Source organism: Felis catus, chromosome D4 (assembly GCF_018350175.1).
Source record: "Felis catus isolate Fca126 chromosome D4, F.catus_Fca126_mat1.0, whole genome shotgun sequence".
NCBI classification, from domain to species: domain Eukaryota; kingdom Metazoa; phylum Chordata; class Mammalia; order Carnivora; family Felidae; genus Felis; species Felis catus.
The window spans coordinates 3,005,937-3,285,186 of record NC_058380.1 but is presented as its reverse complement, the minus strand read 5'-3'; the positions used below and the strand labels follow the sequence as shown (position 1 = coordinate 3,285,186).

The following is a 279,250-nucleotide window of genomic DNA, read 5'->3' as shown; positions in this document are numbered from 1 at the left end:
AGTTGTACGAGTATCTTTGCACTTTTTTTTTTGGCCTTTGGCATTTCCTACACTTTAGAATCCGTTCATCCTCTGCCACACACACACAAAAGAAAAAAAAAATAAGAAAACTGCTTTTAAAAATTTCACATTGTTCCAATTTGTCTGTGTCTTATTTTGAGGGGGAGCCTCCCTTCCTGTGCTCAGAAATTATTTGTATTCTTCGTCTGAGACGTATTCATTAATGCTTTTACTCTTTCCTTTTGAGCTATTGGTCTTTTGTTTCTGATTTGTTGGAGTTCTTACTGAACAAGGGGAATCTGTCCCTCGTCTGCAGTGGGAGTTGCAAACACTTTGCCGGGGCCTCGCTCGCCTCTCGATTATGCTGCGTGTCACCCTGGTTATTCTATTTCTATGTGTGTCAGTCTTCTCGGTTATGGTTTCTAGGTTTTGTGTCTTTCTTAGAAAGGCCTTCCCCCCTGCAGCTATTGGAACCACTAGTTAAAAGCACGCGTTCACAGTGAGAAGAGAAAATTCTAGCTCTTAGGCTAGAATGACAGAACAGCCTGCATATTTTTCCCGGCGTGAGTTTCCTTAAGTCCTGTCGTGTGCCATCACGTAGAGCGATACTGTTCTTAAATGTCATGGTCAGGGCATGGGGTCGGGGCCTCTCAAACGTTCCGGAACCGCACCACTGGCTGGGTGTGGACCTTTCATGACTTGAATGAAGATAGGCCCCCAGCCCCTCCACCTGCACAGACCACTCCTGTAATGGTGGAATCTTGGCAAATCATCTTTGTGTCGCTTCCGCTTAGGTTTGACCAGTACGGGGTCTGAGCTGCACAGGTCGGGCCTGCTGACTCCTCACATTCCATCCCCCGCCCCCAGCAGGTGCCATGGGCAGGTTCTGTTACAGTTCTGTATACTTTTTTTGCCGTGGGCCCCTCAAACCATATAGCCATCAGACTGCAAAACCTGGGCTCGCCCGCATTGTCTGTCCCGCAATAACCGAAGAACATCCTGTACCGTTGGCGGACTCACAGTCATCCACACCCGTCACGCGTTGTAGATGTGCACGAAGCCAGCTCCGAACCAAACTCCCCCCTGCAGCAGGCGACGGAATCGGGGAATGGAAGCTTGCAGGAGAGCAGGGCACATTGCAGCTTGTATTTAGTCATCCAAGATCCATGCAACAAGTCCAGTAGCCATGGGGGGACACCCGTGGAATCCCCCTCGAGGCCCTCGCTGGCCTCCGTGGCCCACCAGCCCCCCGGGGCGGCTGGGCCTCCAGGCTGGCTATTCCAGGTGGGTGGCCTCGCCCGCGGGCCTGGGCGCCTGGACAAGCCCCGTGCTTGCCCACAGCGGGCACCTGGGTGGCCACCACGGCCGTGGGGACATCAGGGCCAAGCTTCCCTCCGGCCCAGCCAGCGCTGCAGGACCCCACAGGGATGGTCCCGACATCAGAGGATGGCCTGAGAGCGGTGACATTGTCAGGGTTGTTCCAAGAAAAGCTGCTGGGCTCTGCCTGGGGAAATTACAGAGCAGAGTCCCTGGGGCCCCCGACTTCAAACAGCTTTGCATTTTCCGGCCCTGGCCTTGACCGCTCACCACACACCTCCCACACTTCCTGCTCCTTCCAGCATCTCAGAAAGTGCCTCTTTCATTTCAGCAAGAATGCAGAAAGCGAGAAAGACACAGGGCGGGGGTGGGGGGGGGGGGTGCCCAGCACAATCAGAGGGTGCCCTCTGTCTCCAACCTTCGTATGTAAAAAGCATTAGAGAATCTTTCGGATGCGGTTCGGAACACGTAAAAATCAACCATCAGCATTTTCAAGGGCCATTAGCCCAGGGCCAGAAGCCACAGGGTGATAGAAATATACTCAGCACCTCGAGGGTTTACCAAAGAAACTCCAGAATTCTGAGCCTTCTCATCCCCTTTCAGATGACATGAAATCCTCACACCGTGCGTGGCAGAGTCCCTAAAGTCAGTGGAATGTGAACAGTCTGTATAAAAGACAAATATTACTTTATCCCTGCTCGTTGGCAGGACTGCTTTCTGGAGAAGGTCCCTTGACAAAGGAGCAGCCCTCTGTTTTCTGACCAGAGACATATTTGACGAATTTAATTCTTTTTAATGTTTATTTATTTTGAGAGAGAGAGAGAGAGAGAGAGAGAGAGAGAGCATGAGCCGGGGAGAGGCAGAGAGACAGGGAGAGAGAGAATCCCAAGCAGAACCCCAAGACCTGGGGCTTGAACTCACCAACCGTGAGATCATGACCTGAGCTGAAACCAAGAGTCAGAAGCTAAACCGACTGAGCCACCCAGGCGCCCCAATGAATTTAATTTTTTTTAAGAGTTTCCTTGTCCATTTAATGTGTCATTGTAATGTCTAGTTACCGTGTTCCAATCACTGTGCCCTGATGTAAATGGCAAGACAAGAGCCGAAGCAGGGATTATCCCTGGAATTGAGGACATTGGGAAATGGAGAGCGGCCAGGCTGGAAAAGAGAGAAGGAGCCAGAGAGGGAGCCTCGGAATCTCTGTGGCGATTCCTCCTCGCACCGCGGTGTCAGGCACCAGACTGCAGTCTCCGGAGAGGGACGCGGGCATCCGGGGACCCTTCCAGCTGAGAGGGAAACAGGAGAGGCCCGTGGGATGTCAGCGCACCTGCAGGGAAGAGTGGAGGTCGCCCCCCACGGAGCCCACGGTTCACCCGGAAAGTCCGCACGGAGACAGTGAGTCTTGGGTGGGATTTGAACCAGTCTTGGGTTCAAGACAGTGAGTCTGGGGTTTGGAACCGATGGTGCTGGAGGCAGTTAGGCGACCAGACAACTCTTTCTCCAAATCCCTGCAAATGGGGACACGGGGGATCCTGTGGAGAGAGACAACACGGGGAATCGGGTCCCACGAGGCGGGCAGAGTGGAGCCTGTCACGTCTCCAAGTGCTGGGTGGCCGCTGTCTTACTCGGGGATGCCGCTGCAGATGAGAAGAAAGTGTGGATCTGAGAACACGACCGTTGTGTTCCACGGGGAGTGAGTGGCTTCACTACAGGATGCCTTTAAGGACGTGCTGTGTAGGGCGTCTGTGACATGTTTAGCACAGATGTTGGGAAAGCCTGGGAACGGGCCTGAGAAACTCAAGCTCATGAGCTGAGTTTCGCGCACGGTGCAAGAAGACAGCGCCCATCCCGGGGAGAGCTCGGGAAGTCCCTCCGTCGCCTCGCACGCAAGCACTGACCGCCGGGTTTGCCAGACGGTGCGACGAGCACCAGGGCGGCAGGTGCTCTTGCGGGGCCTCCCTGGCCTCCGTCGTTCACCGGCCACACTCGGACATTTTTGCCAGATGCTGTGGAGCCTGCACTGGGAGATAACAATCATGCAAACAGAAGTTAGAACACAGAGAGGAAATTTCCCTATTCCAATTTGCAATTCAAAGGGTGGCTTTCGTCCCTGTCAAGTACGGGGAGACCAGAGCCCTGTGGCTCGGCTCGCTGTGGGCCGCAGACGAGCCTGACCTGGGGTGAGAAAGGCAGACAGACCCCCGGTAAAGATGCTCGTCCCCCGCGCCCCAGCCTGGGAAGAGACCAGAGCAAGCTGGGTGCTTCAATCTCACGGGCCCCTTTCCGGAGTCCCTGATGGGACAGCCAGAGCAGGAGCTGCTGCTGGGGGCGGACCAGCCCGGCCCGTCTCGGGGCCCTCCTGGAGCTCCCGAGCGGGGCTGGACCTCCCACACAGGCCGGCCCTGCGTCGTCCAGGCCCGTCTTGCGAGGACAGGGAAGGATCTCCCTTCGGAACCCCCTCGGGACTTCTTGCACGTGATCGGCTCAAGGGGAGCCCCCCTCGAGTCAAAGTGAGCCCCGAGCTGGGGCTGGGATGGCTAATGGGCTCTGCCCCCGGGAGCTCCAGCCCCCTCCCCTTAACCCCAGGCCTCCGCCCAGCAGTGACAGGCAGTCACCTGCAGGCATGCTGCACCCCTGGACATGATCTGGACAAAGAGGAGAGAGAGGAGCCCGCCAGCCAGAGTCCACGGCGGCCGACATGCCGAAGACAGACGCCCAGGGTGTGCAGCACACGTGATCCACCGCATCCTGGGGCCAGGGTACGGCCCACGCTTCCAGGGAGTGACTGCAGTCGACAAAGGCCACTTAGAGTAAAACATGTCATCTCAAAATAATTGTCTCCCGTGGCTCCCAATTCCCAAAGAGCCTGAGGGTTCAGATTTGCCTCTGATTCCCCCTCACTGTCCTCAGTAATACAGCCCAGTATCGCTTAAAGCACTGATGATTTTTGACCAGGGTTTTAAAACGCACTCGAGGGGGCACCTGGGTGGCTCATTCAGTTAAGCATCGGACTTCGGCTCAGGTCATGATCTCACAGTTTGTGGGTTCGAGTCCCGTGTCGGGCTCTGTGCTGACAGCTCAGAGCCTGGACCCTGCTTCGGATCCTGTGTCTCCCTCTCTCTCTGCCCCTCCCCCGTTCATGCTCTGTCTCTCTCTGTCCCAAAAATAAAAATAAAAACGTTGAAAAAAAAATTTAAAACGCACTCGAGGGGGCATCTGGGTGGCTCATTCGGTTAAACGTCGGACTTTGGCTCAGGTCATGATCTCACAGTTTGTGGGTTCGAGTCCCATGTCGGGCTCCGCTCTGTGCTGACAGCTCAGAGCCTGGACCCTGCTTCGGATCCTGTGTCTCCCTCTCTCTCTGCCCTTCTTCCACTCATGCTCTGTTTCTCTCTCTCTCTCTCTGTGTCAAAAATGAATAAACATTCAAAAAATATGTTCAAATATAATATAAAATGCACTCGATTATCCTAAAGTGCCAAATGTAAAACTTGCCACTCTCTGGAATCTGTTGAACTGTATTCACCTTAATGTGAAGACCCGGAGCCCCGGGTGTGCACGTTGAGGGAGGCTAACTCTGACACTGTGCCCTTGAAACCAACCAGAGGCTGCAGCCGCCCCCTCCTGTGCACGGATGCAGGGATGCCCCGATTCCTGCTCTGGGAGGGGGGCCTTGCGAGCCTGACTTAGGCGGCACCAGGCTCTTCGCTCGTGGCCCGGTCCCGGCACGGACGCGTTCAGGGGTGCCAGCAAACTGCACCCCGTCCGCATCCCATGAGCCCCACGGCAAGACTCCAGCCAAGGCGGTGGTTCTCAAAGTGTGCTCCCTGGGCACAGGCACCCCCTGGGGACATGCAGAATTGCAGACGCCTGGGCTCCACCCAAACCTGCTGAGTCAAACCCCAGCCCTCCTTGACCCAGTGCCCCCGCTTGCTGTCTGAGCATCTGCCCTCTCCCCTGTACTGGGGACGGGCCCCTAGCAGCAGTGACAGCAGGGGAGCATCCGGCATCCCTCATCTGCACCCAGGAGAGGGGAGAGGGGCGCTTTTCCGTCCCAGTTTCCCCGCCCTGCACACTCTGCTCCCAGTGCACCTGGTAGACCAGAGAGAGGGCAAGCCCCTCACCAGCTGTCCAGCTTGAAAGCTGGAGCCAGCTCCAGGGAACAGGCATCGCTAGGGAGTGACCCAGTGCTCAGTCACCTAAGCAAGGGGCCAACTTCGCTTCTAGCCTGCAAGGTCGGACCTCAGGGTCCCTAGAATTTCTAAAGTAGCCTGCACTTGATGGTGTTGCTTCTGAGCTGAGAGGACACCGAGATTTCACATGGAACCCCAGCGGGACTCAGGTCCAAATGGAACCAAACTCCGGTCAATTCTGTCTTTTATCAAGTGCCCTGTCGCTGTTGGTTAAATTCAAATTAGCTTCAGCCCAGTCAAGCGACTTGCCCAGATTCTGACAAACAGCAAAGGTTTGAGAAAGGAAATAAAAGGGTCCAAAGACAGTCCTGAAGTCTGCAGCCCAAGAATGCAGCCCTGGGGAGAGCAGAGGGGCCCTGACGGCAGGCCAGGCTGATTTCCCTCTCGTTTGCATAAATTTGCATATCACCGCCCTGCAGCTTCCACCCTAAGTGTCCGGCAAGACCTTGGAGGGCAAGACCTTGGAGGGCTGAGGGCTGGGGGGGGTGGGGGGGGGTTCTGCAGACTCCTGGGCTGACCCGGCAGATGGCACCCTCCTTGGGGCCACAATGCAGACCTCGAGGCCTCCTCTCCTCTAGTCTGCTCTGAGGTGAGTCACACACGGGGCAGCGGAGGAGGCTGACAGCTGTTCTGAACCCAGGGAAGCCACTTGACGGGCCCCACCACGAACGGTGCGTGCAGCCAGCCTGCCTAAGGCCACACCCGCCTAAGGGTGACAGTGACCGAGCACACGGCCATGGCCAGCCACGCACTTCAGCCCACAGATGGTCCCACGGAAGCGTGCCCTGAGCCCGCCCCACACTGTCCCCCACCGGCTCCCCACCCGGAGCCGTACTTCAGCCCTGTCCCAGGAGACAGAAAGAATGGAAGGGCATTTCAACGCCTCCCACCTCCAAGAACCAAAGAGAGAAAGGAACTCATGCCTCTCCAGCTACTGTTAGTGGTTAGTTTTCCACCCAGCACTCACCCCGGATGTGCACCCAGAGAGCCCTCTCCCTCTGGCTAGTGCCCTGCATCTCCCACCGCCCGGACGGTAGCTGAGACCCTGCCTGCCTGCACGTTCCTGTCTCCTGTGATTTCCTCCACGCTGGCCTCCTGGAAGCCGGGGTCCCAGCATGGTGACAGGACTGCTTCCCAGAGTCCTGTGCCTGCTCCCGGCTCTGTTCCCTTTCCTCTCCCCTCCGCCCCCAACCTTCTGCACACCGTCCATCTGTCCATCCGTGGTGTCCACGTTCTCCGTCCATCCTCCATTCATTCCTGGTCTTTCCCATAATCCTCTGAGTCATGGAGACATTGGCCCAGCTACATCTTCCCCACCCAAATTTGGCCCATTTTATCACCATCATCTTGCTCACCCTCACGACTACTCCTTTTCTCAATTTTTTTTACTTTTCCCTTCATTTAAAAAGAAAAAACAACGACCACCCTCCTTGTTACTTATTCCCTTTGTATCTTTTCTGTATAATTCTCTCTTTGTTAAATCAGTCCACTGCTGACACCACCATCCATAGTCAACTCTTTCATGAGGACATCTTGATTAGCTTGAACATCCTACCGTCCAGAACCATAACCTCCTGTCCAGCGGGCCCTCCAGAGCCCAGAGAACACGCCGAAACACCCAAGGGGCCCTGTGGAAACAGGTAGGGGGCAGATAAACATTTGACGAGCCTGAGCCAACTCCAAAGAAGGATCCAAGAGGATTCATAAAGTGACGGTAAAGCAGGCCTTGACAGCATCCTCCCATGTTTTATTTGGTTGATCAAACCACAAAACCGAAGAAAAATTAATGAGTTAGGACTGTCAAGAGTGCAGACACTCTCTTTTCTAGATAGGAAGGAAGCCGCCACCCAGGGCAAGACAGAGACGTAACCAGAACAGTATTAAAGCAACCACAGTTTAAGACCGATTCCCCTTCGGTTATCTGCGCTGTGTCAAATTCTGATCTATACAGGGACAGGAAGCTTCTGGACACCTTCGAATTCTCTGCAAAAGACCAAAAGATGGGTCTGGTCTACGTGGTCCTCTTAAACTCCGGGGATCTGAATTTTATTCTTCTTCATTTTCTGCTTTCTTCACCGTAGATAAAAATATCTGATTTTTCTCAGAAGTAGGAGAGTGCCTCTCAGCCTCCCCCAAATCATCACCTATGTCCTAGATTATTTGAGACGTGTTTTCTGCAACAGCTTTTGGTGGCTAAGTGTTGAGGTTCAGTGCCATAACGTTCAGTAGTGACAAATCTCTGACATTTTGAGGCACTGAAAGAGATTTGCTGCTGTAGTAATTTGGAGACGCTTTTAAAAATCTTGGTGGGGCGTGGGGCACCTGGGAGGCTAGTCAGTTAAGCGTCTGACTTTGGCTCAGGTCCTGATCTCACAGTCTGTGGGTTTGAGCCCCTCGTCGGGCTCTGTGCTGACAGCTCAGAGCCTGGAGCCTGCTTCAGATTCTGTGTCTCCCTCTCTCTCTGTTCCTCCCCTGCTCACACTCTGTCTCTGTCTCTCAAAAATAAATAAAAATTAAATTTTTTTTTGATCTTGGTTGTATAGATGGAGGGAGAGATGGATGTGTGCATGCATGGAAGGAAGGATGGGTGGACAGATAAATAGAAACATGGATGGATACATAGATGGATAGGTGCATGCTTGGAAGGAAGGAAGGAAGGAAGGAAGGAAGGAAGGAAGGAGGAAAAGGAAGGAAAAAGGGTAGATGGGTGGGTGGGCGGGTGGACAGATGGATGGATAGATGGATAGGAAGTCGGGCAGTTGGGTGGGTGGATGCATGCATGAAAGGAAGGATGGATGGGTGAATGGATGGATGGGTAGGTGGATGGATGGATGGATGGATGGATGGATGGATGAATGGATGGATGGATGGTTGAGGAAGGGAGAGAAAAGTCAAGGAGGGATGGGGCATAGGGGAGGAGAGACCAAAGGAGAGGAAGCCAGATAAGCTGGCCGCATTCATGGTTACTCTTGTTCTGTCTTGGCTCATCACCCCCTCCCCCCACCAGTGCAGTCCCCATGCAGTCAGCAGGATTTCTCTCCTGCTATCAGCACAACAGAGTCAACTCTGAACTCAGTTCTTAGAGTTGCTTTATTCAGAATTCACTAGTGGTTTGAATTCGCAAATCCTGTGGTTTTACACCTAGCTACAGAGGTCAATATTTACGGCATGCTAACGAAGCCACACACTCACGGAATTGCTCCCAGCCAAATCCCAAATCCCAGATACATATATGACTAACTCTGAACATGTCCTGCAGGTCCAAACGATGCAAATGACGACAAAGGATAGGCCAGGAGTTCCCCCAAGGAAACGAAATTAAGTAGAATCTTACTCGAAAGTAATTTTACGACAAAGAGCTTTAAAAATGTTTATGTATGTTGACTTGTAATCCTCTCTCTAGAAATATATCCTAAGAGGGGCACCTGCGTGGCTCAGACGGTTAAGTGTCTGACTCTTGATTTCAGCCTAGGTCCTGATCTCACGCTTCATGAGTTCGAGCCCCGCATCCGGCTCTGTGCGGACGGCTCGAAGCCTGCTCTGGATTCTCTCTCCTTCTCTCTGCAGCCCCCTGGCTTTATTCTCTCTCTCTCTCTCTCTCTCTCTCACACTAAATAAATAAACTTAAAATATATTCTAAGGAAATCATCAAGAATACTAGGATTTATATTTTTAAAAGTTCACCCAAGAATTTGTCATAGTAACATATGGTATCAGCCTGCATTTCTAATAATAGGGGAATTATGACATAAGCTATGGTACATAAAATGATGATTTAATATAGCCATTAAAAATCTTGTTTACAAAGGAATCTGATGTCGTCAGTAAGTGCTTACAATATAATCTAGCATTGAATAGAGAAAACATCAAAAATACAACCAAAGTAACTCTTTAGGGAAAATTACCATAATGAAATCTGAAACACACCAAGAATAAGATTCACAACTGTTTATCTCAGTAGAATTGTGACTAAGTTTTACTTCTCCCTTTATATTTTTCTGTATTTTCCAGTTTTCTACAAAGATAGGCTTTTTAAATTTTCATTTATATATATTATAATATATATTATATATATGTATATATGTTTATATATGTATATATATGTGTGTATATATATATATATATATATATATATATATAATTTATTGTCAAATTGGTTTCCATACAACCCCAGTGCTTGTCCCAACAGGTGACCTCCTCAATGCCCATCACCCACTTTCCCCTCTCTCCCCCACGCCCATCAACCCTCAATTTGTTCTCAGTATTTAAGAGTCTCTTATGTTTTTTTTTAATTTTTTAATGTTTATTCATTTTTGAGAGAGAGAGAAGGAGACAGAGTGCAAGCAGAGGAGGGAGAGAGAGAGAGGGAGACACAGAATCCAAAGCAGGCTCCAGGCTCTGAGCGGTCAGCACAGAGCCCGACGCGGGGCTCGAACTCACAAACTGTGAGACGTGACCTGAGCTGAAGTCGGACGCTCAACCGACTGAGCCACCCAGGCGCCCCTAGAGTCTCTTATGGTTTGCCTCCTTCCCTCTCTGTGACTTTTTTTTTTATTTTAATTTTCATTTTTATCAGGGTGACATCCTCTGAGAACCAGGAAGGAACCAGAAGGCAAAAGGGCCGGGACCACAGCGTGGCATCTCTTCACGCCTCCGGCAGGAAAGATGGTAACTGCCCGGGGGATCCCCGCCCCTCCCCGCCCCTGGTGCACCTGCTCCGGTAACTCTCAGGTTGGATAACGCAGGCGGGTTTCCAGTGTCACTTCTCCTACCCCCTCGTCCCGGTGTATTTACGTTCAGTATTCCAGTCATGTTATTTGTGACTATTGGGACTCTTAGGATATTCTTCAGCATCCATTCCTCCCGTCATCAGCCTTCGAAAGTAGCTCCTGACATGTTACTCGGGAAGAGGGGGTTAATTAACCTCTCCCGCCCTCTCGCCCTCTTCTTCCAACCTCTCGTTTTACCACGTTTTGGGTCAACGTTATCAACAGTCACCATTTCGCCAGTGACAAGCGAGTTACCTCGTCTTTGTTGTTTCCGACAGTTGGAAACAAGCGTCTTTGTGTTACTGTCACCAGAAAACATCTATCCACGAGGGAGGTGAGCCGAGAGGCGCTGCCCTCCGGCCCAGGGCCGGCGCTCCCCTCCTCGCTGGGGCCAGTTTCTGATTTCCGACAGCTCTGTGAGGTCTGCCTCCTGTCGGTCGGCACCCCGGCTTTCTCAGGGGGTCTATTGTTTGACTCTGGTTTTAGTTGCCTGCTTTTTCCCTGGGACATTTGCCTGGATTGTTGTCTCAGAAGCGTTCCAGGCCCTGAATCACGGTTGCTGCTCTACGAGGCTCATTTCTTCCTGGACGTCTCTTTCCTTGGTTTTGACATTCGAGGGTCCTCCAGAACACAGCTGGCCGGAGCTCCCTCACCCGCCCCCGGAGACGGGGGCGGCCGGGGCTGTGTGATACCCTGACTGACAGGGGGGTCTGCACGCAGGGCTCTCGTCCCATAAATGGGAGGAACGCCCATTCCCCGGGACACCTCGTGCTCCAGCACACTCACCAGCCCTTTGGGTCGAGGCCTTTCCCGGGGGAACCTGGGAGGCGAGGCACAGAGAGCTGAGACCAAGGTCATATGGGCACGCACTTCACCTCTCTCCGCCCGGCACACACCTGAGTCGGGGGCCCCAGGGTCGGGTCCCAGAGCATCCTGCAGCCCTGCTCCTGCCCCCCCCTGCCCCCGCCGGAGGGGCCGGTCTTGGGCACAGCGAGGGCTGTCTGCCGACCACGTTCTCTGCAGCGGGGGCAGCAAGTCCTTCCTCAACGGGACGCCGGGACACATCCCAGGGTCGCTGAAGCTTCTAGTACCAGACACATCATCACAGTAGTAGCAAAGGCTTTCAGGATCTCACGTCCCAAGGGAGCACGCGTCCCAAGGAAGCCAAGTGGGACATTACCACCCAGACCACTGCCGGACAGGTATGAGGAAGGGTCACAGCGGGGGGAGCCGCCCTTGGGATGCGTCTGGGCCCCGGTCAGAACCACAGTCGCAGCAGCCCCGGCTCTAACCAGAAGCAGCAGCATGTGGAGCCCCCGGAGGTGGCCGGACAGGTGGCCAAGGGCCCCCCGGAAGGACGCTTTGTTGAGAAGGTGCTCAGCCCTCCGCGGTGACACATGTTGGAAGGCCAAACGTGAACATTCTCAGAGTAGGGACGAGACCACAGAGCAGACCCTGTCCGCTCCAGCCCGGACAAGTGCCCCAGCCACCCTCTCCCCACATGACAGAGGGGAGAGCCTGCCGGCTCCCTGGGGCCAGCTTGTAGAAGGAACCCCCCGCGCGCTGGGGCCGCAGGACGGAGGTCGGAGCCTGTCTGCGTGTTCCCTAAACGCTGAGCACGGCTGCCTGTGTGAACTAATGGGATTTCGTGAGTTAGAAATGACAGGGAGGAGGAGGAGGCTGGCGTGCACCGTGGTGAGCAGAAAAGCACACGTTCTCTTTGCCCTTAAGTCAAGGGCTAGATCCGGCACACCACGTGGGTGGGAAAGGCCCCCCCAGAGTCCTGAGAGCTCCCGCACCTGCGCCCGAGTCGGGTCCAGTCCCTGGGTCTCTGGCAGGGCTGAGCCACCAGAGACCCCCTCAGAGCCCCACAGGACGGTGGTCTCGGCACTCACAGGCCCCCGGGTCCCTATGCCAGGTCCCCCGCTCTGCCCATCTGGGCGCGGCCCCTCTGAGGGGCTGGAGGCTGTGGGCGGAACACCTATCCGCCAGGCCCACCTGAGACAGGGCTCCAGCCTCCTCACGGGGGCACACGGACAGCCCTCCAGGACACCCGCGTCCAGAAGAAACCTCCGTGTGCCCACCCAGGTCCTGTCTGTGGGTGTAGGCAGGTGCGGAGGAGGAGGAAAACCACCGAGGCAGAAATGTGTTGAAATCCCCAGGTGTTTTCTTACGGAATGACCCAGCCCACAAAGCCAGTCCTCAGTGCGTGAGAATCAGGGCCTGGCCCGGTTCCTGCAGAAGGACAGCGATGGCCTGAGCTATCTCGGGGTCTGTAGTTCCGGGGGCCACAGAGGACCACAGCCTAGGGCTTGGTTCACAGGTACGGATTAACGGGGTCACCTGTTCAGGATGGTCTCAGATGCTAAGAAAGTCAGCCCAAGCAGACCTTCTAAGGGAGAAGCAGGCGCTGACCGCCGGCTCTCAGTGTCCCCTCCCTCCCCTGCCCTTGGCCCGAGCCCAAGTTCAGAGGGAACTTTCAGAACAGAATGTCAGCACGGCTCTGTCCGGAGTGCCCTACCGCGTGAGGATCGGGCCTCCGTCTCCCGCACAGAAGATCCGCCCCGGCATTCTCGGGACACCACCCTGTTCCTGCCCAAAGCCCGGCGAGGGCCTCGGGGCCCCACGGGGACCTGCCCACCCACGTGGGGTCTGTCCCCCCCCCGCCGGCTTCCTGGGCCCCGTCCGGCTGCCAGCAGATACGGGCCCCAGAGGAAGACAGCCCATCCTGCCCAAGGCTCGCTCACGCAAGGGCACTGAAAGCTACCACGTGAAAAGGACTTGCTTCTTTAAAATAGCAGCGCTGTGGGAACCATTAGATGCTACGTTCTTTCCTGTGCCTGATGTTCAAATACTTAATTTTCCTGGATGCAAGTGCCAGGAAAATACCTTGTCTCTCCTGGAGAACAGCCCTGCCTTTTCTTTCCTTTTTTCTTTTAATTACCAGCCGGCACTTTAAAGACTCCTTAGCTGCTGAGACATCAGTTAAATGTTAACTCGGCCCCAACGTCCGTCCACTGCCCTTCAGGCTCCTCGCGTGTTTGTTTTGCTTCCCCACATTTGTACTCGAGTTGCCCGATTTTCTCGATTTTGTTTTAACCTCGCGAGCCGCCGGGGCACCAGCCACGCCTTTGGAAGCAGGGAGAATTGAAGGGCTCGCGGCAAAGAGGTGCCGGCCGTCGGCTGCGCGGGGGAGCGGGACAGCAGGGGGGCACGAAGTGGCCACGGCCACCAGCGTCCAGGGGAGCGCCCGGTCTCCGGGTCCAGGCAGGAGGGGGCACGGGGTGTCCACGGAGGCCGTGGCTGTGGGACAAACGGGCCCGAGACTCGCGTCTTCGGAGAGCCAGAGCACGTCCTGATTTCAGGGGTTTGGGGATGTGGGCCGTGGCCAGGCTGCGATGGCGGTGACGGTGGCGACGGCTGACCGGGCCCCCGGGGCAGCCGCCGTGGGCTAGTGTGTCGGCGCAGAGGCACAAGGTGGTAGCACTGGGTGCGCGTTGGGTCAGGAAGAACGGACTCCAGCCCTCGAGGTGGGCTGGGTTCTGGGGAAGGGGACAGCGACCTCACTCCCACCTCAGTGGGAGGGGTGCCACCGGACACACAGGCATTAAAGCCGCCATGCTGACACTGTGGCGTGCAAAGACCTTCCAGTCCCGACCAGAACTGGAGAGACAGATGTGCTGGCTGGTGTACCCCCTGCTGCCCACCAGAGTGCCCCCCCATGGACGCAAGGGGCTGGAGAACCATGTGTTGCTCCTCCAGCACGCTGCCAACCCCCCCAGCACCCTGTTAGCCCCCCAGCACCCTGCCAGCTCCCCTAGCACCCTGCCAACCCCCCAGCACCCTTTCAGCCCCCAGCACCTTACCAGTCCCCCCAGCACCCTATTAGACCCCCAGCACCCTGCCAGCACCCCAGCACCTGTTAGCCCCCCAGCACCCTGCCAGCCCCCCTAGCACCCTACCAGCCCCCCCAGCACCGTACCAGCCCCCCAGCACCTCTTAGCCCCCCAGCACCCTACCAGCCCCCCCAGCACCCTGTTAGCCCTCCAGCACCCTGCCAGCCCCCCTAGCACCCTGCCAATGCCCCCAGCACCCTGCCAGCCCCCAGCACCCTGCCAGCCCCCCTAGCACCCTGCCAACCCCCCAGCACCCTTTCAGCCCCCAGCACTCTACCAGCCCCCCAGCACCCTGTTAGCCCCCCAGCACCCTGCCAGCCCCCCTAGCACCCTGCCAGCACCCCCAGCATCCTGCCAGCTCCCCAGCACCCTGCCAACCCCCCCAGCACCCTTTCAGCCCCCCAGCACCCTACCAGCCCCCCAGCACCCTGTTAGCCCTCCAGCACCCTGCCAGCCCCCCTAGCACCCTGCCAGCCCCCCTAGCACCCTGCCAGCCCCCCTAGCACCCTGCCAGCACCCCCAGCATCCTGCCAGCTCCCCAGCACCCTGCCAACCCCCCCAGCACCCTTTCAGCCCCCCAGCACCCTACCAGCCTCCCTAGCACCTGTTAGCCCCCCAGCACCCTGCCAGCCCCTGCTAGCACCCTGCCGGCCCCCCAGCACCCTGCCAAGCCCCCTTAGCCCCCTGCCAGCCCCTGGCCCAGGCCAAGCATATGCCAGCTGCTGGCTGGAAACTCTGAGCCAGAGAGAAAGGGCTGCCCAGGCCCGGCTGCCTCCCATCTCCGCCAGGAGTGTGTTTGGCTTTTGCTTGCCTGGGAACAATGGAAAAGTAGACTCTAATTAGCCTCTGGCTCTGAGGCGAAGAGGACAGCACAATATGTGCTTTCTCATTTAAAAAAAAAAAAAAAAAAAAAAAGGCACGGAACCAGAGCTCCTCCTCTCAAAACCCTGCCTTCTGCTGACTCAGCTGGAAACATTACCCTCAGCAGCTGTGCTGTTTGCGACGTTAATGTCGTGTGATGGATGGAGGTGAACGAAGGCATCTGCGCGCCATGAGGGCCCCGGGGAAGGCAGGGTGCAGAAAATGATCACGCTCGTCCTCGAGAGCCTGGCTGATGGGCTCCAGGGCCCTGTGCCTCCTTCTGGGGTCGCCGTGGCCTCTGCTCGGGACTCCATCCATGCCGGACGTTCCCGGGGCCTCTCTCTGGGCCTCCAAGGCCCTGTGCCCGGGACTCTGGGGGCCAGGCCGCTCCCAGCGCCACCCAACACTGCGGGACCAGAGCAAAGACCAGCTCTGAACCCCAAAAGCCAAGAGTGAAACCGGGAGCAGCATAAAGACGGAGGGTGGCCCTTCCCCAGCATTTCATCTGCAGGCGTCACCCCTGCAGGTACACCTGCTGAATCGAACCTGCGATTGCTCAGGCCCCGAGCACGGCGCGTTCGCACACCGTGTCACAGCTCCGCGGAGCATCACAGCTGGTGGCGAAGGCCATCCGAGCAGCATTTATTCCTCCCGGGTCTTCCTCTTCCACTCAGCGGGGACAGGCACTGCGCGGTTCCAGGAGCCCAGCACGCAGCTCAGGGGATTGTGGCCTCAGCAGAGCAATGGGCTGTCCCCTGTCCCCAGCTCACAGATGAGGACTGAGGCGGAGCGACTCCAGGACCCCAGCCACCTGCTGTCCCGCCTGGCTTCCTCCTCGGCCACCTCTGCAGGCTGAATTCTGTCTTCTGTGGGTTATTGAGCACCAGACCCACTCAGGGTTACCAGCAACCAAAGTCAGGCTATCGCGGGGCACCAACATCGTGGGCCAGAGGAAGCCTGGATTCAGACAGACAGTGATGCGCATGGTGTCACCGGAGGAACCTTTACGGAGCAGGTGCTCTATCCTGGGCCCCCACGTGCAGGCTGCGGCGGGCAGGCAAGAGCAGGGCCAGCGGGTCTCCAGGGATGCCAGAAGCCAGCACCTTGCAAAAGGAGCCCTCTCTCCAGCTGAGGTCACCAGCAGCCAGGCCTCTGTGCCAGAGGGCCCTGGTGTCCTGTGACCCACAGAGGTCCCTGACACCCTGCAGCCTTCTCCCAGCCTCTGAGAGGGGACGCCGGCCCTGAGATACCGAGAACGGCCCTGTCTACAACCTGCTTATCACGAAAGCCACCCATTCCTGGCGGGAAAATGAAGGACGGGGAAGGTGTTTTCTGTACCGGTTCTTCCCTGTTCTTCAAGTGGCCACGGATACGTGGCCCATCCCGGTGATGCAGGCAGCGTCTGGGTGAGAAGGAGATTGCAGAGAGGTGGAGACGCCAGCGGATACACACACACACACACACACACACACACACACACGTTCTGCGATATTGAGAACGGAGGGCTTGAAGTCTCTCAGAAGAATGGAAAATTTTTAAATCAAACATACTCCTTACCAAACAGGAAGTAAAACAACTTCCCTGGTTGAGAACTTTTCTTAAACGCGTTTCCCAGTTTGGTAACCAACAGTGCCACTCGCTGCGCCTTCGTGTCCTGTAGGGGATACGCGACACGCCCTCATCAAGGACACGTCATACGGTGTGAGGCTACCCTCATTCCCTTTCACTGTCTGGACCGTAGGGACGAGCGTGGTGCCCTGAGTGCGAATTGCACCCCTAACCCCAGGAGGACGGCATTTGGAAGCCGGTGGCCTTTGGGGGTTCATGAGGGTGGGGTTCACGGTGGGACTAGTGCCCTTACGGAAAGAGAAGACGGAGCCCTCTCTCCCGCACAGGAGGACCGGGCAGGAAGGCTCTGCCCTGAACTGGACCCCATCTGCCCCTGACCTCGGACACTTTGCCTCCGTCAGGAACACGTCTGCTGTCTAAGCCCCCATGGGTGCTGAGGCTGGTGGGTCCCGAGGCCCCGTGGACGGTCCCCTTCTGCATCTTCTTGCTTCGAACAGCAATGCCTCTGTGGGCTCCCTGCGGACAAAGCACATTTCTGTGATTTTCAGAGCCAGACTACAGCTCCCTGTGTGGCCGGGGGTGGGGGGGGATCCTATGTAGATACCCCGCAGGCACTCATGCCTCAATAATTCGCTCCCAGGCCGTGCCCTCGAGGCTCCTCCAGACACACCTGGACGCGCCCACCCTCTCCGCGGAGCTGGGCGCCCGCACTTCTCACGGCCACCAGCACGGGCAGAGTCGTGGGCAGGCTGGCTACATTCTCCCGGGTTCTGTGCCATGGGAACAATCCCTCTGCGTCCGACCTGTGCCAAAACAGAAACCACAACTGATAGTTTTATACAGCCCTCCGCGTTCTGAACAGACAGTACGTGTTTGCCCCAGAAATCCTGGAGAAAGAGGTGATTAAAACCCAATTTCCAGAATAACCTAGCAATACCTTCGGCTGAGAGGAAAGGTTCAAGAAGCACCCAGCAGGGTCTTGCTCTGCACCAGCACTAACCACGGGCCCTACCCGGTGAGGTCTGTGGGGACACCTCTGGGTTTTGCCCCATCAAGGTCCGTGCACCACAGTTGCTCAGTCTACCCGCCATGGTGTCCGAGAGCACGTGTCTCCACCACGTCCCCGCAGGGCAAACCCTACCGTCCCACCCACAGCTGTCCCCTGAGCAAGGCTTGGGTAAGGGATCAAGGACGCCAGGCGGTCAACATCAGTCTTTGCGTTCTGAAGTCCCGCGCCTGACCCTGCCCTTAGGATCACTCCTGCAACGCCCACATCCCTGCTCATTTTAAGGATATATCCAGGTCTGGGACACCTGGGGGCTCAGTCAGTTAAGTGTCTTGGCTCTTGATCTTGGCTCAGGTCACGATCTCTTGGTTCGTGAGTTCGAGCCCTGCATCGGGCTGTATATTGACAGTATGGAGCCTGGATTGGGATTTTCTCTTGGGATTCTCTCTCTCTCTCTCTCTCTCTCTCTCTGCCCTCCCCCCAAAATAAGTAAATAAAATTTAAAAATATACATATATAGCCAGGTCATTGAGGCCAACCTTCTAGGCAGCCCTTTGCAATGCCGCATGCCCCCTCAAAACCCCTAGAGTAACTTTCTAAAGCACAAAATGCCCAGCTTCCCCCGACCCGGGGGTCCTGATGGAGGTGTTGTGGGATGGGGCCTGGGCATTTCTTGATACCCTCTCCGGCTGGTCCAGACGTGTGGGCAGAAGAACCAAAGCAGGGAAAATAGTGAAATTTAGCTTAAATTCGAATTTAGCAAGAAGGGTGGTCAACTGAACTGGTTAATGTAGTCATGACTCAGTGGATGGGGAGAGAAACCTATCGTCAGAGACAGCACCTCGGGGTCACCTGCCACCTGGGGCGCACGGGGACTTCCATCTCCTTCCTGCCGAGCCCCGCTGTGCTCCACGTCTGTGGATAGGCAGTCGTAGGAGACGGTCCTCCGCTCAGAAAGACTGTTGTACCCCGTGATCTGCCAGCACCCCACCCTGCCCCCCCCCCAGAGTCACCTGTCCTCCGGGGGGGGAGGGCAGGTGCGCCCCAAACACCACACTGCCCCTCCCCCACGTGGTCCACGTGGGTCACCAGGACGTCAGGCGGCAGGCATCGTGCCCACACAGGGGTGCCAGGAGCTGGCCGGGATGTCGGGCCTTCTTCCCTCTCTCCCGATCTGGGCCCCGCGGCTCCCGGGCGAGGTGCAGACGTCCCAGAACTGTGGGCTCCCAGGTGCGCTGTCCTGTCTTCTCCTTTTCACTCCTGTGTTCTGACAGAATCGCAGACTTACAGGAAAGCTCCAATAGGTCAGTTCCCACGGCATCCGCAGCCAGACTCCACTAACATACACGCGTGCGCACACACACACACACACACACGAGGTCTATTCTGAGCCACGTGAGCGTCCTTGTAGGGATCCTGCCCCTTTGCCCTAAATGCTCAGGGGCGTTCTCTTACGCAACCGCAGCACAACCATACACGAGTGGAGCTGAGCCCCGCAAGGCCGGCGTGATCGGCAGGCCTCCTTCAGACTCCGCCGGCCGCGACGACGCCAGTTACAGCAAAGGACACATCAGCGTGGACTGCACGCGGCCGGCCGCCTCTCTTAGCACGACCGCAGACTTTCTCTCCTTTGGGGCGTCTGGAGGAGTGCAGAACCCCCGGCCCTCAGCGTGGTTTGTCTCACTCAGCTGTGCCTTCTTGGCAGAAATATTCCAGAAGGCAAGTGGAAGTGCACAGCCAAGCCCTCCGACCCCTTGGGCGCGGGCTGTGGGCACGGTCAGGGCCAAACCTTATCATGACGCGGCGCGGGCCTCAGGCGCCCCTCTAAGGGGCTGTCCTGGCAGCATCAGTCACTGGGTGGAAACAGCCAGCCGGAAGTGGGACGTCCCATCTGGGGGGGGGGGTGCACAGCACAGGGGCCCCCTTGCAGGCCTCAATCATCTGTGGCTTCTCGGCTGTGAGCGCACTTAATTTAGCCCGGCGCATCAATTGACCTCCGCACAGGCTGCAGCAAAGGCCTCCCGTGGGCCCGCCTGGAAATGCTCGGGTCCAAGTGGGGGCCAGCCGGGTGTCCAAGGCGGCCTTGGTGGGGGGGGGGGGTGGGGGGGCGGGCAGGCTTCTGCGCCCACCGGGCAGGGCCCGCGATTGTTATGTAAACACAGAAGCCGGGCGGGGGGTGGCTGGCCCATCTGCTGGGCACACTTCTGGCCCAACGCGTGCTCTCGGGGCCCTCACCATTTTCCATCCTCTTAGGTGAAAACTTGGAAAATGTAAGGGCTCTCAATCTCCCTTTCATTTGCAAACGAGCCATTTCAGCTAAGCGTGGCCCCCTATTCTTCTCTCGCATTTGTGTTTGTGAAAAGACCCGTCTCAAATTTCTGGAGCCGCAGCAGCTGCCGCCTAGGCCCCTTTTCATTGGGCGGCGCCCCGAGCCCCCTGCGCCCCCCTCCTCGGCCCCTTTGTCTCCGGCAGAGCCGGCCCCCTCTGACCCCCGGCCAACCTGGAGCCTCCTCCTTTGTCAGCCTCCCCAGACAAGTTTCCCCCTAAATCAAGCATTGTTTGGGCTCCTGAGGCCAGCACGTGCCCACGTCCCCTAATCTTTTAATTTCTCCCCAGGAAAAAGCAGCTGCTAGTGACACCCAGCTGTCGCGGGCCTGCCGCCCCAGAACAAGGGCAGCGGGAGGGGCCGCGGCCCGCGCTCAGATGCACATCTCCCCCTTTCTTCCGAGGGGTGGTGCTTTCTCTTCTCGCAACAGCTGGCCGCACGTGCTGTGAAATGCTGCCCCGCTAGCGAAGCCCTCCCACCCCCACCCCACCCCCCCACCCCCCGACTCCGCTGGCGTCCGAACCCCTTCCCTGCTGCGCACGCGGCCCAGCTTGCACTTGAGCGCCTTTGAGAACCAGAGCTTCGGTTTCAGAGACCCCAGCGTGTGTCGTTACCCCCTGGCTGCAAACATGATCATCTGATAAATTACAGAGGGAGACCCAGACCGGCTGAGAGACGCTGCAGGCTCCTGGCTCGGGCCCCACGCTGGCACCCGCGGAGGGGCCGTCCGGCTGCATGAACGCTCTTCGGGAGCCACGGCAAGAAGTCTGACGCGGGGCAAGCGTTCCTCCGGGCGTGCGGGACCGGGGCTCGAGAGACTCCCCCGGAAGCATGCGCCACTGAGGCCGGCCAAGCCCGGCCGGGTGTGCTGGGAGGGCTCCACGTGGTCCCTGCACGCTTGACTCTCTGGAGGCCTTTCTCGGGGCACACCTGCACCCCGGCCAGCTCTGAGGATGGAGCCCCGGGCCGCCTCCCTGAGCCTCCCAGTCACCGCCACCTGCTTGAACGTCCACAGTGATGGGAGTGCTCTCTCTCCACACTATCCAGGACCCCACCTCTCAGCACCGAGAGACCAATGTTTTTAAATTCGACTTCAAATAATTTACACTTAAGCGGCCACGTGCGGCCAGTGGCAACCGTGCCGGACGGGGAAACTCCCAACTGTGGGTCCTCGAACGTGGCACCACGTGAGAAACAGAGTGGTATTCCCCGATTTCATTCTTAAGGGTGTAACAGAGCTCTCCAAAACGCAGAAGACTTGAGAAAGATTCGCCCAGGTTGGAGGCTCCCGGCAGGCGGTCGCAGCCCCTCCCCGCCAGCTTCTGTCCCTTTCTGCCTGTTGTGGCCAGGGTTTCAGGGCTGTCCCGGCTCCAAAGTTGCACACAAAACAGCTGTCAGTGCAGAGCAACCGAATGCCCGAAGGTGACTCATGCAGCCGCAGGCAGCGTGGGCCCCTCTCCACACCCTCTGCACCTCACCTGGTGGGTAATTGAAACCCGACCCGGCCAGAGCATATGGTGAGCCGCACACCTGCCCTGCACGGCACCTGCTGGGCCTGGGGGTTGGTTTTGGGGGGGGGGGGGCGAGGCTGGCTCCGCTGCCCCGAGGCCACGGGCAAGCGTCCGACTCATTTGCATGCTCGACGTGGCCACGTGCCTGGACTTTGGGCAGATCTGACACGGCATGTCACCGCTTTTAAGATCAGCAAATCTGGAGAAAGCTGTGCCTCAGACAACAAAGCCGGCAGCCGTCTGGGACGTGCGCTCAGGCCTCCGCGGGGGCAGGCACGCACATGTGCTCACACACGCGCCAACGGGAACCGCCCCCCATAAGTGTGCGTCAGGGGCTAGGGACCTGTGGGGGTCCGAGAGCAGCCGCCCAGGGGCCAGTGGCCGGTGTCCTGCAGCCCCCCAAGAAGCCGAGTCCCCCGGGAAAGCTGGGCGCAGCGAGCAACACTCCGCTAAGTCAGGGCAGGTCCCTGGGGGCTTCTGTGCTTTGACATCTCGTTTTTTAGGTAAACAGATCCATCCCTCAGCTAAGCCGGAAGGACAATAGCCACTTATTGGTGTCATTACCATAGGACACTCCTTCCTGATGGTGGAGTTTTCAGACCACCCTCCCCCCCAGGAGATGTGAGCCATCTTGCTGCCACATGAGCTCTCGTGTCACCCTTTCTGCCCGTCTACACCCTCGGCTGCACAAGGAGGTCGTGGCGGGAGACTAAGGGGACAGGAACTATTCTGACAGCTTCTGTCTGCAGGACCCGGCCTGGAACCCAGAACGAGCCGTGAGTCCAGCCACACGGTCCTGTCGCCTCTTCTCTGAAGGTGATGAGGAAATCGTCGGTGAATGGAGGGCCCCTTACACAGCCTCCAACCCACCTCAGGCACCCGGGCCATCTGTCATAGCCATGGGGACAGCCATGTGCTTAATTGGGGTAGGACTTAAAAAGACACAGAAGATGGGCCATGTGGTGACCCAAGCAGGTCGCGAGGAGGGGAGGGCGTCCCCTACGATGTTGTGACACTTGAGGCCCGGCCGATGGCTGCGGTGAGGGCCGGAGGGTGGGGGGGTGACCCGGGTCCCCAGGCACTGGCCGCATTCCTGCCACCGCACGCCCAGCCCTTCAGGTCAGAGAGATCAGGCCTTCCCCCAGAGCCGCGGGCAGAGGGGGGGAAAGGTAACAGGCTGCGCCCTGTGAGGCCATTAGCAAACACAATGGGGAACTGTGAGGATAATCCAGTGAATAGAAGGAAAGCTGGCTTGTGCCAGCAGCCGAGGGCTGAGCTCATTATTCTAGACGGCAGATGGACGGTGGCCTGGTTGCTGAGCAGAACTCCCGGCTGCTGGCGGGGGAGCGGGAGCCGAGCACGGCACCGGGGACCCCTCCCATCCCAGCGGCCGCCCTTCCTCCCAAAGATCAGGGAGCCAAGGAAAAGCCGTGCTCTCGGTACGTTGGTCTCAGGTCAGCCCCTCGCCCCTCTCACCTGCCCCCAGAAGGCTCCACGGAGCACACGCATCTTCACTCAACTCAGACCCCCTGACCACAGGGATGGGGGTGCCTGGGGGGGGGGCTACGTCCCATTCTTCTGCCCTCAGCTTTGTTCTCACTGCCACACAGATAGCTTTCAACTCAACTGAGACACGTTTATACGGACGGGAGAGCAGAGCCCGCCGAGAACATTGGAAAGTGTTGGCGAGGGGGCAATGCAGCGGGGCTGGGCACACAGGGGGCACACAAATGGGGACGAAGTCTGAGCGCACTGGGAATGAGCACACAGGGCACGTGCACACTGGAGATGATCACCGTCACCATCACCATCATTATCATCATATCTAATCTTTAAACGGACCCCATGCCAGAAGGCAATTAAGTGCCCTGTCTACATTAGCTCACTTAATTCTCCTGACAGCCTTTTAATGCATGCACTTTACAGGTGCAGAACCCAGAACACAGGGGGTACGTTGACTTGCGCCCCGACACAAGGCCACACGAGCAGGGACTGAGTAGCCAGGATTGGAAGCACAGCGTGACTGCCCACTCTCGGGTCTGCGCCCTTCAGGGATGTTCAGACGGACATGGTTTGCCCCGGCGAAGCCTGGAAACAACTCACACAATCCCGAGAGTGAAACACTGTGGGGCAGGGAAATCAGGCAGTGGACAAGCCCAGGCCTCCCAGTGCATGAAGCTCACGAGAAGAAAACTTCAAGTCACACAATTTACACAACGTAATTCCGTTGTGAAAGTCCAAAAACTGGCAAAATCCGGCCATCTTTCGCTTAGCAATGGGTCTGCGTGCGGTAATATCTTAAACAAGGTAAGTCGACTGTTAACGCAGGTTTCAGGCCAGTGGTCACTGAAGCCACAGTAAGCAAAGGGAGGAGAATGTGCTGGAATGTCGGGAGGTGTGGTCACGCGCTCCCTTTAAGCAGGGTGGGGGCTTCCCGGATGTGTCTTTATTTCGCGCTGTTCCTTCTAACGGGCGCCTAAGTTGTATACACGGTTTTGTGTGCCTAGTGTATTGCAGAATTATTTTATTTTTTTTCTTATTTTTTTTTATTGCACAATTATTTTAAAAGCTTCTCTGTGACCCTCAACTAGAGAAGAAAACAAACGGTGATTAGGAGCTTCTAGACTCTGGCTCCTTCCCGTAGCGCCCTCCTCAGAATGTCTCCCCTGCTCTCAACTCCAGCCCCAGATGACCCTCCACCCCAGCCAGGTGCCCTGGCTCCACCAAATGGGAAAAACAATCCACAAATTTCCATTTACGGCGCATGTCGGTTTGTGCAAAAATATCACAGGTCATTATCTTTGTTTAAATTAACTTGAGGGGCGCCTGCGTGGCTCAGTCGGTTAAGCATCCAACTTCGGCTCAGGTCATAATCTCACGGTTCATGGGTTCAAGCCCCGCGTCGGGTTCTGTGCTGACAGCTCAGAGCCTGGAACCTGCTTTGGATTCTGTGTGTCCCTCTCTCTCTGCCCCTTCCCTATCATGATCTGTCTCTCTCTCTCTCTCTCTCCTCTCTCTCTCTCTCTCTTTCCCTCTGAAAAATAAATAAATATTAAAAATTTTTTTAGTTAACTTGAAGCCAACTCTAGGTCCCGTGGGTCTGAGGGGATAGGAAACCCAGGCTCAGGCTCACTGGGCCTTGAGCAGCCCCAGATCTGGGCAGCGTCCCCTTCGGGGCCATGGGCTGTGACCGGTGATGTCTCATATGCCCTGCAGCCCTGTCCTCCAGGTCCCCCCAGCCCCCAGGCTCCGCATGGAGAGCAGCCCCCCAGAATGCTCCCCAACACTGAAAGTGGTTTCTCCGAGAGCAGGAGAGGGTTGGCCCAGCCCCCAGGCTCTGCAGTCCAGGGGTCGGGGGGGGGGGGGGTCGGGGGACAAGTGCAGCATGACACTATGACAACCAAGCGCCCCTCGCTCTTTCCCCAGACACTGTTGTCCCCAGCACAGGAGCACTTGTACAAGCTCGGTGGCTGCGGCTGGCCCAAGGGCGGCACTTAGGAGGGACTCTCTGGCCAAACCCGCCAGACACAGGGTCACCTCTGACCACTGCCCTTTGTCCTCACAGGGGCACCCACCCTCCCCCAACCCTGCCTCCAGATTACCAGCGGGGCGATCCCCCTTCCCGCTGGGCAACAGGGCTCCCCTCCTGGCTCTTCCGCTCCCGGTCCCACCTTACCTCCCACCTGCGGCCCCTCTCATAGCCAGAGCATTTCAGGCTCTCCTGGCCTGGGGGTGGGGTGGGGTGGGGAGGGGGGGTAGGAGAGGAGGGGGCTGCCAGCCTGAGAGCTGAGAGCTCAGCCCCGACCTCCCAGCCTCCCGGCCTCTCTGCCCCCATCCGCCTCCCCCACCCCCGGGACAAGGGGCCACCTGCCCCCGGCAGCGTGGACAGCGGCTGGGCCACCGTAAGCAGGGCCCTGACGAGGGGCTCATCCAAGGCTGACTTTTGCCTTCATGGCTGCCCTAAGGCCTCGAGCGAGCGAGCGAGCGAGCGCGTGCACACGCGGACTCCGTGCCTGTGAGGCCCAGTAGGGTCCAGGTCATTGTTTGTTTGTTTGTGGCGGGTCTGTTATGCTTTATAGATCATTTGAAACCCGACAAAGTCTTTCTCATTTGCGGACAAGGTCCAACCTCAACAGACGGACACGAGGCTTCATTTCCACCACTTAGGTTGAGGACAAAATAGTCACACGTCAGCTCGCGGGGTGGTGGCAGTTCCCTGCACCCACATCCGGAAATCTCCGGTTCCGAACCCCAGCCTGTGTGCACAGAGGAGGGCCCGGCCCCCGGGAAGGCCGGGGTCTCAGTGGGGCCCCCACGGCCCAGGCACCCCTGCCGGGCAGGCTTGTCCCTGGACAGGTGCGGGAGCTGCAGATTCACCCGGGAACCGGGCCTCAGGGACGCGTCGCGTCACATTTGCTCGTCTGTCTCCCAAACACGAGCAGGAGATGTGCCCACGGGCTTGACAAAAGACCCCGGGAGACATGGATGGGGCCGGAGCCGGGTCGGTGAGTCCCACTGACTCACCACACCTGTCCAGGGCCTCCGGGGACTCTGCGATGTGCGAACATTCACTGCAAACACCGCACACACACACACACACACACGTGCGAGCGCGAGTGCACATGCTTCCCCACACACACGCGCACCTCCTGCCGGCGCCCGAGTGAGCAGGGGTGACTGGCACTCGCATTGTTCAACCAGGAATCATCTGGAATGTGAACACGGTGGGAATGTGTCAACGAGTCTGGCTTCGGCCCTCTTGTCCCCGGAACCTGCCGGAACTCCCACAGGCAGAGGCAGGATGTCTGGCCACGGGGTCTCCCGGGAGCGCCCTGCTCTGACTTCCAGGATCTTACTCCAGAGTTGAGACCCTCTCCTGGCCCTGTTCTGAAGGCCGCTGGGGGGTCAGCAAAGAAGCCCGGCCCGCTCGGGGGGAGACAGAAGCTGTCGCGGATGTGAAGTGTCTGTTCCAGACCAGGAAGCTCTGTATCACGCGTGGCAGCCTCCCCCCCGCAGGGGGGCCACGGACGGACAGGAAGTGGCTCTGGGGGTCTCTTTGTTTTCCTTCCCAAACACAGAGAGAGCCCAGGGAGGCCAGCGGCCCTCCTTTCTTCCTCCCACCGCACTGCCTCACACCCCTTGCACACACAGCACCAGCACCCCTGAAACGTCCCGGAAGCGATCACTCTCCCACCTCTGGAACTTTCCGGACACAGGGCTCTGAGGGAGCGGATGCATCAGCCCTGGCGTGTGGGGCTGGGGAGGGACAGGCAGAGCTGGCCCGGGCGGGGCCGGGGCCCCCGCAGGGCAGGGCAGGGCAGATGCGTGTGCAGCCTCATGACCCACAGGGAGGCTCGCCAGGGCCCGGTGGGGGGTGGGGGGGGAGGCTACGGGGCCGTGTCCATCAGCAGTGTGTGTGTGTGTGCGCACGCGCGTGTGCACAGTCTGACCAGTCCACCTTTCTCCTGAGGAATACTCTTAAACTCCCTCCACCATCCTGAAGTGAGATTCTCGGATACCACAGTGTGTCCACAACCACATGACAGATGGGAGAGAGAGAGAGAGAAAGGATGAAACGCCTGAGTAGCAACATGCCCGAGAACTAAGCAAAAGTCACGTCCAAGAAGATCTACTGGCGCAGCAAGTGTTCAGGCAGAACTTCCCGGGATGATGCAATCTGGTCCTCGGACCGCCTCGTCACACGTAGCATTTCTGAGGACGCGGCAGGTGCAGGGCCATTTCAGGATTCGGGCGCCCTGCGCGGCATTTTCTGTGATTGTGCGCAAAGCTCGGAGCCGAACGGAGCCAGGATCTCCTCCTGGGTCCCAGCTGCACTTCTGGAAGCTCTAGGTGGATCTCAACCACGCAAGAAAGGCGTGGTCTGGGGCGGACGTGGGGTGGACGCCATATCCTCCCACATCCCCAGCATCACACGTGGGTCTTTCGCCCAATCCAGCAGCTGACAGTGCAAAATGGACCTGACCCTGCCCACAAAATACCACTCGTCCCAACGACCTTGGTTTCAAACAAGAAACGCCCCCCAGATTCCCATCACTTCCCCTTGGAGAACTACTGTGCGTCCTTGCGCATGACCAGTGTCATCGCCAGAGGCAACACAGCCCACAGGGGGCGAGGCCCAGCCCTGCGTTCTGCGTGTTCCATCACGAGTTCCGAGGCTCTGTCTTCCGAGGCGTTGAGACTTCAGTTGCTGGGATGGGACCTCTGGGGACCCACCGAGTCCCTTTTTCAGTGCCTGGACCAGTGTGGCAGAAGTCCTGTCTGCAAAAGGTCAGTTGGGTGCAGGGGGCCTGACAGGGCAGCCTGTGAGTCCCTGACTCCAGCACGCTGGTCCCCCCCCCCCCCCCCCCCGTGCCGGCTCTGTAGGCCCAGGCCAGCCCAGATGCACCAGGAGCACTGGCATGTTGCCAAGAATCCAAATTACCCGTCAGTCCTAGGTCCACATGTGTTGATTCTAAAATTTTTTTAATGTTTATTTATTTTTTGAGAAAGAGAGGGAGGGAGGGGCAGAGAGAGATGGAGACACAGAATCCGAAGCGGGCTCCAGGCTCCAAGCTGTCAGCCCAGAGCCCGACGTGGGGCTCGAACTCACAAACTGAGAGATCACCACCTGAGCTGAAGTCGGACGCTCAACCGACTGAGCCATCCAGGTGCCCCCACATGTGTGGCTTCTAAAGGTTCACATATTGGACGACAGGGCTCTGAGCCAGGCAGCCTGAGCCCTGACCCTGACTTCACATCTGTTCCTGGGTCATCACTTTGCACCTCACGCCAGAAGCAGGTGCGGGGCGGGGCCCTACAGAGCAGTGATCGGAGCCGGCGGCAGGTGACAGGCCATCTCTGTGCTGGCCTGGTTGTGGGGCGCCGACAGCTTTCCCAAGCTCTGGGAGACACACGTCCCCTGCGTGGGAGCCAAAGGAGACACCAGGCCCGGCTCACGGGTCTGCTGTGACGATGGAGCCCAGGAAGCACACATGACCTCTGACAGACGGGAGCTGACGTCACCTCCTGTCACAGGTGATGGAGTTGTAAGCGGAGACAGGTGACAGAGCCCAGACCCTGCAAGCGACAGTCAGCCAGGCTGGGATCAGACAGAAGCTTGTCTCCTGTTCTCCCTGCCCCTTCGGGCTGTGACTTCCCAGTCCCCCCATGTGCCCAGGCTGCACTGCACCCAGGCAAAGGGGAAGGTCTGCAGAGGTGCCCCTCCCCCCACCAGGGCCTTGTTCATCAGCCGTCCTTGGGTGCAAAGAGAGATCCTGGGGCACAGCCAGGAACAGGGGCCAGACCTTCTCCTTGACTTTGCTCTGGCTGTGCTCCATGGGCCTCATCCATGGGTCCCATGTACAAGGGTCAGACCCCAGAGACACAACGGTCCCTTCCCCAGGGGATGGCTAACTGGATCCTGCTGACCGTCTTCCTTGCTGCTCACATCCCTCGGCACTGAGCGCTTCCTTTTAGAGGAGCCCTTGAGCTCCCGAATCGAACAGCACACACAGAATGAGGTCTCCCCACCCCATGGAGAACGACCAATCCACATTTGCTGATGGCCTCTGCCATCACAAGTCACAGAGAGACTGGAGGCTGGGGCCTGCTCCACAGGCGTCCAGCCGGTGAACACGGGCATTTTGCAGGGTGAAGGTGGAGCACGGGGCCTCTATCCTTGCAGCTATGGAAAAAAAAAAAAAAAAAAAAAAGTTGGTGCCTTCGTAAGCCAGGATTCAAAACCAGATTTGCTGGCATCTCTAATCTTCTTCAAATCACCTCCCTGCTAAGATCAGTACACAGACAAAAACACCGCGCCCTGGGAGTAACACGAGGCCCCCACCAAACGTAAGAAGGTGCCCGCCTTTGATCTGCTCATGACTTTAATATTTGCAGCGGGCGCATCAGGCTGAGTGGAGACCACAGATGCACACTCAAAGCAAACGAGGTAAAGCGGAACTGGTTTTGAAATCCCTCCGTGTTTTCTGATCTATCCGCCTAGGCGCTGGGCCGGGCTTGCACCGGGGACCCTGATCCACCCTGCGGATGAGAGTCCTGAGCAAGCAAAGTCCTCCCTCCGCCTCTCTGGGCCCTGATTTCTCAGCCTTCCAAGGAGTCTAGGAATGGCTGCACCCTCCAGGGGAGGGCCGGCTGCGAAGGGGGGGCGGCTCCCGGAGCCACCTCGGGCTGCCAGGCGGCCTCGGGCCTCGGGGACCACATCACAGAGGCGCCGCCGGCTCACCTGGGGAGGGGCGGGGCCTTCCCGGGTCTCGGCAGGAGGGGGCGCATGCGCAGTGGAGGGGGCGGTCCTGCCCCGGCTCCCTCCGGCTCTCCGTCCTCCCGAGAGCGGCCGGACGGGTTCTCCGGGTGGCGGCTGGGCCAGGCGGGCCGGAACACCTCGTTCCAAGCAGTGTCCTGGAGGGCCGCCTTCCCTGTCCCCACTCCGTACGGGATCAGAACGTGACAAAAGCGTGTGTGACAAAGCCGTACCTTCATGCGTCCCCGTGACCCCGAGGATGCCAGGGGAGGGAAGGGTCGGCCTCTGAGCAGGTTACACCTGGCAGGGTTTTCAGGGAAACAGAAGAGACCCAGAGAGAAAAGCCCCAGGCTTTCTTCTTGGTGCCCTCTCGGGAGGGCATCGCCTGGCCACCCCGGGAGGGGTCGGACCAGATTGGACCTAGCACGTGCCCAGCAGGCCCCCAATAATTAGATTTTGGAGGAGAGTTTGTCTTGGCCGGTGATTTCCCTTAGTTGTCTTCATCAGTGGGGTTTTTTAATTCTGTTTTTTAGTGTTCATTTTTGAGACCTAGAGAGAATAGAGGGCATGGGTGCAGAGAGAGAGGGAGACAGAATCCAAAACAGGCTCCGGGCTCTGAGCTGTCAGCATAGAGCCTGATGTGGGGCTCAAACCCACGAACCACGAGATCATGACCTGAGCTGAAATTGGGTGCTTCACTGACTCAGCCACCCAGGCGCCCCTTCATCAGTGGGTTTTAATGCAGATGCCCGGACCCTGGTCCAACCAGATGCCGGCAGGGCATCCCAGGTATCTGCCTTTATCAGAGACACCCATGATTCTGACACTGCAGGGCCACAGAGCCCCAAGAATCCCAGCACCTCACCCCAGTGTTGGCGGAATAAAGCCTGAGGAGTCTTGAAAAATCCCCATCATGGTGAATTTCACCCTTGGCCATGTACCATTAAAATTCAGTCAAGTCCTACAGCAAAACTCAAGGACCCGGACGTGTGGCGGGCCCTACGTGGCCCCTCTCACACCCTCGTGGCCTCTGGATTTCCAGACCCTGTGAATGGCACCCTGCGAGACACCCACACTTGGAAAGCTGGCTCAGCCGGGAGCCTTCCTGGAATGAGCCACGTTTCTGCCCCCACGTGGGAAAGCAGGCTCCCGGGGAAGGGGCTGGGTCTTGGTGTGTGCGTGAGTATGTACGTGTGTGTGTGTGCGCGCGCGCACTCACCATCACCCAAGGGCTCTTCCACGTCTTGTGCTTCCTGCTTCCGGGGCCTCTGGGCCCTCTGACAGCGGCCTGGGGTGGGGGTGGGGAGCCTGTGTGGCCTATTTCTCCAGCAGCCTGTTCCCAACAGCCGTTTCCCCCCATCCTGTTTCTTCAATGACGAAGAAAGGCACTAACTGTGCTTAAAACTCACCGAGCTCGGGGCTTTCACCCACGTTCTCCCATTAAATGTCTCGGAACATTCTTCCAAGGAGGCAATATTCTCAGCCCATGAAAGTCTAGTCTGCCCAAGGTCATGCTGTCAGCAGCAGAGTATGGCTTGGGCTCCAGGCCTCGTGTGAGGTTGGTCCTTAAGCGGAGGGCCGTAGACTTTGGGAGATGTTCCTGTTTTGGAAACTGACATCTCCATGGGGCTGTGTGGCCCACCCACACCTCCCACGGAGCCAACACCCACCCAGGAGGGGCGCAGCACGCACACAGAGGCCGCCCCTGTCGGCCCGGGGGACCCTGAGGAAGCCTGCTCACCTGCCTCCCTCCAGCCTGGTGACCAGAGTGGGGCGGTGATGGGGCCCCCCCGGGACTTCCCAGATGGCCCACAGAAGCCCAGGAGGGTGAGTGGTGGGGACTGTTGGGTGACCAGGCAAACAGAGTGTGGAGTGAAAGCTGGCTGCATTGTTCCAGGGATTCTGGGACCCGTTTTCTTAAGACCCTTGGTGTGGGCGGGGGGAGGGGAGTGTGGCGTCCTGGTACTTTGCCTTGACATCCTAGTTGACCTCAGACCCTCTCAAATGTCTCCCTCTGCCTGCAGAACTCTGTGTCCCGTTTCTCTTCCCGACACCCTGGGGTACAGACACGTCACAGCTGCATGGGTGACACCCCACAGGGACGTACTCACTTGAGCAGGTGTGGAGTCCCAAAGCCGAGCCGTGGCCCCCACCAGGTGCCGTGAGCACCGCGCACAGAGCTTGAACGTATTGTTCGTTTGCTGTGAGTTGACAGGGCCCCCGGGGGCCTGGTGTCACGAGTTTGGGCGGCATAATGCAAGCCAGTGGAAAGAGAAACCTGTGGTACCTCCCGGCCCCTTCCCTCCAATAAGGCAGCAGAAACCGGCAACTGCGAGGGGCCTCAGCCTACCCCCTGCACAGCTCTGGATCTGACAGATGGTGAGGGCCCCGAGCGCCATGCACACGGCCCACAGGACCGGCTCTAAACTGCTCCGAGGGCAATGATACCTGCTGCCCTTCGGGTCAGGGCAGCCCCGGGGGAGAGGGCAAGAGCTGGGCCCCGGTCAGCTCCTCTCCCACCAGTGAGTGGGCCACACCCCTCCCCTGGAGACTTGCGTCCCCCCCAGGACGCAAGGGGGGCCACCCATCCCCGCGCCCCGGCAGATGGGGAAGACGGAGGCCGGCCGCAGAGTGTTGTCGTCGGCGTCCAGACGGCACCCGAGGCGGGTTCACAAGCTTGCGCACTCAGCCCTGGGGCCAGCTTCCAGGCAGCCTGCACCCCAGCGTCAGCTGACCGCCTTCCCGGGGCCACCGGCACGGGGGGATCCAGGCCCGGGGCCGGCTTGTGCAACGTGTGCGTGCCCCCGGCCTCCCTCTCGGGCCGGCTGTCTGCTGCCCGGACTCCCCCCGAGGCCGACACAGCACGTAATCGTTTGTGCATAAACACGGCCGGGAGCACGCGGGAGGTGCTGACCACGCAGGAGCAGAATTTCACAACCGAGGCCCGTTCCGTTTCCAGTGAACCGAGGAGGCAGCCGCGGGGCAGTGAGCGCGGAGGAGATGCTGTTTCCCTCTGTTCTCAGCGTTGTTTACTCCAGAGCACTTGGTTCTGGGAAGAAGCCTCTTGGCAGGAGGAACGGCCCCTCCCCCACGGCCGGCCCTCCGGTGGCCCAGCGGGGCCCTGGCACTCACGGTGTGCACCCGAGCCCAGTGGAGGCGGTCCCTCTGCTGAGCGCAGGCTCCCGGGGGGATGTGCACCGAGAGCCTCTGCAGGGGTCCCGACAGGGAGGGTCCCCTCAGGTCCGCGTGTTGCTTTGCAGTGTTCTGCCACGAGAGCGGGGGACAGACAGAGCCTGCCCGCTGGCCCAGCTGAGGCAGGGTGGGGCAGGGAGAGGGGCCGGGGCAGTGGCATCCTCTGTCTGCCGGGCCTGTTCGCACAGGGCCAGGGAGCCACCGAACGGGAGGGCCTGCCCGCTCCACCTGCACGCGTGTCCCAGAGGTGGCCGCGCCTCCGCTCCCGCACACCTCCACTCACTGCGCTCCCGGCCTGGCCGCCTGCAGCATTCCAACTTCCCATCGGTGGAAGCTGTGTGCACATCTCCCCAGGCACCAGCGTGAGAGCGTTTGGTGGCCTCAGCACGGTGGCAGCTGGTGGCAGTCGGCAAAATGCATACAAGGTCTTGCACCGGCAGCCGGGTCTGCTGGCCCAGGCCACCCGGAGACAGTGGCCCCCGAGAAGCCGGCCTTCCTCCCGCAGCCTCCTCCGTGACTGCAGGCACACCGTTCTTGCCAAAGGAGAAAAGTATAAACTCTTAGAAGTTTCTCCCAGAACACATTTTACCTACCTGCGCACTTGGAGCCCACACGGCATCACTGAGCGCTGCAGAAAGCTGTAAACAGCACAGAGACGCCGTCCCCTGCTCGGTCACGCTCCTCCTGGGCTGCGTCTCCCGTGATGCTTCAGTGTCCCCATCTCCACTTTCCCGAGCAAGGTCAGAGCAGAAGGTACTGGGGCCTGGAGACCCTCAAGACGGAAATTGTCTTTATAAAGAGGACAGGGCCTTGCAGAGACTCAATGCAACTTAACCGGGGTCCCCTTTGTGGGATAAGTGCACTAAGGAAAAGCCAGAGTGATTTGCCTGAGTCCATTAGAGACGTGAGAAGGCCGGGGTTCCCCACTCGCCCTTGTGGAAGTGGACGTGGGGGCACGAACACCTTGCTGAGGCCACCCTCAGGCACCTGTCCTTGGGACGCCCTCCCTCCTGGGCGTCACTCAGCCCCGGGGACACACAGGGACCGGCTGCAGCATGGAGGGTCAGGGTGGGCGGGAAAGGGGGGCTCTCCTCTGGGCTCCACGTGCCCCATGAGGAGCCCAGAGGGCTTGAAAGAGGGCTATCGGGTGAAGTGAGTGACAGGACTCTGGGCTCGCCTGCGGACCTGCTGAGGACCCTTTAGAAGACACAGGATGGCAGCTTAGAGACCGCTGGCATTGGGAAGGCCTGTTCCGGGCACGGCCCCCATGGTGACCACACCACACATGAGGCCAAGCCTTCTCTGCCACATTTTCACCAGGCTGGATCAAGTTCCTCGGAGCCCCTGCGGGCGCGTGCACGGCCGGGGCCTCCAGCATGAGGGGCTTCCTCGGCTCTTCAGATATGGGAGAAGTAGGGACAGCCAGGCCCAGATGGGAACCGAACACAGATGCAGAAGACAGGTGACTCTCCTGGGCGCAGCGGGACCAGCCAGCGTCGCCCTGGCCCCTCGGCCAGGTGGCCTGGGTGCAGCACACTCACAAGACCAGGTGACCCTCCAGATGGAGCTGAGCCGGGGTGAGGCCCGTGCACCCGCCAATACATCCAATGCGTTCACTTCCAAGAAGGAAGCTTCGGGCTGTTCTAGAAGGAGACAGATCTGCATCTGCGTCCGCCCACAGAAACTTCCTTGCTTCTTAGCGTCTGACTTAGACCCCCCCGGCCGTGGGGCCTCACTCCCTCCCTGGGCCTCCAGACACCGGCTGACCGGGTCTCTGGTGGCCCCACTGGTGGCGGGGGAGAGGCCGGCCACGTGGGTGAGGGCCGCACGGGTGGTCATCGTGGCCTGGTGCCCCAGGGGTGGCCATGCTCAGCTCTGGCCGAGCACCGGCAGGGGGCATAGAGCCCACCCCCTCTCTGCTGAGGAGGACTTTGACTTTGGCAGATGTTTGACCCGGACCTCTGGTTTCCCCATACCTGAAGATAACCCAGCCCGTGGCCACCAGCATCCCCGGGGGAACCGGACGGCAGGAGGGGGGGGCGGTCGCAGGGCCTGCAGACCGGCCTCAAAGCTCTGGGCGGGAAGACTCAAGCCCACGTCTCTACCGCCACATCTGGGACAGGAGGTAGCAATAGCCACGTGGCCCTGCCTCCACGAGGCCCAGGGACCAGGACTCAGATCCTGCTCTGTCTTCGGGAGGAACAGGGCCGTGGCTCAGAGAAGTGTTGGAAAGCATGTGGCCCAGGAGTGATTGGTGTGTGGTGGGCTGGCCACAGGGTCTGTCCCTAGAAGGTTCCTGCTAACTCTGAGCCCCCTCTCACCCCCCCCAGAGGCAGACCTCTCAGGGTATGTATCAGCATTTGTTGTTTCACTACTAACAGATCATAGAATTGCTGTCATGTTCTGTTATTATGAAAATATGACCGAGCTAATTATTTTTCAATGTGCCCTGTGGGTCAGGCACCTGCGGGAACAGGGACAATGCACAGGGAGCCAGTGGGGGCCCACAGGCAGGGTGCACCCCCACGGGGGGTGGGGGATGGGGCAAGGGCAGGGACAGGGGAGGAGAGGACTGGGAGGGGAGGGGAGGTAGGGGAAGGGAGGAGCAAAGTCCCCATAAACCTCAATGGGGCAGTGAGGGTCCAGGGGAAGGCTCGTGGGGCCCCGGGAAGGGCAGTGAGTGATTGGGGGACCACACTGGAGAAGTACAGGAAACTGACTCTCCAGAGCCCAGACTCAGGGCGCCAAGTGCTGAGGAAGGGCTCACAGGACCCTGTCCTGTCGCTGCCCCACCCCCAGGTGGCTGCACTTGTCCTTCAGGGGATGCTAGAAGGCTGCGAAGACTTTCCTGCTCCCTCCGCCCATTGCCGAGGGCGGCCGCCTTCCTTCCCTGGGGGGCAGACTGGCTCCCATGACTGTGGGGGGGGGGGGCGGGCACAGCAGAGGAGGACTTCCGGTGTACCTGGGGCCAGATTACTAGCTTTATAGCTCCCCCCTCGTCTCTTGGAAGAGAAAATCCAAGGGCCCTGCTGGAAAGGCCAAGTGTGGGTGCTCTGGCCAGGCCGCCCCCCCGTGAGCAAAGTGGTCCTGGACCCCTCCGGCCAGCCCACCCCCGGCTGGGTGTCACCACAGGACCTGCATCGGCTCCAGGAGGAGCAGGGCGAGCCCTGCCCAAATTCCTCACCCACAAGTCAGGGCACACAGTAAATGACTGCTGCTCGAAACCTCTAAATGTGGGGTGGGGGCGGCCACGGATCATCAGGACACACAGCTCCCCCCCTCACAGCGTCCCTCCCCCTCCCCTCCGCGGGCTCGTCCCAGCCGCTGGCACCAAGCACCGTCAAGGAGGGGACAGGCCGGGGTAGGGTGCTCACATAGCCACCTGCTGCAGTGTGGGTCTGGCGGGCACCACATCTCACGCACCCCAGCCGTGCAAGACTCAAGGCGCCGTAATTCGCCTGCACCGCGGGGAATTACTAGCAAACACAGCATTTAACTAACGTCCGTTGAGTTTCAGGCAACACCTTCTGAAGCTCTAACAGGTCGTTCGGAGCGGAAAGCCATTTTCCACCGCAGCGAGATGATTGTGCTCATTGTCATACCCGGGAGGGGGGGACCACAGACCTCGCCAGCCTCAGCCTTGGTCCTGAGAGTGCGAGGTTTTTTCCAACAAGGGGAAGTGTCCCCAAAGTGGTAAAGTGGATCCCAAGGAAGCAACAACCGACGCTCCTTAGAGAATCTCGCATGGACAAGAACCGAGGAGCCGGCTCTAACCCTGCTCTGTGTTTACCAACCAGGGATCCCACACAAGTCGCCTGACTTCTCTGATCCTCAGTGTCCCCATCTGGAAAACAGGCTGCGGGGCCGGCATGGCAGCCACACCTCTAGCACCTGTTCTGGCCTCCTGGAAACGCTGGCTTCACCTCCCGCCGGATGCTGGCCAATCTCGTGTGCAGTTCCCAGGAGGAAGCCCCGGCATACGGCGTGTCCACACAGGGCGTCTACTCCCCACCGTCCTGCTGGGTGTGTCTGCTGCCCTCCACTCGCCTGGCCTGGGCTCTGTCTCCCCGCTCCTGGAATCAGGACAAGTGCGCTGGGAGCCCCTACCGGGTGCCCGCCCAGTGCTGTCAGCGACTCCCACTGTGGACACGGGCCAGCATTTGCACTCCAGCCAGTAGCCGGCTTGCGAGACGCCTCCCAACTGACCGAGCCACACAGATGGTCTAGAATGTTCATGAAGGGTCTGGAACAGGGTTCTCGGCAAGTGGGGAGAAAGATTCTGAGGCTGCATCCAGACGCTGCCTGCAATGACTTTGTGATGTATGCCAAGGGGGAGGGGGCGCCTGTGTGTTGGTACTTGGCCATCCCAGCTTTGCAGAACATTCCGCTGGGGGCGAGGCTTGCTGATGGACTGACAGAGACATGGCAGGAAAAGTCCCACCGACCAGAGCGGTGCCTCCACCATGGAGCCGGCCGGCATCTGAGGCTCAAAAGCGGCTGGTCTCCCTCAGTGACTCCGAGCTGAGCAGACCAAGGTCCAGGGTGACCCTCCACCTCTCAGCAGACGAGCGGCCGGTCTGCACCCTCAGGGAGCAGGAAACCAACACCTCCCTCGGCAGGAGAGGGCCAGCCACGTTGCTCCCATTCCAGGGCTCAGGGAGACCGTTTGAACGGGAGGTGTCCGTCCGGGCAGGCACGGCAGGTCAGGGCCGACCAGGAGGTGGTCATCCTAACACGACCTGGCCATCGTCCCTCCCTCTGAGTGGAGCTGGGCGGCCCCATCCTGGTGAGGCCGTCCAGGGGCCCGCATGTTTTCAGGGTTGCAGAAGGCTCTGGGATTTGAAGAACAAAATGTGTTACCCATTCACTCATTCATTCATCCATTTTGCAAAGAAGCTGCTCACAGGCCGGGCAGGACATCCAGCCATGGTTTCTGGCTACATCCCTCCAGCTGAACCCATAAGGGCCGCACAGGGCGACCCGACCTTCAGGCCGCAGCGAGACTCCACCGCCTCCGGCCCATCTCCTCTCTGTTGCCAGATTCGTACCCGTCCGATTGCACAGAACGTACCTCCTCTCCCAGAGACAGCCGGCTCCTCGGCTGTGTCCCCTTCGAGGCTCCAGGCCCTGCAAAAACAAGAGACAGGCCTGAGCGTCACAAGGTACAGGGACCAGGCCTGGATGTCTGGGCTCTGACCTGCATGACTCAGCCAGGGGAAGGCTCACTGCTCAGGGCTCAGACGGCTCAGGGAGAACCTGTGAGAGGCCGGAGGTGGCCCCTGGTGTGAGGGAAACATGGGCTTTACCCAGACAGGAGAACAGAGGCAGAACAGGCCATTCTAGGCGGAAGGAATCATCTGCAAAGACAAGCACGTGTGAAAGTGGGTGCGTCCGTGCGTCCGGGAAGGGACAGGAGCTGGAAGGTCACGTCACTCCCGCCCAGCAAGGTCAGTCAGGATCCAGGATACTTGCCATGAGGGTCTGTGGAGAAGCAGAAGTCAGCCCGGGGTCTCTCAGGGATACACAGGAGCCAAGGAGGAAGGAGGGAACCCAGTCCCTTTGCCGGAATGCAGGAAATTCCAAGGAGGGAGTGGGAAACCCAGTAGGGCTGCACGGCCGGGCAACTATGGGAAGGAATGTGAGGGTACAACGAGTATATGCCGTCGCCACCACCACCTAGCCGAGCAGAGCAGAGACCCAAGTCCCTCACAGCACACACAGGACAAACACTGGTTGGGTTCAGCGTATCGGTGCGTGACAGAAAGTGTGCAGGTAATAGAAAATGCGGGAGGGGATCTTTATGAGCCTGGCTCAGGGACGACTTGCCCGAGCAATACACGAAACCCGGAAGCCGTCCAGGGACAGCAGATCCTGGAGCACAGGAACCCGAAATACACTTGCAGGGAAAGAGAAAGAATATTTTCAACTTTCATCACCAGGCTAAGGGTCCCTGTACATAACGTACCAGTGCCCCGGAGCGGCCACCGTCACAGCCCCAGCGGCCCTGGGGTCCTGACACCCTCAGCCAGGAACGTGGAGTGGGAGGGAAGATCGCTTGCTGTGATCACCCCCCAAATCAACTGCTTACCATCAGGTCCTGCTTCCCGGAGGCCCCGCCCTAGATACTTGCACACGGCGGGCAACCAGGCGCAAGTCTCGGCATCTTCCGAGTCCAAAACGTGGGCTCCCTGTTGGGTCCCTGTCCTCCCGCCTCCACGCTCTCCTGGCCACTTCTTCAACTCAGAGCGGCAGCCCTGGTCCTGAGAAGACATGGCGGGCAGGGTGGGCAGTGTGCCGGTCTCCCCGTGCCCCGCCCCCGGCCAGGCCCCCACCGTGGGGTGCAGGCACTGAGAGCTGGGAGCCCCGTGGCTCTGGGTCCCTCCCACGGACTGGGTACAGGACCCAGACACAGGAACAGGGGCGGCCCCTGCACGCCCCGGGCGCAAGTGGCCTGGCCACGACTGTTCCTGGAAGTTCAGCGACTCGCTGTTGCTGAGCCCCAGCCCGAGAGCAAAATGCCTTCAAGACCCCAGGAAAAGTGACGCTAAATTCAGAGCGACTTCGGGGACCTGGCTTCTGGCCTCAGGTCCCCGATTTTCTGGCGGCGTCCAAGCGGGAGCGGCTGCTTCTTTCCCGCCTTATTTATTGCCCATTTGTTTTTCCTCTTCTTAGTTGCTTCCTCGTCTTTGCATATCTGGACACGCTCCGTCCCTGGGAGTGAGTAGGGGGATGTCCCCCACTGCCTGGTGGAGCCCCCGGGGCGCACTGACGTCCTAGCCAGACATCTGCTGCCCGTGCACTCGGCATCCAAGACGGTGGTGCCCAAACTAACTTAGCTGCCGCGGCCCCTCCCCGCTGTGGCTGGGATGGCGTTCCGTGTCCCTCTCTCCACTCCCAGATGGAGAAGCGTGACACGGGCCCGGAGTCACTCAGGGAGGACAGATGAGCTCACTGCTCAAAGAGCTGCTTTGTGGGTGTTGAGAGTCGGCTTCAAGGGCACATTCCAGGCTCTGTGTCCCACAGAAGAAAGGACGTGGCTGCCCCAAGTCCCGCCCCTCGAGAAGCCTCTCTTCCTCCCCCCTCCCTCCTCTCACCGGCCCCTCTCCCTGAAGAGCCTCCAAACGGGCTTCCGCACCAGCCAAGGGAGGTGTGGTGCGAGGGACCCACCGCGTGGGCCAGGAGGGGCCGGAGACGACAGGAAGTCTCAGCCACCAGGCCCGCAGGCCAGCCCCCCTGCCACACGGCCAGGTCTGGGCCGCACCCCCCGAGCCCCCTCCCTGCCCGGTCACGCTCCAGGGTGGGGATGTCCCGCTCAGGTCTGTCCGATGAAACCGGCCTTCGTCGCCACACCAGGGAAGCAGCTACATGCAAACAATGAGATGCCACATTATACCTAACAGAACGACCGGAATCCGAGACGCTGGCAGCCGGCGCTGGTGGGGACGCGGCGCGGCGGGAGCCGTCCTTGCTGCTGGAAGGGATGAAAACTGACGCAGCCACTCTGGAAGACGGTGTGACGGTTTCTCGCAAAGTTAAACATGCTTCTGCCAGCCGACCCAGCAGCCAGGCTCCTTGGCGCTTCGCCGAGTGACTTGAGCGCTTCGGCCCACATGGAGACCCGCCCACGGGTGTTTCAGCAGCCTTACTCACAGTTGCTCGAACGTGGGGCTTCCGAGAGGTCCTCCAGGAGGTGACGGATCAAAACACCGTGGTCCGTCCACACAGCAGAATATCATACGGAGGAAACTGAAGGGCGTTTTGCCAAGTGGAAGACGCCGGCCTGGAAAGGCTACCCAGTGTAGGACTCCAACCCTATGACATCCTGCAAAACACAAATCTACGGACACAGTAAAGCGATCAGCGGCTGCCAGGGGCTGGGGAGAGACGGGTGAAGGCTGGAGCACAGGGGACTTTTGGGGCAGCGAGACAACCCTGCAGGACACCGGCCATTACACATGTGCCCCAACCCCTGGCTTGCGCAACAGCGGGAGTAAACCTTAAGTAAGCTGTGGCCTTTGGGTGATGACGATGCGTCCGTGTAGATACGTCGGCTGTCGGAAATGCCCCCTCCTGTGGGGGTGTTGATGGTGGGGGAGGCTGTACATGTTGGGGGGCAAGGACAGTCTTTTGCTGTGAACCTTAAAACTGTTTAGAAAGAAAGAAAGAAAGATACAGAAAGAAAGAAAAAAAGAAGAAAGAAAGAAAGAAAGAAAGAAAGAAAGAAAGAAAGAAAGAAGAGAAGAAAGAAAGAAGGAAGAAAGAAAGAGAAGAAAGAAAGGAAGGGAGGAAGGGAGGAAGTCTTAACTGTTTTAAAAAAGTAGACAGAGTGGGAAGCTCCCGCCGACTGCTCACCCGGGCTCCGTCCTTTTCCTCAGGAGGCGGCCCAGACCCCAGCCCTGCTCCCTCTCCTGGGTCCACGGGACAAAACGGCTCCCACGGTTCCGCGCTCGCATCACAGGCGAGGAGCCACGGTGGGTCCCGAGCAAAGGGTGTGTGTGGGTCACGTCCCCACACAGTGGGGCTGAGCACGTGCCACAGACGCACGCGGCAGGCCAGCACGGCCGTGTCCAGAGATCGCGGGGACGAGGACACTCAGCCAGCTGGGCCTGGAGGCAGCCTCGTTCCTCCCGGCTCACCTCCCTCTCGGGTGGACCCCGTCTTCCCTCGTCCAAGAGCTGCCCGAGCCTCGTGCCCATGACTACAGAGCCCGGCCCCCCAGCGGGACAGGGTCTCATCCAAGGAGAGGGCGGCCAGCTGGAGCCACCGGGAGCCGCCGACCACGGGCAGCCCGGCTCCGCTCTCTGGCCCCGTCGTGTGAAGGGGTGGCGGCTAGCAGCCGGAGGGGGCCGTGCGCTTGGAAGGACCCACGCCTGCAGGCTGCGCCTCTGCCACCTCGGCCCTGGACCTCAGGTCCGTCAGGAAGGGAGACCCACCTGGGACCCGGGTGTCCCTTACTGTGGGACACACCCCCAGCTGAACACATCAGCCGTGCTCCCGGGTGCCGTGGGTCAGGATTCGGGCTGGGCACGGCGGGGACACCGCTCTGCTCCCTGAGCCCGCATGCCCGGCAGGGGTCCCCCCAGAATGGCCGGAGTCATGGGGCCGGTGACCCTGGGAAGGCTCGCACGTGGCCTCTCCACGGGCTTTGGGCTTCCTTCTCAGCATGCCGCCACGTTGGGAGGGAGCATCCTGAGAGCAGGTGTCCCAAAAGGACCAGGCAAATCTTCCAGGATTCCGAAGTCAGCGACCTCCCCCCTCCCACAATGCTAGGTAATGGGGTGAGGTGGCCACAGACCCACCCGGAATGGAGGGAGGGGGGCGGGGACCCCACCCCCCACTTGGAGGAGGGTCAAGGAATTTGGGGTCCCTGCAGTCACATCCATGTGGTAGCCCACCCTGGGGACGCCCCAGCCCTCATGTCTGGGCCTCATGGCTCAGGCTGGGAGATTCGCCTTTTTAGCCGCTTTTTAAGTGAGGCTGAGGGGGGAGCCCGAGTAGGTACCACCCCAACATCATGGCCACGGCCCCCGCCTCCCCAAGCGTGAAGAAGACAAGTCTGCCCGCTGAAAAGAACAGAACACGATTCCACAGCCCACTCATCCTCTCGAGCAGCCACAGCTCGGGGAGGAACCTGTCTCCCGCGGGAGGAGGGAGCAGACACAATCATAAACTTGGAATTCGCCGTCCCACGCGTCAGCAGGTTGTGCGGGGAACCACAACTCCTGCGAGCCACGTTAAAATCGCCATCGCCTAGACGCTCAGCGGTCAGATGTAACTTGCTGTGGCCGGGATCCCGCCGGCTCTTTGCAGACCCAAGCATTCATGGCATGCTGTTTGTGCAAAAAAAAAAAAAAAAAAACAAAAAAAACCCTTTAAATCAAACCCCCTGGACACTGAAAAGATAGAAGGATGTGGCCAAGATCATTCTTGTAGCTCAGAAAAAGGAGGAGAAGGTGGAAAAGAAGAGAAAGACACAGGCAAGCTTTTGGATTCTATCCATAGTGGATTTTAGCTCCAGTTTCCAAAGAGCCTCCTAATCTACTTGGGAAACCTGGGTGTTTCTAGGCCCTAATTGCAATAAAGCCCTCTGCGTGGACACGGGCTCAGCCACTGGCCACAGCACGCGGCCAGGCCCGCGGCTCAGCCATACGTAATGGTGAACAGAAATGGTGTCCCCACGTCCCCACGTCCCCACGCAAGGTCTCCCCTTGGACAGGAAAATCCACAACAAAACCGGTTAAGGTGCCATCTCGGGCACAGAGACTGCAGTCCCTGTTTGCAGCCTTTTGCGCGTTTCTCTTCGTCGTTTTCCAGGGAAAACGTGGCGCTTGACGACTGTCCACGAAGGTGAGCTCGTGCGCCCCGGAGCTGAAGGTGGTGGGCGCCCACGGGGGATCCGATTCTGAGCAGGCTTGCACGGCCCGCGGGGGTAGGTGCCTCGCGCACGGGCAGGAGAGAGACAGCACCTGTATGGGCGAGCGTGTACGTGCACGCACAGCACAGCCTGGGGACCGCAAGTGTAACGCTCCCCCACTTCACCTCCGTCCTTTCCTGGGTGCCTGGGTGTCCCTCCAGAGTCCCAGACGCCGGGTTTCCCAGGACACGGCCAGCTACAGGGCTCGATTACAAGTCATGTCCTCACTCACTCGCTCTTTTCCCGCCAGCTGTGGCTAGCGATGAGAACGATCCAGCCGAACTGTTTAGATGAGGCTGCTCAGCCAGGCCACCGCGAGGAACAGGTGTAAAGAAAGGGGGGGGGGGGGCAGCTCAGTCTGTTGAGCATCCGGCTCTTGATTTCGGCTCAGGTCACGATCTCACGGTTCGTGGGCTCGAGCCCCACATCAGGCTCTGTGCTGACGGCGCAGAGCTCGGCACGGAGCCCGCGTGGGAGTCTCTCTCTCCCTCTTTGCCCTCCCCCCACTCAAGTGAGCGTGCTCTCTGTCTCTCTCAAAATGAATAAATAAGCTTTAAAGAAAGGCAAACACGCGGGACGTACGTCCGCGTTCGCTGGCCCACCCGTGCGGAAACTCCCAAGAGGGCTTTCCTTCTGCAAGCGATGCCGAGAGCTTGACGTTGTCCTCTTGCCCATCCCGTGTCTGAGCCCAGTCCCTTCCTCCTCCTCCATCTGTGGAAGCAAAGGAAGGGAAACGCAGAGCCACATGTCCCTAGAAAGGCACACGCCTCTCCCTCTCACTTGTTCCGAGAACACCACCAGCGAAGTCCGCAAACACGGGAAAACTCAGACGCGCACCTGTCCTCCACGTGTCCGCAGGTACACTGGCCCAGGCGAGATGAGCTTGCGGATTAACGCAATGAGCGTGCGTCTCCCCCCTCCCCCCGCCCCAGTCGGATGCAGGTGGGGAGGGGGTCCGCTCCACCAGTCACTCAGGACCCAGAGGGCCTGTCGCCATCCGGGCCCTCCACATCCGGCCAGCAGAACGTGAAAGATGATGCAGGAACTAAGGGACCAGAGTGCAAACAGAGCTCTCAAGGCCACATACACCTGCAGCGGGACTGGGTGCCCCAGAGGGAGAGGGAGAGGGTGAGCACACACCCGGTCCCTGTCACAGTGGCCTGGCTTCCGACCGAGGAACAGTAGTCCCCCCACCCCGGAAGCTGCCCCGAGAAGGACCTGACAAGTCCTGCATGGGCAGTGGGGGTGGGGGTTCCCAGCCAACGCTCCTGCTCTGCCCTTAGACTCCAAGTCCGAGGGCACCCCTTCATTCCAACCACTCAGCTTCTCTCCGACAACTTTCCTTTGTGAGCACGGTTCACTTTTTCACACACATTTAAGCAGAAAAGAGCCATCTTTCAAGCAGGAATATAAAACGCTTTCTCTACAGGGAACGTTTCTTTTCCTCCTCCACTGGCTCGCTTCGTAACTGAAGCTCCCCACAGCAAACGTGTTATCTGCTGCGGATCACACATAAATATTTAACATTATTTTCCAGATGTCCAGGCAAACTTGTAGGTCACCGGCCCCTTGCTTGTTATTTCCAGCAACTTTCTGCTTAGAAAAGGAAAGAGTGAGAGCCCAGGTACCTGTACAGACTGGGGGTGAGGTGGCCTGGGGACCCCCAAGAGGGGTGTGGCATAGGACGCGCTTTCCACTTTATGACGGACCAAAGAGCCGCTTCCCGAAACCTTAGAAATCGGTCCTGGGATGGTCAGTGGAGGCAACAGGTATTTTACTCATAACGTGAGGCATACGGTCCACATTTTTGGAAGACGCCCCACGTTGCTGGGAAGCCTGCCCTCAGATTCAGGAGCGTGGAAATGAATTCCCTTATTGTCGCGCACCTGTTCCGGCACAACGACTAAGCGAGAAAACTCCTCAAAACGCAGTGGCTGAGAGCAGCCGCGATCCTCGAGACGTCTCCTGGTTCTGTGGGGCGGGAGCTGGGGCAGGGCTCACCTGGGCGCCTCTGGCCCAGGGTCCTGCGGGAGTCAGCTAGGGGAAGGGGTACTGGCTGCAGGCGCTCCCGGCTGGCGGGTTGGGGCTGGCCGTGGGAGCGTCTTCCAAAGCCGGAGAGAGGGTCCCGGGGGCCTCTGTGCTCCTGTGGCAGGCTCCAGGGGACAGGGACCCTGGGCAGAAAGGTCAGTCACACTGGAAGAAGCGCTTGGGGGTGGGGGGTGGGGGGTGCTGGTGTGACCTCGTCGGGAAATGCAGCCTGCCCCAGGACCCAGCGTGCGAATCTCACTCCCGGAGCTTACACAAGCCTAAAGCAAGAGAAGTGGCTTGGAGAGGTGACATTACCAGGACGGGGAGGGACGGACACTGGCATAGAGACGACGTGGCTCCAGAGCCCCATCCCCAGCATCCTTCTAGAAAGTTCTCTGAGGGGGAGGAGGGAGCGCTCACTCTCTCGGCCGGCACTGGGGCTGGCCCTCGCTAGGCAGAGTCGCCATCAGAGCAGAGTGACCTCAGCAAGCCTGTTTTATCGACAGTGACGAGTCACAGCCTGGCCTGCGGCTCCTGATCCCTCCTCTCCCAGAGCCCAGCACCCGCCTCCAGCTCAGCCTCCAGCCACGTCCAGGGCTGAGGCAACGCGTGGGGTGCCTTTACAGGAAGACAGGAGACTGACTTTGGACACTCTTAGGCCAAGGCTGCAAAATGGTGGCAGGTTGAAGACGTGGCAGGATTTCAGCGGCCGTGCAGGCAGCACAGGGTCCCAGGTCCTTCCGCTCGGTGACTTGAGCACCTGACCTCTGCCTTCTCAGACCCCGGGCCCTGCCCCTGCTGAGACCACCCGGAGCGGAGATGGGGAAATCGCGCTGGAGGTGGGTCTCTGGCCACAGGCCTCCGGGGACAGTGAACAGTAGGACTCGGGACTCAGGGAACGTGGTGGCCAGAAGCCGCCCAGGCCTGCCCTGGAGGGCACCTGCTCCACTCCAGGCTGTAAGAATTGCATGGAGCCCGGGGCGCCCGGGTGGCTCAGTCGGTTGAGCGTCCGACTTCGGCTCAGGTCACGATCTCACGGTTCGTGGGTTCAAGCCCCCCATCGGGCTCTGTGCTGACAGCTCGGAGCCTGGAGCCTGCCTCGGATTCTGTGTCTCCCTCTCTCTCTGCCCCTCCCCTGCTCACGCTCTGTCTCTCCCACTCTCTCAAAAATAAATTAAAAAAAAAAAAGAATTGTGCAGAGGCTCTCTGAGGTCTCGGAAGACGGCCGGACGACTGCCCGAGGCCCACTCTGTCTGTCCCCAGTTCCACTGCCCACACTTGGGAAGTGTCGGGGGTGGGGCCGTTGGGAACAGGGCCCGGGAAGGCGTGGAGCGGTGGTAGCCCAGCAGGGCGCCTGTCGTGGACGAGGTGAAGGTGGGCAGACGCCGCTCTCTGCTCCCCACCCCCCGGGGGGTCGGCCGGGCACCGGGCTGGGAGGGAGGACGCTGGTCCTGGCCCGTGGAGGTGGTGATGAGAGACCCTGCGTAGACTCCCTCACCGACCTCTTCTGGATGTGACCCCGCCAGGCCTGGGCCTCTGCCCGGCTCCTTGCCTCCACCGTGTGTCCCCACAGCGGCCTGTGACCGAGGGGGAGGCGGGCCCCTGTGCTGTCCCCGGGGCCGGCGGGCAGACCTCTCGGGGCTCCCGTGCTCGGCCAGGAGCGGTGTGAGTGGGGAGGACCCAGTCCCGTGGGCTGCGGTCATGCCCTGTCCCCCAGCAGGCCCAGACACGCCACCAGTCGCTGTGTGTCCTCGCTGCACAGAGGGGTCTGCCGGCAGCTCCAGACCCCCTTTCTCCTGGTCCGGGGCAGCCCCCGCAGGGCCAGGGAGGTGGCCGAAGAGAGGAAACAGGACAGGTCACACCCTGACCAGGACAGCAGATTCCATGCCTTCTAGGAAGGCAGCTGACCGCACAGGCGCTGTCATTCCGGGGCCCTTCCCCGGAGCCCGCGGGCCCCCCGGGAACACGTCTGTGCGGCCTGGGGGCTGAAATCGCAGCGAGGCCTCCCCAGCACCGCCCACGGGCCCGCCCCCCTCCTGTGCCCTTTCCTCCAGGCCGGCGCTGGCGGGGAGGGGGTCTCCGTTTTGCAGAGGGACACGGGGCACGGGGCGGAGCGAGGGGAGCTTTGCGGCGGGGCCGTGGCCGAGAGCACTGGCCCACAGGAGGAGACTCCGCTCCCCCGGGAGCGGGGACGGCCACTTGGCTGTGAGTTTCCCGCTGCCCCGCTTGGCCGTGAGCCTGGGGAAGTGAAAGTCTAATGTCCCTCGTTACCCGCAGTCTGCAGCGTTTCCAAGGCAGGGGCCTTGGATGCAGGGAGTGTTTACTGAACAACATGTTGCTTCTGTGTCCCGGGATCCAAGCCCCTCCCCGGAGAGCAAGGGCCCTGAGCTCCTCCTGGGCCTGCCGGGCTTGCCAGAGGCCTCGGACTGAGGCTCCTGCGGCCGCTGACGGGGCGGGGAGGGGAGGGGTGCAGCCTGGCTCTCCTCCCTCCTGCAGAGCCAGGCTGGGGCTCAGGAAAGCCAGGGACACCGGGAAGTCGAGGGAAGGGGAAGGACACACGGACGGGTCCAGCAGCTGCTCTTTGAATGGAGCTGGAGAGAAGGCACGCCAGGCAGCCGAATGGAATGTCGGGGAGCGTCAGGGCTGAGCAGCCCTTCCACTTCCCGTTGTGTGGTTCCCTCTGGTGCACCCTGCAGGGGCCAGGCCAACTCGGAACATTCAGTACCAATGCTGAGCTGTCAGCTCATCCCTAAAAAAAGCTTCCAGCTGCCGGCGCCACGGCTGCTTGGAAAGCAGACTTCCTGGGAAAGGAGAGCCCTGCACTTGAGAGAACACAGCCGGGGGGGAGCAAGGCTTCCCGGGGGGTGGGAGGCGATGGCCGGCGTGATGGCAGCCAGGACGCTCCTGGAGTCAGGCCCCGAGCGTGCTGGGAGAGACGCCACAGGAAGGCATTCCCGGGGCACCCATAGCTCACCGCAGCCACATCCACGTCGGTTGCCCCACACAGGGCTGAACCGAGACGGCCTTCACCCAGGTTTTCTGATGATGGTTAATTTTGTGTCAACTTGACTGGCCAGAGAGCTGGTAAAACATTATTTCTGGGTGTGTCTGTGAGTGTTCCCGAAGAGATAAGCATCTGATTCAGATGTGCGTGGGCATAATTTAATCAACAACAAGGCGGCAAGACAACCGCAAATTCACTCTCTCATCTTGAGCTGGGATGTCCGTCCTCTCTGGTCCTTGGACATCGGAGGTAGTGGCTCTCGGTCCTCCCGTCTCGGCCTGAATCGCTCCACTGCCGTTCCTGCGTCTCCCGCTCACATACGGTGATGGTGGCATTTCTCGAGCCAACTGCTGGGTTCAGTCTCCTTCTGTGCCTACGGCAGCATGTGTCCTGGGGCCTCTGTTTCTCTGGGGAACCCCGTTACAGGTTGTGTGTGTTCAGCGTGCTGCCTTCCCCCGTGAACACTGACCACAGCGCCTTCCACACGCCTCCTTTCCGCGATAACCGGTGACAAAGGAAAAGGTCCCATCTGGGCTGCGGACAGAACAGGGCAGTCCTACCTCCAAGCTTGTGTAAACTGACCGACTTCCCCTCAGAACACCCCGGGGGACCGACGGGGACAACAGGGGGCTCAGCCAGTGAGAGACGGGCAGGCAGACGGTGTCTCCACGGACAACTGTGGGATTTGGCTACTTCACACCTTCTAGAGAAAACAAAGTTGCTGGAAATCTTGTTGTGTCCTTGCTAAGTGGCCTCATGTCCTGGCTTTCTCTGTGGAGCCTGAATGGCACCGGCTGTGACTAGAATTCCCAGGGTTTGCCCAAGAACATTCTGGGCTTCGTGTTGTGGTTCTTCAGCGCGCGTCCAAAGGAAGCTTTGGCCCTGAGTTTGAAACCTGTTGTTGATGTTCTTGTTCCTCTTTGAAAAAAAATATTTTTTAATCTTTATTTATTTTTGAGAGAGAGAGAGACAGAGACAGAGACAGAGCGTGATCATGGGAGGAGCAGAGAGAGAGGGAGACACGGGATCCGAGGCAGGCTCCAGGCTCCGAGCTGTCAGCACAGAGCCCGACACGGGGCTCGAACTCACGAACTGCGAGATCGTGACCTGAGCCGAAGTCGGACGCCCAACCGACTGAGCCACCCAGGCGCGCCTCATTCCACTTTTATGTTCTGCCTTTGCTCTGGGTGGGCTGGCCAAGCAGGTGTACGTTTTCCCCACATAGACAGAGACAAGGGACAGATAGATGACAGATAGATGATAGATGATAAATAGATAGAGATAAGGGATAGATATATAGATATCTGTCTATATCTGATAGGCAGATAGGTGATAGATAAAAATAGCGTGTCATTATCTTGCTGCTGGTACATGTGACCTTCTGATTCGGCCCACTTTTTCCTCCCAGGCTATGCCCAAAAATGATTGCAACGTGTGTGTATCTTGACGAGCGTAGGATCTAAAAAACCAGAGGTGATAGTATTTCATTCTGTCTCAGAGAACTAAAAAAATTGTGTCCACGGTGGAAACAAGGAGGGCAAAGAAACGAGAGGAATCGGCGGAGGATTCGGGCGTGAGCGAGCTCGGTGGGAAGGATGGGAGGCAGGAGGGGCCGCGGCCACCTGCAGAAGCACCTTGCCCCTTCACAAAACAGCCCTCGCTAAGCTCCCCCGAGGCCAGGGTCCCACGGGCACCACTCCTCGCCAACACACGTGTTACTAACTGTGAGCTCGCCAAGGGAACGGGACGTAGCGGGTGGCACCGTCCAGCCCGGGGCGGGGCGTGAGGGGTTGATGGCACGAGGCCCCGTGGGCCCCAGCTCCCCCGAAGCTTCGAGGTCCTGGACCGCCGCCGGCTGTCGTCTCAGTGGGTTCGGCGTGAGGGGAGATCTTGCAAAAGCAGAGCGGGCAAGACAAACCACCGCTCCTGCCCGTCACAGTGCAACAGAAACTGCACCATTATACCCATTTCACAGGTAGGCAAATGGAGGCCCAGGGCCCAAGCAGCCTGGTCGAGATCACAGAAACTGAGCCGAACAGATAAATGTGGCTCAGAGCGCGGTCATTCCTCTGCCGTAAGATGTTGCCTCTTTGTGCCGACACCTTGCCCCTCTGGGTCTCCAGTCTGGAGGTCTGGGGGGCACGGAGTCCGGAGGCCACCATATGCTAGTAGAAAGCCCAGAGTCTCGTGGCTGTTCACCCAGCGCTACGAGCCCGGAACAGGGTGCTCTCTGAGCCTCAGTTTCTCCTTCTGCAAGACGGCTTTGATGATGCCCAGCTAGCAGGGTTATGAGGGGTTCAGATGGCCGTGCTGTGTCCGTGGAGGCCCTCGGCAGGTGTGGTCACCTGTTTCCCGGTGACTCCGCGGCCAGGAATGGAATCACTAACCGGGGGACCTTGATACCCACAGACCCCCGACCCGAGAGCACGAAAGGGCAGCCCAGTGCAGAGTCTCGGTTCCGGGGCGGCCACAACAAAGCACCACAAACCAGAGTAAACAGCAGACGGTTCCATCTCCTGGTCCCGGAGGCCAGAGGCCAGAGGTCAGGCTGTCAGCAACGCCACGCTCCCTGCCGGATTCCGGGTGGAATCCTTCCTTGCATCTTCCGGCTTCCGACAGCAGCCGTCAGCCCCTGGCTTCTGGACACATCGCTCACACCTCTGCCCCTCTTCCCAGAAGCTGTCCTCCCTGTGTCTTTTCTTATATCCATCAGGGCCCATCTGATGCCCTCCTCTTAACTCGATCACGTCTGCTAAGAACCTGTTTCCAGGTTAGCGCCAGAGGCTAACACAACACTGTATCTTTCTTTTTTTAACGTTTTTAATGTGTATTCATTTCCTGAGAGAGACAGAGTGTGAGCAGGGGAGGGGCAGAGAGAGAGGGAGACACGGAATCCGAAGCAGGCTCCAGGCTCTGAGCCATCAGCACAGAGCCCGATGCGGGGCTCGAACTCACGAACAGGGAGATCATGACCCAAGCTGAAGTCGGACGCTCAACCGACTGAGCCACCCAGGCATCCCCATCACTGTATCTTTCTGGGGAAGGGGACACAGTTCAGCCCAGAACAACCGGGGGCACACTGGAGTGACTGCCCATTGAGGCCCCTGGCCCCCAAGACCCTCCAGCTGGCATGGGGTCCACAGAAGCCCTAAGACAGACTGCCTGCAGGTGACACGGGGGCAGACGGGGACACATCGCCTGAAGGGTCCCTCCAGCTGTGCCCGTGATGCAGCTGCCGTAGAGAAGGTTGACCCTCCCGGACACCCTCACCTGGTCAGATGGCGGCTTCTGTGAGATCCGCCCGGACACCCTCAGGCCGTCCCGGCTGCCTCCGCGCAGTCAGGTGGGGTCTCCAGCGACCGTCCCTCAGCTGGCACCAGAGGCCTGGGTCCTGTGAGTGGACAGAAGGCGGACGGCGCTGAGGTCCAGGAGGTCGTGAGCTGTAGCGTTGTCCTCACACGGGGGCTTCGTTCCGGACTGGAGGCGCCGCTCACGGTCCCAGGGTCCCACAGCATCTGCCCCAGCAGAGGGGTTGGAGGCAGGAACCCAGTGCACGTCCTCTGTGGGCCTGTCCAGCGCCCGGCGAGGTCGGCTGCGGCCCGAGTGGGCTCGTGCTGAGTCTCGACCTTGGACCTACAGCCCGAGAGCACGCGGGAATGTCCTCCCCAGGGCAGGTCCCCCACATGGCACCTGCAGACACGCGGCGTGCTGCTCTCCGCGCCAAGGTGTCCCCGGGCATCCCTCCAGTAACTCTGATAAGAGCTCGAGCTTGGGCCACCACGACCCCCGGCCCTTCCCGAGACAGAAGTTTACAAAAGCCTTCTTTACTCAAACGTCGCGTGGGCTCCGTCCGCATGGACCACACCCCCTCGACGTTCGCCAGTCCCGAGAGGCTCTGGAGGAAAACATGCCATTTTCTTGTACGGCAGAAAGGTTTCCCTTTCTACGAGCTGCTGGTGAGTGGATACATGCAGCCCGGATGCCGGCCAGTTAAGCTCAGAGGAACAAACGGACGCCAGCGTGCTCTGAAGGCCCCCGCGTCCAGCAAGCTGGGGCCTCGGAAACCCTGCGTGCCTTCCGAGCTTGTCCGTCGGTCCGTCAGTCCGTGGTCAGCCAGGGCTCACATCCCCAAGGCCTCGCCCGAGACCAGAGTGTCTGAGGGCCGCAAGTCCCGTCGGGACCATGCCAGACTCGTCCCCAGGCTCCTCGGTGCCTTCAGAGTCCGGGGGGAGGGGGTGCCGGGGTGGGGGTGGGGCAGCCTGAGGCTCTGGACGCCCCGGGACACCTGCCGCTCAGCCTGACTGCCTGTCACGTGACTGCGGGATTCTAGCACAGGAACCACACCCAGCCCCCTTGGGAGGGCGGTGGCCCCAGTGGGCCGGCCAGGGGGGGACACAGAGCCGCCAACTGTACCTGTCGAGGTGCGTGATGACAGATGGAGAGTGGCCCGTGGCGGCTCAGAGAAAGCAACTCTCGGTCCCCTGCTTCAGTCGCACCCATGGGGCCCTGACAGGGCTCCCCTGTGGGCCCGTGTGGATGTCCCGCTTACTCAGAAAGGAAGGATCAGGAGGACCCGGAAGGGGTCCAGCCCTGCCAGGGACACCCTCCCCCCAGGGGCTGCAACTTTGCCATTCTTGTTCAGCCAATGGGGGTGAATGCTCCCCAAACTTACAAAGACGTTAGCATCTACGGACATTGAGGGGGAAAGACGGCTATGGGGGGACCATCCCCGTGGCCCGTCACGCCCGCAGCGAGGACGCTGACATTCCCCACACCTAGCCTGGTGTCACCCGATGACGCAGCAGCCCCGACGGCTTCCAGAAGGAACTACTTGCTATTTCCCACCACCCAGCGCCCGTGGCTCATTTCCCAGATCCAGGAGGCGCATCCAGGAGACGCTCGGGGCTGCTGGGCAGGAAGCTCCCTGGGAGGCCTAAGAATGTGGCGGAGGGTAAGTCCCTCGTCCCTACCCGTGCAGGGGCTGGATGGACGGTCCTCCCAGGTTCGGTCAGAAGAGCAGCAGGCAGCAGGGTCCTCGTGGACCACAGCAACACTGTCTCCCAGATCCCATGCGTCGGGCAGGGCTCCCCTCCACGAGACCCTCCGGGAGCAGCATTTTCAGTACAGCTGGGGTTTGCCAACACTTCAGAGACCTTTTCCCTTCCGACAGGACACCGTGCCTGTGATTCTGGCCAGCTCCACCGAGCAGATAGCTACTTCCGTAGATGGGACTCAGGAACCAGCAGGTTAGAGGTTCTCCAAAGGGCCACATGCAGCCTGGCTGCCCAAGGATGCCCTGTGCACGTTTACAGAAACGAAAGAGCCTTGCATGCCTCATAACCGCCCCGCGCTAGAAAGAAAGTCACCACGTCACACTGTCGCCCCACCGCGGTGCCCGTCTGGCCTCAGGAAAGTGTTCGCCTTGAATCGTCAACACGGCCTTAAACCCCACCTGCTTGTGGCTTATGATGGTGTGTGTCCGTCCTACCCCAGATGGGTCTCCAATTCTCAGCAGACCCTGACCCGCGTCCTGCCCTTTAACTCCATGTGGACACGGTCTAGCTGGGGACGGTCTCAGATCCTACACATTAGAGGCTCCGTCCGTCCCGCGAGGCTGCCCCGCCCCCTCCTCTCACACTCCGGCTGGTCTAGATCGCCACCCGTGCTCGTGGCTGACGGGCTACAGATCGGAGGTCCCCACCGCCCCCTCCTGGGAGCGGAGATCACCGGATCACCAGTTCATTGCAGAGGACGTTAACGGATGTGGATCGACAGCCAGGTGAAGAGATACACAGGGTGAGGTCCCCTTGCCATGGTGACACATGGCAGCCTCTGGGCCACCAACCCAGAACCCCGTCCTTTTGGGTTTTGTGGAGGCTTTGTTACCCGGGCATGTTGATAAGTCCGTGGCCGTTGGCGATTCGTCCAACTCCAGCCCCCGGTCTCTCCCCAGAGGCTGTGGGTGGGACTGAAACTTCCTTCCATCCAGCTCTGGGTGGACGCTGTCACGGGAGGGGGGGGGGACACACGGAGGACAGCGCGCGTGGGGGAGGGGTGTTCTCCTTTGCCGAAGGGGAGAGAAGCCCCGTCTTCCACACGCTGCCTTTGAAGCGTTTTGTTACCGAAACAAGGAAAGGAGGGGCTCAGAGATGAAAGGGGGCGTTAGCCGCCCCTCGCGGGCACGGTGCCTGAGCCAAACGGGTGGCCCGCTTGTCTTTCGGCGTTCAGACTCGAAAGGATGCCTTTCTGGAAGGACGCTTCCGTGTTTCCGAGACGGTTGGTGGTTCTGGCAGAACCGGGAGCAGAAGGGGACCGAACCGAATCAGAGCCACACGCACAGCCACGCAGCAGAGGCTGGACGGGGGCGTAGTCTGGGAGCTCGGAAAGTCAACAGCAAGGAAGCTGCTGGCCCCCACACCCGGCCCGAGACTCCCGGGTTCTGGAAGCGGCTTCTCGTCGGGCACCCACCGAGGCCGCTGGGGTTCCCTCTTCCCTAGTCCTAATTACCAGCGGTGGGAGTCGTGCTCTGGGAACACTCCCACTGGGTCCGGAGATTCTCAAGGATGCCTCTCTTATTCCTGGCACGTTTCCGAGGCTTCCAGAGAAAGGGACAGGCCCTGCCTGGGAACATTCCACTCCGCGGGACAGCTGCAGAGACCTTTCCAGGAGCCCTGTGCCAGCTGGGGGGGCTTGGCACGTCGGTGCAGGGTCCAGCGCCTGGCCCCAGCCGGCCCCACCCGGGGTTCCCGGGGACCCCAGCACAGCCTAGCAGGGGAGGTGGGGGGCAGCGGAAGAGGGGCACACACATACACACACATACACACAAACACACACACACATACACACACGAGAACGCGGGTTGTTCAGTGGACCCTTTAAAGTGAATTCCTCTGGGGGCACCTGGGTGGCTCCGTTGGTTAAGCGACTGACTTCGGCTCAGGTCATGATCTCACAGTTCGTGAGTTCGAGCCTCACATCGGGGTCTGTGCTGACACCTCAGAGCCTGCTTCGGATTCGGTGTCTCCCTTTCTCTCTCTCCCTCTCCCCTGCTCACACTCTACCTCTCTCTCAAAACACAAAATAAACATTTAAAGAAAAATTCAGTGAAGTGAATTCCTCTAGATATGCCACCTTAGCCCCAGGCCATTTCCATGCCCCCACCACAGGCCAGACAGGCCCTGAAACATGCCAGGAACCTCCTGCCCCAGGGCCTTTGCACATGCTGTTCCATCCCGGATAACTCCGCACACACACATCACCTACAGCCCTGTCACAGGCCCTTCTGCTCTCAGGCCACAGCCCCCACTCAGCACACTTGTCCCTACACTATGTGCACTCCTCATCTTTGTAATCAGTGCTTCTTTGTGTGACCACCTGACTAGTACGTGATTCCCTGTCCCACGTATGAGTTACTCTGAGGGCGGGATCCAGCCCCGTGCGTTTGTGATGTCCAGCCGAGCACCTGGCAGGTGGTGGACATGCAAAACCCGACAGGGGCATCACATCACAGGGATACCCTGACTGAAGCCCCCATTTCCCTGTTTACAGGACCCCGTATCACCGAAGGCCAGGCCCAACAGTGTCCGGGCACCCATGGGACTTCCTGTCCCCTCCAGGCCGCAATGGGAGGAGGAGAGATTCCTTTCCAGGTTTCTGAAGTCCGAACTTGTCAGAGTTCCGTCCGATCCCCCTGGAAGGTTCTGACCCCGTGCAGGCTCCTCAGACCCCAAGCCGGAGCTGTGTCACAAGGACCGAGGTCCCCACTTGTCAGGGATGACCTGCGGGTCCTCAGGTCAGCCTGTGCATACCTGAGCAGAGTGCCCCCTGACTTCTGGAAGAGCGAGAAGTGACGCGCCGCCTCTGGCATGGCGGCCCTCGCCCCCAGAGTCCTGTGCGAACTTGGGCCCTCTGCGGCCCCATGAGCCCCCAGCCCCGTCCGGCAGTTGGGCTGCAGGAGCTCCCCGTGTGGACAGGAGCCTTGATGAAAGGCAAGAGACAGGAGAAGCAGGGGTGGGGGGATGATGCGACCTCTGGGGTCCCCGTCTCCCGTCTCGGGTCCCCGTGAGCCACGGGACTCCGACTCAGCTCCGAGCCAGGAGCCACGTCCTTGCTCCGAGGCAGCGGCAGGGTGGGGTTTTCGGCCAACGTCTGCTGAATGCTGGCTGGGGCACATGGCACCTGCCCGGGACGGAGGGGTCTGGGATGGCCCTGCCCTTGGAGGAGCTGCGGAGACACTGCAGGGGGCGAGTGCCCACGGGAAAGCAGACGTGGCAGGGGAGGGTCTGGTCTGGAGACCACGTGGGCGGGGGCCCTTCCGGGTCTGGCCCAGTGGCTCCGTCATCTCCAGAGAGAGCAGCACGAGGCCAGGCCCGGATATGACTGTGAAAACCGGCCGGGAGCAGGGTCCCGCCCTCGGTGAGGGATGCGCTCCCACCAACCGCGTGGGCCCCGGAGCGGGGCGCGGGGCCTGGCGTGGCTCTGTGTGGCTGTGCGCAAACCAGAGCCCCTCACCGCGAGACCGCGTCTCTGGCCCAGCGATACGAAGCGGCTCAGGACAGTGAGGGCCCGGCATCAAACCAAGTGTGGCCCCCGTGTGACCAGGCGCCGGGACGCTGGCCCAAGAGGCGTCCCCCCCTGGGGCGCCCTGCTGCCGCGTTCATATCGACGGGCTATGACTCTTGTGCGTAAGGAAGGCCCCGCAGGAAGGCCAAGTGTGCTTTGGAGGAAAAGGACGTGCACTGCGAGGGCCGGATAAACCCTGGAGGAGCACACCAGCCTTCTGTCTGCGCAGAGTGTGGACCACGGACAGAGCCGCGGCGCAGGCTGGAGGGGCAGGCTCCCCAGGGCCCCCCGGCCCCATCGCAGCCTGTGCGCCGGCGAGATCCTGGGATCCAGCAGGACTGAGCTCTGCCGGACCTTCGGTGGCTCTCAGCCCCGCCGCGTGACGGCTGCCCTCAGGAGCTTTCCAGAACACCCTCGCCGTGGCTGACCCGTCCTCACCGCTGCCTGGGAGGGGGGCCTGTCCGCACCGACCCCTGGGCCCCCGACCCCTCGGCGGCCCCCTCCCAGGATCCGCTTCCATCTCAGGCACGTGTCAGCCGGGCCTCCCTCGCCCTGGACGGAGCGCGGCTGGGTGACCACAACCAGGGGCCGCGGTGTGCACTTAACAGGTGCGTGCCAGCAGAAAGGCTTGCACGGCCTGTCGCTCGACAGAACCCCGGCGATAAGAGAGGGGATCGGATGGAAAAGCTAACACTTTGCTTTAAGCTGAAACAACAGCCGTTATCAACAGCCCTAAAAAAGGTCAATTCACTATCCCGCCATGATGTGCCCTGTTTGAACACCAATGGAAAATGCACAGCGAAGGCAGAAAGCCACATAGAATCCGTGCTACCCGGGGATCCCCATGCCAATCCCGGGCACCGAGGCGGGGGGGGGGGTCCCCCTCTCTCTGACGCCCGCCTCTCCCAGCTTCCATGCCTAGGAAACCCCTCGGCCACCTCATGCACAGGTGGCTTCTTTGCCCCCAGCGCTGGCTGCTGTCACGGCCACTTGGCCCTCTCTGCGGCAATGGCCGAGGGGGTGACGAAGTAAGTGTGTCCCCGCCCAACCCAACAGGTCGCTTCACACACGCGGAAGCCCGACGGAGGCAGAGGGGGCCACCGGACTACGGTTCCTGCAGCGTCCATGTCCCTCCACTATCCCCGGCCGACCCCGAGGCCATGCCCTCCACCCCAGACCACAGCTACCGGTGGACAAGACAGAGCCTCAGCGTCCCAGCTGACTGACCTCAGAGGCCCCACACCCAGCCCCTCACCTGGAAGGGGAGCTCCCGAATCGTGCACGCGGCGACCACACCCAGCTCCGCACCTGCCCAGGGGATCCCCGGGAAAGAAGTGTGAGTCGTCATTGAGACAGATGCCAAAGGCAGCTGCAGTGAGGCCAGCAGAGCCTCTTCCGCTCCCTCCAGAACGTTCCGCGAAGGCTAAGGGAAGAGCCAGCTCACCCCGCGGGGGCTTCACCCTGGCCACCCTAAGTGCACACAGCTGGCTGGCGGATGCACCCAGACCAGGCAGAACGCCCAGGAAATGGGCTGTGTTCCACTGGGGCCCCTGTCCACGCCACCCCCTCATCCGCAGCCCTCCCTGGGCTCCCCCTAACCTCCGCACCGGCTACACCGCGTGAGGCGGCCCCTGAGAGGGCCAGCCAAGCAGCAGCCGGCGCCCGGTGTTGGAGGGTGGCAGGCAGGGCGCTGGGGCAAGAGCGAGCTGCCCCCCGGGCTGCTGCGGCACACTTTGTTCAGACACAGTAACAGCTATTAGGTCACACAATTGACCCAAAGAGGGAAGTCATTGCAGCGAGAAACAAAGGGCGCTCAGTGCCGCCTGGCCGCAGACAGCTGGCCCCTGGGGCGCCCAGAGCCTCTTACGTGGGCAGCAGTTTCCCTGGCCCGTGGGGGAGGGGCGCCTGCCGGTCCTTTCCCTGCCCAGACGGCCTGGGCGTGGGGCGTGTGCATGCGCCCCCCGGACTGAGCAAACTGGCCAGGGCCCCGGCCGAGTCCCCGTGCAGGGGCACGGCCCGACGGCGGCCAGGAGCCCAAGGGCCCCACCCGCTCGTCCTGCGCTATCTCTGCTCTGCCCCCTGCTGCAGAGAGGTCCTCCCGGCCCTCCCCGTGCCCCCCAGCCTGCCAGAAATACTGGAAAGGCAGACAGGTGTGTATCTTCAGTGCCAAGGACGGAGCCAGGGGAGCCCCACGAGCTGTGTCTCAGGGGGGCCAGAGCGATGCAGGTAAACTACCAATTAGCACTCGACGCGGAGATAAAAATAACGGCGGTACAGGAGGTCCTGCCAGCGGGCCTGTGCCCAAAGCGCCTCGTCGCCACCCAGCCTGGAGCCACGACCCGGCGCCGTGAGGCCGCGGGCAGGTCACGCCGAGGCACCGAGGGATGGGGCTCGGCTTCTGCGTCTCCCGCAAATACCTGCGCGTTCCCGTGGCGGCACACGGCTTACAAGGTTCACCAGGCCTTGTCAACAATCCCTGGAGAGCTTTGAAGGGAGGGAGTGGTGCCCCAGGAATCTCCCCAGGGATGCTGCAGGGGGAGGGGGTGCTGGGCGCTGCGCTCGGGGCGCCTCTGACTCTGGGGGCCAGGTGAAGAAATGCACAGCGCCCCGAATGATACAGGGCACGATGCCCACAACAGCTGCCCCGAGCCCTGACCCTCCGGGAAAGCGGGCATCGTGGGGGGGGAAGGGGGGAGGGTCACAATGCACAAATGGGAGAGGCGGACCAAGCTGAGGCTGCCAGGGGGTGTCAGGCTGACGGCCACACAGATGTGACTCCCAGGGAGTGGGGGTCCTTTGGGAGAAGTGCAGGCGCAGGAGGAAAATCAGCATCACCCACATTCGAGAAGGGGGAGACAGAGCCAGACGTCCCTGGGCCGCCACCGTGGTGACCTTCACAGCTGTACAGCGTCCCCACAAGAAGTGCCTGAGTGAGCTCCGCGGATGGAAGAGGGGTCAGGGAGAGGCTGGAACTGGGATCCAGTAGTGGGTGTGCCCCGGGTAGGGGCAGGCGTCAGCTCTCCCGCAGGCGCTCCCTGGAGCCCCAGGCCCCTCTCCACGGGGGACAGACCACTGTCCAGAGAGGGCAGAGCACCGCCCCCCCCCTTTGCCCACAGGCCCCGGAGAGGCCGTCCCTGCACTCTCTGCAGATACGCTAAGGGCAGTGCGGTCTCGCCGAGGCCAGAGCTGGTCAGCCAGGCACGCGGGCTCTGGAATCTGCTCTCTGTGCCAGACGCTGGTCCAGGGCAAACAAGACAGGCTCCCCGAGAGCCCTGAGAGCTCAAGTTCTCCCTCACTAATTTGCTAACCTGTGCAAGACTGAGCACGAGAATGAAAGCCACCAACTTGCAGCTCAGAACAGAATGTACTGTTCACGGGCCGTCCGTCCATCATCTTACCCCGTATTCCAGAAGGCTCAGTGTTCCATAATATAATCGTTCAGTGGAAACCAAGCGTTCTGGCCATTACTTTTTCTGTACCAGCTTGTTTATTTGGAGTAATTTGCAGTCCTGAAAGAAGGAAAAAAAAAAAAAAAAGCAAGTGCTAGGGACAGAGATTGCCTGCAGGAAGAAATTGGTTTAATGGTTACCCTATGGGAAAAGGCAGACCTTCGGGCTCCTTCAGCTTTGACACAGAATGGTCTCCTTGCATTTTTGCGGGACAGAGGTCAGCCTCCACGGGAAGGAGCAGAAGCAAGGGAAAGAATTGCAAAGCATTAGGCACTCTGTGCAGCACGTGGCCCGTGGCTCCGCGGTGGCAGCGTCAGAGCAAGACCAGAGCACGGGAGCTGTCACCCTGGCTGGGCGACAGCCAGGCTCTCTCAGAAGGGAAGGGAATACAATTGAGAGAAGCACTGCCAGTGTATTTCCCAGCGCTGGCTCTTTTAATAGCAAACTGGTGGGCACGTTTGCAAAGCTCAGGCAGGATGCAGCAGGCCAGAGAGTATGGGAGTCCGGTCTGTCCCTCGGGAGCCTTGCCGCTCTCTGAAAGCGTGACGCAGCCCCTTTCTTTCCACTCGCCCTGGACCGTCTGAGGTTGACACGGCAAACCCTGCTGACCTGGCTAACAGCTGGGGCGTCCGGCAGGTCTGAGTGATTGAGCCTCACAACAGAGAGCTATGGAGATATGTGTGCGCACCTGTGTGTGTGCATTGTGTGTGCATGTATGTGCACCTGTGTGTGCATATGTGTGTGTACCTGTGTGTGTACATTGTGTGTGCATGTATTGCACCTGTGTGTGCATGTGTGTGTGCACCTGTGTGCATATGTGTGTTCACCTGTGTGTGCATTGTGTGTGCATGTATGTGCATCTGTGTGTGCATGTGTGTGTGCACCTGTGTGTGCATGTGTGTGCACCTGTGTGCATATGTGTGTTCACCTGTGTGTGTGCATTGTGTGTGCATGTGTGTGCACCTGTGTGTGCATATGTGTGTGTGCCTGTGTGTGTACATTGTGTGTGCATGTATGTGCACCTGTGTGTGCATGTGTGTGCACCTGTGTGCATATGTGTGTTCACCTGTGTGTGTGCATTGTGTGTGCATGTATGTGCATCTATGTGTGCATATGTGTGCGCTCCTGTGTGTGTGCATTGTGTATGCATGCACCTGTGTGTGCATTGTGCGTGTGTGTGCATATGGGTGTATACCTATGTGTGTGCATTGTGTGTGCGCCTGTGTGTGCATATGTGTGTGCATGTATGTGCACCCATATGTGCATATGTGTGTGCACCTACGTGTGTGCATTGTGTGTGCATGTGTGTGCATGCACCTGTGTGTATGCATTGTGCGTGTGCATGTGTGTGCATGTGGGTGTATACCTATGTGTGTGCATTGTGTGTGCACCTGTGTGTGCATATGTGCGCCTGCACATGTGCATGTAAGCCGTATGCCACGTATGCATTATGTGTGCACGTGTGTATTTGTGCGCATGCATGTTGTGTGCGTGCGTGCACATGCGCACGTGGTACGTATGTGTGTGCACAGGTCTGCATGCATATGTTGTGCACGTGTGTGTTGTGTGCATGTGTGTGCCCATGTGTGCATTTGGGGGCGTGCATGTGTGTGCACATGTGGGAGGAGGAAGCTGCCAGTAGAACAAATTCTGGGACCCCAAAAAACCGGAATCCTATAATTAGGAGACATTGAGACCCGGCTGGCTTCAGTTCTTTGTTTAAGGGCAAAGAGTCCCCCAGTTCCGAGAGGCGCTGAGTGACTGAGGCAGGGACCACCAACAACAACCCACCCAACCTCAAATCCAGGGTCACCTAGCACATTGGGCCCCTCTGCACCCACGGGCCCTGTGTAAGGTCAAGTTCTTTCAAGTGTGGAAATCAACGCTCAGAGAGGTAGAGGTTTCCTGAGGCCACAGCTGGGAAGCGGCCAATGCTCAGGAACTCGAAAGCAGCCTCACCCCTCATCCCACCCAGGGCTCTGGCTCCATGCCCAGTAGGGGCCAGGAGCCGGGACCAGCCCCTGTCTGATCATGGGGCCGGCACCCCTCCCCTTTCTCCATGGCCACCTCCATAAGGTCCCATCTGCAGGGGGACAGGCCCCTCTGCTGCCAGCTGTCAGCCAGACCTGGAGCAAATGGGAAGTCCCGTTCAGGGTAACTTCGGGACTAGCCCCCGGGCCCGGGGGGTGCCTTGGGGGCTCAGATGTCCTCCACAGACAGTGCTCAGTGCTACCGGAGGCTTGCTGGAAATGAGCTGTCTGCAGTGAACCGGAGCTCAGGATCTACACAAGACCCCCAGACATAGGCAGGCACTTCCAAGTTCAGATGGCCACTCTCCCTGTTCCAAGAAGACCCACCACCCGAGCTGTGGTGGCCGGGGCCTGCTACCACTCTCTGAGGTGGCTGAGCCACGGGGCTGCATGGCCAAGGGAGGAGTTGGTACCCCAGTGCACATGGGGGAGGGGCTCCTGGCAAGGGTGCAGGGCAGGGGCGGGGGTGCTACCGCAGCGAGAGGGACAGGGAGAAGGGACCTCTCTCCCCACACCCCTCCGTTGGCCAAGTCCTAGGAGAAGCCCATGTGGTGCCCTCTTCCCATTGGACGAGCCGTCCTGGATGCACAGAGCCCGGGGTTGGGGGCCGGGAAGCCAAGCACAGCGGGACCTCGGGCCAGAGTCCAGATTGTAACATTGAGCATGTTAATTGATACTTTTTTAATAGGTTTTTAATGTTTATTTATTTTTGAGAGAGAGCGAGACAGAGCACAAGCGGGGGAGGGGCAGAGAGAGAGGGAGACACAGAACCTGAAACAGGCTCCGGGCTCTGAGCTGTCAGCACAGAGTCGGATGCTGGGCTCGAACCACAAACTGAGCGATCATGACCTGAGCTGTAGTCGGAGGCTTAACTGACTGAGCCATCCCTATTAATAGGTGTCCCTATTAATTGATACTTTTATTTGCAAACCTAAGTCTTTGTATGAAACTGTATCACTTTTCCCACTGGAAAGGGCAGATGGTGAGTTAACAGAGAAATCCTACCCTGGATGGGATCTGAGGCCTCTTCTTCCTTGGGACCAACGGGCCCTCCCTGCCTCACTCCACAGCAGGGGGTTCCATGGAGGTGTGGGTCCCTTGAACCTGTGGGCACCCCCTCTGCACCATCTCACAGCCCCAGCCCGGAGCCCATGCACCATTTGTCTAACAGATGCTCGGACCGTGCAGATGTTTCAGAAAAGGGTTTGTCTTTCAGAAATTTAAAACCATCTGCTCCCTGAAGGAGTACCTGGCGGGAGCTGGGGCCAGGGTGGGGGCACAGGGAAGTCAAGCCCCAGACGCTGTGCTTTTGGGAAACAGGGTGTAGCTGAGGAAGGCCAGAGACAGCAGGCACTAGGGCACACGGGTATGGGCCTGGCGCCTGGCCTGGAACCCTCAGAGGGTCCTGGGGCCTGACCTGGAACCCTCAGGGGGGCCTGGGGCCTGGCCTGGAACCCTCAGGGGGGCCTGGGGCCTGGCCTGGAACCCTCAGGGGGGCCTGGGGCCTGGCCTGGAACCCTCAGGGGGGCCTGGGGCCTGGCCTGGAACCCTCAGGGGGTCTGGTGCACAGCCTGGAACCCTCAGGTGCCAGGAAGGGCCATGTGGACCATGACTACCACACTCACACCAAGATGCTGAGTTAACCCCTGCGCGGAGCTGGGTGGCAGGTCTGTGGCCAGATTTGTCTCCGTGATTTCTAACGTCGTGGCTGTCCCAGAGAGGAGACCGTCCCAGCAGACGGCACGGCCGCTCCCCACCCGCTGCAGCATCACGGCCCATCACATTTTGCACTCCACGTGCTCTTTCTGTCAAAGTGGGTTCTAGAACCCACGAGGGGCTCGCTGGCTCAGACCAGACTGGGACACCTCTGCAAACACTGCACCCAGAACCACCCTCCCGGGATCCGAGCTCCCGTGTTGGGAGTGGGCCTGGGCTCTAGTTAGCCGGCAGAAAGCACGGAGCCTGCTCTGGGGGTCGCAGGGGGAGCCGGAGCCCCGGCTTCCAAGTCCCAGCCCTCCCCAGCCTCCCGCCAGGCCCCGCAGACCTCCTCAAGACCCCCTGGATGAAGGACAGCCTCGGGCAGCACAGAGACAGCGAGAGAGCCATGAGCCCCCGTCAGCCCTGCACGACACACGGAAAACACCCAGCCACGTTCAGGGCCATTGGCTCCGCAGGGAAACTAGGACAGGTGCCAGGGGAAGTCCCTCCAGAAGCCCCCGACCCCGCCTTCCCTCCAATACCTGCGGCTGGGTCTCCCCGGGCCGGGCCACCCTGGGCAGGGCGGGTGACGCCTTCAGAAGCCCCCTTGCCCGTCCACGAACACCCCACATCCAGGCTGACCCTTACAGCCAGTCCTCAGGGGCTGGCAGCCAGTCCCTCCTCCTGCACAGGACGCAGTGCTCCCCGCTCCCTACAGGAGAGACGGTCAAACCCTCCCGCCGCTCGGCCCCACTCAGGGTCCCGCCACCCGCTCCCTCCTCTTCCTCCATCCTTCGGGAAACTGGCGCCTCTCACTGCGTGTGTCTTCCTACTGACAAAAACAAACGGTGTTGCTTCCTGTAAAATATAAGGTCTCCAAAGCGTCCAGCATCTCGACTCCGTTCCCAGAACGGGCGCCTGGCAAACGCACTCGATGCTCACGAAGATCGTGCCGATGAAGATGGAAGGACAAACCCATGCCCCGTCCTGCAACAGACCCCACACCAGTGTCCCCGCGTGGATGGCTCACTTCTCCCTCTGCCATTAGACATTCAAAGCGCAGCCCTTGCCACTGTGTCCCAGGCACCGCGTTGGAGGCAGAGTATTTCGGAGGAAACTCTGTCCCTCTCCATGAAGGACGCTCAGGCTCGTAAACGGACCTCCATAGTATGTAGGAGAGGCTTGCAGGGAGAGGAGGCGGCCTGCAAAGTAGGGGGAGGCCCCGCCCGATGTGGGGAGCAGGGCAGGGCCCCGAGGGCAGCAGGAATGCTGCGGTCTCCATTATCCACGGGGTGACAGGGGTGCCACCACGATACCCGTGTCGTAGGCAGGTAACTGGAGCCAGTGATTAGGAAGGGGGGTGACAGCAGAGGTCAAGGCCGGCACAAGGGGTCTCAGAGCCTAGATCTGAGGGGGTGGGGTCTGTGCTGAGAGACAGGGATGGAAAGAGACGGTGTGGAGACACAGGAGCGTTGCCACAGGAAATGCAAGAGAAATGCCTCTGGACGCTCTGGGAGCCTCTCCCCCTTCCTTGTCATTGTCTGGGCCCCCACGGAACACAGCACAGGAGCGATTTGCAGAAACCCCGGGCAGAAATGCACGCACAATGGTTTTCGGGGCGTCTTCCCACAGCGGTCCTCACCCTGCCTGACCTACTGTCCGCACCCTCCTTCCTGGGATCCACGCTTCCCTTCCTGTGGGGTGGGGGTGGGGGTGGTACAGGGTTCCAGGAACCGCTGGGGTCTTGCTGAGAAACAGGATACTTTCTCCAGCCTGTATCTTTTCTTTCAACTTTGCTTTTCACTGTTGGGTCCATGTTCCCACTTAGAATTCCATTGGCCTGTGCTCTGCCAGAATAGAAACACAAGTTTGGGGTGCCGAGGTGGCTCAGTCGGTTAAGAAGCGTCCCACTTCAGCTCAGGTCACGATCTCACGGTTTGGGAGTTCGAGCCCCATGTCGGGCTCTGTGCGGACAGCTCGGAGCCTGGAGCCTGCTTCAGATTCTGTGTCTCCCTCTCTCTGCCTCTCCTAGCTTGTGTTCTGTGTGTCTCTCTCTCGAAAATAAATAAACATTAAAAAAAAATGCAACAAGTGTAAATCTTCCTCCTGGGTTATTCCCACTTGGGGAAGAAAAGTTGTACACGAATGTGGCCCCGGGCCACTGTGACAAAGACGGGGTAGCTGAGGAGTCCGAGCCAAAGAGCTGAATCTCTTCCACCCCCTCGCCGCACGACGGGGCTGATGCCTCCAACCCGAGACCGGCCTGGAGCCCTGAACGGCTGAGTCCTGTGAATCCCACCTCCCCTCGAGGTGAAGGAATAAAACCACAACCAGCGTGCGGCATGATGAAGAAATGGTCGTAGTTGTAGGATCCGCGCCTGCTCTGGGGGAAGAAAAAGAAAAACTTTTACATCCTTTTGACGCTGTTTCCTTAACCGGCCTTGCTTTCCAGGACTTGGCTTTCAGAGCCCACCGGACGTTCCTGTATTTCACTGACCTGCTGTCCCACGTCCAGAGGCTGGAGAGGCAGAGAAGCGTGTCTTCTCGGAGTAACGCGAAGCCACGGCGGCAACAGGAAGTTTGGCCTTAACCAGAAGACGACACTTCCAGACCGCCAGGCCAGGTTCCCACCGTCACGGGCAGGTAGATCCGTGCTGCTCCCATCACATGCTCCCAGCCACCGCCTTCCCTCTGGAGAAGCCTCACGTGCGGCCTTTGGCACGTCGGTCAGCTGGGCCTGGGACGGACCGGCCACCGTGGGGGCCAGACAGCCCTCCGCCAGCCTTGGAAACGCAGGTCTACGGGGCATCGGACGCAACTGGGACCCCCTAAGAGCTCACCAGCAGCAGGCACTTCACCTACCCGAGGTCACTTTCTCATCGGCAAAACGAGGGATAAACACCAACTACCCCGAATGGCGCCCGGAAATTTTCCTGTGGGGGATAGCGGGCCAGAACCGGGTCAGAACTGGACACCTGGACGGAGCCGGCTCGCAGCCCAGGGTCTCCCTGGACCAGAACTCGGGCCCTAAATGTACCAGCCCACCTGGCGTTCTGTGATCTGCAGCAAATGCCTTCATTAACTTTCAAGGACTATTGTCATTAACATTCATGCAGCGCTTTCCGGGCGCAGTCTGTGTGGATCACCTCCGTGTGCCCGTGATCACCCGCTTAGCTGCGCATTACCACTCGCGGTTGCTGGAAGTGTGGAGGCAGCACTGTGTCACAAGCACCGTGCGTTTTATCACCTGGGTATCTCATTGTAATTGCATAAAATCCCATTCATCAAAAACAAAACAACAAAGCAAAACAAAACCAGCAGCTTTGGGGTTTGCACCGTCCAAGCGTGCATTTTTTTGCCTGCAAATTCTCCTGGCCCCTGAGGCTCCAGCAGGCACCCTGGCTGTGAGTTCCAATCCAAGAAAGCCGAGTTTCTTAAGAGTTGCCAACTGACTGGTCTATGAGGGGTCAGGCGGCCAGCAGGAGTGTCCGCCTGCCCGCTCTGTGCAATGTTCTGCGAATTCACTCACCAAAGGGCACATTTTAAAGTAATTATGCCCCATTTGTGTTTACTATAGCCTGCTGTGGCAAATGGTCGTTTGCCAGGATGCACGCTGGCGTAGACATACGCTCGAGGTTCTGAGAAGCGAGTAGGTAAAATATTAACGAAACTCAGGGACACGCGCACACACACACACACACACACACACACACAGACCTGAATTATTTCACTGGGCCTCTGTCTCATCAAGGGGGAAACGTCTCGAAGAGATGATAAATGTGAAACAGAACACTTTCATTCTGAGAAGAATAATTAAGCTCGAGCAGTCCTCTTTTCCTGTGAAGGCTTCCAGGATTTGGAGAGAATTTAAAAAGTGGAGCCCAACTGGGTGAATCGGCCACCTGGGACGGCTGGTAACTCGGGAGAATTTTCTGCTTAGGAAAACGATACACCATCCCTCCTCTGCCCAGAAGGCCCCCTTGGGCTGCCAGGCAGCTTGCTAACAGCAGGCCAGCCCCATGGGCATTTATTTCCCCTGCCGGACGCGGCTCCGGCCAAGCAGAGAGGCGCAATCAAGGCATACTGGCCTAATAAAAAAGATTGATTCACTCCGGACATCTCCCCCCACCCCCCGGCTCCTGGATGTTTCTCAAAGAAGGTCTTTGTGGAAAAGCTTTAAATTCTTTTGCTTCCACAAGTGTTTAAATGGGATTGTGAACACAGCCTCCTAACTCCGTGTGGGCAGAGAGCGCTCGGAATAGCAGGTAACAGAAGCCGGCTGCACTCACAATGGCTCACCCCGTTTGTGTCGACGATGCCTTCCCGTTTTTGCTCAGATCTTTGAAGTTCTACCACAGCCGTGACAAAATGATGACTCATGCTTAAACACAGGCATCATGTCATCCACGATATTAATACCGTGGTGACATTGCCGTAAGCGCCGAGCCTTTAAGAGGAGAAGGTTCCCGAGAGCGTTCTGCCACCATCCTTGGGGACCACAAAGGGCAGCGGCTGCACGAGGCAGCGTTCATTGTGCAGGAGGGCGCCGCCTGCATCCTGCAAGCCGCTCTGATAAGCAGCTGTCAGCAGGGAGGGGGCTGCGGGCAGGAGAGGGGGAGGGGAGGGAGAGGCCGCTGTTATCAGGCTGGATGGCCAGCCTTTAGCTGCTGCCCCTGATGTCTTATCTCAAGTATGCTCCTGTCTTGCAAGTTTAAAAATCTCCCTAAAAAGAGACAAATGGGGGCAGGGCTCGAGTTCGGCCCTAACACGCTCCAGCGCCCCTCCCCCATTCCCAGCGCCCCAGGAGCCCCTAACTCAGCCCCACCGGAGGATGGTAGGTGCCAGGCAGTCCCCGGGGGGTCAGCGATCACCTGGAACCCTGCACACCGCTTCCCCCTCGGGCAAGGACCCCCTGCCCTCAATAAAGAGAAGAAGTTTGTTTCAGTAAATTTATTGTCAAAAACTCAAAGGTGCAGCAGCATAATCCTTCCGAAACCCGAGCATCGCCCGGCCGCTGGTGCACAGCGGTGCTGCTCAGTCCCACGGAGCTCCTGCAACTGTCGTCCAGGCCTCGCCCGCCTGGCCTTTCCCCTCCTTCCTGTCGAGAGCGCGCAGGCTGCTGAGTCACGCCTGCCAGGCCGGTGCGTCCTTCCCGGCCCCGTGGCCCACGGCCCGCCTCCGGCCTTCCCGGGCAAGCGGCCGCTCCCCACACTCGCAGAGTCCCGGGCTGGGGGCCAGACTTGCCCCTGCCGCCGCCGCCGCCGCCGCCGCCGCCGCCGCCGCCGCCGCCGCCGCCGGGCCCCTCCTGCAGGGGACCGCCCCTCCTCGCAGCTCTCCACGCAGCGCTCCGGACCGGCGCCCCACCTCCGAGGGCGCGTCCACAGAGCCAGCCGCGCGCTAGGCGCCCCGGGACGTCACCACGTCGATCAGACCAAGGCCCCCTCCGGGCTGTCACTCGGGGAGGGTGATACTGGGCACCCAGTCGTTGACACTGCGGCTCTCCTCGCAGAACAGGCTGAGCTTCTCCAAGGCGGGGTCCTTCCACGCGTCCTCATTGGGGTTCTGCGGGCAGAGCGCAGAGGTCAGCCTGGCTGGCCGCCGGCCGCCGGCCGCCGGCCGCGGCGGGGCGACACCCGGGCGGAGGCCACACTCACCGAAATGAGGATGCAGTGTAGGTCTCCCGACGCGGCCTCCTCGTCGCCCGCGCCCACGATCGCCGCCAGCCGCTGTACGTCGCCCACGCGCACGATGTCGATGTCGTTCTCGCAGCAGAACGCCTGGATCAGCGTAAAGTGGATCTGCAGCGCGATGTCGCCCTCGTCCTCCTCGTCGGCGGCCAGCACGCAGAAGGTCACGTTGTCGGGGTCCCTGCGCGGGCGGGGAGGGGGCGGTGAGGGCAAAGCGGCGAGCCCGGGGTGCCCCGCCGCCGCCCCCCCAGCCCCCGGTCGCTCCCACCCGGGGCCGCGTCCACACTCACACGTTCAGGACTTTGGCGGACTCATAGACGCCGGCGGTAAGACAGCCCTGGCGCTGTGCCGACAGCAGCAGCTCGTGCAGCGCTTTCCCGGCGCCCTGCATCCTGCGGACGAGCCAGCGCCGTGAGCGGGGACTGGCCAGAAGGCGCGGCGGGATCCCCCAGCCCCCGGGACACACCCCGGGCACCCCAGCCGAGGACAGGCACCTCGGGCGCCCCGGCTCCCGCCCAGCGGCTTCCCACCCGCGCGGCTCCCCGAAGGTGGCCGCCGGACCGGCTGCGTCCAGCACACTGCCAGGCTCCCCGCGCCCCAAGATATCGGCGCCCGGCGCCGACCCACCTGGCGGTGCTTTCGGGAACCGTGTCTTGGCCGCGGATTTCCTCCAGAGTCATGGTTCGGTCGGCGAGCAGCTAGCTAGTTATCCACGAAAGGAGCGAGGGGTGCGGACGCGGCGGGCACCGGGAGGCTGGGGCCACCCGGCGAGCGCACGGCTGGCAAGTGCGCCCCGGCCCGCCGCGCGCCCTTATATAGGCAGGGCCGCCCCGCCGCCAGCTGGCGCTAGGCTGCGCGCCCATTGGCCGGCGCTCGCTTTCTGATGCAAATGAGGCGGCGGCCGCGGCTCGTGCCAGAAGGCCACGTGGGGAGGGGTGCGGGGGATGACAATGCCTCAAATCTGCCGCTTTTGTCCGGGTGTTACCAGGCAGACTGGAGCCTGCAGATTTCACTCGCCTTTTTGTTGTTTTAAGTCCTTAAAAGGAAAAAGTTTAAAAAAAATATCTTGCTTGCTAATAGGACGCTGTAATTTGTGAAATGCACCTTTGGAGAAACTAAAGATTTGTTTTGCACTTATTTTTGTTGCTACCTTTCTATTTTCTTCTTTACTTTTAATTTCAAGTTTAGCAGACTGTTGCTTTTAAACCGGAACTTAAAGCACCCAGCTCGGGCTTTAAGCTTGCAAAGGGCCTCAGCACAGCTGCCTCGGGCGACAGCGCGAGTCCGCCCGCCAGGCCTCCCCGCACACTCAGCGCCCCGACCCCGCCGCCCTGGAGGGTCCCAGCCGACCTCCCCGCCCGCGGCCGAGCGCTGCGCTGCGGGGCGCTGGGACGCGCGAGCAGATTGCGGCCGGCGCACGCGGCTCGTTTGCATTTCTATGGAGAGTGCACAATAGCGGAGGTCTGGCGTGTGGCGGTTTGCAGGAGGGACAATCCAGGCTTTCTCTTCATAGCGACACTGTCCACCTGCCGCAGGGTGGGGCTGCTAGGGCCCCGCCGCGCGTGGGGGTCGCGGGGCTGCCCGGCGCGTGGAGGTCGGGCCACGTGCCGCTCCTGCGCGCCTGGGTGCGCATCCCCAGCAGGGGCGCCGCTTTGCATGTGATTCCCCCCCCCCCCGCACCGAGTCCTCCCACGGGGCTCTGCACTGTCTACGCAGCCAGGTGCGCTCCGCAGGGACCCGGAGCTCTTGTCCCCAGGGACTCGAAGAAGGCAGCTCGGAATCCCTTTCCCGGAGCGCCACCTACAGGCTGTCCAGAGAGACTCGGGCTACCCCCGCCCCCACTTCCGTTGGCTTCTAGGGGGTTGGCCCTGGCGGGTCCGCTGAGCCCCAACCCAGCTGCGCACTAATGGAAACCAGAGGAAGGGCTGCGCAACGCACCCCGGGGGTGGGGCGGGGGGAATGAGGACAAAAGGACACTCCGACCCAGTCCTGATGGAGGCAGAGCCCAGATTTCTTGGGCTATTTTGAAATGTTTTAATGGCTTAAATATACGTATATAACAAGCTTGTTTGCCACTTATAACAACTAAAGCTAGAAGAGGTACGCAGCCCCTGCTGTGAGGTCACCGTTTGGGGCCCGTAAGCCGGCACTTGCAGACTGCCCATGGACAGCATCACTTACGCTGTCGCGCCGGGGTGCGCTTCATGGCCCCCTTTTCTAACGTCCTGGAGCCTGCACGGGGATTCGCAGCAAGCCCAGGCGCTGCTGCTAAACTTCTAGAAAGAGGACGACAGAATGAACTGGCGGCCTGCACACCCCCCAGTGGACTTAGACTCTCCGAAGGCAGGGCCGCTTCCGGGATTCGGAGAAGCCTGTGCGTGCTCACCTCCTGTCCCAGAAATCCTAGGTGTCTTCTTCTAGTGGCGAGAGCCAAGCACCTGACGCCTTCACCTGCTGCTGCTGCTTCCTTTCCTTCTTTGCTGGCGGTTTGCGGAATGACGGTATGTCTTGATACAAAATGTTTATTTTTAAGGGACGGAGGTTTAGGTATTGATCTTTTTCTTTGTATTAAAAATCTTAAAATGTATTAATTCCAGGTCCCCAGGAAATGTTGCAGATAGAACTTACCGCACATCTTACCCCAGCCTCCCCAATTTATAACAATACAAATCTGGGGGGTATCCGGTCTTAGCCCCTCCTCCTACGGGAAGGCCACTGGACAGGCCTGGCTGGAGAGGGGACGCCGCAGGCAGGGCAGCATTTCCAGGTGGCACTGAGCCAACCTGGAGGAAGAGGGCTGACAAGCCCGTGGGCCCTTCTCCTCTGCTCACATTTTTAGGGTATTTGGTTTCAGGAAAACCACCTTTCTGGTATGCCATAGGATGTGGCTTCACACGGATGTATTCGGTCAGTCCAAATGGCCGCAATGCCCTCATCTCAACTGGGAAAGAGACGTCTTACCTGGAAGCCAATTTGGCCTCCACCAGACCCAGCCACCACCACCTTGGGGTCTAGACAAATGCAGGAGCTGTTGGGTCTGCCGTTTCCCCACCTACTGGTGGGACTCCCGGGAGAGGGGTAGTGCCCGCACCCATCCCGGTTACCTGCCCCGGGCAGACCACATGCCCCACCTGCTCCCAAGCAACGTTCGGCCGGTGACTCAGCCTGCTGGAGCCCCAGGTCCTAGGATGCTGTGATGTCATCCAAACTCCCCGTGATGGCACCCCTAAGCCTTCCCCGAGCCTTAATAATGAGGGTGGTAGTGACTTTATGAAACACACGTCCTCAGGGATGCTCTGTTTTAAAGACCCTTTGGGAGGTGCCTGGGTGGCTCAGTCAGTTAAGCATCTGGCTCTTGATTTCAGCTCAGGTCATGATCTCTGGTTTGTGAGATTGAGCCCCACATCGGGTTCTGCACGGACGGTGTGGGGCCTGCTTGGGATTCTCTCTCTGCCCCTCCTCTACTCGTGTTTTCTCTCTCTCAAAATAAATAAATAGAGTGAGCAGTAAACCTTATGAGGCAGCCCTTGCTGCAAAACTTGTTTACTTCTAGAGTGAGCACGTGGCCATCAAATGGCAAGCCGGTGGCCAGTGGCCGTAGGACACAGGGTTCCTTGCACGCAGGGCTCCTCTGGCCTGTGGCTCGTCTCGGGGACAAAGTCAAAGCCAGGTTTCCAAACCGGCTGCTCTCACAGAAAATTCTGCTTTTCCAGCTTCTCTTGGAAAATGGGAAGATTTGGTCCCCATGTGCCTGCGGTCCCCACCCCCACCCCCACAGTAACCATCAGCTGGAGGGACACACACAGGGGCCTCCAGACCAGGCGGCTCCTCTCCGGTTCACCGCCGTCCCCACCGTACCTCCCTGAGGACACCCAGCTGCTTGGCTCCTTTACATCCCCTGCTTCCGCCCTTGCAAACTTCAAACGGAAACAAGTTCAGGGGCACCTGTGTGGTTCAGTTGGTTAGGCGTCCGACCTCAGTTCAGGTCATGATCTCACGGTTCGTGGGTTCGAGCCCCGCGTCGGGCTCTGTGCTGACAGCTTGGTGCCTGGGGCCAGCTTCGGATTCTGTGTCTCCGTCTCTCTCTGCCCCTCCCCCACGCATGCTCTGTCTCGCTCTCTCTCTGTCTCTCAAAGACAAATAAATGTTAAGAAAAAAAAAAGAAGTTTGAAAAGCAAAATAAAAGGGCCAGGTTCTTAGAAAACGACCTCAAATTGGTTAGGCACCATTTGTGTCCCACACTGGGTGGGACTGTGTCTCGTGTGGGCCCAGGGCTCTTGGAGCAGCCTGTGTTGAGCCCCTTGCAGAGGGTCCAGGGGTTCCTCTTACCCCCACCCCACCCTATTTATCCAGCCCCTTCACAAGGCACAACAGGCCTCCTGGGTTTCAAAGAAGTGTTGGGTTTTTTCCCCCAAACTCACAGATGGCAGTGTGAGCATGAGTTGGTGACAAAACTTCATTAACTCAAAAAAGAAACCAAATCATTGTGCAAAACACACACCTATTAGCTAAAACCCAGCAGCAGCGTCTCAAATGCGCCCAGTCTATGGGGCACAGGGCAGCGACGCCCCCACCCGCGTCACCCCGGGGAGCTATGCGGGACCCTCGCCCCACCCCAGGGAGCGTCACTGGATGGCAGGTGCGACCGAACGGGAAAACAAGAAAGGGGAATCCCCACGGAGCACCGGCCAGACCTCTGTGGTCAGCCCGTGTGTCAAGAGGGGTTTCTGGAAGGAGCGGTTACTCACGGCTCATTGAAACCCCTGAAGCCCCTAGAGGGGTGGGGGCGGGCCATTCCTGCGCGTGGCACTTTCCCTACCGTGAGTAAGCAATGGTCGGTGACACATGTCACAGCCGCAGGCAGTGACAGCAGTTCTCACCGTGGCTGCGCTCCCCCGACCCCGAGAAGCCCGCAGATGTGCTGTCCTTCCCGGCCTGGCCGTGCGCCCGGACTTCGAGCCTGGGCCCCCACCCCCGCCCCGCGGAAAGAAGCCCTGAACGTTTGCCTTTCAGGGGCCTCCCTGGGAGTTTCTAAAGGTCACGCCAGGTCACCATTTGGCCCACACTCCGCTCTTGTTTGGGGGGCAGGGTTCTAAAATGACTTACAAATTCGCTCTGACTTGTTTGTGTAGGTGGGAGCCCCAGACGCGGCCCAAACGTCACATGGCGCGCCCCCACCCTGCCCCCCGCCCCACGCCTAGTCTCCGTAGGCGACAAGCTGGCGTTTAACTCTCTTCTCTAACAGCACGCGGGAAGCCCTTAGCGTGCAGCGCAGTCCGGGCACGTACGGCCACCAACTTCCGAACGGAAAGTCCCCCTTTATGTTTGAAGGACGATTCAGAGCAGGTGCGCGAGCACCCAGAAAAGGGCCTTGGATACTCAGGCGGCGAAGTTAGCACCGCAGGCTCAAAGGCGGGTCCCGCTGCCGACTTAGCTTTACCTTGAGCAAAAGGTTAGTGCGTGATTTCAAGGTAGAGAGAGTTCCTGCTTGTCCTCCTGTCGAACCCACAGTTCTTCAGTCGCCTGAACAAGGGCGACGGAACGTGTGCATGGCAAGGAAGTGTGCGCTGGGGCGTTCCTTCCTAACGGTGGGAATCGGAAGCCACCGGTGGAGGCAGGCGGTATACAGCAGGTGGTCCTGAAAGAAACATTACGGGGTCGTAAGAGATGCTCCGGAGACGATCTCGTGACATGACGAAACCTCAGACAAGGGGCTGTGTGACTGACTGCAGGGGCCTGTGCTCATCAGTGCACCTGACTCTAGCTACTCAAAATGTCCAAACAGAAACCCCGACTGCACCGTGCAGCGCTGGCATTGTAAAGATGGGTCGTCCTCTTCTTCGTACTTTTGTGCAGTTAAACGTTCTGCGACTCCATCGCAGGTAAGACAAATTCAAACTTCTCACGGAGAAGAGAATCCGCCCCAGCCACCATCCCCCTGACTCGTGCTCTGGGCATCGCGCAGAGGAGCGATGCTGGCCATATGTCTGTCACGAGATCAACAAGGCAGACATCCGCGAGGCTGTGTTTCCAGGCGGGGCGGGGGCCGGGTGGGGGGGGCACAACCTTTGACCGAGCTGCCCCTCTTGACACCAGACTCCAGTCCATTCTGTTCGCAGCGGAGGGGAAGTGGTTGTTAACTCCGGAATGACCCGGAGAAAGTCTCAGATGCGCACTGAGGGCACGAAGGAGGGACAGCCGTCAAACTCACCCGAGGTCGCGCCTTCCCGGAGGCATGCAGGTGGCCGCCACGCCCGTGTTAGCAAGTAGCCACGGATAAAATTCTTCCACTTCCCTTTTGCGAAAACACCTGCTTCCCAGAAGTAAGTTACAGCAATAAATTGTGAAGATTGTTTCCGCTGTTTACATCACCCGGAATTCTAAACATGCAAAATATTTACGTACACTCTCAAGTTATTTTAGAGACGCTTCTACGTGCAATTCCGTTTTTCAGTGTTGAATTTCACCCACATGAGAAGAACAGAGCGGGAGCCTTGCCCGGCTCAGTCGGTAGAACACGTGACTCTCGATCTCCAGGTTGTACGTTTGGACCCCATGCTGGGAGTAGAGGTTACATTAAAATACAATCTCGAAACATTTTTATACATAAAAATAAAAAGCAAATCTCGAGTGTGCTATCATTAGCGGTGTTGGTGTTATGGTTTTATTCAGCGGATTTTTTATAGGGCTGGCCATAGGTCAGGCACTTTAAAAACATCCCTGAATCGTTAGGTAGGTACTATTGTCACATGAGGAACCCAGGGCACAGAGAGGGCAAGCAACCTACCTGAGGTCACACAGCCAAGAGGTGGCAAAGTGCGGTTTTGAACTCAGACCAGCTGGCTCTGGAGCTTGTCGTGAAGAAGGGAGAGACGAACTTCTCTGTAAAACCTTTTCTAGAGCTTTTGGGGCAAACTGTGTGGTCCACGAAGGATAAGGAGACTAATTTTCGAAAACCTGTCTGGCTCTCCTTAGGAGCCCTGACCTAGTGCCTGTCAGGGTTCCGTGATTGGAGTGTGGTGCCATCTAGTGGTCAGAAAGAATACAGCTCCGAGCTCAGTCAAGCAGTCTCTTCGTTTTCATCTAAACCCTTGCGTGTATCCCGGAAGCCCACGGGCTCTGGCCACACACAGTTGACCGTGCGCAGAAGCAGCGGCCCTGGCAGCAGGGAGCCCTGGCCCCGTCCTGCCATCCACGTGTTTGCCGCAGACAGTGTGGACCACCCGCATCAAGAGAGCAGAGCCGGCCCCCGGGAACCTGTCGGTGGTGATGCCCCTGCCCGCTGTACAGGTGGAAAAAGTGAGGACCGGCGTCACACAGCTAGTGACGGAGCTGGGATCCTAGCCGCCCCGCTCCAGACCTCGTGCACATCTCAGGTTCATGCTGCCACACGCGCGGGCAGGACCTGGACTGTCTCCGAGCAGCAGCCCTGAGACACGGCCCCAAGCCTTCACAGGGAAGCCCGGCGACTGGGACACCTGCTTCCTTTGAAATCAGGGATGCCGTGACGCCCCACGTCCTTCGGCGTTCTGAATTCCCTAAGCGGCCACATGACACGAGCTGACGCACTATTTTTTCTTACAAACTCCTAGACAATATCAAACCTGAAGGGACCTACAAGGTAGCTTTCTCCAAAATGCTGCCAATCTGGGACACACATGGTCCCCTACATGCCAGATGATGGCGGCTCCATGGGCTGGCACGCCCCTGACTTGTCCACCTCCGTCTGATTCCACCCTCGATAGTAATGGCAGCCCCGGGCCCCTCCTCCCACAGAGCCGTCCCGCCAGAGTCCCTGCCGGAAGGGACAACCTCATGGCCCAAGCTGCCTGTCCCCCCCTCCCCATGTCTCCTCCAGGGCACAACAGCAGCCTGACCAACCATGTTCCTCTGCCGGGGATGATTTGTGTTTGTGGCTGCGTGTGTTGGTGCAACACAACAGGTCAGCCCAGCAGAGACCAGCTACACCCAGTCACTCCACTCTGCCAGGCAGTTGAGAAAACGCTGTCACCTTCCAGAGTGCAAACCCATTTGGGACCCCGTGACCCAGAAACCATGGGGGGGTGTGGGGAAATGCGTGTGTGGAGCCTTCGGAGACTGGCTCTGAGAAAGTGAGACTGTCCACTACATGGCCCTGCCCTCTTCAGCCCTCGGAAGCCAGTGTCACCTGGGGTGGTCAGCTCAGAGGTCCTCCCTGCTCAGAGAACAGGGGTGCTCCCTCCTCCCAGGACAGGTGTGCTCCCTGCTCCCAGGACAGGGATGCTCCCTCCTCCCAGGACAGGTGTGCTCCCTCCCCCCAGGACAGGGGTCATCCCTCCTCCCAGCACAGGGGTCCTCCCTGCTCCCAGGACAGGTGTGCTCCCTGCTCCCAGGACAGGTGTGCTCCCTGCTCCCAGGACAGGAGTGCTCCCTCCTCCCAGGACAGGGATCCTCCCTCCTCCAGGACAGGGGTCCTCCCTCCTCCAGGACAGGGGTCCTCCCTCCTCCCAGGACATGGGTACTCCCTCCTCCCAGGACAGGGATGCTCCCCGCTCCAGGACAGGGGTCCTCCCTCCTCCCAGGACAGGGGTGCTCCCTCCTCCCAGGACCGGGGTCCTCCCTCCTCCCAGGACATGGGTACTCCCTCCTCCCAGGACAGGGATGCTCCCCGCTCCAGGACAGGGGTCCTCCCTCCTCCCAGGACAGGAGTGCTCCCTCCTCCCAGGACAGGGATCCTCCCTCCTCCAGGACAGGGGTCCTCCCTCCTCCAGGACAGGGGTCCTCCCTCCTCCCAGGACATGGGTACTCCCTCCTCCCAGGACAGGGATGCTCCCCGCTCCAGGACAGGGGTCCTCCCTCCTCCCAGGACAGGGGTGCTCCCTGCTCCCAGGATAGGACACTCCCTCCTCCCAGGACGGGGTGCTCCCTCCTCCAGGACAGGGGCGCTCCCCCCTTCCAGGACAGGAGTGTTCCCTGCTCCCAGGACAGGGATGCTCCCTCCTCCAAGACAGGAATGCTCCCTCCTCCCAGGACATAGGTGCTCCCTCCTCCAAGACAGGGGTCCTTCCTCCTCCAGGACACGGATGCTCCCTGCTCGCAGGACAGGGGTCGTCCCCAATCCCAGAGGGTGCTCCCTGCCATGGCTGAGCTCTGTAAGGTGTCCTAAGGGATGACCGTGTGCCCCAGAGCTCCCCTGTGCTCAGGAGGGGAAGGGCAGGCAGGCAGCCGGCTCCACCCTGGCCACGGTCAGTAGTTGAGTGCCTACTGTGTGCAAGGCGGTGTGCACGGGCTCGGACCTCAGGAAGTCCCGCGTGCAGGGGGGCAGGGGAGGCAGACAACCCACCGAGCACCTCCCGACCCCACTGGCCCTCACCGCCTCCCTCTGCAGCCCAGGCAGGAGCTCTGCGAAGCTGAGGCAGGGCTGGGAGGGGCAGAGAAGCGCCTAGGAGAGGCTCAGGAGTTAGATGGGTGACGGCACGGGGGGCTCGCGGGAGCACGGGCACAGGGCTCTCCACGCGCGGGAAGACTGTGCTGCCCCCCCCCCCCCCGGGACGGGTGGAGCTCCCAGAGCTTCCCAAACTAGTACCAGGGGAACCCTACCTAGGGCAGATGGGACGGTGGCTTCAGACCAGCTCCATTTTTAAGCGGGTTTGGGAGGCGCCGTTGGAGGAAGCCTAGGTTGGGCGTGCCTCGGATCCCAGACTTACTTGGCCACAGGCCCCCTGTGTGGACCATAAACTCTGGGTTCCATGGGACACAGGCTGGGGGCACAGGTGTCCCCAGTGTCTCCCAGCGCTAACACTGAAAGGGGTTCATTCGCAGAAGACGGCACTTCTCCAGGAGGCATCCGCACCCCCATCTCCTGGACGGGGGACTCGGGGTGAGCCAGGAGGCCAGGATTGTAACACCCCTCAGGGGCTTCTGCCCTGCTCCCATCTGAGAAGCCCTGGGCTCGGGGAGCCTCACAGCAATCCCCACATCAAAGCTGGGCTCGGAGAGGAAGGGTCCTCCAAAGGCGACGAGAGGAGTAAAGGACTTTCAGGGTCGTCCCTGGAGCTGGCGGAGGACGGGTGAGCGGTCACGCGGCCAAGCCCAGGGGCGCTCTGCAGGGTGACAGAGGGCCCCCGCCCCGGGCAGGGCCCCCAGGGCCACGGCCCTCCTCCTACAGCCCGGGAAAAGCCGAGAGGGACATGTTGGCACCCTGTCACCACGCGGGGACAGAGACGTTTCCTCCCGTGGGGTGAGCATTGCAAACATCAACGTCAGACGGGCTCAGCCGGCCAGGAGCACAGCCCAGACCCCAGGGTCGTCTGCAGCGCGAGGCCCGCAGGGAAGCCATGCAGGGGTGAGAGGGGAGGCAGAGCCGCCTCCCTCCCCACGGCCCCACCACGTACTCGGGACGCAGAAGTCACCACCAGACACAGCCCTCACCCTGCGTGCAGCACGCACCCTGATGGAACTTTTATTGCTGGAAATGGGGCCAAAGTAAGCAGAAGTAACAGGGCGACCCCTGTACCCTGGGGTCAGTGGCAGCTCCTCAGGTCACACCCGAGGGACAGTCTGAGGCTGAGGCCAGCTGCCCACTCCCCACCGTCCACGCCTCTCCCCCCCAGGGCAGGGGCCGGCTGCATCACCACCACCGCTGGGGGGCGTTTTGCAGGCCTCGTGGACATTAAAGACAAAGTCTAGTCTAGCACTTTCTGGACTGTGTCTTAAATGCTGGAAGGCTTCGGCTGAGGGCAAGGGGTGTCTCCACCCTGAACTCTCTCGCTGAGACAGTCTCCCTCTAACTCCAGGGCTGTGATATTTGGGGAGAGTTTCCGTGATCCCAGTCTGAATGTATACAGACGCGATTTCACACGGTAGTGTTAACTCAAACTTTCCGAAGCTCTTTGGGAAGCACAGGCATGTTTGCAGGGCGAAGGCACGGAAGGGGGACCGAGGGGCACAGAGGGCCCAGGCACTCCGGCCCAGAGCCTCTCCCTCGGTCAACGGCCAATCACGGTCCAGACCTGTGCGATGGGTCGTTCCTGGGACGTGGCTCCGTGGGCCGCCGCCACATCCCCTCCCATCTTCGGACACGGAAAGGTTTGTGGCTGTTCACCTGAGGACCCGCCAGGAACACGTACACTATGCACTCACTATACACACAGCACCCGTGGAGCACTGACAGGTGCACAGTCCTCTTCTGAGGAAGCCGCGTGCAGCCAGCAAGAGTCACTGCTCCCGGCCTTCCCGTGAACCGTCCTAGGGGGACTCCACGCCCCGGTCCTCCAGCCAGCTAGGACAGGCCACACCGCCACCTGGGCCACACCAGCCGCACTGGCCACGCCAGGCCGCGCCAGCCACACTGCCTCTGGGAGCATCACGGGAATGCCAGCTGCTCACAGAGTCACCGGATGAGACCAGATTCCCTCTGGCCGGATGGACCCCTTCCCCCCGTGGTGGGGGCGTCAGCGGGGAGGGGTCCGGAACAGCATCAGGTCAGCGTGTGCTCGCTCGCACTTGCCCACCGGCCACTTCCATTTCAGTCGCAAGACGGTGCCGGGCACGGGCCTTTACCCTGTGGGGTCAGGTGCCGCCTTCGGGCAGGTGGTGTCAGAACTGAGCTGAACTGTAGGACACCAGCTGCTTGTCGGTTGCGGGGGGAGGGCACACACACATTGGACTCGGGGGTCCGAATCACCAGCCGTGAATCAGCAGGTCGTCTAGACGCTGTGGTGCCCGGGCGTCGGAGAACCAGACCCGCTCGGGTAGCCAGTGAATTTCTGAGATGATGACCTCGCCAGCGAACGGTGCTGACGCGGTTAGCTAGGACCATGCAAAATCAAAACAAAACAACTGGAGTCAACCCTTACCTCACAGAACCGGAAAGGCTCCCTTGAACTGGGTCGCACATCCACATGTGAATGCTGAAAGTATGAACCTTCGGAGATAAATAATAGAAGACAGCCTTGGTCGCCTGGAGTTAGGCAAAGATTTCTTCATTGGGCCCCAAAGGCATAAACCATGTATTTTAAAACTTAGCAAATTAGATTTCGTCAAAAATTAACAACGTTTCCTCTTCAAAAGACACCATTAAGCCAAACGAGAAGACAAGCCATAGACTGTGGGAAAATGTCCGTAAAACATACAAAGGCTTTCTGTCTAGAATATGTAAAGAGCTGTTACAACTCAATAATAAAAAGATAATCCAATTTTTTTAAAAGGAGCAAAAGATTCGAACAAGCGGTTTACCAAAGTAGCTGGGGCGGCGGTGGGGACAATGAAAGATGCTCGGCGTCATTCACGCGACAGAAACGCAAAGGAAAGCCACAGTGAACTACGATTGACAAGAACAGAAGCGACGAGACTGGTCATACAAAGCGTCGGCGGAGGTGTGGGAAGAGACCCGAGCCCGCAGACACCGGCAGGAGGACCGGAAAACAGCCGCTTTGGAAAAGCACAGTGCAGAGCAGCACGTCCTGATCGGCTGACTGAGCAAAGCACACGCCGTGCCCTTCTCGGGAGAGATAAGACGCGCGTGTCAGCACCAGCATTAGGCGTGAACATTTAGTGCATACTTATAATATCCCAAAGCGAGATACAGTGCGAATGCCCGATGCCCGCCCCCCGGGGGTGAATGGATACACAAATTGTCGTAAATAGATACACAAATTGTCGTAGATCCCGCAGAGGAACGCCCTTCCAGAAGGAAAAGAAACAATGTCTGAATCGCTTGCCCGCAGGAAGGATCCTAAAAGCATTTTGTTATGGGAAAGAAGCCCGAGGCGGACTGGACTGCACACGGCTCGGCTCGCCGTGGAATCACCGAGGAGGAAAAGCTAAGGGCAAAGCAGATCCGTGGCTGGTGGTCGCAGGGAGAACTGGCTGCAGAAAGGCAGGAGGGGGCTCACTGGGGTGATGGAAATGTTCCCCTACAACCGCGGGCTGGTTACAAGACTATACCCATTTTCTTACTCTCCTGCACTGTGTGCTTAACATGATGCATCTCATTGTGTGTAAACTATACCCCCATAAAACTGACCAAATAAAGAGGAGAAAAGAATTATCTTTCTAAAGTATATTCTTTTTTTTTTTTTTAAGGGATTTCTATGCCCAAGGTGGGGTTTGAACCCAAGACTCCAAGATCAAAATTTGCATGCTTTACTGACTGACCCAGCAAGGAACCCCCAAAGCATATTCTTAATTCAGGGCCACTTTGGAGAAAGTTAAAAGGAGGATAATAGTTCGAAGATCAGATTACATTTGGAAGGTCTAACCTAACAATGAATCAGCAGTAATTCGATGCTGGAGGGGGGAGGGGGGGAGGGGGGAGGTGTCCAAAATTGGGGCTGCAGCACCACCTAGTGGTCCGATTGTGCATTTAAACTTTGATAATCTTGTGAAAGATACATATAAATGTTACAGACTTGTATTGGCTTGTCTAGTCAAGGTCTACTAAAAAGTGTTTCTGGTAAACATTTTACCAAAAGTAATTTAATAACATTTAATATATAATAAGTAAAAAGTCGAGAAACCTAAAAAGAAGAAAGTATGACCTACCTTTGAGCCACAACCAAAACCACACTTCAGAGATATTCTCACTTTCGTTAGAAACAAAACAAAATTGCCTGTTGCCACGACTACTTAACATTTTTCTGGAAGTTTTAGCCAATGCAGAAGATTAAAAAATAGATAAAGCAGGAGCAAGACACAAAATTATTTTAAATGTATTTAATTGAATTTATTTAATTATTTTAAAATTACCACAACGGGAAGGTGATGGAGTAATGTACTTAAAACGTAAGATGAATTCTCTTAAAATCCTTACAGTGCGTTAGGTGATTAGGTTCTAGAATAAAGGATAGAAAGCAATAGCTTTTCTCCGGCGGCCGTCACAGAGTATAAGCTATACTGAGGGGAAGATTCTATCAATGACAACAGTAGCAGCAGCAAAGCGATACAAAATGCCCTCAGAGGATCCCAAAGCCAACGTCTGGTGCCTAAGGAAAACTGTCAGCATCTACTGAATTGAACATAAAAAAGCTTATACGGTGAGATGTACACCATTTCTTGATGGAGAAACTTCCAGCATATGCATGTCCTGTCTCTTCAGTTTATCTTATTTATTTTATGGAACTTCACTCATATATACATACGTAGGATTTCGATTAACTTCAATGATACGAACAAATTCCCAAAGCAATGCCATTACCTGAAGTTCCATGTAACTGAAGTTAATCCAGATGCCGCACGTGTGTATGTCCGTAAACAACGCTTGAACCCATGAACCGTGAGATCATGATCCGAGCCAAAGTCGGACGCCCAACCGACTGAGCCCCCCAGGCGCCCCCTGACTTGCCTTCTTGTGCACGAAATCACCTTTTCGAGATGCAGTTGTGTAATCGTCTGTGGTGCTGTGCTGGGGGCGTGCACCCCCGTTTATCCACACTCCTATGGAAGGACATTCATGTTACTACAGACAGTGCAACTGTGACCACTCCTCACGCCTCCAAGCACAGGTGCACACATGTGACAGCAGACACACTGGGACGCGGGCACACACTGGGACCCCTTCACACACCAGATGTGGGGAGACAGTGCACGCCAGCCACACAATGATCCCTTTCGGGGCTAAAAATGTGCGATGGGACTGAACTGTGTCCCCCAAATTCACATGGAAGCCTTAGCCCCAAGTGGGATGGTATTTGGAGGTGGGCCTTTGGGAAGTGAGAAGGATTACCTAAAATCGTGAGGGTGGGGCCCCGTGGCGGCATTAGCGCCTTTATAGGAACTGACACCCGACAGCTTCCTTCCTCTCTCTTCCCCTGTGTCAACAGGGGACACAGCAGAAGGCGGCTGCCTGCAGCTGGGAGAGTTCTCGCCAAAGTCTCAATCCACCGGCACCTCCCAGCCTCCAGAATGGAGAGAAATAAATGTCTGTTGTCTGAGCCACTCAGGCTGCGACGTTCTGCCGTGGGGGCCCCAGCAGATTACTGCAATATACCTCAGCTATGAAACCATGCATTTTGTTAGTAATAACTAAAATGTTACTGCCTCGATTAATAACGCTTCCCAAAACTGTTTGCTCGTTTCGGCCAGATAATTTCTTTTGCAAGAAGTTGATTCCAGAAATTAACAATGTGGTGACATGTCCGTATCAATATTTTTCAAAGCTCTGTTATTAAATAGATCATGTATGAAAATATTCAGTTGTTTTCAACGATGCAGGAAAAAGGTTGCAGATTCTGGTAGGTTTTTCTTCTTTTTTCTAAATTTTTCATTTGCTTTATCAATATCCTTCCATAATTTTTGTTCCCAGGAGCATATGTCAAATGTTTTATCATATGTAACTGATCCATAATGTTATTTTATGTTTCTTCATTGATGATTGCAAATTTTATTTGCACGGCAAATTTACCAGGAGTTTGTTCACCATTCTAATAAAATGTCAATGCTTTCTACTGTTGACGACTTTCAGGTAACATTTGCATGCGACATTTACATCATTAACCATAAAAGTAAGCCCCTCGTTTTTCTTGAAATTAGCAAGTCATTTCCAGGGCCAGGGAGGACGGTCTGGGAGCAGCTGGGGCGGGGGGAGGGGCTTGAGGCTTTGACACCTCGCTTCCCTGCGGCACCTGCTTCCTCCACGACCGGGGATGTCTCTGCAGGTCCCAGGCCCTCCGCATTCTGCCCTGTGAACCCACCAGGCTGGCTGTCCTAGCCCAGCAAGAACTCAGCCCCCTGGGACTGCCTGCCCCTCGTCCCCTCCAGTCTTGCGTCCACCACTCAAGATGCACAACTGCCCTTTTCCCGCTGGTTTCTCCCTTCTGGGTTTTCACCCCCATCCGTCCTTTTCTTTCCTGCCTTTGGGGAGAAAAAGAGAGGTCGAGGTAAGCCTATCTTTTTCTGTACTCTGGGTGAAATAATTTGTTTTTCCTGAAATGAAAAGGTACAACTTGTTAGTTTCAAGAAACATAAGCTTGCTTTTTGTTGTTGATGATGCTGTTGCCGGATGCAAATGTTACTCAAAGTGGTAAACATTTATTTTATCAGAATGGGCAGGGAGAAAGTCCCTGGTGCAAATAAAGACCATTTGTAACCATCAGCGAGACAACATGTAACAACATTATGAATAGATTATACACAATAAAGCATGTGGGGGAAAGCTCGTCAAATTACATTAATAAATCAAATTACTTTAAAATTTTATTTGAGAGAGAGAGAGAGAGCACGAGCAGAGGAGGGGCAGAGAGAAAGGGAGAGAGAGAATCCTAAGCAGGCTTCGTGCTGTCAGTGCAGAACACCATGTGGGGCTCAATCTCACAAACCAGCGATCGTGACCTGAGCAGAAAAAAACAGGAGATGGACACTCAATCCCTGAGCCACCCAGGTGCTCCCCACCTTTTTTAAAATTTTTGTAAAGTTTTATAATAAATCAAAATACTTTAAAAACACCGTTGCAAGTTAAAAGTTCCACTGTGGAGAAACGTCGTACATGCTAATTTATGAGGGTGAACATTGCATATGTATAGAACTGTCAAGGCAGGGGCGCCTGGGTGGCTCAGTCGGTTAAGCGTCTGACTTTGGCTCAGGTCACGATCTCACGGTTTGGGGGTTCGAGCCCCGCGTCGGACTCTGTGCTGACAGCTCGGAGCCTGGAGCCTGCTTCCGGTTCTGTGTCTTCCTCTTCTCTGCCCCTCCCCTGCTTGCACTCTGTCTCTCAAAAATAAATAAACATTAAAAAATAATAATAATAATTTGGCACTTTCAGATACTAGACATTAAATGGAATTTACCAGATAATAGGCACGTGGGTCTATCACCACAATCCAAATTCATGGAATCAGTTTGTTGCAAAATTTATACCTGACGGAAATAAGAAAATAATTCTGGGGAAAATACATAAATCAAAGCAGAAAACCTTCGGTCCCATCCAACGAAGCCACCACCTTTTGAAATATAAATTCCCTTAACAATTTCCTCAAATGTAAACTCCGAGATTTTCACGGTGACGAATGGTTTTGCGGCATTATAAGATATCTGAAACCGTGTATCGAGCTCTGTCATCAGTGCTCATAAAATTTGGGCTCAGGGACCAGTGTTTATACCTGTGCCATGTCTGCCGTGTGGATGCTGGAGCACAGGACTACAGGGAAAATACGAGTCCCAGCAGCGGTCGGAAACACGGTGATGAGTTCATACGGCGTCAGCCACAATGCTGTTCGTTTACCTCTGAAAAATGCCATAAAAACTATAAATCGGGTAACTCACTTTATCTTTTCTCGATAAACTTTATGTTTTCTACCCCATATATAGTGAACCCCAGAGGGTGGGGGTTAAATAATATGTGTGGCAGGAGGGTGTTAAGGTCTTGAAAGCAGGAAAGCCATCCTGGGCGTGTAGGTTCAAGCCCACAGAAATGTGAACCCACAGTGGTTGAGCACCAGGACACAAAGCCTCTCTTTTTTTGACTTTACCAGAGGAAGGGTCGGCTGGTGGGGGCGAGTGGGTGGGCCTGTACCCAGAAAACAAAGTATGTGCAGGGAAACGAGGCAGGACCTGTCAGAGCCCCGAGGGACCATGATACTCCATTCGGAACAAAGCGAAATGAAATACCGTTCCCAAGAGGAGAATGGTCAGGTTGTCCGTTACACAAAACTACACGGGTTGTTGCTGTTACAAAGGTAGAAAAACACCGAACCAAAAGTCCTTTCACGCTTCTGAGTCATAAAAGTAGGCCACCTTGAGGATTGCGGATTGGAGGTAACAGAAACGGGGCAAATCAAGCCAACTACATAAAGCTTGTGCTCTGATAAGTGGGGTCCCCCGACGTAGGCGCTCACCTGCCAGCAGCCATGCTGGACGTCAGCGGGTCCGGGCGAGGTGAGGTTGGCCGGTCAGGTCTCCAGAGGTGAGCTAGCAGCCTGGGGGTGGGGGGGGCTGGAAGACAGGGGGTCGGGAAGCCCCCCCCCCCCACCGTGCTGCTCTGAGGTGTGGCCGCCAGCCCACAGCCTGGGAGGAGCCCAGTGTGCAGGACCTCTCTCCCTCCACTAGGGCCTGGAGGCCCTTCTGAACGAGCTCAGTCCCCTCAGTCCCCTGAAGGTGGTGCCCTTGACCTGCATTCCCCGTATTCGTCCCGTCTCAGAAGTTACTCTTGGACACACGGTCCTGACTCTGACGTTCTAAGGGCACAGCAACCAGACCAGGATACTTGAGGCTCCCCGAAGACACACGTGCTTCTGTGCACACTTTTCTTGCCCAGCTGGGATGCTCAGCCCATCGCCCCGCCCAGGGCTAACCCCGACTTGTCTTGCAAAACCCGTGCTGAGAGCCACTGTCTCTGAGACGGCTTCCTCGGGGGGCAGGGGGGGAGGCTCTTCACTAGGAAGGGAACATCCATGTGACCCTTTGCATGCAAGCAACAGAAACAGAATCTGGTGAACGTAAAACACACAAGAGCTTCCGGAAGACCGTCGGGCAGATTGCAGTCCCGGAAAAGCTGGGCAGCCTCAGAAGCGTGGGGTTGTCAATAGAAGGGCCACAGATACCAGCTCTTTGGAACTTTCTAGAGCATGGCTCAGCTATAACCCCTCTCCACTGTGGCCTTAGCCCAAGATGCGAATTTCTGCAGAAGAATCTGACCGGTTCGTGGGGTCCTGTGCTCACCCCCCCCATTAGGGTCATGCATGGGGACAGGGTGTTTCTCTTGCCCGAGGGTCTGCAGACGTTCACTGTAAAAGGGGTGGGTTTGCAGGAGCTTCCAGAAGGGGTTCTCCAGCTCTCCCGCGTCTCTGCCGAGAGCTTTTAGCGCCTCTGAGTTTCCGTTTCTGCAGATGCATCGCCTGCCTCGCGGGACAGGCGAGGGAAGCAGAGAGGAATGTCAGCTCTGTTTCTTATGACGCCAGGGTGGCCTTGCCTGGGCCTCTGCAGGTGGGTTCCCGCATTGCAGTACACAAGCCCTTCCCTTCATCCCGGGGAGGTGGGGGAGGGGACAGAGACCCCGCAGCAGAACCTCAATAGCAAAGAGAAGACAACCTGGGGCTCATTCTCACACAGCGGAAGAGTTGGAAAATCACGAGAAAGTCGATGGATTTGACAAAGAACGATGTTCATCTCGATTATTCTTCAATTACAATTTGTTTAGCAACGTCACACAGCATGAGGTAGAGGTCTGATTCTCCCGTGTCCCTGGCTCGTCTCAGAATTACTTGAGGATCTGTTCCTCCCCCACCGGTAACTGGTGTCTCCATCTGAGATGGTTTCGGCCACGAGGAACAGAAAACCCAGAGCAAGCGGGCTCCGTGAGTGAGAACGCGCTGGGGCAGGGAGGCTTGGGGCCGGTGTCACACCGACAGCCACGTCTCCTTGGACTCTGCCCCACTCCCTGCCACAGCGTGGCTCACTCACACCACGTGGTCCCTTCTTCCTCCAGATGCTGCGTCCTTGGAGCAGAAGTGGCAGCCGTGGCCCCAGAAGGCACAGTCCTACCAGCGGCATCCAGAGGACACGGGTCTGTGTCACAGAACTCCCCGACCGCCCCCCCTCGGGCTCTGTGCCAGGGGACAGGGACCACGTCCACCTGTGAACAGTCAGCGTGGCCACCAGCACGAATCTGCCGAGAAGCGAGGTCTCCTTCTCGAGATGAGGACGGCTTCACCCTCCCCATGACCCCTGGTGGAAGAGGGGGGTGTTAACGGGTGCTGAGGAAGAACACAGGTGCTCACAGCACTCTTGCTACCCAGGTGAGGCCTCGGAACCCGCCGCAGAGTCCCGCTCACCCGGGAACTCGTTGGACCTCGGAGTCCGGACGCCCACCCTCCACCCCCGAGCTCGGAATCTGCATTTGACGAGATGCCCGGGGTGTGGGATGGCGGCCGGCCCCCGGCGGGGTGGACGGCAATGCGCAGAGGTAGGCTGGGTGCGCCACGGGGGAGCAGGAAGCCTGTCTTCACGGCACCAATTTGCCACTGGGAGTCAAAGGCAAGGTCGCCAGCCAAGAGAGGTGTAAAGAAACAGGGTGCGGCCCTCGAGGGGAGTGGTTTAGACAGCAAGGGAGAGAGCGGACCATGGCCGCGGGTGTGGATGACTCATCCTTACTGAGGACACGTGGCGGAGAAGAACACGAATGTGTCCCCCACCCATAATGCTGGCGATTTCATCCACCTGTGCATACATTGTAACCTAGACGTGACAGTGGGGTGTCTGTTGCAAGCTTGGGAGGGTTGCACAGCCTGTGTGGTCAAGGGGGGAAGGCAAAACAGCGGCTGAAATTCTGCATGAGCTCTGCGGGGGAGGAGCTCACTAGGGGGGCAGGGGGACCGGCGGGAAGGACCACAAGACTCAGGGCTCAGCGATGTCGTGGGTCCAGGGACGTGGGAGGGAGCACCTGAGCACGGGGGAAGGGGGGGTGACACAGGACGTGGTGCACTGGGAATCCAGCTCAGAGACAGTGCGTCTGCAGGAGGGGGGGCCACCGCCCTAAAGCCCTGGCTGCCACACTGCGGTCCTCAGCGCCTGCTCCTGACCCGCTGCAACCAACACACATTAAATCCGGGCTGAGCCATCTCAGAAAACAAGGCAGACCACAGCCGCATATCCCGCTAACAATGCAATTATTCACCTGGCGGAGAAATAAAAACCTAATTACGTACATTAAAAGAGAGGCGAGTGGCGCCTGGGTGGCGCAGTCAGTTAAGCGTCCGACTTCAGCCAGGTCACAATCTCGCGGTCCGTGAGTTCGAGCCCCGCGTCAGGCTCTGGGCTGATGGCTTGGAGCCTGGAGCCTGTTTCCGATTCTGTGTCTCCCTCTCTCTCTGCCCCTCCCCCATTCATGCTCTGTCTCTCTCTGTCCCAAAAATAAATAAACGTTGAAAAAAAAAATTAAAAATAAATAAATAAATAAATAAATAAATAAATAAATAAAATAAAAGGGAGGCGAGCAGGCCCCTGAATAACATTAAGACGGTCCACAATAGAAGATGTGATTTGACCGGACACGAGTGGCAGGTTTTCTGGTCGTTGTGTCCAGATTTCTAACTAACATTTTAATTATTTCTGAACAGTTAAATGAGTGAGCGTTGCCTACACAAGCAACCAGCTCAGAAGGAAGCCTTCCTGGAGGAGGCCATGAAAACTCAGTAAGTTAGCCTGGAATTTAAATACTGCGGACCAAGAACCACATGGTTAGTGCTTAGCCCGGCCTCCGTCCAAGGCAACGAGATAGAATGTAGCCAAGTGGAAAAGGGAATTTGCTAAAATGATAAGTACGACCTTCAGGACTCCTGTACCCACAGCACCCACCTCACGTGGCATCTGGCCTTCAACGCCCTGTGCAAACAGGTCATTCATTCTCCCTAGGGCCCTGCAACATGGGAAGTACAAGAGCTACTGTGGGGTCAGCACTGGGGACTGAGGAGCTGGAGGGCAGGTCTCCCCGGGAATTTCAGCTGGCGGGGGCGGGGGAGGCCAGGCAGCCCCGGGACAGGAGCTGCCAGCAAGCCCAGCAGAGAAGTTAGGGGACTCACTTGCTCCTGCCCCCCATTGTGCAGGTGCCCAGGCCCAGTGGGAAGCACGACTGGGCGGCGGGGTGGGGGGAGGTGTAACCCTCGCAGGCCTGGCGGGTGGAGGGGGCCTGAGTCCACATCGGGCCCGCCCTGCTCCAAGCAGGCAGAGCACCACAAACACCCCCTGGATGACCAAACCTGTTCACTGAACTGAAGACGTGTCAGAACATTCCTGAACGAAGCTTTTGAAACCATGAGGGTCACAGGCCCGAAGAATCCTCTGGGTAATCGAGAGCAGAGGCACCGATGGCAACGGGACTGCTGAAGACAGTCCCACGGAAGTCTGATTGTTGGGAGACTCTTGTAGGGACTGATGTCACCATCAGTTTGACTGGACCACAGGCGACCAGCTGCGTGCTAAACAGCATTCCGGGTGCATCTGTGAGGGGCTTCTGGGTGAGGTTCGAACCTGAATCCGCCCTCCCCGGTGAGGGTGGGCCTCGTCCAGTGCGCTGAGGCCTGAATACGGCAGAAAGGGGAGTGACCCCTCTCCTCCCGGCTGTTGAGCGGGACCCGATCTCTCTGCCCCAGGACCAGAATGTGCACCTGCTGTGCTCGTGCTCTCGGGCCTCCCGGCTCGGGTTCCGACCCACACCACCAGCTCCCGGGTCTGTGGTGGGCTGGCCGCAGGTCAGGGGGCTCCCAGCCTCCATAACTGTGTGAGCCCATTCTTTGTAATAAATGTTGCATGTTATGCTTCCTGGGAAAACCCACACTAAGACACTCATGTTCATTTCAAAAGACAAGACTCAAAATTATATTTGCGTTACTTTCCCAATTTTCACAACTTGATGTACATAAACACACACATACACACATGTGACACAGTTTGGGAAGAAATACAGCAAAACAGCCTGGTCGTTACAACTGAGTAGTGGGGACTCTGAAGAAATATTGCCTCTTTATCCTTTATCCTAATTTCTATGTGTGGTACGAGCATAATTTACTTTCTTCAGACCATAATAAATATCCGTTTTTCTACACTCATACTACCCACTGTTAAAGGCGTTTGTTTGCAATCATCACAAACATGGAAACCACCCACGTGTGCCTCCAGTGCCACCAGTGCCCCTCTACTGGTAAATGAATAAACCAAGAGGTAGGACCGTGCATCCGAGAGGCCACATAGGAAGGAGACGGCAGAGATTCATAGCTGCCCGCCGTCTACATCGGGGAGCTGAGGCCACAATGCGGGGCTCGGTCTCGTCCAGAGGATGTCTCTGCCCCCTGTGCTTACTGGCCGTGATGAGTGGCTGTCGGCAGTCGCGTCCCAAACTGGGACAAAGCCGTAGAAGAGGCCCCACTTTGCGGGTGGCAGACAAGCCTCTGCGGGGCGGTGAGCGATCAACCGATGTCCCTCTCGCTTCCTCTCTTCAGAGCCAAAGAAAGGGCCGGGTCCTTGGGCTGTGAGCGCAAGCCGTTTGTGGCCAGGACGGGAAGGAGCATGTGCCGGCTCAGGCTCCCCGCGGCCGGTCCGCTGGCCACGTTCTCTTTATCACAGCGCCACCGTGCCGGGGACAAACGTGCGGTCCCCGCCCTTCCAGTCACACACGCTTGTGCTTTCAGGCCCTAAAGTCGTTCGAAATCCACATTTTGCCCCTGGGACCTAGAACCTGCAGCGGGTCGCGTCTCCGATCAACTGACTCCCACGTGCGGAGAGCGCCCACATGGACGCCTGGTTTCCCCTCTGAGCCTCGTTCCACAGTCATTGGTACTGTCGTTACGGGGGTGGGGCCCTTTGGAACAAGAGGGGCTTCTCTTGTTAAATTCGGCCAGCACTGAGCGCTGAGACGCCCCGGGCCGTGAGCCTGAGCTGCGGGCCCCCAGCGACAGGGACGGTCCCTGCAGCGGCCGCAAGCCCCCGGGAGGCAGGACCCCTGAGAGACGGTGCCCGACCATCTGGGCCGTGGGGCATATGTGCTGTCTGCTGCTTCCTCGCTCCTCTGGGCGCTGCCTCCTCTTTCTCAGACCCGAAGCCCCGGGGAAGCAGACGCCTGATGTCCCTCCACACCCTCGGGATCCCAGGCTCCCCCAACACGGCGGGTGCACAGAGACGGTCTCCCCCCTGCTCATCGCTCCCCCTCTGCCGCTCCCCCGTGCACCTGCTCTCCTCCAGCCATCCCGGCCCCACAGTACACTTAGCTAGCGGTCATTACCTGTGGAAGCAGGTTTTCACAATAGCGGCTGTGAGTTTGGTCTTTTTTCAATTTTACCACTTACGCTTTGTATTGTCTGTAATCTTTTTCCATGAAGCAAATAGCTTCTCCTCTGATGTCAGAGGCCTTGGTCCGTTAGCTTGTCCCCTTGAGGACAGCTAGAAAAGCTGAGAAAACTGCAAAGTGGGGCCCGGGCAGCACAAAGCAAACGTGTTGGTGAACACCTCGATGGAGCTCAGCCCGCAGGTGGCTGCCCGTAGTGCTGGGCTCGGCTTTTCCACCAGGCTCTGCGACCCCTCGGAGGCAGCGTATCCCAGGTGGGGTGTAGCATAGCCCATGCCTTGGAAGGGACCCTCCCAGGCAGTCTGGTGCCCCTCTAGACCTGGACCCCAGCTCCCAGTACATCTCAGACCCCGCAGGACACCGCGATCCCTGTCTTCAGAGCCAAAGAAAGGGCCAGAACTGAACCTTGGCCAGTAGTCACGGGAGAGACATCTCTCTGCGGGAGGCTGGTATCATCTTCTACCTCTGACTGTGTCGATTCTCCGGTTTCCAAATAGAGAATTCAGCACACAGGTGCAGCAGCAGCAGGGGAGGGAGGGGTGAGTCCCCGAAGGAGAGGGCAGGGACTGGAGCACCAGGTGAGGCTGTGTGCCCACTGGGCTCACAGGAGGACACTCTCTGCGCTGGGCTGTGGGGTGTGGGGGGTCGTGTAGGGTGGTCAGCCAGCCCTGAGTTCCCCGACGACTGGAAAACCTCCTCCCAACTCCTGATCAATCACATGTCCTTGCTGTCACCTGCACAGGTGACCAGAGGAAACCACTGTCATCCTCTAAGGCATTAGCATCTTCAAGATGAGGCGAGTCAAGGTAACGGCGAGGCCAATGGCTGCCTTCTTACAAATCCTCAGGACAGCGTGTTGATGAGCAAACCCCTCGCATGTGAGTGTGGTCAGTTCCTGCCGACCTCACCGAGAGCTCTCACTGGGGCTGTGGGACAGGACTGGGGCTGGGCCCCACGTCAGCCAGGCTCATGGTACCTGGAGCACGTTAGCTTATTAACTAGCGGGGAGAAGAGTCGGGGTGGGGACCCTCCTCGCCAAAGCGGGAGCCGGTGCCACAGCCTGACTCCCCAGGGCCCCTGCCCTGCCTGCTTCTTCCCCCCCCTCCCCCACCTCCTCCGTCTCTCCGTCCCTCTCTAGAACGCTTGCATTCTGGCCCTTGCCCTGGTGTGAGTCAGAGTGCACGGCCAGGCAAGTCTGTGCCTTGGGGAAGGGGTGGAGGGTGCTGTCCAGGAGACCGTGCAGGGCACACCCCTGAGCGGGCAGGGTCCTTCACTGTCCTGCTCCCCGACAAGTTCTAAACCCTGTGAGCAGGACCCAGCTCACCGTGAGTGCTTAAAGATTTTTGGTGAATAGATGAGTATATTATTAGATCAATTTACCTGGGTCATCAGCTCAGATTATATATAGTTACTAATTTCCCTTTATATGTACTAATTAAACATACTTGCTAATTTATAATTACTAGCCAAACCTTATTATCTCTTCACCTAAGAGTGTTTACCCTCATGACATACCCCCAGTGGTCGATACAGTAAGATTTGATTTGGGGACTTGCGATGTTAGACTAGGACATTCAATCCAATCTTTCCAACGAAGGCAAGGGGAAAAACTGGGCCAATTATTTCTAAAGGTCTGAAGGCATCAGAGAGCTGGCCAGGAAGGGAGCAAGTAGGAGACAGAGTCAAGAGAAGCCGTATTTGCAGGGACATAGGCCTGGATTCAGGCGCTTTTGCCCCAGACGTGACTTGAGTGGGTCAGCAGTGCCTTTGACGTCCTGAAGGAGGTGGGGGGGGGGGGACATGGGAGTACGAGGACCGGGGGCGCCCATGGTGATCTCCTGCATGTGGATTGGAACCCTGGGAGTTAACACTGAATCACCAGTAAATGGCGGGAAAAGCAAAGACACCCTGAGGAGACCGTAGCCGGTGCAGAGACATCTGGGGGCTTGGAGAGTCACGGTTTCTGAAGTTGGGGTTAGTTGGTCCGGATTGCTAGTCAGGTCCCCCTCAGGGGGACCTGTGGGCCTCATATTATTTCTAGAAGGAATTTTTAAAGCAATGTCTAGGAAATGCTCAAATCTAGCCTGACATGGGAGGAGACCAGATGACATTAAAAGAACAAGCAGAAAGAACCAATGACAGAAATAGGCCCCCGGGGGATCCGAGATTAGAATTCCAATCTGCAGGGACACCTGGGTGGCTCCGTCGGTTGACCGCGTGACTCTTGATTTCATCTCTGGGTTGTGAGGTTGAGCCCTGCGTCCAGCTCCACGCTGAGCACGGGGCCTGCTTGGGATTCTCCCTCTCCCTCCCTCTCTCTCTGCCCTTTGCCCACTATGCACACGTGCACGCGCATGCCCTCTCTCTCTCTTTCTCTCAAAATAAATAAATAAAATATGAAAATAACAGGAATTAGAATATGCGTCCTTGACTTCAGTCCAGGTCTTTGCCCCCCTGGACAGGACAGCCTGGTGAGACAGTCTATGAACACCTAGTAGTGGACCCCTTCACACAAAATGTGAGCAGGTGTAACTTAGCAACGACATTCCACACCACTCCCTTGCTGTCTCTCACACTCCCGTGACCATATGTCTATCTTCTACAATAGCTGAGCACTTCTGCAAAGGGTTTATGCTATTCTTCTTTATCTCTCCCTTTCTCCTCCTTTATTTCTCTTTCTTTCTGCCGTGAACTGAATGTTTACGTCCCCAAAGATTCCCATGTTGCAGCGCCCCCTTCCCCCCACCGCCAAGTGGGATGGTGTCTGGAGGGGCCTTTGGGAGGTAATCAAGATAAGATGAGGTGTGCCAACGGGAGAGCCCTCACCAGAAGCGACCCTGCAGCACGCTGACCTCCAGGACCAGGATGAATAACCGTGTTGTCTGACCAGCTCAGTCTGCGGTGTTAGTTATGGTGGCCTGAGCTAAGACACCTTTTCAAACCTTTCTTTCTCTCCTTCTCATCTTTTCCCTCCTCCACCCTTCTTCTCCTTAATATTCCATCCGGTCTAACGCTCCCTTGCTCCTAATTATCTCAGCACGTTTCCACAGGTACGCCATCTCTGGGCCTGTGTGGGCCGGGGGTGGGGGGGGTCCCCCACATGCATGCACCTCCTTGGCTTCCAGAATCTGTCCCTATTTGGACTGGACCTGACTTGCTTTAACTCAAGTGTGTCCCATCTGATTTTCTAGATCGGACCCCAGCTGTCCAAGCATGATTTGCTCTGGGCGTTGAGTACTGCCTCCTTTTTGATGGCTCGGGTCCTAACCAACGTCTAAGGTCCACATCTGTGTCCTTGTTAGAAGGTGGATTTTAAATTGGCAGCGACCACTTTAGAGAGCATCCCACCGTTTGCCCATTTCTTCTCTCACTTGGACTCGAAGACCAGGGTGTGAGAGAGGCGCCGATATCCTCATTTCCAGGGCGGGAGCGCCAAGGTTTGCAGACCTGAAGGGCACGTGCTCAGGGTGACAGGCAGCTCAGGCTGGAGTGGGAGGGAGCACCGGGTCTCCTCCAGTTGATGAGGAAGAAGCGTCTCAGTGAATCACACTGGTCCTCCCAGAGCCAGCATTGGCCAAAAAAGGTGTGATACTTGCCTATATTTGCCAAGAGCCTAGAACGTGGAGTTTTCAAGAAGACCTGTTGTCACGTTGTTCTGTGACCGGAGGATCAGTGCTGTGGCGGTAAAGCTCCGATAACTGCCTGGACGGGAGCCCTGACGCCCAGATTCCCGTGGTGTAAATGCTCCCTCCGTGGCCCACCCCAAGCTGCCTTCATGACGTCACTGGGGCCGAGGGGGGCAGAGACGCAAATAGCCCATCGTTGTATTCTTTCTATCCCACTAATCCAACGGAGGCGAACATCCCCAGGAGCATGGATAATAGTAAAACAATTGCGAAGACATGAGTTTGAGCGTTTATTACCTTGGTTTTCATACGATTTAATTCTAAGTTTACATCATCTGTTTTTTCATGACGGGGGTGTTTTAACAGCCGACTCGTGACTTTCCTGATAATTCCACCACGAGCCGGCCCCGGCACGCCATTGGCTCTGAGGTCAGCATGAGCCGGCCCTGGCACGCCATTGGCTCCGCGGGCAACACGAGCTGGCCCGGCACGCCATTGGCTCCCCGGCAGCACGAGCCGGCTCCGGCACGCCATTGGCTCTGAGGTCAGCACGAGCCGGCCCCAGCACTCCATTGGCTCTGAGGTCAGCACGAGCCGGCCCCAGCACGCCATTGGCTCCGCGGGCAGCACGAGCCGGCCCCAGCACGCCATTGGCTCTGAGGTCAGCAGGAGCCGGCCCCAGCACGCCATTGGCTCCGCGGGCAGCACGAGCCGGCTCCGGCACGCCATTGGCTCTGAGGTCAGCACGAGCCGGCCCCAGCACGCCATTGGCTCCGCGGGCAGCACGAGCACGAGCCGGCCCCAGCGCTCTCTCCGCTGTGTTGTCAGGACGAGCCGCCTCCAGCGCTTCGTGGGCTGCGTTAAGGTGCTCGGAACCAGGAGACACGGGAGCAAAGGTTAGGTCACAGAAGTCGACACCAGTCCAGTTGTTTGGGTTGGTAGTTTGGGCGGTTTCTGCTGCAGCGCACCACGTGTAATCGCGCAGGGCGGGCGCTCCTGCAGGGGAATGGCTCAGGGCGCCTCCCAGGCGACACACGCCCAACACCTGCACAGCTCCCCCTGGGAGCCTGGGCGCCACCCGCAGCCTCTCTGGCCTCAGGCTCCGAGGTTGCGCCCCCTCGCTCGGGAAGGGGTGGGAAACTGCGCCCCGGGGGAAAATGAGGACAGAAATTATCGACGTAGAAATCAGACCTGGAATAGAAGCTCATGAAAAAGCCGATTGAGAGGCATGAATTGCCACTTGGGTAAATATTTACCCATCGTGCGCTGCTTATGTTTGGGATCACCGTGATTGCGTGTGGAAGGGCTTCACCGGGTGTTTATGTAAAACACTCAAGAGCTAGTGATACAGCCATTTGTGATTTTAATGAAGTGTTCAGAAGCGTTTGAGTTTGCAATCAGCGTTTCAAATTTTAGGGACACCTGATCTTTGATGCACCAGCTGGAGAGCGGTGCGTATGGAGAGAGGTGGTTCTCAAAGTCTGGTCTCTGGACCAGCAGCGTCAGCATCACCCGGGAACCTTTAGAAATACAAACTCTCAGGTTCTGCCCCCGCCGGTGTGTTTCAGCGAGCCTTGGGGGTTCCAGTGCATGCTCGAGTTTGAGAACCGTTGCTCCGTGGGGGGTTGATGACTTTAGGTAAGTAAACTAGGTGTTAGGTAAAGCGCAAAAGGTACGGGACGGCCCTTTTCATGCACTTAGCCTCTCGGACGTTAAGGGGTCCGCTATGGTCACCTGGAGATTTCTCCCAAGCCTTTGGTTCTCTGTTAGCCCTCATGACATGTTTCCTGACATCCATAAAGTGCAGGATGGAGCACATACCACAGCGGCTTCCTCCCCAGCTTTGGGGAGTGGTGGCGCTCCGCTGGGAAGGGCCAGCACTCAGACCCCCTCAGGGCTTGGTCCCTCTCCACCTCCCTCAGCCTGTTCAGAGCACGGCGAGCCCTTATGTGTCCTCAGCACTTCGCAAGGGGCGCCGGGCACTGTGGAAAGTCAGTGTTTCGCTGTGTGCAAAGGGTGTATAGCTGTTTTGTGTGTGAGTGTGCGGGGAGGGGTGTGTGCATGGATGTGTGTGTGGCTCCTGGTGCGTAGGATGGTGTGTGTGCATACCCGCGTGCATGCGTGCGTGGCGCGTGCATACGTGTGTATGGTGTCTATTTTAAACCCTGTGTCCTTGGAGAGGTGCTGCTGGGCATACTGGTGGAAGGGGAGACCCAGGACAGAAGAGGACACAGCGGGTCTGAGGGCCGTGATTCGGTGACCACCATGCTTGCCGTGACGGTGCCCTGCGGAGTGACACGGTCCCCAGGGGAGCGTCCTGTGTCGCGGGCAGACGGCTTCCATCCTCAGCCAGGGGCCGGGGTGGGTGCTGGGCAGGACATCCGTGTGTGCCCCAGCATCCCCGAGACCTCGACATGGCCCCACGTGGCAGGAGAGGGAGACTGAGGGCCGGTTCAGGGCCAGGTCCACGTGGTTTCCTTGCATGTCCGTGAGGGCATCTGGACTTCTGCCAGCCTTGGTTGGTTCTTGGGGCCTGGCCTCCTCGCGGCCACACACCCCGTCTTGCTTCTCTGCCCAAAGCGGGCACCCTGGGCATGCCCTGCGCCGGGCGGCTCTCCTCCCTCTCGTTCTGGACGGAGCATCGCAGACTCACGCTTGAGTGAAGACACCCTTTGTGGCTGCAAACCCCGCCCTCAGCGACTTGCTGCTTCTCCCCTGCAGGTTGGTGGGACAGAGCGCTGATTCCCAGGGCGAGGGTCTCCGGGAGAGCACGGACCCCGTGGCCAACAGCCTCGGGGCTCATTCCCACAGCCCCGCACGCGATGTTGGCTGAGCCCCAAGTGACCTGTGTGTGTGCAGGAGACTCTGGGCCCGCTAGCGTTTTACTCATCGGTTCCTATCCTTATGCTTTGGAGAAGCGAGCCCCCCCGCCACCTTCGGAGCAAAATTCTATTTGGGGCTTGCCCTCTGTCTTCTCCCCGGATTGGTTGCGTTCTGAGTGCATGGGGCAGACTAAGCCAAATCAGCCTCGCTTTCCCTGCGTGGACTTTCCCACCGCTCTTGTTCTCAGACAGCCTTTCCCCACACCGAAATCGGTGATCTATTAACTGCTTGTCCGTCTAATTGTTTTGTGGTGTGGCTAATACACAACTAGGTTTATTTTGGTGTGCGTAGCACAAGACAGAACTCAGACGGACCTCCTTTGCCTGACTACGTGGCCGACACCCTCACATTATTTGTCAAATGATCCACTTTTCGTTCCTTTCTTTACCATTTTTTTTTTCTGGAAGACCAGCATAACGCACACACCACACAGTTCACCCGTGCCAAGCATACTGTTCAACGCATTTTAGTAAGTTTGTGGATTTATGTAATTCTCACCACATTGTAGGTTCAGAACATTCCTCCCCCCACCAGACATGCCCTGTGTCCACCTGCTGCCTGTCCTCGCTGACACCCGCACCCCCGGGCAACCCCTGGTCTGCTCTCTGTGTCTGTGAATCTGTCTTTTCTGGGCGTTCTGTGGCCATGCAGTCACGCTGTACCCAGCCCTGTGGTCCTGGCCTCTCCCACGTTGCATTCCCATTTTTCAGGTTTATCTGCGTGGTAGCGGTCTGTTCCTTTTATTTTTTAATTTTTTTTTAATGTTTATTTATTTTTGAGACAGAGACAGAGCATGAACGGGGGAGGGTCAGAGAGAGGGAGACAGAATCTGAAAGAGGCTCCAGGCTCTGAGCTGTCAGCACAGAGCCCGACGCGGGGCTCGAACTCACGGACGGCGAGATCGTGACCTGAGCCGAAGTCGGCCCCTTAACCGACTGAGCCGCCCAGGCGCCCCGGTCTGTTCCTTTTAAATGTGGAGTAGTATTCCAGTTTTTGGATAAGCCAGATTTACCTCCTCATCGGTTTGTTGGGCATTTGGGTCGTTTCCGCCTTTTGGCTGTTGTGAATAGCGATGCTGGGAATAGTCACGTACAGGTCTTCACGTGGACGGATTTTTTTTATATCTCTGCAGTGAGTTCCCGGCAGTAGAATTCCTGGGTCATATGGCAAGTTTATGTTTAACTTTTCACAGGAACTGCCAAGTTGTTTTCCAAAGCCTCTGCGCCCTGCTACGTCCCTGCGTGGGTGAGGGCTGGAGGCGCTCTGTGTGCTCATCGGCACTTACTGCTGTGCACCTATGAAAAACGTTTGCACCCGGGGCTCCTGGGGGGTTCAGTCGTTTAAGCGTCCGACTTCAGCTCAGGCCATGACCTCGTGGTTTGTGAGTTCAAGCCCCGCGTCGGGCTCTGTGCTGACAGCTCAGAGCCTGGAGCTGCTTTGGATTCTGTGTCTCCTTCTCTGTCTGCCCCGCCCGTGCTCACACTCTGTCTCTCTTTCTCTCTCTCTCTCTCTCTCTCAAAAATAAACATTGAAAAAAATGTTTGCACCTGTTTCTTTTTTATACTTTACGTTAGCGTGAGGGACATCGATTTCAAGTTATGGCCTGAGAGGTCCTGTATTTTCAAATCCTTCCCTGGCAGGGCACCAGGGGCCTTCCCCACCTAATGCATTCTTGTCTCAGGCGGTGCTAACTCTCATGGAGTGTATGTCCCTCAGAAGATGAAGAAACGTTACGTATTTATTTCTCACGCCTTGCCCAATGCCTAAAAACATAATTTGAATTCGGAACCAAGGACATTTTGACTTTGACCCTTGAGCTTACTTCTTTGGGCTCTGGAGATGACAGAAATATCACCAAAGTATCCTGAGTCTTAATGCCACAACGTCCTTTGGGACGCTGGGGCCTGAGCAAGACGTTCCTCCCTGTTAATCATTCAGGGGGTGCTCCATCGAGCATGTTGTTCTGGGACCTTGACCCCAGCTTTGGAGCTGCCTGCCAGGCCCTCGGGCTGCTCGGAACAGGTCCTGGGAGGCTGGTGTCCACGCAGAGACGCGGGCGCCCTGGCCACACCCAGCTCCCAGCCAGCTCTCGGCGCCTGCTGGAGTGCCTCGCCTGGGCTCCGCCACGCTGCCCTTTAACAAAACACTGTCTCTCCGTCGAGGGATGGAACTTTCTGTTCCCTTTGATCTCCCGTCCACAGACTATGTGCCACCTGACTGGAAGGGTCAGGCACAGAGCGCCCTGCCCGATGCCTGTCCCTTGGTCGCTGTTTCTTGCCGAGAGCTGTCTCTCCAGGACGCGTAGGTGTCTCCCTCACAGCAGGCTCGCAGAGAGCGAGGCGGATCAGTCAAGAGCAGGCGTGTGTCGCCTGGGAAGCTGCTCTTTATTTCTGCAAAGTCCTGTGAACACCAGTCAGACGGCCTAAGTGGGGCAAGAGGTGTTGAACGGTGGGTCCTCCCCCTGCGTAGCCCTGAGCTGGAAGCCCGGGCCCCTGGATCGCACAGCGGGCAGCCCCGCTCTTTCCAAAGCATCCTGTAGGCAAGTGTTAGAGACGGTGAAGAAGCTTTTCTGCTCTAAAAAATACAGCTCTTGGGGCACCCGGGTGGCTCAGTCAGTTGAGCGTCCGACTTCGGCTCAGGTCGTGATCTCGCCGTCCGTGAATTCAAGCCCCGCGTCGGGCTCTGTGCTGACAGCTTGGAGCCTGGAGCCTGTTTCAGATTCTGTGTTTCCCTCTCTCTCTGCCCCTCCCCTGCTCATGCGCTATCTCTCTGTCTCAAAAATAAACATTTAAAAAATAAATAAAAAGACAGCTCACTTATCATTACCATCTATTTAAAAACAATAAGCCACTTCATCCATGGTTGCAGGATTTTTTAAAGTATCATACAGCTGACCCTTGAAAAAGACAGGTTTAAATTGCATGGGTCCACTTCTACACAGTTGTTGTTTTGATAATTACAGGACGGTACTGTAAATGTACTTATTCTGATTTTCTTAATACCATTTTCTTTCCTCTAGCTTCCTTTATAATAAGAGAACAGGACATACATGTACAAACTATGTGTTAGTCGACTGTTTATGTTAAATCAGTAAGGCTTCTGGTCAACAGTCAGCCATTGGTAGTTGAACTTCGGGGAAGTCAAAAGTTATACTTGGATTTTTGACCACACTACGGGGGGCGGTTCCCCAACCCCTGGGGTTGCTCAGGGGTCAACTGTGTATGTGTTTTCACATCTTCCTGTTGGGGAATAAGATACGCATCCAGAAAAGTTGAGAACACTCAGGACCTGTGGCTTCACTGCTTAGTGTAAACCGACCCCCTGTGTCAACACCTCCAGTTCGGGAAGCTGCAGGCGGCCAGCGCGGTGCCCCCTCCGCGTCCCTGGCTCCTGGTTACCCCGCTGGCTGCTCAGGTGGACGTGGCGATGACTTGTCACCTCCCCAGCTGCAAGTTCCAGTCGCCCGTTGGTGCTTTCTCAGTGGTCAGTACTGAGGACCAGAAGGCTTCATTTCAACATGGAAGATTTCTCAGCATCTTCTCTGGTGCGTGCTGCTGCTTCTGTGTGCTTCGAGAAGTCCTTGCCGACCCGAGGCCTTGAAGGTAGGCCCACGACCCCTAGAAGCTCCCGTCGGGCCCCTTTGCAGGTGGACACCCGCCCCCTGGAGGCATGTGAAGTAGGGACCATGGCTGAGGCTTGATCCCGCCGCTTGCTGCCCCCCCTCCCCCCAGCGCTCTGGGACCCCCTGCCCGGGGACAAAGTGTGGCCTCACTCAACCCTTCTGTCTCCTCCAAGCCCCAAGCTCATATCTCAAGGTGTTAGTTCCTGAGCCCTTCTCACAAATCCCGCGGTCCTGTCAAACAGGTTCTCCCGCCCCCAGGCCCTGCCGCTGTCCTTCCCCACACCGCTGCTCTCCTTCCTCAATTCTAGAACCAGCCCGGCAAGTGCCACACGCAGGTGGTGAGGTGGTGTGGAACCACGCTGACTTCACAGTGTGTTGAGAACTGACATCTTTACCCAAAACGTCAGTCCGTGAGTGGGGTAGATCCCTGCACTTACTTAGGATGTCTCCAAATTCGTAATGTTGTTTTTGCTTCACTGTCTAGATTCTTGCTCCTCGGGGTGTGTCTACGGGCGCCCTCTGGGGGCTGAGCGCGGCCCCGGAGCCCCCACCCCACTTGGAGGGTTGCCCTTTCGTTTCCTTCTCTCCCCTTCCCACACTGACTCGGATATGAGTCTTGACGAAGGCTGAGGACAGGGCAAACTCCGGCCCCTCCAGGCCTCGGTTTCCCTGGCTGTAAGATGCAGAACCTGATGCCTCAGTGGCGGACGCGGGAGGGTAAGTGTTTAGTTCAGAGTTTGGAATGTGAGACGCACTCAGTTATTGCTAATCAAAATAACACAAGACATGACCAGGGAAACAGGCGATCTGTAGGGCGGGCACCATTCAAAGGGAACCAGCCCCGCGTGAGGACACAGAGATGTCTGGGGGCCACTTTCCAGAGGACGTGGTCCCGGAAGGATGGATGGATTGGCACGTGGGACCGAGGGGGGAGCAGTCCAGGGCCAGGGCCTCCAGTCCGCACCCTCAGCCCTGAGGAGGGCTGTGGCTGCAGCCGCCGTGGCGAGCAGAGCCGTGGGGTGGGTGGGTTGTCCTGTCGCAGGAGGGTGGCAGCCGGCGCTGGGGGTCCTGACCCTGCACAGGTCGGGGACCTGCTGATGTCACCGTGCACCCCCTTAGTCCTGCAGGGGCAAGGAGGGTTTCGATAACCGCAGGGGAACCGAGTCACGGACTGTCTGGGACGCTCTCAAGCCCCACTCCTCACGCAGAGAAGGAGCCGGAAACTCTGGCCTGGCTTCACGGCATTTCCCAACTTGCCAGGGAATTTTACAGGCAAAGCTTAAACTCACGGTCATAATGATGATTCTGAAACAGAGGGCGTTTTAGAGCAGGAGAAATGGAAGGGTGCGTCGTGGGGGCGGAGCTTGAGCCGGAGCTCGTGAGTCCAGGGTGGTCCCCTGACAGCGCGGCTGCCCAGCCCCAGCAGGTGTGTGCTCCCCAGGGCAGGCCCTGTCCCAGCAGACCCCTGCCTGTGCCCCCCCAGGACCCCTCCTGTCTGTGCCCCGCCCCCACAGAACCCCTGCCCCCAGCCTCCCACACAGAACCTCCTGCTGCTCCTCACGGTGTGAAGGTTCCAGGCACCCCATGGTGCCGAGGGGTCTCAGGAGTGGCTGCTTTGGCTTCCAGATGAGAGATGTCGACTCGGGGACAGTGTGACCCCCCTGAAACGGCATGGGGAACGCAAGTGACTTCCCATCCAGGCGGGGGGTGGGTTGGGGTGGGGAAGCTGTCTCAACTCACTCCTAGGGACCTGAGGCTGGCTCAGTGTGTGAGAAGAGGGACGCGGCGATGCTAAGGGTTTAGGGGAAACTTGGCGAGTGGGCCAGCTGGCCTCGGGCAGCCATCCCTGCACCACAGACCCCCGGGTACCCCCGTGCCAGACGGGCTGGTGAGCACTGGGACGCGGTCCCCAGTCCCCGGCAGATGGCCACCCCGTGCGTCCTGACTCCCGTGGCGCGACAGCTCACAGAACAAGCGACACACAAGGGCAGATGAGGAGAAAAACAGCCAAGGGAAGAGGCCCACGGTGTGCCGAGTTGCTATTCGGGAGCCCCGAGAGGGGGCAAATTGACAAGTGCGCGCACTTGACAACAGAGCCCTGAGTCTGTTTCCGGTCTCTGGACCCGGGCATCTCTCCCAGGAGAGGCACAGGTTCCGGCCATCGGGAGCCTGCAGGGGGAGCCTGGAGAAAGGTGAGTGCACAGGGTCCGCGCAAACGTCCCCGCTGTGTGCCGAGGGGTCAACACGCCTTGGGAAGCCAGTTCCCTCCTTTGACACATTTACAAACAAAACCCAGTTGTGGACAGATGCCCACGTCCTGGACTCAAGGTCGGAAGGGACCAGAGAAGCGACTTCATTCTCAGACAGACGTCCCGGAATCTGTCTGACTTTCCGAGCCAAGCAGGACACCAGACAGCCTCTCAAGTCAGCAGACACCGAGGGACCGTGGGATCCAGGGGGCATGGCGAATGACACAGCAGATGTCTTCCCGGGGCTCGGACCCCCCCCCCCCGCCTCGGAAACCCCCCACCTCGGAGCCCCCCCACTGAGCTGTGACATGTAGGCAGGCGTTCTTGACGTATTCTTGAACACAGTCCTTTGTCAGATACGAAGGATCCTCACTGTGTGGATTCCACATCTGAGAGTTCACTTGCTCACTTGAACGAATCTAACCCCAAATTAATCCCTCGGGTCTTACCCCAGTCACTTGTGAACATGCACAGAGCAGGGAAAATCGGTCCCTTGACACGCAGTTCATACTGCTTGTGCCCCTTTCATGGTCTGTTTATTGCCTGTGTGTGTGTGAGATTTTGTGCTTTTTCTCGGTGACACTCGGAAAGTCAAGGACTGTGCTAGCAGTGCTGTCCTGTGTCCCTAAGCTCCAGAAGGCTGTGATGGGTCTCGTGCAGATACGTGTGTTTCTCACATAAGCTTCCTGCGGGCATGAGTGTCGTGGGCCCTGAGCTCAACATTCACGAATCGTCAACAGTCATTAAATCAGGCGTCCTTAAACAGAAACACACATGAAGCGAGGCCACGCGTGTGAACTCAGCGTTCGAGTGACCTGATAGACCACAGCTACTGTGGGTCCCAGGAATCAACTGTGTTTCCCAAATGTTTTCTCCCCATAGGCGACTTACCTGTTCTTTCTTTACTGATGTCCCCTGATGAACGGTGGCTTTGCATTCTGATGGAGGCTGATTCACCAATATTTTCTTCTGTGGTTTTGTTTTGTGTGTCTTGAGAGGTCTCTGTCTACACCTTCTCTTCTAGAAGCCTTATGGTTTCAGTTTTACTTGGGGCCTAGAAGCCATCACACGCTTACCACCGTGTGTGTGTGAGGCAGTGTCCACACTGAAACAATGCCATGATCCCACTCTTTCCCCCAGACACACGAGGACGCACAACCCACTGAATGCACCTCCTGTTACTGAACGCCTCTGACCGTGGCCTCTGGGATCAACAGCACATTTCATTGGGAAGAGCTGGGCCCCATGCTTGTGACGTCCCCTTTGCCAGACATTAACCCCCCTCTAATATGCACGCTGGAATCAGGCTGTTAACTTGTTCATTGATTTAACCAATATTTATTCATCTCCTACTACGTGCCAGGCACTCCACTGGTTCTGGGGGTCATCTAGGAGCTCCCATTCCTATGGGAGGGTGAGACACCAGGTGGTGAATGGTCTGACTTATGATCTATGTTAAAATAGTGATAAGTGGTTTGGAGAAGCGCAGAGAGCCACGTTCTGGTCCTGCGGGGAAGGCAGGGGAACCTCAGAGGCAGTGACACCAAAACTAAGCTCTAAAGGGAGGTGAGGGATTAGCCAGATAGGGCAGAGCATGTGCAAAGGCCCTGGAGTGGGAAGGGATCCTGAGCACTAAGGATTAGAGTGCTAAGGAGGAATATCGGCTGTGGGTGTGAGGAGCACTGGCGGAGGGTGGCTTGGAGAGGCTGGTGCTGTCCGGCGGAAGGGAGCGGTCCACATCGATGACATCCAGCACGGTAGCCATCAGCCACGTCAAGCTGCAAGCCCTCGAGGTGTGGCTAGTGGGACCGAGGAGCCGAGGTTTCGATTTTAGGTAAGATTTAAGGAGCGCGCGTGATGCGCTGGTTTTCGAGCAACAGCGGACAGTCCGGAGCTCAGAGCGGGCGGATGACACGATCTGACCTGCACCTCATGTGTTGCTTGTCTTTGGCACCAACGTGAGCAGCGAGCGGACCCGCGGGAACGTCACCGTGGCTGTCGGGGAGAAACGGCGGCTTCCTGACCTCAGAAATGGGTAAATAGGTTCAGGGGTGGATTGGAGAGAGATGGGTAGGTTCATGCGTGGACGGCCCGCTGACCAAGCAACAGGAGGAGGGGCTGTCCCGCCCCTTGCCAGGCTGCTGACCACGAGGACCAGGAGATTCCCGTGGGCCGGGACACTCGGTGTCCACGTGGAACAGGCTGTCGAGCTCTGAGGCAAGGCTGAGGCTGCAGACTCTCTGAGCGTTCAGCGGAAGCTCGGTGCTGATGAATCAGCGTGGAGGTCACATGAACACAAAGTGTGCTGCAAAATCCAGACTCCCTGTTCCCCGGATTCCTGGGCAGCACCGGCTGTGTGCTCACACGCGGTGCCCCCGGCTCCGTGGTAGGCAGGTGCCAAAGTCCTGTTCGAGGCTCAGAAACACCCGCAAGAGCCTCGCGGTGCTAACGGGCACGTTTCCACAGAGCTGGGCTCCACACCGCTGCTCCCTTCACGGTGTCCGAGTGTCCCATGTGTGCCCGTCAGATTGCCTTGGGCTCCTCCTCCTGTTGGGGCGCTTGACCCTCCCCAGCACCGTGTCCCCACGCGGGGCAGGCAGTTGACAGGGCAGTAGCCCATCATCCACAGAGCCCATCATCCACAGCCGTGGGAATCATTCACAGTGGTGACCCCTCAACGCAGGGCCAGGACGTCGTCCCAAAGACCGACGGGAAGTGAATGTTGACTGCAGGCAGAGGCTCACCGTGGCCCATCTGTGACGGGGACGCTTCCACCGGCTGGCCCAGCATGCACTGGGGCAGCCCGAGTGCACACCGGACTGCAGGGGACAGAGGAACTTGCAGGGCCCTGGAACCACATGGCAAAATGCCCTCACATCGCCAGGGACACGGGAAGCAGCCCCACGATTACAACCGTCTCCCAGGGGTCCTGCCTCCCGGGGGCTTGCGGCCGCTGCAGGGACTGTCCCTGCCGCTGGGGACCCGCAGCTCAGGCTCACGGCCCCCAGGGCGTCTCCATGCTCACTGCTGGCCGAATTCAACAAGAGAAGCCCCTCTTGTTCCAAAGGGCCCCACCCCCGTAATGACAGTGCCAATGACTGTGGAACGAGGCTCAGAGGGGAAACCAGGCGTCCGTGTGGGCGCTCTCCGCACGTGGGAGTCAGTTGATCGGAGACGCGACCCGCTGCAGGTTCTAGGTCCCAGGGGCAAAATGCGGATTTCGAACGACTTTAGGGCCTGAAAGCGCAAGCATGTGCGACTGGAAGGGCGGGGACCGCACGTTTGTACCCGGCACGGTGGCGCTGTGATAAAGAGGACGTGGCCAGCAGACCGGCCGCGGGGAGCCTGAGCCGGCACATGCTCCTTCCCGTCCTGGCCACAAACGGCTTGCGCTCACAGCCCAAGGACCCGGCCCTTTCTTTGGCTCTGAAGAGAGGAAGCGAGAGGGACATCGGTTGATCGCTCACCGCCCCACAGAGGCGGTGGGGCCTCTTCTACGGCTTTGTCCCAGTTTGGGACCCGACTGCCGACAGCCACCCATCACGGCCAGTGAGCACAGGGGGCAGAGACATCCTCTGGACGAGACCGAGCCCCGCGTTGTGGCCTCAGGTCCCCGACGTAGAGGGCGGGCAGACAGTCCCCCCGAAGGGTCTGCATCCTCCCAGACCCCGCACAGCCTGCGGGCATGAGGCAGCTGGGGGCTCAGAAATGCCCGGGTAACGGGGCTGCAGTGTCCCTACGGTGTGGGGATGACACTGAGCTGGCCTTCTCCCCAGATTCTCCCCCCTCCCTTGGACCTCAGACCTCCTCAGACCCTGCATCTCCTGTGGTTCTTTGAAGTCAAACACCTGATGACGTCCTGGTGGCCACTGTCACCACCTCCTGCCTGCCATGCTGAGGGACAGCCTGTTGGCCATTTGGGGCTCCCTGGGTGGGTGGGCATGGGTGTCCCTGGGGGCTCACGGCCTGCAGCCCGGGCAGGAGTTCCTCACACCCCCGAGCCTGCCCTGAGCATGACATGGGCTTGGCCGTGACACCAGCACAGCTCCCCGGGAACAGAAATGTGCCCGTTATCATTGGAACAACCGTCAACAATGTGTCAAAGCTCGGTGTCCATTGTGAGGCGTACCGAGAGTTCTACACACACACACACCCCCTACACACCCATCGTGCTCATTCCAGGCTCGTGCTTCCCGCAGTGTGAGCAATGGTGTGCAGCCCATGCCCAGTCGGGAACACCCAGGACCCTCAGGAGCTGCCCCCGTGGGCCCGAGCGTCACTGACTTGCTCCCTGTGACCACAGCCTGGAGGAGGGGGCGGGGCTGTTCCTGGTGGGGGTGAGGGTGAGCCATCACGAGGGCGCCTGGAACAGGAAGAGACACTGTCCTGACCCAGGGGTGAGTGCTGGGGGCCCAGGAGACTGAGGCCTTGCCAGAGATGGACCTCTGGGTGAAATGGAGCCCTAGAGATGAGGAGTGTGTCGTGAGGAAGGCGATGTTTTCGGTCTCCGCCGTTGTCTCTGGCGTTGTCCGTATGACCCGTCATAAATTGTGCAAACTTGTGCAGAGTTATGATGCAAACATATGTTTATGTAGATCCTGGGAGGACCACACACACAGGGAGAGGTTAGCATCTACGTAGGGGGCTTTGCTTCCTTATCCTATCCCGGGAGACTCTGATCTAGGCAAACAGCTTCATCGTTCGTGACGAGAACTTTGCCAGAAGACCCATCGACTCTTCAGTGGAAAACGTCCAGACAGTTTGGACACTAAGATCCTGAGATTGTTCGGCTTGCTGTTCCCCGGATCCCTGCCTGTCACCCAGTCCTAACCGAAGCCACCTCACCCTGGATGACCGATTCTCCACGGACCCTGACCTCACCGCTCCTTGGAGGCATCTTTGAAGCCCTGGGGTCTCCTTCCCCGAGCAGGACGCTCGACTCTCCTCACCTGCGGGTGCTGGTGGGACATCTGGGGTCTGGCCCCCAATGCTCGCGTGCAGATCAGGGGCCTGGCTGTGGCCGGCTGTCTTAGGATCCAGCGTCACCATCCTGGGCTGCTGGGCATGGAGTACCGTGTGCCCCACATGAAGGTGACCCACCCCGCCTGACCCAGTGCCCTGAGGGGGTGGGGCAGCCTCGGGGGTGATGGGGGACACCTGCTTCGCTAACTGCCTTCCAGGTGTGTGCGTGCCCATAGCAGGTGGCCGTGTCGATGACATGAACACTCACGGAGGGCTTGTGTGCCAAGCAAAACTTCCGGGTCAGAATTCAAATCACAAGTGGCCACCTGTGTCGTCAGCATCGTGACAAGCCATCCTGTGCCTGCTCAGATGGGCGGTCGTGTTCCACTGCCCTGGACCGCAGGATCTCCCCAGGAGCCCAGGCTCAGCCGGGACGTCCTCACCAGCCCCGTGTTACGACCGTGACAGCAGGGTCCTACCCAGGGGCCTCCGTCCCACATCTTCCTCTGGGACCCCCTTGCCCGGGTTACAGGGCGCTGCAGTTGGAGGGAAGAGATGCGAGGCCGAGCTCTGGCGGGGAGAGCCGGTGCACCTGCAGGGAAGGACCCCGGGCACCACCTCCCAGGGAGGAAGAAGAGGTGCCCAGACCTGCGGCAGGTGCGGCAAGCCCCTGGCACCCTGAGAGGCTGCACAACACGACTGGAGCCGGAGAGGCTCTCATCTAAGTTGGATCATGACAAGGAGAGTTTCCCTGGGGATCCTTCTGGATTCAGGCCCTACGTTGCTGGAGGTTTATCTCAGCGAAGAGCCCGTGAGTGAACTTGTGACTTGTCCCGTAATGTCCTCCCAGGAGGAGCGGTCTGCATGGCTGACAAGATGGTTCTTCCCCGCAGCGGTGGGGGCTGTGGGGCCTCCAGGTGGGCGCTGCTCTGCCCTCGTGGTGTCCCTGCCCCCTCCCGTCCTCCCTTCTCCTGGTGTCCATGCTACAAGCAGAGACGTGGAAGAGGCCGCGTCCCCTTATGTGCTCGGCACCGTCAGACCTGACGTGCACGTGATCACGACCGTGCGTGTGGTCAGAGGAAACGCCCACGGACCCTCACGGGCTGTGACGCGGATCATTACTGACGATCAACCATCTGCAGCTTCAGGGTCTGGAGCGGGTCCCCCTGAGACACACCGACATGTCTGATGGCCTGCCGCCCGCCAACGTTCACGGCGGCTGGGAAGGCACACGTGGCAGGGGCCCGGGAGGAAGCCTGGAGACCTGGCGCCCGACTCGGCGACGTGCCGATGGCCCTGGACCGAGTGTGCGTGACCTCGGGTGCCGTGACCCCACGCAGACGGTCACCGAGTGGGGAGAAGGCGGGTCCAGAGCTGGGCTCCAGCCATCACGTCGCTGGTCCGTGTGCCTCACATCACTGTGCAAACACCGTCCGCAGACGCGGTTCTCACTAAAATGTTTTAAGCTTTCAAAGTGAAACGAACCAAGCAGCCTGTGTGGGGATTTTAGGGGCACAGGTGCCAAGTCCAAACGTCAGGCCCTCGAGAGTATGTCTCTCGCGCTCACTTCCGTGCCGAAGGTGTCCCGAACAGGCGGTGCCGTTGCCGCCCTGCAGGGACTCCAGATAGCCAGGGAGACGTGGGTCGATGCAAGGGCAGGGCCGTCACCTCCTAGGGCTGGAGTCACCCGTGAGCCTCTGTATGCTGAGCTGGGGGTGACGGGAGGGAGCGGGCACCCCATCCCGGCCCTCCTGGAGATCCACCTGCGCTGGACCAGATGTGGACCAGATGGGCCGCGGATTCCGCCTCAGCAGGTGCGTCACCTGTGCTGGTCCCCGCACTGGCTCCTCGGATGGGAGAGGGCCCAGGGGACACCCCCCCGAGACCCCTGCTGTGTGAGGAAGCTTGGAACTGGAGACCCCTTGCGGGGAGTTCCTGACATGTGCGGGGCCCCTGACACCCCACTCAGGCCTGCCAGGGTCCGGGGGAAATCAGCGGGGACCCGCTCGCCACATACAGAATCGTGCAAAACAGATCGTACCAGTTGCTTCCATCTGGGCATTTCGGTGGCTTGGATGCCGTGGTGAGTGACCCCGGGAAAGCCCAGTTCGGGGGTTCCAGCTCAGCTGCCCTCAATGGCATACGTCCCTGTGGCTCTCTCACCAGCCCTGCCCTCCCCAGGGCAGCTTCCAGATGCCTAGAGGGCGGGCTGAGGGGGGAGGGCCGCATGATGGATCAGCTGTCTTTGCTCCACTAGCATCGGGACCCCCAACAGCCCGAGATGATTCTCGGCGCGGTGGCCCCAGCAGCCCCCCGGGACATAACACCACGTCCCCGGTCAGCAGGGGCGGCCACCTGTGTGTCTCTCTCAGTCTGTCTCTGTCTCTATCTCTCCTTATGGTCCCTCTGCTGGTGCCCGCAGAATCCAGCTTGTCACATGGACAACTACCCGATCAGGTGTCCCAAAGGAAGCAGGCACAGCCACAGGGCCTCATCGATGGAGCCTCAGGAGTCCCACGGGCCACAGAGCCCGCCTGGGGACCTGTGGGGGATCCAGGAAGAGGTTGGCCGTCCCAAAACCCTGCCCCCCCCCCGCCCCAGCACACAGCGCTGTCTGGTTACATCCTCCCCCACCTGCAGGTGGACTCTGCAATCCACAGGGCCTGCGGACAGCTTCCTGGTCCTCCTCCATCTGGAGGTGACACCCCCAGGTCCCCTGCTCCTGCCCTGTCTGCTGACAAACAATGTTTACAGGACGAGGGATGGAAAACGCAGCAGTTCTACCTGGTTGGACAGGAACGAATACGTCTGTGTGAAGCAACACGTACTCAGGCTAATGTTTCGTAAAGCCATTTCCAAACAAGAGGTTTGGGCTGCAAATACGAGAAAGCCCATCTCAGAGGGGCTCTTACAGCAATGGCATTTAGTGGTGTCGCGGAAGAAGCAGAGTGAGGCCGGAGATGAACGACGCCCCACAGCCGGACACGTCCTGACCTTCTGTTTCGATTCCCAGCACGAGGACTCTTAACCGTCATGCTGGCTGCCTCCTAGTTACAAAATAGCTACCAGAGTTCCAGGCATGACACCAACATCCCACACTGGAAGGAAGGGGCGGGGGGAAAGTTGATGGAGTCCCCAGGTGATTTTTTTTTTTTTTTACCTCGCTGGGTCCCTTTCACCCCTGGAACAATCGGTGGCAAAAGAAAGGGGCATTATTGCTGTGACTAATTTACACTAAAGGGATGTGGGAACCTTCTCTTCTCTGAGCTCAAGGGCTCTTTGCCAGCTACATAAATGCAGAATTGGGTTCTTCTGGTAGGTGAAGAAGTGAGGAGCCAGTGACTAGGAGAAGGATGGTTCTTCCATGAGCGTAGGGTTGGGTGGGGAGGGTCCCAGATACGGCTTCTTGTGTTAGGCAGGGCCTGTGTTCAGAGCTCGTAAATAAGGTCAAATCTCGACTCTGTTTGGATTAGAGAAGGAAGAACGTGGAAACGTGAGCAGTGAAGCCAACGGTAGCCTCTCATTTGAATCCCGCATCCCGCACTTTGTCTTGGAAACAAAAGCGATCCGAGGAGTTCGTGCCCAGTCTCCCCCGACCAGAATCCTGCTGAGGCATCGATGGCCTCACAGACCCTCTCCGGAGGGTAAGATGAGGCCAGGTGGATGCAGGCAGGGCCAGCTGCGAGGACAGCTTCTCTGGGAGCTCCCCAAAATGGGGATCAGCCCGCACATCAACTTCCAGCTAATCTGGGTCAGAACCCTGTGCAGACGGGTCCGAGACTCGGATCCACCTGTCAGCAGGGTATGCCAGGCTGGTACGTTTTCTCCCACCGCAACTGTGAAAATTTCCGTCACCATATACAGTTGGGAAATGCCAGGGGCCTCTCCCCGGACGTCAGCCCCAGCACGGATGGACATGGGGCAAGCCAACAGCAGGTGCACTGGCCAGGACCCAGCAGCGGAAGCCGAGTGCGGATGTGAGTGTAAGCGGTCGGGCCACCCGGCAAACAGCTGGCAGCTTCCCCTGGAGGGAAGGGCTCACCTGGCCTGTTAACCGGGACAAATGAAAATACGTGCCCCCCCTCCGACCCCTGCCAAAGACTCAGGTAAGAAAACGTAGAGCAGCTGTCCTTGTAGGAGCGAAGACGTGGAAACATCCCGAGCCTCCAGGTAAATGGGGAATGCTTCTGAGTATCTCAAAACGTGCAGGCCAGGACGCTGAGCAGGGAGCTATAAATGCCCTGGAAGGCGGCAGCTCCATGGCGAGGCCCCGGGGCAGGGCACGGGCCCCCCTGACAGGTGCCGGAAATGGTCTACTGGTCTATCTTGGCTGTCTCGGATGCTGGGACGCACAGACGCTCGCGTGTACGCGAGACTGGCTGGAAAAGTCTCGAAACTCGGCCCCAGATAACAAGCGTGCACTTCAGTAGGACCTCCTGGGACTTAATTCCTGAGCAACGCTGGCCGCCCGCGGCTGTGCTTCCCAATTCCAGGGCTCCTGGGGGGCGGGTCCCGCTGGGGCGTCCTCCCCAGCCGCGCGGCAGCCTGGCGGCCTTCTGTGGTCTTTTCTCTCCGGGCTCTTCTTCGTTTCCTCGCTCTGGTCTCTCTTCCACTCCCGAAAGGACCTTTCTAGGACCCTTGTAGGTTACGTGATCCCGAGAAGGCACTGGGATGAACTCACGGCAGAGATGAAGTCGTCCGCAGAGCACACACGTTTTCCTCGTCTGCACGGGCTCGTGGGAGAGGAGAGAAGCCTCAGATGCAAAAGGGAGAGGGGTCCAGCCCGTCCCTCTCCTAGTGCCCCTGGAGCATCCGTTGTCCCAGACCCTCCTCAGAGCCACCGAGAGGGGGTAAGATCCCGGCACAGATGCACTCAGAATCGCTGGCGCTGTTCGCATCAGCGCCCGAGCCCCGAGGACATGCGCTCCGCAGGGTGGAGGAGGCCTTCCCGGCTGCCCTAAACCGGCCACCTGGAATCCGGGACCCCCAGAGAGGCCGAGGGCTGCTCCCTGGCCCTGGCAGAAGAGCCCCCGCAGGCTGCAGTCAACGTGCTGGGCCCCCCTCGGCACGGAGGGAGGGAGGAGGAAGAGGAGCATCCCCGATGAGGGCATCTCGCCTCAGGAAACCGGAAGGAGCGAGTCCCGAGCAGCAGGAAAGCGGCAAACCCTAAGGGCAGCAGGACCCTTGGTCTCAAGGGTCACCACCCCCCCCCCCCACTGATCTCAGGGACAGCACGGCCTTTGGGCATAGAAACGGGGTGGGGGCAGGAAGAGAGGGGACGCAGTTCCAGCTCGGGCCAGCGGCACGCTCTCAGTTACAGGGGCTCAAGAGTTGGTAATGACCCAACGAGATTAAACGTGCAAACCGTCTGAGCAAGTTCGCCCAGAAAGTGTGTGTTTTACAGACCGCGGATGGGTCTGTCTTTTGCCCCCAAAGTGGAACCAGTATGCCACTACAAGGTGACCTTTGTACAGGGAGCAACACTGCAGGTGGCGGCATCCGGGGACCCTCGTCACCTGCAGGGCTAGTCGGGGTGGGGCCGCGGGGACCGCTGTGGGGGCTGGAGCAGGTCCCCGAGCCGTGAGGAAGCCCGCCGTATGTGTCCCTGGAAAACACATTGGAAGGAGGGCTGCCCCCGTCCGAACCGGATTTGCTCCTGAACAACCTGTGCAGTGAATAGACCTGCAGCCTCGTCCGTGACAACAGTCACCGGGGCTCTGCTGGGCCGGCCCCGCTCAGCTGGGCTCCACTGTCCCGGGGCCCGGGACACCCGGACCATCAGCACATCCACTTGCCGGCTCTGCAGACTGCTTTCCATGCCTCTGCACACAGGAGCAGCTCAACCCCAGGCAGCCTGCAATCCCCCATCTCTCCTGAAATGTTTCCAGTTTGCACCTGCAAAGATTCAGTTGTGTGGTGTAAGCCAGTGCGGTAAACCCTTGGATCGCAAGTAACTTGTTCTGTGAGCGTTCCGAGGGAGCAAACGTTTCCGATATATTTTAACTTGATAAACGATTGATCCCTTGAAATACAAGTAGTACGTGATGCTGAATGTCACCGGATCACAACTGAGCCAATGGTTCCTCTCTCTCTCCCTCCCTCTCTCTCTCTATCTCTCTCACTCTCTCCCCCTCTGTCTCCAGGATTGTGATTGTCTCCCATGCTTGGATGCTTGGTCTCAGGCTATAGTGTTTGGCAGAAATCGGTGATTTTTCAGAACATTAGAAGGTGCCCCCAACTGGCACTGGTGTATTTTTTGTCACTTCAGAGCACTTATGGACAGCCCTCTGCTTTTCCATACAAGAGTGAGCTTAGGAATGCTTTGCTAGGTCAGGCTGCCTGCAGATAGAGACCTTTCCTCTGCTGTCTTATTGCCAGTTACATTAAATACAGAATATGACAAGAGCTTATTAATGCTGTAATGTAGTCAACATCCGTGTGAGCGTGCGAGCGTATACAACGGCCCCCATGCAGAGAAAGACTCCATTGAGCCGACAGATAGCAGTGATTCTGTTAGTGATAGTGAAAGTCGTTCGGCACAATAACCCTCCTCCTTTGTCTCCCTTCACACCAGCCATGAAGGTTTTTGAAGGGAAGTGCAGGTTAATTTGTTTATTTTTCTTTGTATTTTGTATTTATTATTTTGTTTTATTGTATTGTAGTCATTTTTATATGAAGATTTTTGGGTTGTGAACGCGCAAATCTTCTGAGTCTCCATCACAGTGAAACCTTGGACTGAGAGGAACTTGTTCCGCGAGTGTTCCTCAAGGCGAGCAAACATTTCTAATAAATTTCGACTTGGTAAACGAGCGACGTCTTGCGATACGAGTCATTCGTGACTCTGAACATCGCGCGATCCCAACTGAGGCAATGATTCTTGAAATTCGCCTTGATGGATGAGTGCTTTGGATTACAAGCATGTTTCCGGGACGAATTATGCTCGAAAACCAAAGTACTTGTGTACTTTAATTTTTTCTCTATCTGCTAAAAAACAGCTTTTGTTGAAAAAGAGAGGCTGGGGCTGAGAAGCTTCTTCACTAAATATTATTTACTAGAGGGGAGAATATTTTGAGGTTCAGGATTTAGTCTTGCCTGGGCCTTGATAGTTACTTCTACGTCACTCACGATGGGCATCAGAGAAAACATCAAGCCTTCTGAGCTCAACAGTGTATAACCAAGAGCCCCAGTACAGTACCGTGGACCAGAACCCTGTCCGTAGGAAGTCTGGCGAGGGCACATTCGTCTCCCTTTTTGGGCTCTACAGTTTCCCGAGAGCTCTCGGAATGTGACAGTTTGAACAGATTGTGACAACAGATGGGGAAAAAATCACCATCTGATTTTGGCGTGACGTGGAGAAATGGGAGGTGGTGAACAGTAATTAGAGAGGCCGCGTGCAGCCAGAAGACGCTGTCTACAGACAGTGAGGTTCCCCAAGGCTCACAGGAGGCTTGAACACCGTGAAGGAGGAAGGGAATGACGTCTGCCTTGCCACCTTTCACACCCAGGTCCCACTGACGTCCCCAGAGAACCCCCGAGCTGTTTTTATACAGTTCAAAACCTCCCCGAGAATGCAAGAGCCCCAGGGGGCGCACAGACCCTCAGCCCTGATCACACAGCAGCCCAGGAGACAGGCCTCACCCGAGTTACCTGGGGGAGGATAGAGGGCAGGGAGGCAGGGAGGCAGGGGCTCCTGGGGCAGCTGTGGCCGTGCTGGCAGCCTTTGTCCTGAACACAGGTATCGGCTGCGTCCTCTTTCAATACCGTTTGTATGTTGTAAACACTTAGTGGTGACATTTAAATCTTTGGACACGGAGTTCACTCCGGCGTGTGGACCCTGCGTGCACTCCGTGGAAACGGTGCTTTCGGCTGTCATCAGTCTTTCACATGCAGGTGTGCAAAGGCACAGGCCACCTGAACTCCTCAGACGCTCAGGAAAACCCTTAGGTGTGGGTGCTCGTGGCTCTGGAATCCGGAGGGAGCACAGAGGAGGAGCGGAGCTCCCCGGTGCCCAGGGCGGGGCGTGACAGGGACAGGCAGTGCTTGTCCGGACTCGCAGGAGCTTGGAGCCAAGACCCAGGTCTGCGGAGTGTGATGAGGGCCGCCGCTACTTGAGCGAAGCCCCGGTTTCACTGGGCAGGCAAGTACCCTGACTCATTAAGTAGCGGGAGGTGCATTCACTTAACACAGCAGGCGTGCCACCGTCCATACCGTGTCCAGAAACGAACACGTGGGAACCAGGAGACTAAATAGAGGCATCCCTGTAGAAGTGAGTTCAAACTCTCTAGGTGGTCACATCGGTGGGCGCGTGGGGGGCGGGGAGGGGGCGGCGGGGCTGCGTCAGGAGCACAGGACCCCGGGGGCGGCAGGCAGGCACTGTGGTTTTGCCTCTTCTGGGAGAGCGCGAGGACAGTCACGGTCTTTGGAGCCCGGCAGGTGCATGTGACGGGGGTGTGCGGGAAGCCGCAAGCCCGGGGTGGGCTGGCTTACGACCTGCCCTCCCCACCAGGGGACAGATAAGCCGAGAGAGCATCCGGCCGGGGAAGCGAGACCAGGGAGGACGGGTGAGCTGCGGCGAGGGACGTCCTCCACCCCTCGGAGCCTCGCGCTCTCCGTGCCTCACTCTGCCCCCTGAGCGGTGTGGCCCACGCTCACCCGCGCGGTGTGGGGGGCCTGGCCGTGGGGACTGCATTGTGCCGCCCACCCCGCGGTCTGGTGGAGTCCAGCCGCCTCTCTCCCCGCCGCCCCGCTTGCACACCCCCAGCCTGGCCCGCCCGGCATCCCAGGAACCTCCCCTCCGAGAAGGCTGACCCACGTGCCGGAGGACAAAGGAGGCCACACCAGCCACGGACACGTGTCACCCTCCTCTTCTGCTGACAGACGACAGACGACCGAGGCTCACTGGGCAGCAGGGAAGACCCCCAACCCCCCGCCCCCAGAGAGGAGCTGCTGGAGCCTGGAGGAACCCTGAGAACTGGAGAGACGGAGGAGAACGTGCGTCCTGACCGGCTTCCTCAGACGCGGGAGACGTACCGAGACCACGACGGGACACAAGCTGAACTGGAAACGTCAGGTGCTGGGGGGCAGCGCAGCGCATCCTTAGTTCAAAACGCGGGTTTGAAAACCGGACGGGCTGGCGGCCGGAGACACGGCTGCAGGGAGGCGCGACCCAGCAGGCGTGGTGGCGACTGCGGACGAGGAATTCCCGGCGGGCGTTCCTGAGATCGCTGTCCAGCTCCTGCGGCTTCTCCGTCGGTCTGGAGGTTCTCCCGCGGAAGAAAGGGGCAGTCAGGGTGTGAGAGAAGAGCTGACGGCAGTTGAAACATCAACGGCATTTTGGGACCTGGAAACAGCTGGATACGAGTCGCCAACGTGCAGGCCGGGCGAGCGGAGGGCCAGAGTCACGTGGTTTGGCCGCAGAGTCGAGGAAAGTGTTGGGGATCCCAGGTCCCTGAGCACGGAGACAGGGGAGGCCCGTGGCTGGGGGCTGGGTCAAATGTACGAAGCAGTGGGACTGCCCACGTGCACTCAGAGACACGGAAAACGGGACGTGGAGGTGACAGTCCGCTGTGGGGGGCGGGGCTTCCTGCCCACGCTGCCGGCGGCCGGCTGACCCCACCGCCGTCCCCGGGCAAATCACAGCCGCGGAGGAAAGACACGGAGTTGGGCCCGAGGAGTGGCCGGCCCCTGCCTGAGTGCGGCACTGTGGGTCCTTGGTCACCAGTCAGGACGTCAGGGCTCACGCCTGATGCCCCAGGTGAGCGCAGGGTCGCCGTGAGGGGCTGCTTACGGCTGAAAGAGAGAAACAAATCAGCCCGCTAGGGAAGGAACTTGGAGGAGATAAAGAAGGTCACGTGGAATTTAAAAACCTCCCCAGCAAGGAAAATGAAAACCCTCGGAGGAAAGAGATGGAGTGTGTCTGTGACATTAAAACCAGACACAAGAAAAGGGCACCTTCGAAAGCAAGAAGGACTCTTGGAAATTGAGACTCGGATCTCGGAATGACAAGGTGGCAGAGAGCTGGAGGAGGAAACAGGAGTGCACGAAAGGTCGGGCGGCAGACGGAGAGGCGGCCGCGAAAGCAGAGCATCGTCTCCCGGGGACCGGCATCTGAGCAACGGCAGCCACAGAACGACGGGCCTGGGGGGAGGAAATCAGGAAAGGAGCGATCCAGGTGGTCTGCCTAGAGACAAACGCATGGTGGGAGCCACCCACCCCTGACGTGTCACAGTACAGGACCTCACGGAACTGGGGACAGATTGAGGACCCCGAGCAGTTCCAGCAGGAACCAGATGACAGTAACTGCACTGTCAGAGCAGGTGGTCACCCCTTGAGTGTGTCCACCGAGGATTCTGCCCTGGGCACGCCCTGGGGGTGGGGCGCTCCGTCCAAACCAGCGAGCCAGCTAGGAAGGGGCAAGATGGGCTCCAGCCAACAGGGGAAACAACCCCGGACAGGGGCAGTCTGTCCAGGGTGGCCCTGCCAGGAGCGTGACGGGGGCAGCAGGTCTCTAGGACGACTCGGGGTCACAGGTCAGGCGCGGTCTCAAATTGATGGGATAGAAAATCTCCACTGGGTGGAGGCGTGCGCTCAAGTCCAGGAGAACAAAGAGGCAAGCACAGAACAGCTTCCGGGGCGACCCCAGGGGGCGTGGGGGAGGGTCAGGAGCCCTGCCGCCCTGGCGGGGGGGACACCCCTTCGCAGCCCAGGTCGGTGGCCCAGGGCCGCCACTTCCTTCCCCCCTTCCCTGGATGGTTCTGGCCCTCCCCTTTTCTGCAGGTGTGGTGGCTGTGAACGAGTGATCCCGCACGTGTTTTTTTCCACGTTGTGTTTTTATAGACACTTCAAGACACGTTGTGTTTTGCAGACACTTCAAGATCCAAAAGCGACCCTGTGGCAGGTGGATGGGGTCAAGGGAAGGTGAGCGTATCAGAGGGCAGCTCTGGTCTGTCACCTCATTCGGCGAAGCTGCCGTGGGGGGAGAAAGCACCCGTTGGGCCCAGGGTTGGACAATGACACACACATATGTTCTAAAACGTAGGGGGGACCAGAGACGTGAGCCGCTGGGTGTGAGGTCGCGTCTCGTCCCAGGATGCGGTCAGCTCCTGTCTGGGGCTGACGCCCCAGGGAACACAGACGGCACCTTCTGTCGGGCGTCCCCGGCATGGAAAAGGGGCTCCCCCGGAGCATGGGCTGGCAGGCAGGGTGAGAGGCGCTTCTCACGGTACCTCAGGGTGTCGGGTTGAACCGTTCCTTCCCCCGTGTGCGTGGTTTGCCCTGAATCCAGAAGGCATGGAGCAGAGCCGTGTGGCTCACTGACGGGTGAATTGCGGGGCGAAGTTCAAATCAGACCGTCTCGCTGTTCAAACGAACAACAGACGGAGGGAGAGAAATTGAGGCCAGCCCCGTGGAGGGCAGGGGCACGCTGACACCTCGTCTGCGGGGCAGCGCGGGCTGGAGGAAACGCACCAGGCGTCTCAGATTGCTCATCCCGGGAAGCGCGGGGAGGAGGGCTGGCCTCTCTGGGCCTGCTCACGTCTGACGCGTGGGTGAGAACGGTGACGCGTGCGCAGATGGGTTCCACGCGGGACACAGGGCAATTCCTGTCGAAACCGAGGGTTTCCCCAGCATCTCCTTGCAGATGTCTCCTTTACTCTCGCTTGTGTTTTGCCTCCACAGTAGAGAACCGCACCTTAATTCTGCTTTAAACTCAATCTTCGCGAACATACTCTTTCAAAATGACTTTGGCCGGGGCCCCCGGGTGGCTCAGTCGGTTGAGTGTCTGACTCGTGATTTTGGCTCAGGTCACGATCCCAGGGTCGTGGGTTTGAGCCCCGCATCGGGCTCCACACTGACAGCGCAGAGCCTGGTTGGGCTTCTCCCTCTCCCTGTCTCTCTGCCCCTCCCCTGCTCATGCATGCTCTCTCTCTCTCTCTCTCAAAATGAATGAACTTAAAAAAAAAAAATGACTTTGGCTCTGTTTGAGTAAAATGCCAGTCAAGCGTTTGCAAGGAAGCGCAGAGAGCTGACCCCTGCAGAGGTGTCCTATCCCCGAGGGAGCCAGGCCCGGGGCCGCGGAGGGGGCCGGGCCATTGTCCACCCCGCTACGACAGTGGCCTGACTCGGAAGTCGCTTACTTCCGCAGGCAATCCCAGAGTCCGTACAGCACGCTCCATCAGCCAGGCCTCTTCGTAAAACCTGCTCCTTCGGAACAGGATCGGAACAGGTAGGCTGGGGTCGTTGGCGGGCATGCGGCGTTTCCATTCGAGGCTGCTTCTTCCTCTCCTTCTCCTCTGTGCCGGGGAAACGAGCCACACAGCGTTCTCAGCGGACGGTCGGCGCCTCCACCAATATGGCCGAGCATCTTGAAGGGAAGGAAAACGGCAGGTGCAGAGACCCCTGGGACGGGTACGAAGTGAGCTCGGCCGTGCGAGGCGAAGGCTGTGTCTCAGTGCGAGGTCATAGCAGCGGTGCAGAGGCCTCCGGTTTTCTCTTGGGAGAACCCGGTTCCTCGTGCTGTCCAAGCCCTGCTGAACCAGAGGGGAGTCTGGGTCACTGAGGTTCCTGTCCCCGGGGTCCGCTGACCCACTGGTGGCCGAGGCGGGTGCGGGGTTGCGGGGTGGCCTGCGGTCCCTGGGCAGGGGACTTTACTAGCACGTGGTCCCATCGTTGTCCATGTTTGCACAAACCCTCCGACGTGTCTGTGTGCAGAGAGGCAGCAGCAGGAGGTCTGAACACCGGGGTCCAGATCCTGCCTCAAAAGGGCACAAACGACGCAGAATAAACGCAGGGCACCCGCCCCCCGTCTGGACAATCACCCGACAACGAGGCCAGCACGCCTGCCTGCATGCGGGGTCGCGGGGTCGCGGGGAAACCCAGCCCCGGGATGTCGGGCACAGTGCCGGCTGCCCACCGGGAGCGCTCCAGTCGGGGTCGGGCCTCTAACGAGACGCGATGGGCGTGCAGACTGCACTTTTCGGGTGGGACTCCTCACACTCAGAACCGCGTCTCAGAGGTTCCTCCGTTTCCTGGCGTGGACCCTTCCTTTTCCGCTGCTGAGCGGTGCTCCACCGTGCGGACGCCTTTCTGCTGTCGTCTCTTGGATGGTTCTTAATTTGAGGCTACGATAAAGCCGCTACGAGCATTCTTGCACACGCCCCGTGGTGAACGTGTGCCCTCAGTTTTGCGGGGGAAACACCCAGAAGAGGGACTGCCGGGTTAGAGAGCACGTGCCCGTCTGCCTCGGAGGGCGCTGCCGAAGCGATTTCCAAAGCGGCGGCCGTTTCACGCCCCCACCAGCTGCCTCACAGCCTCGCCAGCACGCGGTATCGTCAGCTCTAGAATTCTCGTGGGCGAGCAGTTTCAACGTATGTTTGTTACAGCGCTAATTACGTTAACATGCGGGGGGGCAGTTCCTAATTGTGCCCTCGGATCTATTTCCCCTTCCTTAAGGCAGTGTCCTTGTAGCCGGGCTCGCGGTCACTCAGCTCGCGACTGCACGCTCCAGCTTCCTTTTCAGCTGCAAGCGGCCCCACGACTAAGTTCTGGTCGCTGGTATCTGACAGAGCTGATGCGTGCCACTTCCTGTCCCACTGAATCGGTGAGCCTGCCCTTCCCCCCACAGGTGCCCACGCTCCCCACGGTTGGCCTGTCCACCCTGGCAATGTTATGTTAGGAGTAAAGAGGGGCGGGGGCGCCTGGGTCGCTCAGTCGGTTAAGCGTCGGACTTCGGCTCGGGTCATGATCTCACAGTTGGTGGGTTCCAGCCCCACATCGGGCTCTGTGCTGACGGCTCAGAGCCTGGAGCCTGCTTCTGTTTCTGTGTCTCCCTCTCTCTCTGCCCCTTCCCCATTCACACTCTGTCTCTCTCTCTCTGCCTTCCAAAAATGAATAAGTGTTTAAAAAAATGTATATATATACACATATAAAGAAGTAAAGAGACGTCCACCTTCGTTAAGCCCCTGTATACACTTCAGGTCTATTACGGCAATAAACCGTGCCCTCAGAGGGTGCACTGTGCTTGCACGTTCGGCCTCTGGCTCTAACACAGCGGGACCCGTGCTCATTCCGTCTGCTCAGCACCATCCGTTCACCAGGGTGCCGCTCCCACCCAGCCCCGAGGTTCTGTGAGATGGTGGACACACCCTGCCCGGGCGCAGGCAGGTGGCCCAGGTCTGACCGGTCGTGGCTCCCCATCCTGTTCAGGGTTATAAGTTCGTGCCTGGGGCCCGAGACCCAACCCTAGCCCTCCCATGAGACTCTCAGTATGGTGATGAGAGTCTTCGTCATTATTGTGGATTGCGGAGGGGAGAGGGAAACCGACACCCCGGCAGAACCAGAGGCAATCAAAGAGAGGGGAGGAGGAAGCCTCACAGAGAGGGGAGTCTCAGCCCCCGCGTCTAGCTGTACCTGCAGCACCTTTAGACGTAAGTGATCCACGACTGTGAGCTGAACTTCTGTCTCTTGAGACCAAGAGTCACATCTCCTTCACTAATAATAATATAAACACGTTTGGGAGTGATTTTGTGTAAGCATTGTGCTAGGTGGGTATATAAAGTCTGGGGATACCTTTGAAATGGTCGTTCCTTTTTTTTTTAACGTTTATTTATTTTTGAGACAGAGACAGAGCATGAACGGGGGAGGGTCAGAGAGAGAGAGGGAGACACAGAATCTGAAACAGGCTCCAGGTTCTGAGCCGTCAGCACAGAGCCCGACGCGGGGCTTGAACTCACGAACCGTGAGATCATGACCTGAGCCGAAGTCGGACGCTTAATCGACTGAGCCACCCAGGCGCCCCACCTTTTTTTTTTTTTAATGTTTATTTATCTATTTTGAGAGAGCCAGAGCATGAGCCAGGGAGAAGGCAGAGGGAGAGAGAGAATCCCAAGCAGGCTCCACACTCAGCACGGAGCCCAACTCAGGGCTCGATCTCAAGACTCTGGGGTCATGACCTGAACTGAAATCAAGAGTCTGATGCTCAACCGAGTGAGCCACCCAGGCGCCCCTAAAATAGCAATTCTTAACCTGGAGAGACTTTGGAAGGTCTACACAGATGGAATGAATGGGGGAAGAGAGCTATATTTTTACCCCCTACTAACCCTAACTAAAATTAAGCATTTCCTTCGAGTGTCGATGCGGCGACAGAGCCCAGCCACGTCAGCGGGACGTGTGGCCTGCCCCCGGCAGGAGTCACAGGTATCTTCACGTCACATCTCAAAACACCGAGGAGCTCACTCCCACTGCAAAATTACAGGTTATCACACCCGATCGCTGCTAGAGTGTGTTACTCAACCTGTAAACAAAGGAGCAAGTCTGTCACCGTTTAACACATGCTGATAACCGGATTTCAGTATAATAGGTTTGCTTTCCAATCCTGCGTTTTATCTTCTACATTTAAGACCATTATTCTGACAAGAGGTCCACAGAGGTCACTAGGCTCTAGAAGCTTAGAAAAAGACCAGACGACAAAGAACACACCAGGACTCAGTCGTTGCAGCCCCTGGCGCAGGCCTGATGGAGAGGGGTGATGACGTGGCCGTGAGGGGTGCGCTGCCCCGCCCGGGCCGTGGTGGGATCGGGCTGGGGACACGATGCTGGGGCTGAGTCTTGGCGCTCAGTGACAGTGGGTGGGCCTTGGCAGGAGGGAGGGACACAGGGAAGCGTCACGGCTCTGTTGCTGGCTCGGCAGGCGGCTCTGGGGGTTCAGGAGGCACGGCTGGTGCAGGTCAACCGAGGACAGCGGCTCTGGTGAGGCGACCGGTCAGCTAGGGCAGCACGCCAGTGGCCTGTTCAACTGTCCCCGATTCCCACTCTCTCGGATCCAGCTGGAGAAGCGCTGGGCAATTCTGCGAGCCCCGCTCCCTAGAAGGTTTACGCCGTGTGCGCATGACAACGGAGTGAAAAGTGTGCTTGCGCGAAGGCTGGATTATACTCCTTCACCAGAGGAAGCTGGCGCTCAGTGGTCTGACAGCTAAAACACCGGGGGCGCCCGAAACAACGGCGAGGGTTCAGCAAAGCTTTTATTTTACGCGGCTGCCTGAACGCAGCCTTCTAGAAAAGAACCCTTGCATCCGGTGTGATCCTCTTCCGCTGAAGAGGGTGCTCTGACAGTGAGGTGACCGGTGGAGACCTGGAGGATCCTTTGCCTTATGGGGGGGGGGCACCGGGGAGGTGGGCCTGATGGGCGGGGGGGATGGGCAGGGAGGGGTGGGGTGGCCATCATGGCGTCTGCAGTCAGCACTTACCTGCACCGAGGGCCCGTCTCCGCAGGGCCCACGCGTAAGCCCTGGCTCACGGCCCCGGCGGGGGATACACCTGCAGGCACAGGTGGGCCGCAGCGCACCAGCCCTTCCAAAACACCTCCTCCCTCGCTCAAACATTCCCCGCGTGGCCGGCTTCAACCTGCTCGCAGACGACTGCATCCGTGTTCTGCTGTGCCTGGAGGCACGGAGGTGGAGGGGAGGGTGGATCACCTCACGTCCACACCGGCCAGGGTGGAAGCCCAGCAGAGTCCGTGATACTTGAGCAGCCACGCGGGACCCCCCTTCACAGAGGATGTCATATCATCTGTGCCGTCGTCATGCTCCCCCCACAGAGACGGTGCCCCCCCACGGAGATGGTGCTCCCCCATGTAGACGGTGTTCCCCCCACGTAGAGGGTGCTTCCCCTCCGGAGACGGTGCTCCCTCCCCCCATGGAGACGGTGCTCCCCCCACATAGACGATGCTCCCCCCCACATAGACGGTGCTCCCCCCATGTAGAGGGTGCTTCCCCTCCGGAGACAGTGCTCCCTCCCCCCATGGAGACGATGCCCCCCCGCATGGAGACGGTGCTCCCCCCACGTAGACGGTGCTCCCCCCACGGAGATGGTGCTCCCCCATGTAGACGGTGCTCCCCCCACGTAGAGGGTGCTTCCCCTCCGGAGACAGTGCTCCCTCCCCCCCACAGAGACGGTGCCCCCCCCCACAGAGATGGTGCTCCCCCATGTAGACGGTGCTCCCCCCACGTAGAGGGTGCTTCCCCCCTTGGAGACGGTGCTCCCTCCCCCCATGGAGATGATGCCCCCCCATGGAAATGGTGCTCCCCCCCTCAGAGATGCTGCCCGCCCCCCCTCCATGGAGACGGTGCCGGGGAAATGCACAGATGCTCCACACTCCGTGACCTATGCGTCTAAGCCCTACATTTCTGGAGAAGCTCCGAACACATTGGTGGGGAATGGAGAAGCTGTCAGTGATTCGCTTCAGATTAGCACTGGGGGGGCAGAGGTGGGTCAGAGGGGACACAGGATCGCTACCCTGTGCACAGGGCTCATTTGGCTACTCTCACGCACAGGTTTAAGATGTCCCATAACGGGGGGCGCCTGGGGGGCTCAGTGGGTTCAGCGTCTGATTCTTGATTCCGGCTCAGGTCATGATCTCACGGTTCGTGGTATTGAGCCCCGCATTGGGCTTCTCGCCGAGCATGGAGCCTGCTTGGGATTCTCTCTCTCTCTCTCTCTCTCTCTCTGCCCCTCTCCGCCACTCATGCTCTCTCTCTGAAATTTAAAAAAAAAAAAAGAGTGTAAACTGGCGACAAGAACAAAAAGACAAAGTGGGTCACTCCACGTGCCCCAGGCGGGGCCGCTGGGACCGGAGGCCCTCTGGGGGCCGGGTGGTGGGGAGTGACGGTGCTCACGCTGAATCCTCCCCTCTCCCCTCACACAAACGAGGACACAGGCCGCAGAGGGTCACCACATGCGGTGCTGACCCGGACGCACCCGCTCCAGGTCAGGGCGCTGACGAGAGCGTGGCACGGGTCCAGCGGCTGGGACAGGCTCCGGAGGTCACCCCGATGCAGGCCCGTCCGGCAGGCTCGGGCGGTGGTGGCCCCAGGTCCCGTCTAGACGGCCGCCCCTCTGGCGGGCGGATCGGCCGGCAAGCCCTCACAGTGAGCGGAAATCTACGCTCTAATCTAATTTCCATCCATCTGTCCTCCTCGTCCTCCTCCTGCCCTTCATAACCCCACAGGGTAATCCTTCTTCCCGGACGGTTTCGCAAATATTTGGATTCCGCCCTCTGGTGCTCACACATCCATTTTTCAGGCTGAAGGCTCCTGATGTGGCGACTCCCCTCCCGCGGCCTGCTGGTGGCTGTCCTTGGGCGCCAAGCAAGGGCATCATGTTCCAGACGTGTCCAATGAGTCAGGGATACAGGGGAGCGTCGCCCCCACCTCTGAGCGGGCCCCCGCTCAGCCCCCGGGATGCTGTCAAGACAGGCCCACCCGAATCCCTTCCTGCCGAGCTTTAACCCCGATGGGAAGCGGACCTAGATTCACGCCCCCTCCAACCAGAAGCTGGGAAAGGACGTCTCCCCACTTCCCCGTACTGTCACCAGCACTGAACGTGGGTCACGCGGGGCCGTTCTCTCGGCAATGCCCGGCCAACCCCGGGGATGGCCACCCTATCCTCACCTTAGGGAAGGCGGGACAAGGCTCCCAAGGTCACCTTAGAAGCATGGAAGGAAAGAACTGGAAACTATCAGATTCCAGGACATGACCCCCGCCACCACTCCAGAGGGAGGGGGGCGAGGTCCCACCCACCCCCGCCTGCACCCTCAGCACTGGCCTCACCGTCTTAGCCTTTGCTGGCCCTCATGGGTCCACTGGTCCTAAGGCCAGGCTCCTGGGGCCCCTGCAGGGAAAGGCAAGAGGCCCGTGAAGGGGACTGAGGCTCTTGGGCTGTTGCTAATGGTTCAGGAAAGGGTTCATTTTGTAACTGTCACTCTGGCTCTCTGCGGCAGGTGGTTCCCTGGAGAGCCGGCTCTGGTTCCCTCGGAGGGTGCTGCAGCCCAGGCAGCTCCGGCCAAGCCCGGGAGGGAGCCCGACTCCTACGGGTGGCGAAATCCCCGCTGTTTCACGGGGAGCGGCGTTCCTCTCTCTGGAAAGCGTCCCTCGGCAGTCCTGCTGACCCCGCCAGCCACCTTCCCAAGGTCACGTCTCCCTCCAGGGCAGAAGGGAGCAGCCTTCTGAGGGTGCCCAGGGAACCACACCCCTGCATTAGTACAAACGTGTCACCAGGGGCCACACTGGGGAACTCTTTGCCAATCGGTGCACAAGACAGTGGACGCTTGGCAAACGGGGCACGGGGCACAGAAGGGCTGTGGAAAAATCTAGATTGGAGAAGGTGACTGCCCACCTCACCCTGGGGAAATGCGGGGGGACCTGTTTGGAACCTTCTTGCCCGTAGATTTACTAAGAAGCAAAGGAACAACCACACCCGCCTGGGGGCCCACACGGCTTGTCCACACATCTGTGCACGCCAGGTTCCCAGCAGAGCCACAAGAGGGCCCCCGGGGGTGCAGGAAACCTCGGGGGTCTGAGGGGCCTGGAAAGGGTGGGGTGGGGCCAGGCTCCCAGAAGGGGTAAGCTAGTCCATTAACAGGTGGGGAGGTGGAGGGTAACCCGGCACTGGGTCAGAACCGGTGCCGCAGCCTGCAGAGGCCCGGCCGGGGCCGGGGCCGGCCTCCGGGGCCGGGGCCGGCCTCCGGGGCCCCGCGGGCGGAGGCGGAGGGAGGGAAGAGGAGAGGTGGGAGGAGGGAGAGGAGGAGTGGAGGAAGGTGAAGAAAGGGGAGGGCAGAGGGGAGGGAACGAGACGTGGGGGAGGAGGAGTCGGACGGGAGTCGGGCGGGGAGGAGGCGGCGGCGGGAAGGGGGGGCGGGGAGCGGGGGAGGGGCCTGCGCGCGGCCCCGCGCCCTCCCTCCCGCGCCGGCCTCCGCGCCCTCGCGCGCCGCAGCATCCCCGAGTCGCCGGCCTCGCTGCCCCTCCGAGCCCGGCCCGGGCCGCCGGCAGCCCCCGCCCCGCCGCCGCCGCCGCCGCCGCCGCCGCCGCCGCCGCCGCCATTCCTGCGTCCGCGCTCGCCGGGCCGGGCTCCGCCGGGACGCGCCACGCCAGGTAAGGGCCGGCGGGCGGCGGGAGCGCGCGGGCCCGGCAGGTGCGCGGGGGCGACGGGCCCTCCCGGAGACTGCGGGTCCCCGGTGGCCCCCCCGGAGCCCCCCCCCACCTCGCCAGACCCTCCCGGAGTCCCCGCTCCGGAGCCCCCTGACTCCTCCCCGGACCCCCGGACCCTCCCGGAGTCTCCCTCCTCGGACCTTCCCAGAATCCCAGCCCGGGACCCCGGGACCCCCGGACCCCTCCCGGGACCTTCAGGGCCCCTCCCCTCCCCGGCACCCTCCGGGCCCGGCGCGCAGGTGGCCCCGGGGGGCGCAGGGCGCGCAGCCGACCCTGGCTGGCAGCGGGGGCGGCGCGCGGACCAGGCCCGCCGCGCCCCTGGCCGCCGGGCCCCCGCCGGCTCCGGCCACTTCGGCCTGGCCCGGCCTCCGCGGGCTTCTATTTCGGTCCGGGGGCCGCGTCCCCCGTGAGCCGACCGGAGGCGCGCACTCAGACAGGTGGGGCAGGTCAGGGCCCTGGCGGTGTGAGTGCTGCAGGCCTCGCCTTCCTTCAGGGTTTTGGCAGTGTGATTCTAGAACAGCCAAGGAGACTCCCCAGCCTTAGCTGGGGCTGCACCTGTTGCAGCCGCCTGGTGAGCTGCAGGGAGCTGAATCCACTGGGGTTTTGCCAATGCACGCATGGACAGGAGACTTGGGTGGTGGTCCTTCTGTTCACTTGCTGGATTTAGTGTGTGTGTGTGTGTGTGTGTGTGTGTGTGTGTGTGTGTGTGTTGGGGGGGGAGGTGCATGTCAGTCTGTAGGTGGGCAGTGCCCTGGGAAACAAGGCCTGTTGTCAAGGGCCAGGCCCTGCTTTCCAGCCCTGTGCCATCCAGAGCTGCTCTGCTTTTGTTTTAAAAACCTCCCCTTACCTTGAGCATGTCCAGGCCAGTGGGTGGCCAGGCCCCTGCAGGCCAGGCCGGACCTGGGGCGTGTGGCCAAGCAGCTGGCCCTCCTGTTCTGAGTCTATTCAGATCCACCAGGCGTCACCGAGAGGAAGTTTCCTTTGCAGGGGGTGAAGTGACATCGTGGCCTGTCACCTCCTATCTGCCCCAGGCCTGGGGCCAGCCTGCTGGCTGCCTGGGCACCGTTATTTGGGAACGTTGACTGTGTCCCAGAAACAGGCTGCCTCAGCCAGCGCCGGGGCCAGGATTCTGGTGGAGATAATGCCCCGATTGTCACTTGAACGGTTGGTGTCTGTGCACATCGTCTGCAAAAATAAAGAAGAATAAAGCCGGCCCGCTCCGAGTGTCTTCAGCACCATGTGTTCCCAGGGATGAAACCCCAGGAATGAGGGGACGGTGGGAGGACACACGGGGCTGTTTCTGTGGGCAGGGGCTGGCCGCCTGGGACCCTGACCTTCACTTCAGACTGAAGTTTGTCTGCACCTGCAGATGAATCGAATGAGGGGATGGAACTAATCAGCGACGCTGAGAGGTAGCTCTGCTGGGTCCCTCCCTTGCACGGTGTGGAAGGACCATGAGCTGGGTGCCGGTGGGGGTGCCCAGCCCCCCTTATGGCCTTTGTCATCTATTCGTCTGCCTTTGAGACAGCACCATGGAGCCCAGTTCCCTGCTCAGGGCCCTGGCAGGTGGCGTGCTCGCTCGGGCTGGGGTGTGGGGTGCAGCACCACACTGCACAGCTGTCCAGTGGCTCCTGGGGGGCGGGGAGATGACCTTAATGACATCGTTCTCTTGTGATCCCCACCGTGAGGGTTATCTGAGGCAGATTGCATCTCGACGGCCTTCCCCGCACCAGGCAGGGCTGTCTAGGCCGGTCTTGGGAGTGCACGCTAATGGCCGTCTCTGGTGCCGGAGCATACAGCAAAATCAATAATGCATTGCAAAGACCGAGAGCCCTCTGTGCTTCTGGAGAGAGTCCACCTCTCCCACACCCAGTGTGGACGGGCCCAGGCCTCCGGCCCCTCCCTCTGGGCCCCGTTTCTGGTCATGGGGGAGGGACGGGCAGGGCTGCGGGGTGGCTGCAGGGCCTTCCCTAGACGCTGTGTCCTGTGTGGTGAGTCTGGGGCAGAGCTCCCGGGTTGGCAGCTGGGACCCCGTCCCCGGGCATCCCCACTGCCAGCTGGGGTAGGCCCCTGCTGTTGTGGCAGTGAATTCACTTCCTGATGGTTCATAATTTACAGTGACTTTCCTCTTAGTGCTAAGACTTTGCCTGGTTGAAAGAACTCCCGGAGGTCAGGTAGGAGGCGGCGGCTCCTAGCGCCCCTGCGCCCCCAGGCTCCTCGGGGAGCAGCCGCAGTGGGCCGTTCACTGGCCAGGCGTGCAGGGTGGCTGCGCGGGGAGGCTGGCCACGCAAAACGTGCAGGTTAATTTGCTGTCGGCTGATGGTCGAGGGCCGGCGCTGGGAGAAAGGCAGGCTTTGCAGTCCTGAGGGTGGCGGGGGGTGGGGGGCAGTGATTTCTCTCTGGACCTGTCACTGTGGCGGAAGGGAGAATGGAAGGTAAGAAGGAAAATGACCGAACAGAAATGACGGGGCCCCGGAGGGAGGTCCCGTCTTGGGTCTGCCCTGGGCCGGGCGGGTACAGCTGCCACAGTTCTCCCGCACCACCGGGCCGTGGCCGTCTGGGGACATCTCGGGGCGTCGCCCGAGAGCAGGGCCGGTCAGGCAGGCTCCTTGGCACCTGAGACTGGGCACAGCTCACGGCCATTTCCAGGCCATTTCCATTTTCAGGGGCTGACTCGGGGAAGCCAGGATTTACTAGGAGGAAATACCTGCTGATTCGAAAGGGCGCGTGAGCGGACCCTGCCTGGAGCTGGGGTGGTGTTTGTCGGGCCCACGATTAAGGTGATTTGGGGCTGAGCGAATTGGCCCATCCCAGGTCTTTGATGGCTCACTTTCCAGCTTGCCCGGCCCTCCCTGAGCGCACGGACGATTTTGCTGGCGGTGCTGTGACCGGGCCGGCTCCCCGCTGCCCTGTCACAGCCCCTGGGCATTGCAGCGGCCCGGGGCTGTCCTGGGTGCCTGGGTACGCCTCCACCGGGCTGGGGTCCCGGATCTGGTGGAAAAGTCTCAGATGCTGCCCACGAAGGCACAGACTGCCTCTGCCCGGTTACTTCTAAGCAGCTCCCTGGGATTGCGGGCGGTCAGACCAGCATTTGACTCAAGAATCGTTCCTTTCAAGAGTTCCGGTGTTTATGAGACAGTTGATGTTTTTTGAGTGAATGAGTTTTAAAGAATGATCATGTTCCTTAATAACAGTGCTGTGGTTTTATGCTGAGATGACCTTCACCTGTTAGCAGTGGGCTCAGGAGTGTGCGTGGGGCGGGGGGGTGGGGAGGGGAAGAGAAGGTGCTTGGGGTCGGCTTCCATTAGCATGCCGGGGGGAGTGAGTGGGCGTCGAGGGGCCCCCTTGTCTGTGGGTGGATGGCTGTTGGGTCTGGGGAGGGTGCCTTACGGTTTGCCGTTCTGTTGTGTCCACTTCCGTTTATTTTCAGAATTCTCAGTGATAAAAAGTTAATGGTAATCTAAGAACTACAAGTCCCCTCCCGGAGAGATGCCGAAGGGTTCTTCCCTTCATGAAATAGCTCAGGGGTTTACTTCAAAAGAAGTGCCCACATGTGAAGTAAAAACACTGCTTCTTAGCATAGAACGTATAGAAGGAGCCGGTTTTCGAGTGCGTACCTGCCGAGAATTATCTGGAAGAGGACACGGCGTTTGTGGAACAGATAATTATGGAGTGAGTGCTACGGACAGCAGTGCTCCAGGCCCTGGGGCCAGGGGTGGGGGCGGGGCGTGTGCGTGTATGTGGACTTGTGTGTGTCGTGTGCGCATGTGTGTGTGCATGAGTACATCGTGCATATGTGTGTGCGTGCGTGTGCACGTGTGTGTGTCGGAGGAGGAAGTGTGTGTGAGTTTTGGGGGAAGGACGAGGGAGGGGCCGGAGGAGGAAGGGGGGCCTGCACTCTTCCCTTCTGTATACTTCTGTGTGGTTCATTTCTCCTATAAAGGAATTATTTTTGCAGTTTAGGAGTTAATTTTTAAGAAGGGCGTCTCCATTAGGTAGTATAATATAGCCTCTTGTAAATGTTCTCAATTTCTAAATCTAAATTTTTTAAAAATGGGATGTGATTTGCTGCAATCCACGTTCCTACACAACGTAATAGGTGGTGTGGCTTACGTGAGACACTCCTGAGTCAGTGGTCAGCAGCCCCTGAATGTGTGCTGGGTGGGCCATGAAAAGACAGACATCAATGCCTTGCCCTCGGCAATAGGGGAGACAAGACCCAAACCCTAAATCTTAAACACCAGCAGACCACCCGGCAATGCCAGAGCTCAGCAGAGGTTAGTCTGTGCGGTCCTGGGTGCTGAGTGCTGGCTGGGTCCTGAGTCGTGGGTGCTGGGTACTGAGTGCTAGGTCCTGGGTCCTGGGTGCCGGGTGCTGGGTGCTGGGCCCTGGGCCCGGGGGAAGGAGGACCTCGGCTCAGGCCAGTCCCAGTCCTGGTTCAGGTGGAGAAGATTGTTCCCCTCCGTGGCCCAGAAACAAAATCAAAGAGAGTCGAGAGCCTTTACCAGCAGGTGTCCACGGCTGGTGGATGCCCGGCCACTGTGGACAGTTCCACTCGTTTTTGGTGGTGGCTTGTTTTTTTCTTTTCATTTCGTAGAGGGCATGTTAAATAACTTCCGTCTATGCTAACAAAAAAGCATCAAGAGTGGAAAGCCTGCAAAGTAAAAAGTACAAATTGCCTGGCATTCTAAAGTTGTTTTCTTTTCCCTATTTTCCTAGTAGAGAAATTCCAGTGGCTTTAACAGCCAGAACAGAGTTTGCTTTGATCAGGCAATTGGGGCGGCGTTTGGCTCTGACGGGCGTGTGTTTTGATTGTGCACAGAAGGCCGCTGGTCCCGGGGCCTGCCATCTGTAAGGCCGGTGCTGCCCCCACCCCCCCCCCCCCCGCCATGTTCCCACCGCGTGTTCCAGAGTGCTGTTTATTTGCCAGTGTTCTCTGGGGCCGAGGGGGTGCACGGCAGCGGGGGTGGGGGGTGCCGCTCTGCGCCCAAGGTGGTGTCTGTGGGGCTGGGAGCTGCCCCTGTCGCTCTGGACGAGGCCTGACCCCTTCTGTCCTTTGGATCGGACGGTCCGCTCGCACATCCGTCCGCTTACGGAGCGCGTCCCCCGGCAGGTGTTTATTGAGCACCAATTAATTGCAGGGAGAGAGCGAGACACAGGGCTCCTGCCACTTGGAGCTTGCGGTCAGGTGGGGGGTGGGGGAAGCCAACAAGGGAAGGAAGGGATCGGTGCTAAAGGGCGCTTGGAACAACGGAGGGGTCGGGGTCCGGGTGACCCCGAGATTCTAGGTTCAGGCGACCAGAGGGGAGCAGTTGTGGGGCTCGGGGGTGGGGGCAGCAGGCCCCACAGGTGGCGCTGTGAGTGCGTGCCCTGAAGGTGGCAGTGACGAGCCTGCTGGGCAGGCGGCCAGGGCACAGGCATGGACCGTGAGTGAGCGTGGGGGCAGAGATACGTGGGCAGGAGACTCATGGACCTCATGGGGTGGAGGGCGAGGCGGGAGGGAGGCTGTCTAGCTCGAGGGGCCCAGGGCGCGGGGACTCAGGACTGACGGTGGCAACCTGGAGGTCACGGGTGACCTGACTGATGGCTGTCTGGGGGTGGGGGGTTCACGAGGCAGGAGGGGACCTGGCCCCTGTCTGCCAGCTGGTCTTGCGGGGCCTGATAATGGGGGACGAGAGGGGTGTGGCCAGGGTGACATTCAGGTCTCTGTCCCGGAGGGAGGGATGGCCATGAAGGCAGTGTGGATGGGGCCCTCCAGGGGGGCCAAGGGGGTGGCCGGGGCCCCGGGAGTCTCCCTGCCAGGGCAGCTGGGCCCCTGCAAGTCCGTGGTGTGGCCCGAGGTGTGCAGCGTGCCTCTGTTTGGGCCCGGGGTGCCAGAGGCTGCCGTGGGGGCTGGTGACGCCTCATCTGTGAGCAGGGCAGGTGCGCACGGGTTCCCTGGAAGGCCGCCTCCCAGGCTCTCGGGCAGCGTGGGCTGCCCTCCGACTGTGCGGGGCAGGACAAGGGAGAGGGGTCAGGTCTCGGGGTGGCGGTGTGGCCGCAGGCAGACTGTGAACATCCTTCCGGGCGTAACCTGGCATTCGTACGGGTGGGCCCAGCCGCCGGCGACTTAATCCCAGGTCACCTGAGCTGGGTGAGAACAGGTGTCTGAGGGCGTGTCCCCGGAGCACATCAGGTGCACCCCGGACCGCCAGTCCGCAACTCTGTGTTTCCCAGGCGGCCCAGGGGCTCGGACTGGCCTCGTGGTGGAAAAGCCGCCGCGCTGAGGCAGGGCCTGTCCCCGGGCGAGCGCTGGGGTGGACGGGACGGCCGAGACAGGTGCGCGCCCCCCGGGCCAGCGTCTCCTTCCCAGCTTTAGTGAGGCGTGGCTTCCATATGGGAACCGGTGCTCGTTTTCAGTGCGTGGGTGAGAGAGTGAGAGCTGGGCACAGCTAAGCACCTGTGCCGCGATGGTGACACGGGCCCTGGGTGGCTGTCCTCGCTTCCCGGCCCCCCCCCCCACCATCGGACCTGCCACACCCATGCAGCCACTCACATGAGCGCCCAGCCGCAGGGTCGCGTGGGGGCGACCGAGACCGTTTGGCCCGTGAGCGCTCCCCACGTTCCCTCTTTGCACTCAACCCAGGCAGTCACTCGTCCGCGGAGGTTAGATGGTGGCCCGTGAGATTCGTTTCTTGAAGAGTCTCAAGACGGGGGCACGTGTTACACGTTCTGTGTGTAGCTGTCTTCGCTCGGCACGGTGTCTGGGAGGTTCGTACGTGTTGGGCACGGGAGACCTTCGCGTCTGTTTGTTGCCGAGTTCTGTGGGATTATGGGGTGTCCCGGGGTTTGTTGATTTGTCCACCTGTTGCTGGATGTTTGGATGGCTTCCGGTCTGGGGTTACGGTGAGTAAAAGTGCCCTGGGCTGCAGCCGACGCACAAGGAGAAGGAGCCCGTGAAACAGGAGCACACGTGTCTCCAGAGAAGATCCAGAAATGACGGGAAGCGCGTGGAAGGGTGTTCACCGTCATCCGCCACTAGGGAAGTGCAAAGCAAAACCGCGATGAGGTACCACCCCCCGCCCACCAGGAGGGCTTTTATCCAGAGAGGAAAATAACGAGGGTTGGGGAGCGTGTGGAGACCTTACAACCCCCGGGGCTCGCTGGGGGGAACGGGAAATGGCGCAGCTACTCTGGAAAGCGGTGTGGCGATTCCTCGAGGCGTGAAATGTAGGATGACCCTGTGATGTCTGGAGCGGGCATGTCCCCGGAGACAGAACAGCAGCAGTTAGTTGCCTGTGGCTCGGGGGGGCGGGACGGGGAAACTGTATAAGGCGTGTGCGGTTCCTTCTGGGGCGAAGACGGTGGTGATGCTTGCAGGGTGCTGTGAAGGTACTCAGTGTCACTGAATCGTACACTTTGAAATGGTGAATGTCGGGGCGCCTGGGGGGGCTCAGTCCGTTGAGCGTCTGACTTCGGCTCAGGTCATGATCTCACCGTTCGTGAGTTCGAGCCTCGCATCGGGCTCTGTGCTGATGGCTCGGAACCTGGAGCCCGCTTCGGATTCCGTGTCTCCCTCTCTCTCTGCCCCTCCCCCGCTCACGCTCCGTCTCTCTTTCTCTCAAAAATAAATACACGTTAAAACAAATAATTAAAAACATAAAGTGGTCAATGTTAACACCGTGCGTACTCTGCAGCAAAAACCGGTACGCAATGCGTGTGTGCGTGTGCATGTCTTGGTGCTGACGTGTGCTTTCTTCCTCCTGGGCAGCTCCGCACGGGTGCAGCGTCTGTTTAATCGTCTGAGGAACAGGCAGACGTGTCATTTCACATCCCCGTGCTGACGTGCCAAGGGACGGTTTCCCAGCCCTGCCGACGCTGGCTGTCACCATCTTTAATCTTCGCTCTTCTGGTGTGTTGTGTGCTGTATGCTTAAGATTTTGGTGGAACAGCTTTTCCTCGTTTACTAGCTAGCCGTGAATATTCTTTTAAGTACCTGCGCAAAACTCCTGCCCACTTTTGAGTGGGGTTGTGTTCTTATATTCTGAGAGTTGTTTACATACTCTGGATTCAGGTCCTTTATTTGTATTGCAGATATTTTCCCTGTCTTTAGCTTGCCTTTTTTTTTTTTAAGTTTTTAAAATGTTTATTTATTTTTGAGAGAGACAGAGCATGAGCAGGAGAGGGGCAGCGAGAGAGGGAGACACAGAATCCGAAGCAGGCTCCAGGCTCTGAGCTGTCAGCACAGAGCCCGACGTGTGGCTTGAACCCACGGACGTGAGATCGTGACCTGAGCCGAAGTCGGATGCTTAACCGACGGAGCCCCCCAGGCACCTCACTTTTTTTTTTTTTATTCATGAACTCTTTCGAAGGGCACATGTTTTCAGTTCTGATTAAATCCAATTTTATCTATTGTTTGTAGTAATTTGTGTCCTGTTTACGAAATCTTTGCCAAAGGCGTGGTCAGGAAGATTTTCTCCTGGGTTTTCTTCTGAAAACATTATGGTTTTATCTCCTGCGTTTGGGTCTCATCCATTGTGAGTTAGTGTTTACTTGGAAAGTGCTGAGGATTGGGGTTCGCTGCTTTCCACGTTGGATAACCGGCTGCTCCAGCTCTTTGGAAGAAACGGCCCTTCTCGTGGTGCTCTCTCGGCATGTTGGGCGGTGACTGAGTTTATCCGAGTCGTTTTGTTTCTGGCCTTGATTCTGGCCCATCATGGGTTATTCCTCATCAGCCCCCAGCTGCTGTGTCTTTATGATTGCCGCCTTATAAAAAGTCCTGAAGTTGGGTAGTCTCCCAACTGGGCTTTGTTTCCAGGATGGTTTTGTCTTCTTCTAGACCCTTTGCATTTCCATGTGAATTTAAAATCAGCTTGTCAACTTCTGTAAAAACGCACGCTTGGATTTTTAGGTGATTGCCTGAACTCCTTAGAGCGAGTTGGAGGAGATTGACATCTTAACAGGACCGAGTCTCCCAGCCGGCAGGCGTGGCCGCCCTTCTGTCTGCACGCACCTCCCCTCGTGTCTCTAGTGACCTGCCGTGGCCCGGGTGCGGGTTTTATACGTGTTTTATCAGATTTGTTCGTAAGTAGTCCATGTTGAATGCTATTACGAATGGATTTCTTAAGGTTTTATTTTCCAGTTTCTTGCGAGTGTATGGAAATATAGTTGATATTTTTATATTGTTTGTCCTGTGACCTTTCTAAGTTTACTTGAGGAGCTTTTCACGGAGCCCCTTAAGATTACGCACGTAGATAATCCTGACGGTGATGAAGAGGCACCGTTTTGCCTCTTTCTTTCCAGTTGGAATGCTTTTTGTTTTTTCTCTTTTTCTTCTGTTGTCTGGGGTTTTCAGTACAATGTTTCGCAGCAGTGATGGAAGTGGATGTTGTTCCCAGTTCCCAATTATGGGAAGAAAGAACTTAACGCCTTTTTCGTGAAATATGATGTTAGGTGAAGATTTTATGTAGACGCCTTTTATGAGGGTGAAGAAGGTTTCTCATTTGCTGAGTTTCTATCGTAAATGGATGTTGAATTTTGTCATATGCTTTTTCTGTATCTTGGAGATGACTGTGTGGGTTTTCTTTTTTTTTTCCATAATTATGGTGAATTATGTTGATTAATTTTTGCATGTTAAACAACCGTGCCTTCCTGTTACAAACTCCAGATGGTCATGATGTATTATCTTTTTTATATATTGCTGGATTCAGTTTGCTACAATTTTATTAAGGACGTTTTTAACTATGCTCATGAGGTATCAGTATCGTGTTCTTTTTTTGTAATACCTGTCTGGTTTCAGTATTAGGGTAATGTTGAACCTACACAATGATTTAGGAAGAATTCCTTCTTCATTTATTTATTTATTTAAGTTTATTTATTCATTCTGAGAGAGAGAGAGAGAGAGAGCGGGGGAGGGACAGAGAGGAAGACAGAATCCGAAGCAGGTTCCAGGCTCCAAGCTGTCCGCGCAGAGCCTGACGTGGCACTCGAACTCACGAACTGCGAGATTGCGACCTGAGCCGAAGTCGGATGCTTCACCGACTGAGCCACGCAGGTGCCCGTTTATTATTTATGTATTTATTTTAATGTTTATCCAGTTTTGAGAGAGAAAGAGAGAGCATGAGCAGGGGAGGAGTGGAGAGAGAGAGAGGGAGACACAGAATCGGAAGCAGGCTCCAGGCTCCGATCTGTCAGCACGGAGCCCGAGGTGGGGCTCGAACTCACGGACCGCGAGATCATGACCTGAGCAGAAGTCGGACGCTTAGCTGACTGAGCCACCCAGATGCCCCTATTTATTTTTTTAACAAAGAGCTTGCATGGGGCAGTGTTGTTTCTTCCTTCAATGTTTGATAGAATTTACTAGCGAAGCCACCTGGGGTTCTCTTTTCAGGTCTGAATTTGGTTTCCTGACCTAGGGCTGATGACATTTTCTGTAGGTGAGTCCTGGTGATTCGTGTGTTTCAAGGAGTCTGTCCATTTCCTGCAAGCTGTCAAACTTGTTGGAGTCAAGTTGCCCACAGTATTTCTTTCTTATCCTTCGAATGTCTGTAGAATCTGGATGAGGCTCCCTGTCCGGTTTGAGCCTGGAGACTTCCAGTGCCGGGCCCCGCACCCACCCAGTCACATCGGAGTCCCGATGGGAGGGAGGGCACGGGCCAGTGGTTTTGCCCAGCTGCTCGGGTCATTCTGACACGCAGCCGGAGTTGAGGACCTTCGAGGTGCAAGGAGGAGGGATTCGTCTATAGTTCCCGGTGGTCCAGCAGGTGTCCCAGAGCGGGAGAAGGCAGAGCTGAGAGAGCCGAGCGGGACACGGGGCCCTCTCTCTGCACACGGGTTCTGTCTGGAGAGCGCCAGCAGAAGTGGCCTTGGGGGGCGGGGGGGGGGGGTGTTGGGCTGGGGCCTCGGGTGAGGAGTGTGTTCAGGACGTGCCAGACCCTGGAGGGCACAGGAGTGGGTGCCGAGGCCTGTGCTGCTGGGTGCTGGTTTGTGTTTTTAAGTCAGATTTCCTGACATGTAATTTGTCTGGAGCAGAATTCACCCCTTGCCGCGTCCTGTCGTGTGAGTTCTGATGCACAGTCATGTAACCACCACCGAATCAGGATGTGGAAAATCTCCTTCCGCAGACTTCCTCGTGCCCTCTGGAGTCAGATCTTTCTCCCCCCGCCCCTGACCCCCTGCAGATCCATTTCCTGTCCCCGTAGACTTTTCCGGAACATCACGTAGGTGGACTCACACAGTTAGGTTGCAGGCGTCAGAGCAGGGATTGGTGCCATCAGGCCCAAGTGGAGGGGTGCATCTGGCGCCCCTGACTGATGCATTGGAAAGGCGGGGATGGGCACGGGAGGCCGTTACGGGAGGCGTTATGGCTGTTTCCGTGAGAACCACATTGTGAGTGATGTGCCGGATGCATTCTGTCCCCATCTCGTGGAATCCTGGCCACAGGACTCCCCTTTTTTATAGGTGAGGCCCTGGAGAACAGAGAGAAGGAGAAAGTTTTCACGGGGTCACTCAGCCAGGAGGTGGCGAACCCCCGATGCGGGCCCAGGGACTGGGACTTGAAGCCTGCAGGGACGTGTGCTTTCTGGACACGGCGTCTGAGGCATTTATTGGAGAGGGCATTTGCCAGTGTTTGTAAAAGCAGAAGCCACCGAGGGAGGGTCAGAGATGAGCAGTTGCAGCGAAACCAGCGAGTCTCCAGAAATCACAGTGTAGAACGTGGCCACGGGATGGGAGATCAGCAAACACGTCACGTGGTACGACCCGCCCGTTCCCAGGGCCGTAGATGCAGTGAGGGTCTGTGGTTCACCCTGGAAGTCATGGCCTGTGCTTTTGAAAATATCATAAGTGCGCCTCAACCTCTCTAAAGCTTGGTTTTCAACATTAAACACTGAGTTCCACGCGCCTCCTGTTTCCAAGTTTGCCAAGAAGGGGCCTTGCACTGTTGTCATTCCGTGGAGCCGTGGCCGCAAGGTGGGTCTCGACGTCCTCCTGTGTTGCCCTTGGTGTGTGTCACCTGTCTCCCATTTCTCTTGAGCGTGTTACACACACACACACACACACACACATCAGTCCCGAGAGCCCAGCGCGATTCTCGTAGGCTCGTCATACCTGCCTCGCCGAAAGAGCAGGTGGGTGTTTTACTGTTTGTCGAACTCTTAAGTGGCAAACATACTGTGGGAAGCCGAGCGGCCACATTGGCCGGTGGGTGACGCCGGCTCCCGAGCGGGAGCGTGCGGTGACCGTGAAAGATCTCTTCTTGGCAAACTTGGAAGTGGGAGGCATGTGGCACTCGGTGTCATGTTTGAAAACGAGCTTTGGAGACGTTGCGGTATCTGTAGTATTTTCAAAAACATTTTCTGTTAGAACATTAAGGGGCACCTGGGTGGCTCAGTCGGTTGAGCGTCTGACTTCGGCTCAGGTCACGATCTCGCGGTCCGTGAGTTCGAGCCCCGCGTCGGGCTCTGTGCTGACACTCGGAGCCTGGAGCCTGCTTTGGAGTCTGTGTCTCCCTCTCTGTCTGCCCCTCCCCCACTCACACTCTGTTTCTCTCTCTCTCTCACAATTAAACATGCAAAAAAAAGTTAAAAAAAAAAAAAAGAGCATTAAAACTTCACGGCAGTCAGGAAGCCTGGCGGCATTCAGACCCTGACGGTGACTCACGGGTAAGACGTGCATTTTATACTGCGACCAGTGCACAGGTGTGCACGCACAGCACACCCATGCACACAGTACATGTGCACATGTGCATACCTGACACGCACCCACGTGCACACACAACACGGATGCACACAACACACACGTGTGTACATCCGCCACCAGAACCAAAGTTTTCCTCGACAGGGCACTCACCCTTCACTGCAGACAATACCTCTGATGTTTGCTCGGTCGCATCTTCTTTAGAAGCTGCTTCTGCCCACCCCCCGGATTGAAGACGCCCCCCTGGTGTCCGACTCGGGGTGCGACTGCGTGGGCGGTTAACACGCTGGCATGACGTAATCTACGTATTTCTCATTATCGTTGGTCTGTCTGTGTCTGTGGCCAGGCGTGGGTTGGGACCACTGGCCACCGTGGAGCCGCACGCTCGGGAGCCACAGGGCTGGGAAACTGGGTCACGGCTGGGTCCCGGAGCTGAGCAGGCAGAACTGGACTCCCGGCAGGCCTCTGAAACCCAAGGGAGAGGCTTGGGTTTCAAATGTGGGATCCCGCGACTGCTTCCGGTTCCCTCGGGCCTCCTGTGTGGGGCCCACGGTCCCCTGGCTCTGTGGACAAGACCACACGGGGACGGGCTTGGTTTCCACAGCAACCCCAGGAGGTGGTGGGAATGTGATTTTTAAAATAGATTCTGAGTGCTGAGGTCCTGGAGAGTGGCCTCTGGGGAGAGGCAGGTCCCCGTCACCTGCACGGGCCCCGTGACAAGCCCCGAGCCGGGCGCGGGCCTGCCGGGAGCAGAAAAGAGCTCCATGTCCGATGAGCACACCTCTTTGTGCGGAAGGAGTAGCCAGCTCCGCCCTCGTCCCCTTGTCGCCAGAGCTAATGCTGTCCCTCCTCTCGGCCAGAGAGGAAGCCGCCGGCACCCCGTGCGCCTCGTCCCGGGTGAGCGGGAGGCTCCTGCAGAGGTTCGGGCCACGGCTGTTTGCAGGCCTTTGCTAGCACTTACTAGGTTGCAGATGCTAAACCAGACAGGAAGCTGTTTTCCAAACACAGCAGCTGTCGGGCTCCCCGGACTCCGGGCCAGCACGAGGGGCAGCGGCCTGGCTCGTTCGTCCAGAGCTGCCTCTGGAAGGGGCTTTGCCGGAAGCTGACGGACTTTGCGTGGCGGGGGCTCCCCGGAGACAGGAGCTGGGGCGACGCTGGTAAATGGTCTTTGCCCCTGGAAGGTGCAGACGCCTGTGTGCTCGGAGACGAAGGGGGATCGGTCTTGGGAGGGAAACGTGGCCGCGGCCTGGGTCGTTGTCTTCGCCCTCAGAGTGACCTCCTCCTGGCCATCCTGCCCTGGGGCAGCGAGAAGCAGCAGCAGCCCACGGACAGCAGGAGAGCTTGTTCCCCCAGCAGGGGCCCCCGCCCTCCAGCCACCCCTGCCCGCGGCCACCTTCCTCCAACGGAGGCCCCCGCCCTCCAGCCACCCCTGCCCGCGGCCACCCACGCCGCCTTGTGGTGCATCCCCTGCCCAGCTTGGTGGCGGCCTATCCCCGCTTCCTGGCTTGACTTGAAATGCAAGGGAAGGTCACACCAACAGAGAGGGGCCGCCGCAGAACCATCCGACTGCCCTGCTTCCCTCTCTCTCCACCTCCCTCCGCGGGGAGAAGTTTGCACGCTTTACGGTAACACGCACACAGCCTGGCTTTGCTCCAAACGGAGCCCTGCCGTGCGGTGCCCAGAACGCCCCTGGGCTTTGCTCCGTGTGGCCTCTGCAACGCACACCCCCGCGTGTCGCCCTGCCCCCTGGCTCTGTCCCGTTGCTTGTGTGCGTCCCCGTTTCCGCGCCCGCAGGGTGACCGTTACAGTGTGGCCGGCGGGTGTGAGTGGGGACTCGCGCAGAAGCCGCAGGGCGCTGCGTGGGGACGAGAGCTGCGGTTGTACCTCCGCCGTCGCTGCTGGTGCGGGCCCGCGGTCTCTGTCCTCCCTGCGGGTCTGTGGCCTCGTGCCCGCTCAGAGCCTGGAGCACTGAGATGCCACACGAGGGGCCCGCGGCCCTGTGGCTGCCGTGCCGTGAAGGCCACGCCGTGGGGGACAGCGTGGCAGGCGGTCCTGGCCTCCGCGCCCTCCCTGCCGGGGCCTGCCTGACGCACGAGGGGACCCGCCGGCACGGACCGCAGCCCTTGGCGGGCGGATCTCCCAGCGGGGGCCTCACATGTGGGAGCCCGGACGGATGTCCCTGCTGTGGCCCACGGAGCCGCGAGCCCACGCGGGTTTCAGGGTCGGGGGTCCTCGGTCGTGCCGCGGAGTGGCGGAGGCACGGGCTCCTGGGAGAGGGCGGCGGCCGGGGGGTGCGGTGCCCCGGGAGGAGTGGAGCGTGGCCCTGACAGGTGCCGGGAACGCGATGCTGTGGGTTCATCCCGCACGCTCCCCGGCTCTGGTGAACCGGCAGCGAGGGAACCGTGCCCACGCCTCCTGGAATCACGTGCACACACGCATGGTCCCGGGGCCGCCGTAGCAAGGCGTCACCAACGTGGAGGCTTAGAGGACAGAAATGGATACCCCCCCCCTCCAGTTCTGAGGTCAGAAATCCAAATCAAGGTGAGGGCAGGGCCACGCTGCCTCTGGGGACCTAGGGGAGGGTCCTCCCTGCCTCTTCCAGCTTCCGGAGGCTCCAGACGTCCCTTCGCGTGGCCCACAGCCTGTGTCTCCGTCCTCAGCCGGCCACCTCCCCTGTGTCTGTCCCCTGCGTGTCTCCCGTCAGGACACTTGTCAGTAGATTCGGTGACCACCCCGATGACCCAGGATGCTCTCATCGTAACTCCCTGATCTTGACCTAATTTCCCGTGCAAAGACCCGCGTCCACGGGCTCTGGGTGGGTGCTCTTGGCGACCTTCCGTCGCCCACCAGAAGGCCAGGGAGACGGTCGTGGGGCTGGTGGCCCCGGGCTGGCCGCCCTTCACTTTCCCCAGGATGTATTTCTGCGGGGCTTTATCAGCAGGAAAATGGAAACCGCGGCTGCTTTCTGCACCGGGGGGGGGGAGGGGGGTCTACCAGTGAGAGCGCCGTGGAAAGTCGCTGCCGTGTCAGTCGTTTTTTCATTGACTCAGAGGGGAAACAGGAAAGGGCCCCTTGTCTTTTGATGCGAGTTTTTATCTCTGCCGGTGGGGCCTTTTCTGTTAAGCGGCGTTTCTGCAGAAACACTTGTTGAATTTTTGGCGTGAACAGGAAGTCAGATATGCTGACTAACTTTTCCTTTATTTTAATGACATTTTTCTTATCTGGAAAACGAAGCAAGAACGCGCCTCCTCGGGCCCAGGGTGTGTGCCGTTGACAGTTGCGTTTCAGAGTTCTGGCCTGTCACACACGTGTGTCTTCCCTGTCACACACGTGTGTGTGTGTACACGTGCGTTCATACAACATGGCGGTTTCCTGAAGGTGTGGTCACACCCTGGAGGGCGCGGCGCTGTGGCGTAGACAAGCGTGCTCGGAGACCTGCCGGGAAGCCGTGCGTGGCGCCGTGAGGGCCCTGCGCTTGGCGTCCCTCCCCCATGGTGGAGATTTGGGAGTTTCCCAGTCTGCCACCTCCTTGACCACTTTTCTTCGTGTACCTCGGTGAGTGTTCTCATAGGGAAGAGTCTTCCGGGAAAGCAAGCAAAGCCTGTTTTTTTTTTTAATGTTTATTTATTTTTGAGAGAGGGAGAGAGGGGAAAAACTCAAGGGAGGGGGAGGGGCAGAGAGAGAGGGAGACAGCACCCGAAGCAGGCTCCAGGCTCTGAGCTGTCAGCACAGAGCCTGATATGGGGTTCGAGCCCACAGACTGGGAGATCATGACCTGAGCGGAAGTCAGACACTTGCTTGACCGACTGAACCACCCAGGCGCCCCAGAAGCAAAGCCTGTTTGAAGGCCGTTCACCTGGAAGTTGTTTAACAGACGCAGACGAGTCCAGATTGGAGACCAGCAGGGCCACTGCCTGCTTCCTGTGGCCCATCGGGGTGGGGTGTCCCGAGGGTACAGAGCCCCTCATGTCCAGTGCTCTCCGGCAGGCTACGGTCAGCCTTGGCTGTGCGGGCTGGGCCCCGTGGATGGTGGGGCCCAGAGAAAGGAGTTGGTGTTTGTCATTGGCTGTGTGCGTGTGTGTGTGCATACGTGTGGGCATATGTGTGTGCGGGCACGTGTGTGCTCCTGGAAATTAGGGCGCAGCACATCTTGACTGCGTTGGAAGAGGCCTTCACAGGTTGAGGGGTGTCTGCCTGTTAGGAGGCTCACGGAACTCGTTTTCGACCGTCTCAATTATATTTTAGCCCAATGATAAAACTCATTGCCCACTTGCCTCCGTGCCTCTCGCTTGTCTGGAGTGGTAGAGAATTGATCTCGACATTGTACGTGATGCAGCATGTCTTTCTGGGGGACAGCCGTGCGCCCACACGCTGGGTTGCGAGTCCCCTGTGGTCCACACACGCGGCTGTTCCTGGAACCGTTCATGGGGTGCCGGGTGCTCACAGGGGTGAGGTTCTGCTTGGGAGTGGGGTGGCTCAGGCTGGGTGGCATCTGGAGGGCTGTGTCCCATTATATCAGTCAGCAGGGTTCTTTAGAGAAAAGGAACTGACTGTGTGTGTGTGTGTGTGTGTGTGTGTGTGTAGAGAGAGAGAAAGAAGGAGAGAGAAATGTGTTTTTAGGGAGCGGCTTACATGATCGGGGAGGCTGGCAAGTCTGAAATCTGCAGGGCAGGCCAGCAGGTGGAGACCCTGGATGCCTGGAGGCAGAATCCCTCTCTTCGTGTGTGTGTGTGTGTGTGTGTGTGTGTGTGTGTGTGTGTGTGTGTGTAGGGGGAGGGGGGAAGGACTCTTTTTTCTGCTAAAACCTTCAACTGATTGGACAAGGCCCACTCACATTCTTGAGGGTGATCTGCTTTACTCAAAGCCTCCTGATTTGAATGTTAACTCCAATCAAAACATCCCTTCCCAGAAGCCCTTGGAATTGCTTGACCAAGTATCGGGCACCGTGGTCCAGCCAGACTGACACATAAAATTAGCCACTGCGCCAATCAGTATCCCCAAGTGCCCCAACCCCGTGGCAGGCCACAGGTACGGTGAGTGAGCTTGCTCGGGGTGCTCACCGGGGATGACCTACCTGAGTGGGTGCAACCCAGGGCTCATCCCCAGACGCCAGGGGAGCAGCCAGCCCTGGCGTGGAAGAAGGTGACATTTCTTGTCTGTGGGTGTTGGGAGCAGGCCGAGCCTGCGCTCACTGACCCGGGGCCTCCCTGGGCCTGAGCTTATTCGGGCTGGCGCTGAGGGCCTCCCCGTGAGCCTCAGGGGATGATTCCTGTCCGCCTCCCTCCAGAACGCGCCGCACTCCCCACATGGACACGGGGAGGTGTGTACTAACCGAAGGCCTCACTCCCCACGTGGACTCGGGCAATCCTCGAGAACACGCCTCACTCCCTGCTTGGACGCGGGCGGGGTATGTACTAGCTGGAGGCCTTGGTGCTGTGCCTTCTGGTACTTTCTTTTTCTGTGAAAAACCTTTGTTCAGGTTGAGGTCTTGCCGTTCTGTCCCCACCCCTCGTGAGCTTCGGAGGCTGGCCTCCTGTCCTCCTGTCCTCCTGGCCCCCTCTTATCTGGCCTCTTGACCAGCCTGCTAATTTGACGATAAATAATCAGGGTCAAACAGAAGACAAGCAGTGTGGTGTCCTGGGGCGGGCATGGCTGGCCATTTTTGTGGGTTTGGAACTGACCCCGCCTGGCGGAGAAGTGGAGGAAAGCAGGGAGCGGTGCTCCGGGCCCCCCCAAAATGGTAAAGGAGGTGATTTCTCTCTCTCTTCCATCAGGTCTGGTGTTGGAGGGGAGCAAGTGAGAGAGTGGATGGCAGAGGGAGGAGGCCGGTCCCGGAGCCTGGAGGGGCTCAGTGGGGCAGGCAGTGCGGCGGGCACAGGTGTCGGGGCCGTGACCCTGGGGTCGGGCGGCAGGAACGAGCATCAGTTCTCTGGGCCTGGCGCTCGGCGTGTGGCTCGGCTCCCCCACGGGCTGAGGCTCAGAGAGGAGGATCCCCCGACACCCAGGTCCACAGGCCCCCCTCACTCCTGGGTCTGCGAGGTCACCGTGTGGGTGCCACGTGCCCCGGCCTTGGACGCGTCCCGCGAAGCCTCTGCTCTCCCTGTTTCCCGGCGGCCTGGGTGTACCTGTTTGTGGCTGCTCTGGGGTCCACGGCGTGGACCCTGGTCCTTCTGCAGGGCTGGTGGGCCACCCCGTGGGCACCTGAACCTGCCCCTGCCCACTGCGGGGGGCTGATTAGAATGTGCCGGCCCCGGCGCTGGGGGACAGGGGCCGATGGTGACAGCAGGTGCCTGAGCGAGACGGCAGCTCCAGGCCTGCCCCCAGGGTCTAACGCCCTGGCCACTCCTCTCAGGAGTGCCTTCTGGAGTTTTCCAGGGTGGTCTGGCGGGGCATCCGGGGCTCCACAGCCGGCACCCCTGGGGGCACACCCGGGACAGACCTGAGACCTGACATCAGCCCCCACATTTCACCGGGAAAGGTTCAGCAGGAAGAACGGGGCAAATTAAGTGAAAACGCTTCCTGAGTCTTGCTCCTCTTTGAGGGACACATGTCTGCACAGACGTGTGCCTGCTGGTCCCCATGCTTTCTGCCCCAGCCTTGGCCAGGATGTTCTGGGCAAGGTAAAACCTGGAGGGGCTGACAGTGGGTGAGCTGGTCCACGTGCTCCGAAGCTGGGGTTCTGCGGGGAGGTCTTGGGGAGAGCAGCCTCGCCCCCGGAAAGGAGGGAACCAGATGCAGTTTACAGAGGTTATTTGCTGGGTCCTCTCTGTGTACGCAGGGGGGGTATTCCTGGAAATGAAGAACTTGGAGACGTTCGGATCGGTTTATATCTGTGTGTCCAGCACAATGTTTGTGATGTTCTTATTTGGATTAAAAGGACGCGATTTCTTGACTCGGGCACCAACGCAGAGTTTAAGGGGAAGTTGATTCCTGCAGAAGGCTTGCGCCACACAGAGCTGGATGCATGAGTCATACTGTGTTTATCTGTCGCTGGTTCTTGGTACCAGGGGTCCGTATGCTGCAGTTCGCATTTGCCCATCTTTGGGGCTAAGCTTCTCGGCAGCCAGTGGGGCGGCAGGAGGGCTCACGCCCAGAGGCTGGCGCCCGGGGGTCTACAAAGTGGCTGCAGGTTTTCCAAATCTGGAGTGTGGGCCCCACCACCCGGTGTGGCTGCTGGGGGTCCGGACCTGCTGCGGTGGGGGCACCACCCGCCTGCTTTCTCTGCCCCCTCCCCTGGGGAGAGCCCCAGGAGGAGAGGACGCAGAGGGTCCGACCATCTGTCACGGACTGATTTGCCCGGAGTCTCTGTGGCCGTGTGTGTCTGCATGAGGTTCCGTGTTCTGGTCCGCCCAGTTGTGGCCGAAAGTGCAGGCTGGTTCGTCAGACCTCGGATGTGTTTTACTTAGGTTTTGGTTGCCTCCTGTAGGGAGCAAAGAGTGAGTCTTTGAAAAATCCAGAGGATTGGGCAGAGTGACCACCGGTCTCTGCTTTGGTCCCGGTGACCGTGTGAACAGACCCCGTCCCGTGCGTAAGGGAGCCTGCTGGCTGGACAGAACAGCGATGCGTCTCCAGCGAGAGCTGCCGTTCAAGTCTCTTCCTGCTTGCTTTTACGACTCGCTGTGTTGTTTTACTTTTATGCAAGTACAGTTTTGTAAACCTGCCATTGTAGCCATTTTTTTTTAGTTTTAGTCATTTATTGAGAGGGAGAGAGAGAGATGGCGGGGAACGAGAGACGGGGAGAGAGTTTCTGAAGCTCTGGGCTGAAAGCAGAAAGCCCACCATGAGGCTCAAACTCAAGAACCGTGAGATCACGGCCAGAGCCAAAGTCGGACACTTAACGGACTGAGTCACCCAGGCGCCCCTCTAACCAATTTCAAGGGTACAGTTTGGTGACATTAAGGACGTTCACATTGTTGTGAAACCACCGCCGCCATCTGTCCCCAGAACTTTCTCATCTTCCTGAAACTCTGTCCGCATTACATAATAAGTCCCCCGCCCTTCCCCAGCCCCTGGCGCCCACCATGTCTCCGTCTCTGTGAGCTTGACCCTCAGGGGACCTCGAACAGATGGAATTACAAAGTATTCGTCCTTCTGTGTCAGGCTAAGAAACGAAAGCGTTTCTGAAAACATCACAATCCCACGTGCACACAGGCACACCTCCTTTTATTGCACTTTATTTTCGCGTGCTTTGCCGATAACCGCGTTTTTTACAGACTGAAGGTCTGTGGCAAGCCTGCGTCCCACGGTATCTCCCGCCCTTTCCTTATCACGATATGTGTCACGGTGATCCGTGGTCCGTGCCTGCGACTCGCCCAAAGCTCGGATGACGGTTAACGGTTTTCAGCAGTAACGTGTTTGTGACTAAGGTGTGTGTGTTGTTTTTAAATTTAAAAAAAAAATTTTTTTTTAACGTTTATGTATTTTTGAGACAGAGAGAGACAGAGCATGAACGGGGGAGGGTCAGAGAGAGAGGGAGACACAGAATCTGAAACAGGCTCCAGGCTCCGAGCTGTCAGCACAGAGCCCGACACGGGGGCTCGAACCCACGAACCGCGAGATCGTGACCTGAGCCAAAGTCAGAGGCTCAACCGACTGAGCCCCCCAGGCACCCCGAGGTGTACAGTTCTATTGTGAGCGTTAGAGCTTGTATAGTTCTGTGTGACCACCACCATGGTTGGACACAGAACAGTTCCATACCTCCCCCCCGCCCAACCTATCCTGTTCTCTCCCTTTGTGTTTACCCATAACTACCCACTATACCTGATCTTCTCGGTCCCTGAGTTAACCTTTCAGGAACAGCTAATACGTGGAGCCGCGTGGTGGGTGGCCTTCCGCGCTGGCCCCATCCACTCAGCATCGTGCTGCATGAGGGACAGCGCATCTGTTTCACTATAGCATTCCATCGCATGCTTGAACACTTGCGGGTTCCCTGAAGGCACAGCTTCATTTCCTTGGGATGAATGCCCAGGAGTCGAATTGCTAGATCATAGGGTAAGCACGTGTGTTACTCTATCAGAAAGCACCAGAACGTCTCCTGGAGTGGTTGCAGCGTCTTACGGCACGACGGCATAGTTGTTCAGTCTGCAGACCCAGCAACCATTCAGTAGCTCCACATCCTCACCTGCACTTGGTGTCGCTACTCGTTGCCTTTTCGGCCATCCCCGCGTGTGGACGGTGTGTCTCATCGTGGCTTTCATTGGCATGTCCCCATGGCTGATGACGTTGGCCATCTTCCCACGTGCTCATTTGCCATTTGTACATCCACGCCGACCCAGTGTCTGTCTGGGGTCTTTCGCTCACGTTTTAACTGGATCGTCTGTTTTCTTCCTGTCGAGTTCTGAGAGTTTGTCACGTGTTCCGAATACAAGTTCTTTATCAGATACATGACTTGCAGGTACTTTCTCTGTGTTTGTCTTTTAATTCTTGTAACCGGATCTTTTACAGAGCATAGCGTTCTAATTGCGGTTAAGTTCAGCTTAGCGGTTTACGATCATCGTGGAGCACGCAGACGCAGGGCTCATTTCACGTTGGGGACCTTGTGTCCTGTGACTTTGCTAAACTTTCTTGTTGATTCAGAGAGCTCCTTTTTAGAGATTCCTTAGGCTTTCCAACGTGAGATAATAAGGAGATGCCACAGACAGCCCTGTGCACACACGGCCCACACCGTGGAGGGGGTAGCCCGATTTCTCAGTAACCGCAGACCGCCAGAACTCACCCGCGAGGAAACAGACAGCCTGCCCGGTACCGTAGGCGCCAAAGCATCTGAATTCACGGTGAGGAACCTTCTGAAAAAGCCATCTCCAGACCCGGATGGGTTTACCGGCAAATTGTACCAAACATTTAAGGAGTAACAGCCATTTCATACAGTCTTTTCCAGAAAACAAAAGAGGAAAAAAAATAAAAGAGGCAATCCTTCTGTCTCTTTATTTCATCTTTGCTAACTTGTATGTATTGCATATATTTTTCTTGCCCCCTTCCCTGGCCAGGCCTCTGCTGCAGAGTCAGACAGGAGCAGGGAGAGGGGACATCCGGTTGTCCCTGTCTCGGGGGAGAGCGTTCAGTCTCCCCACTGCGGTCCTTGTTGGCTGTGGGTTTCTTCATAGACGCCCTTTATCAGGGTGTGGGGTCCCCGCCTTTCTGTGCCTCGCTCGCTGATTTTATCGTGAGTGAACACCAAATTATTTCCGGGGCTCTTTCTACATCAGTCGATACACTCAGGTGGTTTTTCCTTCGTGGACTCCCAGCAAGCTGTGTTACATTTACTGATTTTGCATATGGAGCCAGCCTCGCGTCCGGGGATAAACTCTATTTGGTTGTGGTGTACCTTAACATACACGTCGGATTCTGTTTATGGATATTTTTTTGAGGATTTTTGCATCTGTGTGTGAGGGATACAGGTCGGCAGTCTTTCCGTGCAGTGTTCGTCTGGTTTTGTTATCAGAGTGATCCCGGCCTCATCTAGGTTGGAAACCTTTTCTTCCTCTTCTGTTTTCTGGAAGAGATTGTGTGAAATGGCTGTTACTCCTTAAATGTTTGGTGGAATTTGCCGGTAAAGCCATCCGGGTCTGGGGATGGCTTTTTCAGAAGGTTCCTCGCCGTGAATTCAGATGTTCAGTTGCGTTGGCGCTTACGGTACCGGGCAGGCTGTCTGTTTCCTCGCGGGTGAGTTCTGGCCATCTGTGGTTACTGAGAAATCGGGGTACCCCCTCCACGGTGTGGGCCGTGTGTGCACAGAGCTGCCTGCATTTCCTCAACTGTTCGTGTGTCTCTGGAGTCCGCAGTGATGACACCTCTTTCTCCAGATACTGAGAATGGGAGCGTATCCGATCTCGTGTTTGAAATGCAGCCTCTGGAAGGAGGCGTCATCGCAGCCGGGGCATTGCCCCATCTCCCTCAGCGCGGTTCCCTGGGCCCTCGAGATGTCCCCCGGGAGTAGCAAGTGAGGGGCGGCAGGAGGAACAGGAAGGCTGTTAAGCCACTGGGGCAGCAGTTGGTGCCCAGGGTCAGAAAGTGCATACGCGCCCCCCGGTGACCTGCACGTCCTCGTGTGTTTCCAGAAGCATCAGGCTGCTCCCGGGGAGAGTCTCCCCAAAGGACGGGGGACGCTCTCTGCCTGGTTCATGATGCTCAAGGGGACCCTTCCGGGCACGGCGGCTGCAGAGCTCATCAGTTCCTGTTTCATCCGTTTCCGATCAAGGCTCACGAGCTGGGTTGCTCTTGAAACCCTGGCGAAGTCAGTCCACGTGGAGCTTTCTCTCTGGGTTCACGCAGAGCTTGCTGGTGGTGCTGGCTCACCCGGCAGGGCCAGGAGCCAGGGCGTCCGCAGCACGTCCTCCCTTATGGGATGCCTCGTGAACCCTAGAGTAGACGTTTCTAGGCTGACGGGCTGTGGGTTGGGGCTCAGTCCGCTCGCGCTGCTATAACCAAGCCCCGCAGGCCGGCGGCCTCTGAACAACACAGCCTTGTTTCTCATGGTTCTGGAGGCTGGAGGCCCGAGACCAGGGTGCTGGCCCGGCCGGGCCAGGGCCTGCTTCCAGGTCTCGGGTCACAAGCTTCATTCACGCTGTATCTTCACATGGGGGTGGGGGGGGGGCGGGGACCTGGGGCTCCCGGGGTCTCTTCTAGAGGGTACTAGTCCCTCTGCTGGGGCTCCACCCTCACGACCCAGTCACCTCCCAAAGGCCTGCCTCCTGACGCCATCACATTGGGGGGCAGGATCTGACACGTGAGTTCTGGAGGACACAGACCTTCCTCCAGTAGATGCTGATATTGTAGCATCTTCCTATATGAGGGAAAAGGTCAGCTGGGGAGCGATTCACAGAGCAAGATTAATTTTGCTTCATTTAATTAAACAGTGTGTGTCTCGGGGCTTTAGAGTAGGAGAGGGATTTATACGCAGTCGAGGGAACGTGTTTTGCGCATGCGGAAAGACTGCTCCGGGCACGCCAAAGCGCTGTCCTGCGTGCATGTGCAGTTTCCTACGTGATTTCACGGCCGGGCGACCACCCTGGTTGCCGGGTTTGGGCTGCCGTTGGCCTCGCTGTCCCGTGGCAGGTGCATCCTCCTGCCCCCCGTCTGCTGTAGGCTGCGTGTGTGGCGTCTGGGGCGGGGACGTTCCAGGCGGGGCGTCGGGAGGGCCGTGCGGGGTGCGGGGCACCCCCGCGACCTTGTCCCTGCAGCAGCTGATACGACTTACCGCCCTTCTGGGTGTGATTTCCGGCCTTATTCTAAGGTAGCACATGTTTCCCGTAGGAAGTGCAGAAAGGAGGGAAATTAACACCGGCTCCTTGGCCGAGAGCATCGGGGGGGGAGGGGCATTCCTTTGGTGCCCACAGCCCCCATGTCTTCGGGGCTGAATTGTAGGCACTGAACGCCGGCGTGCTGCCTCAAGGGGCGTCCATGGGGGTCTGAGGTCTCAGAAGATGGGCAGGAGGACCGAGAGGGTGTGGAAGTACGTGGGGGGCACACGCTCCCAGGAAGGGGCTCCGTGTCCGCGTCCATGCGTGGCCACCAGGAGGGAAGCAGGCAAGGGCCGTGGGTGGCGGTCCCTCCAGGAGAGGAGGGCCCACGCCACGTGCGGTTAACTCTGGGGATTAATAATTCACCTTCTTTCCGGCAGGTCGGCGACATTTTAGTCTTGTGCTATGATTGCTTGTTAAAGAGGAAGGGAGCCCGCCGTAAGGCCGAGCTTTCTGGAGCTTGTGCCTTAGAACCTCGTGGTTCCATAGTAACGAGAGGGCTGGGGGCCGTGGAGACAGAGCCCCATCTTGAGGAAAGTTCCAGTCGTTGACGTCGGATTCACATTTGTCAGCGCCCTCCGACACACCCCGGAAGGCAGCCGCCCCCCTCAGCATCCCAGGAGGACGGAACTCGTGGGAGCGCACCGGCCGTCGGGCACGCACCTGCCGTGGGGGCCCCGTTCCGGGTATGGATGAGCACACACGGCGCGGTGGGGGGTGCCGTCTGGCTGTGTCCCGGAGGGGTGCCCGCACGCACCGACCAGCCCGGGCCCTGACACGGACGTTCCTGAGCGTGGCCCCACACAGAGGAAGCCCCCGCCGTCCCAGCCAGACCCTTGTGTGTGTTCTGGACAGGAGTGACCTCTCTCTTCCCCAGACGGCCTCCGGGGTGAGCGTGTGCCCCGCTGGAGCGTGCTCACCGTTGTCATGCGGTCCGTAGCCGTCAGCGTGTCTGGGGAGATGCACGCACGCTGGCGAGGTCTTAGGGGTGTGGGGACCCGGGCGAACGCATGTGGCTTCCCTGGCAGTGGTCTCACAGAAGGGGAAGCCCTCCCTCTGCTGTCCAGGGCTCTTAGAGATGTAACCTGGCGGAGAGTCACAGATTGGCGGGAAGAGAAGGCATTGAGCCGCCACTGTGTGTGTTTGTGTGAGAAAGAGGAATCTTGTCTTTTGTTCATGCCATTTAGCCTTTTATGTGTCCGGTCCCAGGCAGCTCAAGGCGGGGGGAGGGGCTGGTCCCCAGCTCCCCACCCCGACTCCCCTGCAGAAACACAGGAGTCCTTCTCGACCCCACCCCTCCCCATCTCCCCCTGCACCATCGCCTGGCTGGAGACCCCTTTCCTCCCAGGTCTCAAAGCCCCGCCCCTCCCCACCCCCGACCTGAGACTTGGGAATGAGCAGCTTTCTGGGGGAGCCCCTGGGGTGAGTGTTTGCACAGTTTGGTGCGATGCAAGAAATCAATAGCCACAAGGACAGCCCTCCTTGGCAGGTTGCAGATGAATTCTGTCCTCTGGCCGCACAGTTGACTCCGTCCCGTGGGAAAAGCCATTCTGGGCCTGTCGGAGATCATTCCAGTATATTCCTTTACTCCACGTAATGTTTTATGGAGCTGAGATTCACATAACATAAAATGGACCACGCTGCCGTGAACAACCCAGGGGCATCCGGGACATTCACAGCGTGGGGCGACCTCCACCTGGGTCTGGTTCCGGGACACTTGTCACCCCAGGGGAGCCCCGTCCCCATTAGGCAGTCACCCCCCCGCCTTCCCCCACCCAGTTCTCCACTTCTCCTTCGAAGAGAAGTAACACCTCGTTGGTTCCTCATGAATAATGAGTCAAATAACATTCTTCACATGTCATTTTTTTTTACAACGACCTTTTAACAACCGTCCTGCCCTTGGCTGAGCCTCAGTGCCCTCCATGGGGTGCGGGGGCTGAGAATCTGGTCATGGTGGGGGGGAGGGGGTTGGTGAGCTTCCCACGTGGGCTTTCCCCGTCTTGTCGCCTGGGCGAAACTGAGTCACCGTCCTGGCTGGGGCTCTGCCCCCCCAGGCGAGTGCGCGCTGGTTCATCTTCCCGTGACCGGTGGCGTGTAGTGTGTGAGAGGTTCACAGCTGTGGAGAGGGCTCAGTGCCAAGAACAGAAATATATCTGAAAACAAGAAAGAAATCCCATAGCGTCCGGAGCCCACGGGCGTGCGCTGTAGCCATACGCGGCCGCCGAGCAGGGCAGAACCTCGCCGCGGAACGGTCTTGGCCCCCGTGGTGGTGGCCGGGACGTGGCCTGGCCTGTCCCCAGAAGGCTGCGGGCCGCCTGCACCCCCTGCTCCCGGCAGACTCAACATGAAGCATGATTTTGTTTAAAGCCTCCACTTGGTGAGGGCTGAACCTGTAAGTGGCCCGAGTCACGATTAGTCTGACTCGTGGGCCCTCACCCTAGCGGGACCGGCAGGTTTTGAACTCTGTCATCCGAGACCCTGGCTTTTCCCGCTCCTGCAGCCGTGTGGGGACGTGGGGACGGGCCTGTCCCAGCTCTGCAAAACCGGCAGCTGCGGGCGGGGGCTGCCGACTTGGAGCAGGAAGAGAAAGCCCCCGGGGAGCCCCACGGAGTAGATCCGGCGTTCCGGGAGACGGAGCCTGTCTGTGGGGAGGGCCGGCTCGTTCGGAGGACAGACGGCTGGCGTGAGCTTCAGGCGCATCCTCCGCTCAGCGTGGGCTGTGGCTGCATCGTGGGCGGCCGTGGAGGGCGGCGTTGGTCTGCGACCCTGAGTGACCCGCGTTGCCGTTAGCCAAAGCCCGGGATCTTAGGACATGTTCATTTTTTCAGGTTTTAAAGAAAAAAAGTTTATTTATTTTGAGAGAGAGAGAGAGAGAGAGAATGAGTGGGGGAGGATCAAAGAGAGAGAGGGAGCGAGAATCCCAAGCAGGCTCCGTGCTGTCAGTTCAGAGCCCGATGCAGGGCTCGAACCCACGAACTATGAGATCATAACCTGAGCCGAAAGCAAGTGTCAGACGCTCCACCAGCTGAGCCACCCAGGCGCCCCGTTCCTTCACGTTTCACACATTCTGTCATCTTGTAAAAACCTGTTTTGTAGGGAAAACAGGGCTCACGTTATGCAGGTGTGCCCCAGAGAAAGGCATCTCCAGGCCGCGTGACTGCTCCTGCTAGCTTAAGGGGAGACCGTGGGTGTCCGCTTCCCAGCTTTGCGGGAGACACAAGGACCACAGGGCTCGTGACCCTCCCTCTGGGAGTTAGGAAGGCACCCTGTCGGAGTCATGGAGCGGAGTTCCCCACACGTCCCGGCGTCTACACCGGCGAGAAGCTGAGTTTCCGGGATTTGCGACTCAGCGTGGCCGAGCCGTTTCTAGGCTTGTCCGGACCAAACCGAGTCCGGCCAGCTGCTGGGAGAGGCGGGTTGCTGAAACTCACCCCACCCTCTCTTAAATCCAACCCGCTAATCCACGGCTGCTGCAGAAACACACATCAGCCCCAGGGCCAGCAGGACTCCTGGGTCAGAGAGGCTGAGGACAAGTGGTTTCTGTGCACAGGCCACTCCCCACGGGAGGAGGCAGATGGGGGCGGGGCAGCTTTTCCAGGTTTGTTTTGACAGCTTTCTTGTGTGGACACGTCTCGTGGAGGCTGGCGGGCGTCCCCGTTGTCCCCTTGGCTACTGGACGAGGTACGGCGGCCCGAAGGACACACACCCACAATTTGGTGGCATTGTGGTCTTTATGTCCCCTTATATATTTAATTCTTTGGGGACGTTGTTAGTTTAAGCTGTCGAGGGTCTGCTGGGAAGGGAGTTTCGCTGTGAACACCTGCCCGTGTCCCATCCTCATCCATAGCTAACACAGGCCTCTGGAAGGTCCCGGATGGTCATTGGCCATGTTCCTTCTAGAAAATGCTTCCCACTGACAGCGGGGAGCCCTGGGTTCGAGGCTCGTGCACATGTGTCTGCCTGAGCGGGAGCCCCAGAAGTTTTCCATCTGTGGGATATTTAAGTCACCCACCACGTCCTCCTCAGAAAGCCTGTCATGTGGACTGCACCACGTTTGGGGAGAGAGCGTTCTGCGGTCCCAGGGATCCTGGCCAGGCCTTCCCTCCCTCCGGGGGCCCAGGGAGCTCCCCTTCCGTGTCAGGAAACCCCCACCGTTGTTACCTTTCACACTGTATGTAGTCTGCTTGCAAAAGGCAAATTAAAAGGAAATGCTTAAGAAGATTTAAAAGCATATTCTAGAATGTGTGTCGAGGTGGAAAATCAGCTCATTTAAGCGGTTCGTGAGTTCCTTGCGCGGACGCAGAGCGGTTGTGCTCTTCCGTTCCCACTGCGGCCCATCCGTGGTGAGGGTCTGGGGGACGCGGCCTGAACCCAGGAGGCCTCTGTGAGTCGCTGACCGCTGGCTGGGGTGTCCTCCCCGTGAGAGCAGGGACCGGGCCGTCTGCGAGGTTGGCTTCGAGGCTCGGATGGTCGGGGTCACTCACTCATGCTTCAGACCTGTGCCCTCTGGCGCTGTGTCGACATCCCCCGGGCGCGGGCGGTCCACGTGTGGCTGGTCAGAGCCGCGGGTGTGGACATGCGCCACAGGCTGGGAAGACCTGGGCTCAGGAGGGGCTGTTCACTACCCTGTTCGTGGCTGTGAGTTGCTTGTGATTGTCTTCGGATTTGCGTTGGGCTGAGTGAAAGATACTGTAAGAACTAATTTCAGCTGTTTGTTTTTACTCTTTCAACATGACTTCTGGAAACATCTGAAATCGCACACTTGGCTTGAATGTGGCTCACCGGGCGTCTCGGTCAGCAGCACGGATCCAGCAGGGGGGACCCTGTTTCTTTCGGTTCCTGCATCCACCAGGCCCGGCCCGGGGGGCTGGGAGGCCCTGACTAGAAACAGACACTCAGACTTTGAGAAAACCGCTAGACCCGCGTTAAGCGCCACTGTTTCCCCATCTCTGTGGACATTTACGGACAGATGGCCGGCCCTTATCAGACAAGTGGGTTCGGCGCTCGTTTGTGTTTCTCCAGCGCGGGGGACCCAGCACTCTGCTTGGCGAGCGCGCTTGGGCCCCGAAAGGCCCCCCAGGCTCCCTGTTCTCCAAGCCTCCGTATCCCTGTTTTCCGTGGACGCAGAAACGTGCGGCGCGGTGGCCCGACGCCCCCCGCCAGCTGTATCCTGCACGCAGCTGTTGGTGAGCCGAGCCCACGCGGCGGTGACGGAGGGACCGCCGTTTAACCCTGTCCTGCCCCCAGATGTGCGGCTGCATGGGCTTCCCTGGGTCCTGCTGACGGGGGCCACCGTGGGGGCCGCTGTGGGCCCGCGGGAGTCCCGGGAAGAGGCCCGTGGGCGTTCCCACATCTGGCTGGGCTATTTATATCCCACAAAGGCCTGTTTTCCTCTGAAAGCGTGGGCATGTGGCAATGCTGTCATGCACACGGGCAGAGCCAGTGAAACGAGCCTTTCATTAAATGACTAGCTGGTGCGTCCAACACGTTCTCATCCATGTGCCCCGGCCTCGGGGCGTCGCATCTGCCCTGCTGCGTGCTGCCGGCACGTGTACTGGGCGTGGGCGGAGTGCGGCCCCCAGGGGGGCCCCACTCCCAGTGTCCTGTGTCTCGATGGCATGCCCACGCCCCCCCCCCCGGGGGGAGGACAGGCCCCTGCAGACCCCCTGTCTGCACTGCAGTCCCGTGCAGGGCAGCGAGATGGTCCTGGGTGCACGGGAGGGAAATCCAGTGGGGAGGGGTGCGGAGACGAAGAGCCTCATTGAGAAGGGCGGCTGAGGAAGGGAAGACAGCACCATGCCTGGGTTGGGGAGGAGCGCTCCAGGCAGAGGGGACAGCAGCTGCAAAGGCCCTGAGGCAGCAGTGCGCCTCCTGCGTTCAGAGGACGTGGGGAGCCTGGGGGCTTCTTGGCGCTGGGGGTCCTGAGATGGGAGCCGTGGAGCCAAGAGTTTGGAAAGACCCGCAGGCTTCCGGGGAGAATGGAGCACCTGGGGTGCAGGGTGCCCGCGTAGGAGGCCGTGAGGTGGTCTGGAGAGAGGACGGAGAGACAGGCGAGGGTGCAGCAGCCGGGCTGGGACGATGGCCCGATTGCCTCTTGCTGAAAGGTGGAGCCTGGGGTGGGTGGGGGTCAAGGATGCCCTTAGGTCTGGCCGATCAACTAGAGAGTGGAGGCCAGCCCCCCACTCCCCCAGGAGGTGTCGGCAGAGCAGCCGGGGCAGAGGGCCAGTCTCCCGGAGGGTGGGCAGCCTGCCTGGGGAAAAGCCTCATTCGTTCGTCCATCAGCTGAGGTTGGCTGTGTGGGACGCGGGACGGGCCAGCCCCCGGGGAGTCCCCGCCACAACTGGAGAGACGGGTCAGGTGCACGAAGGTACGAAGGTGGGGCGTGGCAGGGTTCCCAGGGGTCTCAGCAGGTGGCTGTGCGCCGGGTGGGGGCGGGGGTGCGGCAGAGGTCCTAAAGGGCACCCACTGAGCTCTGCGGGGTGCTGGCCGCCAAGGCATCTGGAAGCAGGGCTGGGAGTGTGGGAGAGGCAGAGGCCACCCATGGGGAGCCCTGGCCTGGTTTTCGGAGTCTGTGCAGCCTGTGTGGTTGGGGACAGGAGTGGCTTTAGGAAGGAGGCGCCTCCCTCCTCCAGTGTAGACCTCCTACCCTACCCTCCTCATGCCTGTCCCCCGCCCCCCCCCCGGAAGGGCAAGTCACCCCCCAGGGGCATGGACGGCCCCACCTCTGGGTCAAGCGGGGCCCTCCTTTCTGCAGGCACATCTGCCTGCTGCCTCACTGTAAACCAGGAGGGGCCAGGTTGTGTTCATCACAGAGGAGAGTTCGTGTGTCTTGTGGTCTCGGCCGTATTTGGGGGAGGGGATGATTACTGACCGGCCCGGGCTCCCTCGTGAACTTGGACCGGGTCCCACTTGGAGCCGCCCACCCAGGCTCCGGGATTGGTGTTGTGGTCCCTTGTAGCATGCTGAAGAGTGGCCCCCAAAGAAGTCACGTCCCAGGCCCTGGAACTTGAGTGCCACCTTGTCTAGAAACAGGCTCTATGCCGACGTGATTCAGTTATGGATGTTGTGGGGAGGTGACCCTCGGTTGCCGGGTGGGCCTGAAATGCCATCACAGTGGCCTTCTGCGAGGAGGTGGCAGGGGCGGGCAGGGAGACTGAGACACAAGAGAAGGTGATGTGAACACAGAGCTGAGATTAGAGTGGTTTGGGCACAAAGGCTGGTTTTAGGTGGCAGCTTGATGGGCCGCCGGTGCCCACGTACTTGGTCTGGCAGCCTTCTGGGCATGACTGTGAGGGTGTTTCTGGATGAGATTAGCGCTCGAATCAGAGGGCCCGGGAAAGCAGACTCCTCCTCAGTGGGGGTGGGCCTTGTCCAATCAGGTGAGGGCCTGGATGGAGCAGAGAGGCAGAGTAAGGGAGAACGCCCTCTCTGCTAGGCTGCTTTGGGCTGGGTCGTGGTTCTGTCCCGCGTTCAGGACTGGACTGGAGCTGGGACTCACACCATCTATCCTCCCGGGTCTCCAACTTGCCGACTGCACATCTCAGGGCCGATCAGCCTGCATGACTGCGTGATCTGATTTATTATACTAAATCTCTTTACGTGTACACGTCCTGTCGATGCTTTTCCTCTGGGGACCCCGACCAACCCAGTGGCCACAGATTAAGGGATGCGGGCAGCCACCAGAAGCTGGCAGGGGCGAGGGAGGGTCCCGTCCGGAGCCTGTGGAGGGGCCGCGGCCCTGCTGACACCATCATCTCAGCCCGGTGAGACCGATTTCAGACTCGTGGCCTCCAGAACAGCAAGAGAATGGATTTCTGTTGTTCTGAGCCACCCAGTTTGCGGTCCTCTGTTCGAGCCGCCACAGGAAAAGAAGCCAGTATACACAGCCAGTATAAACAGTGCTCCCCTAAATACCCTGGCCACACGCACAGGCTGTTATTCCGTGCGTGGATTTCAGGGAGCGGGACCACTGGGTCAGGGCGTGTGTCTCTTTGTTTTGTAGATCTTGCCAGAGAGGTTTGCCAGCGTATCTAACGGCTGGTCTTTTCCCCGTGAGGACGTGCGCCTGCCCTGAGCCCGGCCTGCGTTCTCAGCAGTGGGCGAGCGGGGTCTGTCCGACTGTCAGTGTGCAGGGGCCGCGGCCGCGGCTTTGCTACGTGACGCGTGTGTCCCTGCGTGCTGGTGAGGTAGGGTCTCTGCGGTCTTGTTCCTCCCGGGCTGTGTCTGTGTCGCCCATTTGTAGGGCTGTTTGTTACAGGGACTGGTGATCCCTTGCTGCCTTGAACATGCTTGTTCCCTGCCCTGCTGTTCGCTGCTCACTGTCGTCGGTGTGTCCTTTATCATCAGGATCAAGTCCTTTTACGCTTGACTGTGTCTGTGTGTCTTCTACGACTTCTGGCTCCGGCGTCTGGGAGGCAGATCACACGGCTGTCCCTTGATTGCCTGGCTCGCACCGTATCGTCTTGTGTACTTGGGTCCAGCCCTTGAGCGTGTCTAGGATGCTTCTGTACAATGTGGAATGAGGTTTTCGAGGGAGGGGAGTCCGCCTTTATGTCCTTCCAGTGTCCCGGCACGAATCGATAATCCACCCTTTTTCCACCTGTGAATCGAGCTTCCACTCTGCTCTGCGTCACTCCCCCGTCAGCAGGGCCCCTCTGGGGACTGTCCATCCCCCCCACCCCAGCCCCTGAGCCGTGTGCCGGCACCTGACGGGTAGCAGCCGTACTGGGTGTTTCCGTGCGGGTGAAGGAACCCCCTTCCCTGCGCTCCGTGACACGAGGGGGCGTCGCATGAGTGCGCGTGCACGTTGACGCGTTTCTCGTGGCCTCTGGGCGGAGGGCGGTCCGGGTGGACGTACGATAGTGCGGCCAGGGGCAGCAAGGAGGACGGTGTGGTGGCGATGGGAGGGAGAGCCAGGCAGAAAGGGACACGGAAACTGTCGCGTCATGTACAATTACCCCTCTGTGCACACAGGTTATTGAGCAAGGGAAATAGTATCTGAGGAACGAGGCATCAGGCAGCAGGGTTATCCTGGGGGAGACAGCACATCCCACTGGCTCCGCCACTGTATCGGGATGTGCCGTGGCATGGGTTTCCTCTGGGTATGGGTGTTCTTACTTTGTGCACGGTGAGGTGTGCGTGTGGATGGTGCGGGTGTGGGGGGGGGAGTGCACGTGCACCATGAGGGTGTGTGTGCGGGAGCGTGCGTGCATGGTGGGGGTGCGTGTGCGGGAGCGTGCGTGCATGGTGTGAGTGGGGTAGTGCACGTGCACAGTTAAGGAGTGCACATGCACGTGAGGGTTCGTGTGCGGGTGCCTGGTGGGGGGTGTGGGGGGGAATGCGTGTGCACCATGAGGGTGCGTGTGCGGGAGTGTGTGTGCACGGTGGAGGAGTGCGCATGCAGGTGAGGGTGCATGTGCGGGAGCATGCATGAATGGTGGGGGTGCGTGTGCGGCAGCATGCGTGCATGGTGCGAGGGGGGGTTTGTGCGTGCATGGTGGAGGAGTGCGCATGCAGGTGAGGGTGTGTGTGCAGGAGCGTGCATGAATGGTGGGGGTGTGTGTGCGGGAGCGTGCATGCATGGTGCAAGGGGGGAATGCACGCACAGTGGAGGAGTGCACATGCACGTGAGGGTGCGTGTGCGGGTGCATGGTGGGGGGTGTGGGGGGGAGTGCGTGTGCACGGTGAGGGTGGGGGGGACTGCGCGTGCACCATGGGTGTGTGTGTGCATAGTGGAGGGCTGACGTGCACGGTGGGGCGTGTGCGTGCACGTTGTGTGTGCACGTTGTGTGTACAGATGTACCATATCGTACACAGGTGCCACGTGTGTGACTTTGGCTGCCCTCGCAAACTCATACCCAGGCACTGACTCAGACCCTGTAAACAACGGTTCCTTGCTTCCCCGGATGCCCTCTGTGCCCTGCTGTACTGCCCGAGCTGGGAAGGCCCCACCCCTGCTGGGAGCCCGGTGAGGTCAAGGCCGGCACTTACCCGCCCGTGACCCCGGCCCCACCCACAGCACAGGGGCAGGGGTGCCTTGAGCATCATGCCCGGCACCCACAGGGCTGAAAGCTGGCAGGTCCGCAGGAAGACACCGGCCTGAGCAGGCGTGGGGCAGGGTGGGTACGGGTGCCGCAGGCCAGGGCTGTCCAGTCCCGCTCTGCCCCCGCAGGCCCTCCTTTGGTGGCTGCTGGTGGCCCAGCCTGCTCCACAGGTGGCAGGCACGGGTGGGTGGGGACCAGGGTACACATGCCAGGCAGGCTTATTTCTTTCCCAAATACCCGTGTGACAGAGTCTCCACAGGAGCAGATTGTGGTACATCTGCTCCAAGGTCAGTGGAAGCTGAACTGGGAGCCTCCCTAGGGAGAAAGATGGGGAGCAGGCCCCGTGGGCAGGAGAGGAGGATGGGGGGCGGACCCCATGGGCAGGAGGGGAGGATGGGGAGCAGGCCTCCCAGGGAGGAGGAGGACAGGGAGCAGGCCCTCTGGGGAGGACGGAGAGCAGGACCCCGTGGTCAGGAAGGGAGGGTGGAGAGCAGACCCTCTGGGCAGAAGGGGAGGACGAGAGGACAGGGAGGAGGCCCTCTGGGGAGGAGGGGAGGACGAGGAGTAGGCTCTCTGGGAGGAGGAGAGGATGGGGAGGACGTTCTCTGAGGAAGAGGGGAGGACGGGGAGCTAAGGAGGGTTTTGTGCAGGCCCAGGAGGGAAAGCCAGGAGCAGGAATCACTAGACTGGAGTCTGAGATGAGAAGGGCTGCGATCAGTGATCAGGAAGCAGCCGTGAACACAGGGGGTGCCTCGGGAGCCGGCATTCGGGACCCTACGGCCCTGAGGAGGAGCCCCCAGGCCTGAGGGGTTGGTACCATTTCCCCTCTCCTCTGGGTTCCCCGTACCCCCTTGTCCAGCCAGAGAGCTGTCCAGGCTGTGCCCAGAGCCCAGGGTCCCCCTGGAGATCAGTACCCCGGCCACGTGGTCCCCGGCCCTGCTGTGCTGGGCTCTCTCACCTCAGGGCCTCTGGGTTCTGTGCCCGGGAACTCACGTTCTGGCACGTGACGGGACGATGGCCCACCCACCACACAGACCCCCTGGAACATCCCCCGCGATGGCCTCTCCATCGAGGCCTTGGATTTCCTGGGGGGTCAGGGGCATGGTACTCGGAAGGGCCTGGGCTGTGTTTGAAGGGTGTGGAGCATGGCTTGCGTGGCTGATGTGTGGAGGGTGCCCCAGCAGAGGGCAGGGACGAGGGGGAGGGGGGTCCACGTGGCCGACAACGGCAGTGGCGCTGCATGGGCTTTGTGCAGGGGAGGGGTCTCCGGGAGAGAAGCCTGTGCCCTGGGTGGGCCCAGCGAAGGTCAGGTTCAGAGAGAGGGTGATGGTCGATTGTCTGTCTGAACTGTTCTTGGGGACGCTGAGGCAGGATGTGCTTTGGGGCCGTGACTAAGACCAGAATTATATATGGTGTGTTGATGGGCCAAGTAGGTTGAATTAATGTTTAAGATTGATACTGAGATGTGGTGAACCCGAACACAAGTCTGTTTTCATTTGGCCAAAATTTGTGCAGTGAGTTCTTTGCTACTTTTTTTGTAAAGGAAAGTCAGTACAGTACCTGGCCTGCAAATAGGCTTTTAAACAGTAGACACTTATGGGGCGCCTGGGTGGCTCAGTCGGTTGAGCGTCTTTGGCTCAGGTCATGATCTCGCGGGCAGTGGGTTCGAGCCCTGCGTCGGGCTCTGTCTGGGCTGATGGCTCAGAGCCTGGAGCCTGCTTTGGATTCTGCGTCTCCCTCTCTCCCTGCCCCTCCTCCACTCATGCTCTGTCTCTCAAAAAATAAATAAACATTAAAAAAAATCAATAGCAGACACTTCTCTTGCTACTTACTGAGCTCCGGGTGAACTCCGGGGCCGGCAGTCGTCCTGAGATGTGCCTGCTGAGCTAGCCTGGAGTCAAGTGCACTTTTTCGATGGAAGTGGGATCCAGTTCAAAACATCCTGTTCTTTAATTAGCCAGCGCAGGACTGTAAGTCTGAAAACATCCTCAAATTGCAACGCACACTGCAGACTTCATAAACGTCTCAAGATAGGTAAATTGTATGCAATTGCAGTCAAAGAACATAATTCTGGAGTTGGTTGTCTCAAAATAGCTTTGAGGCCAGAAACATTCTTGGTCTGTCACAAATGACAGGATAAAGCATGTTCTTAATGCAGGTGTCCCTGGGGCCACTGTCAGCCTGCGATGCGGGGGTTTGCGTCTGGTTTCCAGACCTGCTCAGTGCCCCCGGCTCCCCGGGCACCCGCCGTGGAGTGCGCCTTCTTGGACTTCCCACGCGTGCCGTCATGAGACCGGGGAGGCCCTGAAAGTTGCCCCAAACCCACGGGAGCCCGTGTGAGCTGCACCTGCTGTGGCCACCCTGCCTTTCCTTCTTCTCCTCCCCCTCCCCTCTCCCTCCCCCTCCTCCTCCTCCTCCTCCTCCTCCTCCTCCTCCTCCTCCTTCTTCGCCTGGTGCTGGGGGTGTGGTCACCCAGGCTCTGGGAGGGCGGTGGAGGAGGGAGAGGTCCCGGGACAGGGGCCTGGAATCAGGTGGCCTGTTCCGTGCAGGGCCTGCCTCCTTCTTCTCATCACCATCTTACTGCGTCTCCTGCCCCGGCTGCCTCGTGAGTTCCTAGGCGCCCAGTTAGAAGGGGCAAGGGCCGTCCGCTTCCCGGCTGGGAGGGACCTCATCTTCGTGTGCTGGGCGCAGGGATCTTAGACCCGGAGGTGGGGACCCAGCACGTGTCTGTCCTGCCAGGCTGCACCCTGCACCTGTAGCAGCACAGCGTCCGTCCATCGCGCAGACGTGGCCAATCCCTTTCTTGCTCATAACCAAGGCTCGAGCACTCGGCGTGTTGTGACGGTCACCTGTGCCCGCCCAGGTCACATTTCTGCTTCCTTCAGCGCTGGACGCGTCAGCCAGACCTCCGTCCTGGTGACCGCTGTGACGGGAGTCAGCACAGGCTGTAGGGGGCACACGTAGGTCAGTGTCCAATGTCACCGAGCACCGCTGTGTCCCAGGCCCGCGTCCTCCTCTTGTGGAGGGTGGGGTCGCCCGCGGCTTCTGTGGGAGCCTGCCCACCCACTGCCCATGTCCTTGGGCTTGTTCGAGACCAGGGTGGGCGCCACCATCCCCTCCGGGTGCCTCTCTCCAGGCCTGCAGGGTCACACGGGCGCCGGTGCTGTGGGTGAGGTGCACCCACAGGGGCCAGGAGGCGGCGCTGGTCCCTCGCCAGCACTTGGTTTGGTTCCCCGGGTGAGTCGCGCTCTGCCCAGCTGTGCCGTGGCCCGCAATGCGCAGGTGCTCTGCCTACGTCCCTGCCTCATCTGCCCTGACTGCAAACCCAGGCGCCCCGACCCTCCCCGTTTCCAAGGCTGGATGCTCGGAGGGGCCGAGGGGCTTCCTCAGGGCCCCTCAGAGCCTGCATGCTCGCCTGTCCTCGTCCCGGAGCCCCAAGCCCTCGGTAACCGCAGTGGCCTGGCCTGCAGGACCCTTGGGCACTTACTGTGTGTCCTCACGTGGCTCTAAGTGGCCTTTCTCCTGGGGGAAGCACACCCCTTCTCCTTCCTCGGCCTGAATGGGCCCACACACAAGAACAATCGAGCCCACATCGTGCACAGCCCGCCATTGATAGGGACTAGAATGGGGCAAGCGTGTTCCACGGCCGGAGGGAGGCTCACCGCACCGCCTTGTCCCGCTGCTGAAGGGCGCCTTGTGGTCCCCGAGGCTGGTCCCAGCGGCCCCGCCCAGGCTCGTCCCCGAGACTCCCCCTCCCCCGCGTCAGGACCGACGCCCCTGCAGCAGAGGTCCCCGGAGGCGCCAAGGGCTGGGCCGGCGGGGTCCTGAGCGCCGTCCTCCCGTGGCCAGTGCGGGAGCACAGCCCCGGGAGAGGTGAGGCTGGCCGGGCGGGCGGCAGGGGGTTGGCGGGTGGCCAGACGTCCAGTGTGTTTCCTTTTTTCCTGTTTTACAGAGGACATGACTTGTCACGTTCCAGTAGAAAACCCAGAGCTCGCTCAAAGCCCTGGGTACGAGAATGTGTGAAAATCCGAGCTCGATCTTGCTGAGTGTTTGCCGCGTGTGGTGGTGTTTGACCCCTCCCCGAGGAACGGGGGTGCTAGCGGCCAGCCCCGACTGGCTGGCCGGGGACTGTGCACAGGGCGGCTGGGTCCCTGGCGCACCTGTGTGTGTCATCAGCCCTGCGGACGGACAGATGACGGGCTGTCGTGGCTCAGGGGAGGAGGGGGAGACAGCTGAGTAAGGAGGCCGGCATCCTTCTGGTCCCCGTGACCGAGGCACGAATGGCCAGCCACCCTTCCCGAGGACCGGAGGAGCCTGTCCGTGAGAAGCCCGTCTGTCTGTCCCGCTGGCCAGCAGGCGTGATTCTGGGCGGGCGCTCTGCTGGCCTGGGCGTTGTCCCGGGTCCCCGCCTGGGGGGCTGATTCAGGTCCCCGTGGACGCATCTCGTGCAAACTCTTCAAGGAAGCTGGTGAAGGCCGTGGGCACCGTGGGAGTGGCCGGGGGCAGGGGACACCAGGCCTGGCTGTCCGGGGACGGCACTGGGGAGGGCCGGTGTGGGTGGGATGTGTAGGCCAGGCTCCTGACGCTGGCAGCTCTGTGCGGCTGCCGTGCAGGGTCTGGGCTGGGTCGTGGTGGGCACAGCCACGTGCACGCCAGGCGCCCTGTCCAGTCTGGCCTGGAGACCTGGGGCAGGTGCAGTCCCTGGGGGGGCGGGGCTGTGGGACAGGGCCAGAAGCACCAGGAAACCCGCAGCGCCTGCTTGAAGAGGCCGCCGGTGTTTAGGGGCCTCCTGAAAAGATGCTGTGCGGGGAGAGTCTGGGGTCTGGGAGCTGCTGGGGCTTGTTCTGAGCTTGGAATTCAGGCTGGAGGGGCTCTCCACAGGGTGCTTGTTAGCCTTCTAGAATTGGGGTAAAATTTGCATTTGAATGACCGCTCTGGCCAAGATTGCCTTGGAATGTGTCGGTTTCCTGGTTGTTTTGCATTTCAAGTGAAGAGTCTCTTAGATCTTCATCCTACCAGCAGTTCTTAAAGCTAACAAACCCCACCTGAAGGTTGCCCTTCTCCTGATTTCCCTGCGTGCCCATCTGTGTTGGCACCTCCCACGCAGTGCGGGAACCCCTCCCCACCGTCCTGCAGGGAGCCCCCGGGGGGCTCAGAGCTCTCAGAAGGCAGACCGGTTATGTTTGGACTTCCCAGAATGAAAAATCACGTGTTGATTACCTCTCGGCATCAAGAAATCAGAAGTCCACCAAAAAAAGTAATTTGTTTTCTAGAAACAGAACCCAGGAGGTGTGCCCGTACGGGGCCCCATTACCAAAGAGCAGGAGGGGTCTGTAGGGGCCTGCAGGAGGCAGAAGACTGGCTCCTGTGGACATCCATGTCCAAATCCCTGGAACCTGTGACTACAGTTCACCCTTGAACAACGTGGGGGTTGGGGGCACCGACCCCCGCACGGTTGGAAATCTGTGTAGAACGTTCGTCTCTGCAAAGGCTTAACCACTGATATACTGAGTGTTGACCAGAAACCTGACGGATACCATCGACAGCCAATTAACACTTACGTCGCACGTTGCTTGTATCCCTGTGCTGTGTTCCTAGAGTAAAGGAAGCTGGAGAAAAGAAACCGACATTAAGGAAATGGTAAGGAAGAGAAAAGACGTTTACAGGAGGAGACTGTATCTATTGAAAAAAACGCACGTGTAGGTGGACGGTGCGATTCAAACCCGTGCTGTTGAAGGGTCAACTGTATGTTACCAGTGGAGGGACTTCACAGGTGTGATCAAGTTCAGGCTCTTGAGATGGGGAGATTATCCTGGATTCTCTGGGCGGGGCCTAAATGTAATCACGAGGTTCCTAAATGAGAGAGAGTCAGGAGGGCAGAGAGGAGAGGGGGTGCTGCTGGTGACGGGAGAGAGAAGCTTTTCCTCTACTCTCTTAGATCCTGTCCGTGGGGCCTGTGAATTAAACTGACAAATGACAGATTAACAGGAAAAAAGGCACCTACGTCTTAATACCGTCACATGCACAGGAGCTTTTCAGAAAAGAAGTAAAAACCCAAGGAAGCAGGTAGACTTGGGGTTTGTGTAGCGTTGTAACCAAGGGCAATAAATTGGTAAGCGACGAGATAAAGGGAAGGCGGTTTGGGCTCCTAGGGGCCGTAAATTGTGGGCAGGTGACTAGGAAACTGGTAAGTAAGGGATGTTTCGTAAGGTCCGGTCTGCAGAGTCATCTTGGTGCCTTCTCAGGGACACTTTTACGAAGGGAAAATCTGTGTCCGGCTTTTATGCAGGACGCTGTATTCTCAGTTGCCTTCAGCTGAAAACAATCCTTCTGCCCAAGTGGCCTGCCTGGGCGTGGCCTGTTCTGACCCTCTTCACTGGCTCCTGAAGACAGAGGAAGGGACGAGATGAGCCCAGGAAGGTGGTGGCCTCAGGAAGCTGGAAAGGCAAGGGAATGGATTCCCCCCGGAGCCTCCAGAAGGACCCAGCCGATTCGTGGGTGCTGGCCCAGCAAGCCCCACGTCAGGCTTGTGAGCTCGGAACTGCTGTGTAACAGATTTATGTCGTGTGAAGCCACTGAGTTGGTGGTGATTTTCAGCCGTAGGAAACCAACGAGGCCCCTCGGGGTGCGGTCTTGCGCTCAGAGAAGCTTCGCGTCCGTTTACAGGGACACGGCCACGGACGTGGCCACGCAGCGGAGAAGACGTGAAGGCCAGCGTGCAAGTGCATCCTGCGGGCCGGTGGTGCTCGGACCGTAGCGCGTCTCAGGATCACCTGGAGGGCTTGTGCAGATGGGGGCCGTGGGGGGCGACCCACGTGCGTGTGCCCCCAGGACCCCGCTCGCTCCTGCTGCTGGTCTGGGACGGAGCTCTGAGCCACTCCCTGTAGGCGTGGGCGCAGCTGGTGCGTAGAGCGGCGGCAGCAGCTCGGGAGGAGCCGACGTCCCGCCGGTGGAGGACTGTACCCCGGGAGGGGACGGCGTGCGTCTTGGGACGTGTGTGGGGCTCGGCTTCTCTGAGAGGGATGGGGCGGGAGGGCGGGCCGTCGCTGGGCCAGGCCGGCCAGACCCTTTCCTGCCCCAGGGACCGGCCAGCGCTGTGCACGGGGTGTCGTGCCGTCAGGGTCAGTTGGACGGGCAGGCCCCCGCGTGCACGCGCAGGGGAGGTGTGAGCGGGGCCTGGGAGAGCACTTACCCGGGGCCACACGGGCAGCGGCCCCCGGTGCGCGTGAGGGCGGCTGCGGGTTCCAGATGCAAGAGCCCGCGGCCGACCCTGGGCGCCCCCCTGCTGCCACACTGCCCTGGTCGGATTGTGCCCTGTCACGGGTCCCCGTGTGTCCTTGCCCGTGAAGCCGGCTGGCTTGTGCGTCCGTCAGCTCATCCTGACCTTTCAGTTCCACACGCAGCCCCAGTCGGACCCCAGATGTCAGACCCCTTCCTTCCCCGGCCACGGTTCACGACTTGGGGTGCCTGTTTTCCAGCTCCGTGTTTGCGGGGGACACGTGCGGGCTGCCATCCTTGCGGCTGAGGACTAGCTCTGTGTCAGCAAGGCCGGCGACGCGGGTGCCTTCCCCCTCCTGGTGGGGGGGGGGGGTCCTTCACACGGGGAGTGCATTTCCCGCTTCAGGGGACAAGGGGCCAGAGTGTCTTTCTCGCGAGGGCGGTTTCTCAAGCCCCTTGAATTCAATGTGTGCGGACGCCCTCACCTTGTGTTTCTGCCTCCCGGAACGTGGGAGTGCCAGCACCCGTCTGAGCCCGTGTCCGCTTCTTCCGGCGGGCTCTCCACCTGTCTCGACTTGGGGCGCCGAACCCCGAATGGGGGCAGGAGCTGCGGGGAGGAAGCACTGACGGCCGCGGTCTCGGGGCTGCACCTGCTGTGGTCCGGGCGTGTATTTCTTTTAACGTTTATTTATTTTTGAGACAGAGAGAGACAGAGCATGGACAGGGGAGGGGCAGAGAGAGAGGGAGACACAGAATCTGAAACAGGCTCCAGGCTCCGAGCTGTCGGCACAGAGCCCGACGCGGGGCTCGAACCCACGGACCGTGAGATCATGACCTGAGCCGAAGTCGGCTGCCCAACTGACCGAGCCATCCAGGCGCCCCTCCGGGCGTGTATTTCTGTCTACACGGCCGGGCTCACCTGTCACGGGGTACGCGGTCAGCCCGGCTGGCTTTTTGTTTGCTCGCGGTGCTGTCGTTAGGAAAGGCCCCCACCGCGTGTGCCTTAGTGTTTTGGGCTCTCACTGAGGCGGCTGTGATTGTGCCCCCTGTTAACAGCACCCCCTCAGATCTGGGCCCCCAGGTCCCCCTTAGCGTCCCCTCCTGGCTCTCCTCCGGGTGTGCGAAGCAGTGGCCCAGATTATCACGGAGAGGCCACCCGGTCTGCTCTGACCACAGTCTGCCGGCCTGACCCCTGATTCTGTCTTGTTTGCAAAGGCCAGTGTGTACCTGGGTCCTCCCGTGACGGCCATTCAGGGCTCCCTCCCCCGACTGCAAGGGTTGGGGGGGGCGGTCAAGCCTGCCTCAGGTGGGTAGGCCGGCGTGGGCCTCGGCAGATGTGGGTGGAGGGATGGAGAAACCAAGGCAGGGCAGGAGCTGTGCCTGGCCAGCCTGGGGCAGCCCTGGGCCTGGCTGTTGGGGATGGCCCTGTGCCAGCCCGCTGGCTGTGTGGGTGCTGGTGACGCTTTCTCTCTTCCGAGGCTCACGGTCCGACCACTGACCAATTCCGAGATCCCGTTGCAGCCACGCCTGAGAGTGGGGAGGGCCCTTTGCTTTATAGCCCCCGAGAGACTGCCACGTCCCGGGGAGCCGGCCGGCTCATGCCCGTTACTAGACGTCTCAGGAACGTGCCTTCTGGGGAGTGCAGCGTCCGAGGCAGCCGGCTCTGCTCCCGCGGGCCTCACTTTCCGGGCCCCGGGGCCTGTGCAGGGTGCGCCCACGGGGGACCTCCCTCCTGGCCTCGGCCTCCACTTGGCTTCCTGTGTGACCCCGACCACCCGCCCCACCCCACCCCCGGGTCTTCTCCCTCTTTCTGCCTTAGAGTGTGAATGTCAGGTCCCTGCCCGGGTCAGTATTCACGCCAGCAGCTCCGGCTGTCAGGGCCCCTGAGTGAGCAGGTGCCGCTCTGCCCGGTGACATCCCTTAGGACTGGACCTGAGGGTCAGAGGCGGAGACAGGAGCACACAGAAGCGCGATGACGAGGTGGCTTTCCTTGGCACTGAGGGCAAGCTCTCCCGCTCTGAGCTCTTTCCTGGGGGGGGGGGGGGGGGGGGAGGGCAGGGAGGTGTACAAACAGCTCAACCTGAAACCTGGCAGGTGGTCATTTTGCGGCTCTGCTGCGATGGGACCCTCTCCCCAGAGGCTCAGCAGACCCCGTTTTGTGCTGGGTCTGAATCACGTCATCACGGACAGCAGCAGTTCCGTCCTCTGTGCCGAGTGAGGGGTCTTATAAAAGCCCGCGCGTGCGTGAGGCCAGCTCTGTCTTACAGCTCAGAACCTGAGGGCCAGAGCACGTAGGTGGCCCGGGTCACACGGCTCGAACCTGGGCGGCGGCCAGGCCCTGATGCCCTGGCTCCTGTTCATCCCTCTTGGCGGGTAAATGGGTGGCCAGCCCTCGGCGGGAGGGGCAGGGCACACGGACGTGGAGGAGGAGGAGGCGTTGACCACGGAGAGATGAAGCCGTGAATGGCCCCTCCCGGCCGAGGGGGCCACGGGGACAGAGGTGTCCCCGAATGTGGCGGGAATGCGCTCCTGGGAGCTCAGGCCACCTCCCCATTCACTGCAGGGTAGCCTGAGAGGCTGAGAGACGGAATCTGGGGACACTGCAGATGTTTGCAAACAGCGTGGTTGCTCTGGAGGAGAAACGCTGAAAAGTGCATTTTCGAATATAAGAGAAATCAGGAGGTAGAGTCCGAAGAAGGTATCTAGAAATGCCCCTGAGGTCGCTGGCCCAGAACTAGGCGCTACTGGCAGCTGGCACCCATCCCCCACCCATCCCCCACCCATCCCCGTGACAGGTGGTCACGGCCTGGCGCCGGGCCCGGAGATCAGGTGCACCTGGCCGCGGCGGGCTCACCTGAAAAGCAGGTAGCGCCGCCCCGGCGGGATCGCGGAGTCTGCGTGCGTGGGTGCTGGGTGCTTGGGGCGGGGGCCAGCCCGGGCCGCGCAGGGCGTGAGCCTCCCTGACCGCTTTTGACGTGAGTAAGCGGACGTTCGGTGCTGTTGTATCCTCTTCTCCGTGCGTTTAATGATACATTGTGTCCATCCGTCCTCGTCCGTAAGTGTTGACCGGATGGTTTGTGTCGCCTGCATAGCGTGCTATGATGTTACTTACTTAGCCGGGTCCTGACGGCTACGCATTTAGACGATAAGTCTTCGCTGATGAGGCCGCGTGGACGTCAGCGTTCCCGGCTGGCGTCCTTCTGAACTACTGAGGCCCAGGACACAGGCCTCCGGCGCTTGTCGGAGTCCTCGGGAGAGCCTGGCCGCCGCTCCGCCCTCACCGGGTGGGTTTTGCAGCCTGGCGGCAGGCACCCCCAGACAGGCAGTAACTTGTTTCCCACTCAAGATTGAGGGGCCCTTGGGGCGCCTGGGTGGCTCAGTCGGTTAAGCGTCTGACTGCGGCTCAGGTCACGAACTCCAGGTTTGTGGGTTCGAGCCCCGCTTCGGGCTCTGTGCTGACGGCTCGGAGCCTGGAACCTGCTTCAGATCCTGCCTGTCTCTCTCTCTCTCTCCCCCTCTCTCTCTGCCCCTCCCTTGCTCACGCTCTGTCTCTGTCTCTGTCTCAAACATAAATATTTAAAAAAAAAAAAGATTGAGGGGCCCCAGTTCACTGACACAGGGTCCATGCAGGTGTGTGTGTGAGGGGCCGCCCAGCGTGCCTCTCCTCTGGCTTTTCAGGGTAGAGGAGATGTGGCCCCAGGGACTGGATTGGGGGAGGGGTGAGGAGGGGGGGTCGGGCAAGCTCGGGCACGTGCTTCACATTTGTCTGTAAGGTGACAGACTATTGTGGAAAAATCCATCCGGCTCTGAAATTTTGTGACGAGTGCCCTCTCTGTGGCTGGGATTGCCATCCCAAGCCTGGGGCCTTTCCTGGGCAGCAAGGCGTGCCCACCTCCCTCAGGGCCACCCTCTCGGCCGCCCCCCGCCCCCCGCCACCACCACCCGGCCGTCAGGGAGGAGCGGCAGCCTTGGAGGTGCTGATACAGCGTTTGTTTTAATGAGGGTTTATTGTCATCTGAGCGTACGTCCCCGTCTTGAGACAGCTTGACATTGAACACACACCTGGGGACCTCGTTCTGAGCACGAGACTTGTTGCCCTTCATTCCCTGTGCGGTCATCTGTTGGGGTCAGTTATTTGCTCGTGCGGTGCCTGGTGTTTATTTGGAAAGGCACGCTTCCCAGACTCCCAGGGGGGGCCCCGGTGCGCCGGCCGTGTTCAGGCGGTCCTTTATTTATTTATTTGTCATTATTTTTTTAATCTTTATTTTTGAGAAACAGCATGAGCGGGGGAGGGGCAGAGAGAGCGGGAGACACAGCATCCGAAGCAGGCTCCAGGTTCTGAGCTGTCAGCACAGAGCCCAACACGGGGCTCGAACTCAAGAACCCTGAGATCATGACCTGAGCTGAAGTCAGGCGCTTAACTGACTGAGCCACCCAGGCGCCCCCTCAGACCGTCCTTTATGACGCACCTGCTGTGCCCCTAATTTGCAACACGTTTAAGATGTTGGTGAGAAGCTGGATTTAAAAGTGCCCAGTTAGGCCAGGTGTGTTTCCTAACTCGGGTCAGGGTCTCCTGCATAGGAGGGGCGTTTGCTCTCCGGCCCTGGGGAGTCCTAAGGTGGTGCTGGGGACAGTCTGGGGGCAAACGCCAGGTTTCAGGCTCTGAGTCCACTGCTGGCTGCTGGCATGACCTCTGGAAGTGTCCAGGGCTTGGTTTTCTTATGAAACAGGGATGGCGATGAGGACAGTGGTCCCTGGTTCATCACGTGGATGGAAGAGCCCCCAGAAGCAGTCGGCACGTCCCTGGTGTCATTCGGTGACCTGACCAGCTCTTTTTCCCACCCGAGGAGGCTCGTGCTGGGAAGATGGGGAGGTCTGGCCCCAGCTGTGTCTCCTTGGCATCTCACAGGCTGAGGGTAAAGGCACCGGGAGGGTGGGGGGCGGCTGCCTCCTGCGGAAGCTCGGGGGTTGGGGGTGTGGGGAGGCGAGGACGGGGGCTGCCTCCCCGCCGGGGCCTGGTGGTCAGGGACCTGGTGGGTGGATGTGCTGTGTGCTCTGCGGGCCTCTCCCCGCCCCTCCCCCACACACAGCGCATCAGCTTCCGGGCCCAGAGCTTCCGGGACTAGAGGGTCCTTGAGGGACCCGGAGGCAGGTGGGGCGGGGCCACGACAGCCCCTGGGGAAGCCGCAGGCTGCTGACCAGGCCCAAAGACCAGAGGAGCCGTCTGCTTTTCCCGGTCGCCCCAGGGCCAGCCCGGCTGGGGTCTGGTTCTCTCTCCAGGGGTGCCCAGCACCCCGTGCCTGGAGGTAGGGCTGGACGCGCTGTGGGGTCCCTGTACAGGTGGAGGGCTGGGCAGGGGGCCGGGGGCTGTGTCTCAGTTTCCCCCCCCCGTCTGGAGCGAGGCTCAGGGTTCTCTTGCACCTGCTCGCGTTTGAGCCCTGTTGGGAGCCGTGCCTGGTGCCTGGCCGAGGTCCGCCTCCCTCTCTGCTGCCCAGCGGCTCCCCTGGGGCGGCCCTGCCTGCACTCGGCCTTCGGTGGGCAGTTGCAGGCCTGGCCCACGTCCCTTGCTGTGTCCGGCACGCGGCTGCACAGGTGTCCTCGCAGGGGCGTGACTGGGAGGCACTGAGCGTGAGCCCAGAGGGACTCCCGGGGAGCAGTGGTGGCGCCTTTGTGTCTCGACCGCGTCCGCGTGTATGTGGTCACGGGAAGGGAGAAGTGCCCGGGTGAGGCCTGGCAGCGGGTGCTACAGCCAGGAGGGGCCGTTCACGAAGGGGGACACGGCCGCGTTAGTCTGTGGTCAGCCCCCAGGCGTCCCCAGTTCCACAGGGCCTCAGCCCTCCCCCCAAGGGGCCCTGCACAGGCCGACCTGGTCCCACGGGCCAGGCCCCCGTGCCCTCCACCCTGTACCTGGTGTGAGGACAGCGGGCGGGACGCAGGCTCCCCGGCAGAGCTCTTCCTGGGCGGTGGCCGTCAGGGACCCGCGAGGCCCGAGCCGCAGCGCTCACGGCCCCGCGTGTCCCCGGGGCCCACCCCTGGCCGGTCCGCATGTATGCTGGGAAATATGTACCGCGCTCGCAGAGAGGGTGCCCAGGGCCGGGAGTGGGGGGCCCCGTGGGCGGCACGGCCAGCTGGCTAGGCTCCAGGTCCAGTTCTGCAGGAAATGGGGCCTCAGGCCAAGGCCCCCCCAGTCGCCAGGCCCGTAGATGTGCGCGCGCGCGCGCGCGCGCGCGCACACACACACACACACACACACACACACACACACACACACACACACCACTTCCTGAGTCCCTGGCAGAAAGCAGCAGAGCAGCGTGGAGGGTCACATTTCCTCAGCCCTCACCAGCCCACGTGTCTCACCAACAAGGGGCCCAAAAGATGGGAAACAGAGGCCTCTCCTCGGGCTGGTGCTGTTCTGGACCCACATGTGGGGTCCCCTCTGTTGTGTCCCTGAGTCCCTATCCCTGGATGAGGGTGCCCAGCCTGCGTGGCCCTGCTAAGGGGCCACCACAAGCGGGAGGCGACCGGTCGGGGCCAAGACCGTCCTCCAGGGATGCCCCGGCGGGGCCATGGTGGGGGGGGGGGGCAGCCCCATTTATCCTGGTGTGAGAATGTTCTAGAGGCTCTTCTAGATTTTTCCATTGATTTTGGTTCCCGTGGATCGTGCCTCCGTGCTGCTGGCTCCTGCCTGCTCCCTGGCACTGGTCCCGGGGGGGAGGGGGAGGGGAAGGCGCCTCCATGGGTCGGTGGGTCCATGAGAGACCATGAGGGCCGGGTCACCTCTCAGCTGGGGTTGTCCCACCTGGAGCTGATGCGTGACGGTGACACATCTGTGGCTACATTTCCCTGTCTCGTGCGTTCTGAAGCACCTGGGAGGTGACACGGGGCTCAGAAAGGGGACGCCCCGCCTGCCGTGGGGGTCCATGCCGTGGGAAGGACTGTGGGGCCAGGCTCCAGGGCACGTGATGGGGGATGGGACCGGGGTCCAGCGAGCCTGACCCGGGATATGAGGGGTAGACAGACCTCCTTCCTGTGTGGAGGCCGCAGAGTGGATTCCTGGAATCTGGGGTCTGGGCTTCACTTGACCTTCAGCAGAGGTCCCTCGCAGGCACCTTCCTGCCATCTGGAGGGACGCGGGCACTCGATGTTTCCAGTATTTCCAGTACTGTTGTCTCAACTGCCCCCCCTGCATCATTTGATGTGGCCCTCTCCTATCCCTGACACTGAAGCTGGGCCTGGAAACATGTGGAAGCTGAGAAGAGCCACAAGGGAGGGTCGATTGGAGGAGTGAAGCAGGCACAGCATGGGGGCTCCTAGCGCTCCCCTCCAAGGTCACTCCGTGGTCATGCTTACGCTGGGGTGTGCGTCTGCCAGTTGCTCGGAAAATAGAAGTATGATGCAGATTCTGGGTGTAGACCGTACGCGGGTGGCCGGATGGTGGGCGTCTGAGCAGCCGTGGAGAGGCCGGGACCATCCCAGGCGCCCACAGTATTTGTGTCCTTCTCCTCAGGCTGAGGGAGTGGCAGTTGCCTCGTCTCGTTCCGTGTGCCAGTCCACCTGCCCACAGTGGCCGCGTGACCCACCGTCGCTGGGGTGTGGGTGGGTACGGTTTGAATATGGGTCGGAAGAGGCGGTCATGAGCTTTGCTGCAGGGCGCTCGGTCAGCTGCGTCCAGGGACCCGGCTGGCATTTCCGGGGGTCCCTTTGAGGGGCGTAGAAGATGGTGGGTCGGAGCAAAATGTTTGTGTGTGGAGCGTGTGCCCAAAATAGCGCAGGGAGTTCGGCGTGGCGGCCCCGCGTGATGGCGTGGTGATGTTCCTCGTGTCCTGCCCGGAGGGAGGCCCCGGGGCCTTCCTGGCGCGTTTGCCGGCGCGTGTGCGGTCCCTGACGGGTTTTCCCAAGCGGAGAGCAGAGTCCGCGTCCCGGAGGGCGGCCAGGTGCACGGACGGGGCCTCGTCCTGGCTCAGCCTCTGTCGACGTGAGCTGGATGGCGGCCTGCGGTCCAGCTGGCCTGGCTCCGCAGCCCCGCTGTGTATTTTTGAGGAGTCGCGAAACACGAAGGCGAAGAGAGTGGCACTTTGTGGTTTTTTAGACCTAAAAAAGAAATCCCCGCCTGGACCTGGGCCTGTCTGGGCTCCAGGGCCCATCCCTCCCGCTGTGGTTGGGGAGAGAGACGTCTTGGCGGTTCTGCAGCTGGACTGAGGCCCACACGAGGGGCAGGAGCAGTCTGGTCCCCCGGAGAAACTGTGCGCACTCCCCGTGTGGACACCCTGTGGGGGGCTTGAGCGCCTCGCGGACTGGACGCCGCCCCGGGTGGCCCAGGGTGCAGTCCTGAGCCAGCCCCGGATCACGGACGGTTTCGGGCAGATTGTGCGACACCTTCACTCCCTGGCAAGTGGCGAAGAGAAGGAGCCACCATTTTTGGAGGACCCGCTATGGGGTTGGGAGACCCGTCATCTGTGCCCTGAGCTCCTGGAGACGTTGGAGCCAGAATGTGCTTCCGTAGAGCGTGGCTTCCATCCCTGCCTGCTGAGCCGTGGTCCGCCCTGTCCCCGGGGCGATGGGCAGTTCCAGAGCCTGGGGACCTGCTGACCAGGCCTGCGGACGATTGCAGGACGTGGGAGGGAGGGAGGCAGTCCCAGCTCTGCCGGAGGCTCGAGACTCATACCTGCCTTTGTGAGTCTGTTTCTCCTCCTGGACAAGGGGGCCTAAAACCTGTCCCCTCAGGGCTTTGAGGAACTGGGGGCAGCAGGGGACACACGGCTGGTACCCCTGCAGGTGGAGTGGCAGGGCTGTGGCCTTCTGTTGCTGACTGAGGCCCAGACTGAGGGTTCCTTCAGAGGTCCAGCGTTTATGGTCAGACATGTGTGCACTTCAGGGCGTTGGATACAGATAATGCGGGCAGCCTTCAGTCTTACAGCTATAAATGCCTGTGGGGGGGACTGGGGGAGCAGCTGGGGGTGGCGGAGGGGCTGATGGAGGGAGTAGCTGGGGTGGTGGAGAAGCCACGGGAGTTGCTCGGGGACTGGAGGGGTCAGTGACCTGTTCTAGTCCCCACAGCTGGGAGGTGGCATCTCTGGGCCTGGACGGGCAGGCTGGCCGGAAGCCTGAATCTCCCCCGCTGCCTCTCCTGTTCGGGGAGAATAATCACCAATGGAGTGAGACATCTGATTGGCTTGAAAGAAGTATAAAATAGATGTCAGCTCTGTTTTATAGCAGAGAACATATGCCTTTTCGAAAAGAGCTCAACTCAGGGAAAAGCTTAGCAGAGTGGAGTGAAAGTAAGTTCTGGGGATTATGCGCGATGTTTCCCGTAGAGGGAAGCAGGCCTGTCAGGGCGATGGGGGTGTGCTCTGAGCCTGTTTGCTGCCCCCCACTCTTAAGGGACACAGCCTTAGGACCATCTTGCGGCTTCCCCTCTGTGGCACCTGGACCTCTAGAGTTAGGCTTTGGGTTCTGGATGGAAGAGCTTCTGGGTCGAGTTTTGCTGGTGGTTAAAATCACTTTTAAAAGGAGGGTTTATTTTTTAATGTTTATCATTTTTATTTTAGTTTCCGAGAGACAGAGACAGACAGAGTGCTAGTTGGGGAGGGGCAGGGAGAGAGGGAGACACAGAATCCAAAGCAGGCTCCAGGCTCCGAGCGGCCAGCACAGAGCCCGACGCGGGGCTCGAACCCATAAACCTTGAGATCATGACCTGAGCCGAAGTTGGATGCTTAACCGACTGAGTCACCTAGCTGCCCCTAAAAATGAGTTTTAAGGGGTGCCTGGGTGTCTCAGTCAGTAGAGCATGCAACTCTTTTTTTTTTTTTTTTAATTTTTTTTTTCAACGTTTATTTATTTTTGGGACAGAGAGAGACAGAGCATGAACGGGGGAGGGGCAGAGAGAGAGGGAGACACAGAATCGGAAACAGGCTCCAGGCTCTGAGCCATCAGCCCAGAGCCCGACGCGGGGCTCGAACTCACGGACTGCGAGATCGTGACCTGGCTGAAGTCGGATGCTTAACCGACTGTGCCACCCAGGCGCCCCAAAGCATGCAACTCTTGACCTCAGGGTCGTGAGTTTGAGCCCCATGTTGGGCTCAGAGCCAACTTAAAAAAAAATGAATTTTAAGTGGGAAATTGACAAAGATGTGAATATCGAACAATTATCCTGTTTAATTATGGAACATCGAACAGCCATCAAAGGATGCTCTGGATGCCCACAGGATGCTGCCACACAGGAAACCCCAGAGAGCAAGGCCCAGTTCACTCCGAGGCCCTGCACTCCCCTCCGGCCAGCCCGCAGGGAACACCTCTCCCACCCCTGCGCCCTGAGCTGGGATTCACCTGCACCCACGGACACGGCATCGCTTTCCTCTGTGTCAGAGTCCCTTAGGAGCAGGAGGTCCCAACAAATGTCAGATCCACCAGAAGGAATGTAAGGTCGGTCTGCCGTTCTTGAAAACTTGGGTTTTGATGAAATCCACTTAGTAAACCTCAAAAAGGGAACCACATTTTAATAGCGTATGGCATCGTGGTTCAACATGTGCTCACCATGACGAGTGTCCCCATCTGCTCACCACACAGCGTTGTTACAGTATCACTGGAGATATTCCGTAGGCCATGCTTTTCAGCCCCGAGACCCACTTCTGTTACAACTGGAAGTTTGGACCTCTTCGTCCCCATCACCGGTGCCACCCACCCACCTTCCCTCTGAGGCCCACCGGTTTGTCCTCTGTGTTTAAGAGTCTGGTTTCTTGTTTCTGGTCTGGTGCTCAGGTACCACTTGTAAGTGAAATGTAGCATCTGCCTTTCTCTGGCTTACTTCGCTCAGCATCGTACTCTCCAGCTCCATAAACGTCTCCAACGGCGACGCACCAGGGTGCCCTTAGCCACTCTATTCTTCTTAGCAGCCGCATAGTATCGCGTCCTGCGGATGAGACGATTTACACCCAAGTAGCTCAGGCACACACAGTACACGTGTGCATACTCCGTTTCCAGAGCTTTCCTATTCAGTAGTCTCCTCCTTGGCATCTCGCGTGCGTGGGGTGTATCCACCTGAATGCCCGGGGGGAAGGCTGCTGGCTCAGGAGTCCTTGGCATGTGTTGCCCAGTGCGTGTGGACGCGGCACGTACAGCCAGCCTGTCTCAAGCCGCCCTTCTCAGAAGTGGGGAATAGCCTCTGGCTTTAATGGACAAACTCACAGTAAGGGGAAGGATAAGGGACTTTCGGAAGGCGAAGTCACATTTGCAGAACACAGGCCACATGCATGCAATACCCCGCTTCGTCTCTGCTCCGTACTGTGGTCGGAGCGCTCGTTGGACAGCGGCCACCAGGGCTTGGGCGTTGGGGCTCCCACACCCACCTGCACCATTGGGAGGGGGTGTCGGGGGGCAGAAAAGGCCAAGTTTCTCCCTAGTGAGAGGGAAACATTTCTGCGACTTCTGATTAATTTCGTTCCTTTATCTTGCAAAAAAAAGGCCTGTTGAATTCTTTTTATGTGCCTCCCGAGACGTTGAGCATAGTCGAAGGAGATGCATAGTGAAAACAATACGATGTGTGCTTGCGTGAGGCCGGTCTCTTGCATTCTTCAGGATGGCGGTACCTAATTATAGCTTGTGGGTCCTTCTGTCAAGAAATAAAGAACAGGCGTGGTGAGGAGAACTGGGGCCCAGGCCTGGCCGTTGACTGGGCCGGAAGCGTCTATTTTTACACAGGAACCGCAGCGTCCAAGCTCCTTGGTGGAGGGTAGAAGTGGTGATGCTGTGTCCTCGAGCGTGTGAGAGGACGTTTAAGAACACGGACATACACACAGGTGCCCAAACCTGCCGTGGTTGTTCGACGCCGTGAAATTAGGGTGAACACCACGCGCGCCTTGTCCACCCGCAGAATGCGCCCCCTGGGCTTGTATTTATTGAAAAGACACAGGCTTATTGAATTTCTAGCAGGGAGGAGTTTCTCAGTTTTAAAATTCTTGGCATTCATCTTGTTTATCTAAACTTCCAGCTTATGTGTGATCCGCTTTCTTTGTCCCCGTGAGTGTTTTGGGGGCGTGTCCAGGTGGCCACCGTGCCCCGCCTGCCTGTGCAAACAGGTGAAGCCAGCACCCTGGGGTCTCATTTGCTCGGGGTTCACAAGACGTGTCAGCAGCGAGGGGCCCCAGGTGACCCTGGACGTTGTGTGTTATAGGTGGGCAGGTGGGAGCCAGGTACAGGCATGTCTCTGTGCCGTGGGCGGGACTGGTCCCACTCGGGGGGGGGGGGGCGCGTGGGAGGGACGGGGCATTGGCCGCTTCAAGGGAACGCCTCCCACTTCACAGTCTGTCTCCAGAAAAACGGCTGTACCAGCTCTTCAAGCACAAGAAAACCTAAGCTATTCCAACCACAAGAAGGTGCTAGCATCTGACTGTGAGGTTTACAAACCGTGCTGGGTCTTGCAGTCATAGAGGGGTTCCTGCGTGGATTTCCTCTACACCTTGGCGCGTCCTGTGCCGTGACTTGCTGGGCTGCCCTTCTGATTCTCCGTGACAGTTTGTCATGTTCCTGGACTCCGGCTCCCCATCCTGAGGGCTCCACCCCGACTGCTGGGTTTCGGGGAGGGGGAGTTCTAGATACATTTCTGAAGTTAATAGCTGATACTTTTTTGGCTAATGGTTAACCATGACTGTGGGTCATACTCAGTTGCCTTATTCTGCAGGTCATTGGTTGGGGACCGGCCGGCTTGCACTTCCTTTATGGGCGAGCGGTCGCACACTTACCCCCTTCCCGTTTGCACAAGTGCAGGAATGCCACGCCCATCCTGGGTCAGAGCCAGCTGCCTAGAGGTTAAAAAGGATTGCAAGAGTTTCTTTCCAGTTCCTCTCCAGAGGTGATGCTGGGCTCACGTGCACGGGGAATTGAAGTGTTTCAATTTTCTCCTTTCCCGTCATTTCCTGAGCCAAGATTTCTGAAGACTCCGTCCTAGAAAGGATTGAGGGACGTTTCCAGAGGCACAAGATACAGGTAAAATCGCTTCGTTTCTACACCTGTATCCCAGCCTAGCAAAGCTGACACCTCGTGGAAGCTTCGGTGGGATCCAGCAGAAGGTGGGTCCCAGTTCCGTGTGCGCTCTCGGGGGCAAAGATCGGGGTACGGCCCGTCTTGCCACATCCCACCCTGACCCCCGCCTGCCCTGTGTTTCTTTTTTGGCTCTCTCTGGGCCGCCAGCCCCTGGAGGCACTGGAAAGCTCCATTTTCTCTTCCAGGGGTGCAGGTGGGGTGTCGGTGAGGTCCAAGGAGAAAGGAAGGTTCTCTATGCCACGCGTCCCTTGCTGGGGACTATTTTGTGATTAATCTTCGTTTCAACCATGTGTTTCCAGTTTTAGGGGAAAGAGAAAAACCAGCTTGGTTTAAAAACAGAAGGAAAGCCCCTATCTCCCTTCCTCCTTTTATGTGACTTCTGTTTGGTGGCCGGCCTGGCAAGGCTGTGTCGCTCTGGCCCGGGTCTGCCCCGCGGCACTGTCACAAGGACCCGCTTCACCGGTTTCCGGGGCAGTTTTGGTGAACACAGCTTTACCTCTAGGAGTACTCAGCACTTTGTGTGTTTATTGCCTGGTCATACACACACGTGGTTTTTTTTATTGTTTTTAATGTTTATTCATTTTTGAGAGAGGCAGAGCAAGCGTGAGCAGAGGAGCAGAGAGAGAGAGAGAGAGAGAGAGAGAATGAATCCAAAGCAGACTCCAGGTTCCAAGCTGTCAGCACAGAGCCTGACGTGGGGCTCGAACCCATGAGCCATGAGATCAGGAGCCGAAGTCGGACACTTAACCGACTGAGCCCCCCACGCGCCCCTGTGGGTATTTTATTTTCATTTACGTTTCCGTATTAGGGAGTTAAGCATGCTGGGGCTCATTCGGAGGTGGGACGGTTTTGTAAGCTGGGGAAAGAAGGACACGAGTAGGTTCCAGTTAAGGCAGTGCTGTTCCAGTGTTTTCCCTAAGTGCCTCTCACGCCTCCACCCGTGTCCGTGGCACTGCAAATGACCTGCCGGTGTCAGTGCTGTCCTCCGGCACTCTGGAAGCCCGTCTGGGGGTGACGTCTGGGGCTGAGACCCGTGGCACCGGCAGCCCCGTTGAGACGGCCGGGAGGCACATACTCCATGGGGCGGGCCAGCCATTTCCCAGGGCGGCCCCACTGTCCCCCACGAGCCAGCGTCCGGCCTGGACGGTCCAGTGGCCGCCCCGGAAGGAGCCGCCGGGAAAAGTCAGGCCAGTAGAGGAGAGCGGTTTATTGTCCCCAGAGCTGAGCTGGGGCCTGGGACGTCTGCAGGAGCCACACACCTCCCAGGAGGAGACGTGTTATCTACGGCCGCGTGCGGAGGGTCTGGTGATGTCGTGCAGGTGGCGTGGCCTCTTTGCCGGGGCAGTCCCCGCCGCCCCTCTGCAGGCCCCCCGCCCATCTCTGCACCTGCCGGCCCTCCGACGGGTGGGCCGGTTGGTAAGTCCACGGCCCCACTGCCGTCCGTCTGCTCCCGGAGGCCCGTGCCTGGTGCACGCGTGGCCGGGGTCAGGCGAGGGAACGAGGGTCGAGGCGTGTCGGGACGCCCCCGTGGCTTGTCTCTGCGAGGCGGTAGAGGGTGAGCAGGCATCCGGCCATCCCGCCAGGTGGGGCCAGTGGGACCCGGCTCCAGGGATGAGCACACGCCTCGCGGTGGGGCTGGGTCATCGTCGCAGGGCTTGTTGTAAGTTCTGGGGAAACGGTGAACTGTTCTGCACGGGACTGAAGAGCTTCTGCGACCCGCCCTGAGTCTTGAGGGGACAGGGCCAGTTTTGCAAGGTGGTAACATCGGCCCCACAGCCAGGGGTGGGGCAAGGTTGCTGGGGGGTGGGGGGGGAGCCAGCCTGGGGGCAGGCGAGGAGGGGCGGGGTTGGGGCGTCATTCAGGGAAAAGTACAGCGAGTGTGGGGGTGCAGCTGTGGAGTGGGAGGTCAGTCTGGGGGCAAGGACAGACACGGGGGTGTGGGCCAGCCTGGGGGCAGGGATGGGGGTGGGGATGGGAACTGGGACGGAGGGGGTCAGCCTGGGGGCGGGCAAGGGGGTGGAGAAGGGCCCGGGGTCACAGGGTCGGGGGTCAGTCTGGGGGCAAGTGAGAAGGCTGATCCCAGCTGGGAAGGGAAGGTGTGGGCAGGTGCGTGTCCTGTGCTGTCTGGGCTGCGGGGTTTTCAGGGAGAGTGACTTCGCCGGCCCTGCCTGGGCAGACCCGAAACAGGGTCCTGAGACACTACCCACAGCGGTCACCCGGAAGCCCCCTCACAGACCCCCGGCAGTTCAGGCTGGTCAGTGCGCTTTCAGAGTTGCTTCACCCCTGCTGCTGATGGTAGCCCCGCCCTCCGTGGGGGAGGAGCGGTGTCCCCTTTGTGACCCACCCCTGTTGCCAGAGACGGTTGGTCCCCTGGTGTCTGTCTCACGGGTCCCCAGCTCGCGGTCGCCGATCACATCTGGGAACCCCAAATCAGAATTTTTATGGTGTGGCAGAGTGCACGCACACCTCGCGTGCGTGCACACACACACATGTACATACACGTGCACACGAACATATGCACACGTGGGTATGTGTTTACGTGAACGCACACAGGTGCACATACACGTGCGGGTGTGCGTGGGTGCGTTGCACACAGGTGTGTGGGTCACACACGCGTGTGCACGCACAAACGTGCGTCATATGCACAGAGATCCGTGCACGCACACACCCACATTGCACGTGTGTGCACACACACGTGCAGACGCGTGCACACTTGCGGGAGCCAGCCCTCACCCTGGCTGGTCCGCGGTTTTCTCTGCTGTGGGCCCCTGACTTGTTTCAGGGCCGGTCAGGAGTGGGACAGGCGCGCGGACGGCCTGAGTGAGCGCTCAGTTCCATTCTCCTGACATTGGAAGGGGCCGTGCACGCCTCGTGAACCAGCACAGTTACGTGTAGGTAACGGGAGCGACGCCGCGGAACTCCGTCCCGCTGATGGGCTCCTGCCTCAGTGTCCCTCATCCCAACGGGGGACGGGAAATCACAGCCCTGACACCCGGCTCCCAGCAAGACGCCTCTGCTTCTCAGAAGCGCCCAGGAGAGCCACCACGATGGCACTTTATCCAGGTGTTTCCGTCCTGATGCCTAGGCTGTGATTCTTACCGCCTCCCGGGTTCCCGCGGCGGCACACGGTGGCCTTGTGTCCGGGTGCGCGTGGTGCGCGCCCTGCTTAACGGTGCTTGAGTCCCGCCGAACGACGCGCGCTTGCTGAGAAGGAAAACGTCGAGCCCTTCCGATGTCATAAAGCAGACCGTGCAGCCCCCGCCCCCCCAGGGAGGGCATCGGGGTGGTGGGGGCCCTCTTACCTTCAGCTGTTGGTGTGGATTTTTTAAAGCCCATTCTGGGAGGAGAGGCAGCGTCCGGCTGAGGCCACCGGGAAGCCCGCTGGCGCTGCAGCACCGGGAGCTCGCTCACGCCCTCCAGCGCGTCGGCGGGGTGGCCCGGGGTGGCCGGGAGCAAGCGGCCGCCGGGCCCCTGGATGGCAGTATCTGGGTGGGTCCAAGTTACAGGGCAGTTAAGAAAAATGCTTCCTCTTCTCACACTGACCGGCGTGAGCAGCCCACGCAAGCAGCATGCGCTCCTGCCGGCAGGAGTGGCCCTGGGGCCAGGGTCACTGTGGGGGAGGCCCGGCCACCAGGGTCAACGAAAGAATGTTCTGGAAGAAGGGCAGCTTGTGCCTAGGCTGGGGGCACCTGTGGGGTGGAGCACGGGATGGGACATCGGACTGCCGTGGAAGCGAGGGTGGGGTTCTCTGCCTCCCCGCCCCGTCTAGAGTCACCTGCCTCACCTTCACCCTCCAGCTTCACCTGCACCCTCCGGGCCTCCGGCCCCGCACCCTTAGCACCCGCTCTGCACCACACGGGGTGTCCTGCTCGGAGTCGTTCTTCCTTCTCGGGAAGGGACACGCGAAGCGGCTCCCTTGTTTTGCTGGAGCGCATCCCTCAGTAGCTTTCTGAGGAAGGGCGTCAGGGAGGTAAGAGGCTTGGGAAACGTTTCTGTGTACGCTCAGCTCGCGTGTCGATAACTGGGTTCGGGACAGGATTCTGGGTGAGAAGCCTCCTCCTCCGGGATTCTCAAAGCATCCCGCCGCCTCCTGGCCGTCAGGGTGGCTCCTGAGAGGTCATCGTGGAAGCTCCCGGGACCCCCTCTGTCTCCGAGGGTCTCCGATGCCGGCACAGTGTGTCAGGTGCGGTGGCCTTCATTCATTCATCGTGCTGCTGGGGACTTTCGTCCTGTAAACACGTGTCTTCCTGTTCTGGACACTCTCTTCTTTGTCGGCTAATCCCTGTGTCTCTGCTTCCCTCTGGAACATCCGCGAGCTAGGCGTGGGCCTCCGGGCTCCAGGATCCAGCTCCCTTCTCTTTTCTCCCCCGGTTTTTATCTGGGTCACATTGTGCACCTTTTACGAAATCTGAATTTTATCTTCCTGACCTTCAACTGGACATTTTGTGTCTTTAACCAAAATTTTAAGTTCTAAGTTCACTTTCATTTGCTCAGATTCTTGGTGGTCTCCTGTCACGGGGTCTGGCCACGGCTCTCCTTTGTCCACAGTCCCTTAAATACCAGCCGCGGTATGCGAGCACTGGCGGTGGGTGCAGACCTTATCAGAACCGGACCACACAGACTTTGATGCACGGTATTGCAAACAAAGAACTTGCCGTTCCCCGGTGCACGTTCCTGTTGCCTGTGCTATTACCCATCAGTGCCATGCTCTTGAAGCCACAAGCCTCCCGTGTCCGTGTGACGGGAGGGCCGTGTGCTGGTGGCCACCACGCATCCGTCCTGTCTCTGTGTTCGGTGACTTTGTACTGGGAGCACAGAGGCGCCATTTTTGCCCCAGAGATGGGCACGTGCTGCGAAGCCGGCTCCGCACCCCTGCCCCTTGTCCCCAGTTGCCGGCACACCGCTGACGATGTTCCCGTGTCCTCTTTCCAGTTCCCAAGCTCTGTTGGATTTTCATGGGCTGACGTGCTGTCCCCATGTTTGCCCTTACGGTTTCTGTCCCTTAGATGCCACTTGATTGGGCTTGAGACTGAGATGAAGTTCTGAGTGTGGGTGCCGTGTTGCACAGGGATTCTGCCGTCCCCTGCGTCTGGGTTCTTAGCCTGGCTGCGGTGTGCCTCCCGGGATGTCCCAGGCCAGTGACTTCTCTCGGGGACCTGAGTGGGAAGTCACTGTGTCTTTGGGCCCTTGCAAACATTTCTGCCAATGGGGGGGGGGAGGGGGTAATGAAACGTGCCCCCGGACCTCGAGTCTGCCACCAGAAGGTGCTGTGGGTTGTGGACACGCTTGCCCAAAACCTCACACGCGCACCTCTTGTGATCAGGAAGCGCCCCTGCGCTGGTGTGTGTTTTGGCTTTTAATGAACTCTGTTTTCCTGAGCACTTTTAGAGCCCCAACGAAACCGAGCAGAAAGTACGCAGAGTTCCCTCACACCCCGTCCTCACACACACACACGGCCTCCCTGGGTCAGCAAGGATCCTCCAACCCCAGCACTTACCCCTCCTCCCCTCCTGCCTGCCCTGCAGCCCCCGGTCTCACCACCACCCTGGTGTGGAGCATTCCCGGAAACCCTCACCCGAGCGGGAGCTCAGAGTTACGGAGGCTCTGGGAGCCACTGCCGGGGACCGATCAGCCACACGGGGAGAACGTCTTCTCGGGTAAACGAGACCGTGCTGTGGGCTTTACGCACATGAGCTCTGGAGCAGACGCATTTGGGAATGTTGTGAATGGTGCTGACAGGTTGCAGACGGGCCCGTTCAGTGTGTCCATCTGTGGCCTGGACAGAAAGGTGGAGGGAACGTGAGACGCAGAAGCTGTAAGGGAGGTGAACCATAGCTCCCCACTCAGGTTGAATCCGAGAGAGAGAGAGACGTTTTGTGTGGGAAAGTGACATGCTCTGATTTACATTAAAAACCTTACTGTGGCCACTGCTGCTGTTTCATAAACGTACTAGAAGGACGTTTGGAATTAATCGGACTGCTGGTAACAAAAACCTGCAAAACAGTAACTTAGAGATTATTTGCTTACTAACAAGTGAGGTAGGCAGAAGAAAGCAGGTGTGAGGTCTCCAGTATGTTGTGAGGTCCCCAGTGGATTTCCACTCGGCTGGTTTTAGAATGAGACCCTTATCTTCATGTTCACAAGGTGGCTGCCAGAGCTCCAGCCATCACATTTGAGCTCCAGGCACCAAACAGAGGAAAAAACGAAAGAGAAAAACCGCAAACACTAGCTGAGTCAGCCTTCTTCAAGAGCCTTCCTGGAATTCCTACCTAATAGCTTCTGTTCACATGTCTTTGGCCAGAATGCCCCAGGGGAAGCTGGGAGATGAGGCTAGCTGGCCACATTGCCATCCCGGGTACAGTCAGGGTTCTGTTCGTAAGAGCGAAGGGACGTGAGTGCTGGGACAAGCGGGGGGTTGTCTGCAGCACGCGGCAAGGACGGAAGCGGGCGAAGGCCTGGGCAGCCGCGCAGAGGTCCGGCTGGGGGCCGGTGTTGCTTAGATCGCATCGGTGATAGGGGTGGCCCTGGGGGCGGGGAGCCAGGGGGCGCCCGGGGCTCCTGAGCCGCCAGCAGCATCCGCACAGACCGCTGCTCCCCCGGGCCTTGTGGGATTTCTGCAGGGGTGTTGGGCGCTCACCGGACGCTGAGGTTGCGTCACGAGCGGGTCACGTCGGGGACGCGGCACAGTCGAGTCCCCCCCTGGCCTGGGCTTCCGGAGCCGCCTCGTTCCCCTCCCGAGGGCGGGAGGGCGTGGTCCCCACCCCCGGTGAGCGCGTGCCGGGCCGCGGGGAGCCGGCTCCGTGGGCCACAGCCTCCTTCCCTCCCCGCGTGGGCTTCCTGGCGCGTCTTGGGTTGCGCCCAGAGGCGGCCCCGCCGTGCTGCGGATCCCCGGCGCGGGGCTTGGCTTTCAGACCGGCGCCCGTCCCTGTAAGTCGTTTTATTGGCACGCAGCCACCCTCCCCCGTTCACGCAGCGGCTGGCGCTGCTTTTGCACCACCGCGTGGACCTGAGAGCCGGGACAGAGACCGCAGGACCCAAGACCCCCCAAAATAGTGCCCCCCCGGCCCCCGCCCAGGAGGTGCCCGTCCCTGCAGAGGACGGGCTCCTCGCCTTCAGGGGCTGATGGTGGCCTCAGGCTGAGGGCAGACACTGGGTGGATGGGGCCCGCTGGGCGCGCCTTCTGCGGGAACAGGAGGTACGGAGCGGGTCCTCCCCCCGCCCCCAGGGAAGGCGGGCGAGCAGCTGAGGCCTGGCTGTGCCCGGTGTCAGCCCTCTCGCAGAGTCCCCCAGGGGGCAGGAGCTCAGGACAGGAGCCCTCCCCTCCCCGCCGTCAGTCCTTCCCTTACCAAGTGGGGTGGGGCTGTCGCAGCACCCCATGCACGCGAGTGAGAAATAGACGAAGTTAAAATAGAGAAGACCCCCGTCAAGTCCAGAGTGATGCTGAGGACAAGCCGTGCTGGGCTTTAAGGCTCAGACAAGGATTCCACGGGCAGGATGAGGGAGGAGCCCCGGAGGGCTTCCTGGAGGCAGTGGCTTGCCTAGGTGAAGAGAAAATGAAAACTTCTCCCAAGACTTTCTTGGGAGGTTTGGTTCGGCCTGAAGTGTCAGGGAGCAGCAGGGGCTGGTACAGCAGGTTGCAGGGGCCCCGGGGAGGCTGAGCAGGAGAGGACTGTCGTGGGGGTGCGGAGGTGCGGGCTGCCCCTTGTATGTCCCTGAGGGGTGGTGCCATCAGGGGGCTGAGGGGAGGGCTCCGGAGAGGGGCCCAGGGCTCCGTTGGACTGGGAGACCTGCGGGTGGAAGGAGGAGAAGGAGGTGAGCTGTCCCGCACGGCAAGGTCACGTGTGCGCGTGCATGTGTGTGTGGTGTGTGTGTGCAAACGCCCACGGTCAGCCTCCACGCGGCTCTCTGGTCTTTCGCCCTGGCTGACCTCGACGGGGTTTACGGGAGCTGGGAAGCCAGGGTCTTAGAGGGAGAGCGTTCCCTGGTTCCACAGCTTTCCATCACGTCACCAGCTGGCCGCGCAGGGAGGAAGCTGGGCGGCCAGGCGGGCAGTGGCCCGGTCTGGGTCCCCGCGTCTGTCCCACGCTCTGCAGGCCCGAGGGGCGGGAAGCTCTGACCTCCTGGAGCCCCGGCCGCGCCCCAGGTGACTGGGGGACGCGGTGTCAGTGTGGTCAGTGCGGGGCTGCCCCCGAGAGCCCCGTGGCAGCCCCACCACCCCCGCTCCTGCGCAGACAGAGCAGGGGGCAGGTCGAGGAATGGAAAGCTGGTGTTAGCACACGCCTCCTGAGCCGTAACCTTTCTTCTCGCTTGCTTCCAGAATTTCTCCGTGAGGCCGGAAAGAAGCACACCGTGTAAGAACCGGCTGGCCTTCAACGTTCGCGGTGGTGACCTTGCCCGGCGCCCGGGAGATGCGGGTCCTCGGGGCGCGTCCCGCCCAGCGTCTCCGGGCTGTGCTGTGGGTCACAGCTCCTAGGCTCTGAGCAGCGTCTGCCGTGACGCCCACCGTGGCCCCCCCGCCCACGAGCGTTTGCTGCCAGAGCCCCCTCTGCTGCGCCCACCCGTGAGGATGTGTGTCCCCGTCGGGGGGCTGCTGGCCACCCTGGCCACGGCGCTCGGGGTGGTGGTGGCATTTGCTCCCGCCCCCAGGATCACCTGGGAGCACAGAGGTAAGGGCCCCCCTGCTCTTGGGGTTGACAGGTGGGCGCCCTTGGGTAGGTGGGTGCACGGCCGCATGGGAGGAGGTGCCTGGGTCACGGGGAGCACGTGGGGGCTTGCTCAGGGCCTGCTGGCCGGGTTTCTAAATCGGGCCCCTGGAGAGGACGCGTCTCTCCCTCGTGCCTGACGGCCGAGCACAACCACACCGAATGGCCTGTTTTTAGGACATTTAACCCGTGTGGCTGAGCTTCCGGCCGGTTGCTTTCATTTGCCCACGGTTCGTTTCTGATGTATTTCCCCTCCCGAGGCTGTGTCTTGAGACCCCTGGCTGCTCGCAGGGGGTGCCGAGTGGTCTCGCGCACAACCCCAGGCAGCGTGTGCCGGGAGGGCCTTCGTCCGCGTGCATCCGTGCCCGGCACGGGGAGGTCAGGAGAGCAGAGAGCGTGAGCCCCAGTGACACATGGAAACCCAGGTTCAAGGCGCACCCAGGGGCGCCTGGGGGGCTCAGTCGGTTAAGCGTCGGACTCTTGGTTTTGGCTCAGCTCACGGTTCGCGCGTTCAAGCCCCACGTCGCGCTCCGCGCTGATGGTGTGCAGCCTGCTTGGGATTCTCTCTCTCTCCTTTCTCTGCCTCCCCTGCACGTGCGCACTGTCGCGCTCTCAAAACAAATAAACTTTTAAAAATCTACATAACGAAAGATAAAAAGATACGCTGATGCCGGACGGACAGACAGAGCGGAGAAAGCGCTCCTTCAGAAATAACGCCCATGCGTTTATCCTCCTCCCGCGGAGCTGACTGTTGAGTCTCTCGTATTCAGGGTTACGGATGCGGTTAGCTGATAAGTGAGAAATCTTGACAGGTTTCTCTCCTTGACAGGTTTGTGGTGGTTATGCCTGAAAAATGCTTGGGTTAAGGGACAGATTTACTGAAACAGAGTGTTTTTTAAAGGTTTTGAGGTAAATCATGATTTTTCTGAACAAGAAAAGCTTAACTAGCTTTGTTCTTCATACACCTGTTGCGCGTTACGGTTAAACACACGTAGACGAGAGTCTGGGAGACACGGCGGTCGGCAGCCTGAGGCGTGAGGACGGCCTGCGGTCTCCTGGGCGGTCACACGCTTGATGATCACGTTCCTGGGAGGCCACGCTCTCGGGAAGTCACATTCTTGGAGAGGACTCTCCTGGGAGGTCACGTGCTTACAGGTCATGCACTAGGCGGCCATGCTGCCGGGAGACCACACCGAGCGCAGGGCTTGAGGGAGCTCAAGGGATGTCTGGCCACAGTGCCGGTCGAGCGCAGTGGCTCTGGGGCCTCGCGGGGTCCCGCGCTCTGGGTGACCGTCCTAGCGGGTCTGCTCTCGCACGGGCGCCCGAGCTCTGGGGCGGCGAATCCGCCACGGGCCTGGCGACGTGAGTGTGCGTGGAAGCAAGACGGGGGCTCGGGAGGCACCCGGGCTCATGTCCTCCCTTCCCCCCAGAGGTGCGGCTGGAGAAGTTCCACGAGCCGGGCATCTTCAACTACTCCGTCTTGCTGCTGAGCGAGGACAAGAGCACCCTGTACGTGGGGGCCCGGGAGGCCGTGTTCGCCCTGAATGCACTCAACGTCTCTGAGAAGCAGCACGAGGTGAGGCGAGGGCGCCCCGCTCTGCCCCCCGGGGCCGCTCACTGCGCTTCTCCGGGGGCGTCAGGCCCCTTCCGGGCTGCGGCCCCTCACCGGTCCCGCACGCCCACGGGCCGGTCACCCGGAAGCTTGCTTCCGGCCTGCGTCCGGGCCGCGTGTCCCAGGTGAGCCGGGCGGCCTCTGCCCTCCCTGGGCCGGCCACTCACCCGGGCCCCCCTTCTCCTCTTGGAGTTTTGCACTTCTCGTGACGGCAAATCTCGGCCACCCGGAGGGCAGAGGAAGCGGTGACCGTGAGGCCTGTCCCCTCTCGGGTCCTGCAGCCAGGTCGCCCTCTTCCGCCCCTGTCCTCGCGCTCTGCTCCCTCTGGAGGCTTTGAGGGTGGTCCCAGGCGCACTCTTCATCCGTAGGGCTTCCCCAGGTGTCTCCCAAAGGAAAGGACTCTTTTTGTCCACGTAACCGAACCACCATGGTCACGTCCAAAAGTGTCATCAAATAGCTGATGTTCGGGTATCAGAGACTCTCCTAAGGATGCTTGAATGCCGTTGACGCGGGGCCGTCCGCGAGGCCGTCCGCTCTGCCCGTCACATCTTGACATCCAGCTGCCGTGCTGGCCCCTTCCTGGGAAAGCCACCGCTCTGCGCCCTCAGTGACAGGCCGGCCCCTTCTCCGAGGCCGGGTCCTCGCCCCAGCCCTGGGCTTGTGCAGAGCAGGGCAGGGCCACGGGTGCCTCCAGGATCGCAGAGGGGGATTTTCCGGCTCAACGTCCCCTTCTGTGTTGGGAGCAGGAAGCTGTCGGTCTTGGGGGGGGGGGGGTGGGGAGGGCACACCTATCTGCTGCTCACGTCCCTCGGGGCCAGCTCCTTGGAAGTGGCTGGATCAGCCCTTAGAATCTTGGCTGTTATTTGCCAGTTTTTAATGAGTTCCTTCCCTCCAGAGGGAGAGAGTGGTGTTGGGATATTTGGTTTTGAGAATGACCTTGGGGCCTGTTTGAAGGGCCTGGATCCACGGGCAGCCGGAGCCGCCCCGGATGCTCAGACCGTCCCTTCCCCGGCGGGCGGCCTCTCCCCCACCGCTGGCTGCTTAGCCGCGACCCCAGCGGCTGGAATGGGCTGCTTCTCTCTGGAATCGAGAATCTTGATTCTGCCCCAGACCTCTGTGTTTTGTCTCGGCCCCCTGACCGCGTGCTTATTTCTGCCTGACTCACGGACGGGGTTTTGTGGTCCTCAGCCTTTGAAGATAAGGGGAGTGCTGACCCTGTGGGTGCCCTCAGAGCCTCACTGCTCTGCTGATGCGTCCTTGTCCCCTGGGGGCCTAGGGCCTCGGGGACGTGACAGATACAAAGGGAAGCCTGGGTGAAACCCTAGGAACGTGACCGGGGCCCGTCAGCGTGCGCGTCCCGGGTCCTCGTGCACTTCACGTAGGCAGCAGTGAAACGGTTTGCGCATCAGCCTCCGAAGGAAGTCTCCCGTTGCTGGGACATTGCTTTTGCGTGTTCCGGGTAGGACTTCCGCTAAGACGTCCCGCACTGCGGATGCGGGAGGCGAGTTAGCGCAGGACCGCGTACAAGGGGACTCGCCACTCTGCCAGCGGGCAGCTCCGGGCGCATCCTGACCTCTGAGCACCCGGTGACTGGCTTCGTCTGGGCACCGGCCATGGGACTGTCACACGGGGAGGTGGGACAGCTTGGGGACAGTGAGGCAGTGTGGGGGAGCCGCCGTCCTCTGGAGGGCGAGGGGCTGGGGCACGTGCCGGCCCCCCATGACGCGTCCCCTGGCTCAGGTGCTGGGAAGGGGGGAGGGGGGGAGCGGGCGGTCGCCCCCTCACGGCCACGGTTGCGGAGCTGAGGGAAGCCGGTCCCGCCGTCCACCGACCGCCAAAGGAAACACGAGCCGTGTCCGTTTCTTCCCGCCCTCCGTTCGCTTTGGGGCGAAGGAGCCCGCGCTGCTGTGTGAAAACACCTGTGGCTTAGCTCGCTGTGACGGACTGAAAACCCGACTGTCAGCCCTTTGAGCTTTCCTGCTGCTTTGCGGCGACTGACGGGATGCTGGGCGGCCAGGGGGGCTCTGATGGCTCCGGACCCCGGCGTCTGCCGGCCCAGCCTCGCTTTACAAAGCCTCATTTGTGGGCTCTTTGTAAACTGTGCATTTTTACGCCGTATCCCCTTCCCCCTTGAACGGGAGCATGTGCTGAAACGGATTCTCCTCTCTCCCCACAGGCCTATTGGAAGGTCTCAGAAGATAAAAAGGCAAAATGTGCAGAAAAGGGGAAATCGAGACAGGTAATTTCCGGTCTCGGAACCCCAGCAGCCTGGTGACGTGGTCGCGCCCCGTCCTGCCAGGCGCCCTGTGCCCAAGCGATGAGGCAGGGTCGCTCTGAGCAGGTGCCAAATGTGGCGGGCATCTGAGAGATGTTTTTAAAGTTTGGCTTCGTTGGATGCATTCAAGTGGCCCCAAAACTTGGTACCTTCTGGTACCTTCTTCTGGTGCCTGCTGGCCGACGGTGTAAAGGGCAGAGTTCAGACCCCCGCTGCATCCCAGAAGCCCGAAGGGGCGCCGTGGGATTTCTGGAGTTTGGGCAGCAGCCACCCCTTCAGAATCTGCTCCTTCCCCCGGGCGATGCCAGGCCGAGCGTCTGCCTCCCCCGGGGCTCTGGGCCCCCCGCCCCCAACCGGCACCGGGCCCAGGTCAGAGTCTCCGAGCATCGGAGCCCATCTTCCGTGGCAGTGGGGGGCAGGATAGCTGAGTTAAGGTAAATTTCAACAGTTGGCTAATTGCAGAATAATCAAAAATGAGAAAAGAGAAAGTTTTTGCTGGAGTTTTTTTAGCAGAACATCAGACGCTTGTACTGAAGTCAGTAGATCCAAAGTTGCCTCAGGAAACGGGGAGAATGCAGGCTTTGTGATGTAATGACTGGGGCTGCAGGGAGGGTCTGAGAGCTGTCAGACCAAGGGCTCACCCGGCCCAGCGCAGAGGCCGCACGGGGACGAGGGCCCCTCCCGGCTCCTGTGGGCAGGACGAATTATTGCCAGCCAGTTGAAAACCGTCCTGGCGAAAAGAAACCCACGGAGCCTCGCCGAGCAGAGACAATTTCAGGCGAGAGCGCATGCCTCCCGGTCCACGCCAGCCCTGGAGAGCGTGCTCCTCAGTGACATCCTGCGGGCCCTTTCTCACGCGGAGCCGGCTCGGCCCCTCCCTCCCAGCCTGTCCCCTGCACTGGGGCCGGCGGGGTGGGGTCTCCTGGGGGGAGGAAGGCTGGCGGAATCCCGCCTACTTTCCCCTCTGCGGCTCTGGCCGCACGTGTGAGGCACGGGCTGTGTGTCGGGTGCGAGTAAACGCGGGTTTTCGGTGGCGGGCGTCCGGGAAGACTTGGGTCCGTGTGTCTTTGCTGAGTGTCGATCGGCGGCTGAGGTGAAATCCCCGTGGCCCCTGGCGGCCGGCGGGGGGGACGCCGCAGAGAGCAGAGTGCTGGGTCCAGCGGGCAGACCTAGGTCTGTCGGGGGGACTGGGGCTCCGAGGCTGTGCCCGCCGCCCAGGCAGGGCCGGGCCAGCACAAGAAGACGGGGGTGTCCGAGGTGACAGGTGAGGGGCGGCCGGGAGGCATGGCGTGATGAGCCCGCGTCAGGCACGTGCCGGCTGGCCCCCTGCCGTGCGGGTGGGTGGCGGAGGACGGGCGTCCCCGGGGGCCGGATGACGGCTCACGGGTGCGGTTCTCTCCTGCAGACCGAATGTCTCAACTACATCCGCGTGCTGCAGCCGCTTGGCCCCGGTGCCCTGTACGTGTGCGGGACCAACGCCTTCCAGCCAGCCTGTGACCACCTGGTGAGGCTGTGCCCCGCCCCCTGCCCCCCGCCCCTCCCCTTGTCCCCCGCCACCTCGTCCCGGGTCGGTACTGCAGCTGGTGGGGCCCAGGCAGCGTCGGGGGCTCCCCGCTCTGCACAACAGCGGGCGTGAGGGTGTGACCAATCACCAGGGCGGGACCCATGGGGCCAGCGGAGCTGGCAGTGGGGGACCCGCTGGGAAGTGTGCTGGCGACACAGAGAAGCCCCAGGGTGCCACGGTCCGGCCTCCTGTGTCCTCTTTGCCACGTTTTGTGCTCTGCGGGGAGCCCTGCCGCGGCCTGCATCCTGGTCAAAGGGGGGAGTCGGGACTCTGCCCCAGAAGACTGCGTGTTCTCAGTTCACCTGTGTTATGGCCCGAATGTGTCCCCCACATCCACACGTTGTAGCCCGAATCCCGCCATGTGTTGGCATTTGGAGGTGGGGCCTCTGAGGAACTATCACGGTTACATGTGGTCACAGAGGCGAGGCCCTGATCCCGCAGGATTGACAGCCTTCTGGGAAAAGCCGCCAGAGCCCCCTCTCCACCACATGAGGACAGAGAGAAGGGGGCCCTCGCCAGGCACCGGCCTTCCGGATCCGTGACCTCAGCCTGCAGCCTCCGGAGCCGGAGGGAATGGGCGTGTGTGCAGAAGCCGCCCGTCTGTGCCCGCTGGGACGGCCCGGCTGCTGTCCGCTCCTGGGGCCTCACCATGTGGGTCCGCCGTGGACACGGAGCCGCCGACCTCGGCCCCGGAGCGCGCCCCCTCCCGGGGGCAACAGCACCGCACGACTGTGCGAGCATCTCCCTCGCCGACCTGCATGGGTCCTGCTGAGCCGGGCCCGCCTGCTGCTGCACTGGGGCCTCTGCAGACGGGCCCCCACGGCGTCCTCCCAAGGCCCTCGCTCCTGGGGCATGTTGGACGGCAGCGTCTTGCTGGGAGAAATTCCTTTTACTAGGGCACCTGATGAGCCATTTGTAACAACCACTGGGAGAAGAGAAGACGCGTTTTAAACGCACATGGGGATTCAGAGTGAGGCACGTGGTCTAGTGACCATCCCCGACTTGGGACACAGAGCGTGCGTGCCTCAACCAAGAGCCTCGTTTGCCGGAACCCTGAATTAACTAGAATTTAAAGAAGATTCTCCAACCTTGAGTCAGAGATAAACGACAGCCCAAAGTATGGGCAGACAGAGTTTGTGCACGGACCCCCGGGGTGGGCGCACCCCCCCGCGTGGCCGGCTGGCGGTCTGAGCCCGCAGACGCTGGCCCTGTGGGGTGCGGTGCTCTGAGCTCTGAGTCTGGGTCCTCAGGACAGACGTCGCCTGGTTCTGCATAGGGGAAGAGCGTGCCAGGTCTTGTGAGAAACGCCCACACGTCACAGGGTTTGCTGGCTGGAGTCTAGCCCCTCCGAAGCTGAAAACGGATGGAGACTCCAATCCCGCGGTTGTAAGGGGGTCAGATGTTTCCTTTAAATCCGGGCCTGTTGTTCGGCCCCGTATTTTCAAGAAGGACGTTCACGCCGACGGGCAAGTGGATCCCGCCTGTGTCTCTGGCACCTAGATTGCGTGGGAAGGGACATACGTGGGCGTGCGGCACCCTGACCCGCGACCCCTAAACGCCTACCTGACCAGCGCCAAGCCTGTCGTCGCCCATGAAGATTTCCAGTCGTTGCCAACGCCCTCTCGTGTCCGCCCTGCCCCCCTCATTCAGGCGGCCTCCAAACCTCCCCTAGACGGGCCATCCGTTCATGCCCCAATTTGTGCTTTGAGACCTGAGAGGGGGGTCTGCCTGGAGAGGTGGGCCCGAGGTCCCCCGGCCCGTGAGCCCTCCCCCCGACGGGCGACGGGCCTGCACCCACTCCCACCGCTGTCCGTGTTCCTCACCTTCTCCGCAGTGGAAGGCGGGAGGTGGTGCCCACCTTCATTCACGCAGGCCCATCCTCTTTCTGGCAGCAGGCGCGTGACTTCCCGCCCTGCCTCCGCGGCGGGTTTCTTCTCTGACCCTCCAGCTTCCCTGCACTGTGCGGGCACGTTCCCAGCTCCTCACCTGTCCCCGGGCTCGGGGCCCCGTGTCTCTGTGCACAGAGCTCGCTCGTTCCTCACGTATTGGGGCTGCTCACTCCTTCCTCGGCTGGTTTTGGGCTCTCGGGTCAGGCCAGGAGGGTCCCCAACACTGAGGCCGTCCCCCGTGCTTTCTGTTGGTACGGGATGGGGTGGCAGGAGGGGGGGACGCCATGGGTCTGGTCCGCCACGGCCGTGGGTGCCGTCCTTGTGGGACGTAGTTGGCGCACGGCCTTCCGATGGCTCCCTGGGTGCCTCCCGCCTCCGGTCTGCCCTGGCCGCTGTGGGGCCCTAGAGCCGCCAGCATCTTACAGAGGAGTAAACCGAGGCTCCGAGGTCCCGCGCGGCTCTCGTGGCGGCGGCGGCCAGACCTGGGACTCACGTGGCCGCCCACGCGTGCTCTCCCCTCCGTGCCCCCGGGTGGCGGGTCTGTGAACGTAAATGGCAGAGCAGGAGGGTGCTGGGAGACTAGGAATTCAGACACCGCGTGATGCCCTCTCTTCTCATTCGCGCACAGAACTTAACGTCCTTTCAGTTTCTGGGGAGAAGTGAGGATGGCAAGGGCAGGTGCCCCTTTGACCCCGCACAGAGCTACACGTCCGTCATGGTCGGTGAGTCCCGCCCCAGGTCAGCACGGGCTCGGCTGCCTCCCCCAGTTCCCGCTCCCTGTCCCGGCAGAGGAGACGCAGCCTCTCCGTGGACCCCTGTATGAGCGCTCGGATTCACTGCAGAAGGGTGACCGGCCACCCCCCATGGCCAGAGGTCACGTGTGGGGGAAGGGGTCATTTTGTGTCCGTCCCCTGTGCGCGTCCCGTGGCCCCTCTTACACCCGAACGTGTCACTTCCCGGGTGCGGGTCCCCTGGGGTTCCCGCCCCAGCTGCTCGTGAAGCAGCTCTCACGTGGAGCGCACAGTCGTCCACGCGAGGGACCGAGACGGAAGGCTCGCGACGCAGCATCCGTGGCTTCCCTGCTTCCCTGGGCCGGGGGCTCGTGTCTGGCTGCCGACCACCCCTCCTCTCCTCTTTCTTCTGGGGCCGCTTAAGATGGGGAGCTGTATTCCGGGACGTCCTATAACTTTCTGGGAAGCGAGCCCATCATCTCCCGAAACTCGTCCCACAGTCCTCTGAGGACGGAGTACGCGATACCGTGGCTTAACGGTAAGAGGCAGGTGCCCCTGGGTCTGTCTGTCTGTCTGTGGCTCTGAGTCCCAGCGAGGGGCCGCAGACACCTCCGGGCTGGGACGGCCCCATGTGGGGTGCTTCTGGAGCTGCCGGGGCTCCGGACTGGGGCCTTCCTCTCCCCGGACACAGAGGTGGTGGTTCTTTGGGATACGAGAGCCTGGTGGTCCCTGCACCCAGGCTGACCGGCTCGCTCACCTTCGGATAACGTGTGCGTGGTGGATTCTCGCAGCTGCTCACACGGGGCTCTAGTTGGCGCTGGCCGGCGGGCCGTGACCTCCTGGAGGCGGGTGGTCTGGGCGAGGAAGGACCCCTGGCTTCCCCTCACTGCGGGGCGGGTCTGCTGGTCGGGGGTTGTCCGCTTGAGGCACGTGCTGTTTGCACCAGCAGATGCGTGTGTTCTGGCGGGTCTCTGGGATCTGGGTCCCCAGGGTCCCCAGGGTCCCCAGGCTGCCCGCCATCGGGAGGCGCAGCCTGGGTTCTCGGGGCCGGCCCAGACCGTGTGTGTTACAACCGCGATCTCCGGCACCTCCTTATGCCGAGGAGGACGGATGGGCACCGTGCCCGCCCCGGGCCCTGGGGTTTGTCTGGGGCGTGGTGCAGGCACTAGCTTGCGCCTTGGCCGGGAGGTGCCCGGGCCCCGCGCTGCGGCGGGGGGATAACCGGGTGTCTCTTGCCCGCAGAGCCAAACTTCGTCTTTGCGGACGTGATCCGAGAGAGCCCGGACGGCACGGACAGTGGGGACGACAGGGTGTACTTCTTTTTCACCGAGGTGTCTGTGGAGTACGAGTTTGTCTTCAAGCTGATGATCCCCCGGGTGGCGAGGGTGTGCAAGGTGAGCCCACTCCCCGATTCCCCTCTGGTCCCGGCTGGGCGCTTCGTGCCTCTGGAGGACTGGTCTCGTGGCCCGGGCTCCAGGCCTCCTCCTCCGAGATGTCTGTTCACCTACCTCGTCGTTCTCCCGAGCCACGGAGGGGTGTGCGTGACCTGCCCCCGGGCAGTCCGGGAGTCTCCCTGCGGGCCCCGGAGCATCGGTGCCGAGTGTGGCCAGAGGCCCAGCCTCAGCAGGTCTGCTCTGGACACACCGTCCTCGGACCTCCCGGGCCATATAGGAAGTTGGCTTGTGTTTACCGCATGAGCTAAATTCTGCTAGATTTGGGATTTCAGCGTTCCTGCATCAAGGCGGCGAGGGGGGTGTGCGTTCACTGCCCCCAAGTGAGGATGCTCTGATTCCAGAGTCTTTGGCATCCAGATCTCTGTGTTTCGGGGCTCCCTCCAGAGCAGGTCATGTCAGGCGTGTCTGTGATTGTCCCGGGGGTGGGAGGGCAGCCCACAAAACCTGTCTGGTGGGGACCTGGCCGAGGCCCTTTGAAACGACTGCCTCCCTCTGGGACGAGGAACGTGTCTGGGGGGACCCCCGACGTGTTGGCCTGAAGCAGACGGGAGCCCCCGCTCCGTGGCCCTGGCTCCAAGGCTGGCTCGCAGGGGTGGGGAGCACGGGGAAGGGGTGCGAGGCTGGCGGAGGTTCTGCCGCTGTGACGCCGTGCGCGGCCCGCCGGCCCCTCCGGCCGCCTCCGGGTGATCCGCGAACAGGCCTTTCTTGGTTCTGTGTTTTAATCTGAGACCCCAGCCGGCGCAGACCGGCTGCCGTGGCCACGTGGCCATCCACGGCCCTTCTTTTCCCACCGTGGCCTCCGTCCACCGAGACGGGGACACTCGGGGCCGCGTACGTGACTGACTCCCGGCTGCCTACGGGGAGTCAGCCCTCCCCCAACTACGCACGTCTTTGGGGTTGCAGGGGGACCAGGGCGGTCTGCGGACCCTACAGAAGAAGTGGACGTCCTTCCTGAAGGCCAGGCTCATCTGTTCCAGGCCGGACAGCAACCTCGTCTTCAACGTGCTGCAGGCCGTCTTTGTCCTCAGGGCGCCGGACCTGAAGGAGCCCGTGTTCTACGGGGTCTTCACCCCACAGCTGTAGGTGCCCCGGCGGGCCGGCAGGCGGGCGGGCTGCGTGTCTGCGCTCCCCCCCACCCAGGATGGTCACCCTGCCCCCTCCTCCCCAGGAACAACGTGGGGCTGTCAGCCGTGTGTGCCTACAACCTGTCCACGGCCGAGGCGGTCTTCTCCCGCGGGAAGTACATGCAGAGCGCCACGGTGGAACAGTCCCACACCAAGTGGGTGCGCTACAACGGGGCCGTGCCCACGCCGCGGCCCGGGGCGGTGAGTGGGGGCGGGGCAGGAAGGGTGGGCCCGCTCCCCTTCCCGTGTTCCCCTCACCGCGTGCCGTGGCGCGGCTGTCCCTGACAGGGCCCGCGCCAGGAGGCTCTTCCGGCCGGCACGGGTGTTTTGTGGAATCAACGTTGTGATAAAAATAGGTCTGTCTCACGTGCTGCTTCCCCCCCAAAAGCACGGTTTCTCGGCAGTGGGCCGTACCCCCCTCCCGTTAACGTGAGTCACGTTTGTGTCTTCCCGAAAGTAGTGACTCTTGTGTGGAAACCGGCATCTGCCCGTCATGTGGCTGGTGTGTGGGGCCGTGGGTGTGGCCCCGGTGGGGCCGTGGCCCGGGCGAGTGGCCTGGGGCTCCTCCCTGGGGGTCCACGCCTGCCAGCAGCCATCAGTTCCCTCCACGGGTGTCATGAAGTAAATCGTGGTCACGTGATTACGAATTTCGGTTGACCTTTGTGCTGTTTGGAACCGGACCGTTTTTAGTGATTTTAGCAGAGATGTCGAGGAAGAGCTATCAAGCGATAAGCCGTTATTTTTCAATTTCAAAAGCTCGATACAGTTTTCTCATTTACAAATAGACGCCAGCAAGTTCGCTGTGTGTCGTGAAGCGGGATTAGATCTCGTGGACACACGCACGGCTGCCCTTCCCGACCGGCTTTCGGGCCACGTCTTCGGATTCCTGGGGAAAGGTCGCCGCTGACCTTCCCTGCTGGCAACAGCGCTCCGCATGGCGTTGTCACAGTCTGCGCCCCGCGGGGGGCCTGCGTGCGGGGCTCGTGCGGGCCGTGCGTCCGTGAGCACGCGCGTTGACGGCCGGTCTGCCCCCCGCAGTGCATCAACCGCGAAGCGCGGGCGGCCAACTTCTCCAGCTCCCTGGGTCTGCCGGACAAGACCCTGCAGTTCGTCAAGGACCACCCCCTGATGGACGGCTCCGTGACCCCAACAGACAACAGGCCCAGGCTGGTCACAGGCAACGTGAACTACACGCAGATCGTGGTGGACAGGACCCGGGCCCTGGACGGGACCGTCTACGACGTCATGTTCATCGGCACAGGTGGGTCCGGCCCCCCCGAGGACGCCGGCAAATGCAGCTCCTCCTTGCCGCGAGGCCGGCGTCTCCCCGGGCGCCCGGAGGGGTCTCCGGCAGGGTTTCCGAGAAGCCGCCACCCCTGGCTGGCCTCCGCCGTCTGAGCGTCAGACCGCTGGGGCGCTGACTGAATGGCCGAGTCCCGGCCCCCGTGTGGGGATCCAGGCCCGGTGGGTCGGGGCCGGTGCACCGGGAGTGGTGCCCGTGTGGGCCGGTTGAGAGCAGGTGGCAGAGAAGTCCCACATCCCTGCTGGCTCCGGACGGGTCCCCGCCTGGGACTCTCACGCAAGCGTTTCTGGAAGGCGGGGGTGGGGGGGCTGGGGGGGTTGGGGCCGGAGCAGCAGCGGCCGGAGGGCGCCGGGGTCGTTCCTGGGGGCTCCAGCGTGCCCTGAGCCCTCCCCTCCCCGGGGCCTGCACCACACGGCGCCCCGGAGGGCCGCTGATGCCCGAGAGCCACCTCTCCTGTGATGTGGTGGCACCGTGTCGTGGCCCTGACTTCCACGGGAGTCAGCAGCGGGAGGTCCGTCTCTCTTCCAGGAAACAGCGGAGTGACCGGTGCCGCTCACGCTGTCAGCCCGCGTCGCCAGTGGCTTCTCCTTCCCACGTCCAAAGTGCGGACGGCTTCGGCTCCTCAGCGTCTCATTGAGGGGAGGAGCCGAGAGGAAGAACGGGGGCTGTCGGCCGCCGTGACCGTCCAGGCGCGTCCCTGACCTGTAACTTTGACCTTGCAGACCGGGGCGCCCTCCACAAAGCTGTCAGCCTCGAGAATGACGCCCACATCATCGAGGAGACCCAGCTTTTCCGGGACTTCGAGCCGGTCCAGACGCTGCTGCTGAATTCTGAGAAGGTAGAGAGGACAGGGGGGCGGCCTCCCACGTCCCTGGTCACCAGGCAGACAGGCGGCCTCACACATCCCTGGTCACCGGCCAGGCAGGCGGGCGGCTTCACACGTCCCTGGTCACCAGGCAGGAGGGCGGCCTCACACATCCCTGGTCACCGGCCGGGCAGGCCGATCATCTGTGTGGTCCGGATGAGCTGACCCCCGGGTTCTTACAGAGGGCCCCGTGAGCCCTGGGCTTTGGGACGGAGGGAAGGCTAACTGGGGAGATGGAACAGTCGCCTCAAGTTGACCGAGCGTCCCGAGCTGCTGGGGTTGACGCCCATCCACAGGTGCATCTGTGGGCGCAGAAGAGCCCGCCCCAAGGGACGACGGTTACGTCTGTGAGCCTGCTCCCCCAACGAGGCACCTTCTCCCCCATCAGGGTCGGGATCGCGGCACCTTTGCCGTAAATGCCGGGAGAGAGCATTTGGGGCTCGGGGGCTGTAGGTCCCTGCCGTTGTGCCCAGGCAGCCGTGGGACGTCCGCACACGGGTGGGCCTGGCTGCCTTTCAGCAAAGTCTTTTTTATGGAAACAGAGCTCAGGAGGTCATGTAGTTTTTGAATGTCATGGAATATTATTCTTTTGATAGTTTTCCAACCATTTATATAAGACATGTTATTAGTTGGTGGGTAGCATAGACACAACCAGGGCCCTGGATCCGCTCTGGAGGCCGTCCCCTGCCATCTACCCACGTGGCCTTGGGACACGTGCCTCCCCATTTACAGCCAGGGCGGAGCAGGCCGGGGCCCCATGATTCGTGGCTGCGTGAGCCTGGCAGGCCGGTCCTGCCTTAGACTCCTCCTCTGCACCTAGGGGTCAGCAGACCCGGGGTGGCCCGGCCCTGTCCTTTGACTGTGGCTGACGACCTCACTTCCTGTAGAGCACCCACAGGGCCTCGTGGGTGTCCCCACGCCGCGAGCCCTGAGCCGACGGGCTCCGGGGACTTGGCAGAGCCAGGGTCAGGGCCAGAAACGGGAAGCCCGGCTGCGAGCCTTTTCCCTGAGCTGCAGTCTGACCGTCACCTGCACCCCGCCTGTAAAGCCTCGCTCTGGACACCAGGCCCAGCTGCCCCGCCTCGCAGGGCGTTTCCCCGATGCCGAGGGTCTCCTGTCTGATCCAGCACAGTCTCCAGCCTCCCTCACACCTGGAGGGGGTCAGCCCGCAGCCCCTCAGGGCGGCCTCCCGGCCTGGTTTCTGATGGGGGCAGCGGGCAGCAGGAGGGGGCGCCCGTAGCCAGGAGAGAGAGAAAGGCAGAAGTCAACTTGTCGGTCAGAGCCACCCGTGGGTCCCGCCGTCGTGAGTGTCAGAACTTGGATCTGGTTTTCAAACTTCTGGGGTCACCCAACAGGGCCGTCTCCGCTGCCGGAAGGGAAGGAGACCACAGAGCCTAGGCGGGCTCTGAGCCGGCAGAGACGTGGCATCGGAGCCTCGCGGGCCCGTTAGGCCGCCCTCCCCCGCCCCTGCTCCCCGGCTTTGCTGTGGGAACAAGGAAGTCCTCCCGGCCGCGGCCCCGCTGCTCGGGTGCTCGGGCGGGCTGGGGCGCGTGCCCTTGGGGCCCCCAGATTGTCACGTGTGCACAGAACAGAGGCTGGGCCCCCAGTGCAGACACTCGGTGAGACCACAGCCCCGCTCGCCAGTGTCATCTGGGGACGCGGGCTTCTGGGCGTGTGGGCGCCGGTCCTGCGGGACGGGTGAGGTTGAGGAGGATCTGGGTCAGCCCTGTGCTCACCTGTCCGCCCGTTGGCCATGCGGGGAACCACTGGCCCGTCCTCCCAGGAGCCCTGCACCGGGGCAGCCTCGGCTGTCTGGCCCTAGCGGGAAGGTGTGCGGGCCGCGGCCCCCGCCCTCTCTTCGGGCTGGCGGGCCTGGGTAGGCTTGGGATGGCGTGTGCGCCCCTGCAGTGGCAGGAAGTGGCTGTCCGGGGTGGAAGACGCCCGCCGGCAGGTTCCTCTGGGCCAGGATGCTGGCCTTCGCTGTAGAGGCCGGCCAGCAGCCGCCGCTGGTCTGGCCCGGTTCCCCGTCTGTCCTCATCTTGGTGGCCTGCTTAGTTGTACGGAGTTTTGTGGAACGATCCCGGTTTCCTCGTGCTCAGATGGGGCCGAGGGTGTGGGGATGTGCCCGTGGAGAGCACGGAACCCACCCCGCGGGGCCAGGCCGCGTGTGCTGAGTTGTGGACGTGTGTTCAGACCCTGAGGGGCTAATGCTTGTTTGTGGAGAGACCGCAAGGCTGCCCCCATCAGTCCGTCCCATCTGCTGACTTGTGCACCCACCCACCAGTGGTCACGGCCACCCGTTTTCAGGGCGTTTTCCTGTCCGCTTCCCTCCACATCTATTACTTGGTGGCCGTGTATCATGGGAGCCCAGCCCTGGGGTGGGGGTGGGTAGGGCAGGGATACGGAGCCCGCCCTCCCCACGGCCACACCATGCACACAGGTCAGCGTCGGGCGGGGCTTCCCCGGCAGGTCGGCGTCCTCTCCCGGGTCCCTTGACCTCTGTGAACCAGACTGTGATCTGGGATGGCGTCCCTGGTCCTGACAGCCTGGCAGGCACGTGATGTCACGTACCTGGGTCCCTGCTGACCGCTGTCTCTCTCCGCCACTTGTCACGTGAGAATCTGTTACAGAAGGGACTTCCTTCCTCTCGGCTGCACTCGCGCACAGTGGGTCACGGGGCGGGCGGCCCCAGGGCCTCAGGGCGCAGCCTGTCCTCCAGGGGAAGGGCTGCGTGTCGTCTGGGTCGAAACCACCAAGTTCTGTGGAGCTTGGGAACGGCCAAAGGTGTGTGCAGACGTCGGGGTGAGGTGTCGTGGGCAGAGGACGACGTGCACGCAAGTTCCGGAATTGCCCCCCCCAACCCCGCGGCCAGGGCTACACGGCAGGCGGCGTCCCGTGGGGGATCCCCCGTCCCAACTGAGCCCGGGAAAGCAGCCGCCCCGGGTGGGGGGTCTCGCACGTGCTAGGAGCCCGAGGGAGCCCGCCTGGCCCTGTGCCCGGAGCACGGCTGTGGGTCTCCCCGTGCCCGTGTTCCTCCCCGCACGGCTAGACGCGTGCTGGAATCCGCGCTCCGCCCCCGCTCGGTGGCCCCTCCTTTCCTGGATTCGGACCCTGACTCGGGCTTCTGTGTGGCTCCCGTCGGGGGGGCATGAAATGGGGCTCTGAGCCGTGCCCTTCGGCCTCTGGCCTGTGGGGGGGGGGCCCTCCACACGGAGCAGCTGACCCCCGGCCCCAAAGAGGGCAAGGTCTCGGACGGAGGCCCCGGGTGCTCAGTCAGCGCGTGGGCGGCCGTGACGCTGCCGCGAGGGTTTGTCTCGGACCCCACCCCGCCAGGCTCTGGTTCTGGAGGCTCCCGGATCAGGCGACGTGGGCACGCGGGCCGAGAGGCGCACGCCGGCTGCCCCCCCACGCACCCGTGCCCTCTGTTTCACACCTGCAGGGCGGAAGGCTTGTGTATGCGGGCTCCAGCTCGGGGGTGGTGCAGGCCCCCGTGGCCTTCTGCGGGAAGCACGGCACCTGTGAGGACTGCGTGCTCGCCCGCGACCCCTACTGCGCCTGGAGCCGGGTGGCCGCGGCCTGTGTGGCCCTGCCCCCGCACCAGACGGACGGCCCCAGCAGGTACCGAGGGCGGGGGACCCGCACCGCGCACACCCGTCAGGGGGAGGGGGCGCGTGCCTGACCCGGGCCCGGTTATCTTGCAGGACTCTGATTCAGGAGATGAGTGGAGACGCGTCCGCCTGCCCGGGTAAGTCGGCCGTCCTCGCCGAGCTCCCTCGGGGGGCGGCCGGTCCTCGTACCCATCTCACGGTGCTTCGGTGTCATGGCGTTGCGTCCATCCGGGTTCTCTTTCTCTGCTCCGAACAGAGGTCAGGTATCCGTGAGGATACGGAGGCCGACCCCCCGTGATCCCGTTTTATCGCAGAAAAGGGCGTCTGAGGTCGTGGGGTGTGTGTGTTTGTTCCACAAAAAGCACTCGGCGTCCACCCTGGGACACCCGCCCTTGAGATGCTCCTCTCTTTGCTGAGCTCGGGGCTGGTTAAACAGACCCTGAGGGTCCCACGGTGGGCGGGCGGCGCGGCGGGAGGGGCGTCCTCACCCCTTCGTCCCCTCCCAGGCAGCCGTGCCCTGGGCTCTCGCGCTCCCATCCCTGACCCGACAGCTGTCGCCAGCTGGGGCAACTTCGGGGTGGGCCCCTCGCGCCCAGAGAGGCCGCGAGCCGGGAGCCACGAGCAGAAGCACGTGGTGCGTGGCTCCCGTGTTGCCGCTCGGCCCCCGGAGAACCGGGACGCCAGACGGGGTCCCTGCCGCTCGACTGTCTCCGACTGTCTTGTCTCCGACTTCCTTGTCCTGCTGGGCCGCCATCCGGGGCTCATCTTTGCTTTTCTGTCACGCATGTCTTTATCTCTTTAGTTGTTCTGGAAGATTCCGTGTGGCTCCAGTGGGTGGAACTCTCGTGTCCTCTTGTGTGTGTTGACCTATTTTTAGAAGGAGCTGAGTAGCGAGCCGCGTTGTTGATGCTGTGCACGTTTATTTTGATGTTCCAGATAAAAGTAAAGAAAGTTTCCGGCAGCATTTTTTCAAGCACGGCGGCACAGCGGAACTCAAATGCTCCCAAAAGTCCAACCTGGCCCGGGTGGTGTGGAAGTTCCGGGACGGCGTGCTCGACGCCGACGGCCCCAAGTACAGCCTGGTGGGCAGGAAGCACCTGCTCATCTTCAACCTGTCGGAGGGGGACAGCGGCGTGTACCAGTGCCTGTCGGAGGAGCGGGTCCGCAACGGGACGGTCCAGCGGGTGCTGGCCAAGCACGTGCTGGAGGTGAAGACGGCCCCGAGGGCCACAGAGGCCCCCACCTCGCCGGGCGCCCGGACGGAAGGCGGGAGGACCACCGCCCGGGCGGTGACGGAGCCCGCCCGCGGCCCCCCCCCGCAGACCTCCGCCGCGCGGGTCCCCGTGCCCGGGGCCGTCGCCCCGCCTCCCAGCCCCGCGCCCACGGGCACGTCCTGCGAACCGAAGATCGTCATCAACACGGTCCCCCAGGTGCATTCGGAGAAGACGATGTATCTGCAGTCCAGCGACAACCGTCTGCTCATGTTCCTCTTCCTCCTCTTCTTCTTGCTGTGCCTCTGCCTCGTGTCCTACAACTGCTACAAGGGCTACCTGCCCGGGCAGTGCCTGAAGTTCCGCTCCGCCGTGCTGCTGGGGAAGAAGCAGCCCGTGGCGGACTTCTCCGAGTTCGAGCAGAGCGCCAAGGAGACGCTGGTGGAGCCGGGCAGCTTCTCCCAGCAGAACGGGGGGCAGCCGCGGCCGGCCCTGGACACAGGCTACGAGACGGAGCAGGACACCATGGCCAGCAGGGTGCCCACCGACAGGGAGGACTCGCAGAGGCTGGACGACCTCCCGGCCAGGGACGGGCCCTTCGACGTCAAGTGTGAGCTGAAGTACGCCGACTCGGACGCGGACGGGGACTGAGTCGCCGCCGGGAGCCCGCGTCAGCACGCCTGTCCTGTGTCTTGTCTCTTGCGTCGAGCTTGTGATTTGGTCTTCGTCCTTTCGGAAAACGGCGAGCATCGCACCCCGGTCCCCCGCCGGGCCGCGGCGTGAGACGCCCCCGTGGGCGGCGCGTGGGGCCGGGCTGTCCCCGGCCCGCGGACGCTCGCTCGCGCCTGGAGCGTCCCCTCCTCAGAGCAGCCACTGAAAGATCCTTGAATTCCAGATTGGAAATGACGTTTTTGTTTATCAGATTGGTAACTTATCGCCTGTTGTCCAGATTGGCACGAACCTTTGCTTCCCAGGAATTATTTTTTATGGTTTTGCTTTTCTCGTGTTAGGTCGTTTCTGTTTTAAATCACAGAAGCAGACGTTCCAATATCGCGAAGATGTGCATCTTCCAGGTTTTGTTGTACGTTAGGGGAAAGATACAGCTTACGTTGCTTACGATTCTCAGGGATAAACTTACTTTGGGTAAATGTGTTCTCTACCTTTTAGACACGTAGACGAAACCATCTCTTGAGCACACGTTTTTTTTTTTTAATTTTATTCCTTGAGGGAAGCATCCTTTTCAGAGAGATTTTCTTTCTGTGGTTTTTTTCTTCCCCCCTCTTGTTTTAACTCTTTCAAAGAACAGAAGATGGTGGAAGGCTGGCCCGTGAACCAGGCGGGGCCTTGAGCGCGGGTCGGCGGAGCCGGCTGGCCCCGAGCGGAGGGAGCGTGCGTTTGGCCATCGGATGCCCACGGCCACGGCTTGAAACCTCCCGTGCAGATGGACGGACGGACGTTCACCGGGCATCCGCAGTCACGTCTGGCTTCTGTCTCCCGTCCACCGCCCACCCGGACGACCCGCTCGGCCGAACCGAGCTGTCCACGCCTTCCGGCAAGCGGGACCGCGGTGGCCGGACTGGCCTGTGTCCCCACGAGGCCTGGCGGCTCGTGACCCCACGCCCCACGGCCCCGCGTGGCCCGGCGCTATCCTCGAAGGTGCGAGTGGGCGAGACGGTTCAATCTCCACCTGTTGCTTCCCGTGCGCCGAGAAGGCCCTCTTTCCCGTGGCGAGGAGCAGTGACCTCTGGATCTGTGTGCCTGCGTGGACAGTGTTGTCTTAAGCATGATAGGACTCGACCGTTGTGGTGTACACATTTGTGTTTTATAAGATTTCCTTTGTTTTTATTTTTCTACTTTGAATTGTATACATTTGAAAAGTAACCGAATAAACGAGCAGCTTATATCCTCGGCGCGGGCACGTGGTTCGCTGCGGCAGGGATGGTGTGCTGACCGGCGGGTGGCTCTCGGGGCGGCCTCGGTCCCCTTTCTTTTCCTGTCTCTGCTTCCCTTCTCTGGCGTGCAGGCCCCGAGCCTCGGGACGTCTGCCTCAGCGGCCTCTCTCTTTTCTGTCCTCTGTCTCGCAGCCTCGTCTCTGCCCTTCCCTCCTCCGGGGTCCTCCTCCCTGTCCTGTCGGGGCCCCGGCTCATCTTCCTCTCCCCGAAGCCCCTGGCCGGCCTCGGCCTCGAGGCCTGACCGCAGCCCGCGGGTCGCCTTGCTGCCGCCCTTCCTGAGCGACCAGGCCCAGCACGTGCACGCCCTGGGGACCTTCCACCTCTTCTGCCAGGCCACAGGTGAGCAGGGCACCTGTCGGGGCGGCGGGTGGGGGGCAGGGCCCCTGACAGAACACCCTTCCTGCGGCTTCTCCCACGAGGAGCCAGATGTTCACCGTCGCAGGCCCGGCAGCCCACGGTCGGTCGGTCTGTCGCGGATCTCGGCCTCCATGGCCCCAGGACCCCACGGTGGGCCGGGCTTGGCCCCGAGACCTCGGTTTGCCAGTCGCCCATGTGTAGGGCTCCTCGAGCGTCTGCCGACAACTCGGGGGTCCGCCTATGTGTCATTTGGAGGTTGCAAACGTCGCTCCGGAGCCTCCAGAAGGGGCGTCCCCATGGCTCGCGTGGCGATGCTGACGTGCACGGCGGGCTGGGAGGGACCCGGAGGCGTCTCCGCTGTGCCGCGGCCGTGACGCTGGTCAGCAGCTGCAGGGAGAAAACGGGCGGTGTGTGGTTGCCCCGAGGGGACGAGTAGGGCCGCTGAGAGAAAAAGAGCAGACTTGTTTCTTTTTGAGACTTTCGGCAGCGAGAAGCCGCTCCGGGTAGGAGCCGGTCCCACGAACTCCCGCGTGCCGGGGGGAGCGCGGGGGAAGTTGCCCGTTAGGTGGGGCGCTGTGGAGACAGACCTTCAGGGCGGGTCCATGTGGCCCCGGGTCGCCAGACCCGGGCCGGGGCCCAGCCTGTGCTGGGTCCCCCACAGGGCTGTTGGGTCTGCCGATTTCCCGTGGGGCCTCCCAGGGGATGGATGCAGGGGCCGCCGTCCTCCACGGGCACACTCGGGGGCCTCCCCGTCGCTGGGAGAGCAGGGGTCGCACGACCAGGTGAGGGGCCCAGAGCCAAACGCTTTGAAACGTGGCTTCTCTAGGAGGTGCCCGTTAGCGGGCGCGGGCGCACTCGTGAGCCGTCCTTGTGACTCGGGGGCTGAGAGCGGTGTCTGGGCCAGAGCGGGGACCACGGGGACCCCGTGCAGGGCCGTGGTTACGGGGCTGGCGGCAGCCGGGGAGCAGAGGGGCGCGGTTCCCAGGCAGCCAGGGCAGGGGGCACCCCTGGCCGTGGGGCGGGTCACCTGGAGCCACTCCACCCTCCCTGCCCTTCTGCTGCTGAAGTCTGAGAGCCGGAGGGGCATTTCTTCCTCCCGACTTCCCGAGGATGGGGCCCACAGTTGGCAGCTCACAGCCCGAGGGGATGAGAGAGGTGGGCAGCGTGGGGTGAGAGGGCAGTGACGGGGTGGACTGAGCGGAGGGACCGCAGCCCCTGCCCCCTCCCCCCACGTCCCCGTGCTCCTTGCTTTCTCTCCCACCTGGACCTCCCGTTCCACGAGGCTCCCCCTGAGGCTGTGAGGCAGCCTGGGAAGGACCGGCTATTCCCAGGGGTCCCGATGTGTCCTGTCCCACCCAGAGGGAGGGCCGTGCGTCCTCGTGAGGCCTGCTAGGCAGCGGTGACAGAGGCGGGTGCTAGAGACCCTGCAGTGGCCACCCCAGCCTCCCGAGCGCTCGCTTCTTTCTGCTTGGCCCAACAAGCTCACTGGCATTGGGTCCCCCGGTGACATGTGCACATCCAGACACCTGTTCCCCTAAACCCAGCCCACAGGACAGCGCTAGCTGGTTGTGCGAGCGGCTGTCCAAGCACGTGGTTTCCAAAATGACGGCGTCTCTGGCCCTCTCTTCCCTCGGGTCAAGGAAGGTGCCGGAACTCGGGACCAAGTTCCAGGCCGCTCTGGCTGAAGGCACCTCCCTCTCAAGGGTACCATCCAGGCGGTCCCCAAGTGGTCTGCAAGCGGTCTCCCTCCCGCCTGGGGGTCACTGGTGTCACAGTGGCAGGGGCTGCGGCCCGAGCAATGCCAGGTGGACTGTTGGGACGGGCACGGCCTCAGAGCCGTGACTCAGCGGGCTTCTCTGCTCACCGTGTCCCCGGTCCTCTCTGGACTGTCCCAGCAGAGCGCGTGTGTGCGTGCGCGCCTGCCGCGGCGGGCTGCGGGCTGTGCTTTGTGGCCACGTCTCTGTTCGTAGGGCCCCGGCCTGAGCGTGGGGAGGAGCAACCCGGGGTCCGGAGCGGGTCTCCCAGCCGCCCGCTCCCTCGGGGGAGCCGTGCGCGCGCGTCGGGAGGTGGCAAAACACGGGCAAGGGGAGGAGGGGGTCTCGAGCCGCAGAGACTCGGGCAGGCTTGTGGTCGTGTTTGGCGTTCCAGAAGTCACCAATGCATGTTCCTCGTGGCGGAATTAGTTCAGATAAGCACAGAAGTCACCCGCACTGCAGGCGAGCAGGCTTAGCGGCACTCGGAGACACGGGTGTAAATCGCGTCTGAGCACGGAGCCCGTGACTCTTCCACAAGCGGAATCTGTCGTGTCTGCCCCGCGGGCCCTGCTGCATCCCTGACGTGACCAAGCTTCTAAGTCAGACGTGTGTCTCTTTTAAAGCTGAGGACGATCCCCTGTACTTCAGGGGACGCATGGCTGTTCGGGGTTTTGGTGGCTTTTTGTTTTAACTACGGTGGTAGAAACGAGGGCCCTTTCAGGCCCTGGGGGCTGCAGAGGTAGCAGAGGGTGCCCGGCCCAAATCCCTGATCTCCCACGGCGGCCGTGGGTGCTAGTGTTTTGGGGCGCGGCTGGGCCCTGGGGGTAGCTGACGTGAGCCGGTCATCTTCCAGAAGGGTCAGAAGCCCGTCCGTGGGTGGGCGAGGCAGATCTGTGACCTTGCCGGGGTCTCCGTCCTCAGCATGGAGGGCGTGGTTTTGCTAGAAGCTGTGTGTCTCCCGTCGTGACACAGCCGTCCTCGTGTGTGGGACGGCCACCGTGGCTGGCACCGAAGAGGCTGGGCGCCTGGGCTGCTGACCCCTGCCCCCGACAGGTTTGTCTGTAAAGCGCCTTTTGCCACATGCAGTCCCAGAGGTCAGGACCTGGATATTCTGGGGGTCACTCTTCAGCTGGCCCCAGGGTGTGGATAGCTTGTGACAGCGAAGCATGGGGCACTCTGAGGAAAAAGGTGGGACTCTGACAGAACTGCGGTGCCGGAGGCCCAGGAAGCCCCCCCCCCCCACTCCCACGTTTGGATCCTGATTTCTGTGCAGGTGTGGACCCGGCCCGCAAGACAGCGCCCGCAGAGGGTCCCCTCCAGTGGGAAGTAGCGTGCGTGGGGACACATGCGTGGGGACAGCTGGAGGAAGGATCACCCCTGGGGCCCCTACCGGGGATGTGGCCCAAGGACAGGGGCTGCACCCATCCCACACACCCCCTCAACTTGGGGCTCTCCCAGCCCCGAGGGGCTCTGGTTTTGTCACGGAGCAGGGTCAGCTCTGCGCTGGCGGCCCCCTCAGCTGGCGTGGGGCGGGCTGGGGGCAGGGTGGAGCCAGCGGCCCCGCCGTGTCCCTCATCCCTCGTGGCTGCAGACCCGGGGGCAGAGGGATCGCCCTGCCCGGGGGCATGTGCTGGCCCTGCTGCCTGGTTGTAACTGTCGCTTTCCCTCCTTGCCCTCGTCTGCGTTCAGGAGCTGGATAGCTTTAAAAAACAGTAAGTGCCACGTAAGTACTCTTGAACATTTTTAGTGCTTTACTGTGCTGAACGCACGCTGAAAGGGTATTACCAATGCTGAGTTTAAGGGTTTCAGGATACAAGGGCACGTGGTGTTTCCCCTACGGGCCATTCTCCAAGGCACCTTGGGTCATCTGGGGATTTTGCTCCTGAAGGGTCCTGGCCATATGGCTTGGGGTGACAATTCGGCCCTGGCTCAAGCCACCCCAGCTCTTTGTCCTAAGGATGCAGGAGAACCTTCCAGAAGCTCCTGTGACCCATGCTGGTGGCTCCAGTCCTAGGCGGGTCTCCGTGACGGTCACCATTGGACAGTGGGGATGAGGGGGAGTCCAGGCCTCTCTGGAACCAACTTCGGTGTCTACTCACAGAAAACTTCACGTTCTCGATCACAGTGCCTCATGAGAACCCCTCTTTTAAACTTGACCCCACCGAGGGGCTGTCCAGGAACGTGGTGGCGGGCGGTAGGCCCAGTAGTGAAGGAGGCTGTGTGTGCCAACTGATGGGCAGGTGCATGCAGACACGTGTGTGTATGTAAGTCTGTGCACGCACCTGTAAGTGCCCTCAGGTGTGTGTGCATGTGTGTGATACACAACATGAACTATTCACAGGTAGAGGGCAGAACACTTGGGGAAAAACAAATGGTGCAGATGGAAGAAAAACCCAGAAATCCTGCCCAAGACACAGTCCACGGGGGCCTGTCCACGAGGCCAGGGGGCCAGTGCACTGCTGCGTGAGACCCTTTTGAACGCCTTCTGGAATTTGTTTTAGAGCCTGCGGCACATTCTTTCCAACAGCGTGTTTTACGTCGGCTGTAAAGATGCGTCCTACCGCATCCGGAAGCTCCAGGAAGTGGTTTAAGCACCTCAAATTCTCTGAGGGCAGCACCACCAGCACGACGGCCACGTAGGCCTTCTTGGCGGGCCCCCGCGGGAACGTGCACGCGCTCCTGCATGCACAGCCATACACAAGTAGGCTCCCGCACACAGACTCCCCCCACTCCCCTGCACACGGGCTCCTGTGCACACGCTCCCGCGTGCACACCCATACACGCAAGGACTCCCACACACACACAGGCACACCCCCCCGACACTCCCCTGCACGTGCACTCCCGTGCACACGTGCTCCACACCCAGTGCTATTGCTTCGCGTACTGGGTTTTAGCCCTTGGCCCCACGGATTTCTCCTTGTTCCACATACAGACCTAGTCCTTCCTCTGCTGACCGTCCTCCACGACACTGCAGTTCAGGTCATCCCTGGGTGGTTGGCAACCTCATACAATATATATATATATATATATTTTTTTTTTAAAGTTTATTTTTGAGACAGAGATTGAGAGTGTGTGTGTGCATGAGCAGGGGAGGAGCAGAGGGAATCCCAAGCAGATTCCACACTGTCAGCACAGAGCCCAATGTGGGACTCGATCCCACAAACTGTGGGATCGTGACCTGAGCTGAAATTGAGTTGATGGTGAACTGAGCTACCAGGTGCCCCAGAATCTTGATTTTAGAAACAGGGCTCTCAGGGAGATCATGGTTAGGAGGGGCTGGCTTTGGTCTAGGTTGGCTCAGCCCACCCCCTGGTGCCGTGCCGCCTGGCACAGGCAGAGAGGAGGGGGCAGTGGGGACGGAGGGGTCTTCGGCCCTTTTAAGTGCCCTGCCCCCAACTTAGGTTCTGGGGAGGCAGGGGCGGCCCCCACGGAAGCAGAGGTTCTGGTCACAGATGGGAGCAGGGCCGGGAAGTGGAGTTCCCAGGCACAGACCCTCCGTGCAGAATGGACGCCTGGCCCAGGGCACGGTCACCGGGCACCCCATGGGGGAGGTGCCCCCTGACGGCCTCAGCATGTGCTGCACGGCACTGAGTTTTGGTTTGAAAGAACATCTGAGGTGAAGGAGCAGGGAGCCCGGGGAAGGGCAGTGAGGGCCCGCCTCTTCTCCCGGGGTCATGGGGGCACACGCCTCCTCCGGGGACACAAGGACTGGCATGAAAGCTGTCCTGCCCCTCACCGTGGGTCCAGCTGGGACAACAGAGGCCCCTGGCGTGGGTGGCTCCACACCGCCTGTCCCCACCCCGGTTCCCATGGGTTCCCGGTGGGAGTCCGGGGGCCACCGGGTAGAGATGGTGTGTGTGTCCCCAGGGCCCGCAGACGTCCACTTTGTCTGGGAGAAGAACGGCCGAGAACTGGAGATGTGCGTCCCCATGCAGACCCACGCGCTGCCTGACGGCAGGGCCCACGTGCTCAGCTGGCTGCGAGACGCCATCCGAGAAAGCGCCGAGTACCGCTGCTCTGTCCTGTCCTCTGCGGGAAACGGGACCTCCAAAGTGCGGGTGACTGTCGTGAGACACGGTGAGTGGCCCGCCCCCGCCCCTACCGCGCTCCCAGCTCCAACGGCGGGCGTGCTGGTGCCCTGGCGGCCGGCAAGAGGGAGGAGCGTGTGGCCCGTGCCCGGCCAGCCTCCCCAGCACTGGCGGTGCTTCCGCACCCACCTCCTGCCACCCGTTCACTCCTTGGCGCGTCTGGGACGCTGGTCCTGAGAGCCCGTGTCTCCCTTCTCTGTCCCCAAGTCCCCTCCTCTGCCACGTGGAGGCCTGCCTCACGTCACGTCCGCATGCTTTGCGCATGGCCGCCCAGGCCTGCTGGGGGTTTCCCGCCCGGCTGGCTCGGGGGCCGCTGGAAGCCTGCTCTTCCTCGGGGACGTGTGGACACTTGTTTCCTCCGCTCCACTCTACTTCCTGTGCTCTTTCTGGACCCGTTTTCCGAGCTGTTGGCCGCCTGTGAGGCAGCGCATGTGCAAAGGGCCCGGCCCCCGACCCGAGCATCTGGCCTCCCCGTTGCTGGCCTGGGGTCCCGCTTTCTCAGGTCTGCTCAGTTTCCACGGGTGCCTCTGCTTTTCAGATTCCAGGTTTTTGGGGTTTCCTCTTCTGTCCGCTTGTGAGAGTTTACGTTTAGGGCCGTGCTGAAAAGGTCCCTGTCCTTCCAGTACAGGACTGGGGAGAGAAAGAAGTAATTGCAAAGCTCTCCCGGCGGGAATCCCTGTTCTTCCCCTTTCTGGAAAGCGTCCTGCCTGCCTGCGTCAGGTAAACCGAATCTTCACGTAAACACAGGGGCAGCACTGTCCGCAAAGAGCTGAGCGGAAACACAGAAACCACCATGCTCACCTGTCACCCCGGCTGCCTGGGAGGCAGGCTCTGGTCCTCGGTTCACAGACGGTGACCCGACCTTGATCTCGGGTGGCGGGCTAGGACGTGAGCACAGTCGGGACATCTCGGGACGTGCCTGCCTGCCCACCCAGCCTGTCGTGTCTACTAACGGGGGTGCCAGGGCAGGGGTGTTAGGAACACAGGGACTCTCTCGGGACGGGAGTCCCTGCAGGGTCCCTTGGGGTTAAGGACCCCTGAAGGTACCTCTGGAGCCCGGGCCCCGGCCCAGTCCTGCTCAAGGAGTAAGTTCCGCTTTACGTCTCATGGGCTCAGGTCCCTGGCACTCACTTCTGAAACGAGCAACACGGGCCACGGGCAGAGCAGGGACATGGTGCGTTTCTGTTTCCAAACAACCCCAGCTGTCTGGCCTGTGCCACCCTCACGGCCCCACAGATCAAGCTCCCGCGGCCTCCTGGGGGAGGTCCCTGCATCACCCCAAAACGTGGAGGGAGAGCGCCTTTCCTGCCTGGACAGGACTCACGCAGGATGAGGACGGGGCCGGCGTGACCCTGGGGCTGGTGGCCTGGGGAAGGGCAGGAGGGGGCTGCTGACCGTGGAAGTCCCCACAGCCAGGAGGCAAGGCCAGAGGAGTGAGCGCCTCACCCGCTACCGAACCAGAGACCCGGCTCTCAGAATGGCCTCGGCGGCCTGCACGCACCCACCGTGCCTCAAAGGCCGGCAAGGCTGACAGCCGGCGCCCCACTTGTCTTGCAGAGGCGACCCACCAGGAGCAGTGGACCAGAGAGCTGGCCGCCTGGAAGGCTGTGGCTGGGGAGCACGACCGCATGATGCACAGCTGGAGGAAGGCGTGGGTGTGTGGCCGGGCCCAGGGTGGGCAGGGGCTGGCGGGGTGGGTCCTGCTGGGACCCCACGTGTGTGCTCTTGGCCCACAGTCACTCTGCTTTCTGTAACCTGCAGCCTCTGGGCTCCAGGCAGATCCCTGGGAAGGGTCAGCATGGCGGGGGGGGGGGGGGGGGGGGGGGAACAGATGCAGGGGAGGGCCCGCTGGCTGCAGCCCCTCTTGGTGGGGGGACTGCTGTCCCAGCAGTGAGGAGATAGGACAGGTGTCCCCAGCTCCCGGGTCGCTAATGCAGCCGGGAGGGCAGCTACAAGGCCAGAGATTTACCGGAGGAGACACCCTGTGGCTCGAACACAGGCCTTCAGACGTGAGCTCTCTCCTTGCTGCCAACACAGGCTGAGCGTTTGTGAGTCCTGCAAACTTAGCCCGCATGGGCCCCCTTCCTTGAAGGCCCTCCTAGACCCAAAGGAGGTACACGTGGGCCGCGACACTTGAGGCCTCCTCCCGTGTCTACGACAGTGGGGGGAGCGGGAAGGGCACGTGTTCTGCCAGGAACTCACAGTTCTACACTGTTCTTTCAGGAAAGCTGTGACAAGGGCGCCCTTTAGGCCCCAGGACATGGTGCTGACTCCCAGCCGAGCCCGCGGCCACTGGAGAGATCCCAGGACAGTGGCTGCCACATTGCCTACTGAGATGTGACCATACCCCAGCTTCTGTGACAGAATCCAGAACCTGTGTTAAAAAGTTAGGTGCTTATGTGGGACAGAAGGGTCTGGCAGAAACAGGAAACCAAGACAGTTCCTGAGCTACAGACAGACCTGGAATAGGTAGACGGTGGTGTGCGTGACGGGTCCTCTTCCAGAAACACTGCTGTTGCGCTCCGTGGCCACTCCGCGTCACCGGGGCGATTTCCTGGTTCAGCACGGGCAGGAGCCCCGCGTTAGCCCGGCTGCTGCTTGCCACCTTCCCGTGGGGCTGCTGAACTGCCACATGGCAGGGACAGGGCGTCCAGGCCAGTGGTAGGCCTCCAACCTCGGGTGACCACGAGGTCCGACCCAGGGACCACAGGGACTGAAGGCCTCGTGGGCTTCCTCCCCGGCTCCCTCATGGTCTCAGGGCGCCGGGCCGCTTTAGAAAGTTCTGCGGGACCCAAGCTTGCAGGAGGCGCAGCAGCCGACAGGTAGGTCCAGGTTCCTCCGGGTGGCGCCACCTGGCGGGTGCGTCCACATGGAGACTAACGCCACACAGCCTGACCTCACGGACACCTCCCGCTTACGGAACGACGGCTTTTAACGGAATGCGCGTACCAGAAAACCAAAGCCTCTGTTCAAAGCAGAGCTGTGGCTCCCCATGACCCAGCACACGGACACCGCCTCCGCTCGCGACCTCAGCCTGCGGCCAGGCCCCTCGTTACGAAGCCACACACGTGTCCCGCCGGCTACGTGCGGGATCCGCCGCGAACGCGACTTCCTGAGGACGGCCGGCTGGGGCCAGATCCGCCCCGCTCACGCCATTACCCGTGGTGACAGCATTTGCCGTGGAAGGCCGCGGGCGCGCAGCGTGGGTTCCCGAGCAGGTGCGGCTCCGGCCGCCCGGGGAGGCCACGAGGGCTCTGAGCCCGGGACCTCCGGGTGCCGCTCGCCGTGTCTGCGAGGCTCGCCCACATGCGCTGTAGCCCGAGCGCTCTCGTGCCCAACAGAAAGCGGGACGTGGTCAGCCCCCGGGGAGGGCTCTGCTGGGAAACGTGGTTAGGAGGCATGTGCTTCTCTGCGCTGGTGAGAAAAATAAAACTAAACGGGACGAGGTGTGTGCGCTTCCTGCGGCACTGTCGGCACCGCACGGGCTGCCGCGTCACCTGTGGCAGGAGCCTCTGCTGGGGAGGTGATGCGACCAGGCCAGCCCCAGCACTGAGTCACACGAGGAGCACCAGACCCCCTCCCCTGAGATCCACGCTCCACGGGACCAGGGCTGGGGCTCTGAACACAGGGCCAGCATCCCCCGCCGAAATTCTTCAGTTTAACCTTCTCCCTATAGGTTACCTCTGGAAACGTCTCTCTCCATAATCTGAGTTCCATACCCATGACAGCAAACTTGGGACATGCTGACCGGGGACAGCAGGAAAAGCCCTGCCCACGCCACTCCTCCTGGCCCCCAAGGGAGAACCCTGGGGACAGGACTGAGGGCCTGGGCGGCCTCACTGCACGTCTCCCCACTTAATTTTAATTAGTTATCTACTTAAACTTTATATATTTTGAGAGAATAAGACTGTGCAGAGGGAGGGGCAGAGAGAGAACATCCCAAGCAGGCTCCGTGCTGTCAGCACAGAGCCCGACACAGGGCTCAATCCCATGAACCAGGAGATGGTGACCTGAGCCCTGAGCCGAAATCAAGAGTGGTCGTTAAGCCGACCAAGCCCCGTTTAAACAGCTCAGGACGCAAACAGAGAAGCAGACACACACTAGGAGCAGCCAGTGTCCAGAAGACAGGACAGCCTGGTGTCTGACACGTCCACACCACAGGCCACGTCTGTCGTCACTCACTCTGGCTCGCCACAAGCCACTCGCCTCTCGGGTACAGCACGTGACGTGACCGATCTCACCTAAAAGTGTTTGCAAAGCCAACGCGAGTCGTTGCTGAGCTGAGCACCAGTGAAGCCCCGCCTGTGCCGCCTGCTGTGTGACAGGAGAGGAGCAGGCCGGGCAGGGTCCGGGCACACAAACCCCGCCCCGCTCGGGCCCCTGCCATTCAAGCCACAGCGCCGAGGGGTGCAGGCCAGGCCGCGGGGGCCCCACGAGCCTGAGCCGGCCAGAGGTGCAGGGCTCTCAAATCATCGCTCTTTATTCCAAATAAATACGCCCTCCTACAGGAGAGCACGCGGGCAACATCCTGCTGGCCTCCCAGACAGAAACCACGGTCACAATATGTTCGTTTACGAGAGAAAGAAAGGATTTGTAGATTATCAAAACTGAAATTTAGGAACTTCAATATACATCGCTTCTTTGAAAAATAAAGACAAAAAGGAATAATCCGTATCAAGAGGTCACAGATTAAAGAACCAATTTTCCCTCTGAGGCTCATTTTAGCAAATCCTCCAAGTATCCCCACATCTTCCAGCCAGAAAGCCAGGTCCCCAGCAAGTCCCCTGCCTCAAAAGCGGCCCCGCCCCGCCCGGCTACTGCTTTGCGGCCCTGCTGGGTCGGCGGCCAAGAGCAGTGGCCAAGGGCAGCGGCCCGGCCATGACCCCGCGGCTCCTTCCACAAACGAACGTGGCTCAGCTCTGCCACATCGGAGGCGGTTCCTTCACGGCAAAGAACTCCGAGCAGCACACACGTTCCAGTCCTTTCCAGACTCCGCGTGCTCAGAGACCCAAAGCCACGACTTCGGAATTTTTGGAAAGGTTCCCGCCAGCACACCCGAACGCCCGTCCCCGGGATGCACATCTCGGATTCGCCTCCCAATCGAACAGCCACACAGAATACACGAGGCCAAGAAGAACTGTGAAGAAGGCCCCAGAGTCTTCCACACCCCCCTTCCTCACCCCAAATACACAACACACCCCGAGGAGTCTTCCTATAAGTTCAGGTTCATCATCTGCGAGGTTGAAGCCTCCAGAGAGTCCTCCAGCTCCAGGGCACCCCGACTGTAGGCTTCTAGGTGTTCTCTCCAGATTTCGACTAGAAGGGAGACAGCAGCACAGCTAAGGGACAGGCTCCTCCGGGAGGCGTGCCGCCCGGGGCTCGGTCCCCACTCGGGCCTGGCACGGACTCCCCCAGCCGGCCATCAGCACACAATGGCCTCGGGACAGCGCTGTCCTCACGGCCACACTCCACTCAGGTGCCGTCTGCCCCAAGGTCTGTGTGGGACCAGCTCTCGGGACACCAGGCGGGACCCGAGCCGGCCTTCAGCAGCGGGCCCTGCCGCGGGGTGGCCGTGCTGCTGTCCTGGGCGCTCCGCCCATTCCCACCATTCCCACCTCCCCCCCCCCCCCCCCCCCCCGCCACGTCCCCGCACATCTCCGCCCCCGGCCCCCCCCGCCCCACTCACTGTAGCGCGGCTCATCTCTCCCGGCGGCAGGAGCAGGGGGGCCCTGCGGGGGCGGGCTGCCCGGGGCGGGGGGCCCAGGCTCCCCCGCCAGCTCCAGGCGTGCGTTCTCCAGCATGGTCTTGTACGCCTGCCGGGCGGCCATCGTCAGCTCCACCATCCTGTGGAACTGGTCCTGGGACGGAAGCGAGGGCACAGGTGATGCCCCCTCCCCACGGGGGGGGGGGGGGGGGGACTAAGGGTCTCTGCCAGTTGGGGACGGCGCCCTCCCTGGGGAAGCAGGGGGACGGCTGGCGGGGACGCTGGCCACGTGAGGCGTCTCTGAGCAGCGGCGAGCTCAGAGCCGACTCAGAATCACCGCACGTGCCCTGTGGGCCCCGGGCTCGGGGCTGCCCTGCCGGGGACGCCCGGCTCACCTGGGCCCCGTCGTAGCTGAAGATGCCCACCACGCTGACAGGGACGGCCTTGTTCAAACTGCGCCCCAGAGCCTTGCGGTTGAGAGCGAACACGAAAGGGATGTTCTGCTCGCAGGCATAACCGATGATGGTGTGCAGGGTATCGTCCAGCCCGCCTGGTCAGGGACAACAACCGACGGGAAACGCGTCACATGCAGCGTAGCAGTGACCCTGGTCGCAAAGGGCTTTTTTCTACAGACAGCAACACGGCCGAGCCACTCTCTAGTCAAGCGGGGCCCGTGCCGCACGTCACCCGGACGAGCCGGTCACTGCCAGGGCGTGGCCACCCTCGAGGCAGAGCGCAACTCTCCAAAAGAGGCACTCCCTCAACGTACTAAAACACATCTGCGTCGTCACGCTAACGGACAGCGAAGTCTCAGTCTTCTAGAAGTGTCTCTGGACCCAGTTCCCACATGGGCGGGGGCCACGCCACCAAGCAATTCTGAGACACCACTGGCCGTGCAAGAGTTCCGCCCCTCCCGCCACTCTTGCCTGGAGAGCGTGTCAGACCGCACAGGGTGGGTCTGTCCCAGGAGACCCCCCTCCCCCGGGCCCCAGCTCTGGGGCCCGCACACGTCCCTGCGTTCCCCAAGCTCTGGACCAAGGGGCGACACGCTGCGGGGCCCCACACCCTCTCCTTCCATTCTTCTAAGTTGCTAGAGGCTCACAGCGCTCACCCCAGAAAAGCCTTGCTCACGTTTGCCCAGTTTATTAAAGGACGTGACAAAGATCTCGAGTCGTCAGCGCGGGAAGAGACGCACGGGGAGGCCATGCCCACTCCGGGTGCGCCACTACCCCGGCGTCTCCTGTGCACCGACCGGGAAGCTCCCCTACCCCAGTCCGGGCGGGACTGTGGAGGCTTCCAGACTAGTCATAGGACCCACCAAGTCATGGGCTCCACCCCCAGCCCCTCCCTGGGGCCAGGGGTAGGGGCCGACTGGGACCCAGGTTCCAACCCTCTCATTTCTGGGCTGGCTCTCTTGGCAACCAGCCCCAGCTTGGGCGGGGTCCAAAAATCACCTCATTAACGTAACAAAACACCTTTCTTGTAGTCCTGGGAAACTCCAAGGATGTGGGGAACTGTGAGCCAGAAACCACGGACAAAGGCCAAACAGGAAGGAGAAATCTATTCTGGTCACGTGAACGAGCCAACTGCGCTTAGTGTTCACTCAACACTCACTGTGTCTCAGGCCACTGGTCACCTGTCCCCTGTGTATCAGCTCCCGTGTGCAAGGGACGGGCTGCACCCCACATACAGAGGTCACTGAGGGTCCTACACCAACGGGCGGGCCGCGGGCTCACCACCCACCCTGCCTCCGAGCGAGGCACCAAGGACTCTGTGTGCAGGTGACGCGCCCGCCACCCCAAAACCTTTACTACAAGACAGTTGCACGTGGGTGTCTGTGCACAAGTCACACACACCTAACGAGTCCTCACGAAGGCCAGCAGTGCCAGCAAGGGTGGGTGTGGACAGCCACCAAAGACCACAGCAGGTAGGACCAGGTTTATCAAGATCTACAGAGCAGCTTCAAGGTGCTCCGGGAACAAAGATCACAAAGGGGCCTGTGCTCTGGGACACAGTGGTCCCGGGACCACACACCACTTCCGTGTTCACCTGAAACTTCTGAAATACTCTCACTACAGTTAGGATTTTTTTTTTTTTTTTTTGAGGAAAAATAATACGACAGAAATATGCACGTGAGAAGAAGCCTTTTGAAAAAGGGAACTACCGTCAGGCTAGCCTCACCAGGTAGGAGAGCTTGCTGTAATAACGTGGGTTCCAGAAGCGACCCTACTGTGTGGGACTGAGCGCTGTCGGGGGGAGCACTGTGAAGCAGAGGAAAGAGGACAACTGGGTCGGCCTCTGGAAAGACCCATCTGAAATGAAATATAGTCTACCTAAACACAAAAATGAAAACGTGGAAGAACTAAGAAAAATGATATAAAAAAACCTTTAATAACCTTGGAGTGCTGTGGTTGAGAAATGGCATAAAACCTAGAGCCAATTAAAAAAACAAGAATAAAAAACACCAACATGATAATAACACCTAGGATCCTCGCGTGGCCAAAACGATGTTTTGAAAACAGGCAACTGACAAACCAAGAAAGTACAACTCTTACCCAAGGAGCTTTCCTATTATATAAAAAGGCACACGTCAGTATTAAAAAGATCAACATCCCCAAACACGAGTGGGCAAAGAACATGAGCCAACAGTTCCCAGGAAAGTGCAAAGCTGCCCCCCACCTACACAGAAGGTTCTGGGTGCAGGTGGGTAACCCACACGACCCCCAAATGCACCAGCCCTTTCGTCCTCGAGATGTCCCCACCAGAAAGGACAGCATGCACAGTGCATCCCTGTGCAGCACTAGAGACGTCCAGAAACCACCAGAACATCCCTAAGTCCCGTCCGAGCAACACAAGTGTGTGCAGAGTTACGAGCTGGCTCCCCAGACAGACCATCAAGCTAAAAACCAAGGTGCCAACAGGGCCAGGACCAAATCTCTCTCTCTCTCTTAACACACACACACGCACACGCACACGCACGCGCACGCGCAGACACCATCAAGGACACGTCAAATGTGGGAATGGTGGCTCCTCTGGGGGTCGGGAGGAATCTGGAGCGCTTACTCCTCAAAAGAAAGGAGCGCCAGCACCAGGCTTGCTGCGGGGTCCTGGCCCAGATCCTCTGTGCACAGACAGACCCCCGTGTGGAGCACCTAGTATCTGCCTGGGGAGAAAACGTTGCCCATGTCCCCCAGCACCTGGCCCCTAGTTACGTAGAACTATTTGATTTTCTTCCGAGAGAGAAACTTCTTGAAAGCATACGCCGCAGCGCTGGGAACCGGGTCAATCTGCAACCAGTCTGATTAACATTTAAGCTCCACATCCCTCCATTCTGCCCAGACCCTGGCCCAGATGCATGCGGGGACCAGGGAAGCATGCTCTGGGGGCAGAACCATCCAAGGACTAGCACTTCTGGGCCGACAGGAGGTGAGGGCACAGGAGGGGAGGCGGGCGTGCTCCTTAGCCACAACCACAGCGAGCTATTCCCCACTTACTGCTAGAAACTGCGGGGGCCCCCTCTGGCCCGTGTCCCCCACCCCCAGAGCTGACCACAAATGCCGGGGCCCCCCTCTGGCCTGTGTCCCCCACCCCCAGAGCTGACCACAAATGCCAGGGCCCCTCTGGTCCGTGTCCCCCACCCCCAGGGCTGACCACAAATGCCAGGGCCCCCCTTTGTCCTGTGTCCCCCACCCCCAGAGCTGACCACAAATGCCGGGGCCCCCTCTGGCCTGTGTCCCCCACCCCCAGAGCTGACCACAAATGCCGGGGCCCCCCTCTGGCCTGTGTCCCCCACCCCCAGAGCTGACCACAAATGCCGGGGCCCCCCTCTGGCCTGTGTCCCCCACCCCCAGAGCTGACCACAAATGCCGGGGCCCCCCTCTGGCCTGTGTCCCCCACCCCCAGGGCTGACCACAAATGCCGGGGCCCCCCTCTGGCCTGTGTCCCCCACCCCCAGAACTGACCACAAATGGAGGGCCCCTCTGGTCCATGTCCCTGTCCCCCACACCCGGCGTTGACCACAAATGCTATGTGAGCAGCGACACCATGGCCACTGTCCCTTCAAAGGGCTGCTTCTCAGGGGACCCATGGCCAGAGCCACAACTTGGGTTTCCGGAGGGCTCCCCACACACCGCCGTGAGAGGGGCTATGGGGCGGGCACGAGGGGGCTCATGCTGAACACCACCTCCCTCTGTGAGTCAGGCTGGGCACAGGGTGTCCACAACCAGCCGCCCATAAATCCCCCGGGAGGGACACCCCTGGGTGTGGATGGTGAATGGGCTCCCCGGGTGGACGACACCCCACGCGTGCGTTCCATGTGACTCCCCGGGAGAGACTCTGGGACGGTCCGCTGCTCCCAGTCCTCAGTGTCCGCGAGAGCGGAGAGCACCCCCCCCCAAGGTGTGACCTCCCCGTGCTCAGACGAGACAACCGAGACGAGAAGAACGCTCAGACAGCTGCCACTTAAAACTCAAGTTCAGAATCGGCAGACGAAAGGCCCCTCGGGCAGACGCGGCACTCGCACAGTCCCAGGCCGCCTTACCAAGCCGTCCCTGCAAAACGACCGCAAGCCGCCGGCTCCCTTTTCCTCGGACGCACTGACGAGACGTAGTAAGTTCCTTCGGCCTCAAAGCAAAGAGGCCGCAGCCTCGGCGGGAACACAGAGCGGGGCCCCGGGTGGGCAGGTGGCCCCCTGGAAACGGCCCCCGATCACAGGCGGGGAGAAGCCGCCCCGGCTGCGGCCGCGCAGGGACGACGCGGCCCAGCTCGTTACCTTTCGACTGAATCTTCTCACAGTTGGGGGAGATGATGATGCACTTCAGCTTCCTGAGCTTCAGGTGCTTGAGCACCTCCCTCAGCCCCAGCACCAGCCGGCGCTTGGTCTTGGCCTTGACCGGATCCTTCTGGTACATCCGGTCTTGGAAGCGCACCAGCTCTCTGAGCAGGTCCGTGACGCAGGCGTCCACCTCCTTGCTCAGCATCTGGCTGCAGTAACTGAAAGAAAGGGGCGAGGCAGCTGCGGCAACCGCACAGCCCTCCGGGGGCCAAAGACCCGGGGCTCCCGGCCCACTGGGTTTCGTGTCCTCCCTGAGCCCCGACCACAAGGGACAGAGCCACTGTGCCCGGCTCCCCCAGCGGCCCGCCACTGAGCCCCACGGCAGCTGCTGCTCACAAAACCCACACCCCGAGTGTGGACTGTGCCCTGGAAGGAGGCGAGCTCCCGAGAAAGCAGAGCACGAGACGGAGCCGGCCGCTCCCCGCTCATCCCCCCGCAACGCCAACCTCGACTGCAGAGAGCCTCTGCCTTCACACCAGCAGGGCAAACACCCCGCAGATCAGGTGGCCGGACGTGGGGTCAGGACGAGGACGGAAACCGGGCCTGGCCCCACGGCCGGGGCACGTCATGACAGGAGGGCCCGGCGCTCAACGCCAGAGCAAGCACCACCCGCCCCGGACGGTCACTCACTCCCGGAATCTCCGGCTGTGGATCCTGGGGCAGCCAGCGCCGTCGGGGACCAGGCAGAGGCCGTCCGCCTCCTTCTGGGGCTCGGTTCTCGGCGGCTCTTCTGACTTGCGTTGCCCCGTGGGAGTGGGGGCCGCCGACTCCTCCGTCCCCTCTGCGACGCCACAGAGAAAAAAGAGGCCGTGGCACGCACCTGCGGGGTGGGGTCTCCAGAGCAGCCCCGTCACCACGCCACCGCTGGACGCCACACCGGGCGGGCTGGTGACGGGACGCATGCTGACGGCTTGGGAGAAACAGAAGGACCACCTCCCGCTCTGCTCCCTCCCCAACCCGACTTAGCCACTGACGATCGCTGGAGGGACACTCCTACAATTTACCATTTTAGCTGTCCCGAAACGGGCAGTTCAGTTGCCAGATTTAATTTTGAAATTTAACCTGAAGTTCCTATCACCCAGTTTTAAATTACACAGTTCTTCACTCTTCATACATAATGGTTCAGACCGCTTCTTCAGCAAATGACCCTTTGGTGAGATCCAAACTCAAACATCCCAACTACGAGCTTCAAGCTCATGGTACCCCCGTGACTTCTGGAGACTTCCAAGTACACGGGAGGGGACACGTCACCAGAGGAGTCTGCCCACCAGGACAGCACATGTGATGGACGACGTCTGGGGGGCGGACCCGGAAAAGCCCCGGGAAGCCCGCCTGGCAGAAGGCGTCTAAGGGTGGATGGCAGTGGACCCCCAAGCCCAGAGCCCCTCCAGGCACATGCCGACAGGAGGGGGCGCCCACGTCCTACACACACACACACACACACACGCACACGCACACACATTGCTGGTGCCCCTGCTTCTGGTGACCCCAGAGCGGAAACTCCCTGGATGCCCACCTGCCACGTGGCCTGTGAACACACCCCGGTGCCACGCGGCAGGGGACTACCGCCACAGGCCACAGACACGCCGCGGGCTGGAGGGGCACAGGTGGCAGGATTCCCCTGGAACAAAGTCTGGGCGAGGCCCCGGGCCGAGGGCACGGGGGCTGCTGTGCTTCTGAGCCGGGCGCCGTGCTCGCTCTGTGAGAAGTCCGCGAACCGCAGGCTCACGCTCCGTGTCCTGCTCTGAGCGCGTAGCTCAGTAGAAGCTCCCGAGCGTGTTCTCCGCACGGCACCATGACCCACGCTGCTGGGAGAACTGCCCTGCACTTACTGGCGGTCACCGTCACGGCCACTTCAGGTCGCGGGAACCGTTCGAGGACTCACGGATTGCCCTGGGGGCCTCGCCCCGCTGCCCCCGGAGCCTGGAGCGCAGGCGCCGGGAGATGTGTCCGCCCACGGGGGCTCCGACAACGACCCGCCTTCACGACCGGGCTCCCGATGGCCCCGCACACGGCCGCCCCCGCTGGAGCCCGCGGGGCAGCAAACGCGCTCCGTACCTGAGGGCTCGGCTTGTTCCAGGGCCTCGTCGCCACCGCTCTCTCCGTCCAGCGCGGCGTCACTGGCAGGAGCCGGGCTCACGGCGTTTTCTTGGAGACGCTGCTGCTTTCTCTCCTGCCGTTCTTTCAAAATAATCTTTAAAATTAAAGAAGCGATTAAAACACCTACACGCTTGTCCTCTTAAATGAAAAGCTCTCCTGTAAAAACACGCCACCCGAGGTCAGCTCGCGGACACCGCGCCTCCCGGGGCCTGCAGAGCCGGGCACGCTGGACCCGGGCCACCTTCCGCCGGCCGCGACAGCCCCAACGGGACCCGTATCCATGGAATCTGAACGGCAGGCAGATGACCCCGCGTCGGATGAGAAGGAGGACGTCACGGCCAAGCACTCCCCGCCTGCAGCAGCAGGGGTGCCCTGCCGCGTCCCTCTGCCCCGTCACCCAGGGGGGGACCGCTCTTCAGAGAACCACACACGCTTCTTCATAGGGCACATGCAAGGGGAGTCCACATCCACACGTAAAACGCTAGGGGCCGGAAGACGTAACACACACACAGGAGAGTCCTAGGTTTTCCCGCGCCCAGTTTCAAGTGGCCACCCTGTACCTTCTTCAATGACGTCGGCTTCTTGGCCTTGGGGACCTCCCTCTGCTTCCCCTTCTTCATCAGCGGGGCGCTGGAGTCCAAGGGGTTGTGTGGGGTCTTCACCTGGCTGAAGTGGCCCTTCTTCCCCGACGCAGGGTCTCTGGAGAGAACCGGCACCGCCCCAACTGCCACACGGAGGGGACGCACTGATCAGGCCGCCGCCACACTGCCCGTCCGCCCGTGACCTCCCTCGTCCTCATCAAACGGATGTTCACACAACCCTGTCACGGGCCACGGCTCTCAGGGGAGTTTAGTGTCTTCTGGGGGAGATCCAAAAGAGCCGTCAACTGATCTGGGGAAAAGCGTCGTCCTATCCCTGTGATGGCACCTGCACGCTGCCCGGGAGAGGGCAGACTGGGGGTGGGGTGGGCCCCCACCCTCCTGACACTAGGTGTCTCCAGACAGCGCGTACTCACGACGGCTCTCCCGAGGAGTGCCTCCCCATTTCCAGCTGACCCTGCCTCTGCAGAAGGGGCCACGGGATTCCACACATCCCTCCTCCCTCCCTAGCTTATAAGATTCTAGGAATTCTTCTAGCGGATTCTCGAGTTTTCCAGACATAAATACACTCTCCTCGATCAGCTCCTGTGCAGCTGGTGACATCAGCCCACCATCCACACAAGATCACAGCTGTGCCTTGCCGTTTCCGCTGCGCTGTCCCATCCTGCTCCCCTTCCCAGCTCGTTCTGGCTGCGAGGAAACCCTCTCTTCCCTTTCTCTGGGACCATTTGCACACACACACACCCCAGAAAAGAGAACGGGACAACACCCCCCACGTCCCCACCATCCAGCGTCAAGGACCCCACTATCTCCCTGCCCTCCTCGGGTCTGGAATACAGAGGTTACTGGCGTCTTCCCTGGCGGCACGCCGGGTGCCCTGCTTCGGCACACAACGGGTCTGCACTCCAGCTCCAAGCCACCGCCAGCCCCGTGCAGCTGCTGGGATCTCCGAAGCTGTGCTCCCACGGTCGGTTTGAGACGTACACACGACGAGCCGTTCTTGAACCACCCCCCCACCCCCCCGTGCTGACCCTGCTCACATCCGCTCGCTCTGTCCCTAATGCCACCTCCCAAGGCAGGACCTCCGCCGGGCTCCTGTGACTCCCGCCACCTGGGCCCCTCCCGTCTGCCCTCCGCCGGGCGACTCTCCACACACGGCACGAGCGGGTCGCCCGGGATCCCTCCCACACGCACAGTGAAGATGCCAACCCCCAGCCCCAAGAGCAGCCACCAAGCGGGACACAACTGTCATGACCGATCACGTCAGCCCCCTCGGACGCGACCAAAGGCTGACGGCAAACGACACAGCTCTACCGGTGCTCCATCGAAGTCCGGTGGGAACAGCACGGTCTGGGGCATCCCGTCCGGGGTGCTCCCATTCTCTCCCTGCCGACAGCTGGCTGCACCAGGGCGGAGGAGCACCCGTGAAAACCTGCAGCTTCACGGTCTCTGCCGGAAGGGGCTGCTGGATTCAGAGCGTGAGCGTTCAGAGAAGTGACCCGGCAGCAGGCAGGGCAGGCAGCCTCGGCGGTGGTCGTCTGCGGGCAAGCAGCAGGGCGAGAGCCAGGCCGCCCACATCCCTGCCGGCGACAGAGCCCTCGTGCGTGTGCAGGCATCGCACGAGTCCCAGGGCCCCGAGCCACGGCCGGCCTGAGCACGGCCCGCAAGCGAACACACACCTGTGACCACACAGGCGGAGGCGCCTGTGCGATCTCCACGCGTTTGAGCACAACCTCCGGTGTGTGTGCCGTGCAGATGCGGGAGTGACCCCTGGAGCGCCACAGACAGTAGGAACAGGGAAAAGCCACCGAGCTGAGACACCAGCGAGCTCTCAGATTCAGACCTGCGCAGTTACTAAAAAATCCCCAACGAAACCACTGCCATCGCTGCTCTCGGGGGTGGGGGTGGGGGGTGGCGGGATTCAGAATCCCGAGCTGTGACAACATGCTAACTAAAATGTTCACTGTTCTCAAGAAATTCTGAGACTCTCGGAAAAGGATGAGAAGAGAAGCCGGGTGAGCGCCGCTAGCTGCGGGCCGTGGCCGACGAGGGACTCGAGGCAAATGTGTGAGCACATCTGAAGCCAGGGATTCGATGAATAGAGACCGTAGAGACGGCCCCGCAGTAGACCTGACACGGCAGAAACGCCAGTGAGGACGAAGAGGAATCGATACAAGCGATTCAGTTCCAAGAAAACACTCAAAGGGATTAAGAAACGCGAACCGACCTGAGGACAGTGGGGCGACGGCCCGCAGACTGATGCACGCATAACGTGGGGTGAGGGAGACGAGAGAAACAGGCCTGAAAGTTCCCGAGTCTGAGGAGAGCATCGGTGCCCAGAGCCAAGGCACAGCCAAGGCAGGGCGCACGGAGATAGATGCACACCACACGCGCCCGGGCCCAGTGCCGAAGGTCGACCACAGAGAGCAGGGGGACGGCAGTTCACCACAACGGGAGCGGGACCAGGGGCACCTGCCGTCTCGCGGACGACAGTGGAGGCCAGAGCGTGACGGCACCCGGAGCACAGGCACGTGTGTTGGCCAGCCTCCCGGCGCCATTTTTCCAGTCAGATTTGCACCCCGTGTCTCTCTGCAGCAATTCGCACAAGATCTTAATCTTTTTCATCATTATTACTGCTTGTGGTGACCTGTGACCAGTGATCTTGGGACTTCCCACCGCAACTGTTCGGGGCCCCACGAACCACGCGCGTGTAAGACGCGGAACCTAATCGGTAAGTGTTAAGCGCTGACTGCTCTACTGACCGGCCGTTCCCCGGTCTCTGTCCCCTTCCCTGGGCCCCCCCAGGCCCTGAGACACAGCGGCACTGAAATCAAGCCAGCTGACAATCCCGCCAATGGCCTCTACGTGCCCAGCCACAAGAAGGCCCGGTGAAAGCCGAGACCAGCCAAAGGCCTAGAGCTCTTGTGACCGCCACGGTGGTTCCTGAAGGGCGCTAACTGCCACTCCAGCGAACGCACGGACAGTAAGAAAGTAGAAGCGGGAGAGCCTGGGTGGCTAGGCCGGTAAAGCGTCCGACTCTTGATTTCGGTTCACGTCACCATCTCACGGTCACGAGATCAAGCCCTGCATCAGGCTCTGTGCTGGGACCTGCTCAAGATTCTCTCTCCCCCCTGCCCCTCCACCACTTGCATGCCCTTTCTAAATTTTTTCTTACTGTTTATTTTTGACAGCGCGCACGCCCTAGCAGGCTGGCTGAAAACAGGCCTAGGGTATTCGCAAAGGGGGAGGGGCAGAGAGGGAGACACCAAATCTGAAGCAGCCTCCAGGCTCTGAGCTGTCAGCACAAAGCCCAACGTGGGGCTCAAGCCCATGAACCGAGAGATCGTGACCTGAGCCGAAGTCGGACACTTAACTGACAGAGCCACCCAGGTGCCCCTCTATTTCTTAACAGAAAAAAAAAAAGGGAAAACAGCCTTACTGCTGATGTGGAGAACGTTTTAGTGGTCTGGACAGAAGACGAAACCGGCCGCAGCCTTCCCTTCAGAGAAGCCTAACCCAGAGCGAGGCCCTGACTCTTCAGTCCCGTGAAGGCTGACAGAGGTGAGGAGCCTGCAGAGGACGAGTCTGAAGTGAGGGGAGGTGGTTTCGGGAGGTCTGAGGAAGGAGGCCGTCGTCCCGACGTGGAAGTGCGGGGAGGGGCAGCTGCGGCAAGTTCTCTAGAGCATCCGGCTGAGGGAATCACGACGGCGGCCACACTCACCGGCAGGTGTTCGGGGCCGAGGCCAGAGCCTCCCGTAGGAAGAAGAGGCCACCTAGGACTTTCCGTGGCTGGAGAGGAGAAGTCGGCGCCTGGCTTCAAAGCTTCCAAAGACGGGCCGGCCGTCTCATCGGGGCCAATGCGGCTGGTGACTTTAAGTTGAAGCCAATGCTCGTTGACCATTTTGAAAATCCTAGGGTCTTTTAAGGCTAAATCTTACTTCTGGGGAAGACAGCAGAGTAGGCGGGTCCTAGGCTCACCCCATCCCATGGTTACACCTAGATAACAGCCACGTGAGTGTAAATAACCCAGAGAAGGACCTGAAGACAGGCAGAACAGACTCTCCACAGCTAAATGTATGGAAGAGGCCACATCAAAGATGGTAGGAAGGGTGGAGACATGGCCTGGAGCCAAATGGACCTGTAGGACCGTCCACAGGAGGGAGAAATGCACCAGGTGCAGAGTGGAGAAGAGGAGACCCCACACCAGACACCCAGAACCCACAGTGGGAAGATGAATCACCACACTTGGCTTTGAAAACCGGACAGGTCAAACACTGTGGGTTCTTAGTCAAGCAGGGCACAGCACCTGAAACGTTAAGAATCAATAACTCTGTGCCGGGAGAACTGGAGGGCTACGGGAGACGGAGACCCACCCTCACAGAGACAGCACGGTAGCCTTGCGGAGATACAGCCTACAAGCAGCAGGCTGAAAACAGGCCTGGGGTATGCGGGAGGAAGATGCGTTTACTGATCTCAGAGCATGCGCCGGAGGGGCAGGGATCCTCGGAAGACTTCCCCCAGAACAAAAGAGCTGGCAGGTGCCATTTCCCTTCCCCACCCCCCAGCCGAGACACCCAGGAACCTGTGGGAACCAGCACAGAGTGAACACTCTCCACCTTGCTTGGTAACACTGTGTCCTGCCCACACCCCAGCCCTGCCCTCTCCTGAGGACCTGCCCCCCGACCCTGGCCTCGGCAGCTTTCTGGGGCAGAGCTGCAGGCCCCCTCCCACAGTGGACTGGACCTTGCCAGCACTGTGCCCCTCACTCCCATGCTCTTCTGCAGACCTACCCCCTGCATCCAGGCCTGCCTCCGGGAGTTTTCCTTGTGCACCGCAGGTCCCCAGTGGCAGCGGACCAGCAGGGACCTTGCTGGTATCGGGAGCTCCACCCCAGAGCTCTCCTGTCAATCTCCCCCTCCAACGTGCCCTGGGCCCAGGCCCATCCAAACCAGTGCCACAAGCCAGGCAGTGAGCAAGCAACTCCACAAGAGCCCAGCACCACTCCCAAGTGACTCCTGCCCCAGGATAGGGGACAATCACCACACACACCGGTCCGACTGTGGCCCCAGCAGTGGGCAGGGGTCGGACATCTGGTCTGATTGCAGGACCCACCCACCAACACAAGCTTCTCAGGAGACAACACAGGGAAAGCTCCCTGCAGTTCGGTCGGTGCTACCACATTGCTGGCAAACATCCGGTCTGACTCAAGCCTACAGCAGCCCCTGACTGGTGAGCTCGCAACACTCACAACACTGTTTGGGACCAAACACTGCCCAAAACAGGCACAGAGAGCCACTGCAGACTGAAGGAAAAAGTGCCTAGGCCACAACAGTAGGGCACATGCAACACGTGCAGGTGACGTCCCTGAAACGCCAGGCCCTAGGGAACAGGGGACACTGCACCACAGGGCACTGCAGAACCTCTTCCTCATAAGGCCACGACTTCCAAGAGCAGGAGACACAGCTGACTTTCCTAACACACAGAAACAGAATTAGACAAAATGAGGAGACAGAAGAGTATGTCCCAAAGAAAGAACACGGCAAAATCGGAGCAAGAGAGCTAAGCGAAATGGAGTTAAATGATATTCTTGACAGAGATTTAAAGTAATGGTCATAAAAAAAACTCAGTGGACTTGAGAAAAGAGTGGAGGACCTCAGTGACACCCTTGACAAAGAGAGAGAAGATGTAAATAAAGAACCAATCAGAGACAAACAACTTAATAACTGGGTTAAAGTGCACGAGATGGAATAAACTGTAGACTGCAGGAAGCAGAAGAAAGAACCGATCAGTGACCTGGGGAACGTAACAATGGGAAACGAAAACCATCAAGTAGAAAAGGAGAGAGAAAAAGAATAAAAAATGAAAAAAGACTAAGGGAAGGAACTTAGCAGCACCATCAAGTGTCATAACATTCATATTATAGGAGTCCCAGAAGAGAAAGGAGGGCAGAAAGCTAATTTAAAGAAATAATAGATGAAAACTTCCCAAATCTGGGGAAAGAAACAAAAATCCAGATGCAGGAGGCACAGAGCTCCCCTGCCATACACACAAAATAAACCCAAGGAGGTCCACCCCAAAATACTTAGTAACTAAAATGGCAGAGGGGCACCGTGTGGCTCAGTCGGTTGAGCGTCTGACTTCGGCTCAGGTCACGATCTCACAGTTTGTGGGTTCGAGCCCCGTGTCGGGCTCTGTGCTGACAGCTCGGAGCCTGGAGCCTCCTTCGGATTCTGTGTTTCCCCCTCTCTCTGCCCCTCCCCTGCTCACACTCTGTCTCTCGCTGTCTCTCAAAAATAAATAAATGTATAAAAAACAAAAAACTTAAAATGGCAGAAATTACTGATAAAGGGACAATTTTAAAACCAGTGAGGGAGAAAACAGTTACATACCAGGGAAACCCCATAAGGTCATCAGCTGGTTTTTCAGCAGAAGCTCTGCAAGCCAGAAGGGAGTGTGGCACGATCTAGTCAAGATGCCCAAAGGAAAAAACTTGCAGCTGACGACACTCTAGCCAGCAAGGCTGTCATTCAGAATAGAATGAGAGATGAAGAGTTTCCCAAACAAACAAAAGTTAAAGGAATTCATCACCACTAACCGAGCCCTACAAGAATTTTTAAAGGGGCCTCTGCAAGTGGAAAGGAAAAACCACATAAGCATGAGTAAGAAAGGCAGGGAGCACAAAAGCAGTAAAATTAAGCATTATCTATAAAACTCAAAGAATTCATAAAATAAAAGGATGTAAACTATGACACCATGTACCCAAAACACAGTGGGAAAGGAGTAAAAATTTAGTGCTTTTAGAATGGATTCAAACTTAAGTGACCAACCACTCAATACAAACTATGTATAAGATATGATATGGAAACCTAATGACAACCACAAACCAAACACTGGTAACACATATGCAAAAATAAAAAAAAAAAAAAGAACTCTACGTATATCACTAAAGAAAGCCAGCAAACCATGAGAGAAGAGAGCAAGAGAAGGAACAGAGACGATCTACAAAAAGAATCACAGAACAAGTAACAAAATGACGAGGAACATGTTTCTATAAATAATTACTTTGGATGTAAACGACTAAACGCTCCAGTCAAAAGACATAAGACAGAATGAACTAAAACAAAACAAAACACTTAAATGTTGCCTACAAAAGCCTCATTTCAGACCTAAAGCCACATGCAGATTGAAAGGGAAGGGATGGAAGAGTGTTTATCCTGCAAAGAGAAATGAAAAGATAGCCAGCGTAGCAATGCTTTTATCAGACAAGATAAACTTTACCACAAAGACTAAAACAAGAAACAAAGAAGGACACCCTATACTCATAAAGGGGACAATGCAACAAGACAGTAACTGTAAACATGTAGGCACCCAACGTGAAGGTGCCCAAACACAAAGCAGCTACTAAAAAACATAAAGGGAGTAATCAATAGTAACACGTTAATAGTAGGGGGCTTTAACGCTCCACTTATGGCAATGGGCAGATAATCCAAGCAGGAAATCAGCAAGGAAACAATGGCTTTGAATGACACATTTGACCAGATGGATCCAACAGATATATTTAGAACATTTCATCATAAAACAGACTGTACACACTTTTCAAAGCGCACATGGAACATTCTCTGGAAGAGATCACAGATTAGGTCACATAACCAGTCTCACCCAATTCAAAGAGAGAGAAGTCATTCCATTCATCTTTTCTAACCACAGCACTATGAAACCAAGAATCACAAAGAAAAATTTGGAAAGACCAAAAATAATTGGAGGTTAAACAACATACTACTAAACAATGAATGGGTCAACTAAGAAATCAAAAAGCACGTGGAAACAAATGAAAATGAAAACATGACAGTCCAAAACCTTTGGGATGCAGCAAAAGTGGTTTTAAAAGCAAAGTTTACAGCAATACAGGCCTACCTTAAGAAACAAGAAAAGTCTAAAATAACCTAACCTTACACCTAAAGGAGGTGGAAAAAGAACAAACCAACCCTCCAAACCAGTAGAAGGAAAGAAATCATAAAGATTATAGGAGAAACAAATGATATGGGAACTAAACAAAAAACAAAACAAAACAATAGAACAGATCAATGAAACCAAGAGCTGATTCTTTGCAAAGATCAACAGAAGCGATAAACTTTTAGCCGGACTCATGGAAAAAAAACAGAGGGCTGAAATCAACAAAATCAGAAATGAACAAGGAAAAATAACTAACACCACAGAAACACAGAGGATTATACGAGAATATTATTGAAAATTATATGCCAACAAACTGTACAACCTGGAAGAAAGGACAGATTTCTACTAACATATAACCTCCACTAAACTGAATCAGGAAAAAATACAAAATTTGAACAGACCAATTACCAGCAAGGAAATTGCATCAGTCATCAAAAACCTCCCAACAAACTCCAGTCCAGGACCAGAGGGCCTCATAGGTGGATTCTACCAAGCATTTAAAGAAGAATTAACACCTATTCTTCTCAAACTATTCCAAAATATAAAAGAGGAAGGAAAGCTTCCAAATTCATTCCATGAGGCCAGCATTATCCTGACACCAAAACCAGATGAAGACGCTACAATAAAAGAGAACTGCAGGCCTCCATCACTGATGAACACAGATGCAAAAACCCTCAAGAAAATATGAGCAAACTAAATTCAACAACACATTAAAAAAAATCATTCACCACGATCAAGTGGGGCTTATTCCTGGGATGTAAGTGGGGCTCAATATTTGCAAATCAATGAATGTGATACATCACATCAACAAGAGAAAGGATAAGAACCATATGATCATTTCAACGAATGCAGAAAAAACATTTGACAAACTACAACCACCATTCATGTTAAAAAGCCTTAACAAAATAGATCTACAGGAAACACACTTCAGCATAATAAAGGCCACACATGAAAAATCCACAGCTAACATCATCCTCAATGGTGAAAAACTGCGGGCTTTCCCCTAAGGTCAGGAACAAGACAAGGATGTCCGCTCTCACCACTTTTATTCCACAAAGTACTGGAAGTCCCAGACACGTTAATCGGACAACAAAAAGAAAGAAAAGGCTTCCAAACTGTAAGGAAAAAGTCAAAATTTCACTATTTTTAGATATGATACTATATACAGAAAACTCTAAAGACTCCACCAAAAACTACTAGAACTGATAAATGAATTCAGTAAAGTCACAGGATACAAAATCAATGTACAGAAATTTGTTGAGTTTCTACGCACTAAGAATGAAACAGACTAAAGAGAAATTAAGAACAGTCCCATTTACAACTGCGGCAAAGATAATAAAATACCTAGGAATAAAGTTAACCAAGGAGGTGAAAGACACGTACTCTGAAAACGATACAACCCCAGTAGAAGAAACTGAACATAACACACACAAATGGAAAGATATTCCATGCTCGTGGGTGGGGAGAACAAATATCGTTAAGACGTGCATACTACCCAAAGCAATCTACAGATTTAATGCAACCCCTATCAAAACATCGAAGCATTTTTCACAGAACTAGAATAACCCTAAAATCTGTATGGAACAACAGAAGACCCCGAATAGCCAAAGCAATCTTAAGAAGAATCAAACTGGAGGCATCATAATCCCAGACTTCAAGCTCTACCACAAAACTGTAGTAATCGAACCAGCACAAAAACGGACACACAGATCAATGGAACAGAATAAAGAAGCTAGAAATAAACCCACAATTGTATGGCTCACGGACCTTCAACAGTGGAGACAAGAATATATAATGGGAAAAGTCTCTTCAACAAATGGTGCTGGGAAAACTGGACAGTTACACGCAAAGTAATGAAACAACTGCTTTCTTACACCATACACAGAAACAAGTTGAAAATTGATTAAAGACCTAAATTTGAGACCTGAAACCATAAAAATCCCAGAAGACAGCATAGGCACTAATTTCTGACACTGGCTGTAGCAGTATTTTTCTCAATATGTCTCCTGAGATAAGGGAAATACAAACAAAACTACTGAGACTTTATCAAAATAAAAAGCTTCTGCCCAGTGAAGGAAGCAATCAAACTTAAAGACAACCTTCTGAATGGGAGAAGTTACATGCAAATGACATAGGCAATAAAGATTAGTATCCAAAATACATAAATAACTTACACAACTCAACACCAAAAAAAAAAAAAAAAAAAAAAAAAAAAAAAACCCAAAACAAAAAAAAACCCAAAAGGAATGCCTGGATGGCTCAGTTGGTTGAGTGTCCAACTTCGGCTCAGGTCATGATCTCAGTCTGTGGGTTTGAGCACCATGTCGGGCTCTGTGCTAATAGCTCAAAGCCTGGAGCCTGCTTTGGATTCTGTGCCTTCCTCTCTCTGTCTACCCCTCCCCTGCTCATGCTCTGTCTCTAAAATAAATAAAAACATTAAAAAAATTTTTAATAAAAAAAAAAGACAAAAGACATGAACAGACACTTCTCCAAAGACAACATTCAGATGGCCAACAGGTGCCTGAAAAGATGCTCAACATCACTAATCATCAGGCCTCTAAAAGCCCTCCCTTTGCTCCTGCCCTGTGCCTGCCGTCTACCCCGTTGCCAGCCAAGGCCACACCTCCTGTCTCTAAGAACCTGGGAGTACAATAAAACTGTGTTCTCCTGAGCCTCTCCTCTGTCTCCTCCTGTGGCCACCCCTGACTCACCATCCCATTAAAAAATACAGAACAAGGGGCGCCTGGGTGGCTCAGTCGGTTAAGCGTCCGACTTCAGCCAGGTCACGATCTCGCGGTCCGTGAGTTCAAGCCCCGCGTCGGGCTCTGGGCTGACAGCTCAGAGCCTGGAGCCTGTTTCCAATTCTGTGTCTCCCTCTCTCTCTGCCCCTCCCCCGTTCATGCTCTGTCTCTCTCTGTCTCAAAAGTAAATAAACATTAAAAAAAAAATTAAAAAAAAAAAATACAGAACAAGCCCAAAGCTAACTGCCGAGGAAAAGCGGACTTTGCCCACACGTAAAGGTAAAAGCAAATTACCAACTTCTACCAAAGCACCTGGGTTGGTCTGAGACACACAGTCAGAGCCCTGCAGACCTTTCCCAAACAGACGAGTTGAGACAAGTAAGGCTCAGGGAGGGCTATCCGAGGGGCAGCGGTCCCGGGCGTTGGTGTGTATGTGCCCAGACTGGTGACGGACCCAAGCGTGGATCCTGGTAAGAATGCAACTACCAGCATCACTGAGACAGTCCAGGAAATTGAAATGGAGGCTGGACGTTCGATGCTAATGAGAAACAAGCCCTCACACCGCTGGAGGACGGCAGAGTGGTGCGGTTAAACACACAGCCACCATCAGCCAGGGCCGCCACCGAGGTCCTCCGGCGTGCAATGACATAAAGCCTACCGGTTGCTTTAAAACACCTCAGGAAAATAAAAGGTAGGGTCAGAGATGCAACAAGACCGACACAGCGCTGACAAGTGCCGGAGCTGGGTAAGGGGCACGTGGCGCGAGGGTGCACCGCCTTCTCTCCCTTCCGTTACCCTCCACGATAAAAAGTGAAAAACAAGAACCAAACAAAAAATCCTACCGAGTGCTCCTTAAACCCCCCCCCCCACCACCACCCAACAGTGATTCTGGTGCCCCTGACGCTCAGCCTGAGCCGTGCCCGGAGTCCGTGCCTCCTGCGCACTCCCCACTGGTGGTGCCACGGCAGGCGGTCCTAGGGACGCGGCACGAGGGAGGGACACTGGATGGGGGACATGCTGCCTACTGGTGCCTCGACCCCTGTACTCCGGCTGAATTAACTGCATTCAGATATTTCAGGACTGTACGCTGGGCGTTTAGTAAACATCACCATGAAAGTAGCACACAACCGTCCTCCTGCCGTAGCCACAAGAATGCGATTCAGAAATGCTCAGTATGTACCACTCAGCGGCCCGTACAAAAACGATCCACAGGAGAGACAGCATTTCCAATTTTTAGCTTCAAAAATACGCCACCTGCACCCCCCACCGCCCCAAGAATGGCTGGAATGAAGACCGACGTGACCAAACGTCTGTGAGAACCAGAACTTTCACACGTCACCGGTGAGCGTAAAACACACAGAAGCAGTACGGAAAACGGTCTGGTACGTTCACCAACGAAGTACATCCCTGCCACATGGCCCAGCAATTCCACTCCCAAGAGAATCAGAACCAGATACTCAAGTACTGGTTCGTGAACATTCACAAGAGTATCATTCACACAGCCAAAAGGGGAAACCACCGGCATGTCCGTCGATGGGTAAGTGGCTACACCTGTGGCCACTGGACTATAAGTCAGCCACCAAAGCCAGTCGAATGCCCACAGGAACACGGACGAACCCCAAACGTGTGTTGCTCCGTGAAAGCCGACCGACACGAAAGGTCACACAATCGCACCATCCCGGCTATCGAGCACGTCGGAACAGGCAAACGCACAGAGAAAATGCGAGCTGGTGGCTGCCAGGGGCTGGGGAAACGCAGGGCTGACTGGGTGGGGTCTCCCTCTGGCACGATGGAAACGTGGAACCAGAGAGACGAGGACCACACAACGCTGTGGATGAACTCCACACCACCGAACTGTGTCCTTTAAAATGCGTACTTTTGTGGTACCTGAACATCACCTGAATGAAAAACAAATAGGAACGACAGACACACATATACAATGTGAGTAAATCTCAAAAACAAACACCCTGACGCACGAAAGAAGGCTTACACGAAGGAGCGTGTACCACCAAGTCCCTTCACGCGAAGCTCTCGGACAGGAAAAACGATTCCGTGGCAGACCTAGAATCCACACGGGGCTGCCTGGGGCAGCGGCAGGGACGGGCTGGGAGGGGCCGGAGGGAGCTCCGAGAATGCTGACGGGAGTCTGGGTCCCACAGGTCTGCGTGTGCCAAAACCCTGCAGAGGGCCTACCCAGGATGTGCGCACCGCACCATATGCATGCTTCGCCTCCAAAGAGAAACGACCCATAAACGGAGACTGAGCTCTAGGTGATGATGTGCACGCCCCCACAGGCAGGGGCAACGTCGGCAACGTGCAACTTGGAAATACAGCAAAAAAACAAAACAAAAACAACACAAAAAAAATGATGGGCGGACGGGCCAGGGTCCGCTGGGGTCCCTTTCTTAAAGGGCCAGAGAGTAGACATTTCAGGCCCCTGAGCATCCGAGTGTTGCAATACTTAACCGTCACTTCTAAAGTCATCACGTTTAAGTAACTTGTAAAAATCTCTCTCTTAACCATTCCTAAACGCACAACCCGGGGCATCAATCACGCGCGGTGTTGCACGACCATCATCGCTCCCCATTCCCCAAGGATGTTCGTGCCCCCACGGAAAGTCTGTCCCCACTCAACAGGAAGTCCACGTACCCTCAACCCCCACGACCCTCTAATCCACTCTCTGCGTCTTTGTCTACTCCGGATACTTCCCGTACCACGTGCCCTTCGGAGGCTGGCTCGTTTCGTCAGCACACCGTTGTCACGTCCACCCACGTGGGCGCAGGTGGCAGGGCCGCCTTCCTTGCCAAGGCTGAGGAGCGGCCACCGGACGCCTGGACCCCGCTCAGTAGCCGTCTGCGCGGGTACACACCCGGGGCGTGGGGGCTTCCGCCTTTAACTGTGGTGATAAAGCCGCTACGAACACCGGCTTGCACGCGTCCGAGTTCCTGTTTTCAACTCTTCCGGGGGCACAGAGGAATGGAATTGCCGGGCACGTGACAACCCTCCACTTAGCGTTCTGAGGAGCTGACAGCCGGCTTCCCAAGTCAGTCTCGGCATCTCACGTCCCCGGGAGCCCCCCATCTCTCGACATCCCCGCCAACGCCTGCTATTTCCCGTGTCTGGCTGCGGCGACCACAGCAGGTGTGAGGAGCCAGCTCGCTGAGGCGCTCGCTTGCATTTGTGCGATGACTGATCCTTGGAGCATCTTTTCACGGGTTACTGGTCCCGGGTGGATCTTCTTGCGGAGCCGAGTCAACGCCTCTGCCTGTTTTTCAGCAGGTGTTTATCGTTGAGTTGTAGGAAGAGTTCGTAGATCTTTGGACATCAGCCCTCATCAGATATGTGACTTGCAAACATGGTCTCACATTCTGCAAGTAAATTATCTTTCCACTTTCTTGAAAATATCCTCTGGTACACAGAAGTCCTTGGTTGGTTTTTGTTTACGTGGTCCTGTTCGCTGTCTAATTACGAGTCACGAAACTGACTTTTGTTTTCTTCCAGCATTTTTACGGGTTTAGTTCGCACACTTAGGTCACTGCCCCATTTTGAGGAAAATGATGGATATGGCGTGAGGCAGAAGCCCAGTTTTCTGTGGTGTGTAGAAATCCAGCTGTCCCAGCACCATCTTTAAAAGTGTTCCCTGTTCTTTTAATGAACATATTTGGCCAAAGATTCACCACCCATAGATATGTGGGTTTATCTCTGGACTCCCGATCCATCCTGCTGTTATCTTCCTCCTTATCCCACTACCGTGCACTCTGGATTCTACAGAAATACCTCTGATTACAAGATACAACAGTCACAGAGCAGTCGGGATGAAAAAACCCTTACCCGAGAACACCACCGGCTTGGAGGACGCTCTTGCGCTCTGGGCGTGCTGCTGCTTTTCCAAGGCTGCCAGCATCCCCCCCAAATCCAGCTGTACTGGAACCTGGCTCTTCTTTCCACTGTTTTTAAAATTATTCTAAGGAATTAAAAAATCAGAAGTTCATTTAGAACACTACTTCTCACAACCCTTTACTTTGTGACAATCCTCCACAAGATAAAATGAAACAGATTCATAGAGACCATAAAAATCTTCTAAAAATTAAAGAAATCCCGGACGATGCCACATTATCTTTTTTTTTTTTTAATGTTTATTTTTTGAGAAAGAGACAGAGTAGGAGCTGAGGGGAGCAGAGAGAGAGGCAGGCAGAAGATCCCAAGCAGGCTCCAGGCTCTGAGCTGTCAGCACAGAGCCCGACACGGGGCTCGAACTCACAAACCGTGAGATCGTGACCTGAGTCGAAGTCGGACGCTCAACCGACTGAGCCCCCCAGGGGCCCCCCACGTTATCTTTCAGTATTACTGCCACGGTTGTTTATTTCCTCCTTCTCTCAGAGCCCTGGGTTTATAATGAAACCAGCAACATTTCAGTCTACAGCTATACTGTGAATAAGAGTGCATACTTATGGATAAAAAACCAAGACCTGTAGGAAGTCTGGCAACAAAAGTTTGTGTGAGGCTAAGTGACTGGTGTCACTGACTCACCCATCCAGTCTGCAACTGCCCAGGTGAGTCAACTGAATGCCGTGAAGTCATGGGGAGAGGATTCAAAATACACACAGCAGGTAAGTATTAACTTTAGGCACAGAGTGGGATATACTCAGCAAATGTAAGCTCTGTCTGGAAGACTGCTGCATGCATGCACTCCAGCACCCCCACTGCTGCCCTCCTGCCTGGACGAGGGCCCACATCAGGGGCGAACACAAAGGGCCCCACAGACCTGCTACAGAGACCTCCGCAGGCAGGGATGGAAGGTGACCCAGTTATGACACGGGAATCCCGTTAATTTGCACACAGGCTGAGAATTTTACTTCTCGCAAATGTGAAATTATTCCACCTCAAAAGGCGAAAGGACAACGAAGATGCTGGAGACGAGAGAAGACACCGGCCACGTGCAATCTCTCCATCTAGGTGGCGAATCCCAAGTTCAGCCCTGAATCCACCGGGGGGGGGGGGGGGTTCAAGGGGACCCAGCTCTTCACTTTGTATGAATCTTAGAGGCTCTCTTATTTTGGTTCTGTTAGACACTGCTGCCTCACAAAGGAATTCTTGTCCCCCCGTACCAGCAGCCTGTGCCCCTCCTTTCTGACACAGCAGTGACAGTCAGTGACCAAGTCTCGGTACAAAGATGACAAAACATTTGAGCTTAGAGCACGTTTATGTCAACATGCTGGATGTGATTCTCCAATGAAGGAATGAATCACAACAAACCACCTGTCTTCGTACATAAAGAAATCTGGAAAATAAGGTTTAGCCGAGCAAGAAAAGTTCAGCCTGGAGCGGTGACGGGTTTGACCGGAACATTACCTGTGGCTGCTGTCTGGATTGAAGTCGTGGAGATGCCCCTCGGTCCCTGCGCTCAGACGCGGCAGCCAGGCTGGGAAAGTCCTCGGCGTCCTGAGCAAACCACACACCCTTTAGCCATCCGCGGACCACGAGGAGCAAGTGTGCCTAGGTGCAAGCCCTTCCTTGCTCACGTCCTTCTGTCTGTAACGAGCCCCACACAAGTCCTCAAGGGCACCCACACCAGCCCCACACTGTCTGACTCTTAGATTTACAGAGCAATGTTGTAATCCACCCCCCCCCGCCCCGCCCCAGAGGGCAGCGAGCAGGGTCCTGAGGACATGGGGGCCCCTGACCCCCTGGGCACAGGCTGCAAGCGTGTTGGTCAGTCTAGACTCAGGAGACAGAACCTCCCTGTCTCGTGTGCTGACCCCAAGCTAGAAAATAGGGCAGGGGGCCTCTAACGACAGCGTTCCCGCCATTTAAAAGCATCTTGCGTGCTTCTGTTAACATCTCAGCTGAGTCGCAGAAGTTATGTGGAAAACGAGGGCACAAACACACGAGCTCCAATGCTCTACAGGGTCGTAGGTCTTCAAACGTGCGACCCCAAAGTCCTCGGGGGGATGTTCCAGGAGCCCCGGGAGCCCCTAAGCATGCAGGAAAGTGTCAGGTCTGGCCCTACGCTGGATGCTGAGACACACTTCTGCCAGCGCCAGGAGCCAGGCCACTGAGTCTGGAACTGAGTCAGAAGCCAGCACGACTCCGTGCAGGACACGGGCTTTCTTGGGGCGCCACAGGAAAAGAATTTACAGAGCAACGCTGGAAGTTGGATGTAACTCCCTCGGCCAGGGCCCCCGATGGAGTTAGGGCACTCTAACTTTCTCTCCAGAGTAAAGCACACGAGAGTAACACTGCTGGATAGAAAAGCAGACCCCACAAAAGCCAGCGTGTCAAGGCAAGGGAAGACCAGGTGAACGAGATACTGAGGGTAAACGTGAGCCCCACGGTACACACGCTACCAGACCCCAGGCGGCAGTCCGTGTCTAGACCGCTCGCGCACTCTCGCGCTCGCTGGGCGCCCGTACCAACTCGGGGACCATGCCGGGCCACCACAGTGAAGGAGAAGGGGGACAACTATTTTCTGTAGCACTGGGCAAAGACTATTAAAGAAAATAATGGAGACTTTCCCTTCGGAAGCCAGCACGAACCCACGTTTCTATCACAACAGACCCACTGTTACGTCATACGAGGTGAGTCATAAATATAAATGTACTTCAATCCTTGGCGGCTCTTGAATGGTCAAAACTTCGTATTTCGATTTAGACTTTTCTTTCTTTTTCTTATGCTTTCTTGAGGCTTCATTTTGCTCAGGATCGCCACCTTGTGACGCTTTGGACTAGAACAAAAAACAGCAAAAATCATGGGTTTTTAAGACATTCACTAGAGTGCTTACTCCCATGAGTCAGCAAACTTGAGATATCAGGTTGTACGACCACAGGGCAGCTCTGCTCCGAGTTTGGCTCCTCGTCCCTATTTTCCAGAGAGCCAGCGTTCAGCAGAGTAATCGAGGAAAAGAAGTCTGCTGAAATAGTTGTCACATCCGGTTATTTTTAAACTGGTAGACGTGGACAAACCTACTTTTGAGCCAAAGAAGATGAATGTCTCTAATACCGACTCGAAGTCTTTTCAAACACTCACGTGCCCCTTCCGGCACCACGGCCCGGCAGTCCCTAAACTACACATCGGAACCCCCTGGGGAGCCTCTGGATGGGACAACTGCCTAGGCCCATCCCACACCGGCTGATGTGACGCCACTGTTCCCACGCCCCCTCAGTCCCTTGGCCTTTCTTCAATCAGGTCAAATGCACCTTGGCCTCAGGGCCTTTGCACTCGCGCCCACACTTGGATGTAGGCTAGGACTGCACCGTCACTCCAGCTCAAGAGCAATGGCATCTCCTCGGAGCCTCTCCCTCTTCTTCCCCTCCGAGGCACTAACAGTACCTGTCTGCACAGCGCCGGGCTGTCAGGACGGAAGCGCTAACAGAGCAGGGGCTCCAACAGAGCATCTGGGGTCCTGCTTCATCCCCAGCGGGGACTTGGCCTCCAGTGGTACTGAGAAGCAGGTTTACCTACTGACCCACGGGACCTGTCCATGGAATCTTGTTCGTGAACAAGGCAACTGTGAAGGATGATGTGTACAGAATGACCCCATTTTTGTCTAAAAGAAAAAAACCTCAAAGAGCAAAACAAAAAAATCTCTATTTGTTGATGCTCTGGGGACCGTGAGGTAGCTCACATACCAGGCTGTTGACACAGGCTTCCCTGGGAGGGAACAACAAAGGGAGGAGAAGATGACCTTGTTCACAAGCAGGTCTTTGTGGTATTACGTTCTGATGTAACATTATCTTGGTAACAAAAATTCACAGCACAAGGCTTCAGAGGGAAAAACCACTGTGACCCCCGTTATCTCCGTTACACACGAGACCACGCCCTCTGGGTTATCAGACCACAGGCGATCCCAATTTTCTCGTCTCTGGCTTAGAACGCTTCTAAAACTTTCCTTGTGCCTATAATCAAAATGGAATTTTAAAAGAGATTCTGGGAAAACAAAACCTCTCCACTCTAAGAATTTAACTGAGCGCCAGGAAAACTGGTTCGGATGGTGAGACGGCAGCAGAGGGGAAGCAGCAGCCAGAGACCCACGCGCCCCATCCTGCGGCCTGTGCCCACGCTCCCCGAGCTGGCGGCACCGAGTGCAGAGGGGACTCGGCTGCTCCGCTGGAGTCCTGCACACGGTTCACAGAGCCGTGAGGGCAGGCACACAGGTGTGACCTCACCGTACCTGTCGCCAGCACACCTTCTCTCCCTCAAACTGACCGTCAACGCACAGCTCCCGTTTGCGGGGGACAGTCTGTGACACTAGGGGTATGAGAGAGTATCCTCGCCCTCCAAAAGACGGGACATCGTTGCACTAAACAAATACGGCCGTGTTACAACCTGAAATAACGTACCAGTACACAATGAGATTCGAGAACAAAATCTAGACCCATAAAAAAGGCTCTTTAAGAAATGAAACGAAGGGACCAAAAAGATGACAGCTTCAAATTATTTGAGAGGAGAGAGAAACGTGGATTCTGAAATGCTATCTCACAACAAGAAAGCTGCAGTTAGCCAAGCATCACTGACACGCAGCTGATCCCACAGCGTGGAACTCAACTGTTTTACTGTTGAGTAAACAGGGAGAGCAGCTGGAATTCAACAGACGAAGGACGGGGGGGCGAAGGAGCAAGCCTTTACACGCCAGAGCGTTAAGCTTCTGCCGGCGTCTCTCCTTCAGAGACTTCACAACGGCTCACGGCCACGGAGACCACCGGTCTGAAACGGACACGGCCCCTCCCTCTAAAAGCTCCCGCTCATGTTCCCGGACTGGGGTTACACCTTCTCCACCACTCGTGTTCCCGGACTGGGGTTCGACTTTCTCTCAAGGCGCAAGTGGGACCAAGTCAGATCGGGACTACAGTATAGAATGGGACACTCCCGTAGGAGCTGAGAAGAGATGACGAGACTACCCGGTCAGTGGCAGAGAAGACCAACATAACCCAAGTGGCACACATACCTTTTTAGTAGGGTGGACGTGTTTCTCTTTGCAGGAAGGGTCCGCAGAGAAAACTTCAGAGGGTGACATACTAGCGCTTTTGGGGTCTGCTGATGAAGCAACCGTCTTTAGGTTTATCATGGAAGTAACGTTTTTAGGGGCCGGTGGCCGTTCTGTAGATAATGTCTGCCGAACAACATAACCCATTGGTGTCCAAGATAACTCTGCTCAAAGATAACCAAAATCGTTGAACAATCTCAACAGTAAAATAAAAAGACTCAGAAACTGCAAACACGTCATCATGTGAGGCGACTACTCAGGCGTAATTACACTCAGACTAGAGCTCTAAACCTTCTCCCGGAGACGACCGTACTCACTAAGCTCTCTTCCTGGAGCGGGCTGAATTCACTTGTGAGCCTAGGTGCTCTGCCCGCAAACCGGATTTCCAACTTGGGGGTGCAGGTGGGGACACAAACTGTAGTTCTGATTAAAAACTACTCCACGGTTAAGTCCATACGGTAAACACACGAGATCAACGAGGCAGAGAGGAAATCTTGGCCCTGACTTCGAAATGGACCTTTAACACCACAGGTCAAAGATCACGGATCTGAGCCACCACGGTAGCTGGGATTTCTTGCTTTTTAGGTCTCAGGCCTAAGTACGGCAATGCCGCTCCTCAGGCGCCCACCAGACTCTGTGCGGGCACAACAGGCCCCAGGCAGGCCGTGCCCCCCCCCCCCCCCCCCCGCCCCGAGGACGCCAGACTGAGCCACACACCATCCCAGTCACCTCTTAAGTGAAAGCCATTACTGAACCACACACGTCCCAGACGTGAGAAATGTAAAAACGTCTTCGGTCAGGACAAGCTCCTTAGACAAACCGAAGGCAGAATTACTGAACTCTTCGTGAATGTCACTTCTAGGACAGGCCGACAGCTCTCAGTGGGGTCTGAGGCTCCCGACACCCCGGCAGGGCCCGCGGGGTCAGAACCGACGCCCCGACACACACAGTGGCCCCGTGCCTCCCCGCGCGCTCTCCTCCGGGCCACGGCCGGGCTTCCAGACAGCTGGGAGCTGGCTCAGCCCGCCCGACGCTGAGGCCGAGCCGCGGAGAGCTGGTGGTCGGTGGAGAGCTGCGCAAGTGCAGAACGAGACTACTCTCCTCATCGTGGGCTTTTCATCTTGAAAATGTTATTTTTCACAAAAACACACTGTTAACAGGTACCGGGGGACCGGGGTTACTTGTAAGGGAATGACTATTTTGAACCAAGAATACTGCCGATCCGGACAGCGGGCACACACACAGCAGCTCCCCGGGGCTGGAGGGGTCGTAAGGGGTCCTGGAGCCAGAACCTCGGAGAACCACCAGGGCAGGTGATCGTTCAGGAAGCAGGTGTTCCTGAGTCCATATAACATCTCACTTCATCGGACACGCTGGAGGCATCTCTCTAGAATACTCGGCTCCTGCTTCACAGCCCCGCGCGCAGACGCAGGGGGGCTCGGGGCTGGCGTCCGCCTCCCGCCCCCACGAGGTCTCCGGGAAGGCGTCCGAAGGGGCCCCGGCAGCCGAGGCCCAGCACCCGACGGAGGCCGCGGCCGCTCTTACCTCTGGCGCACGAGGAGGGCCCGGCCGCGGCGCCGGCGGCCACGGACTCGGCCGCGCTCGGGCTTCTCGCCGCTCCTTCACCCTAAAAGGCAAACCGGCATTTTCCTGCTGTTGCAAAGTGAAAGCAATCGCTTCATTTCTAAATACGGCGTCCCTTGCCGTTCTCAAAATCTGCAAGATACGCGCGAATGAAAAATTCCAGGTAAGTGAGGCGCCTGGGTGGCTCGGTTAGGCATCCGACTCTTGGTTTTCGGCTCAGGCCACGATCTTACGGTTTGTGAGTTCGAGCCCTGCATCCGGCTCCGCGCTGACAGTGCTGAGCCTGCTCGGGATTCTCTCTTCCTCTCTCTCTCTGCCCCTTCCGCACTCTCACGCTCAGTCTCTCTCAAAATGAATAAACTTAAAATGTTTTTTTTTTTTTTTTTTTTTTTACAAATCCAAATAAATAATAAGTGCGAAATGCCAAACCTCACTCCTGTCAGAAGCCGCCCGCCGAGCTCAGCTGAGCCCCCAGAGCTCCCTTCGCTGCCAGGCGACAAACACCTGTGCGTTGCTTTTACGTGCACCCAGTAAGGGGATCACAGCTCACGTACCACACCCCTTGTAAAAGATCAGTGTGACACGACTTCCGCGCCAGCACACAAGTGCCCACACCGCCTGCGGCCGGGGGCCCCCGAGAGAAGGCGGGAGCCACGGTTCCCCACACCCAAAGTCCACCCGAAGGTCCAGAGACAACCCATGTACGTCTTGTAACCCACACACCCTTCTGCAAAGCCAAAAAGGGCCACACACGGAGCACGAGGCGGCAGACGACACGGGGGCAGGTGGGCACATGAAGACTGCCAGGTGACAGGCAGTGCTCAAGGCAAAAGGTAAGTGACACATTCAAATCTGAATGGGTTTAAAATAAATTCTAAAGCTCATATCCTTCAAGAATTTTCCCACTTTGCCATTTCATTAAATCTGAGCCCAGTAATAAAAAATAAAATTACTTAAACACAACCTGTTCTTCTAATAAATATAACTTACACGCTCACCGAGGCCAATGAAACACCAGAAACCGCTTTCAAGAACAATCACGTAAATTACACATATCAATAAAGATTCAGCGCCACCGGTTTTCACAAAATACTTACGACAAGGAAAAATGCCCAAAGTTTTAAAAACTCAAACATGGGTGCCTGGGTGGCTCACTTAAGCATCCGACTCGTGATTTTGGCTCAGGTCATGATCTGTTTGTGAGTTCAAGCCCCGAGTTGGGCTCTGAGCAGAGCCTGCTTGGGATTCTCTCTCTCTGCCCTTCCCCTGCTCTTTCAAATTGAGGGGAACCCCCTTAGTTCCCACAACGTTCCATTAAAAAAAGATTTAAATGCTTAACACAGTTTTCTCTTGTACAACTTCAGACAAATACAGATGTTGAGCAACCTGAGGGTTGGGGTGCTCACCCCTGGAGTTCAGTTAAAAATCCACATGTTAACTCTGGACTCCCCCCAAAACTTAATTAGTAATAGCCTACTATTGACCAGAAGCATTATTATCGACCACATGAAGGGTTAACACGCACATCCCACATTAGGCTGTATTCTTATGACGAAAAGAGCTGGAGACAAGAGAACATTTTAGAGAATTACAACGAAAAGAAAATATGTTTACAGTACTGTACTGATTTTATCAGGAAAGAAAAAAAAAAGAAAACTCCACAACTAAGTGGAGTTCAAACCTGTGTTGTTCAAGGTCAGCTGTTTTTTTCTTGTGTTTAAAGATCTACTACTAAGGAAAATCTTCCTTCTAGAAGGAAAAATTTTAAACTCCACATGTAATTTGAGCGTGAACACGTCACAAGGCCATGAGTCTGTAAATGTCCTGACACAGCACGTGTGCCTCACTTCGTCCAGATCCGCAGTGCTCAAGCAGGAGCAGGTGACCACGGCAGAACGTGTCAGACCCTACCCGCTGCGGCCCTCCTCGGAGTCCTGTCCCACTTCCCTAGAGTGCTCACGGGCTCGGATACGCACAGAGCAGCGGTGATGCAGACGGGGGCCCCTGGACGCTCGGCTATCACACACACCCAGCCGGGGCCACACCAAGCGGAGAGCCTTGTATATGAGGCGGCCGGCCGGCCCTCCCTGTCACGGCTGAGCCACCGGAAAGCGCCGCGGTGCGACAGGGACAGGGGCCACGTGGGGCAACAGTGGCTCTTCTGCCCGCCTCGGCACCCAAGAGCGTATGAGGAGGCAGAATGCCTGCTCCGCTCAAGGGGGAAGTGGACGGGGGAGCCGCCCCCTTCCTGGTGTCCGTTCTCCTGGCCTTCCCGCCCTCCCACAACAGGTATTTGTCACAAGCCGTCTTAGGGACTACTGACCTGATCATGTTTTTCCTGGAACCTGGATGAACTCAAACCGTGAGACCGAATGTGGAACACGGCATATTTTAAAGTCACTAAGCGGCAAACAAAACACACTTCCAGCCATCATTCTGCAGAGTCTGCGGACTCATCAACGAGAGGTACGGGTCAAAGGCCAGAAAAAATCGGAAGCTACTCCCTGCAGTCCGAGATACTACTGTTTGACTACAACTTCTGTCGGTACCGCTAAGCGAGCTGCCCAATGCCACGCTGGCGCAGATGCTCTCGAGGAGCCGTGTGGGCAGCAGGATGCTCACCAGAACCGAGCGCAGCTGCAGCAGCAGGCAGCAAACACAGAGTGGCTAATTAGGGGATTCTTCTAGAACAGCAGCCGCACTCAGGGCCGCAGCCCACACAGAAGGTCCTCTGGCGACCCGCACACCAAGACCCACCGCCCATGACAGCCACACGGGGGCAACAGAGGAAGAGGAATGGAACGGAGAGGAGGCCCCGCACTCACCTCTGCTGTCCCCGCGGGGGGTTCCCCCACCTCTCCCAGGAGAGAGAGGTCAGCTGAGGCGGAGCGCAGAGGCCCCCACCGGGGCTGCTTCCGTGTCTCTGCGATCTCCCTGTTCTCTGGACCCTGCAGTTCAGGAAAATCCATCCTGGTAAATTCAAACTCTGGTTTGGAGGCAGGTGCACTTTTCTCGATGATTCTGGATCTCCTGTCCGTTCGTCTGTGATAACCATCTGTGTTTGCAGAATGAAAAGCGGGGTAAAGATGGAGGGGCCGTGCGCTGACCGGCACTCACGCTTCAACTGCACAGCAGGAAGTCTACTGCGGCTGACGCAGCGACGCGGCACCGTCCAAACGCCCTCGCTTTTGCTAGTGTTGCCAACCTGCGAGACGGTGGAAAACGGAAGGGACCGCAGGGGCCAGCTGCTCTGGCCGGGCCAACGGGCAGAAACAAGCAAAGCGCGCCGCAAACGTCGCGCGCAGTTCTAAAGCCAATGAACGAGTTCCCTCAATCTAATTATGCTGCATCTGTAGAGTTCTGAAAATTTACAGGGAGGCCAACGATTTTCTTTTCAGTGTCAAATCTTCCACACTAGAGAGGAATTTTGAAACACAGCAAGTAAAATTAAACTTGGAACCTCTTTCCCATTTTTCTCCTTCCAAAACCGATGAATCCTAACGTGGGCTGCGACACCACGAAGCCCCCGCATTTAATCATGAGACCAGAGTCATTACGGTTAACTGTTCAACTTCTCTTTCAGGTTCCCACGTGCCAAATGGTTTTGGAGTAAAGTCAACACAAAGAGAAAAGTTTGTATAGCAAGTAATGTAAGTTACACATGTAAAGAAGTTGACCGTTCCCAGAAAATAAAGCTACTACAAAGGCTTTAACTCTTGGGATGCCCAGGTGGCTCTGTCAGTTGAGCATTCAACTCTTGGTTTCAGCTCAGGTCATGATCTCACAGTTTGGGGAGTTCAAGCCCCGCGTCGGACTCTGCTCTGGCAGCGTGGGGCCTGCTTGGGATTCTCTCTCTTTTCCTCCCTTCTTCCCTCCCTCTCTCTCTCTCAGCCCTTCCCCTACTCATGCTGTCTCTTTCTCAAAATAAACTTAAAAAAAAAAAAGACTTTGACTCTATATAAATAAGCCATTGAACTGCGCTAGTACATGATTTACAGGAAAAAGCACCACGCAGAATCGCTAACTTTCGGCCACAGCCTGGAACAGCAGTTTCCAAGGCCAGAGTAGACATGTCCCCTGGGTAACTACACCGCCCAGGTCTGCTACTGCTCACGATGGGATGTAAACAGGAAACTCTCCCACCTACTAAAAAGCGTCCCACATGAACAGTAGAGAAGCGACTTCAAGAACGAACATGGTCAAACACAGTAGAGGATGTGGCTGCGATCTGCTTAAGGACATGTTCCGAGGCCTGTGGTGTCACCTACTCGCCAAGTGGGTTCTTGCACAGGAAAGGGCACATCATGGAGCCTCCCCAACAACAGGTCCTTCCCCGGGGGGGAGAGGCCTCCAGGATCCCACAGGAGCCCACTGGCCTCTGCTCTTCTCAGCGAGCATGCTCGCAGGAACCGGTGTACAAAGGACAGTGGCGTTTCTGGGGCGAACGGGGTAGGACGATATAACATCAGAGAGTCTGTCACCGTCACCTGATTTCAAATTAGCATCCGCGAGAATGTAAGTAGGATGTGAGCCTCTACCTGATTTTAGATCAGATGGCAGAGATCCATCAGCCTTCTTGCTATCAAACTTTTGTTCATCATACGTTTTTTTCTGCAGGAAAAATTAAAAAGTTAACGTGAATTAAGGAAACCTACCCTCATATAAAAGGCTTAAAATTGCAAATCTGTAACTATTCACAACTCAACCATTTCAAAAAAGCTTAAACAAAAATCAATTCTTAAAGACACGAAAGTGATAAGCGACACTTAAGTATCACGCGAGAATCGACCAACTCCGCGTCTTAAACGCTCAAGCAGCCGACACACCACGGCACCTGCGAACCTTAAACACAGCTCTTGTGCCTTGAGGGAGAGCGCACACCTGCTCGCTCCGTGGCTTCAGGGTCTGAAATGCTCGGTAACAGCCGGGGTGGCCGTAAGCATACGGGGCGCCGGGCACCGGGCACACGCGCGGTGTAGACTCCACGGGGTAAGGAGAGTAGCTGCACGGATGGACAGCGAGCTCAGAGGACAGATACTGAGGTGGAAAAGCTGAAGCTCCAAAGGCCACATCTTCAGTGTAGAGTTTCTGCCTAGATAAAAAGGGCAAATTCAGTGACAGATTTCGTACCACAAACCAAGGAGCACTTCTGGACTAGACACGTTTCAACTTCTCACTACTGCTGAGGTCATTTGTTCTAGCACTGAAAGATCTGTAATAGCCAAATAAAGCCTCCCGGCATTTCTTTCCCACTCTGCAAGGACAGATGCAGACCCAGTCCCACGTGCTCGCAGCAGCGCTGAGGCATCCGTGACCGGACTGTGTCACACGTGCGGCAAAGCCCAGGGACGCCCCAGCTCCTCACTCCCAGGGGGTCAAATGCTGGGGCAAGACTCCCACAGCCACACTGGCCAGCAGGGCCATCCAGACCACTCTCCCTGCAGAGGGGGCTCTAACAGGCCCCGGCGCCCAAACCCATCTGCCAGCCCCGCCCAGAACCTGCAGGCAAATGGTGGCCCAGGAGCTGCAACCCTGCCAACGACACGGGCACCAGACGCCCCATCTGCTCGGGCTGCCGAAATGTGACTTAACGCTGACTCTGTCGGCAAACGTGGTTTTCAGCCAGGGGTTTCAACCACCTTGCAGTGAAAGCCGAACGACGGCGAAATGCTACGCAGAAGAGTTAAGACACACAACAGGACCTTCTGAATCCCACAGATAAGCACCGGATGTGTCTGTGACTTCCCAGAGCTGCAACTTTTCTGGTGGAAAATCAGTGAAATCCCAGAGTGTGCGGGGCCACTGAAAGGCGGGAAAATCAGAGCTGACCAGCACACACCTGCATCACCTTCTCGCTGTTCAACGGCCAGAAGGTTCAGGCACGGGTTCTGCTCTGCTGCAAGGAGGAGCCTGCGCTGCAGGAGAAGGGAGTCACCGCCCAGGTGACAAGGCTAGACCCGCTACACACTTACCAGAATGTTCACTACATTCACGCCCACACGGTACCTAACTGTGGACAGCCTGCTATCACGGTCTATGAACCCACGGCATTTTATAGTAAGCTCAGACCTTGTAAGATGGTCCACTAATTCTAGCAATTAACTACTCCTCGTGTACCTGCCTCTGTGCACCTAGTCTAGTGCTGTTCTCTGCAAAGAAAAAGATTCAAAGCTTCATCCCACTATGCTAACTCTAGGTGCAAATCCGTTTTATTTTATCTGAAGCTCAGAAAATCTAATAGGGAGCAGATAAAAGTGAAGAATCTGTTCTTCAGAAGAGAACACGGGCGAAGAAGACGGGCTGACAGCAAAAAAACATAGTAAAAAAGATGACGGCCCAAGTCCCAAAACAGGATAAATGAAAAGAGTGATGAAACAGGTAAAGAAGAAAAAGGGACGCAGGATCCGGTGGTTTTGAAGGCTGTGGTCGTCCAGAAAATGTCCATCCAGGAGTCCAGAGACCTTGGTCCGGGTCCCGCCTCTGCTCACAATCTAGTCCCACTTTGCACAGGTCACCATTGGTCTTTCTTCCCACCGGAAAGTTGGTATTTTTCCTTCCAATCCAAGCCCAGTACAATTACGCGCAGAGAGCACCACACAATCAGATGTCACAGAGACATCCCACGGCATCTGTTGCGGCTTCAAATGGCTTGTCTGTAAAACTCCAGTTGCCACAAACTGCCCAGATGACCCTAAACCACAGAACACACCTCCCTCACACCCATCGTCTCATCCCACCCCCCGCCTTTACACTGGCAGTGCTTCTACAGCTGGTCTGCCCCCCCCAGTCCCCATGCTCACACGATCCCCACTGAGCTCCCTGCCCACTTCTCCCTGCCCCGTCCCTACCAACAGTCCCGAGTCTCCAGGACATCCTTCCTGCAAGCCCGGTCGCCTCCTCGCCATGCCATCTTCGGGGTCTGGCCCTCTGTCACATCACTTGAACAGCTCCACTGGTCCCATCCCACCTTCCAAAAGCTTGTCCATGGAGGGTGCTCCCCTGCACTTTCCCTCCTCTCCAGTCAGACTCGGGAGCCCACACCTGTCCTCCTTCCCCCCAAGACCTCACCCGCACCTGCAGGCCCTTACCCTCGCCAACTCCGGGCCCTGCTCTCCCACCTACAGGCTGTCCCGCCGAATGGCTCGCTCTTCCCCAAGTGGCACTGGAGCACCAAGCTGTACAGCTAGTCCCCAAGCAGCCCCTCTTCCCACCCACTCCCCCAGGAGAGACCCCACCACTGTGCACGCATTCAGCCAGAAATCACCACAGCCTCTCTCCCACCAACACCCACACGGACCACTGAAGACTGTTCTCCTTGCAGCAGGGCTCCCCGTATTTTCTTCTCTAGCTTCGGTGCCTGCAACCCAGTCAAAGCCTTCAAGCCCCTCTCCCTCTGAGTAGAACAAGAATCCAGGAGTGAGCACAACACCACCATTTAAAACACAACCAACAGTTCCCTACCTCCTGCCTGAACCATGCAGGCTTCTCCCAAGCCCTACACCTGCTCCTTTGTCCTTGATGGTCGTGCAAAGTCTTGCCCCCAGTCCCTGCAGCCGGGCCAGGATGTGTCGGGCTCCAGCCACCGCTCCAGCCACCCAACAGACCTGAGCCACACTCTGTCCAGGACTACAGGTTCTCACTGCTGAGAGATTTTAACTTAAAAGCACCCACATATGGGGCACCTGGGTGGTTCAGCCGGGTAAGCATCCGACTCCTGATCTCATCTCAGGTCTTGATCTCAGGATCATGAGTTTGAGCCCCACAATGGACTCCACACAGGGCGTGGAGCCTACTTAAAAAAAAAAAAAGGAAAAAGCACCCACATCTCACAGCACATTGCAACACACTGAAAGGCTCAACACTTGCCAACATCACAGCAGCTTTGGGGACTACGCATGAACACAGGTCAGGACAGACTCTAACTCTGGTTTGGGCGCCACCTACCTGAATAACTTTGAACACATGTTTCTAGCCTCGGTTCCTCAGGTGTAGAAAGAACGTTACACTTCCCCGCCACCCCATGGGTTGGGACAAGAGCATGGAAACAAGTTCCTTATGGAAAATGCTATCCTTATTTTCATCAGAGGAGATCCCCATTTACACAAAATCTGGCTCATGCAAAGACTTCTTAGCCTCCATGAGAACAGACCAGATAATCAGTTCTCAAATATGTGTATCCCCATTTTGTCCCCTTCAAAGGCCCCTGTCTTTCCTGACCCCGCCCCTTTGCTTTCATGCCTTTGTCCTTGTTTTTTTCTCAGGAAGGAATACTGTCAGCCAATCATTTCCTTGCTTATAAAGAACTTAAAACAAAAAAAAAAAATCAAAGCTAAAAAAGGACAAGAGATAAAGAAACTTCATTTTTAAACTTAGCAATCCTATAAGCCTCAATTTCATCTCTATTCATGCCACTGCCAGAACATTACTTTAGCTGCAGGAATGTTTTCCACCTTTATTTTGGGTAACTGGAATCCCACCCAGTACATGGCTTCGAATCCTCGCCACTGAGTGAAATATATCTCCTACTTTATCTTGTGAACCACCTAAGGTACGGAACAGCTCAAACGTGATCCATGCCAACCTTCCTTTCACAAAGGATGAAATTACAATGGAAAACCTGGGTATTCCTACCCTAGCACATACAGGTAGAACCTCCAACTATGTCAAAAAAATACAACCTAGGGGCGCCTGGGTGGCTCAGTTGGTTGAGAGTCCGACTTTGGCTCAGGTCATGATCTCGCAGCCTGTGAGTTCGAGCCCCGCGTCAGGCTCTGTGCTGACAGCTCAGAGCCTGGAGCCTGCTTCGGAGTCTGTGTCTCCCTCTCTCTGCCCCTCCCCCGCTCATACTGTCTCTGTCAAAAATAAACATTAAAAAAAATTTTTTTTAATTAAAAAAAATACAACCTAAGTACATCAGACAACTTGATAATTTTATTATTTATTCCAATTTTCATCTTTGAGAATACCACTGTAGGATTTATATGAAGTTTAAACTAGTTTCAATCATACTATGCAGACATGGAAAAGAAACAAGTATGACCCACATTAAAGGAGTGTAAAGACGATTCTCACATGAAGGGGATGCATACCTTACAAGTAAAATCTACAAGTACTCTACAGAACAACACAAAACGTTTAATACATATTTTTCTAAACTCAGCTAATAACAGAAACCATTTTCTTAATACCTAAAGAATGAAATCTCAAGAAGGAAAAGGAACACTTAAAAAACAACACAAGCCTCCTTTCAACTCAAACGTAGAAGAATTTTATAACCCAAACTCGAAGAATCCTTCTCCCCAGGACGCTTATAAAGAAAAATGGTTAAAGCAAAACTCAACAATTTCCAAAGTACTATCCACACAAAGCAGCAGCCATGTTTGAGAGTCCCCACTCCTCTCCAAGCATGATTTTAAAATGTTAAACCCTAAACCCAAAGAGCAGGTTTCTTTGTCTGGGCTTCTGTCTGCCGCCCATTCCCTGTCCCATCAGATACCTGATATAGTTTCAAACCCTATGCACAAATGATCCCTGAAATTAAGTTTCCTACTAACGAATGCAACGCAATCCCCATACTTTCTTTGCCCCAAATGATGGCATGAGTGTGGAGAAAGGAAGGGAGAGTTGAGGTTTCCGTCTTGATGCAGCGCACAGTTAGGTGGTGCCACTGGCTCAGACCCTTCTCGGCTGAGGAGCATCCTCCAGTCTTTCGAGAACTTTAAACAGGTTAGGTGCGGTATATATCGAAGTCTAACCTCCCTCCATCGGGTCCCCAGGTACCACAAGACATTGAGAAGGGTACGTACTCAGGCCCCGGCAGCTCCTGAGCACACGGATAATACGGGGCTGCACAGCCAGGGAACACACGAGCTTCCGAAGACTCTGACCACACCACATTGAGCCCAGCAAATTTGGGGACAAACGGTTTGACATCTGCTGACAACTTGATGCCCTGAGGGAAAAAAAAGGGGGAGAGGTGGTTAACTACAGACATTCTGAGGCAAGCCAAATGTGAACCAAAGAAACCCAAGAAAGCGGCTCGGTTCTAGCAGCCCCAGAAACGCTAATCCCAGTACCGTCCGTTGTTCAAATACCTCGCGCTCATAAAAATAATAATTTGTTCGCTAACAACTTCTCCCCCAACGCTTTTTATATTAAAAAAAAAAAAAGTATTCTACCAAATATTACAAAGGGCGGGGAGGGCAGGCAGTGAGAGCGGAAATAAAATCCCATCCAGAACACGTAGTGAGGACAACTGACAGCGCCCCCTTCGCTCCCACCCGCAGTGCGGGGATTCCGACCTCTCTCCGCCTGAGTCCGGGAGAACCCACAACCGCCCGCCAGCGGCCAACGGAAACACAAACGCACCGCGCAAGTTTACCTCCACCGGATTTCTCAAAAGTTACATAAAACCGTTGCTTTTCGCTCGGCGAACCATTAAGAGCTGTCTTGTGGGGACGCAGAGGCAGGCTTTGCTAGAAATCGTCCTAGCGCCCCACACCCTTGGGACTTGGACGTAAAACCCGCTCTTTCGGTTTCTTGAAGCGCACTAACATTGACTTCCGCGGACGCGCTTACAAACCACACTCTTCCCTTCGCGGCGGGCCGGCGGCGGCTACCGCTCCAGCGCACGTTCGCACCGCTACTGGAAGCCGGCCGCTCCCCTCCACGAGCGCGGCGAGGCGGCGCGGGGTCGCCTCCCCCTGGCACCCGGACGGCCTCCCTCCAGGGGCCGCGTCCTCCCCCGCTTAGGAGGCCGCCCCGCCGCCCCAGTGCGGGCGCCGTCCTCACCTCGCCCGCGGGTTCCCGCGGCCCCTCCGACGCCATGGCGCACGGCTCGGGGGAGACCCTGCCCTAGAAGCCAGCAGCCGCCCCGTCGGCAGGTGGCACGGACGCGCCGCGCTCCTCCTCCCCGCTTTTCCGCCTTCGGAGAGGACGCCGGGAAGCGCGTCACAGAAACGCGCCCGGCCCCGCCCCGCTCCCGGCCGGAAGTGCGCAGGGCGGCGGCTGCGCAGGGCCCGCGTGGAGCGGGGCGGGGCGGGGCGGGGGACACCGGAGGTGGAGGAAGGGGCCGCGTACCACGTGGTGTGTGGGGCCGAGGAAAGCACGGACTTCCAGCACCCGGGAAGTGAGCACGGAAAATCAGTTCACGGCTGCCGCGTTCCTTCCGGCGGACAGCCGGTGACCGCGAGGAAAGGAGTCAGGGAAAGTGGCGTGGTGTGGCCGTGGCGGGCGCGGGCGGCCTGGGGGTTGGGTTGGGCACCACCCCCCCACCCCCCCCCGCGGGCTGTCTGGCCAGTAGGGGTTAATTAGGAGCCCAGCCGCAGGTTTGCTGCCCCCAGTAAGGACGCTTGGGTTCGCGGACCAGCAGGAATTTAAGGCGGGAAATGGGGACGGCTAGGTTCACCAGGTTTGGGCCTAGGAACTGGCAGCCACCACTGCTGGAGGCGGAGGCCGGTGTCCCCTCTCACTCTGTAGCGTTTGGTTTACCACAGGGCAACAAGGCTCACACAGCAATTCTGTCATCTTGCTTGCTAACCCTGGGCCCCCAGGGGCAGAAAGGAGTTCTAGGCTCTGCTCAGCACCACTGGTAGGCTTTGCAGTCCTCATCCATGTACGAAGACAGAGGAGCAGAGGGACCACCAGACTGTCATCTCAAAGTGTTCCCCAGCACAGCAAAGATAGTGTGTGTTTGCATTCACCCTGGAGTACCGTAGCAGCTAAAGGCAATTTGACAGACACAACATGTATCTGGAATAAAAGGTGTTTCACAGTGCCTTTCAACTTTAAAACTGCGGTGATATTTTCTGGGGAGCATTACGCCTACTTGGTAAATGGAGCCGAACAGGATTCAGTGGTTTCCCTTAAGGCCACCAGATGGGACAGTTCTTAGACACATTGGACCGTTCTCCAGGAACTAAACTAACAGCAGAGCAGTGAAATCTAATGTCTCTATGAAACTTAGTCCTGCTTTTTAAGTGAACTCATGGTACCCTTATCAAACCAAGCCTTTTTAAACCCATTTAATATTTCTTTACATTTATCTCCTCCAGACCAACATTGTAAAACTGAAATCATCTAACCACCTCAGTAGACACAAATTAACCTTAAGAAAAACCCCTTGGGGCACCTGGGTGGCTCAGTTAAGCCTGACTCTTGATCTCTACTCAAGTCATGATTCAAGGTTCATGAGATCAAGCCTCCTCCCCCACCCCCTCCCCCCTGACAGCCAGGAGCCTGCTTGGGATTCTCTCTGTCCCTCCCCCATTGGCACTCTCTCTCAAAATGACTGAATAAACATTAAAACAAAAATTGTTTTAAATAAACAAACCCCAGTAAATAAATGCAACATATAAACTTTATTTAACAAAAATAACAGGCAAAGTCAAACAGGCACTTATATTAAGAGAAAAACTGACTAGAAGAAATTTATCTTGAATACCTTACAGTAACCTACTTGCAGTTGCATTTAACTGAGCTCTGTTGCTGTGAAGAATACAGCTTATGCACAGGTATGGATGAACGATTTGTACATTTTTCAAGTATTCACTGAATACTACCTTATATACACATATACATTAAATTTGAAAAAGATTTAATTGACGATCCCCAGATAGACTTCATTTTTGTTGTTCTTTTGGAAGAGGTCGTCTAAAGAGAAGAATATGTGGTTCTGTGGAAACAAAATATTTTATATAATTTTAATACAATACAGTTAATTTTCATTCACTAAATCCAAAATTCAAATTCTGAATTGAACCAAAATAAAATCAATCCACGATCAACTGTTACTTATTGAAGTATCCGAAATACATTTTGCTTCAAGTCACTGTCAACTGTAAACAGAAAACAAGCTGATAATGTCAATATTCCCCTCCATGTTTTTTTAATTATACCTACCCTGGAGAAAGAGACGCTAACTAAGTAGAGAAATCACTTTGAAGAAAATGGTTCCTACCTTTAGAATCTCCATTCCGGTGGAAAAGAGAAAGGTTACCTCTCTCCATGGGAAAAAGACACCGAATACCAAAATCAAAACCCACCGGCCTGTAGAAAGTACAGATCCCTGGGACCCATTCCCAAAGGTTGTTTCTTTGTAAGTGGGGGCCCCGGGTTCCCTAGTTCCCCAGTTGCTCTGGTATTAGCTGGAGAAAGAGCTTTTGAACTGGGATACGATTAAATGCCCCAATCCTTTAATTCAGTTTCTGATGATGCTACTGCTGATTTGCTTCGACAAGCAGAAAACAAGACTGCTCTAGTTTCACCTAATTCAGCTGCTATAGTATGCCTTCAAATTTTGTCGAAAGCATCAGAAGTTGTTTAAGTTAGATTTATTAGTAACACAAAGGTAGAATTTAGCCCCACAAGTTTTACTTTACCATCTCATATCTGGAAAACCCCACACATCAACACAAACACTCATAATGCACCACACACATAGCACAGTTCACTATGTTATCTAATTTCATCTTAATGTGGTAGATAATAATTATCCCTTACTAGAAGGCTAAACAAAAAGACAAATCAAAATCACTTCAAATTGCATTAACTTCTATGCATAGAACTTGAGGACACTTTAAAGTATCTTAAAATAAGTTCCTGGTTTTCAAAGGCAGGGGTGGGAGGGAACACCAGAATTATATACTCCTGGCAAAATTAGATACTATTAATAACAACACATTAAAAAAAAAAAGACATTTTAAAATAAAACAGAATTGCCTATTTGTTTCTACTCCTTATCTTTTTGCAGGTAGAATAACGTGTCACTTTCACTCATGTTGGAAATTCTTTCTAGGGAGGAAAGCAATCGGCCATTCAAACTTACTGGTTACTTTGGGATTATCACTCAGTATCAAATATTACTCAACAATTTTCCACAAGTGCAACCCTACTATTTTATCTGTTAATGCCTTCCTAAATGGCAGAACTTACCCGGCTCATGGATCATGTAGTGGACCCAGCCTAGACTCTGCTGGACACCGAGTCTCCTCCACTCCTCTTCAGACATCAGATGGGTTTTTGGTACTTGTTTGGAAAGTTCTCTGGGTAGCATGACATGCCTGTTAAGATACAGCCAAGAATTAGTAAATACACCTTTCCTACAATTATGAGCACTTTAGAAATACATTTTCAGGATACTCAAAATCTGAGTTCAAGATAAAGATTTTTCAAGCAACTCTTGTTATGTTACCGTTGGCATCAATCTTCAGAACCATCTAATATCTCTAATTCTGACTTCTGACGGCCTATGTTCAAAATAGGGAGAGAAGAATATATGGTCGAAAAGCAGAAGACATTTTTTTAGGACTCCTCTTTTCTTCTCCAAGAGACTGCTTGCTACTTGTCCCCATGTTCTTCAGGAACAGAAGCCCCATACCTGAAATCAGGCTCATGGTTCTCCAAAACATCCCAACCAGCCCTACAGCTACCTCTGAGGACTTAAATCCTGGCCAATAGGGTGTAAGGAAAAATATGCCACTGATGGAAACTGTCTTCAAAAGGGAAGAACGTGCCGAACTCTTCCTTGTTCTTTCCTGTTGGTTATGAAGCCGACTGATGTGATCAGGGAGCCAGAGAAGCCATCTAAGACCACAGAAGCCTTGTAAATTGGAGATGGTTTCTGACTGTAGAACGGCCGTCCCAGACCCATGCAGCCTTTACAGAAGAGGGAAAAAAACTAATTTGTGAATTTGGGTTTCCCACTACTCAACGTTATAGATTTGCAGTACACACAAGTCCTTATGTACTCTAGAAGTTTTTTCCAAATCCAAGTCAAAAACAAACCCAAGTCCCACATATACATGTACCTGACGACCTTACACAACGACCTTCAGTTTTCCATAAGTTACAGACTTCTATCCAGATGACCTATATCCAAAACTTACTAAGTTTTTTCAGGAAGGCTTGCAATACTCTCCGATGTCAAACCATCAAGAACATAATTGTAACTTCACATAACTTAAGAACAAATGTGCACCCTGCTTAATTACAGTAAAAAAATCTTTATAAACCACCATTCCCAGCAGCAGTAAAGTTGCACAGTCATCCATAACCACGTTTCTTGACCCGTGTAAAATGTCTACCACCTGAGTCCGTGGGCCAGGTGGGGTGAGAAAGGTGCAATCTGGTCAGTGACCCTTTTCCGCAGGGGAGAAAACGGAACCCCTAGCCCATTAGCACTCAGTCATCAACTTAAGTCTGTGACTGGTGAATTAAATACCCGTTTCGTATTATTTACCAAAAAGAAATGAGCCTCAAAACAACTGTGTTGCCAGACCTGCCACGAGGCTGCTGAACCCAATTATGCTCTTTTTACCAGTGCCAGTGAACCACAGTTGACCCCTGAACAACACGGGGTCAGGGGCCCTGACCCCCTGCGCGGTTGAAAACCCACAGGTAACGTGAGGCCCCCATACTTACTGATAGCCAACCTCTGACCCGAAGCCTTCCTGCTAGTACAGCCAGCCAATAAACGTGTCTTTTGTGTTACCTCGAAATGCTGCTTTAACAGACACGTTCAAGGCTCTACAAAATGTCGTCTCCGCCTTCTACAGCAACGGCTGTTACATTTCTCCCAGAGAAGCGCAATGTAGCCACGCTACGCACAACCACGGAATCGTGTCCCCGCTGACCCGGCCGGAGTCACAACCGCGGGAACAGGCTGTTTCCGGCCAGGTAACACCGGGCGGTGGAAGCAGCTTCACCGAGAGAACTGCGGCTGACTGCACAGGGACGCTTCCCAACTCCGTGTGAGAAAATACTGCCGAAAGCCAACGTTCCCTTCCCGACCGCGGGCGCGGGGGCAGAGGCCAAGGCCAGGTACGCGGGAGGCTCTGAGCAACAAGGCACGGCCGAGGAGGGCGGACGGCCGACTGCCGACAGGACCTGGTCTGCAAGTCCAGGCGCAGAGGAGCCTCAGCATAAGGAAACTAGGAAAAGCCACGTCTGTACCTACAGCACAAACCAAACCCCCAACAGACCCAATTTGCCGCTGCCCTCTCCCACCACGAACCGCTCGGCTAACTGGGGTACGAGCCTGGGGGGGGGGGGGTCTACCTTGCGCGGTGCTCCTCACTAACCGCGCCGGGGTCCGGAAACCGAGGGCGGAAGTACCGCCCCGAGTCCCGGAAAGTACCTTCCCCACTTGGGGCCCCCCGGTGCAGGACACCCCGTCCCAGCCCCGATCGCCCGCCGTCGGACGCCCGCAGCGCGTCACTGCACGTTAGGCCCACGCACCACGGGAGAACCGTGTCCGTGCTCTTCCTCTACACAACTGGGCGGGCAGACTTCAAATCGAAGTGTGGCAAGAAAACCGCATTTTCTAGCCGGGGCAGGAATGACTAATCGGCAGAGCTGCCCAGAAACACGCCCCGTTTTTCCCCAGAAAACACATTTCTAAGACCCAGGAGAGCGGAGAAACACCGACTGGAGGCCAGCCGCCGCGGGGCCCCCCCGAGCCCCGCCCCCGAGCCCCGCCCGGAGGGTGCCGGCCCCCCGCACCGCCACGGCCGGAAGTGCCGAGCGCCTCCCAGCCGCTGCGTCCTCGCTGCTCGTCCCACCGCCGGGGGGAGTCCGGGCGCGTCTCACGGCGACTAGGGAGCCGAAGGCCCCCCTGGCCGGCACACCGAGGCCGCGGGACACGGCCTTGACTAGAGGGAGGGGTAGGCGCCCTGCCGCCTGCCCCGGTCCGCCGAACCCCGACCCCCCAGCCAGGCAGCTCGTCCCCTGGCCCGCTTGGCCTCCTCGCCTCCGCGAACAAAGGGCGGAGGCCGGCGGGCCGCACGCGCCCGCCCGGGCGGGGGCGACCCGGCCTCGACCCCGGCCCCCCGTCCTTCAACCCCGGCCCGACCCGACCTCCGACCTCGGGCCCCGACCCGAACCCCGGCCGCCGCGCTGCGACCCCGACTTCGGTTCCGCCCAGAGCCCGGCCGGCTGGCCCCTCACCGGTACTCGTAATGCTCGTCGAAGTACTTGTCCGAGTAGTAGATCTGCTTGTGAGCCATCCTGCGGGCGGGCGGGAGCGACGGGGCTCGAAGAGCGGGCGCAGCAGGACCACACGTCCACGTCGGGCCAAGCCAACGACTCGACTGTGACCAACCGACCGCAGGCCGAACGCTCCCGGTTTGAATCCGACAGCCCACCGCTGATTGGACGGAGGCGTCGGCCAATCACGCTTCGCGCAAACCGCCGGGAGGCGAGACCGGCTCACAGCCTATCGTCACCCCCCATCCTAGGCGTTGGCTCCCATGATGAGCCAATCAGAGACCTGTTGCGAGGTCGCTCCAGGGAAGAAGTGGATGATTGGCAAGACGTGGGGACGAAAAGCTCCCCGAAGGAAAGGGGCGTGGCCGAGGAGGGCGGAGCCGGGATGTTAAAGACCGCAGAGCGCGTGCGCAGAAGTTTAGAACGTTCCAGGTCCGCCGAGCCGTTGGGGTGGGGAGGGTCGGCGCGAGGGGTGAGGTATCGCGGGGCTTGACGAAGCGCGGTGGGGTTGCGCGCCTAGCGTCCGCCTTCGCGCAGGCGCAGTCTGGGCGGCCCGAGAAGGGCTTTGGAAGCGTGGGAGGTGAGGCAGTCCGGGCGTGGGGAGGGAGGGGATCCAGCTTCCCGGCCGCCGCGGGCCTGGCCTCGGGACCGGGAGGTAACGGCGCCCGCGGCGGGCGGCCGTGGCCAGGCCCTGGGCGGCGCGGTCCGGAGCCCACGTCGGGCAGACTGAGGTCGCCGGAGGAAGTACGCGGACCCGTGAACCCGCTGTCTGTAGGTGGCAGAGCGACCTCGTGGTGACTGACGCCTCGCCTTCCGCACCCGGCACACGCCCTGCGCTTCGGGACCGGTGTGGATCGCCGCTGGAGCAGGAGCATCGGCGGGCGCAGGGCGGGGATCCCACCCGGTCCGGCACCTGCTGGTGCCCCCGCCGCCCACCTGCACGCCGCACCTGCTGGGTCCCGCCCCTGCCCAGGGCCTCTGCGGGCCACCTGTGCCCTGCACCGGGCGAGCATCCGGAGGCCTGAATAATTGGGGGTAATGAGGTGCGGTGATGGTGAAGATGTGATAAACCGTCACGGGAGGTGGACAGGGGGACCTCTGACTTTCTGGCCGAGCCTAGGAATGAGTAGCTTTCTAGGAGATTTATTTTTACAGAGACGTATTGAGGAAAATTTTAGGTGGAAAAGTGGAATAGTATAATCACGTCCGGGGTACCAGTCACTGAGCTTAGCGGTTAATGTTCTGGCCATCTTGTTTCACGTACTCCCCTCTTCCTTTTTTCCCTGCACATCTTTAAGGAGAGTCCCAGGTATAACGTCATTTCGCTTTGAAAGGGTGCTTTTGAGTATATCGCTGTATTTATGGGGTAGGTCTTAAGAAAAACTTTAAGAATATTTAGCACCATGCCACTATTACACTTATATAATTCTTATGATCCTCTGAGGGCTGGTTTAGAGTCACATTTCCCTGACTGTCTCCCTTTTGACCTCCACATCCAGACCTGGGCCCCAACATGCAATTTGGTTGGATCCATCCCTCACCCCCCCCACTCCCCCCCCCACACACAAGGTGACCCACCATCCTTTATAATAGAGATTTCAATGAGAAAGCAGGCCATTGGTGCCTGCGGAACAGCAAGCAGTCTGGATTTGGGTAACTGCTTCCTTGTGGTGTCCTTTACCTTTTTCCCTTATAATTGTATTTAGATCCAGGTGAAAACAACACCAATAACTACTTGTCCAAATCCATTTAGCAAGTAAGTGGCAGACACTGATTTGAACCCCAACTGTCAGACTCCAGAGTTTGGCCTCTTAACCACTACTGTGCACTGTCAGGGACCTGCAGGTGGAAACCCAGTATGTGCTGGGAATGTAGAATGCAGAGGTCAAGGGAAGGAAGGCCATGGGACGTGAATCTGGGAGGATCGATGTCATAGACAAAAACAGCCCCAGAGATGTCCATATCCCGATCCCCGGAACCTGTGGATATGTTACCTTGTCTGAGATGGTGCGATGACCCTGCGTTATAGTGGCTGGTCCAGGGGTATCGCGAGGGTCCTAACAAGGGAGGCAAGAGGGCCAGAGGAGGAGCTGTCCCAGAAGGAGAAGTCAGAGTGGCATGAACGCAGGTGGCCCCTTGAGCCTGGAAAAGGAATGGGTGGCTTCTCCCCGAAAGTCCCAGAAAGAACACAGCTCTACAGACTCCTTGATTTGAGCCCAGTAAAACCTATTTCAGACTTCTGATCTCTGTTACTGTCAGATAATAAATTTGTGCTGTTTTCAGACACTAAGTTTGTTGTAATTTGTAAAAACAGCAATAGAAAACTAACTGAATTGGGCCAGACTGGGAGGGGATTCTTGGACTCCTTGCTGATAAGTTTGGGCATTTTGATGACTGTGGGGTGGCTGATGTTCTCAGCAAGATCAGGTCAGATGAGATGTGATAAAGGTAACTGGGAGGTATGGGGGGATGGGGCGGAAGGAACCCTCACCAGGGGCTCCCCGTTAGAAAGAGACTTCGCTTGAGAGGAAGAGGGAAGCTACTGTACCCTGCTCATGGACTGAGCACAGTGACAAAGAGGTCAAGGGCAAAACTAGCCCGTCGGTCCATGTTCAGTCATTCAGATCAGGCAGTGTGCTAAGAGAGCCTTCCTCCTGGGGAATGCATTCTTTCTTTCGACTGCTCCAGTTATTAACTGCCTGTCTAGAAGGCACCGTACAATTGGCATAAACATTTTTTTCTTGGTCCCTTCTGGGCCTCCGCATCAATCATATGAAGGACAGCAGTACAAGTACAAAGCCTGCCTTGACCCCAATTTCCCGTTCTAAACAAGCTGTAATTTTAAATGTACATATTATATGAAAAGCAGTTATTCACCACATCAGTGGAAGACGCTTCCAATGATCAAGTCTGTGTGTAAGTAGGATTAAGTATATTATTTAAAATACGAGTTTCTCTCTGTTCCACTAATACAAGCACAAGGTCATGACCTCATTCAGGACCGACAGCACATGGAACAAAGCTCAAGTTTGAGCTCTGAATGCTTACTCTCCATCATCCTCTTGACTTTTCTGTGAATAATTATACATGAGAAAGCATCAGATTGCATATGCCAGCTTCAGCGACCGCACACACTGCTGTTCAGTGTTAGTGTACTTTTGAATATAATTCTCAATTCCCACCAAACTCCTAGCGCTCTTCCTAGGAAGTTTTATCCCATTTATCTTTGACAATTAAAGAAGTAAAAAATATTTATTAAAAGGAATAAGGTGTCTGTTCTTTCCTTTCTCAACAATCCTGTATCACAGATTTAACCACTGATTTAAACACCATGGATTATCCACATAGACTTTTTTGTACACTTAATACAGACGTATCAGTGTCAGAATTAGGGACTCCTCTGTACATCCTTAGTTTGTAATATTCTTTATAAATATAATAAATTCTTTATAAATACAATACTACTTTATAAAATATTCAACAGTTTGTTTTTTCACCCCCTGGGACTCCGGTAACATGAATGATCACTTCCGGGATCTTGTTGAGGCCTTCAGTGTTTCGTTGAAAGGGTGTTCAAGACTCTCCTTCCATCAGTGCTGGCCCTTCCTGGTCTCTGTTGACTCTTCTGCCTGAGGGAGCTCCGCAGGGCTCAGTCCTCGGCTGCCTGTGGTTCTGCCGAGTTTTGCCGCGTGGATTTTGCGACTCTGTTAATTGGTTGCACTTAAGATGGCTCTGTCTCCATGGCAAGTAGACCATCTTATTAGGTGACGTCCCTCCTTGTCTTGGTAATTCTCTTTACTCTGAAGTCTGCTCCGTCTGATACGAATATAACCTCTTCAGCCTTCCTTTCAACAGGGTGTGTATCCTACAGCTTTTTCCATTCTTCTACATTTAACCTACCTATATCTTTCTATTTGAAGTGAATTTCTTGTAGGCACCGTATAGTTAGGTAAACTATTTTTATCTATTTTCCATCTCTTAATTGGTATTTAAGGCCTTTCACACTTCATGTAATGACTGACTTTCGGCTTTAAGTCTGCCATTTTATTATACTTTCTACTTGGTGTCTGTCTTTCCTTCTTTACTGTTCTGCTTCCCCTTTACTTTCTTCTTGTACTGGCTCAAGAAACAAAGAAACACCGAAGGTTCCTATATCCATTACACTGAAGCAGTAACTAAAAGTCTTCTAAAGAAAACACTGGACCCACACGACTTTGCAGAAGAGTCTGTTCTATCAGGCAAGAAAATGTTGATTGAAAAACCAAACGTGGACAATATGAGAAAGGAAAGTAATGCCCCTCTCACACAAACAGATACATGTTAACACCCTAAGTAAAATGCTGGTCAACTGCACCCAACTGCATTTTTAAAGACAGCCTGCCATCCTACAAATGTAAAGGTAGAGTAATATTAGAAATGTTAGAAAATTAGCAGCACAAAGGAGAAAAAAGATGCTCCTCTCCAACATGCAGAAAAAAAAAAATTGACAAATTCATCATGCTTTTAGAATATAAACTTAGTAAACTCACCACTCACTGGTGATACCTCTCTTAGTGATCAAAGTAGGAGGAAGCTTTGTTAACCTCACAGAGACCGCTATAAAAAACATTTAACAGAATTCTTACGAAGAAATATCAGAAGTATTCTCTTTAAAATTTCCCATTATCTCCAATTATATCGAGCAATGTGCTGGAAGTCAGAGCCAGCACGATAAAGGAGAAATTGAAGTTACAGTAATTGGAAAGGAAGATCTAAAACTTTGCAACTGATACACTTATCTTTATATCTGGATGTAAGATCAATGCATAAGTCAATTGTATTCCTACCTACCAGAGCAAATAACTAGAAGACATGCAAAAAGAAATATGATTACATTAGCATCAAATGTCACAAACTGGGGATAAGCCTAAGGGGGAAAAAAAAACAACATAAAACACAAAGTCCTGATAAGCAAAATTGTGAACCTTTAAGAGAGAAAAAGACACGTGACTGGAGAGATACAGCGTGTTCATGCTTGGGAAGCCATAATGTGGTTAAAACACAAATTCTCTCCAAACTGATCATAATGTCAGTCTAATTGCAATAAAAACACCACATTCAGAGAATAAGTTCCTTGGATGAGAAAGGGGCCAAGAATAGCAAAGACACTTCACTGGACTCTGTTGATGCAAACTGACCAAAAAGCACTCTAATAAAAGAAGAAAACACTTATTTGAGCCCAGATTAGGACATCTGTCTGGGAAATGTGATCTTCACAGGGAGGACACTGCCCTGGTGAAGGAACAGTTTTTACATGGCTATATGCTTTTTTGCATAAAGATCCACAAATCAATATGTCAGAAGTACATTCTTGCAAGGTTCAAAAAAAGACTATAGATTAATGCGTAGGCAGGAATCATGAATTTTATTTAACGTCATGGAAAGTAGGGAGTAAGAGCACTGTTTGTTTTGGGGGGGTTGTTTTTGTAGAGAGGGAGAGGGAGTGTGCAGGGGAGGGGCAGAAGGAGAGAAAGCCAAGTAGGCTCCCTAAAGAAGGCTCAATCCTACGACCTTGGGATCATGACCTGAGCTTAAATCAAGTCCAACTTCAGCTCAGGTCATGATCTCACCATTCATGAGTTCACGACACATGTCGGGCTCTGTGCTGACAGCTCGAAGCCCGGAGCCTGCTTCAGATTCTGTGTCTCCCTCTCTCTCTGCCCCTCCCCTGGTTGCACTCTGTCTCTCTCTCTTTCAAAAAAAAAAGAGTTGGACACCTAACCAACTGAGCCACCCAGGTGCCCCGCATTGATCAATTTCTTTTATTTTTTATTTAAAAAAATTTCTTTTTAAATGTTTATTTATTTCTGAGAGAGAGAAAGAGCACAAGCAGGGGAAGGGCAGAGAGAGAGGGAGACACAGAATCCGAAGCAGGCTCCAGGCTCTGAGCTGTCGGCACAGAGCCCGATACTGGGCTCGAACTCACAAACCATGAGATCATGACCTGAACCCAAGTCGGCCCCTTAACCGACTGAGCCACCCAGGCGCCCTGATCAATTTCTTAAGGACAAGATGTTCCTCAGGCTAGTCATTCACACAAAGCGGATGGACAATGCACGCTTGAGGAGCCCTGGACCAGTCATTTGGTTTAAACAAAGTTTATGTACAGTCATGCTGACTTAGAAACCTAAAATGACTTCCCTTGTCTTTCAGGCCTTTAGAGAGTTTTTCTGTCCTCAACTCTGACAGAGATCGTGATCTATGAAGAAACTGTGATCATGAAGACTGTGGCAGTAGCTCATAGAAACTGCGACACCATGGTACAAAGTAGACCAGCTGCCTTGGGGACGAGCCAGGCAGCCCAGGGTGATGTTCCCCGCACCCGCAGTCACGGATAGCCTTCACCATTCTGGGGACGTGCTATTTCACTCCAGTTGGCTAAATTTTACTCATAAACACTGTATTTAATCAGACTTCAACCTTTCTTTTTTTGTACCTATGACTGACTTTTTTAGAATTATGAATATAAGTGGTACATATGGTAAAAGAGATGAAAAGGTATTAGTAACCGCAGCCTTAAGGATGAGTCAAATAAAAAAAAAAATGCAACAAACTGAAAGCGCCGTGGACACTAAAGAACAAATCAGCGAGCTAGAAGATCGGGTTGGGTAGCAGTCCAGGGAAACATCAGGAAAAGACAAATGATAGATATGATAGATATGACAGATGATAGATATGAGGTAATTGCCATGAGGAGTCCCAAAGGGGGAGAAAAAATAAACAGAGAGCAGCAAATTCCAGTACAAATAATGTCAACCCCCCAGTTTTAAAGAAGATAAAAGACTTCAGGCTGGAAGGGCTTGTAGATTGCAGAACAGTGTCGATAAGAAAATATGACCACAAAGGGGCGCCTGGGTGGCTCAGTCGGTTGAGCGTCTGGCTTCGGCTCAGGTCATGATCTTGCTGTTGGGGAGTGCAAGCCCCGCGTCAGGCTCTGTGCTGACAGCTCAGAGCCTGGAACCTGCTTCCGAGTCTGTGTCCCTCCTCTCTCTCTGCCCCTTCCCCACTCATGCTCTGTCTCTCTCTGTCTCCGAAATAAATAAACATTAAGAAAATTTTAAGAAAATATAACCACAGAGAAACTATAGTGCATTCAGGAACACCAAAGACAAAATAAAGTTCTAGGAGCTTCCAGAGAGAAACCAGACCGCTCCTACAAAGCAACGAAGGATGCACAACGCCAGTC

The 279,250-nt window shown here is 58.3% G+C and overlaps 4 protein-coding genes, 5 long non-coding RNA genes and 1 other non-coding gene across 26 annotated transcripts; 5 read left to right on the top strand and 5 right to left on the bottom strand.

Moving 5' to 3' along the window:
* Window positions 1-16,846: 16,846 nt before the first annotated feature.
* Window positions 16,847-19,425, bottom strand: LOC109493605. The gene is made up of 3 exons (XR_002147880.2): window positions 18,625-19,425; window positions 17,276-17,408; window positions 16,847-17,121 (listed from the first exon to the last, which is right to left on the bottom strand). It is a non-coding gene; the product is annotated as an uncharacterized LOC109493605 (long non-coding RNA).
* Window positions 19,426-69,017: 49,592 nt separating this feature from the next.
* GADD45G (growth arrest and DNA damage inducible gamma) lies at window positions 69,018-70,570 on the bottom strand. Its single transcript, XM_023243239.2, has 4 exons — window positions 70,397-70,570; window positions 70,060-70,161; window positions 69,737-69,950; window positions 69,018-69,644 (listed from the first exon to the last, which is right to left on the bottom strand). Exons 1-4 carry the CDS (start codon window positions 70,447-70,449, stop codon window positions 69,534-69,536), a joined length of 480 nt encoding a protein of 159 aa, XP_023099007.1. The 5' UTR covers window positions 70,450-70,570; the 3' UTR covers window positions 69,018-69,533.
* Window positions 70,571-105,376: 34,806 nt separating this feature from the next.
* Window positions 105,377-117,670, top strand: LOC123381589. The gene is made up of 2 exons (XR_006588795.1): window positions 105,377-105,841; window positions 105,946-117,670. It is a non-coding gene; the product is annotated as an uncharacterized LOC123381589 (long non-coding RNA).
* A 12,949-nt stretch (window positions 117,671-130,619) lies between these two features.
* On the top strand, window positions 130,620-223,986 carry SEMA4D (semaphorin 4D). 8 transcript variants are annotated; one of them, XM_045043226.1, is made up of 18 exons: window positions 185,756-186,081; window positions 194,373-194,721; window positions 196,188-196,333; window positions 198,546-198,608; window positions 200,050-200,148; window positions 202,726-202,819; window positions 203,253-203,366; window positions 204,071-204,222; window positions 205,186-205,361; window positions 205,451-205,607; window positions 206,445-206,667; window positions 207,432-207,547; window positions 211,014-211,192; window positions 211,276-211,319; window positions 214,478-214,684; window positions 220,324-220,533; window positions 222,102-222,199; window positions 222,768-223,986. In XM_045043226.1, the coding sequence occupies exons 2-18, from the start codon at window positions 194,622-194,624 to the stop codon at window positions 222,792-222,794; spliced, it is 2,205 nt and encodes a 734-aa protein (XP_044899161.1). In that variant the 5' UTR covers window positions 185,756-186,081; window positions 194,373-194,621; the 3' UTR covers window positions 222,795-223,986. The 8 variants fall into 8 exon arrangements, with proteins under 8 accessions (XP_023098990.1, XP_023098994.1, XP_023098993.1 ...); XM_023243222.2 differs by lacking the exons at window positions 185,756-186,081; window positions 214,478-214,684; window positions 220,324-220,533; window positions 222,102-222,199; window positions 222,768-223,986 and adding exons at window positions 130,620-130,782; window positions 212,119-214,301; XM_023243226.2 differs by lacking the exons at window positions 185,756-186,081; window positions 214,478-214,684; window positions 220,324-220,533; window positions 222,102-222,199; window positions 222,768-223,986 and adding exons at window positions 146,858-147,069; window positions 212,119-214,301.
* LOC123381647 lies at window positions 157,601-163,127 on the bottom strand. The gene is made up of 2 exons (XR_006588926.1): window positions 162,625-163,127; window positions 157,601-157,906 (listed from the first exon to the last, which is right to left on the bottom strand). It is a non-coding gene; the product is annotated as an uncharacterized LOC123381647 (long non-coding RNA).
* TRNAR-GCG lies at window positions 176,380-176,464 on the top strand. The gene has a single exon. It is a non-coding gene; the product is annotated as a tRNA-Arg (tRNA).
* Window positions 223,987-224,998: 1,012 nt separating the features above from the next.
* SECISBP2 (SECIS binding protein 2) lies at window positions 224,999-265,991 on the bottom strand. Of its 10 annotated transcripts, none has more exons than XM_023243228.2 (17): window positions 265,834-265,991; window positions 264,849-264,994; window positions 259,885-260,134; window positions 259,530-259,653; window positions 257,868-258,097; window positions 255,004-255,174; window positions 253,420-253,584; window positions 251,077-251,199; window positions 249,828-249,917; window positions 248,307-248,439; window positions 233,743-233,906; window positions 233,141-233,276; window positions 231,713-231,863; window positions 231,020-231,240; window positions 226,644-226,798; window positions 226,231-226,402; window positions 224,999-225,860 (listed from the first exon to the last, which is right to left on the bottom strand). In XM_023243228.2, exons 1-17 carry the CDS (start codon window positions 265,867-265,869, stop codon window positions 225,757-225,759), a joined length of 2,571 nt encoding a protein of 856 aa, XP_023098996.2. In that variant the 5' UTR covers window positions 265,870-265,991; the 3' UTR covers window positions 224,999-225,756. The 10 variants fall into 10 exon arrangements, with proteins under 10 accessions (XP_023098996.2, XP_023098999.2, XP_023099000.2 ...); XM_023243231.2 differs by having other exon boundaries at window positions 253,420-253,622; window positions 255,004-255,085; XM_023243232.2 differs by having other exon boundaries at window positions 259,581-259,653.
* LOC111557549 lies at window positions 265,888-266,818 on the top strand. The gene is made up of 2 exons (XR_002737685.2): window positions 265,888-266,170; window positions 266,538-266,818. It is a non-coding gene; the product is annotated as an uncharacterized LOC111557549 (long non-coding RNA).
* A 564-nt stretch (window positions 266,819-267,382) lies between these two features.
* CKS2 (CDC28 protein kinase regulatory subunit 2) lies at window positions 267,383-272,182 on the bottom strand. Its single transcript, XM_003995316.6, has 3 exons — window positions 271,987-272,182; window positions 268,975-269,102; window positions 267,383-267,715 (listed from the first exon to the last, which is right to left on the bottom strand). The coding sequence occupies exons 1-3, from the start codon at window positions 272,043-272,045 to the stop codon at window positions 267,663-267,665; spliced, it is 240 nt and encodes a 79-aa protein (XP_003995365.1). The 5' UTR covers window positions 272,046-272,182; the 3' UTR covers window positions 267,383-267,662.
* Window positions 272,183-272,467: 285 nt separating this feature from the next.
* On the top strand, window positions 272,468-274,315 carry LOC123381646. The gene is made up of 2 exons (XR_006588925.1): window positions 272,468-272,605; window positions 272,801-274,315. It is a non-coding gene; the product is annotated as an uncharacterized LOC123381646 (long non-coding RNA).
* Window positions 274,316-279,250: the final 4,935 nt, after the last annotated feature.

Coding starts and splice junctions, on each gene's coding strand:
- GADD45G (XM_023243239.2), bottom strand. CDS start 70,449: ATGACTCTGGAGGAAATCCGCGGCCAAGACACGGTTCCCGAAAGCACC. Junction 69,951..70,059: donor TCCGCCAAAGTCCTGAACGT/GTGAGTGTGGAC, acceptor CCGCCCGCGCAG/GGACCCCGACAACGTGACCT. Junction 69,645..69,736: donor TACACTGCATCCTCATTTCG/GTGAGTGTGGCC, acceptor CTCTGCCCGCAG/AACCCCAATGAGGACGCGTG.
- CKS2 (XM_003995316.6), bottom strand. CDS start 272,045: ATGGCTCACAAGCAGATCTACTACTCGGACAAGTACTTCGACGAGCAT. Junction 269,103..271,986: donor GACGAGCATTACGAGTACCG/GTGAGGGGCCAG, acceptor GTATCTTAACAG/GCATGTCATGCTACCCAGAG. Junction 267,716..268,974: donor CTACATGATCCATGAGCCGG/GTAAGTTCTGCC, acceptor TTGTTTCCACAG/AACCACATATTCTTCTCTTT.
- SECISBP2 (XM_023243228.2), bottom strand. CDS start 265,869: ATGGCGTCGGAGGGGCCGCGGGAACCCGCGGGCGAG. Junction 255,175..257,867: donor CCCCCGCGGGGACAGCAGAG/GTGAGTGCGGGG, acceptor CGTATCTTGCAG/ATTTTGAGAACGGCAAGGGA. Junction 249,918..251,076: donor AAGAGCCGCCAAGGATTGAA/GTACATTTATAT, acceptor TGGTTTGCTCAG/GACGCCGAGGACTTTCCCAG.
- SEMA4D (XM_023243222.2), top strand. CDS start 194,622: ATGTGTGTCCCCGTCGGGGGGCTGCTGGCCACCCTGGCCACGGCGCTC. Junction 205,608..206,444: donor CCACGCCGCGGCCCGGGGCG/GTGAGTGGGGGC, acceptor TGCCCCCCGCAG/TGCATCAACCGCGAAGCGCG. Junction 211,193..211,275: donor CAGACGGACGGCCCCAGCAG/GTACCGAGGGCG, acceptor GTTATCTTGCAG/GACTCTGATTCAGGAGATGA.